General features: G+C 40.7%; 7 protein-coding genes across 21 annotated transcripts in view; 3 read left to right on the top strand and 4 right to left on the bottom strand.

Moving 5' to 3' along the window:
* Positions 1 to 22,890: 22,890 nt before the first annotated feature.
* On the bottom strand, positions 22,891 to 36,005 carry RGCC (regulator of cell cycle). Its single transcript, XM_064714179.1, has 5 exons — positions 35,830 to 36,005; positions 35,538 to 35,714; positions 26,307 to 26,414; positions 24,685 to 24,747; positions 22,891 to 23,067 (listed from the first exon to the last, which is right to left on the bottom strand). Exons 1-5 carry the CDS (start codon positions 35,864 to 35,866, stop codon positions 23,060 to 23,062), a joined length of 393 nt encoding a protein of 130 aa, XP_064570249.1. The 5' UTR covers positions 35,867 to 36,005; the 3' UTR covers positions 22,891 to 23,059.
* Positions 36,006 to 47,789: 11,784 nt separating this feature from the next.
* Positions 47,790 to 109,573, bottom strand: NAA16 (N-alpha-acetyltransferase 16, NatA auxiliary subunit). The gene is made up of 20 exons (XM_064714088.1): positions 109,056 to 109,573; positions 96,710 to 96,794; positions 94,374 to 94,478; positions 93,647 to 93,804; positions 92,440 to 92,574; positions 86,376 to 86,529; positions 84,746 to 84,865; positions 82,513 to 82,608; positions 78,824 to 78,930; positions 60,139 to 60,211; positions 59,732 to 59,901; positions 59,215 to 59,367; positions 57,195 to 57,323; positions 56,443 to 56,656; positions 54,513 to 54,706; positions 53,677 to 53,785; positions 53,081 to 53,179; positions 52,355 to 52,498; positions 49,848 to 49,945; positions 47,790 to 49,584 (listed from the first exon to the last, which is right to left on the bottom strand). Exons 1-20 carry the CDS (start codon positions 109,107 to 109,109, stop codon positions 49,384 to 49,386), a joined length of 2,598 nt encoding a protein of 865 aa, XP_064570158.1. The 5' UTR covers positions 109,110 to 109,573; the 3' UTR covers positions 47,790 to 49,383.
* Positions 108,991 to 126,596, top strand: MTRF1 (mitochondrial translation release factor 1). 8 transcript variants are annotated; one of them, XM_064714147.1, is made up of 10 exons: positions 108,991 to 109,073; positions 116,040 to 116,498; positions 118,983 to 119,074; positions 119,891 to 119,972; positions 120,182 to 120,289; positions 120,378 to 120,550; positions 121,706 to 121,823; positions 122,965 to 123,101; positions 124,674 to 124,772; positions 126,376 to 126,596. In XM_064714147.1, exons 2-10 carry the CDS (start codon positions 116,063 to 116,065, stop codon positions 126,493 to 126,495), a joined length of 1,365 nt encoding a protein of 454 aa, XP_064570217.1. In that variant the 5' UTR covers positions 108,991 to 109,073; positions 116,040 to 116,062; the 3' UTR covers positions 126,496 to 126,596. The 8 variants fall into 8 exon arrangements, with proteins under 8 accessions (XP_064570217.1, XP_064570199.1, XP_064570191.1 ...); XM_064714129.1 differs by having other exon boundaries at positions 109,028 to 109,131; XM_064714121.1 differs by lacking the exon at positions 108,991 to 109,073 and adding an exon at positions 113,308 to 113,428.
* Positions 126,597 to 129,830: 3,234 nt separating this feature from the next.
* WBP4 (WW domain binding protein 4) lies at positions 129,831 to 152,556 on the bottom strand. The gene is made up of 10 exons (XM_064714075.1): positions 152,422 to 152,556; positions 146,451 to 146,523; positions 144,920 to 144,982; positions 144,696 to 144,819; positions 143,688 to 143,891; positions 142,869 to 142,924; positions 139,978 to 140,044; positions 137,867 to 137,991; positions 136,609 to 136,838; positions 129,831 to 134,840 (listed from the first exon to the last, which is right to left on the bottom strand). Coding segments are annotated over exons 1-10 (1,152 nt in total). The 5' UTR covers positions 152,424 to 152,556; the 3' UTR covers positions 129,831 to 134,632.
* On the top strand, positions 152,503 to 240,923 carry ELF1 (E74 like ETS transcription factor 1). Of its 8 annotated transcripts, none has more exons than XM_064714061.1 (9): positions 152,503 to 152,673; positions 201,990 to 202,299; positions 210,436 to 210,610; positions 218,672 to 218,779; positions 219,352 to 219,513; positions 224,291 to 224,374; positions 227,378 to 227,570; positions 228,650 to 229,117; positions 239,238 to 240,923. In XM_064714061.1, the coding sequence occupies exons 2-9, from the start codon at positions 202,228 to 202,230 to the stop codon at positions 239,848 to 239,850; spliced, it is 1,875 nt and encodes a 624-aa protein (XP_064570131.1). In that variant the 5' UTR covers positions 152,503 to 152,673; positions 201,990 to 202,227; the 3' UTR covers positions 239,851 to 240,923. The 8 variants fall into 8 exon arrangements, with proteins under 8 accessions (XP_064570131.1, XP_064570115.1, XP_064570123.1 ...); XM_064714045.1 differs by having other exon boundaries at positions 239,235 to 240,923; XM_064714053.1 differs by having other exon boundaries at positions 219,349 to 219,513.
* Positions 240,924 to 243,476: 2,553 nt separating this feature from the next.
* Positions 243,477 to 269,760, top strand: SUGT1 (SGT1 homolog, MIS12 kinetochore complex assembly cochaperone). The gene is made up of 13 exons (XM_064713994.1): positions 243,477 to 243,623; positions 243,708 to 243,753; positions 247,118 to 247,208; positions 247,885 to 247,954; positions 248,273 to 248,343; positions 252,348 to 252,401; positions 254,216 to 254,232; positions 255,290 to 255,324; positions 255,742 to 255,838; positions 256,835 to 256,942; positions 266,555 to 266,645; positions 267,952 to 268,133; positions 268,739 to 269,760. Exons 1-13 carry the CDS (start codon positions 243,580 to 243,582, stop codon positions 268,838 to 268,840), a joined length of 1,008 nt encoding a protein of 335 aa, XP_064570064.1. The 5' UTR covers positions 243,477 to 243,579; the 3' UTR covers positions 268,841 to 269,760.
* Positions 269,761 to 275,083: 5,323 nt separating this feature from the next.
* The window catches only part of CNMD (chondromodulin), a 13,387-nt gene continuing 8,323 nt past the window's right edge, over positions 275,084 to 280,147 (bottom strand). The window contains exons 5-7 of the mRNA XM_064713981.1: positions 279,474 to 279,627; positions 278,107 to 278,309; positions 275,084 to 275,763 (exon numbers count right to left, since the gene is read on the bottom strand). Of these exons, the coding sequence (XP_064570051.1) occupies positions 275,548 to 275,763; positions 278,107 to 278,309; positions 279,474 to 279,627 (573 nt within the window). The 3' untranslated portion in view covers positions 275,084 to 275,547. The remainder of the gene's footprint in view (positions 275,764 to 278,106; positions 278,310 to 279,473; positions 279,628 to 280,147) is intronic.

The raw sequence follows: 280,147 nt of genomic DNA, 5'->3' as shown, positions 1-280,147 counted from the left end.
AGGCATGTCAGATTGTTTACAGCAATTTGTAGCAAACAAATTCCCCTACAAAAATAGCTTGCAAACCGTTCAGGTGAAAGATTTCCTCTTCCAGGAGACAGGCTTTACACCACCAAAATAAACAGGTAATAAATTGCCTAATTCAGAAGTGGTTTTGTTTTTGAGATTGCTGTGTCAATGTGAACAACATTGTCACTGAATAAAATGTTTTAAAGTGAACTGCATTTTCTGGGAAATAAGTGTATGAGGGAAGATTGCAGAAGAGATTCAGCAATTCTTCAGCATGAAAGTGATGGTGGGTTTTTTTCAAAGACAAGGACAAAATTATAAAAATTGAATAACTTCATTTTCATGACCATCTATTCTCCAGCTTTTGACAGGACAATTAAACATGAAAATGAAAATCTATTTTTAAAAACTAGATACTTGAACATTACTCATAACATCCTTAGTCTGAACATCTGGAGTGACTGCATGCAGAAAAATTCTGTGTATCAGAACACAGATCTGCTACTACACTTGTAGTGTGATCCTAATCAAGCAAAACCTCATGGCAGTAAATATACTGAGAGTTGGAAATGTAAAAAAAAAAAAAAAAAAAAAAAAAAAAAAAAACTGAGATATTGACTCTGGTTTTTTCACCCATCACATACAGTTTTAATTTGGACATTCTGAGGTGTGCAAATGCAGGTAGGGCTGGAAACTAGACCCTGACTCTGCTTACCTGGGCTGTGGATCCCTGCAAGCCGGGTGTAACCTGGCACCAGAGCTCCCTCAGTTCCAAAAGAAACATAAGGAGAGAGAGCAAGCAGGGGAAAAAAAGGACAAATTCCTCATTTTCAACCTGCTCAGCGCTCTGAGCTGGCTTGACTTGACCAGCAAAGCAGGATGGAGGTGAGAAAAGCCGATGAAGTTGCCAGAAAGATACACCAGGCACAGCCTCAGCAGCAGAATGACCCCAGTGCAAGGCCAGGAGAGGGTGCCCAGGGAGGCACACTGGGCCCACAGAGCAGCAGGGCAGTGTGCCATGCCCTGGCCAGGCTATCAGAGCAGGAGGGAGGTGTGCCATGCCCTGGCCAGGCCCACAGAGCAGCAGGGAGGTGTGCCATGCCCACAGAGCAGCAGGGAGGTGTGCCATGCCCTGGCCAGGCCCACAGAGCAGCAGGGCAGTGTGCCATGCCCACAGAGCAGCAGGGAGCTGTGCCATACCCTGGCCAGGCCCACAGAGCAGCAGGGAGGTGTGCCATGCCCTGGCCAGGCCCAGCTGTGGGCACCAAGCTGCACAATGCCAGCCCGGCTGAGGATGGGCAGGCTCAGAGATGGAGCCCATCTGCCAAGGTTGGCACCACGTCAGAGCCATGAGCCTTCAGCTCTTGTGCTTAAGCCTCCTCCTCAGCAACAGGCATCAAATAAACTTCCCAGGCACGTGCTCAGAACCAATTGAGGCTTGTTAACCTCATGGAGCAGTGGCATGGGGACTAGAATGTTCCCTGCATACAAATTGCAGGAGCTTGCTTGCTTTTTAAATATGTACAAGTTCATTCTAGCACAAGCCAAAATTTACTGGTCTCTGGAACCTCTTACTGAGGGTGGAAATATTCACTCAGCACCTATAAACTAAACACATCTCACAAATATGAAGGAAAAAAAGTTCATTTTGTATCAGAACTTGATAGAAAGCCCATTCTTAGCAACAGCCTTTTCAGTTCAAATCATTAAATGAATACTTTATATGAGGTTCCCTGGCCAGGCTGAGTAAGATGACAATATTATATGCAGACTGTGGTCTGGAAAAAGTCCACAAATAACATGCATGGTTAGGAAAATGTGTTATACTGCAGGGTGATATGAGGAATGGTGTCCCACATCTTTTTGCTGTCGTCATGGCTAAATCATGCTCCATGCCATCTGCACCAACATCTGCATTTCAGCTTGGTTCAACAGCTGCAAGGTCACCTACTTTGGTTTCCAAATTCATAATTATGAATAAGTTTGAGGTTTTTAAAGAAATGCAATTTGTTAGAAGCAAGCATGCTCCCCTTGAGTGTTGCATTCAGGAGCAAGAAGTGTGGTAGAATTTTGATGCACCAAAATAACCATATATTTTTTTCCATCAGAATTATCTGAAACTGCTCTGCAGGTCTCCTGCTATCCCCCAGCTCCTTTGGGATTCCTCAGGAGGGTAACAGGGAACACTGAAACTCTGTCCTCCTTCTCTGCTGTACTGAGGACTGAGTACCTCACTGCATCCCTTTAGAAAGAAGTCATATAGTGTGACCAAAACAGCAAAAATCAGAGTAGTGATACAGCTGCCATAGTCCTCCTCACACCTCAGTTTTCTGACATGACCCACTTTCAGTGTGGCACAGTTCCAGAGAGCAAACCAGATGTGAGAGGAAAAGAGACCTCCCACCCATCAATACATTTGCCCCCTGGAGAAGGGCCATATTTATGTTTAAGCACAGATTTCATGGGGCAAGGACTGAGCAAGGGACAAGGGCAGGCACAGATGGGCAAGCAAGCCCCAAGTGAGGAGATGCTCCAAACTGGCTGCCAGCTTGGTGTGTGAGGGCAGCAATCGTGTCAGGAAGAGCAGAGTGGAGCCCACGCTGGCCCAGGGCCATGCTGACCTGCAGCACATTGGTCTGCCACACTGCAGCTGCTCCCTGTGTCAGCACTGACCTCCTCTGCTGCTGTCTTCTCACTTGAAGAGGACAGAGATTGCTTCCTGCTCCTGCTGTGATTTCAAAAAAATTGCTGCAAAGGTTGTAGCTGAGCACTGAACACACACTGAACTGATGGAGCAGTGAAATGGGGGCAGTCGCTGGAAGTGCTACTGAAAATATTTTTTGAGAAGTTGCCTTATTCTCCCCCATTCTTATATTTTTAAAGTCCCCTCAATTGCCATTGCACTCAAGAAGGTCCCTATGTCCACTAAACAGCAGATTTCCCTCTGTGTTATAGTACATTTAGTAGCTCAAAATTCTCCTCTCCTTTGTCACCAGCTCAGAAAAAGAATATCACCATCCCCTCAAATCACTGCTCTCTCTGCTGCAAAAAGTACTACAAGATCAAGGAGCCTGTGGGCTCTGGTCTTTTGCAGGCAGGTTAGGTTGGAAGCAGAAGATCTTAAAATACCCAGGATCTGGATTAACACAGTAGGAGCCCCACACCCCAACACTCAGGAGCCAAGCCCTGAACTGCAGCATCCATACCCAAACATGGGCCAGCATTAATGCTGCTTGTGCACTGGGTGCAGACAAGTATGAATTGTTTTATTAAAGCTTTAATCACGTGGTTTCAAAGCTCTGAAGTCATTAAGGAGTTTATAATGAAATGAAAACATGTCCTTTCTCCTCTGCTTTTTAATTCATCAGCTGTGAGTTCTTATCCACATGCATATCACAGATAAATCATTCAGTTAGAACTAGATAGTGACAAAGGCCAAAACATCATTTAAAATTAGCATCTTAGTATCTTGGAATCATAAATTATAAGCAAAACATTTCCATAAATGCATCTGAATTATTTACAAAGCAGCAGAAAGATCCTGGTGTTTGGTCAAAAGCAGCTCACAGCCCATTAGCCTTTACCTTTTTTTATCATCCTTCCTGTTAGTGCAGCTCCTAAAGGGGGGTCTCAGGATTGCCAGGCAGATGCACAGTCACACAAGTTAAACCTCACCCACTGGCACCTGCAAGTCGCCTCCATGAGACCCTGCACTCCCTTCTCAGCCTCATGCAGATGGTTTGGCTAAAAGACTGCACAAGTGATTTGCTAAAGCAGGACAGCATAATGTACAGCAAGCATCTGCAGCAGGTGTCTGCCCTGACACCTAAGCATGACCCCTGCATGGGCCTTTTGAGGCATTGTTTGTGCCCTCCACACCTGCCCCAAAACCGTTACACAAATCAGAGCCAGCACAGGGGGGTTTAAAAGCTTCCTCCTTGAGCACTGGTGTGTGCTCTCATTAATGAGCCTCATTTGCAGGATGGGGAAAAAAAAAGGAAGCAGTAGTGATTCTCTGTGAAAACAAAAAGGGAAAAGATCCTTCCTTTCACCACCACCAGCAAAAATGAAGGGGGAAACCAGGAGAGAAGAAGTTATTTTTCTAAAATACATGATAGCAGAAATAGATGTGAGGGGCTGGCTAGAAGGAGGCAGGAAACAAGTCAAACCAAGCTGCCACAAACAAAAGCAAAGAGTCAAGAACAAGTGTGCCCAGGCACAGACTGAGGCAGAGGAGACCCTAAAAAGAGCTCTTTTCTATCCTCTGTTCCTCTCGAGTGCTGTGGTCAGCGGATCTCAGTAGGTGTCAGACTCCAGACTTGGAGTCTCCTCATCCCACCCAGCAGCTCCTCCCACCCTTTGGAGCCCCAGGCTTGGCAGGGCAGCTCCTCCATGGCCTTGGAGCTGAGACCTGCTCTGTGCAAGCTCCAAAAACAAACACACCACTTCAGAAGGCTTGAGGCTCCTGTCTGTCAGCTCACAGCCTGCAGAGCCCAGCCTAACCTGAGGTAATGGGAGACAGCAAACCAAAAGGGCACTGAGCTCTTTCCGTGCCGTGGAGGGATCTGAAAGCAGCATTATTTAACTGAGCCTCCTAACAAAAGGCACGTTGTTCCTCTGGATGACTTCTTCTAGGAAAAGCATGTGTGTGAATGTGGGAAACTCGGACTGGCAAGGCAATGAAGGTCGAAGCTTAGTCAATTTTTCCTCAAAACAGGAATTCAACACTTCATGGCTTTAAAAACCACCCTAACCAACCCCCTTTGAATCACTCAAGTGTCACACTCTGTCCAAATCTAGGTACGCATCATTTGTTCAGGCTTTAAATATTTTTTAATCTCCAGAGTTTTGAGTGGGTCTGGACCCAAACCATAAGGGACCAGTCTCTGCTGCTGACTTTCCACCATGTCCCTAATGAATGGTGTAGCCACTAATGTTCTCCTTCGCTGCCTCAGCGTGACAGCTCCCATCCTACACCATTCCTCCCCATTTTTTATCACCTGCTTCAGCAGGATCACTGCAGGTGGGAAGAATTTGCTGATTTTAACCTTATACATGATTGATTAATTGATATTTTCATGTGAATGCTAATCAGCCAGCTTTGTCCACACCAAGGAGGATGTGCCAGTGTGCTCCCAAGCCCCTGTAAGGCAGGTATGCATCCCACAGGAAAGGGTGGTGGAAAATGGAACAGGCAGAGGATTTCTCAGCATTAAAGTATTATGGTACAGGATTACATTAAGTCATGACAGGAATTAAGATTCTTGCAACAAACCCTTGATTAAAACAGTTTTAATTTAACAAGGGCTAATGCATACAAATATTTAAGTATTTGAGTATCCCTTTCTAGTAACTTAAACTCCCAAGTATTCATCAGTCATGGAGCCTTGGTTAACAATGAAAAATGCCAAGATGAAGCAACTTCCTCAGGGAGTCACAGACAGAAATTCTATGCATAGGCATAAAAGTAACTTTTTCCATTACAGATGGGGTTTGAACGTTACTTTTGCAGTTCAGATGCTGTGGTGTTTGTGAAGACACAGCTGGTTGTGTGGTTTAACCCTTTTCTGAAATGCTAATTATTTTATTAATATTTATTTGGTCTGTTGGTGATTGCAGCAAAAAAATTTGCAATGATCATTTGCTTATGGAAAATGCTTAAAGGCATGAAACATTCTATGAATCACATTAACCCTTGCCCAGCCAGAGGAAATGGTACATGTTTGTACCAGGTTTGACACAATCTAATGGTAACAAGGTGCTCTAGGAAAAGTCCAGCTCTGTCTTGCAGGCCCACCTGAAGATAACTCTCTTCATTTAGGCTGATGGGCTTTGTTAATTTATGCTATTTGTATCTTGTGCATATTTTTAAAAAAAAAAATAACAAGAAGAGAGCAACCAGAGGATTTTGGGGGTTCGCTTCCCTCTCCTAGTGGGCATGGCAAACATGTTGGCTCCCAGGCTTCCATGCTCCAAATGGCAGCACCATGGCAGATCTCTGGTGGGCTCTGAGAGGGCCAGCTCCAGCCCCCAGCATGCAGATACACAGGAGGAGCCCAAGGACGCAGACAGGTAAGAAGCTCAATGAAATGGCTAATCCATCATCATCCAAGCTCCTGCTGGCTGTTCAGCAGGGTGCCAGCACACACTGACCATTTCAGCTTGGACTCAGAGCCCACAGCCAGTGGTCAATTCATTTTCATGCAGTCCTCTTTCTTTTCACCGCAGCACTGCTGGACAACCCTTACAATGAAAAAAAAGTCTCTAAGGCTTCTCCAAATGCAAAGTTTGGCATTAAACCTCCAAGAGATTCAATTTGTAAGCAGGCACCTCATCGTGCTCCTGTGGTTACTGTCTGGTTTTTGTCCCTGAAAAGCGCAACGTCCCTTGTGCAAACAACTGGAAGAAGGAGGAACATAATAAAAATAGCTGAAAGACCCCCTGCCTTGGGGGTAACTCCATCCTCCTCTGGGTACAGACCAGCTGCTGCCCCATGGCTGTCAAGTGCCAGGCCAAATGGGGCAGCTCACCCTTCCCTTCCCTTTGGGAACACCAACGTGACACAGATCCTCCCAGGCACCTCCTTCTGCAGGGCACTGGGCCAGGGGAGGCTGGCTGTTGGCACAGAGCAGCCCCTGAGCCCACTTCCCCAAGGCCAGCCTTCCACATCCGTGTTTCTAGTATTTCCTAAGCCTCAGGAGTCCAGGAAATCCCAATCACTAACCAATCTCTCATTATCTTAAAACCAAAAATCCTGTTAATGGCTTTACCTCATACTCTGCAGCTCTGGAAACTTGCCCAGCTCCTTCTTGAGTTACTTACTTCAGCTGATGATCTTGGCAGGTTTTTCCCCCAGATCTTGGCTACTGTTCCTTGGTGAAACTGTGCCTAACCCTCTTGTTTTGTGGTTGTCTGTCCTCAGCCTTGACTCCACGGGACATTCATTCCTGCAGCCGTTCACAGACTAAAGCTGAGCAGGCAATTAATCAGGGCAATGCATGGAGGCTCCCAGGCACCTAAAATCAATTAACCACTTCACCATGGGTTCATTAGTTAAGAAAATGTTTCCATGCATACACATGTGATAAAATCACTGTGAGTGGTTAAACCTGCTTTCCATTGCCTAATTTAAAAACTGAGCTTTAATGCAGTGGTTCTCCCAGGGCAATGCTGAAAGGTGCAGCCCTCGCTCCTGTGACTCCTTTAATAAAGTTTAATAAAGTTCCCATTTACAAGCACCTCTTGTGCCATTATCTGGCATGAGGTGCATGAGACAAAACCCTTCAGAGCCAGCACCTTTATTAAGAAGGTTGTTAGGGTTTCACTTGGGGCTCTTTTGAAGGTCAGTGGGACTTAATAACCTTTCTTGCTTTCAGCACTGAAAGCTGAGCAGGGGCTGTGCAAAGCTGAGGCCCAGCCATGGACAACTGGGGGAAGAAAATAGCTCCAAGTGTCAAGGCGAGACACCATCCATCCAGGAATCAGACAGGGGTGTAGGATGGGGTCTAAATTCCCCAAAGACATGCATCTGCACCAGACTAAACATAATGGGCTCCTACAGCTGTCTTGTGTGTTTGGGCTCAGTTCAACCATCTCTTGTTAGGTGACACCTTTGGGGAGCTGTGTCCAGTCAAAGTACCCCATGATTCCCCCTTGGGGTGTATCTATGGAGAGGTTTCAGCCAGATTCAGGACTAACCCCATCCGTGCCTGTTGCTTCCTCAGCTGCATTTTAAGCCAAACTGCTCAAACAGAGCACTGGAATGCTGTTTTCAGGAGTCATGGACAGCCCAGGGGGTGCTCATGTCAGCTGCCACCATTCCCACTGCAAAACCCACTGGCCCTGGTGACAAGGACATTAGAGACTGAGCTGCATCTCCTAAAAAAAGAACTAGGATTTCTTTATTCTTCCTAAGACAAAACAGAAACAATTATCTCTGATAATCTGAGCAAATTTTGCCTGCAGACTGGTTCTTTACCCTTCCATGTGTATCTACAGAAGGTCATTGCCCCATTGAGCCAGGTGGGTTGAAGGACCCAGAATTCTCTTGGCCACCACTCCCAGGCAGCCACTGTCCCTTCTTTGTCCTGGGTTAGCAGCACAAACAAATCTGGGAGTCGTGCTCGGCGCACGCCAGCTGCTGCATAATGACGCACGGACAAAGGCAAGCCGTGTTCCCAGGGCTGGCATCTCCAGCAGAACAGTCTCCTCTTTGTGGCTTCAAAGGGCCCAGCACTATTTACAGCACTTCAGTTTCTGTTCTTCAGCAGTTTCATGTTCTTTGGAAAACAACTTTCTAATTTTGTAATGCTGCACAAAAAGCACAGACGGGATGGATTTGTCAGCTGCTCCTGCGTGCAAATAAATAATAATTTTATCACCAAGTCTTCCTTCACCAGACTCTTTCCACCCCTTCCCCCATACTCTCTCCCACCAAGAGCTTTTTCAGCTTCTGCCTTTGCAGGTGGACAAGTACCTCACTCTGGCACTTCCTCGAGGCAATGGTAACGCTGCAAAGGAATGCACAGGGCAGGACTCACAGAAAGTCATTTTACATTTCTGAGCTTGGAAAAAGCTGTGAAGCCTCATTAGCAGATTAATAGATGTGGGAGCTTCTGACCTTCTGGGAAGCTTGTGGGGGGCACTAGTTTGTATTTATGGAGAATGCAAGAAGCGGCTGCGTGTGATTTGCAGCATAGAACCCCAGAACATTTTGGGCAGAAGACACCGACCCCCTGCCATGTGCAGGGACAAGATGCTCAAAGCACCACCCAACCTGGCTTTAAACATTGTCGGGAAAGGGGCATCCACGGCTTCTCTGGGCAACCTGTATCAGTGCCTCACCACCCTCATAGTGAAGACTTTCTTCCTGTTATCTGATCTAAATCATGAATCCAAATTTAGTGTCTCATGATTGGGGAATATTTGAGGGGAAGGTGAGAATTAGATCATAACACTGTGGAAGAGCTACAAAGGGGCTACAAAATAGCTGGAAATATCTGTATGATTGCCATTGCTTACCATGGACCTACATACCTGTCACAACATCTGCTTGAGAAGCCTAAAGTGAAATCAAAGGCTTATTTGAAGTTCAGAATTACTTACTGTCCAGTTCCTTAAATGTCATGCTAAAAGAGAGCAAACTGAGAAGTTCCTACAGCATTTCAGAAAGAAACTTGTCTAGATAGTGAACACCAACAAAGACAGAACACCTGGCAAAGTCAGAGCCACCATGCTTAAGTTGGTTATATCTGAAGAAACACTTTTCTTTTTCCACTTCTGAGCTCAAACTTATTTATTTTGGAGCACTCACTTTTTGTTCAGAGTTCTGCTTTGAGATCACATTAGGTGAAATTCCCCCTTTTTTTTTGAAGTGAAGCTTCCAGCGCTTCTGGTTTCAGAAAATGTTTAAAAATATGATACAAGTCAAGCAAAGGATTAAAATGCTGTAATACTTTCTGATGTCTGCCCTGAAATCAGGTTTGAGACAGTTTGGAGTCTCCTTGATGTGTTTTGAATACTTGTCATAGCTTTAGCTTTAGCTTCCTAAAAAGTTCTTGTCTCAGCAAGGCAGACAAAATCGTGGATGACTGTTTGACCTGAGCAGATCAGATACACCATCCTGAAAGCGAACATGACTTTTGGCTCGGTGTGAGTGTCCTCAGCAGTTTGCTATTTGACCTTTCTCAACAAACAGCACTTCAGCAGCGGGACTGGGAGCTACTCCCTGGACAATTCTTTGAGCCACTCTGTCACTGTTAAATATTTAAATGTCCTTTTAAAACGCTCTCCAGATTTCATAATATTCACCATCAAGTGTTTGCACTTTCTTTGCTGGGCACATCCTCAAAGGCTCCTGGTTGCATGAGTCTTCTTACCATGGAGGGGCAAGCCTTGGACCAACAGCTTCTAAGGTTTTCAAAACTTTGCTAAATCAGTACAAACTGGTTCTGGCTGGAACATTTTCTAGCTGGGCTGCTGGGGGGTCTGAAGAGCTTTTCTCCCTCCCTTGTTGGTGCATTGAAACCTGAGGCAGATGATGAGGGGGCTGGAAAAGGTACTAGAGCATTTCTGGTCACAAATGGAGATGAGAAGCTTGGTAGCCTCCTGCTTCCAAGTCCAGAACATCATTTATATTGGATTCAGAGGTTTTAAGACAATGTCAGCTTTCACCAGAGGTGATTTGGGATCGTGGGGTAAAAGAACAAGCATCTGGTGTCCAGGGTTAACATGGTATTCAGGCAGCAGCACAGGTCCTTGGAGAGTGAGCATCAGAAGATAAAAATGAGGGGACACAGCATGGAAAGCTCAGCAAAGGCAGCAAGGTATGCCATAAATTAATAATCAGATCAACTATTTAGAAAAACACAATTAAATGAGATGCAATTACTTAAAGCAAACAACCATGCAGAAGCAAGGATAGCAAAATAAGCTGCAGTTTTAGATCTCCTCTATGTTGTGCATCGGAGATGACCAGGTGGAGTCAGCTGGAGTCTCCTTGGAAACCTTTCCATGCACTGGAAAGATTTTATGATCAGTTGCTGCCAATTTTCAGTCACAGAGACAGGTCTCCACCTCAGACCTTGGATACAGACCCGTGTCTCTGACCAGCCAGACTGAGAGACTCAGGGCTTGGAGCAGAGCGCTGGAGGGATCTCTGAGGTGTATGATAAGCACAGAAAATCTGAGTAAATGCCTGTGACAGTCCCTTTTTATGCCTGAAAATTCAATATGAAATGGAGAACTTGGATGTGGCCTGCAACTTGGCCCACAGATACTGAATGGGAGAAGAACTTGGCCCAGGATACACAAATCCACTTCTCAAAGTCAAGGAAGGAAGGAAGTGGCGGAAGGAAAGGAAAGGAAAGGAAAGGAAAGGAAAGGAAAGGAAAGGAAAGGAAAGGAAAGGAAAGGAAAGGAAAGGAAAGGAAAGGAAAGGAAAGGAAAGGAAAGGAAAGGAAAGGAAAGGAAAGGAAAGGAAAGGAAAGGAAAGGAAGAAAGGAAAGGAAAGGAAAGGAAAGGAAAGGAAAGGAAAGGAAGGAAGGAAAGGAAGGAAGGAAGAAGGAAGGAAGGAAGAGGAAGGAAGTGGCGGAAGGAAGGAAGGAAGGGGAAGAAGGAAGTGGCGGAAGGAAAGTGGCAAGAAGGAAGTGGCAGGAAGGAAGGAAGGAAGTGGCGGAAGGAAGTGGCGGAAGGAAGGAGAGGAAGGAAGGAGGGGAAGGAAGGAGAGGAAGGAGAGGAAGGAAGGAAGGGAAGGGAGGAAGGAAGTGGCGGAAGGAAGGAAGGGAAGGAAGGAAGGAGAGGGAGGAAGGAAGGAAGGAAAAGAAAGAAAGAAAGAAAGAAAAGAAAGAAAAGAAAGAAAAGAAAGAAAAGAAAGAAAAGAAAGAAAAGAAAGAAAAGAAAGAAAAGAAAGAAAAGAAAGAAAAGAAAGAAAAGAAAGAAAAGAAAGAAAAGAAAGAAAAGAAAGAAAAGAAAGAAAAGAAAGAAAAGAAAGAAAGAAAGAAAGGCTCCAAAGGGAATCACAGCTGTGGACTGCACCAAAGAGGGTGGAGGCAAACCTCCAGTGAATCACAGTCTTCTGGAAGAGTGATGCATATTTACAAGGAATCTTTATTTTGGGCAAAGTCAGTCACTCCTGAGTCATGCCAAAGCAACACCACTCAGATGATCAGGCAGAGAGAAATATCCACATTGCCCTGCCCGAGCAGAGCAGGTGTCAAATGCCATGCAGGGGAGTGACAGTGTCCTTCTGCAGCCCTGGTCCCTTTCAGAGAACCCTTCTCTGCAACACCCTTCCTCCTCTCTGAATCCCAAAGGTGGGTGGGAGAGAGGCCTGGAGATCAGTTCAGCTCCCCATAAGGGATGTGGCTGCCCCCTGGGTGAGTCAGGGCCAGGAGGGCGCCCCAGTTGCCACATGCCGGTTCCTGTGCAGCTGCCAAGGCCAATCCCTCCAGCCACAGAGGCGCCTGCCAGCCCCTGGGAGCAGGGGGAACTCTTTCCCTGGGAGAGGGGGTGCTGGGGGCAGCAGGGAGGAGCAAGGGAGGCAGGAGAGGAGAAAAGGAATTGAGGGCAGAGAGAATGTCTCCAAAGAAAGCTGAAAGCACCTACACAGAGTATATAAATAAACACTTTCCTGTCCCTAATTTTGACACCTGTGGAAAAAAGACCTTTTTTGCTGGGCATGCTTGTGGATCTGGGGGTGGATCTCAGCAGCTGCAAGAGGAGCAGGCACTCCTCAGTGACTCCCTTCCTGTCAGGATTGAGGCAGGGAGAGACCTGCAGGCATCCACCCACTGCTGCTTCCCTCAGCTCCTGCACACAACAGCCAAAAAACCCCAGATATTGGGTGACTTTAGCATCCCCAAGAACAAGGCAGGAGTCCTGCCCACGCACCTCAAAACTCTATTTCCTTTCACTGGAACAGCTTCTGCCCCTCAAGGCTGGAAGCTTAACAAAAAGCCACAAATAGGATTTACTGTTTCAGTGTGTTTCCCAAAGAGAGAACACCTGTGTGCACGTGGGAGGAAAAACCATCCGCCCAAGCTTGGGCACCAGGAAAGGATCCACGTCAAGCCCATTGTTTCAGGCCAATGTCATTCTCCTAGAACTGGTAGGGACTTGGTTAATGTGGCTTGCAGAGGTAGAGAGGCTCTCACACGGGTCAGGCTCAGGAGCTCAGTGTCTCTGGAGCCAGCAGTAGGGCTGAGCATGAGGCTGGCAGTGAGTCAGGCAGCTCCTCATCGCGCCGCTGAGGTTTCACAGGACAGAGTCAGCAACTTTCTCAGTTCCAGTTAAAGCACGGGGTGAGCTGAACATGAAAAACGGCCTGAGGCCAAGCCTCTAAAAGCTGAGAATACATAATTTGATGCTAAAGTAGGTCTTGATTTCTATTGAGCTGGCTCTCTGTGCACATTCCTGCATGGGCTGCTTCACATTGCATCAGGCAGGAGCGTCACTCTGCCACTTGTTCACTGCTTGCACTGCAGCTTGGCTCTGCAGCAGTGACCCAACAAGCCAGGTAGATCCAGACTTGCCACGCAGAGACTTGTGTCAGTGTTTGGGTGTTGTTTGGGCAAGCTTCCATTAAAAGCAGTTATTTTTCCCAAAGCTTTGGCAAGGAAGTAAATATGCTAAAAGGGCCAAGACACACATGGCCTATCCATCAGCTTCCTCCCTCTGGATGAATGACATTAGCACTATAATCCATCCATCTGGCACATCTGAAAAGGGTTCAGGATCCATTTCTGTCAGCCCTCCTTTGATGGTTCCAAATGAGGGTACCCAAGCCAGAGGGCACAAGGCTTTTAGAGGGGTTTCATTCTATCAGTCCTGCCATCTCCTGAACCTGCTGCTAGATGGAGGAGGAATGGTTCACTTCAGACAGTAGAACTGGGAGTCAACCTTCCTTTAAGCCAACAAGCTAACCTCCAAAAGGACTGGAAGCTGTACCAAACAATTTCAGCAGAACTTAGAAACCATTGCTGATACTTGCTTGTGTCTGCAGAGAACTTGACACAGCAGAGGGTCACTGTAGGGCCCCAAGACAACAGTGGTTTTGCTCCCTTTGGGGAAAACCCAGCATCTTGGGGTCTTTTCTTCACACAGCCAAGGTGACAGAGGCCAGGCCTCATGGGCAGCAGAGAAACACTGACCTGGTTAACACTTACACAAGCACATGCCACATTAACATATACTTTTTTTCTATTTCTCATCTGGTTTCGTGAAATTAGATGGAGGCATCACATTAGGCTCTGCTTATAGGCTAACAGATCACTCACCAGATAAACTGGGGCTGTCTGGAAATCTAACATATTTTTTTCCATTAGGAACAAGAGACTGTTGTAATTCTGGCACTGAGATGAGCTGAGGGCATCAGTTTCCATGCAAATCCCTATGATATCAGTCTGATTATGAGGGAAAATAAAAGTTCAAAACCACAGGAACTGGAGAAGAGCCAGAGAATAGGGAAAAGAGAGGCTGAGGCCTTAACTGAGCAAAGCTGAGAAGTCACTTTTCCTGCCTTCTCCTTTTAGCATGGTCAGTTTGCAGCCACGCATCACTGCCATGTAGTAGTGCTCCTTCTTGATAAAAAAATCTGCATTTGCAAGGCTGGTGGGTCTGTCATCCTGCCATTTGGTTCTCACAAAAGTCAGGAAAATTCATCTATCTTGAAGGTATTTATAACTTTCAAAAGATACAACAGAACTGGTCTGGCTTTAAGAAATGCTCTGTAAATTGTAGGGGAAACATCTGAAATTGTATCAGTGATTTAACAGACACATACTGAAAATGCATTTTTATGTACAGATATAAAGCAAATCATTACAGCCCAGCATCCTCAAAATCCTACCTTCCTTTTCCCTGCTTCTACAACTTCACCTCTGCTACCAAATTCTTCTTTAAGGACCAGTGCCACCCTCCTTCAGGCCAGGCTTTTCCGTGCATGCGTATCTGGGCACATCAAACCCCCAAAGGAGGGGCTTTCCTCGAGGAACTGGCTCAGTTCAGAGTCTGTTTCCCATTTTGGACATCATCATCATCACCACACCAACTGCTCACCCCTGGATGGAAAGAGAAAAGAGGACAGAGAAATAAGAGCTGCCTGGAAATTTTTCCATCAAAGTCTAGACACGTCATTATGGGGAAATAGTCTGCAACAGAGGTGCTCTGAAAGTGAAAACTCCTGAGTAAAAAAAGTAGCTCAGAGAAGGTTTCCAGAAATGTTTGGGTGATTTTATTCTCCCTTCCTCTCATTTCATGAGGTGCTAATGATGGCATGTCACAGGATAGCACAGAAGCTCAACTTTCTTACTGTATTTTGAATATCAGCCAATAAACAGAACCAATTTAAATGACCTTTTTTTTTTACCATCAGGCTGTTGTTACATGGGAGCCAAGATATATTTCAAAACAATGGTGTTATTCAAAATACATAGGGAAGTCTGCCTCATTGGTTTGGTAATGCAAAATTTATTTTTAGTCAAAAAGAAGTCAGTTTTTTGAAAGGTCACTGGAAAAGCACAATTGGCAGATCCTGAATGGCTCCTTCTTATTTAACCACTCAGTCATGAGGACTAGTGAAGAGTGGCAGATGGTCCAGCTACCACTGTGAGAAATGCTGGTTTTAGTCCTAAACTTGAGTCCACAGACTCATGTGAGCCCTTGTGGATGGGTCCCATTAAAGAAACACTAAAACAGATCTGACATTTTAAATATTTAAATGTTTTGCAATCCAGATTGCCCATAGTTTGGGTGCTTGTTCCCTTCCCCTCCACCCATATAGGGGTAACTAAAGTAACACATACACCAGGGCCCATCCTCTGGAGTTGAACCATTAAATCACTAAGACAATTAAAAAAACAAAAAAAAAAACAAAAAAAACCCCAACAACAGCAGATGTCAGATTCCACACTTGGCCATGGAGAAGGGATGTGATGAGGGAGCTGCTGCTGCCCCTCAGTGCACAATGAGGCACTGACCGTGCTGGGCAAAGCCAGAGTCCATGAAACAGTCTAAATGTTGCTTATACACTTTTCCTGTGGCCCCACAAACCAGGGGGATGGGGCCAGCTGGGATGCAGAAGGTTTAAAGCCTGTGGAGATGAGCAGGTTTTCCTCATTTAGCTCAGCTCTGGCTCTGCCTGCTTTCTGCCTCTGAGGGTACAGGCAAGGGGCTCACATCTCCCACAGCTCTTTCCCAGAGAAGACCATGTGAGTTTTGAGCCACAAATGATGATGAAAGAGGAAAAGAAATCTGCAGCCTTTAACTGTGTCTCTCCTTTCCTTTTGCCTTTCTGTGGATGGGGCAGCAGTCAGACAGCCTGTAATGCCCATCTTTGGGTCTGATTTGGGGAAGTTGCTCTGTAAGAAGGGGTTTTGTTAGGTATAAAGAGATGTAGAGGAAAGAGAACAGTTCATGGGAAGCGTTTTGCATTAAGAGGTACCTTCCCAGCTGGTGGAGGTGCATTTCAGTAATGCAATTCATCAGGGACCAGGTGTTTCTTTATACCTTCATGGTTGGTGGAAGTGTAAAAAAACACATGGTCCCTGATGAGAGCATTACTGAAAACACTAAACAAGGATACTAATGGATTTCAGGCAAGTTTCTCAATACTCTGTAACTTTCCTCTGCAGTCATCTGGGCTGGAGTTACCTGTTAGCAACCTCGGGAAAAACCCACCAAGTTGGTTCTCTTAATTTCATTCAGCAAGGGCTCAGGAGTGTCAGACACTCTTGCAATGGCAAGACATTTCCTACAAGATTATTTAAGTATGAAGTGCTGTGAGCAAGAAGCCCTGGTCCTAAACTCAGCATTAATGCAGTCTTTGGATCCCTAATGGACACAGCAAGCCTCCTCTGGCCAAGCACCAAACTTTCACCTCTGCCTCCAAACTGGGGCTGCTGCATGCTGGAGAGATCTGCTCTGAGCTTTATAGTGGAATTTATTTATTGGAGCATGCCAAAGTGCTTTGAGGCAGCTGATGTATGGCTGCTAATGTGCAGTAACTACTGTTGGATTAGCAGCACATTGTACCAGCTGTCAACAAAATAAATTATCTGGGATGCTATTTGGAGACTGAGAGCTGAGCTGTTCTGTTTGTCCTCTGAGAAAAACATGTATTTTGTTTCACATCATAAACTCTACACATAAACAAACATAAATGTTCATAAATCAGTTTTCCAAGAGCATAAAACTACTAAACTATACACAGCCTGGAGAACCAGTCTATGGAGACAGATTACCAGGATCAGAGCTTAATATTGCATGAGAGTCCATTGAGTTCACAGCTTGAAAGCACAAAATATTTGTGGGTATGAGCTCTTAGCACCACCCTGGTGCCAAATCCCATGGGGGAAAGAGCAACAAGTCCCGTCCACCCTTGTGAATCACTCTGCTTCCCAGAGAGATGGAATGAAACGGGGAACAGCACAATCATTCACTCAATTTTAACCAAGATACTAGGCTGAATGCCTCCTGAGATGTTCTAAACAGTGTTCAGAAACTCCTACTTGTATTGCACAAGAAAGCTGACCCCAAATTTATGAATTTTTCTGGAGCTCTGAGGGAGCGCAGGACACACTGACACAGAGCTAAGTCCCAGCTCACCTGCAAATTTCACTGTGGCCTTCAGTGGCATCCATTCACTGCTCAGCCACTGAGCTGCACACTATGGACAGTTAACCTAGAAACCGTCTGCAGCTGAGATAGCCACTGGCATCGTCCTAGAATGCTTTAAAAAAAAAAAAACCAAAAATAAAAAACAACAAAAGAAAACAAACCAACAACTACCAAAGCTCCAGCTCTCCTGCTGCAGCAGCAGGGCTGGCCTGACTGAGCATGGGTGGGCAGGTGGGGACTAGGGCTGGGCTGCAGACAGGGAGTGCGGGTGGGGAGCAGCAAACGACAAGAGAGTGGGCTCTGAGGGTGCATGTGGAAACCCAGGGCACAGGGAATATTTCTCTGTCTGCTCTGGGGTGCCCTGACCCCCAGGAGAGCGCTGACTTTAACCCTCATTCATGGAGAAAGTTTCCTAGACTTCAAGATAGACTAGAATCCACAAAAGTGTGAAATTGATTATAGGGAGTAGTGCAGGTGTATCACTTGGTGAGAAATTTAGGTTTTGGGATTTTTAGTGTGTTGTGGATGGAAGCAGGATGAACAGCACAGGGGGTCATCCTGGGTTTCTTCTTCATGCTTCTTCTTCATGGGTTTGGGTGGCATTTTGCAATTGGGCAAAAAAGTCCACATTGCAGCTCTTTGGGATCAGTTATTGGGTTAAAAGGGAAAATAGTCTAGGTGTCAGTTCTTAATTGGATAGTTCTTAAAGGACCTTGGAACAAGAGACTTTTGGCCGTTTTGTGCCTTCTAATGGAAAGGTGCCGAACTCACAACAGTGAGAGTTTTCTGATAAGAAAACTGTTTTCCTGATAAGAAATAATAAATACCTGAGTCACAACACAAACTACTGTCTCGAGTGCCTTCAATCCAGACCCAGAGAAACCAAAGACTGGGAGCCCCACAGGTGCAGACAGCCAAAGGGCACAGGCCTGGCTCAGCACTGTGACACCCAAGCACCATCCTGGGGCTCCCCGTGGTTTCCTTGCTCCTGCCCAAGGAGGCAGCTGGAGCTTCCCACCCCACCCAGCACGGTGGGAATGGGCAGCAGTGGTGAGGATGAGGAGTGCACCTCTCCTCAGCTGGCTCTGGCAGCTCTGCTCAGAGCCCTGAGCTCCTGTGGCTCATCCTGTGGCATCCCATGTGGGCTGTGGTCCCAGCAGCACCCAGCCATGCCCTGCCCCAGTCCCAGGGCTGAAGGAAGCTGCTGGGCTTGCACAGTGTGATGCAGAGCCCCAAGCACAGGAACCTGCCCAGCTGGGTGTTTCTGCCTCTGCTCTTCCAGCCCCACCAGCTGTTACACTTCAGACTATTTGTAGGCAGCTTTATTTTGACACCTACACTTTTCTTTAGTCAGTGGATTAAGAAGCCCAAATGAAAAACCTGCTTAACTGGAGTGTTTTACAATATTTGCTGTAGCAAAGGACCATCATTAGGGGATAATTCAGCCTCCCTCTCCTTTCTGTAATGGTTATTGAAGGAGCCAAGGGCAACATCCTAACCTCAGTGGTTTACATAAGTGCTTAATTCAGGCTAAATTGGTCCTGACCTGATTTGATGGAGTAGCAAGATTTTTTTTTTTTAATGGAAGACTACACATGTACCATAATAATTAATTGTTTTGAGGATTTTTAAGACAAGGGCAACAGTTTTAATTAAAACTAATGATCTGAAATACCTTATCAACAGAACCAAAGGATGGCAATCAGTGTTAAGCCATCAGCTATGGAGAAGGCAACTTTCACCTCCAGTCTGAAGCCTATTTAAGCATCTTCAGGCCTCCCAGAGAAGACAGTGAGCTCTGAAGCCTTGGGAGAATGCAGGCACAGGCCTCTGGTCTGCAGCTTTGAAAAGCTAAACTAATAAATATTTTAGCTTTCCATACCTAGGTGTGAAAGAGCAAAAGCACTGGGGTGCCTTTGTAAAGACTGACCTATTTTAATCACACAGGTCAGTCTACAACATTTGACTGATAGCTCTTTTAACCTCTAAGAAAGGAAAGAACCTTGAAAAGATCTGGTTTACAAATCTGATTTACAGTTTAGATTCTACGCTGATGAGATGTAGCAGCCAGGATCATCTTACATTATTGTAAAGTTATCTAGAGAGCTAGAGCTGTTGGCCGGCCTGCAAAAAAATCAGTAATGTAGCAAGTAACATAGAAAACAAGAGATTTCCCCATTGAGAATATGGATTTTGTGCTGTCAGTATGCAGAGCTGGATTCAGTTCAAGAACTGCTGCAGCCATATTGGCTTTGCTTCCAAACATTGCAACTTCTGAAATTTTCTCTCCAACAGTCTAGCAGATGTCAGGTCTAGCACCTTCAGATAAATTAACTCTCCCAGGATGGGCTCAGGGGTGCAAACACCACTCATATGGGTCAGCTGGGCACACCTGAGCCGTCTGAGATGAGCTCCAGAGGAGACCATGCAGGCTGGACCTTTCCCACTGGTGAACTCCTAATGTTTCCCAGCAGGCAGAAACTTCCTGTGCTGGTTTTCTTTGCAAGCATCCGCTACTGAAACCAAGGCTGAAATGAACCTGTGAAGCTCTGAGCATGGATTCTCCTGCCCTCTGTGACCCTTCAGATTAGGCAATGCCCCTGGAAATCAGTCCCACACCCAGCATGTACCAAAAATCCCACAAGAGTAACAAAGAAGGGGAGAAGGCACCAGCACAAGGGCCATGGGAACAGCAGGGGCTGAGCCCTTCCCTTATAACCAAGTTCCATCACTGCCAGTTCAACTGTTTTCCTCACTCCTAAAAGCTCACCTAGCCAGAAAATTCCAGTCAGTGCATCAGTAGAGGCTGCAGATGCCCACACAACCCAGGAAAAACATAAATCCCTCCTTTGTCTGGTCCCTCTCCCTTACTAAGGTTATCAAGCATTGTGTGTTACCTGGTACCAGCTGGCACCAAGGACACACAGAGTCAACAGCAAGCCCAAGATAAGATGCATTAGCTCAAGCCTTGGTGATGGAGGGTTAAATTAATCCATTTAACCTTGAATTTGCAGAAGGTAGAGAGCACACGTGCAATTGTTTCACCTCACCTTCCACAGGTTAAGCTGTGGTGACACATCTGCTTAGTCTAAGCTGCTCATTTCCATTTCTGGGTGCATGGGACTAGCACAACAATGCTGAGACTCTTCTGAATTCAAATTCAGCACTGCAGCATGAGAGGGAGGTCAAAACAAGGACTAAAAATTCAGCCAGGCCCATGAGGACAGTGCAGTCTCCAGCAATGTTCATTGGGGATAAAGCATGACAGAACTTTTTCCAGCAATTCATTTTTCAGTGCCATATGTAATCAGATGATGAACTTAAGTCATAAGCATCCTCCTGTGAAATGACATCTACATCAGTGCCTTCCTTCTGACACATTGAAAGCTGAACATAAACTGGCAGGAATTCAGACAAACAGCTCCACAGAAGATACTCCCAGATTTGCAGCTGATGATCTCCAGATCTGCTGTATAAGCAAGAAGTCTCCACCTGTTCATGCATAAACAAGATTAAAAAACCCAAACAGATGGTGACTTAATCCCCAACTCCATCACCACTGACGTTAGACAAAATGAGGAGCACACCTCACTAAAACCTTTGCTTACACTGGAAAAACCTTCAAAACTGGGTGTCTGTGAGGACAAAGCATTGCCACTCCAAAGCACAGCACTGATGGGGTGATTTCAGCCTATAAAGGGAGACAGCTGACTTTAAACACTGATTGTAGGCACAGAGTATTCAGCAGGATCAAACAGCAACAAAAACAAGTGGGAAACTCATGCCTCAAACAACCCAACCTGAGGAGCAAAGAGCTGTCCATGTCCCACCACCTTGGGATCACTTGGAGTGGCCACCCCCTTGTTCAAACTACCAACCAGCATTTAAATATAGAAAACCAGCCAGAACTGCTGCTGCTATTCCAGCAGGTTTAAAAACATGCCTTATGCTAAGGATGCTTCTTTAAAGGGAAGCACAAACTTGTCCCTGCTGTCCTGGTTGCCCTTCCCTCAGCTCCTGCTCAAGGGACAGTGTCTCCACAGCTCACAGGAGTCCTGCACCAGCCAAAGGATCCCTTCACATCTGGGGCTGGGGAGGAGGGCCAGACACCCATCACAAAAAGGAATAATTGCTCCTGTATGATTACAGCATAGCAGCAGTGAATTTTACACTGCTAATAATGGGGTTCCTGTGGTGCAGGAGCCTCTGGGAAGGTCCCAGAGCAAGGAGAAGGACTTCACTGTCTCAAACCTTCACAGATCTGAAAGTTAACCTGCTGCAAGCACAAAGCTTTACACTCCTAAATCATTTTACTCCTTTTTCTATTCTATGGGACAATTTACCAACAGAATCTGCAGTAGGAAATGCTGAAAGGAAAGTTTCCTCTTGAGGAGCACACTCCACCACACACTGCTCCACTTCACATTTCCCTCCTGCTTGAAAGAAGGAAAGACCCCACACAGCAACCTCAAGACTCTTTCAGACTGATAAAATGTACCCAGTTCAGAATTTTTTTTTCTTGCTAATGAATAAAACTGGGGATGGGCAGGGGGAAGAAATCATATGGTGTTCATTAAAACCAAATGTTTGGGTCAATTTTTAGGAAATCTAAAATCCAGGGAGATGGATCTACCCCATTCTTATGATGTTCCTATAAGGAAATACACAGCAGGTTTTCCCCAAGCTGCAGAAGGCAGGTCCAGATCTGTTCTTTAAGGTCCCCCAAGCAGGTAGCTGTGTCACAGGTACTTACACACCCCAAGATAACTCATCAGAGCGGGCACAAAAAATGAACCATTCAAGCAACTGCTCACTAGACAGCTTTGGTCAAAATTCGGCAGGAGTTCAGCCCAGCCCAGCCCCAGCTCACTTGGCCAGGACAGCCAGGGGAGCTCAGCTCAGACAGCAGAGGCAGCTGCAGGAGAGCTCACATAATGACATTCCCAGTGCCTAATGCACATGGAAATAATCAGGTTCCTTGTAAAAGCACAGGTTCACCTTCCCTCTTTCAGCACCACAGTGATGGCCAGGAAGTCTCTTCAGAGTGGTTGAGTGTTCCAGACCCAAGGGCCTGGTGTCAGAAACACCCAGACACCAGCACTGTCCCAGTGGCACAGGAACTCCACACCTCCAACCTGATGGGCTAAATGTCCGACCTTCCAAAGAGCCAGTGCTTCATGCCAAATGGTCTGAGAGTTTGAAATCAGCCTTTACATAGGGTTTAGAATATATATTATTGTTCAAGTGTCTACTAAGTCAGTGTTATTTCATTTGTATTAACATAAATCCGAAGTAACAGTTTGACCCAATTTATTATTTTCCTGCTTGTATTAATTTTGCATAGCACAAAGTTCTTATTTAAGCAACCACATTCAACTAGCATAACAAATTTTACCTAATGGAAATAGGTAAAATTTCTAATGCTAGTTGAAATTGACAGGAAATATACCATTATCAAGATATTTTAAAGCGTGTTGTTCTCAGTAAGAGTTGAATTTGTGCTTCTATTTCAGAGTTTGCATGTTCATAGGAAGCTTACAGACATTTGGATTTCATTTCAGGATTTATTTGCATACAAAAATATATTATAATGGAGGAAAGCATTAAAGTCTTCAACTATATAAAATTACAAATATATTTGCGTAAAAGCAACTTTAAATTAAAATTCAAGCTATATTTTAAAGCAAAATACAGCTCTAACATTTAAGTTATTCCATCTGCTGCAAAGGAAAAAAAAAACATAAAACACCCAAAAAACCCAAACCCCAAAACCAACGTTCAATGTTGCCAGTTAAATACTTGCAGGAGTTCACAAAGGTTATGTTTAGAGGGCATCTTGAGCAAAGTTATCAGACAAGGGCAGCAGTTCTCGCTGATTGATGTCACTTATCCTTCAGAGGACACCCACATGCAAGCACAATGCTGAAAATTCATTTCACATACCTGAAAATACAGAACAAGAAAGATCACTAAGCTCTCTATTAAATAAGATTGCGTGTTGTTGTCATATCAGACACTTGCCTACGCCCAGCTTGCTGGACTGCCTGACAAGCCAAATTATATCTTTTTTTTAAGTTAACATGAAAGCTGAAATGCTGGTGTGCTAAAAAGACAAGGCAAGTACTGTTCTAACAAGTGCATTAGGCTTGAAAAGGTATCTGCACAAAGTTCTGTGTAACCTCAAGCACATACAGACAACTCCTCAAAAATGTGGTGATAAATACCAGATGGAAGTTGGACTTCTTCCTCATTGTACAAATGAAACTCTGCTGAGATCACTGGAGATTTGTCTAGTTGGGATTAAAAAAAATAAAATCACACCAAAAAAAAAAAAAAAAAAAAAGCACAAAACCACAGAGCAGGTGCTAGTTCCTGCCTTCACCTTTGATGTACTTTGCAAGGGAAAAATAAAACCTTGGCAGCCTTTTTAGAGCTGCAACATGGCTGCGCAAGACAGCAATGCAAATATTTGCTGGTTTGGGATACACAAATCTTCAAAAACTTGGACTTTTTTCAGAAGAGTGGTCAGTTAAATTTCAGTGATAAAGATAGAGTCAGTTCAAGCTCACATCCATGACAGAAGACAGGAAACTAAAAAATGTATTTTAAGTATGAGAAGTGAAACCAGGATTAAGATACAAGCAAGACAGCAGGGAAGCAGGAACCCATAAGGGCAGCTGTCTTGAATTAAGTCCATATCTTCAAGAAATACAGGGAAGGGAAAACACCTAATGAGCACACAAAACTCTCAGTTCATAGTTTGAGAGGGCTTTGTTTATGCTGCTGTTTAGGTCTAGTCCTATAACTTGTTGGTTTGGGCTCTATAGCCTAGTCCCACATAAAAAAAAGCCCAACCTGAAACACAAAATAAATGGTATGATGTCCACAACATAAGAAGCAAAGAAGAGGAACAAGCAAAAGGAATAGGCAGAGTACATGGCTGGCAACAGGCAGCCTGTGTTTTGGTTGTTTTTCTTTAAAAATCATAATGAGCAATTCGTTACTTTAGCTGAAAGATACGATTTCTAGATAGTTGCAGAAAAAGTGATCCAAGTTCCATTCCTGGTAGAAACAAGCACAAATAGGATTTTGACCTTAAGTCAACAGATACAGATATCTGCTCCTTCATTCTCTCATAAAGCAAAGTCTAGAACAAAAAGATTGTTCCTCACCTAAGGACACTCCTCCAGTTACTTAGATTTATAATGAAGAAACAGATCACCAGTTTTTAAACTGAGATTTGAGTATTTAAGAAACTGATGTTCATTTATCCATCCACTGTCAAGGAGAGGTGAATTGCTGCTGACTCAGAGGTGAGACCAGGGGTTCATTGAGTTCAGCCTATGGCACACAGGATAAACTGCACACTTTGAACATTCAGGCAAAGTCTGAATTGAGTCTGTTTTACCTTCTCATCCAGATAATGATCCACAGGACTAGAAGCGACATTATATAAAATATTTCTATTTTTCCCTTCCCTCTCTCTCTATACATTGGCTTTCAGCACTCTTTGTAACAAGTTCCAAGTGAGATGCAAGCAACTAATAAAAACCTACTTACTTGCTAGTGCTCTGTCAAGATCAGCAATGAAGTCCTCCAGCTCTTTTGTGTCCCCAAGCTTTGCTGCAAAACAAGGGTCAACACTGATTAGACAGGACATGTCTCTCTGGCTAGAAGAAACATTAGAAACACACAAGCCTCCAAATTATTTTCAGGGGTAGCAAAGATGTTATAGATCACCATCAGCAAAGTTCAGCAGAGTTGCTACAGTGTCCAAAAGCACTTAGACAACATGGGACACTGAAGTTCTAGCTTTCATAGTTTTCTACTTGACAGAAGCAACACAAAGCAATACTTTATGCAGTCTCCTTAAAAAGAAGGGGCTGCAGTGAAGAATAAAAGATACGTATCAGCTAATCCATGTCTTTGCTACTGTGGCCATCTTCCCTGTTTCATCTCTTCAGATGCTGCATGCATGGCCCTAATCAATCCCTATGAGCTCCCAGCCCTACTCAAATCTCACCCTCTAAAATCATGTCAGTATCACAGGTTTGCTGTGCTGCCAGATCCTTTCATCTTGGTCCATACACTATAAATGTGGAACTATAAATCCACCAAATTTTCCACTCCTGGCAACACCACTGGTTGCATTCAATCTGGTTTTACTGCAAGTTGCTTCCTTATCTCATGTCTGTGGTCTTTTCCAAGCCAGTTTCAACTCTGTCTTGTCATCAGGAAGAGCATCTCGTCCTTAAGTGTAATTCTTCACCAAATATTTCCTGACAGTTCAGCTGACCTCTTTTTTTGCTGCTTCACAGAAACTGTTGCTCATTATTTCTCCCCAGTGTCCCACTAATTGAAAAGAAAGAATTTAACTTGAGGTTTTTTGTGATTGTGGAAGAGATATAAAAGTGGAAGAGATATGAAAGTGTGAAAGGCTATTGAGCATGCGCCTGAGTATAGTGATTGTAACAAAAGCGCCATGTAGTACAAATGTCTGAGTGCTCACTTATTGACACGTCTGCTCCAGAGTTAATCCAAGTTAACCTGAATGAAGCAGTGTCCTGGGAAATCAGCTGCAAGACAGAAGCCTCTTTCAACAGCATGGCTTCAAAGGAGGAAGGAATTGCTAACACATGGTTTGTATAAGCCCTGTGTAACTTCTATATGGATCTGGGCAATTCTCTTAACTTACATGGCAGCATATGGCTTCAGAGGAGTCCCTCCAGCCCTCCATCCAGGCTAAGCATTTTTATAGAGAAATGGGACACTGAAGCCACTCAAGTTGCATCAGTAAAAAAGTAACACAAGTTAATAATTAATCTTTATCAGCCAAAAAACTACAATATTTTTTAGCTCAGTGTTTCAAAACCAAAAGACTTACCAGGCCACCTGCAAAGTGCAGATACAGAAAGCTATAATGCTATTGCCTTTTATAATCAAGACAACAATATTTGGATATGTAGTGTGCTCAACAGTAATCCTTAGTTTTGCTGTCATTAAAAAAAAAAAACCAAAAACAAAAACAAAGAACAAGCCCAAAACCCAACAACAACCCACCAAGAAAAAGAAAGACCAAAATGAAAAAAAAAGTCCATGCAAGCATGTGAATCCTGGCTCCCAGCAAGAAGCTCATATAATTGAGGGGTAGGAAGAAATGCCAACAACTAAAATTGAGATACCTTTACAAGGAGTCACTGAAGGGGATGGCAAGCTTGGAGTAGATGCAGTTGAAGAGTTGAGCTTTTCATCACTGAGACTGAAACTATTTCTGTAGAGGGAATCTGCACCTGTAAAAAATAACATTATAAAGTAAATTTGACACCTTCTGAAGTTTGCAACATAACTGAAACCCAAAATGCAGCCTTTCCTATACAGACTTCAAAGTCTGCAGAACTCAAATTTAAGTCTTCAAAAGCAGAGAAGTGAATAAATAAACCCTTTATTGTGTGAAGGCTACTGCTCCCACTCCTACTGTTAAAGAGAAAGCAGGCCTAGGCTTAATCCTCATCCCCGGTAAGGAAAGTGTCAGCTTCCCCTTCCCCTGAAGTCAGCACCATTTGAAAAATTAAACAGAATTTACAATTATCCCATATCAGCAAAATTATATCTATTAGGACCTGCCTCATTCACAATATTCTGGGAAATTCTCTTACCTAAATTTTTCAAAAGTTACAAAAAAACCCTGAATAGAAAGCTCCAGAACAATGACAACAAGAATAAAGAATATATTTAGGGTTGTCCTTTATCCCCAAAGCAAGTACACCCCTTTCTCCACACATTACTCTGCTGTTTTAGGTATGGCATTTTTAATTCCTTTATTCTGTGACTCTCTGGAGTTCATGAAGCAGTACACTGGTACACTAGATATCCTGCAACCTTATTTTAGGTGAACTTTCAAAGAAAGCCTTATGTGCCCTGGAAAGGCACGGAAAAGGCCCCCAGTACCATTTTGATGTTCTTACGTTCTAGAGGAGGCCTTAAGCTTGAAAAGCATCAAAAAGTATCTTTGAGTACAGGGGTAACTCAAATATTAGTCCTGGCTCCACTGGAAGGGGGCTCTGTCATCCCACTAGAGACTCAAACTGCTGGTCCTGCAGTTTCAAGCCAGGGACCTGAAAACTCTGCTTCTACAAAAGGACACCATGAGATACAAACATGGCCAGGGTCTCCATTTGCTTTGCACATTGCCTGGGACATCAATGCTTGTCTTAATATGTGGGAGGGTGATTGTCACTGCTTGCCATGAGGCAGCAATCCTGCTCCCTGCAGCACACACAGCCCCTGTCCCTGGAGCCACAGCACTGCAGCACCAAGCCCGCTGGAGAGAGCCCATCACACTTCCTTGGATGCCTTCACATTTGCCGTGCCAGGAGAGCACTACTTTAGCTAAGTAAGGGTGTCTGGGGGAATTGGCAAAAGGGGCAGGCCCACAGCTTGCCTTGCCAAGATCTGCACATCTGCACATCTACTGAACATCTGGATGTCTCCAGACAGCAGACACTGAGACCATCCCCTTGCAGACCTGTGCCTCAAGTTCAGCTGTCTCTGGGAAGAACAGCGTGTGTCCCCAGCCACCTCCTCTGGCCAGCTGTCCTGTCCAGCACAAAAGCAGCTTCCACAGGAGCACGCAGGCACAGTGACAAGGCAGACCAGACAACTGCACCTACAAAGCCTCTCAGATCTTCCCTCGGCCATTCAAGCTGATTTATTTATTTGTTCTTTGCCACCTTCCAAGCTCACCTCTGTTATAATACACACAAAAAGACTTGGGAGAAAAGCTTCAACCTGGAATACTTCCCTCTTTCCCATGCATTTTGGCCCACAACTGAGCTGTATTTTCAGTTTCCTCTGCCATCATCTCAGATCCTGTTCTGGCAAACACACGGCCTTCAGCACCACAAAATGTGAGCAATGACATGACTGACATCTCTCACCTGGGGCTATTGCCACCTGCTCAGCCACCACTTGGTAGGTACTTCTTGTTTGTAGAAGTGGGAATAGAGTTTGATGGCTTCTTCAAACTACCTCCTAATTGCAATTCCTTTATCTCCACTCTTAAGTAGTGCTATTCTCTCTGAACTTCAGCAGATCAAAACCAAACTATTGGAACCAACTGGATTCCAACCAATTGGAATTTCAAATGCAAGAAAGACTTCACAAATGCAATGTAGAAATGAGAACATTTTAGGTAGAAAAATGGGGGGAAAAGATAAGCCATTTTAAAAGTAGCTCCTAAAAACAGAAAAAAAAAATTTAAAGTAATCTAAGGGTGAAAGAAATTTGGTAGCGCTCTGCAATGATGTTGCCACCAGGGCTGTACTACACCCCACAAACCCTGTACATTAGCTGACACTTTCTCTCTATTAAAGGTATGGCAAATTTCCTCTGAAATCAGTTTACAGAACAACTGCCTACTGAGGCTACATTTTTTCAGCCAAGATGCAAACCCCAGTGACTAAGAAACACAGAATGGAAAATTCTAGCTGTTCAGGACAAAACCCCAAGTAACTTGTAATAGCTGACACAAACAGTGCTCTAGCCAAGACTGTAATTCACTGAAATTCTGACAGAACAGATCAAAGATAAAACACTTTTCAGCCTATTGATTTAAAAAGAGGAGAACAAGAATTTCCAAATTAATTCATATTTTAAAGGTTTTACGGCTCATTGAATTAATAAAAAATACAGAGAACTATGGTTATAAATCTGAGTATACTTTTAATGTGAACTCTGATTCCAACATCCAGACACCAAATGTAGCAAGGCTGGGTTGACATCAGAAAATCTAATTTCATACTGGCTTCCACAAACAATATGCTGGGAAATATTTACAACTGGACAAAGATAAAATATGACAAAACTGTTGCTTTAAATCTCTGAATGTTTTTCTCCCAGTTTCAAAAGGTGAAATGTTTTCACTTAACAATGTTATCTTCTGATGGGTCGTAATAGTTTCAGGGAAATATCAACATTTATCTTTCTCAAAGCAAAAATATACTTTAGCTACTGACTGTGGCTTTTTCATGCCACCAAGCATCAGAAATTCTAGTGATGTAAGGAGGAATGCACTGACTCCACCAGCAAGGTCACCATAACTGCTGAAAACAATGTAAAAATACTTATGACAAGCAGCACAGAAAAATATCCTCTTTGGCAAAGGGTGGCTGTAGGGCAGAAAGCTCTGGGAAAAGGACACTTCAGTCCTTGCTCTCTACCAGCTGCCAAAGCCAAGATTTGCTCATTCACCTCCAATAATGGCCCTTGGAAGAGTTCCCCTGCCAGACAAATACAACATCCTCTGCAACCCAATAAGCAGGGGCTGATGCCAGGGATCTCATTGCTGCTGTCCTTCCTCACCCAGCTCCCTCTCTCCTACCACAAGTTTGTTATTCATTACCTGTTTTCTACTTTGTACATTGATTCTAGTCCCTGTGCTTTTAAACATAAGTCTTTAAATCTGAGAGTTTTGTCAGTGAGTCAATTTGCATCAGTCAGGCTACCCTGCAAAATTAGGGGGTAGGAATAAATACGGGTGGATTTTACTTTGGCAAAGTAATCTGTAGTTAGTATAACTCTACTGCTCCAGTGTATGGTTAAACCACAAAATAAACCATGGCAACACCATGTAAATATAGAAATGGCCCCATGAAATGAGCAATTGAAAGGCTCTCGGCAGTAATGGACTGAAGGAGGAAAACCTCAAACTTCTCATTTCAAAACAGACAATGGAAAAATTCAGCTGTGTAGCTTCTTTAGTATCATGCTCTTTCTAGTACCATGGCTCAGTTTTGAAGAGCACTCGAGTTGGTAACTTTTACTGCAGTTTTCAGTGGGGAGAGTTTTAGGGGAAAAAGTTAAAGCACATCCATAAGCTTTCAGAGAAAAGCTTCACAAGTCCACTCAAGTGTCTACAAATCATGAATTCATTATGAAACAGTAACTCAGCACTTAATGAGCAGACTGCAAAAATAATTCCTAACAGAACATAGCCTACTTGCTAAAAAATCAGAAAAAAATCTGGAAATTGTAATGTCACCAGCAGAAGTGAGAAATATTCATGATACAAAAAGCCTTTTTCAAAATGTGTATGTTTCAGCCCCAAGGACAGCGTTTATTTTTATCATCATCACAGTTACACTTGGCTGCATTGTTTATTTTTGTGGGAATTTTGCCTAGCTAACAAACATCTGTTCCAATACTGACTAAAAAATGACACCTTTTCTCTATTGACACATCTCAGCATCATTATTTAAAGGATTTCAAATCACACAGCTACACAAAAGTGATCTAGGAAGCCTGAAATCCAGATGCACAAGCACATTTTCTCATTATATACAAAGCTTACCTTCCCACTTCCCTCCATGCTTACCAGCTATGAGGCAGTTCCCAACTCCAGCCCTCCCTTTTACTTGTCTTCCTTTCTAATGAGTAAGAGTAGTGGGTATGCTGAAGTGACAAGAACAGGAAATCTCATGAAAATTGCATTTCTCAGCACACTTTAAAGAAGGCTGTGCACCTGAAACTTCCAATTTTTCTTTCCTTTGAGCATATCAGTAATGTAATAAAAGTTTATTTCTCAGCTCATTTAATAAAAGGGACTTTCTGCAGAAGAGAAAGTGTTCACTTTTTTCATTAGAAGCATTTTATTGTCCTCACCTTTATGTTTGAGACAAGCCATAGGAAGTTCACAGACACAATCTACCTCCTTTTCATGTTACAAGACTGGCATTTGCTGCAGAGACCAAAGGCTCACCTACTTCACATCCTGTTTCTCACAGCAGATGCCTGCAGAGGAGCTCCAGAGGTGCAGCCACACACAGAGAGCTGCAGGATGAGCTCTCCCAAGTTCTCCCAATGCAGGTACCACTCTCTTTCCTGAGACACCAGGGGCATCAGCCCCAGCAGTCCCCAATGGCCCCATCCCTCCTGCTGGGATTTTATCACGTTGTTTTTGAGTATGAGAACTTTTAGTATCAATAATACCTTAAGGCAATATCTTTAACTGTTCATGAAAGAAATAACACCTCATTTCTTTGAAGCGTGCTGATTTAATTTGACTTCCTCATACTGGTGAGGTAGCAGTCACTTTTCTAGTGTCTCTTAGGATTCTCTAGAAGACTGTCTTGTCCCCACCCAAAACATCTCTTTTTTGCCAGACAGTCCCAGAGTATTTATTTGGAAAATATTTTACATCTTAAATTATTTCTGTTGCCTTTTTCTTTGCCTTTTTTATGGTCACATATTACAAGACTGACAATGCAAACAGGTTTTTCAGGGTGAGTGCTGCAGTTCTAACAGGGGCTGATGCCTCATCTCTGGATGGCCTAGGCATTAGCAGGAGCACCTGGAGACATCCACAGCCACATCCATGGAAACACAAGTGCTGGCACTGCACCAGGCACCGAGCATTAAGAGATCCTGCTCAACCCTTGCACTTACTTGACTTTAAAATCATAAAATTAAGAGTTCTAGATGCACTCAGGATTTCTTTCTTGTGTTTGAAAGCCATGAGGCATTGCTCATTTAATTACCACTAAAAAATAACTGCAAAGAACACTGTTGCCTGTATGGGCACAAGAATTGAATTGATGAAATCATCTTGCAATGCTTTTAACAGAGAGGCAGGAAGCTGAACCTGCCTCAAGAAAACATGGAGCTACAAGTGTCAAACATTTCTGAGAGCAAGACACCAGATTATGATGTAGCTTTTCGGTGTAATTGTAACTTTGGCCCAAGAAACACTAAAGCACTTTCCTTCTCAACCTCTCAAAGTCCAACTTCCATTCATTATCCTAAGTCTAAACTTGGAAGGCTGTCCTGACACTGCCATAAACTGTACAGGCACTGACTGGGCATGCATTTTACACAGACTAGCTGCGCTCTTCTTTGCAAGCTTATTCTGACACAAGAAGACAATGCTATCTGTGAGTTCATTAACACAGCTGCAGCTACACGAGAGCCTTCTGCCAGCACAGCACTCTCTAGCACAAATCCTCCTTTATCACAGCCCAGATATGCTGTGAATAGCAGACAGTCACAAAGTATTCCTCAGCTTAGAAGCTCCACCAAGATTAATAACCTACAGAACAAAGCTGCTGGGCTCCAGTTTGTTTGGATACATCAACTTGAAACATAACTGGCACTCACAGTCCAGAAGCTCTGGAATTCTGGAGTAACTCAGCAGTTCATCATGATTCCAGCTCTGGCCCACTCAGCTGTGGTGGTTAATGTAATACTCGTGGGCAGAGATCATCACACACAGCTGCATTCGGAGCCTCTCTGTTACTGCAGGGTCTAGAGTCCGCTCTGCTGCGCAAAGGCTTAGACAGAGCCAAGCTAGACCTGTCCAAAGAGCATTTGGTCAAATGACAGGACAAGATGTGGGAGAACAAAGTACTGATAGCACCCATTTTTCATACAGTCTTCAAAATCCTACTTTTTCTCAAGAGCCGAAAATGTGTAATATAAGAATTTAAGGTAGTATTTTTGGAGCTAGATCCCTTGGGAGATTTTAAGGATAAGAGAATATTTTCAGGATTAACTGCATTAACAGAGATCTTCTGTTCTGGGGCAGAAACCCCAGGAGAGGAAAGGCTTCCCTGCCCCAACTAAAGAATACTGTTCAAGTACAACCACTTGACATCTGTTAGTAGCTTCTCATGGAACTGAATTTAAGGCTGATTCAGGGGCACTGAAACAAACAGTTGCAATAGTTTAGAATGTTTCCTTCCCTTACAGTTCCATCCCTGAGTGGAAAGATATCACTGCAGGAGTGGCCAAAAGATACATATCTTCAGCCACACCACATCAGTTAGGAGGATTAGATCAAAGAGCAAACAACAGGTAGCAATAAAACACAATAGTCTGAACTGTTCTATACACACATGAAAAAGTGTGCTTGAAATAGTCTTGGCACTGGATAACAAGATTTTTACAAAGATGTGAAGGATCTTCATTAACAAGATGATAAAACTACCTGCAGACAATATGGTTTTTAAAGACTCACGTTATCAGAACTTACTCTTTCAGCCCAGTCACCCCTTGATTCTGCAGTGGTATTTTAACCTAACCCTTATCACAGTAAGGGCAAGGACATGAATTCTGCACTATACTGGCTAACACTAATTACAGAAATCAAAGGGAAAATAAACTCAAGAAATACTTGAGTTTGAACTGAAAGAACCTGGGTAAGTAGGCAACTCCCTGCATTTAGTCTTAAAATAGATGTAGGGTGTGTAGCTGGATTACATCAGACACTAGAGCCTGTTTTATAAAAGGAGCTCTTCATAAACCCACAATTCCTCTCCAATCCTACCATAACTTCAGAATAAAAAGTTGACTGCACTGAATGACTCCTTTAGGAAAAAGTGTTTTACCAGGCCTTTCCTGAGCAGAGCTGGCTGGTTTTGTTTCTTCTTCCTTAAACATATCCTCATAAACTCTGGTGCACCCTCCTGGTTCCCCACATGCCAGTGTCCAGAAGGAAATTATTCCAACCTCTCCAGAGCCACCTTTCACACCATGTATCACTAAGGCATGGGACAGGAATTGAAAGCTGGACAAGTTCCTCATACAAGATCTTTGAGGAGTTCATATGGAGCCATCAAACCCTGTCTATCCTACTAACTCCACTACTGTCTTCAGCCTAAATCCATGTGGATTTGCCTCACAGATTTTTATTTTCCAGATCTTCCTGACAATCTGATCTGCCTGTTTACATGAGCATGCAGTTTTCTCACCAGGCCTTCTGCCCTGCCGGAGAGCACTGCCATCTTCCTCCAAATATCCTTCTTGTCAATTCTAGCAGAGCAATTTTAAGCAGTTTTCCATTTTTAAGTTTTTTGAACCATAGCAGATAGCTATCTGTAGTTAGCTTTTCTCCGTACAAGAAGTTCTAGATACAGGGTTGGGGTTTTTATAACTCCCAACAGTAAATTATTTCACTCTATCATTACAAGTGTCTCAATTGTGAGACAAAATAAGTGTATGTGAGAGGTTAACATATCACAACAAAGACTGCACAAGAAATATAAGCACTAGGGCAGCCAGTTTGACTCAGTAAAGGCAGATTTCACCTTACGCACCCTTGGCCATACAAAAGAAAAATGTTCTGTCTAAATTGGGCACACAGTTCAAAATCCTCCTTGGAGGCAGAGAGATTCTAAAGAGTTTGACGCTCACTACATTATGAAACAGAAAAATAGCATCTTGATCCATGTATTTCCATAGGAAAACCCAAAGGTAGTGCTAGGTAAGGTATCCAAGTTCAGGGCAGGTAAAACAATACCTGTCAACAAAATGAATTCCATCCATGGTGATGAAATAAAGGGCTCTGATAATCTGGAGACTCTCTGCTCTCACAGCTCAAGTACTAGCGAGATAGCATTAGTGTTTAAGCACTAAATCAACAGAATGGCACCTTGAGTCCATGACTGATAAAGAGGCAGAACAGAAATTAGAGGAGTAGTCTTATTATAAATAGCTGCAAAACAAGTAAATTTCATCAAGCTTCCCATATAGTTAGGAACTTAGCAAAAAAAAAAAAAAAAAAAAAACAAAAACAGAAAAACCAAACAAACAAAAAAATACCCACAGAAAACAAAAAAACAAAAAAAAAAAAAAAAACAACACCCAAAAAACCAGCACAAAACCCAAATCAACAAAACTGGTTATATTTTGCATTTAGCAGGACTTATTTCTGAGAAAGTTACCTACTGTTCTCAAAGAAAACAGCAGCTTCCAGCCTCACTATCTGGAAGAGGAAAGATGTTTTCTCTCCCTGATTAGTAAAGCAGGGTTGAACTTTTTTCCATGTTAACCAGAAAAAGTTTAATTCCAATTCTACATTTTCTTGCTCCAAGTAGCTTTCTTCCCTTCCTGTTCCATGTTCTGCACACACCATTCCCACACATCTAGTGTACTTGGGCACAAGGTAGCTTAAAACACTGTCGCCCATCCAGGTGGGTGGACGGATGGATAGCCATTCTTAGAGAGGTAAACCTGGGTGAGTTTCCAGCGGCTGTGGGAAGCACATTTTGGCTCGCTCTGTGCAGATGATGCTGGTTACCGAACACAGCGGGCAGCCCCTGCGAGCCCCAGGGACATCGCTCACTGCAGCTGTCGCCGGGACGCGCCGGTGTCCCGCAGCCCGACCTTCTCCCATAGAGAGCTCCTCAGGCTCCGCTCCGTCCCAGAGCAGCGATAAAACCAGCGGGGCCAGGCTGTGCATCCCTGCGCGTCCAGCCCAGAACGGGACCGAGAAGGAGCTGCTTTCATAGAAACAGCCGCGTCCCTGGCCCGCTCAGAGAGGGCGACCCGCTGGTTTAGCACCCGCTCTGGAGCGTCGCTTCCCGGCCGCCCCCAGGCCCGGGTCCGGCACAGCCGGCACGGACGGACCGACGGACACTCACTCTCGGAGTCGCTGAGGCCGCTGCCGTCGCTGACGCTGGCGCTGCTCCGCCGCTTCATGCGCTCCAGGTGCTCGCCGTAGAAGAAGCGGCGCCGGCCGGCGGGGCAGGAGAACTCAGCCAGCACCGCGTCGAACTCGCCCAGCGCCTCCGCCAGGTCCCCGCCGTCCTCCCCCGGCCCTGCCGGGCAGTGACAGCGGCGTCAGCATCGGACCTGCCCTGCCCGACCCGCCCGCGCCCCCACCCCGGCGGAGGGAAAGGAGAGAAGGGGCAGAAGGAAAGAAAGGTTTCCCACCTGGCCCCGCCGGGCACTGGGCTGCCGGAGGCTTCATGGCTGCGGCGGCGGGCGGAGATGCCCCAGCGCCGCTGCCGCCTCCCGCCGCCAGCGTGAGCGCCCAGCGCCGCCGCTGCTGCCCCGCTTATAGCGCGGCGGGGCGGGCCGGGCCGGGCAGGGCGGGGCGGCGGCGGGGGCGGCCCCGGGCGGCGCAGGTGAACCCGGCCGGCTGTCCCGGAGCCGCCGCCAGTGGGAAGTGTCACCCGTGGCCGCCCGGCCCCCAGTGGGAGCGCGGCTCCCTCGGGAGGATCGCGCCGCGCCAAGCCCGGCCCCGGCCGTGGGCTGCGGAGGGAGCGAACAGCGAGAGCCAGAGCGGCTGCAAGGACGGACTGCCACGGGAACGCAGGACTGGGCCAGCCTTACCCAGCCCCGGGACTGCCAGCAGGACACGGCACACGGCAGGACGGGGAGGCAGCAGCTCGCTTGCACTGAGTCCGTGGCTTTGCTGCTCGAACGCCCCCGGGATGCCCTTCCTTCCCCATCCCCATGGCACTGGGCCGGCATCTGCCCGTGGTTATTGCCCTGCTCCGCACATCGGTGAGCTGCGGGCACGGCCGTGGCGGCAGCTGGGCCGGTTAATTCCAGAGGATGAGCCGAGGAGAAGAGCAGGTGGCAGGGGACATGCAGGGAATGCTCAGGCAGAGGGGGTCACAGCCCAGGTGCATCAGGCAGGGCGTTATCCATGGAGTGCTTTCCTGATTCTTGTCCTGAAGTCAGGTAAACCTGATGTTTACACATGCCATAGCTACATTGCTCTTGTGCTGTCTCTTGAGTGTTTTAAATGTAAGCTGAGCAGCTAAAATACCAGTTTTGCTAAATACTCATTGGGGAAGCCTCTGCCATGTTTAGTTATGGCCAGAAATACTGAAAACAGACATCAGATGCTATTCCACGAGAATGCGTCAGGAGTTATGGTTATGTTTGTGTGCTGATGAAAATATTTAGAATTAAAAGAGTCAGGGAGAGGTAAGAAAAAACATCTCAAACTTTTTGACATTTTTAGACATGCTGCCATTGCTCCTGCAAGATACAAAGTTAGAAAAACAATGTTCTAGACAATAAAATAGATTTGTCCACCTCTCCTTACCGTCTGATATGGAGGCATTTATTTATTTTTGCAGTGAATCAAAAGAAGTTCTCATGACGAAGTTCAATTGTTGTTTATTCTGTGGCTTCCTCCTCTCTGTGGTCTTCCTCTGTTTTTCTTTCTGCTAATAAAAGTGTCTACAAACAATCCTTTTTAAAGACCACAGTGACATGGAGGGAAAGCAAGGTTAAAAAGTAGGGGACAAGGAGATACGAGGGCATGACGTCAATGCACGAGCAGGACAAGAGACAATGGATGCAAGGCAGAAGGGGAACTGTCGAGGACGTGACCAGGCACAGCTCACAGCCCCAAAAGACAAGGACCTGGCCCTGCAGCTGATGTCAAATCTCTTTTGCTCAATCACATATGATCAACCTGTCCCACACATCCCCACCGAGCACTGGTGCTTGGTCTGTAGCACAACCTTGTTTAGGGGCAAAAGGTGCTTGAGGTTAGACTTGAATCTCTCCATTTGCTGAGGAATACAGGCAAAACAACCAAGGGCTGAAAGTCCTCCTGTGCCCTTCCTGTTGTTTCTCATAAAGATGGTCAAGCAATCTCACTGCCTTTTGGGACAGGGTCTGAGGTCATGTCACAAAGAAAGAGCACAAAGGGGGATGAAGCTGTAGGAGAACCCTGCACTGCCTGGGGCCTGCCAGAAAAGGGGAATGACCTGCCTCCTTCTCCCTTCTTGTGCTCCTGGCCTAGACCTTCTGCATGTCTTTTAAGCAGGTTTTTCTCATCTGCTGCTGAGCCAATTCAACACTTTAGAACAGCAGAAAACTAATTCAGGAAGAAAGTGAGTAATTTTCTGTTGAACTGAGTTGAATGGGTATAGATAGGTAGGGGAAAAAAACAACTGCCTACGTGTAGTGATATAAGAATTTATCCCTGGCATTCTCTTTAAGTTATTATCTTACACTCACATTGATCATTTTCAGAATAATTTCTAGGCATGGTGAAGAAATTATTCTATAAACTTCCCTTCTTTGCAGCCATGTGTTTGGGAAATCTTTTTTCCTTAAGACAACCTGGGCTTAAAACTACTTAGTTGTGTTTACTGCTTCACAGACTAATCTCTTAACATTTCTTTCAGTAAATACTCATGTGTTCTCCTAAGCAGCCTAGATTCTGCTGAATGCAACCGAGACAGCTGGTGAATTTCAGTTTTCCACATAAACCATTAGCTTATACAAGAAGAAACAAAGATTCATTTTTATGCTTATTGGTTCTATGTCATGGACCATGTAGCCATGCGCATCCATAAATATTCTTGAAAGGCCCCAGCATGCTCCAGCTGAACTGGCTGCACTTTTGGCACAGATGCCAACAGGAGCAGCCCACATCTGGCAAAAGGAAAAAGTCACTTTTAAGTGCAGTGCCCTGAAACTCTGCAGGCTGACACGCCTGGCTGCTTGTGCTTATGGGGAGAAACATCCAACACAACTCCTAATGTAAACCTCAGCTACTGAATCCCTCTCATTTTCTAGGCAGCCATCCAAGCTGTATTTAAAGTGAATTTCTTCTTGCCCATTCGACACAGTGTCTCCAGATCCTCCTCAGCTGGTGACGCGATGTTTACAGTGGTTTCCTACTGCATTTTTGACCTCACAAACTTGTGAGCCACACAGCTATTTAAATCAACAGATCCTGCCTGGAAACACGCTCCAGGGAAAGGCTTTTAAAACAGGCACTTTGATATAGTCAAGCTGCAAGGCCCATGAAGCACTAGTTTTCTGAACAAAGCATGGGATAATTTGGGACACAACACATTGTGTTGCTGCACCGGAGAGACTCCTAAGAATGGGTTTAAAAAGGCATTGATGCTGTAGGTTGAATAATCTAGCTTCCAAAGCATGGCCCAGAGATGCTCACAGATCCATGAACAACTTCTGAGGCATTCATATAAAACAGAAAAATAAAACCCCAAAACAGAATGAAACTGGTTACAATTGGAAACCGGTTACAATTCACAGTACAGGTGCAGCACCATATGCACATACACAGAAACTGGAACTGCAGAGGAGAGAATTTGCAAATCTGAAGTGGCTGAAAAGTTTTTGTCTAATGAATCATTTCTTTTCACCTTTTCAAAGATCAAGAATAACCCAAAATATCAATTTTGTTGAGTAATACCATATTCCCACAGTTAAAAACAAATGTGTTGTGAAACCTACACCTGTCTTCTCATTGGTACTGATACTAGACAAAAGGCAGAGTGCCAGATCCCTGCCCATGGAAGCACCCTGGAGTTTTGAATATTTAATTTCCACAAGTCTTTTAATATTTATTAGTCTGTGAAAATAACAATTCTTTACATAAGTAACAATTCCAACTTGTTAAAGTAGATAATTTAAAACCTGTGAATGACAAACAACAGCCGATCATTGCCAAACTTCTAGCTGAAGGAAGCAAGGGAACCCAGAATGAACACAGCTGTCAAACAGAAAAACGAAAACTGCCAGAGGATGAAAAAGCACAGGTGCCAGCCAGACTGACACACAGGGAAACCCAACTCCTTGGGCTGCAGAGCAGGAATAGATCTAACATCACCAGCATAACCTGTCTCCCTGTGCAGCACATCACAGCCCTGCCCTCAGGATGCTCATTTAAAGGAGGCAGTGGTTGACATTCCAGCCTATTTTATCCTTCACGCTGCAAGTGGAATTGCCTATGTGAGTTAATTGCTAAACTTACTCTGTAATGAGGAGTGCTGCCTGATTAAACCTTGTCAGAGACATGAGCCATGCATTTTACATGGGCTGCCTAACTACCATCCAAGGTGTTTTGCTGCTTTGGCTGCCAGCTGGGCTAAATAAAAGCCTGTGACCTGTAGCCCAATCCACACCACCAGTGGGAAGAGTGAGTGATCCACAGCAATATATTAATCTTGAAAGATTGTTAAATAAAAAATCTTTTGCCAGAGGTATTTCACAGGAGAGAAATACCTTACTTTACTTTACTTCCTCTTCTCCAAAAATGTTCTGTAGACCTTGAACTGGAACCTGGAGTTTTGACAGACTGATGCATTTCCTTTGGGTTTTCTCTCTGCCCTTGACTGATGCACAGTGGATGCAAACTCACGGACCTGCTCACAGCCATTCACAGCTGTGGCCTTGTGAGCAAACCATACACCTTCCTGCTGAATTCTGCCAAAACCTAAGCTCACTCTCTCTGGCCTACTATCCTTCTAAATTTTCTGCTTGTCAAATTAACCTCCTGAATGTGAACAAAATACAGTCTGTGTCTGTCTGTCAGTAACTAGAGGCAGAATTTCTTGGAGTTTTGAATGGATAGCTTTAAATAAGTTAATGATGCTAAAGCATATTTATGGCAGTTGGGATTTAATCACTATTGTTGTAGTTGGATTAAAAGTAATTTAAACTGATAAAGTAGATTTGTAACCTATATTGACATCACTGGCATATAGAGTTGAATTTTCACCTGCTGTCCACAGTAAAGAGAGATGAAAAAACCACTCAAGACTTTCAGTGTTCTGGGTCAAGGGACTTTGGCTGAGCACTGCATGGGACAGGGAGAGAAGTTCAGGTAAGGAGAGGGATGGTAGTAAGTAAATAAGACATAAAGAAGTTTGTAGCCTTTTTCCTGCTGTGCAAAGGAGCCACCAGACAATAAGCACAGAGAAGTGGACAAAAAGCCAAGAAAATGTAAGCAAAGAGACCACGGCAGTAAGCCAGGAGGGAGAGAGATCCTGGCATCTGGAGTGCTGTGTGGCAATTAGAGGTGAAGAAATTGCCTCCATTCTGGCTCTGTTTTCAGGAAAACAAGGCTGTGCACATATCCTTTGCAAGAGGAATGTTGCATACAAGGCTGAGTGGAGGAAAGGGTTTGTTCTTCTTCCTTTAAGTCCTCTCTCATCCAAAAGGGCCCAGTAGCAGTAAATATCCATTTTACAGGGTAATGTGGGGGAAAAGTAAAGGGAAAAGCATACTTATGAATGCTAGGTAAGAAATTTATTTCCTGTGTTAAGTTGTGGGCTCAAGCTCAGGGTAAGCCACTTTCTCTACCTCTACCTGATGTTGCTGCCATCATACCCATACATAAGGATCAGGAACAGGAGACACTGAATTCTTTACTTTTCTGCCAGTTTCGCTTCAAAACCTTTTATGACTACCACTCCATCAAGAAATTTGTATGGTTTCAATTAGAAATGAAAAACAGTTTTTGTTTTCCACCTAGTTTGGCTTTGAATTGTTGATAAATTAAGGAGTTAAGATCGCTGGGTATTGTGCTACTTCAGAAAAAAATGGCAATTTTGTCCAAGGGAGAAGGAATATTCACTCAACAGTGAGTGATTACATACAAGGAAAAAAAAAGGGAATTCAAGGCTTGAGAGGTTTGTATTTTATGAAAAATATCTGACACACAAACCACATTGAAAGCAGATTTAAAGCCTTGTGAAGCAAAACATATCAGGGAAGTCTTGTATATTAAAACAATAAGACATCTCTCCTAATTTGTCTCCTCCATTAGGAAAATAAAAGGTAGCAAATTATTCTGGTAGATATATTTCACATCAGTGCTATTTGCTGTGACTAAAAATCACACATTTTGTATTTTTTCTGTTGTATTTCACACACTCATGCACACAGAGCCTGCTTGTCTCTGACATTTGTTACTTCCTATACAACACTGTTTGTGGACTCTGTTTCCCAAGCCTTAAATCTTGCCAGGAAATAGAGATTCTAAATAGAGGCAATTAATAACTACAATGATAATAAAAAATACTTGTGGCCAAAATACCTAGTCAAAAAGATACTGATCACATCTAAAGGTATAAAAACACTTCTTGCCAAAGAATTCAAATTAGATTTTCCTGGGAACACTGAATACCCTCTGGGTTTTGTGGTGGTTTTTTGGTTTGTTTTTAAAAATGTACATGGGTTTCCATTTTGTTGTTTCCACTTGTCCTTGTGTTATTAAACCAATATTTTGAGTTTTCCATTTGAGTTTCCTTGAGATTGATCTATTGCACCAATCTCAAGGAAACCTATATAGCCACAAGAACAGGGGAAGTTAGAAATGGCAGGGGGTGCTGGGCGCTGTTTCCATCCATCCCGCTGAAGCAAGCTACCAAAACAGGCTGAAAAAACCAAGACTTACTCTCCCTCCCACGCTGTGTTGGCTGAAAGGCAGTAGGAGGCAAAGGGAGCGGCCAAGACTGCTTGTTTGCTGAAGGCAGGTGGCTGCAGAGGTTAAACGGGAGAGCAGCTCTTCGGTTATTTGTGTTGCAGTAGTGGCAGTCATAGTCCAGGAGCCCATTGAGCCAGTCACCATACAAATGTGGAACAAAAGCAGCAATCTTTGAGCTTTGGTTAGCCAGTATTTCATGCCCCTTTAAGGGATGGGGATTTGCATGTTTATGGTTGGGAAATAACAATGTCTGAGTCCATTGGAGCCTCTCCTGATACCAGTGCACAGGGGACTGTGTAGATGGGAAGAAAAGAATGAGTGTTACAGCCAGTGACCATGTACTGCATCCAGCCCTTTCCTCTGAGCGAGGCAACTGCACTTCATTTCAGGAATAATTATTGAGCCCTGGGTATTTTCCCCATTTTTCTCAGCTTCAAATAATTTTGTGACAAGCCATAGTAGAATCCTGTTTTCGTCAGAAATGGAAGTTAAGTAAACCATGCTCTAATTCCCCTAGCCAGAGGGAGGATCTGTGATAGCAACTTCTTCCATATGCCCATTTTCTATTTTCAACTCTTATTTCATAAATAACAGGCTTTCAGAATTGCTCACTCCATACTGCCCAGCTCTACTAGCTGCACATCTACGTCAGAGGACTTGCATCCAAAACTAGAGCTCAGAGCATTTACACAAGAGGGAAGCAGTTAAAAAAAATAAAAGAACATGGAACACCACTGCAAAGCAGAGGCTTTGCCACTGTAGACACTTAAAAACCACAGCTCTGCATATCCAGATTTGTCCTGCCAGGGCACTGAGAAACATTTGTATTGCGCCACTGTATCCAGGGCTGCTTGGGCTTTCTGAAAGCAAATTCAAGGGGCACACACCTACTCAACACTTAGCAGAGTGCCATGCTTGGCACTTGACACAGATGTGAGTTTCCCATTATCAGAGCAAGATTACAAGCCCTCAGTGAATAGGAGGAGACAACAGAGGAAAAGAGGTGGTCACCAGAGACAGAAGTACCAATGTGTTTTGGAGGGCTTCTGTCAACATGGTCAGTGCTCATGAGAGGGTGGCTAATAATCGAGAGCCAAATGCAGTGACAACTTTCTGCTGATCAGTTATTTATTGCTGCCAGTTCCACAATGTCCCTGCCCCCCAGGCTGGCTCCTCTGAGATGGCCAGGATTGTGAGAGGTTATCTGTGAAACATGGTAGGGAGAGCCAGGCATGGGTCATAGGAAACACAGAAACATCACAATTTCTTCTAGAAAAACCCTACTTCCTAAGATGGAAGGTGATTGAGAGGAATTTGTACCTTCCTTGAATGGAAGGCCATGTAAAAAACAGCCTGCCACACCTATGTGTGGGCTGCTCATCAAATCCTTGATTAGCCATTGCTGTCTTTTCATTGTCTATCCATCTGTAATCAGTAGACAACAAACCCACATTTGCCAGGTAAGGTTCATGCTAAGCTGTTGGCCTGAATCTGTTCACAGAAGCAAACAGCAAGTGCCAGAGCCTGAAATGGAGAGGGAGACTGAAGAAATACAGTGATGAGAACATAAAAAGCTTTTAGCAACATATTGTCAGATAAGCTCAGGAAATCACACGGATATACATCTTTCAGCACAATTTGTTACAGTCGAGGTGGCACTTCAGAAGGAAAAAGGAAATCAGCCTTGCAGATCTTAATTTAGAGATTGAGATCTGCAATTTTCAGATCTCGGCAATAATTTAGATGTCTGGCATCCTGAGGTGTCCATAGCTTTGCACCGGATATAGGGGTGTCCCTATATACCTCAGAGCTGTCCAGCCTTCTGGATTTTTATGAATTCATTGCCTGTTAAACCAGAAAGACTTCAGAGAAGGTGTAAGCTGCCAAAGAGAAGATGGGCTACACCTGTTGCTATCACTACAGGGCTGTTGATTTTCATTACCTGTCCCCTGGAGAATCACCTTTTGGCTCCTTCAGTGCTCACAAATGACACAGCTGAGTGCCGTGGTCCTGAGCAGTGCAGGAGCACCAAGGGACTGCTGGCATTCCTCTGCCACTTTGGGGATGGATGCTCTGCAATGTCTGATCTAATCACCAGTGCACAGCTCACCATCTGCAGCAGCCCTCCAATCCCTGAGCAAAAAAATCATGCTCTCTCTTATGGATCCCAAACCCAAAACAATTTATGCATGGCAAATCTAACAGCTTCATCCCAGTGGTTTGAATTTCCCTGGACAGGTATTTAGACATGCAGGGAACATGTTACTAATAGAAAAGTTCCTCCAACTTCAGGAACTCTCAGAGCTCATTTGAAATACAATCAAACGCATGGAATAGCTAACATTTTATTAAATCTCTCCAGTGGCAGTTAACAGACTCCTTTGGTGCTTGATGCCTTTTGTGGATTCCTGGATGTCTTTTGCACTACTGTCTACAGAGCCTGGCCTCAGGCAGGTATAATTTGCTTGCATTTACAAAGAGGCTTTATGACAGTTGACTACACAGCCCAAACTAGGGGTTTACTACACCCCCTCAAACTAGGGGTCCTCTGTGCTAGGCACTGTATGGGGAAGAGGAAAACAGTTCCTGCTCTGGTCCTTGCTTCCTCCCTTCTGTGTTGCTTTAAATATGAGCATTTATCATATTTGCAGATCATATCATATGCTTGACCTCTTCCTAGATGCTGCAGAAATGTGAGAAACCACCCTTTTCACTTTAAATCAGTCCTAAAACTACCATGTGTTAGTTCTTCCTCCTTACTGCATTCGTAAAATACATCTAGGAACCTCTCAAAACCTGAGCCTCCTCCTAAGTGCTAACAGCACGTTCTCAAATACTTTGTCTAGACTTGAAATATGTTCAAGCAGCAAGGTCCAAGTGGGGAACAGACAACATGTTTAGTTCATGATAAATTAACTGGAATGAAGGCTAATTTTCAAGGCTGACACATTCTGTCTCTCTTCGACAGCCTGAAGGCAGGAATGGAGTTGAGTGAAACTTTTTGCACAGGACATGGGATTTCCCAAAAAAGCCGATCTGATCATCTGTGGGCTCAAACATATTTTCCCAAAATGTCTTCTCCAGTGCTTTGAAGTAAGTCTAACCAACTGCCCTCTCAACTTGAGATCCCCACATCAGTGCCTACAGACAGCTAGGTTATACAAACACAAGTCTAATTCCGATTTTGAAGCACATACAGAACAATGACCTCTCTCTAATACCTGAAAGGAGGAAAAATATAAGCATTTTCCCACACTCAGTACAAAACAACACCTACAAGACTTCAGCGTTTTGTTACTATGAAAATATTCTGGATGCAAGGCTTCCCTCTAGTGGAAAATCCACAAGCTTTTCATTAGGAGCCACAGTTAAAGCTTGGAAAAACAAATGCCATAAGTACATATAATGTTGCTGCTGAAACAGCAAGTGGCAAGTGCATTCACACATGCCAACACGATTATGTTTCAACCTTCTGTGTCACACTTAATGCTTGACCTCCTCTTACATGCTGCAGCTGCAGAGATGTGAGACACTGCCCCTTTCACCTTAACTGCCAGTTCAGGACCAAATGTTGGGTATCTGTACACGTATCAGGTCAGGGTTTTCCATTAGGGCCTGGGTTTTGGAACAAGCTTATTTTCTATGATGAGAAGTTGTCAGCCTTGGGGTATGCCGGCCTGCAGGAGCAGGAGAAGGAAAGCAGTATTGTGTGAGATGGCAGGACCCAGTGTGAGGTTAGATTAGATGCTGAGTCAATGAGTTCTCTTGACATTCATGCTGTTAACACAATTATTCAGTTGGTGAAGGGATCAGCAGTAGGAATTTTAGAAAAGCCACTACAAACCAGCTCAAAACAAAAGGTTTTCAAAGATCCAGAAAACAAGACAGTTGAGTAAATAAATGTACTGTAATTAATAGCAATCATAATCAAGGCATCTATAGCTTCACATCCAGACTGTGAAGAAAATTTGAAGGGTGTTGCCAGGACTGGTAAAGAGCAAATGAAGCCTAACTAACCTATATAGCAAGAAACTACAGAATAATTCACACAATCATAGGGCTGCAGAACATCTGGTGGGGGTGGGCAGCAAAGCTAAGGTCAAGTCAGAATTGTGCCCGTGCCTTGTTGCACACATATACCAGTGGGGTTAGTCCTACATTCATCATTATGCATTCAGGAAGCACTGCTGCTACTCCTGTTGTTCTCAGCTCCTCCTTCTGTCAGAAGGGCACAGCCACAGCAGACCCAGACTGAAAGGCCAAACCAGAAGGGCAGCTTCTTGCACCAGAAGTGCAACACTTCTGATACCCTGCTAGTCAGCATGGACAAATCCTGAGCCATGCTAGCTGGCAGTGCTGGCAGTGTCCCAAGCAACAGCAGTGCCTGCACTGCAATGCAAGAGGAGCTGCCCTGCTTCAGAGCACTGCTGCCACACTTCCCTGCACTGGGTTCTGGCCAGATGAGTCTGATGAACTCATTAACCACCAGAAATCAGAGCAGCCAAAACATAAAACATTTTTATCAGTTCAGGCTGCTCAATTTAGCTCATCTCTCTGAATGATCTAATGCTGACAGGCTTTTTCACATAAATGAGGTCCTGCATTCTGCCAGCAGCCTTGTGCTGCATTTGCGTATTTCCCTTCTTTGTGCCTGGACACCTTAAGGTGCTAGGGTCCACAGCACACCCTGCCCATCTGCAACAATGATGAAATTTGGAAAAGATCAGACTGCCAGGCATTTGTTACCCCAAGAAGTTCACACCTGCAATGACAGCCATGAGGAAAACTCAGCAGGCTGCATGCCTCCAGCAGTTCTAAGAGAAAACGAAACCACTCACTGCATGACAGAAGACTCAATTTCCAGAATTAAGTTCCTACAACTCCTAGCCTAGATATGAAAGCTATTCATCTACATTATCAAGGAATCCACTGCTGAAGAGGAACCCTGGGTGTTTTTGTTGACGTCTGACTTCAAGTGTCAAGTTAAACAGCACAGGACTGGATAAGCAGTCCAATCTAGAGTGCCACAGCCTTCTTTTTGAAGGCCTGAATTACATCTCCAGCAAGAGAAGTATTATCACTAAAAAAAGACAGAAGACACTGTATCACTTCATGTCTTCACCATACAGTGCAAGTGGTTCTCAGGTGCTGCTGAGCCAAAGCAATCCCATTATGGTCCACCTTTTCCTGCCTAAGACATCTTTGAGCCAGGTGTTCCACAGCAAACAGCTCATGGCAAATACTTAAGACAAAACCACATCACTACTTCTCAGTGTTACTATCACAGAATCATGGTTTGGGTTGGAAGGAACCTTAAATACTGCCTGATTCCAATTCCCCTGCCATGGGCAGGGACACTTTCCCATAGACCAGGTTGCTCAGAACTCCATCCAGCCTGGTCTGGAACACTGTCAGGGATGGGGCATCCACAGCTTCTCTGAACACTCTGTTCAAGTGTCTCACCACCCTCACAGGAAAGAATTTCTCCCTGCTATCTGATCCAAATCTATTGATTGCAGTCTGAAGCCATTACTATTTATAGATACACATCTCAATCTGCTAAATAGTCATGTTTTTCATAACTACTTACAGTGAATATTGCAACTCAATGGAAAAAATGAAAATGATGGGTTAAAGTTTGATTGCCAAAAATATGCAAAAATTCCAAACCAAAGGCAAATGTGTACAAAATAATTTATTACAGCATAACATATGTTGGCAATATCTTACAGTGAAATTTCCATTCAACATTTTTTTTAATCTAAACAGATGACACACAAAGCAGAATTTTAATTAGAACAGTTTATTTGTCTTAATAAAATCCCCTCTTCATGAACTGGTATTTGCCTTTGAGGGGCTAGTTAATATTACTGAAATTATTTACATTGCAGTGAAATAAAAACAAACCGAGATTGAATAATTCCATTACAGTTTCCAGAAATTTTCTGTACAAGCCACAGTATAATTATGTTTTGATAGCAGTCTTTATAGAATGTAAAGCTGTCATGTGATATGTAGCCATTTTGTCTAGCAATGCTATGCTTTAAATAGGTATATTAGATTTAAACTTCCATTTTGATGTGTTGTATATTTAATAGTTAATGCACCAGAATACAAAGTAAGAAAAAGGTTCATTATGATTTATAGTCAGCCTCTTTGTGCTCCCTTAAACAGTTTTAAAATGTAAAACATATTTCTCTGTTTCGCCTTTCAGCACCTACAGCAATAGCATTTAGGCAGGAGAAATTCTGGAGTATTGGCCATAATACTTAAGTAGACAACTAAGACTTTTAATGGAGGTAATACAGCACACCCACCAGTGAGTTTTTATGATGTAGAGAAAAACTGTATTCCCCATTACTGTACCTTCTGCACTTGCACAAAATTGGAGCAGCTTTTTCATCCTAAGTGTCAATAGGTGAACAAATGGGGAGAAACCAGAAGAAAGAAGAGGAAAGGGGAGACGGAATAAAGGACAAACAACAGTATTCAAACTCATTATGTCTTCTCAGGGAATTATTTCAGGATATTAAAACCTTAAAATGTTAAACTGACCATAAAACTAAGGAAACGATAGCCATGGAACACAAGATAGAGGGAATAGGTTTCAAAAAGCCTTAGATATTTGTTGGTTTGGGTTTTTTTTTACACAAACCTAATCTTCATATCTGTCAACACTGGTTCCATATAAGACACACACCTGACAAAAACATGCAACCCCCCCAATGCTTTCATTGTTGCTGTGCTTCAAAAGAAACCAAACTGACCAAAGATTAAAAAAGAAATCCAACCAAAACAATCCAGAAAAAAAACCCTAAAGAACAGTAAAGACAAAGAGGGCAATTCAAGCAGCACTTCAGTCTTAATCTGCTAAAAACTCTCAAATGATAATTTATTAACAAGATATGTTCACATATATCTGCATATGTAACAACACTTAAGTGAAAGCAGTCTTTAATATCCATATTATTGTGAGGGAGGGCTGATGAATTATTAAAAGACTTAAACCTGTACAAGTATAAACATGAAAAATGCTGATTAAAGATGTTTACATAAATATTGGCAGTTTTCATTGGGAGGAAAAAAACCCTAATAGCATACTCCATTTAACTATCCAAATATTTTGCTTTAGATACCTGTTAAAGATATTAAAATACAACCTGGAAAAGTAACCCTGATCTGTATCCAGCCAGCATGTAATGAGTCAGAGTTTCATACACATGTGTGCATGTAGGTATACACACACACACACACAGGGGCTTGCACACACTACTTCAGATTTCATTGGACAGCAAATCATGGTTAATGGCCGTGTGATTCACAGATGCAATGCTGCTGTTGTCTTCGTTTGTGGCAGGCATGAAGGCAGATGTAAAAGGAAACAGTTTATGACATGCTGCTTGATATTCTTCACATTGAGCATGGCAGCTTCCAAAACTGCCATCAAGCAATGCCTCAAAAACCTTCGTTAATGTCTAAAGAAACAAAAGCATCAGTTAATAAATGTAATTCAAAATTGTTTATTTTTAAGGGCACATATTGTTAAACAACACTAGTTTGAGCAAACAGGTTTCTCTGTTGGTATTTACATATCTTCTACTCACAGGAAAGATTTGAAACCTTGTTCTTTCAAGTAATCATTTATCATGGTTAATAAAGCATGCACATTATCCTGCATTAAATTATACACTATTTAAGACCCCACACAGTTGGTGGCTTTATATACTGTATCTTTTACCTTCACATTTTTGTCTCTCATGTTTTTATCCAATCTAGTTGCAACAGCAATTGCCTTTTCTTGTCTTGATTTGTCCAGGAAATACATCATCTTTGCACCTTATCACAAGACAAAACCCACACTGTTTAGTTTTCCTAAATGCCATACAACATATACAGACAAACAGAACCTGAAAACTTACACATAAACGTGAATTAGACTTCTTACAAGTTTTAATAAACTATATCTTTCTCCCTGATTTGCAACTGGAAACTAATGAAACTAAAGCCATTTTGAAATTTATTAGAAGCATAAGGATTGAAAAATACAGGAGACCTGTTCCTGCAAGAGTGACATGCCTCACTTGACTGACAGGTCTTCAGGAGAGAAAAATATCACAGAGTACATTGATGACAAGCCCTTCAAATCAGCAGGCTAAATGAAATCCATCCAACAAACGCAGGAGTGAGTAAATCTCAGAGACACACTGAATTCTCTTTAGAAGTACTGGAGCTAAGTGAACAACAGTTACTAAACAACTGTGGAACATGACCCAGTAAAAGTTCAGGCCAGTCCACAGGGCAGAACACAGGGCCATGGCTGCTCACCCAGAGCTAAGGACACATCAGGTACAAGGAAAGTGCAGCACAAGTTTGGTGCTTTGCCTGGACCAGACTACATTGGTGGAAAGGAACTACACAGCTTCTCAGAGCACAAACAGATGGCCAAAACTGGCCTGGGCATCTCTGCAAAATTCTGCTTCTTGTATCACAGCTGCCTTAATTTAAAATCCCACCTTAATGAATGTGTTGCCATTTCATGTACTTTCCCCTTTGCCCGAGTACAAAGACCAGACCCACACCACTATGTAATCTACTCCAAAACCCAAAAAGCTTAATCATTTTACTGGAAAAGTTAAAACCTCACATTCTGGATGTTTTGTCTGTCTTTTGGTTTTGCTTAACTCATTTCCCCAGTTATTAGTTTTCCTAATTAAATAAAATTTCCTAGTTTTTACTGCTTTTTGTAGGTTTAAGAAAATAAATTGCTAGACTCTATGCAGAGCCATTATTGCCCAAACCACTTATATTAGCCTAGTTACTCTTGCCTAAAGTTAGGGAGGCTTTGGTACAGAAATTGGAAAGAGGTTAGAAGTCTGCTTACAGTTTTTTACTAGTAATTTTAAGCTAATCAAGCACTCATTTGTGCTCTCAGACTTTGGGTTTAGTCTTCCAGATCTTCATATGCAAACTTTAACTAAAGATAACTGTTCAAGAAACTTCAAAATTGTACAGTAGGTAAGTCAATTGCCTCAAACCTGTTCCAGCATAAACAGAAGACGGACACACAGTTGAAGTCCTAAGGCTACTAAAAACCTAGCCAGGGACTGTAGTGTTTTCCATAACACTGGAGGATCAGAAAATAAGACCTATAAAGCAGACAGTGAGATGTTCAACAGTCACAAGAGTGGAAGAACACATCCCTAAGAATTAGGACCAATTGACTGCTGAGAGATCTGTACTTGACTTCCCAAATCTTGAGCCTGCTTGCAGGAAAGAGGTAAAAGTATTTCTCTAAAAATGCTGTCCTGAAACACAGATCTTACAGAAGCAAATGGAAGTTTGTGGTACTCTGCCTAACCTTCCTTTAGAGTAATGAGCAATCCTCTGAAGCTTCTGGTTATTCTGGACAGACCCTGGGTCACTTTTCAAAGACCAGATGAGGTCTGCACTAAGTACCTGAAGTGCCTGATAAAACTACACTTACTTTTGTTCCTTAACTGCTGGAAATGCATTTTATTTTCTCTACCAGCTTATCAAGTCACATCAATATTCCAAAACTTTCTGTAATGATTCATAATTTCCTTTGACTTAGCTCCAGCAGCTACTTGTGGCTCTTCTATATAAACAGTGTCTGAGTGTCAGATTTCAACATTTTTACTGCTGACAATGAAGCAGAAAAGCAAAGACTGCATAACAAGTCCATCATGGTACTTTTATTGATGCTGTTGCTACATGATAAAGTTATGAGTAGGAACAGAGATATTTCAGCTGAAAAGAAAACAGGGAAAAGCACTTGCTAATGGATATGGGATTTTGTTTTATAGTTTCTAATACTTAAAAAAAGAAGCTGTAACAGGAAGGATGACAGTGCTTTAAAACTTGAGTATCTATAGTGGTTTGACTGTACTTTTTGAAGGTAAGGAGCAAATTTCTTATGCATCTAATAAAGTGAAGTACATTCTTAAAAAATGGTACAAGCAGACAGAAATGCCTCCCCCCCCGCCCAAAACCACATGATTTTACATCTCATTAGAATTTATGTATGAATTCATAGAATGGTTTGAATTTGAAGGAACTTTAAAGCTCATCTAGTTCCACATGCCCTGCCATTCCCAGGGCCACCTTACACTGGACCAGGATGCGCTAAGCCCCATCCAACCTGCCCTTGCAGATTGCAGATAAAGATTCTGATTTTACATCACTTAAATCATCTCCTTTTCAAGAGCATGAAAAAGTTAGACAAACCTGACAGCTGGTGCTGAATGGAGGTAGCATTGTGTTTGAGAAATTCTTCATTAAAACTCTCCAGGTTTTTATTAACAAATATTTTCTGCATTTCTTGTGTTAGGACCTTGCTCACAATTTCTGGGAGGTTACTATGGTCAGACACTAGAAGAGGGTAGGCAGCGGGGAGAGAAGCAAAAAAAATCGCCATTTAAACAACTATAGAAAACACTGAAACCACATAAATCACTGCTAAGAGTCCCAGTTTTAGAATTTGTGCACAGAAACACAGATCAAAATGTGTCAACACAAACACTGCCGATGCATTCACAGAGGAAACTTTCATAAAGGATGCTCTGTCATGTAAACTTTCTATTACATGCTCACCACACAAACTGTTAGAGACAGAATCATTCTCCTATATCTACCAGTTATTTTCTTAAATATTAAGGTTTTCCAGGATCCTTAGAACACTCATTTTTCTGTGAAATCTAGCCAAAATGAGTTGTTGGGTCCACCTGGTGGATTAATGGAGGAAGGTATAATACATACACAGTACACTGGGTAGCACAGCCTATGTTTTCTTTGGTATTGCCATGAAAAAAACATATTTGGTTTTATTTTTCTTTGTGTTTCAAGAGTACACATCACAAAAATAAGTAATTATGTACTTGCAAAATGTAACTTGTATCTTTATAATTACACAAATATCTATTTTACACACATACATATTTCCTACACACATACCAGCTTTAGAGAATTTAATCAAGCACTCATGTAGCCATGGGTTATTCCTGTCGATAGCAAAAGCTCTTTTGACAGACTGTAACATTAACAGAAATTTTCCTGTGGGAAGAAGAAGAAAAAATATTAGGAAACCAAGATTAAGAACACAAAACATTTTCTCTTCATAATCAATTACTGTTTTCTTTAGTAAACCTAGTAAAATACTAGAAACATCAGTTTCTACACAGAATTAGAAACTAAGCTTATTTTCCCATTCAAATTGCTTAATAAAGCAGAAGTTCTTGCTGCTCCAACTCTGCCAACACTGCACAAATGTTGCCACCTATTTAGCTTTGGTCTCCTCTAGATAATTAAAGATCACACCACAAATACCATTCCACAGTATTTAAGAGTACATAACACAATATAATCTGCTCTTAGGGCTTTTTTTGTTGAAGGGTGACTAAACAAAAATGCTATTTACTCTACTATGGGGTATGATGCATGCCTTAGCTTCAGTCAGGTAAGTATTTCAGATCATTTTCCACTACACTTGGATAACACGGCTGAAGCACTAAAATTTTGTAAAGCAAGAATAAAATTAAGCAGTACTTTACCTTTTCTAAAGTATATTTCAAATGCTAATAAGTGTGTTTCTATATCATCTCCAATCAGATTCTTAAGTGGTATAAGGAACTTAATGGCTTCTTCTAATGGATTTTCTACCTGTTTTAAGAAAAGAACAGTGAAAATTATGGCTTAAAATAAACATCAAATAAAGTCCACCAATAATTTCTGTTACTCAAAGCATTTAAATATTCAGAGGTCAAAGGTGAGCTGAAGCTAGCTTTCTGAATTAAACTGCACCATAACAAATTTTGCTGTTTAAATAAAAATGTTAAAGCATTTACTCATCATCTCATGTTGACAAAGACAACATCACTGCCAACTCTGGCACCGCTTGTGCACTCAGTGCTGTAATTTAGCATTTAGGAAACTATTAAACACAACCACTTTAGACAACAAGCTTGAAGTTTACTGTGATAATGGAGGTAGCTCTTCATGCATAGCAAAATACTGGCTCATGCCTTCAAACTTTACAAACTGCAATAATTTCTGTTACTTTTTCCACTATTCACTGTACGAAAATCAGATTTCTTCAAGCAAAATGCCTTTTTTTTTCGTTCAGTATCTATTTTAATGAATATGACCTAATGATTGGAAAAAATCCCTGAAATCTAAGGACGGTAACAATATTAATGTACAACTTGGATTTACTGATGAAAAATACTTCTCTTCAGTGTAAAAGGAGATGGACTACAAAAAAGTACCTCTGCATGCAAAAATGATTTTATAAATACACCTGGATTCTTTTAGGAGAATCTGATAGCAAACCCATATTATAAGCTTTTTATGATAATCGTGGGAGTTCAACAAGAAAGACCATGCTAACCCTTTCCAGTTTTTCAGGAACCAACTCTTCCCTGGGTCCACTAGTTTCCTCCTCCTCTTCATCTCTCTTCTTCTTTTGATTTTTTTGCTGTCGTTCTCTTTCTGCATGCTTTCTTTCTTCTTCAAGTTTTGCTTTCTTCTGTGCTCTTCTTTGCTTACTAAGCATTTTCTTCAATTCTTTGGCTGAGAGATTTTCTACAGATTAAAGTAACAGACAACATATAAAGTATTTAATTCAAAATCTTGTTTCTCTCAAACAATTCAGGTCATTATGCTTCTCCCCATCTCAATTTGGCAAATTTTTAAGTGATTTCCATAACTACCAGCAGTCACAAGAGTATCACCACTACACAGGCCAACACTCCTGCTGGATTGGTATTTATAGCCTAACACAACACTTGATCTTGCATATTTTCTCTTACATGGCTGTTAAAGAAACCTCAGTGATTTCAAAGGTTAGCTACATAAAGTTGTTACATCTGTCACAGGTCTTAACTTAGAAAATGAACAACAGTAACACTAAGCTCTCATTTTGACTGCAGCTTGGCCTGCTTCTAATGCCATCTAGAAATATCCAGATGGATTTACACTCCACCTGAAAACATGCTAAACTTGCTATTTTCCATTAAAGTGTCTGACTAATACACAGCCATGATAACTGTACCGATTTCATGCAAATGCCATGGGATAACAAAAGGGAAATGATCAGTTTAGCCAGAATAACACTACAGCTACCAGTCTGTTTACTGTGGTGTTTCACTGAGAATAGAATTTTTGCTAAATGGGGCAAGGCACAGAAAAATGAGCTCCCAAGGGACTAAGACATCTTTTTTGAGGCTAGGGCAGCATGACCTCCCTGCTTGGGTCATCCCTATTCTGACACAAGGAAGCACCATCCACACAGTGCTGCCTTCTCCCACACATAAGCCTACTGGATCCCAATGAGCAGCAGGCAAATGAACTAACATGACTTCTTAGACACCACCCACCTTTATGATATATTGCTATCCTCTGTGACAGATCCTCTGTCACACACTAATCTTACATTATATACAGAAACAAACTAAAGTTGGAGAGAAAGAAGGTGCAAGTTCAACTATTCGAATATGCCTCTTCATTATTCATAGGCAGGTATAGAAAAACTTTTTCACCTCTGAATAAAGGTAAGAGTTTATCTGCAATATTAAGTGGCATTTTTAGTTAAGCATCCCTTTTTTCCCATATCAAATATTTTTCCCTTTGCAAAAAGCCAGACATGAATTTCACTGCTTTAGTCAACAGCCACTGCAATGCTGACAGTAACTGCAATTCCACTAATGGAGAAGCAACTATTTATCCTAAAGTTAAAAAAATCTCAAATAATCTGCCATTGAATCCTCGAATTTCCAAACTACACCCCACTGGCTTCCTAAGAATCCAGAATGTCCATTTAATACTAGTTTTAAATAATGTTCTAAAAGTATTAATATCACTAACACATTTATCCATTTATTCTTTGATCCTCAAGTTGTGTGAGAAGTGGTAAAACTTAATGCAGTAGTAACTAGTATTACCATGTAATTAATTAAATGCATGAGACCAAAATCAAATTCTTATAATTCAGACTGCTTTTCCACAAAATCTATCCATTGCTCCATAATTAATTTGTTAATAATATTTACCTAATGGCTGAACTGAATCTGATTTTAATGCTCTGAAATGTCATTCTTCCCCAAGTACTCCAAAACTACAGTTAGGTTCATTCATGTTCTAGTTCTGCAAAGTAATGGGATGTGAACAGAGCAAACTGTAGCCTGTTACCTATGCTCTCTTTTCAGTTATTGCAAAAGACAAGAGGAAAACTTGTGTTCTATTTACTCTGTAACGTGTAACTTACTTAGCTTAAGCTTTTACATGTGTCAACATATGAACCTTCATTAAAGTGTAGATACCTGAATTCACTTCTTGCTCTTTGCTTTCATTGGTAAGAGGATTATCATGGAGCTTCAAGTAAATTTCAATTGCTGATCGGGCAGCCTTGAAGTAGAAGGCATGTTTCCTGAGCACATCTTCTAATCTCAGAAGGTCTACATAGGCACGGAGAGTCATCTTTCTCATGCAGTACGTGTGGAAGTCAAATTGATCATCTGTTATCTCAAAAAAATGCTTAAAAAAAAAAAAGAACACACTCATATATTCATCCTTTACTTAGTCTACCTTTTATTAGAGACAGGTGAATAAAGTTACAATTGATATTATTTACAGACAATATTCAAGTATAGACATATCCTTGTAATATTGACTGTTCAAGAGAATGTATTGGTATGGAAAAATCTGAGTTAACAAAGTCTATAATGTGATTATGCAAACACTTAGGCACTCTAAAAGCCAACTGAAATTTGACTATTCTGATTAGAAATACAATTGTTAAAAGTCAGCATAAAGTAAATGTAGGAACAGCTGCATAGAAGATGTGGTATTTTATACTGAAACATTTTCACTTCAATAATAGTCTTTCACATAATAGCTAGAGAAGACAGCTGTTACAAAAAATCGTCAAGTATTAGCCTGTTGTTAAAAGCCATTATACTAGAAGTTTTACATGCTTCTAGCATACAAAACTGTGCTGATTACATCAACAAATATCTTCATTTGAGTATGAGAAATACTGGGGAAGCAGTGGGTGGTGTTTGCACCTACTTACCCTTTCTACTTCATGACATTTTTTCAAGGCGTCACCGTACTTGCCCAGCCTTTGATAAGCTGCGGCACATTCTGTCTGGAACCACATACACTGCATCTCGTTAAGGTTCTCCATTGCAGAAGTTCCTTCCTGAAAGGAGAGCCATCATCAGGTTTTGCTATTGTAATTTATCAGCTGCATCATTCAGTGCTTGGTTCAGGCCATCAGAAGCAAACAATCAATCCTTCAATGTACTTGGAATACAACAGGACATGAACACCCAGTGTTCAAGTGAGAATAACACTTGTGATATTCTGTGCTCCCCCACACAGAAAAGAATAGATAGAAATTACTTAAAAACTCCAATTACCTGAAGATTAATGTCTTAAGAGGTTTTAAAGATGAACTCATGCTTGCACAGTCTCACTTCTACAATTTGGGGGGCACAAAATAACATTATTTAAAAATATTCCTTGAGTTCAGCAAACAATTTTAGCTAGTTTTTCCCCATCAGGTAAGTGGCATCCACCAGTCCATAAAACCACCAATATATTAACGGCTTTATCACACATTTCTTAGAACACATTATTACACATTTCTTAGAACTTCCTTGTCTAAATAAGCAAAGTTAGATTGATACATGATATTTTGACAAGAAAAAAATCCTAGGATTGAGACTTCATAATAGTCATAATGCTCTAGAGTAAGTGAACTGGAAAAACATCCCATATATCGTTAATATTAGCCATTAGGCTTTCAGAACAATCTTTATAGCAGATAAAAGACCCAGTACTGTTACTGAGGATGATATCCCTGTCTTTCCAGATGCCTATGATAAAGTTCTGTCTTTCTTACTTTAACACTTCTGAGAAGCAAACATGATGAGTTTTAGCAATCAAATTTTCAATTTTTCCTAGAAATACCTAGCAAGCCTGAATCCAATTTCAAGTGTTACCACATCTAGAATTTAAAAGAACGAAGGAGCCAAATTTATGTACTCCAGGATATCCCACAAGTAGTCTTCATGTTTAGTTCCATAAATTACATGAAAATCTGATATTTATTAATCCAAATTTTGTCCAATGTAAAAAAAATAGAATTTAGAGTCCTTATCCCATCTTTTAGGGATAGACTGTTAAAACAAAATTTTTGTGCATATACTAGCTTCAAGGAATGAAATATTCAAATATAAGTTAATTGATATTAATACTAAATCATAGTGAGTATAGTACTATACTCCTGTGCAGTTAGATTGGATGGTACTAAAGGGGAAACAATGAGGTATCCATCAGATGCATTTCAAAAGCAGTATTTTGAATTATGGCAATAAAAAATACTCCTGGACAACTACCCTTGAAAAACCTCTCTTTCCAGTATTTAGTTGGTCTACACAACTGGAGTGCTGCATGTATCTCTGGGGCCCCCAGCACAAGAGGGACATGAACCAGTCAGAACAGATTCAGAGAAACACCATGAAAAATCAAAAGGCTGGAACTTGTCCTGTGACAAAAGACAGAGTTGAGGTTCACCCTGGAGAAGAGCAGGCAGGCTCCAGAGAGACCTTACAGTAGCCTGCCAGTATATAAAGGAAGTTCATAAGACAGAAAGAAAGAGACTTTTCACCAGGATCAGCAGCAACACCAACAGGAGCAAAAGATTTGAACTAAAAGAGGGCATCTTTATACTGGATGTAAGGAAAAGAAATGTTTTCTGTGAGAATGTGGCAATACACTGGACTGTAGTTGCCCAGGAAAGCTGTGCATGTCCTGTCCCTGGAAGTGTTCAAGACTGGGATGGATGCAGCTTTGAGCAACCTGAGTTAGCCAAAGGTGTCCACACCCATGGCAGTGGCATTGGACTATTCCATCTTTAAAAGGCTCTTTCCAATACAAACCATTCTACAATTCTGTGTAGTTCCTTGCCATCAGGCACAGAAGTATTGTAATAAAAATGGATACTAATAAAAGATATTTGATCAAAAGTTGAGTTAAGAAGTACCAGAGGCAAGCAAAACACCTCTTAATTAAAGCAATATACTTACCCTTGTGAATTTAGAGCACATCTCCTCTGCATCCTTCACCATATTTGCTCGCAGCATGTATTTAGCACATTTAGAATTGATAAATCTGTCTGCAGTATCCAAAGACTGTGCTTCATCCATCCATTTGGCAGCTTCCTTGATGTTACCTACATGCTGTTAGGGAGAAATTAAATAGTTAACTTTCAGTAGAGGCCTGCTATTGACCAGCTCCTGAAATCTGTACTTGTTACTGGTATTTCTCCATCAGAACCAAAACCAGTGTTATTCTCACTCCCCCCACTCCCAGATTTTTTTCAGAATTACAATTCACTGTAATTTGTGATTGGCTTTGCAAAACCCAAACAAAAGGGTTTTCATTTCCTTCCTGACAAAACAGTGCCCAAAAAGAAACCCACATGAAAACTGATGCCCATAACAACTGCTAACTGAAATATTACCCACACATTCACACCAGTCTGATGGGTTGATTATTTTTTTAATACACTAGGTACTCCACGTGTCCAAATTCCCCTTTTACCTTGTAAATTTTTGCTTTTAAATAGAATAGCTCTATTAATGTTGGAGTGCTTGCAATTGCAGCATTAATGTAATCCAAGGCCAAAGAACACTGGCCAAGTTTGTCAAAGTGCTGTGCCAGGAAATACCGAACCCAAAGCAGTGTTGTTGGGGGCTCTTTCTCTCCATTTTCTGCAACAAAATGGGAAAGGTTACAATAACCAGTAAAGCTGAAGACTGCATTTGAAAAATGAACACAAAAACAAAGCTTGGCAATTTTACCAAGTATTTCTTGTGATGAATTATTTTACTAGAAAATACGGTAACTATTTTTGTGCAAAAAGTATCAGCACTTCAACAGTTCTTGATAACTTTCATGAACAGTATTAGTAGTTACAGGGTAATGAACATAAGACCACAGAAACTTACCACTTGTACTAAAAAGGTCACAAGTTTTCAAAGAGGCTTCATAACCAGTAACAAGTTCCTGGATTGTAGAAACCTACATATAAAAAATAGTATGTGCTTAAGTTTTGCTTTACTATCATTTTAACAGAAACAAACACTCTCAAAAAAACACTTGAGCAAATTAGAGAAACTATACAAAAATAACTACTTAATTTGGAAAAAAATGATGTATCTTCACATAGTTTACTTCACACTTTTGCAGGTATTTTGATCACCCACTTTAACTAGTGATGTGGCAGAGAAACGGGTTGATCTCAGGCAGCTTACAGCAGAAGGTATTCAAGTGCATATGATTAGTATCTTATGTAAAAATTCCAAAATATAACTTCACCTATGCTATTCATTTTTAAGTGTTGAAAATTAGACAATTAAAAAAAAGGTACCTTGAAAAAGACATGCATGAACTTTCCATAACAATGATGAAACAGACTTTTGTGTTTTTTTGGCAGGTTGATCTGTATAATTAATGATTTCTCTTTTGTTTGAAAGGTATTGTTGCCTAGAATGCAGGTTCCATCTTTTGACAAAAATCTATACATTGACTGAAGGGTAACACTTCCTGAAATCAGACCCTGTCAACAATATTGGCTTTCATTTCTATGTTTAAGACTCAAAATTCATCCATGCACTTTTAACTCACATTTTATAGGTCTGAAATTTACAGTAAGTACAAACATTAGGATCTGTACATCTCATGGCAACTATTCCAATTCCAGGTCCATGGCTCAAAAATGCCACTTTGTATTTCTAAACATTTTATGAGCTGCTCAACCTGTTTTGTAGCTTCATTCAAAACATGCCTGCCATATCCAGCAAGTAACCAATGAGCCTCTTTAGGTAACAAGGACAATATTACAGTAAAAATATGAGGGACTTTAAAATGTAAGACCTGACTGTAAGCACAGCAGGGTAATGGCTACATTCGCCATCAGGTGAAATCTCCAGATGGTAAAAACCTACAACTTCAATGGTTACAAGTTATGATGATCCTACATTTAAAAAGTTGATTGCAAGATTAAAATAGAATTGTAGGGAGACAGTAAAATTTTTAAAAGGCACAAATTTACAATGCATACATTCACTTCAAGATATACTTTGGGAGAGAAGGGAGAAGAGAATAAACCTTATTTTAGAAGATCAAAGTATACAATTTGAAGGATATTACTTTATTTAACCTAATCCAGCACAATAAGCAAAAATACTTTCAAAGAGAGCAGAGAAAGCCACAGGCCCAAGTCACACACAGCCACTGTAAATATCTCAAAAGTGTAATAAAATGTATAAGCACATACATTCTGGGAAGCTCTGGGCAAATCTCATAAGAAATGAGTTTCAGTAGCAAAATCTCATAAAACATAATAAAATGTTACTGGACTTCAAATAACTATGAAGTGATAAAGGAATGTGAAGAAGTCAGAAGTAAATGGATGAAGGCAAACAAATGCATCAAGTTCTTCCCTGGCCTGCCTCAGACATCTGTTCACTGGAAGAAAACACCCCCCAAAAATATTTGAAGATTCTTTTCTCTAAAAAAAAAGTTTAAAAGCAGAAACACCTGCTTCAGATAGCAGGGCTGCAGTGTGTATATGCAACTGTGTGTTATTTTCTTGCTGACTTTCATTGCAATTTCCAAGTATTCCCAAGTTTTCCTCATCTGGCTGCCACTAACCTCATCATCAGTGAACTGTGCATAAAGGGAGAAAGACTGCTTCATTTCTTGAGTAAGCACCACCCCCCCCTCCCCCGCCACATTCCAAATAGAAATGTTTAAATTATTACTTGGGAGCACAGCTTCACATCTGGACAAAGACCAAGCTACCACCAAAAAGAATGGCATCACCATCCCTGAGCCACATGTGCCTGGTCCCTGCTTTGGCTGAGTGCTAGTGACTGTATCCAGGGTTATGAGTGATTCCTCCCTGTTCCACCTCAGTGCACCAATGCCCAATTACTCTTTTACTCTTTAGTCACTGCCACTTTCCATCAGCAGTGGGCAGTGGCAGTGGACAGACCTCGGACATCCTTGTATGAGGGTCTTCAATCAGCTATCATTAACAGTTAAATAAAATACTATGAATCTTGATGAGATGGAGAATAGCAAGATGTGTTCTGTTGTTAAAAGATGCAAAGTTGTTCCAAATTCAGAACTCTGCAGAGGTTTTGGCTTTTGCAGCTCAAGAAAATGCACCGTAATTGTCATTCTGGAAGCTACTATGAACAATACATTTGGAAACAAGTATTCAGTGAAACCAACAGCTAAAAAAACACAAATGCAACAGCTGGATTTTTGCAGACATTCTCAATGAAAAAGGCCGTATCTTTTTCCCTTATTTTTATTGCTTATGCTTCAGTCTCTTGCTAGTAATTTAGGAAAACAATTCCAGGTTGGTGTGCCTCTTCAGAGAGCTAATGATCTGGAAATATGAACCATCATTTCTGTGTCAGTATTAACCGCAAATTTAGTTACAAAATCTGTCTCTTGAATTTGCTATTATCTGTATTCTAGAATTATCACTGCCATCTTAAAGGCAATAATATTTCACTTTTAGAAAAGCCACAGCATTCTTCATAATTTTATGATTTTCAAAAAACTCAGCTGAGGTATCTGGAAATACCATATTGTCCACAAGCTAATTTCAAATAGAATTATTCTATGAAACCAGTGTTTGTTCTCTTGCCATTGAGTTGAGAAAGCTTAAGGTATCACAAAAGTGTAGCTGAAGTCACCAACAAATCTCTCATTTCATTACAAAAGGACTGAATTGATTCCTGGGGTCACCAGTTTCAGAAACCTCTTAATCAAAATTCAAGCCTCAAACCTTTTCATAGGTCACTATCCACATCTTTCATTCATTATGGAAGAACAATGAGCGGAGCAGCAAGAATCCAAGAAAGAGGAAATGGGCTTTAGCCTTCTCATTTGCACAAACAAGTGAAGAGCTCATTTTTCCTCCTATACCCTAAAGATGGAAATTGTACATGCTCACAAACCATTACATATTCTTGCCAACTGCAGAAATCCTGAAAGTCAAACAAACATCTTCCACACTTGGTACTACATCAGCCAAAGACTCTACAAAGGTGGCAATGCTCTTCCATTCCCATGCAGTTTATTTCCATTGGAAAGGACAATTTTGTAAGTAAACTTTGAGTAAATGTCTTAAAATGAATAGTTGAGAAACAGAAACAGACAGCAATAAATATAATGCACACATACCTTAATTTATTTTTAAATTATAAGTAACAAGGATCCAATTGACTTAAAATACCTTTTTCTGTGAGCACTAGTTCAGTTACCTGATTACACCAAGATATGTTTTGTGTGCTCTTTGTAAGGGACAGCCTAAGGGACTGTTTCCCAGGTAAACAGGCAATGACCAGAATTCTCCTACCATCTTTTGCAGCTATCACAGTGGCAACCATAGGCCAGTCATGAAATCAAAATCTGTGCTGCATGCTATGCCACACACCAAATGACTCTGGCTACAGACATTTCTCTTTAGACAAAAAGTGTTCTATAAAAGGCCTCAAAAAACAGCAGGTAAGAATTACAGTAGCCTAAATTTTATCTTGATTTTTTTTTCTATATTCCATGTTATAATATGTAATCAAGTTGAATGAGATGACAAATGTGAGGTGAAATACATAATGGAATATGACCTCAACAGCCCACTACCACAAAGCAAGGAACCAAATTTTTCAAGCACAAGGCCTACATTCTCTGGTTTATTAATGGAATCTAAATATCTATATTCCATAGCCTATTAAAACTGTAATAGAGTTCTGTTTCAATGACAACCTTCCAAACCCCAATACAGTATTTTCTTCAACAAAACAACTGCAAAAAGAGGAGCTGAATTATTGTCGTGTACTATAAATTGATTAGATTTAAGTTGTGTCAATAGTAATTTTTAAAGACTTCAGCTTGTTAATTTACCAGTTACAAACACTTCATTTAAGTACTTCTGCAAGTTTGAAACCCCCTTGAACTGGAGACTCTTTCATATGGAAAACTTTGGCTAATCATTCTCACAACCTCCTACAAAGGGCTAGAGGAGAAAAACCAGACAACAGTTTTCCATCAGGCAACCTAACAATGCTTCTCTTAAGCAACTTCTGTGTACTCGTTTGGTAGTCATTAGAGCAGATAGGCACTGGAAAAATAAAAATTTCACAACTCTCACCTACTCAGGTTTATCTGTCTCAGAAAGCTCCTGAACAATAATGTAAGAGAAGGACGACATAGAAGAATCATTCTGTATTAAAAACCCATCTAGTATCAGACTGGAAAAAACAGAGTGAAAGTCTGGGTGCTTCTTATTCCCCATCTAAGAACTCATTTAATACATCCAATCCTGAAGTACATCAACCTTCAGTTGCAGGAAAGAGACCTGTAACATTCAGGAATCAAAACTGCCCTGGTATTACTGAGCAGCTATCTTCCAAATAGTTAGCAGCCTGAAAGTTCAAACACTAACTATATTATGGCACATAGATCAGATATATTCTCTATGGGCAGGCCCTTCATTTCATGGACTGTTACAAGGAGCATTACCTTCTGAATTTCAATATGCAGACAATTTTAGAGACAACTGTAGCACTTTCCTGAGGAGGGCAACCGTTTGCTGCCAAACTTTTCTCCCACCTTCAAAATAAGGGAGTAATTTTAAAAGAATATAATCTTATATTGATAAAGCACTTGTACTGTTCTAGCAAAAGGCCAACTAATGCAGAAAAGCCTGGAAAAGAGACAGAAAACAGCTGGCAAGAGGGGACACCCTTTATGAACTTGCTCATCCTCCACAGGATGAAGGTGTTCTGTGCTGTAAAATAAATAGGATGATTCCTAAAACAGATGTTCTCTAATCTGGAATCTGATAATTTCACTCAGATGGCAGGCAGCTTCTTATGATTTGCAGCGTTGATATGGGTGGTCTTCACCACTGCGAAGATGGATTTTTCAGGTGGTTCTGCAGCTCTGGAGCTGGAGAAGGACTGCAGAAAACAACCTGCAAAGGCAGTATTTCCTGCGTTTTCACTTAAGGCAAAATGATGCTGACAGGGGAAAAAAGAGCACGTATTCTTGCCCTTCAAGGAAAGATTATGTCATCTGTCCTTGAAAGTTAGAATTGAACAGTGTTTCTGCTTAAATAGAGAATTCTCCACAGAAGCACCTTCCCTGAAGAAAACTTGTTTCTTGCAAATAATGCATGGTGCTGACAATATTGGTCCTGCTGGTCACAGAAACTGATCTCAAAGCAGCACTTGCTTTATCAGCAGCAAATCAAAAATCTCTGAATCAAATGAGTACTTATTTTTGAAAAACCAACTCCTAAAGATGCAAAAACTCCACTTCAATAGCAGAAAAGTACATCTCAAGGCTGAATAACATCTACATCTCAAAGTACAACTGAAATTTTCCAGGATCTCCCTTCACTGGCTTTGCTAACAGTAGTGCTGAAAGTGAAAGCTTTCTGGTTCCACAAGAATACTATTCTTTATTGAGGAATATGCAATTTTATTGAGTTTGTGACACTGCTTTTCCAGCCCAGCAGAAGCAACATCCATTAAACTTATGCCTATTTGTCATTATTATGCCTATCTAAGAAACTGAAAAATAGCTGTACTTATCAAAATATCTGACCTCCCTATATCTAGATATCTCCATATTGACAGACTGAGATATTTAGAAGCCATTTGCAAATGGCTTTGCTACAGGGTACCCAAAAGAAACGAATGTTGTGCAACTTCAAAACAGTCAATCCTCATCATCTAGAAAAAAATGGGATACCTAGAGACTAAATGATAAACAGCTTTTTAAGCATTATCCTGTGCCAGAAAACCATGTTGACATTAACAGAAAGTTCTTGTGACCAAATTAGGAATATCTTTCACAACACAAAGAAACATCTACTGCATGCCCTGAGGCAATACTCTAAATGCTTCTTGGGAAATGGAGAAGCAGCAATAAAAACAGTCCACAAGAGTCCTGTGTCAATACTTGAAGTCTTTGCCACAACAAGATTTTATCTAAGAGAGTGATAAGAAAGTGCATGAAGAGGTATCACTACCAGATCATGCAGAAGTGGTATCAATACACCCTAACTAACATTTATGAGCCTAGTACCAAATAAATTAAGACTGAAAACATATCATGTAGTTGCTAGCAGAGTTCTGGAGAAGGCCTTTGATGGCAACACATTTTGAACAGGGTTTGCAGCTGGTCCGTGGCACACCAAACCAAGCCTTTCTTGAGTTTTCTCAAGTATCAGTCCATTTCTGAGAAAGTGCTAATCATTCACACACAGAGCCAGCCAACACAAAAGAGCTGAAAGCCGAACTCACTAAAAATGAAGATTCCCACTATAATAAGCTGGTTCCCTATTCTTCTTTTGATTCTATGGTCTCCACACCATTCTAAACTGAACCTTCCCCAGAAACAGCTTAGCACTAGAAAAAGCTCTGACACAATGACAGCACAAACAAGAATGCCTCCTGCTGCTCACAGAGACACCTTCATAGTGTCTTTGTGAGCAGAGACTTTTACTTCAGTAAACTGGATATTCAAATAAATTAGTCCAATTGTGAAAGCCTAGTCAGCCTCATACAGACAACTTCCATTGCTTGCACACAAGGCTAACATCTGAATGCAATAAAAAAAAGTCACAATCAAAAGTTATTCTACAACCTTCAGACCGTGAAAATCAAACCAGAAAAAGAGGACAAGCACAACTTGTCCTTTACTTAACACAAGTCACCTTAAATTTCTTGTTTATCTTTGACATAAACAGATATCAAGGATGCAGCTTTATTGTTTTGTGTAACACCCAATGAAATAGATGCTTTAAAACTAACAGCAATTCACATGTAGGTACATCTCTAAATTTATTCAACTGAGCCATCAATACTCCCTCTTCTGCTTCCCTGAGAAAACCATTTTTAAATGTGTGCATATGCTTATGTTACACAGGGAAAGACAAAAATATGTAAACTGCAGTAGAACACACATCTTATGGCATCATGGTTAGTCACCAACTTCAGCATTTCTCTTTGTGTGGTGGTTAAGCAGACATTTACCCTCAGGAATTTTGCCACAGAGCTACCAGCTTGTAAGGAAAATTACTGCTACCACAAAGCAGTAATTTTGCACTACCATATTTAAAACCACTGGTGCCCATTGCTGCTAGCACTGCTAACAGCTGATCTTGAAATAAAACAAGTGATACTTTTTCTAGTGTCAATAGCACAAATGAACACACAGGCTATCAGAAACACTAAATTCCAGAAGAAAAAACTTCCTCCATTTATCTAAGTGAATCTAGTTTGCATTTGTCATTCAAAAAATAACTTGTAACAGCTATTCTGTATGCTTGCTCTGGTGAAGCAATGTGCCCTTAAAAATAATTGCTATGTACAAGCATAATCAACTGGAAAATTTAGAGCAGCTGTAGCACAATACAAATAAAAATTCAGAGCACACCAATACTAAGATGACACTGTGGTCATCACAAAACTCATTTAATGAGAATCTGGTTTTCTGAAAGCTTTTGGACAAGTCTGGAGACTGCACTGAAGAAATCAAATCATTTCACATGAGTAAAGCATCAGTAGGAGCAATCATGAATAGAGATATCTAGACGATTTCTTGTGAGTCTCCAAATGGGTTAATCCCAATATAGATCACTCAAACTAAAAAAGCTCTCTTGATAAAATAGTTCATAAATCAACTGCTAGACCTAAACTGTCAGCGATCAGCATGTTTCACACTCCCCATTCACTCTGCAGAGTGGAAGCACTGTATCCTTGCGGTACCTACAATGACATATCCAAGCTTGCTCCTTCCTCTACTTACTTTAAAATATCTCCTAACTCCTCCTTATGATCCAGCAGCACAAGACAAATGCTATCTTTCACTATGAATGTACCAGCTGTCAGCCACATCCTAGGTAAATCCACTTACCAGATCACCCCTCCTGGAATTTTAACTCAAAGACACTACTTCCTAACACCTGAAATGATGGAGCCAGCATGAACAAAGGACTGTCCTTGGTTAATCTTTCAGAACTATTTCTTCTTAAAATGCAGAGTTTCCTAACAGAATTAATGTTTTTTACTTCCTTATGTAATCCACCAATGATCTGCAGATAACATCTAACTAGAAATAAAAAAATAAAAATCAACCAACAGTGGCAACTTGCTTTGTGTTGCTTTAGCTTTCCACATTAAGGAAGAAATATGCCTTCTTTCCAGAAAGGTTAAAGAAAGATCTTCACTGAAGACAGCCTACCTTCCTGTGTAGACAGTCTTACACCTTTTTTTGAGACTGTTGTTTCTGATGTTTCTTCCAGCCAGACATTTTCTGTCATCCAGTATTTCCTCACAGTCTCCATGATTTTAGATACTCAGAAAAAGGGCACATGGTGCACTAATGTCGAGCTTCAATGGAATCAACCAATGCACCTGCAACACAATCGACGTAAACCTTGATGTTGACTAATTGAAGATCTTCACTCTTTGGATTTTTTATCTCATGGATGCAGAGACGAGCATGTATGGGGAACCAAAGAGGATTTCTGAGCATTGATCAAGTACAAAGAGAATTTTCTGGGGAGGAGGTAAGGGTAGCACTTCAAGATCCATTTCTGTGAGGAAGAGTAACAAATGAGGCTCTTCACAGATATTTCTAATACATCTGGACTGTAGCTTACAGAATGTGAAAATTACTTCAGCTCATGTAATTGCTTATACTTCAGGTTATTAGCTTCCAGCAGAAACATGAGGCCAAGAGCCACAGCTACATTCACCCTGGGCAGTAACTTTGCATAAACATCAAAACTCATAATAATAAAGTGGCACTCCTAAATCCTAGTTTTCCTTCTCAAACATACAAAGCCTACAGCTTATTCCTGACATAAGAATTATACCAACTATGCAAATTTTATTTAAGCAGAAAGATATCAGTAGGATGTCATTTAGTCAAGTACTCTTGCTAATTAGAAGCTAAAAAAAAATGATAAAAAGATTTAATAATCCTCCATATTATACAGTAGGCTTTTTAAAATAAAAGTTTTACAAAATCAATTACCAATATTACAAAAAAAGTAAGCAGACATTGACTCAAATGGCCTTTGTCCAACTGTTCATCCTGCAATTCAATGCCCCTCTCCTTATTCCAATATTAGAGTAATTTTATGCTATGGCATGGTATAGAACTGGACTCAGGATACTGAGTAGCTGGCATGTTTTTTAAGAAGTTGTTTTTTTTTTTTTTTGTATTTTATACTATTTGCAGTATTTTTATAATCAAAAGTTCTATCTAGGAAAACCTCAGGAAAATGGCTATAAGTTTGCTGATATCAGTATTTTTATAATACCAAACTCCAGATACTACAGCACAAAGCCAAGTATAAACGCTATGAAACCACTTGTAACATAAAAGAAAAGCCCCACAGCTAGACAGAAAACCTCTGCCTGCATGGGAGACTAAGACACCCACACTACAGTACTTAAATTTACACACAGACTATATTGTGTTGAGACCTTTTCCTTGTAAATGCTCCATGTTTCTCAGCATATAAAAATCCCCATATATACAGTCACATTTCAAAACCTTTCATTCATGTAGTAGTAGTTTAGGTTATTATTCCAAAAAGTCTCAACAAATGATGAAAATTAAATTGTTCATACCATTAGAGAATTATCAACTGTAAGTAAAAACATACAGTAGATTTATATTTTTAAAAGCTGTGTTTTAAGTAACATTTCAAAGTTGTAGAGAAAAGCAGGTTACCTTGTAAATAAAACTCCCAAAACACAACCACATAAGTTTCTTTATGTTGGATGAAGTTTTTTATTATGGCTATCCTCCCATGTATCTCTACTGCACAGAATTCACTGTAATTAGCCACATACAATTCTTACTACATGGTCTTTGGTTAAAAGTCACAAATACCAGAAATTCACTTTAAAATACATGTTACCTCCAAGTATGTTTATGAATTGACGATGCAAAAATCTTAGTATTTTATGGCAAGATCAAGAATATCAAGTGAATAAATCTCTAATGGCAATATGAGAACTACATGTCTTGAATGTTCTTAAGAAACTACTTTTTTTCAGAAATAACTACAATTCTTCAAAACACACTATCATAACTGGCCCCACTACGCACAAGCACCTCTCATAGATTTTTTTTTTAAACATGTCTGTGGACTTCCCCAATTAGGACAGCTAGTATTTTTTATTTTCACATGTTTAATCCATGCATCTTTTCAAGTTTGGCATTGCAGAAACGCTTTGTTGAGCAACTCCATTTTAACTTATTAGCACAACATACAAAGAAAAAAACTGAGTACAAATCTAAAGCTGTACAGACTCAGACACTGGTACTCAAACACTTGCACTGTTCTTTTAGCAAAAATGGCAGGGTGGAACAGACAATTGGAAATGTGAATTACTCTGTGTGCAAGTCAGGCTTAGATAATCCATTCTAAATTGCATGAGAGACTCATAAATCAGCTCTCTAAGAACATAATCTGCTAGAGTTCCTATAAATCCTGTGTCTTTTATTCTCCCCTTCAAAATACACAGTATAGAAAGAACAAGAACTTTTCTGGTGCAGAATTTCTATATATTAAAACTCCAATATGAGGATGACAGCTCATGGGACTTGTTTTATCACCTCCCATAAAGCAAGCTATTTTTTGGATTACAGGCCATCTCCTCTTTAAACACATGGCACTGCAGTTGTCACCGTAGATCACAGTAAGGCAGCAGGTACTGGCAACAGCAGATACAGGTAACAAGTCCTGATCTCCAAAGCACAGCACCTCATTTATAAACTCACATATGATATTTGTCAAGCCTTAGACAACTGCACCACTGAGCACCTCCCCACAGCTGCACACTTACACAGCACATCAAGGGTAGGGGCAACAGCACACTGACCCCACCAGCGTCACACCAGCAGTCCCACCTGCATAATGTTACCAATACCAGCAGGTTTGCTAGAAGAAACTGACTCCATCAGCAGAAACCTACTCAGTGAACAAGAGCTATCCCACCTGAGAAATTAATCTGGACGCAGTTGTGACTTTATTAGACTTTTATTAGTATTTTGTCCTCTGCTTTTCCTTCATCGTCTAGATGGGGGCAAACTCATATTCAGTGAGCATCTACATCAACAGCCTGGCCAAATGATTGCTGAATTCTAAGCTGGAAGTATTCTTTACACAGCTCTTTTTCTTTAATTGAGACTACAAGCAGATGATCACTGACAAAATACCAAATGCACAACACTTTTTACTAGAATTTGCACTGTGAAATTTTGCAGAAATAAAGACAGATACCATATGTGCCACTTTGAGAGCTCCAAAGTCAAGGCTGATGAAGGACTGTACAGAAACAATCATATGTGATATACAACTCACATCCTCAGCCTAACTCCATTACACTCTTTAATAAACAACCTGTTCTTTGGCCTACCTTGAAGCCTCAGCTTCACATGCTTCATGTGCCCTGTGGTGAACCATGCATTTACTCACATTTAACATAAACCTAATGTGGGTCTGCAGCTACTCAGCTGTATTTTGAAGTTAATCCATTTCTAAAAGGCAGATTCTGTGACAAGTTTTTTCCCTTTGTGAATAGCCTGAAGCAAGATATTCTAGGAAGTGATTATGGCTCTGCTGGCAAATGGATATAAAAATCACAGCTGGAGATTCCAAATTACAGTATGTGGATTAGGGATCTCAGGGCTTCTGTATACAGGCATTCATGCATATCAGCATGTCAGTCTCTTCTGTGCCTTCCTGCACTGTTTCCTGCAGTGTCTCAGTGCTGCCACACTAACATAAAATGCACTTGCCCTGGCACAGCAGCAGCAGTTCAGACAAGCGCCAAGCTGATCCTGGACTTGCAGGTGAAACAAAGTAACAAGATTAAGAATTATGAAGGTTTGAAGAGATTTTTACAAATTGTCTAGTCCAACCCCTTGTTACAGAACAGGGACAGCTGAAGCAGACTATTCCTGGCCATCTCCAAGAAGGCAAATTCACTACCTGTGAAAAACCTGTTCTTATGTTTGACAACCTCTACAACAACTATGTCTTTTCTTTTGCTCAAATATTCTCTTGTATTTTAAATCATGCATATAGTATCTTGTCTCTGAGCACCAATGAGAAGCATCTGCCTTGTCTTTTCTCATTCTTGCCTTCAGTTAGTTACATACACAACATTCCATCTAAGCCTTCTCTTTGCCAGGCTGAATTAAGTCACTAAACAAAGATGCCCCCACTACTGGCCCCACTGTCACCGACTTGGGGACACCAGCTGGAGTTCATGCAGCAGATGACAACACTGAGCCTGGCAGTTCAGTCAGTTTTCAGTACAAATTACTGTCTACTAAGGTGTACTTCAACATGCTGTCTGTGTTACTGCAGATGGTGCCAAAAGCCTTGCTAATACACAGGATCAACTGCAGTCCCCTTGTATGCTGAAGTAATTTTGTTACAGCAGGCTATTAAGTTAATCAGGCATGAATTTACCATCATAAATCCATCCTACCTACTGTCCTTTGTGTGTTTGGTAATGGTGTCCAGGATTATTTGCCTTATCAGCTTCACAAATATTGAGATCAACCTGACTGGCTCAAAGCTCCTCAGATCCTCCTTTTTATACTTGAAAACAGGAGACATTCACTCTCCTCCAGACCTCAGCAAGCTCCATCCATCATGATCATCTCTCAAAGACTGAGGAGAAGTACAACTACATTGTCTAGCTCTGCTAAGAGTTGGAGATGCATCCCAATCAAGTTTGATGTGCATATCTGGTATGTTTAGACATTCTATCCTCCAGTACCAAGATGTGTGTATTTAAGAAAGCAGTTAAAGTGACACCCACATACCCTCAAAAATCACAAAAGTGGTGTACATTCCCTGCTGCCTTGATATATCAAACTACATACTTCAGCAACTCTCAGAAGACTACCAGCAGATTTACCAGAACAGTTGAGCTTGAAATGAGAATCTTGTTAGAAAAGATGACAAAAAACAATATCATGAAAGATGCTTCGAATTTTACAGGATTCTGTCTCATGAAGAAGTGTGAAATTGTATTTTCATTCATTTGCTATTGTTTTTAGCAAAACAGCAAAACTGCCAATGAAGTCACTAACAATTGGTATCTTCTGTTTCTCCTTGATAGGTAACAGGAATCCATTCTTGTACATGCAAAAGAATAAACACATGTATCATCAAGACAGCACTACATGCACCAACTAGGCATCAGCTGAGCAATGCACTGCTGTTGTGCTGTATGCAGTCAATTACAGAATGTATGCAGGTGCCTTAACTGAGTCTCCTGATTTACAAAGTGTCCTATCAGAGGAGCAAAAGTCCTAGAAGATGAAAAGACAAATATCACCCTATCCAATGTTTGTCTTGGTGCTAGCAGATATGAAGATGCCAGATGAGATGACAAAAGAAACTTAAGTACCTGCTCAGGACAGATCTTCCTCCCCAGAAGATGAGGCACGCGCTGTATCTACCAATTAAAGCCATAGATGCAATACATATGAAGAGTAAAGTCTAAACTGCAGATTTAGTGTCAACACCACCATGATGTTGTTCATCACAGAGCGCTTTGCCTTTACAGGTAAGTCCTATCATAAAATGGAAGAATTCTGGGGTAAGAATTATCCAAATGAAGTTAACATGGGGGGGAAAGGTCTGAGAAACAAACAAACAAACATGGAATGAACTTGGAGAGTTTTGTAGAGCAGTAAGAGATTCACAGGGTTCTCTCAGGATGTCTTAAACAATAGCCAGAACACACAATGTGTTTCAAGATGAATGATGCGAACAGGCAAAGGCTGGCATTTGAGAAGTTGACCGAACTTGAGATTAGGTGAGAAAAATTAATATCAAGCTCAGAAAACAAGTTCTTTAACACCAGTAACCTGTAGAGGAAGCTCTCAGCTCTTGTTCAGATCAGCCATTTCCTTTTTCCAAACCTCATGGGTGAGTAGAATCTGGTGCAAAGCTTTTTACATTTGTGAACTTTGCCTTTATATAACCAGACTCATCTACACTACTTCATTATAACCATGGGTTTTCATGTTTAAAAAGCCTCAGGCTGCCATATAATGAATAGAAGGAAAGCACAGCTAATTTCTTCACAATGTACAGTGGTTACTTTAAAAATCACCTAAAACAAGCTGATAGTGATGAACATTGTATTTCAAGCATTTTTTTTAAACACAAAGCCATCAAAACAGTGTTCCATCAAATGATTTTGCTAATATTTTGCAGATAAAAGTGATCTATGACTGAGTACCAGCAATGATGTACCACTGAACATAGTCTAAATATCATAAACTTCCTTTGAACGAGACACTGGAAAACAGTGTAAGACTGAGTCCAGTAGTCTCTATCTCCCTCCAATTGACCTTGCCTTCAGTTGGAAAGACATGCAAAATCTGGCTGTGTACCAGTGTAGCAAGTTAGGAAGTGATTAGTGCACGCCTTTGGTAACTAGAAATAGGGAGCACAGTAACAATTATCACTTGAGAAATAACTTGAACTCTTTACATCCTAACTCCTTTTACTCCTTTTTCATGCACATAACCTGTACAAAATCAATTGCCAATATTACAAAAAAAGTAAGCAGACATTGACTCAAATGGCCTTTGTCCAACTGTTCATCCTGCAATTCAATGCCCCTCTCCTTATTCCAATATTAGAATAATTTTATGCTATGGCATGTTACAGAACTGGACTCAGGATACTGAATAGCTGGCATGTTTTTTAAAAAGTATATTTATATTTTTATGGTTTTTTTGTGCTTAGTATTATTTGCAGTATTTTTATAATCAAAAATTCTATCCACAGCACAATACATTGATCAAGTTAAATTGACAGTACAGTTTCTAGGCAAAAGACAATCGTTAGCCTCTTTTCTTATGGCTTCTCACCCTTCAGCTTGAACTACTTATGTCTCCTCCAGTCTAGGTGGCTTGACAAAGAAGAAACAGTAAAAAAGCAAACCAGTTCACATGCTACTTTATTGCAGTAGCATAATAGCACAAAGCCTGAAGAAATCATAACCTCATCTGAAGAGCTTTGAAGGATTAAAGCATGACTTGTATAACTCCCTTCTAAAACTATGCAGAAAAACATAAGTCAGATCTTCGACTTGCAAGCAGTGGTGGACCACAAAGTCTGAAACTGGGTCTTGCTGCAAAAGCATGCACAGTAATTTACAGCAAATCCAGTTTAATACCTTCTACACATCAGGTTCTGTAGTTCTTTTAAAGTCTGCTTTAACAATCATTAGTGGGTTACCACATTCCACCTAAGAGGCATCATTATTGCTGGGAGTGATGAAATCCAGCACCACTTGTCCCAGGTTTCACCACACCCCCTCTGCTTATTTTCTCAAGCATCCAAGTTTCACATTTACCAAATCTTGAAGTTTACTTTTAAACCCAATTGGGCAGTCAAATATAAGCCTCTGCACATCACAAACTGAACACAAGGCCAACACACAAATTTTTTTCTGCTCCAGAATTACAGGAAAGGCATAGATTGCATAATGAAAGATGAAGCATATTTTACCCCATTAGAGACTTATTTATTAAGGAATGATTTACCTCAAAACAAGTCTGAGAGTATACATAGAGCTTTGTTGCTTTTTGGCAGTCTTTCTTTATTGAACATATTTCAGATTCTCATGTCTTTGGTTGCTGAAAGTTTCTTCCAGCAATAACCTTAAAATTACTTTTTTATTGAAACAAATAGCTTTACATTTCCTACTTACAGCACCCTTCTGAGACTTCACCCAAAGGATCTTAAACAGTTCTACTTGCACTGTGAAGGAAGATTAAAACCACCTTTCCTAGTTAATCAAAGTAAGGCTGTTTCTTTTATGAAGAGCAAGCTGCAATACACACCCTTCATTACACCAATATTTGCACAAGTATGTAAACAAATTTCAACCCAGTAGCTGAAAAAATAACATGTCATGCACCCAGTTGGCACTTCAGTGATTTCAGTTTTATTTTTGGTAGGGCACTCATTAATTCTTTCCAGGAGCAGCTGGGAAAGCTTCCTCAATGTTAATTTCATAGATATGAAGTGCTCATATAATAGATACCTTGGGAAGAAGCCTACCTAGCACAGCCAAAAGGCCGAGTACCATCTTACAGCAATTAGATAAGAAACAACATTTTCCTGAACACATCTAACAAATGTTTGCCTTCTATACAACCACCCTTTTCTCCTGGCTGTTCATGAAAGATCATAGACCTACCTGGAGCTCTAGAAAGAAGGAACTTCCTAGCCTTACACACCAGCTCTTTTGTCAAGTCTTCATATCTATGTCACTTCAAAATCCAACCACAGTTGACTGTGCCAAACTATGCTTGTTTCCAAAGAAGGGGCAACTTTCTTCCCAACTGGTAGTGAAATCAGAAATTTGCTAGGTATTTTCTAGAAGGCACAACACAATGCTGACTACAACCCTCTTTCAGTCAAACTACTCAAGCAATTTATGTAAGAAGCTACTACTAAGCTCCAACTTAGACAAATTAGATACCAAAATAGAATATTTTCCTTAAAGATGTAGGACACATTAGTTGGTCACAATTTTCTGCCCTCAACCCCTAAATTTTAGTAATTCTAAAATTAACTGTCAGAGACTAAAATTAAGTTTCTCTTAGTTTCAAAGATTCTTCTGTCACACTATAGCTATAAGTAAACACAAGCAAGCGAAATGTAAAAGACAGACTGCTTTTGTAAGGACATAATTTGAAATATGACAAAAATGGTTTTGCAGAAGTTAGCAGCACAAACAAATCCCAAGCATGTTTGGAAACGGCAAAGCTCTTGATTTTAATTACTTTTTAGGATTAAGCTGGCAGTTTTGAGCAGCATCGGTTTGGTATAATGAAAATGTCTACCAGAAAGGAACCGTTCTGTGTAAGTTTGCCTCAAAATATGGTAGCTCTCTTTTTTTTTTAACCCATCATGTCAAAAATTAAGTGCTAAAAATCTTTTCAGATGCCAAATGAGTTAATACATATCTTTCAACATCCAGACTCTTCGCACTTCAAATAGCAGAAGTTAGACTTCCCTACCATTGACTGTGCTTCTATCTAGATACCCTGTGCATCACAATGTAAAAAATTTCAATTCCATTTCATTTACTTTGCTAAGTGTGCATTAGCAATAGGCACTATAGAGAAGCCTGTACTATACAAGGATCTTGTTTCTAGCTGAGATAAAGTTAATTTGCTTCTTAGTAACCAGTACAGTGCTGTGTTTGAACTTAGCATGAGTACAGATAAGACACTAATGTTTCAGTTGTTGCTAAGGTGTGCTTGCACTGAGGTGAGGACTGTCCAGGCTCTCACGGTCTGTGGACATGGGAGCAGGAGAAATAGAAGCCAAGAAGGACCATGGCCAGGACAGATGACCTAAAGTAGCCAAAAAGATATTCCATACCATACCATGTCACAGCCAGTATATAAATGGGGGGAGTTTGCTGTGAGCCGTCAATCACTGCTCAGGGATGGGCAGGGCACTGGTCAGCAAATGGATAGCAGTTGTTCTGTGCATGACTTGTTTCTCTTGAATTTGATTCTTCCCTCTCTCCTTGTCATTACAAGAGTGTATTTTGATTCAACATTGAAGTTAAAGTCCTTATCTCAACCGACAAGGTTTAGGTATTCCTGATTCCACTCATCAGGCAGGGTAGGGTGAGCAAGCAGCTGCATGGTACTTAAATTGCCAGTTGAGGTTAAACCCCAACAACATGATGCCAGAATTTACTAAACTTATGTCAGCCTCGTAAAAAGTAGAGATTACAGAAATGTACTGAAAATTTCATGTTACAACCCCAGCAAAGAAACTCTTTGAAAGAAGAATAATTTTAGTCCAAAAAAGGAGTATTCACTTGGTTGAAAAACTGCATGATGTATTTAGGGTTTTTCCAGATACAAATCCCTCTTAAGTCATGAATGGCTTCGAATACCTATAATGTTTGTAGCAAAGATCTGAAGAGATATCTGAAGAGACTGATATAAATTATTCTCATTTCTACACACTTGAGTAACATGCTTTAGTTCAACATTTTTTTTGGTATACCTTACAGTCAGTTTGGAAGGAAGAATTACATTTGAAATAACAGTTCTTTTGTGACACAATTACATCAAAACAGAGTTTAGAAGTACAAAAATATACACTGAAGTTTTAGTGAAAGACTGAAAAAGAAAACAAGCCTTTGTGGAAAATACTTATTTATTCATGCAATTCAGAAATCTACATAGAACAACAGCCACCTCTTATTTTAAAAGCATTACTTCTGGTGACATCATAAACCATAAGTTGAAAAAATTCCGTAACACTTGCACTCAAAGCATACCAAGTTAATGATCCTGATGTTTCAAGAACCTCAGTGCACTCTGCACCAATCTGACTTCAAGCATTTTGACATCGATCATTCACATATGACAAAATAGCACATTAGGGAAAAATGTTCAACAACTCTAATTGGCAGTTTACAGGGAAAGCTACAAAAACTATTAGATAGTCTATTAGCAATTCAATACAGAAGACTTCATTAAAACCAAATAAATACTAAATTTTACCTTTTCTGGATTGTAATATAAAGATTTCAAAGTGGTAAACAAGGGTGGGCAGCCTTTACTGAAGTTAACCCTCAGGAACTTATCCGTTAGTTCTCTAAATTTTTCACCTAGGAACAAAAGTGTGTTTGGTTATATGTCAGTGATTGCAAGTGTTATATAAATATATGCACTAACTGCTGTGCAACTCTGCATAACAGAGTAACTGAGAAACTGCAATTGAGGCCTTTAGTTTTTCCTGTTATTTAATAAGACACAAATATGCTCCAGATTAAAAAACGTAAAAACCAAAAACAAAACCACAGAGTAAAATGCTTAGGTTGCTAGTGTTTAGGAGTCTGCTGGCAGACATTGTAACAATCCTCACACCTGCAGTCTATTAGAGAAAATATTGAGTGCTGACTACAGAGGATGTAGCAAAAGCCATTTAAACAAACACTGAAAACACCCTATAGTATTAAGAATAACAATGGAGATTTTGCAAAACCTCCATCATTGGAGGTTTTTATGATTAAGTTAGACAAATATGTGTTAGGAGTAGAGCAGATATAAAGTATCTTGATTTGAGGAAGAAGGATGGATGAAATGAATCCTTTGCTACTTCTCTAGTCCAATTTTAATTAGTAGGACATGACTTGTGATATGATTGTTTCTGGAATTAGAAACAAGACTTATTGTTTCAGAAACATAAGCTCCATATCAGAATCACCTGTATCAAAATATACTTCAGAAAGCTAAAAATCTGATCCAATTATATTTTCAGTTAAAAATTGCAATACTTGCAGTTAGGCGCTACCTTTCTGCAAAATGCTGTTAAAAAACAAAAACCAGTACTTCTAACAGAAGACATCCAGCCAGGAAAACAGCTGGTTTTCTTTGTTTCTTGCTATGATGAAAGTGATTGTTTACAGCTGGGGGGGAGCAGGGGGGGCTGGAGGGGGTGGTAGTTGTTGTTTGGTTGGGCTTTTTTCTGTTATTTTTATTGACTTTGTTTACTTGGCATGGGGATGAACTTTTTCCACACTTCAGTACCTCCTCTGTTGTGGACTTCTCTAACTTTCTCAACAAGGAAGTACCACACTTCATGTAATTCTAAGACTCACCCATAAAATTGACAAAACTGTTGAAATAAACTTAACTTCAAAAAGAACACATGAAAAATTTTATTAACAGCTTTTTTTAGATATTCAGAAAACGCAGACACTACTGTTTTGTATACGACATTTTCATTTACTCCTCTCAATTCTCAATTGTCCTACAATGTTATCAGCAGTGTTGCTAATGAATACTGAGATTAATGACAGTAATTCATGTTCTCATCTTGCTGCACTAAACCAAACTGCTGCATATAGAAACTCCTACTACCTGTGGACTGGAATCCATAATTGGACTGTAAGCACATGCTTTATTACAGATGGATTAATTAAAATGTGTTGTCTCACAGTACAGAAACTCCCTTATATAAAGAAAAAAATCCATCTCAGTCTCTCCTGTTGAATTCTTCTAATTATTATCTTGCTGGAACAATCATAATTTAGAATTTAGGAAAGCAAGATTCAAGTGTCCCTATTTACTTACAGAAAACAACAGTTTTAAAACAAAATTAAAAAAAAAAAAAAGAAGGCACACAGCTGGGCACCCACCTATGACAAGAAGCAGAGTTACAGTTTAGTCTGGGGCACACACCTTACCACAAGAGCATAAACAAATCTAAAAATGCATGCACACACACTTGATCAGTAAAATTGATGGTAACAGCCTTCCTCCATAAAGATGTTTTCCAGCTTGATCAAGGAGCTAATTTGCTTCAAATACAACGTTAGGAGTCAATGCACAGCAAGGTCTGGACAAGAACTTGTCCTTTTAGCATTAGCCTGGATTTTAGAGTATTTTAATTTTTAAGAGCAATTTAATTCTGAATCAAACAGTGACAGCTGTAACTGGTCAGTGACCACACTGGAACAGTAACTGCATTTAGCCAGAAATTCTATCATCTTGAAACTTGCCAACATTTTTCTGCAAAGATGTTTCTTTCTACACCTTCACATTCTCACTATCAAATTTCAATCAATATAAAGTCTTGTCTCCTGTACTTGTAAACACAGAAAATCATTAGTAAATAGACTAATCTCTACAGGATCAAAAACAGTCTTACACATTCATGCTTATAATAGGCTTAATAAATAAGTTAGCAGAAACAAATTTTAATTTTGAAAAAATTCTTATTTGTTATAAAATGCTACAGAAAGCAATCAAGAGATTTTTCTTGACCAAACTAATAATGGATTTTGCTTTCATTTATCCTATTGTTACAGCATGAGCAACTAATTCTTGTTACTACACATATTTCTACTTAAATGAACATAAGCTGTGAAACTACACTGCCAGGTGTAAGGCCACCTAGAGCAAAACACAGAAAAATGAAGTCAACAGCAAAACACACTAATAATAAAGATATAGAAAAGTGTTTTGCAGGTTACTTCCTTGTTTTCTGTGTTACCATAACAATCTTATTACATATTTAAAAAAAAAAAAAACAATTACTCATCACTCAGTTTTTCAAAATTTGCTGAAATGCTTTAAAATTTGCCCCCATATCTACAAATAAACTAAGGTATACAGCATGATAAAAGGCACAAGTGGTCACTTCTTATGAAGCGGCTAAAATCTTTGGATTTTACACAGGAAATGTGTATGCACATTCAGACACATGAGCAACAGCAGGGGAGTGGACTAGATGCTCTGGAACATTTAAAGGTTGCAACAAATGTGATGCTGAGCAAATTAGCTAAACTAAAAACTAACCTTAGAAATTTAAAAGCATGAGGAGGTATGCTGGGAATCTGCAACTCATCTCAAATTTCTTGACATCTGATATCTAGCTCATGTACTTTCCAAACGTCTTCTACTGGAATTTCAGCAGCTAGACAGCTACACACTAATTATATATTTTTATGGTATTTACCATTTCATTTAGTTTCCTTCCTTCCATTTTAGAAGAGCCCAGCTCTTTGTTATTTTAACAAGTATGTACAAATTTTCCTTCAAAAACTGAGGGTATTTGTGCACCATATTTCAAAACAAATTTCAAAAGGGCAAAGTCACAAAGAACTTAGCTATAAAATGAAATAATTTGGGCTACATAATACTGCAGATATTTTTGTTCCTTTTCTTATCAAATTAGCAGCACAAAGGTAGTTTGTGTTGTCAAATTAAGTCCTCTACAAGAAAGTAGGCTCTACAAGAAAGTAGGCGCACATTTTAGTAGTAAAAGTATGCATATTAAAGATACAGGAGGGGGTATGCATACATATATACACCCACACCTTGAATTAAAGTGTACTGTACCCTTCATTTTAACTCACGATTCTTAACTTGCATAAAGCAAAAAAAATTATGTATAGAAATTCCTACAATCTACATATCATTCTGTACTGTAATTTTATCATCACAAATATTATGTTGCTCAAATCATCATATTTGAGTGTATGAAGCTCTTCTATCAACTCCTAAAACATAAAAGAATTATGTCTAACCCAAGAGAAATGCATACATTTGATTTGCCTATATTGTTCAAGTAGGTATATTAAATGCACATGTAGGTATTAAATACACATTAAACAGCCTGAGGAAAACTGCAGAAAAATATAGGAAAAAAAAAACTATTACAGAACAGATATGCAACTTGTTACCTGAAACAAAGTTTAAAGGTAATCTTCTAGGTGAAACTGCTCTGGGATGTCTTTTACTAACTTCTTCATAAATCTGAAGCCTTTCTTCTAAAGTGCCTATTATCAGCAAATACAACAGATATAAGTAACAGACATAAAAACCTATTCTTTTAAATGTCTTTAAATGTTGAGAATTAATCGAACTAGACTCCTTATGAGGATTTGGAACAATTTAAACATTTCATGTTACTTCTTCCAGTTAATCATAAACAAAAATTGTACCGAGAACACACTGTATATACAATACACAACTACCAGCATTAATCACTCTAAGGATAAACTGTAAACAGGACCATAACCTTGCACATTCAATCACACAGCGCTGGAGTTTGGTTTCTTTCAGTTACATGGTCCTTCAGACCCATTCAGTCATTGTACTACATTCATAGCTTCAATTAACCCTTTTTTCACTATGCATTCATCTCAGACTTAAAGCATTCAGAGAAACATGCTGCATTTCTAAACCATAGGTATACAGCACACTATACAAGTACACCTCTATTACAGGTCCTCTGGTGACAGCAAAGCCATGGTACAATACTGCCAGTAAGTACTGAGCACCAAACTCTTTATACCTTAATGTTTAACAAAAATAAAGCTACTTGAAGATTTTCTGCCCACTCCTCCCCTTTCCCCCATAATATGCTTTGGAGCTCCAATGTGGTTAGAACTTAAATAACACTAATCTTTTGCTTTAAAATGCCATTTTTCATGTAAATAAAATCGATTTTGCTTAAATATTAAAATAATAAATTAATCAAACAATTTAAAACTGAATGTACAGATCAAGGCTACAATACACATGTATTAAATATATCTGTTTTCCTTTCATGCGAAAAACAGTTTATCTTGTCACTGAGCTCAGATGTTGGGGAAGGGGGGGGAATCTATTACCCAGTGTCTCCAACAGATGTAGAGTTATAAAAGTAATGCTAAAATATTGTTTGGACTGGAACTAAAGCATATAAAAAGCCCTAGTTGAAGTCACAAGTTGGAGCTCCAGAACTTACCATGGGGGAGGAAAAAGTCCTAAGACCACCTAAAAAATAAAGTAGCATTATTAGTTTTATAGAATTAGTACAGTTTAGTCTACATAGGACTTTATTATGTCAAAAACTACGGGACTGGTTCTTTGTTAAAAACTACATGCTTTTGTCAACAAATTTGTTGTATCAGAGAGAATAACCGAGTTCCTGGGTAGCTTAATTTCTGAGACAATAACCATGTGATTCAACTCCATGGATTCACCAGGAAAACCACTCAAAGAGCAACACTACACTCTGAATACATGTAACAAATTAAAATTTATTTTCATTACCGAATCACTAGCTGTATTCTCAGAGCTCATGAGACCTAATGGTAAAACTTTCTGGAAGAAAGTTGGTTGAGAAATGTAATGCACCTATAACATCTACAAATAATATAATCGTGAGCTTATGATTTATGATGTCATCAGAATAATTCCAATAAACTTTCACTAATTAGTGAAAAAATAAATACAAAGAAACCATTCCTGTATAAATGTAAACACTCTGGAAAGTTATCACTGCAAAACACTTAATATAGCATAAATAGTTGCAATATTGCAGTTTTGAAAAATGAGCTATTTTTTCTGGAAAAACAGTATAGCAGAAACATGAGCTGGCATTGAAGTAACAAAGGCATTAACACATTTATCACCTTTACCTTCTGAAGTGCCAACTTAAAAAAATAGGGGGAAAAAGGGCATTTTTTTCAGATAGTCTGCCTTAAAAGGCCATCCTAAATAGATACCTGAGTATTTCCCACATGCCCCTAGAAAGAAGTATCACATAATGACATTTCACAATTCTAACTACATAAAATTAATTGTGGCATATGATAACATATGTAAGTCTGATAATGAACTACTAGACAGGAATTATTAGCCATTTGGTTTCCAAGTTCACATGTGGCAAGGTAATGTTCTTCATATAAGCATCTTAGTAAATACCACCCTTAGTTCCAAGAAGATAAATACTTGGTATTGGTATTTTCATGCATACAAGTTTTCCAGTGAACATTTTAAAAATGAAAGAACATATTAGATACAATTCAAGATCAGAAGGTATATGATTTTCTGTCAAGTATAACTTTCTAATCTAAAGCAGGACCATATCAAACAGTGTATCCTATATCATAAATCTTTTCACTGTATCTGTGTAGCTTAACTTACTGGGTTGTAGGGCCTTTTCCAAGCCTTCATAATAATACCAGTTTTCTGCATTACGCTCAATTAACTCCTTGTATACTTCACCAGCTTCTTTCAGTCTTCCTAACTTCAGTAACATCTCTCCTAGAAACAACACAGTACAGAACTATGAATTACATCACAAAACATGTGTGAGTAAAGTTTACAATATTAGATATATAAAACTGTTTTTAAACATACACAGACTCTTAAAAAGAGGCCTTATTTCCCAAAGGCATATGCTGCATGTTACAAATGCTACCTGAAGCTACCACATATCGAGCTCAGAATATTCATCACCTGTGAAGACAAAGACTACCTGAATGTCTATATCTGAGTATTTAAAATAGCTATTGGGAATATCAAATAAAAGCAACTCCTCCTTCCAGGACTTCATCACATAACTAGATCAGTTTTTATCAAGCTGTTTACTTAAGCACATTTTTCACATCAACTAATCAGTTTTTAACTGATTAAATCACACAGATTTCCTGCTAAGTAAATCATTGTCTACCAGGTCTAGCTTGAAGGGAATTAATTTTCTTCCCAGCAGCTCATGCTGGGCTGTGTTTTGGGATTTGTGACTAAATGCTGGTAAGTACACCAATATTTCCACCACTGCTAAGCAGTACTTGCAGACCACCAAGGCTTTGGCTTTTTACCCCTACTCTGCCACCCATCAAGTAGACCAGGGTGGACAATAAGGCAGGAGTGGACACAACCTGGCCAGCTGATCCAAACTGGCCGAAGAGATATTTTGTGCTATTTAGTTTCTTACTAAGCAATGAAAATTAAGGAGGAGTGTTGGGGCAGGTAGCCATTGCCTGGAGACTAGCTGAGCATCAGTCTATGGGAAGTGTACAGGGACTGTGTAAGCCAAGGAGCTAGGTTTGATTTTCCTTCCTTTCCCTTTCCATCACTCAAGCTATCTTCATCTCCATGCACAAGTTCTCCTCCTTTTGCTCTTCCTATTCTCTCCTGACTTGCCAAGTGAGGCTGGGTGAAGTGAGTGGGCAGCTGTGTGGGTCAGCCCTGATCACAACTGTGCAGGCAGGGAGTAGCTGAAGAACACGTGCCATTACTCACACATATTCAGAACTCAGTCTTAGCACTGCAAATCCACAAAACAACTGAGAGCATTTTTAACCAAAAAGGTCAATTTCAGTATTCACTTCACTAAGGAAGTCCATTAGGAAACTTGAAAAGGAAACAAGAACTTGATACTACTTCAGTCATGAAAAAAGAAAAATTTATGTTTGTACTTCAAACAGTATTCTTTATGAAATTCTTTTTCATAAGATTAAAATTGGATTATAACAGTTCTGATTTATGGAAAGCTACTCTGGTGTACCAACATAACATCTGAGATTTCCTCTATTTCTGTGTCAAACCCAGAGAGACTACCTGCATCCACTACCACCTTTGGTAAGAAAAGTTATTTACTCATGCACAAAATTGTAAATCTGTTAGTATCAGTTTTCCTACAGTAATTGTTACAAATAAATTAAAGACTTTACATGCTGTATTTTCTTCCTTTCACTGCTTTATTGCACCTGTAAGCTATTAGCAAAAATTTCTAACAACACTGGGTAAGGGAAGAACAATAATGACTTACCTTTGATTTCTTCTACTATTAATTTATCACATATTTGCTTTTCATAGGTCTCTATATGTTCTAAAGACTCCTGAAAAAGATCTGCCTCTCTCATCACTTGATTCTGATATAAAATCAGTTCACTATATTCATAATCTATTTTGTTAGGAGGAACCTGGGGGGAAGAAAACAATGTAACAGTTAACATTTACCTGTACCTTAAATGTATGCGGTATTACAGAATACAAGATTTAAGCTACGGAACATAACCAGGTCTGTTTATATACACCATCTAAACATTCAAAATGTAAAACTTCCATTACTCACAATCAAATCAGATTCATTTAAGGATATCCACTGTGGTTAACATTTTAGAAGAAATCCTTTATTTCTCTTTTTTCTATCACTGTGGCAAGCTAATTAAAAAGTGAATTGTATGAGAGAAAGCAAACATCTTCATACATTTTCTTTCTGAAGCACTTATGTGCTACACAACAATTTTGACATAAATTCTACAGCAGACGGCTGGGGTCTAATCATTTTTAGTATACCAGAGTTCTGGATCAAACTATATCCAAGAGGAATGACCCATCTATACCTTGAAAACTGGAATTTTTCAGATAGAAAACTTACACTATTTCTCTCTAACCAAGTGTTCTCTGTATTGAACTTCAATTCCCGAGAAAATACAGTGCACAAGCATACAGAATTTTTCAAGCAACAGAATTATTTTTAGGCCTGCCTGCAGTTGCAAACCTAGGACTTTCTAGAGGCTACAGTACAACTACTGGCTTATCCACCTTGCAGGGCTAAAACAGCCAAGGAAGCAGGGTAACATTGAAAATCATTCCTTTCAGAGATGACTCCCTAAAGCAGATTTAGGCAATGAAAAGTCTTGCCAGAGTTATAGTAATTCTTTTCATAGTAAATGCTCTTCACTAATATCCAAAACTACTCCAATTGCAAGAATGTTAGAGAGCAAATGCAATCTCCAGAAAATGCCCAACAGAGCAATAAAATTATATGAAATGTACTGTCCCAATAGAAATTGAGAGAGAGACTTATAACCTAACATCATTTTTTACATAATAGAAGATGAGAAACGGGTGAGTTTCACAAACGTTAATGATCATTTTCCTGTGACACTACATACTTTGTTTCTTCCTGAGCAACCAACACTTGAAAGTCACATTGGTCACTAAACAGTTTACTATGATTCTGTTCCCTAAAAAAAGCTTTTCCTTGATCTTTAAAGACAAATTATTTAATAAGAAAAAATAACACAAACAACCAAAACATTACACTGGGTGAAAGGAATTTTCTTATTTAGAATCCTAAACCACTACTTCCAGTCTTTCCCAAAGCACAAACAGGTTCTATAGGATTTAGCATTTGTGATTACATGCTCTTCAGAATTTGAGAGCCAACTTTTACAGTACTGCTGGGCATTTTTAGAAATATTTGCTTTTATATATATAAGTGGTCTGAAAGATAGTATAACTAAATAAAATACTGTAAAGATGTATCTGACAATGAACTATGAAAATACTATCATTCAAGTACATTTTTACCAGCTAATACAGTATAGCAAATCATCACTAATGGAACAAGACTATACCATACACAAACTAGTGAGCAGGTAGCATGAAATTCTATACACTTCCCAAAGTACCTCTCAACTACAGTTCCACTTCCATTTCCACCTTTGCTCAATTTCTAGTCTCTATCACCCACTGGAAATCACAAATAAAAACATTGTTACCAGAAAAGCATTTTAACTGCTTCACAGCATGGACTCATGGGACAGGGTTAAGCACTACACATGATTCCTGCTTATCCTTACTGCAATACCATGGAACCAAACTGCAGAGCACCAATTCAGTTCTTTCTCCTTCACCTCCTCCTAAAAATATCCTTTCCTCCAACAAAATACACATATCTAAATTCCAGATTCCACAAGTAGCACAGCTTTTTTGGCACCTAATGAACTGGTTTTAGGCCTTTGGAACACAGATTACCCAAAAAGCCATAAAAAATATATACACAATACATACCCAAAATATACACAACTATATATACATTGACTGCCTCATAGCTGTTTTGGGGCAGCAGGATAACAAAAAACCCAAACCAAACCAAAACCCCAAACAAAGAAATCTCAAAAAACCCCACAACAACCAAAAAAACCCCCAAAAACCCAGCAAAACAGTTCAATTATTCTTACACATACAGTAAATCCACCAGAAAGATACTGCACTTACTATCACTCCATTTAAACGGTTCTTTTTAAAAGTAATTTTAAGAAAAGTCCATTTTCAAAGATACCTTGACATCTCATCAATTTAATGAAGATTTAAATCTGTAATTCATCAGAAGGCAAGCAGTTAACAACCCCAGTAGTTAATCTGAATAATCGGATTGTCTTTATAGAACATCTTATTCCTTATAAAACAATGTCCACACCATTGTTATTGCTGCTTAATACATCTTTACTGCTCTCTCCCCCTAGAAGAGTTATGATTCTTCCACAGGAGATGTCCAACTTTCTCCTGAACTCAATTCTACTGTTTCAGAATAGATTTTTTCCTCTCCTCCTCTCCTCCTTGGACCAAAGAAGGATCAGCTTTTCAACCACAGGTCCCCTAACAACTGTCACTGAAAGAATGTGACAAGATGCAGCCAAAACATACCTAAGAGCAGACCCCCAAAACTCCAGAGGTTTTCTGTCCATATCTGTATTTGTGGGCCTGATGCGAAAATTAGGAATAAAATAAAAAAAATAAGAATAAAAAAATTGTTCTGGAAAAGAAGAAAGGAAAAATGGGACATACAACAGTAAAATGAATTGCATAGTTGCTTTACACTTCGGTTCCCAAAATTTTAATTCTGAACTGACTCTTATGTAATTTTGACTTAAGTTAGGACAGCACAAGCTGTTACATTTCCTGCAGTGATGTCTGCCTTTAACCTCATAACCTGTTTTTGACTGAAATATTGTGCATCTGGCCAATTTACAGCTTTCAGATGACAGGCAACATTGATCTTAACACACTAAGAGAAAATTCACCATTTCCAGTGATAACTTAGCCACTAGAATAAAACTGTCAAGGATAAAAAGCAATTTATCACTTTGTTGATCAGCTTCCTGACACTATTCCTTTATTTTCCCTGCTAAGCCAGCTTCTTAGCTACTACTCTTCCCAAATCCAGCATACAGTTTTAAAGTCACCTAGGCTTTTTTCTGTTTACAATAAACAAAAACTCTCTGCCCTTCAGACAGCTTTCTCTGTAGTCATCTTATCTTGCCATATTCTTTTCATTTTCTAACTTTTTTTGACAACAGGCTCATCACTAAGTCTTGATCTCTCAGTAATGAGTACCTTATGGATAAAAATCCCTGCTTAACTAAGAGTGTACTTTACTTTTCACCCATAAGCTTGCCCTGAGGGACAGTTTTACAGCAAACTAAATCAGACTAACTGCAGCCTGGATCAACAAAGGCAGCTCACTTCCCTCTATTATTCCTCTTCCTCTATCACCTCACAGTTATTCAGTTCAGCCAATCAAGCCTTCCCAAGAGTGATTTTCTTTCTGGCACTTATGCTTCCTGAAACAACCCTCCACAAGTCAGCCCGTACTGCACAAGGAAGTGGTGTGAGCACACAGGAAAAACTCAGATTCCTGGTTTTGGCAACAACTTGTAGCTAGATTAGCTACATTATTTTGTAATACTGCATCTTCAGATATTCATCTATGATCACTAAAATGACAGTTCCTTGATTTTTTTTTCTTAGTTTTGCTGCTTGGTCTTGGTTGTTTGCATTCATATCTGAAAGGACAGAGCTGCCTGAGTAATTCACATAAATAAATATCATCATCCTGCATTACCATTATTTCTCAATTACTGCGACAGCAGCATTTTATGCAACGTGTTACATTGCCTTGTCTATTCATTAACATGAATGGTAGACAGTATCAGGCCTAATACAGATTGCCATAAAACTCCTCAAAAACATCCGTTTGTTGAAGAGTGCTGCTCACAAGTCATTTGGAAACCCTTCAGCCTTTTAATCCTCCTTTTAAATTACCACTTTTCTACTGCAGTCACATGCAATTGTCTGTAAAGTCCATCACAGAAGTTCATCCATCAACTTGAGTGCATATGCACTACAGGCCAAGAGGAGAGATTTGGGAAGGCAAGTAAGCAAGATGTGTATCTCCTTAAAGATCCATGCAATGTCCTGAACTTAATTATTTTAACTGCAGGACTGAAAAATCCAGACACTGCAAAAGCAGTACATTTAGGGAGTATTGTGGAAGAGCCAACGCATGGCAAAACTGAGCTGTGAGTTCGCCTGGGCTCTCCTGACTGTTCTAGACCCAACTACATTGATTCTCTCTTCCAGTGTTTGGGGCTCCACCTGGGCCTGCACTCTTCAGGGAGCTAGCACAACAAAGCACAAGACTATTTTCAAGAGAAATGCAACTAATGTGTGCATACCTATTTTTAGTGTTTTGGAGGAGAAAAGACAATATACCTACTTAACTGTCTCTAACAATCTCAAAAAAAAAGAGGAGAGGCTCAATGGGACTAATTTCCTATAAAACTATGTTGTCCAATATTCGTAGCATATTTCTGTCCTTCAATGCCTAAGCAGCTTTTCCACCACTTGCCTCTGACTGACACGATACTAATCAACAGTTAAACCAGCTCATTGTACAAGTACAAGCCATCTTCCTATTTACGTGAATTTCCCAAATAGCTCCAGCTTTATCAGAAAATGGCATCAGTGTTTGCACTCATCTTAAGATCATCTTTGTTTGGGTGAGATTTGAGATGGTGCAAACTTGTACAGCAGACTCAGCAGATACATTCATCTACAGTATTTAAATCTGGCTTAGTCACTAGACTGCACAGTGTATCATGACAGCCCTCAAACAAACATATTTACACACAACCTTTTAGAGAGACAACAACACAAAAACCATCACTTCCAAGGGGCCAATACCACTACTAAGCTCTCTCAGTCCTTCACGAGCCTCAGTTTCTTATGCGACGGTTTCTGGTTTTCCATCTACTATACAGTCTTTCTTTCTAACTCAGTCATTTTGGCACCCAACTCAGACTGGGCGCTGCTGACTCATTTGAGAATGACGACTTTTTGGTTGTCAAACACTCAAAGAAGATGACCCAATTTTGATTAAAACTTACGCTTTCCAGTTTTCACTCAATGCTGAAGTTACAGTTCTTCTGAAATATCAAGCTATATATACCCAGCTTGCAACATCCTTTTTTCACCATGATATGTGATCAAGACAAACACTGGTCTCTCCTAGCCATTTATTTCCTTTCTTACACTTAATCCCATATATAACAACTCAAAAAGGATATGAGATTTTTGCTTTAAAAACACAGTTTAGAGGTCAGGTAATATCTTAGTATTTTTACACAGTACTTCCCAGATGCCTCCCCAGCTGAATGGATCTATAAACATGTTTCTTTTTCTTTCCACACTGCAGAATAATCAACACATCAACCCTGTTCTGCTAATATAGACTTTATAGCTTCGCATTACCACTAACAGAACAAGGGAATAGCCTCTCTCAAAACGAGGTTAAATTCTGTGATTTTAGGATTGTACAATTTGATTTACTCAGATCTCACCAACACCACATCTGATCAAAGACTCTTGAGCTACACATTAATGTAACTTAGAAACCAAGCATTGATTTTAAGATGCATACAAACCATTGACAATATTTCATTCTTTGTAGAGATGTAATGGCATCCAGACTATGGCAGGAGAAAGGGCAAATGAGTACATCCAAAACATTAAACTATTTTCTGAAGTTTCACTTACTGTAAAGGGGTAGGATCATCACAGGTTTTCTCTAGCTACAAGTTTCACAAACATTAAGTTACTTCACATGAGACTACTCTTACAGTTTATTTCTCAAAGCAGAAAGCTTCACGAACAACAAATTTATTCCCAATTCATAATTGTTTTCTATTTCCAAAGAATTAATTCCTCAGATTCCATCCCTTATATAAAAAGTGTTCTCTTTCCAGACCAGGAAATCTTACCTGTTGGGTTTTCCTAAACTCTTCAAGTAATTTTAAGGCCATATCATAATCTTTTAGTAAGTGGTATGCAATAGCATATCCAATCCAGGAAGCGCGTTGTGTGGGGCGCAGTTGAAGCAGCTGGTATCTTGTCTCCTTCAGTAAAAGAAAAGCAATTTTAAAAGAAGAATTTTTAACCAGAGTTACTACACATGTATCATGATTTAACACCAAGACAGCTAATATTTTCAAAGAATTTTTAAAAGTCCTAGGCAACCTTTGAAATGCTAACAGCATGGTGAAAAGCAGCACATTTCTGTTTCATAAATTTGGAGGTTACATTCTAAATACACAAGCCATGGAACAACACATAAAATCTATTTGAGGAGACAAAGAAGGTGTCATTCTCAAGAGCACCTCCTAAGGGCTAAATTATTTCCAAAGATAGAGCTTTAAAATCTCAGAAAGCCCTTTCCAGCAGAAGGCAGGAGCTCACTGCCACTGAAAGAGTAGCATTCACTCTCATAGGTACAAAGTCCTCACAAACTACTGTAACACTTCTCAGAACTTGTTCTCGAGTCAAATCATATCCTTGGGTCAGAGATTCTATTTTCCCTTTGCATTAGCAAATTCAAGGGAATGATCATCCTTAGTAAGGAGACCAACTAATGCCAAGCCCACAGCCCAGTCCTCTACTTCATATGAAACAGACAAATCAGTTCAGCCATTTTGAAACAACTCACTGGTTTTGGACAAATTTTAAGGTTTTATTTATAATAATAATCATCATCACTGGGATTCCAGAATCAGTCATCATGGGGCAAGTTACCCACATACTAACAAGAAATGTCATAGTGTACTTCTTACCAAAAACACCCTCAGCATTTGCACCCAAAACAGAGTTTGTAGGGCTCACAATTGCTTGGTAAATACTTGCTAATTTAAGTACTCTACCTTTTTCTTACTATTTTAGTAAAAAATTGGTTAAGAACTATTTTTACAAAGTGACTAGTGAATCCAATGGCACAGAACAAATATTTCTAGTTTGCTCTCAACCTCATATAGAGCTTTACTGCAATATCTTTTCCTGCTTTCCTAAACAATAGTTTAAAATATTTTTGAAACAGATAAAGAGTGGCAACAGAAATACTACCAATAAAAGGCTTACAGAGGAATAGAACAAGAGAAGGCGAGCAGCAATGAGTGGGAATTCAAAGAGAATACTTACTCTATATCCTTCTAAATCCCTCATCTGAATCTGCAACAGAGAGAGATCTCTCAAGATCTGTAGGTTATCTTTATCTAGTTTGAGCGCATTCCGGTAACACTTGATGGCTTCATCATATTTCTTATCTGAACGCTGCAGAAGACCATAGACATGCCAACCTAATGCAGGTTAAGGAAGATACATTTACAATTTTCACAAAGTAACTGCAGCACACTTGTATTACAGGCCAAACAACCTGACATCTTCCTTGAAGATCAGTACCCTTACAAAGGAAGATGGATTACTGCAGCCAGACTTTACTAACACATTGCAGACTATTAAATGTTTCCAGTTTTTTTTTAAATGACATGTTACTGCTTAAGTCAGTAATTCAGAACCCTCTGAGCACTGTTATACAAATTAAATTATCCAAATTCCACCAGACTGTAAGAGTTAGGCACAGATTTATTGTTTAAAACATGCTGCCACAATTACAGTAGGAATTCTTACTCATAGAAGTGTTTCATTCTAACAATGGAATTCATGTGTGATTTCTACTTTTCCTTGCTTGCCTATCTGTAATCTCAATTAGACTCCAGCTTTTACAGTAAGGAAAACACACAGAACTCCACTTGATTCGCCAACAAAAATTTTGTGCATCAGAAGTCTTTGTCACAATCTCAGCATCTTAGACTTCCATCAACAGTGTGCCATAGCAAAACATCAGGTTTTGTACTACAAAGGATACAGACGTGACTCTTCACATCATTACGAAGCCCTTTCCGAACAAACTCGTACGCTTCCTCCTTCTTCCCTAAGCAGTTCAAGGTCAGTCCTTTCATCGCAAGAGTCTCTGTAAGAAGGATCAGATACTCATGTTTCTGACTTCCATATGCCAGCTTCACAGTGCAGATATCCTTTGAAGTTGTAAAGTCCCCCATTAAAAAATAAATTTAGATCACAACAGCAGCCTAGTACAGCTGAAGACTATTACATGGATCATTTCCTTTCTTGAAACTCATTCTAAAAAGATCACTTGTAGAGCATCACGCAGATGTGATGAAAACAGACAACACAAACTTTTATTAATTAAAAAATACACTTAGCTGGCTTTGAGGGAGTTAACAATAAGCTAGAGCAAATTTAGAGAGCTCCTCAATGTGTATTAAAGTTCTCCATGAAAAGACCAAGGTGAAAAAAGGCTATGTCCACCACAAGAAATAAATCGCTGTCACAGTCTGTTCCCCTGTTCCAGACTTCTTACAAAACATGAGTTAAGGGAAGCATATTTACTACTACCCTATTAAGAGTGTATGCAATAACATTTCAATCAACATTGTGAGAGGCACAGGTTCGCAAACAGTATGCTGGTATGACTACTGCTCTCCCTCTTCCCCCATTCTTCAAGGCACACAGTAGACAAGCAAGTTGCATGTAATGCACGCACTAGGTCTGAAAGCTGTTCCAGATTTATATTTCAGTGTTTTTGTTAAATGAGACACCACTTGTTTTGGCTCCTGCCAGAAGATCAGTCACCTTTTTCATCATAATGCTGTTTTTTCCTCCAACTACAACCTCTTCCCCAGTATTAATAGCAACAGACCATAACCTCAAGGTCAGCTGTAACAGCAGTTTGAAGTTTTATTGATAGACCCATTTTACACTTTTTCTGCACAGCACACCTATAAGTGAATCATGACCCAAAATTAGTCAACGGCTTTTTTTTGTTGTTGTTTTTTAGCTGTCCTACATCCACACTGTAAGAACAGAGAAAGCCAGAATGATACCTTTCAAATAACATTAAGACATTTTAAGAAGAATATCTGCACTGTTGGGAAAGGGAGCAAGCTAATCCTGCCATCCCACACCAGGGAGATAACTGCCCAGCTACATCAATCCATCTGTTTTGCCACCTTCTCACTAAACTTTTGAAACTCCTTTTCTCTGAGGCTTAAGGTGACAAGTGCAGCTTTCCACCAGATCATTTCACTGGCTTAGTTCTGCCTCAGCTGTCCATTCCAGGCTTTACTCCCAAGCTTCAAAGCCATGAGTGGCTCAAAGCCACGTAGTACGTGGCTTGCCAAGGCAGCTAGCTGTCCTGGAAAAGTTTAAGAGGCAGCAAGAGCAGAAAAGACAGATCTGTATACTGAGATGTTACAAAAACAGAAGTGCTAGTAGAGACAAATGTATTAGGTCAGAGCTGAACCACTCTAGATTTGAGCAACAAAAAAAACTACTTTTATCTCTAGGGAAGTAATGAAGACAACAAAGAAACAGTAGACATGGATGGAAGCACAAAAAGGATTAGTCAAACATTTTGACAAGATCTGACAACATCAAGTAGGAAAATAATTTTACTGACACAGTACATGCACACTCAGTGTTAGGATGCTTCAACAGAAAACAACCCCCCAAAAATCCACTGTATCAGAAGCAAAGTGTCTGAATAATGTAACAGAAACCTGTAATACAGTAAGACTAGAGTATCCTATTGAGGATGTAAATAGAATTTAACAGATGTAAATTGAAGCAATATTCTGCTGCCCTGCTTCCTACAATACTTATCAGAGCAGGATCACCAGATTCTGTTTTCAGCTTCAAGTATTAACAGCAATAGTATTACACTTAACTCTACTCCTTTTAAGCAGCAACTTGGTATGCAGTGCAGGAAATTTAAGCCTATGAACTTGACAAAAAACCCTCCAGATTTTTAATTTATTGGCAGAACACATTCATATAATATTCAAAAAAAGGCTGGGCTTGCTTCAAATAGAAATGTAAGGAAAACCCACACTAGCATTCTGACCCAGAAACCTAGAAAGGCAAGTTGGAAGCTTCAGCGAAGTGCTGCTTCCACCATGTATTTTCATCTTCAACATCCCAGTGCACAGGAGTGTTTGACTGAGGCAGAGTGGAAACCTGATCTGAATCCACAAAGACTGAAAATCCAGAGTAATTATTCAGTCATAACAACAGAATCACATTCCACAACATGCTCTTTTTTTCTCAACCGTATGATGTAGACTAATAAAACATTTAAGCTCTTGACAGGAGACAAAAAAGTAATCCTTAGTCTGCAGTTACCTCCATGTTCAGCAAATTTTGGGTTAGAAAGGATCATCTTGCAGAACTTGAGTCCATTTTTGTACTGTTTTTGTTCGTAACATTTCTGTAAAAGATGAGAAATATAATCACTGAAATGCATTTAAAACCACAGTACCTTCACATACTATTACAAATGCAGCCACTCGTTCAGCAAGGTATGGTGATCAGATCACCACCATCCTCTAGACAAACATACCTACTCATATTAAATTGCTTCTTCTCAGCATTCAGAACATGCAACAAATACTCTACCTCATGGTCTACTTTTTTATTAAAAAGTAATTCCTTTTCAACAGAAATAGGAAAGGGAAGTGGCAATATCTACTTCAATTCAGAAATTCTTCAAACAGAAATCAGTTAGGAATCTTGACTCAACAGAACTTTTGAGGAGAATTAATCTCAGAGTCTAGACACTTCTTTCAAAATCCCATTTCCTTGGCCTAGTGACTTCCCAGAAAAAGACATTTCAAGACAGAAAACTTTCTTAGTTGCCAATACAGACTTTTAGAAAAAAAGAGAGAAATCATGAAGTAGGAAACACTTCTTATAACCTCATTTGATTAAGTGGTAGAGGTATCAGGATGGGAGAATTTACCTACCTATTAAAAAAATAAAACATTTAATTTCTACCTGTAATAGCTAAAGGCTACTTATACTTAGATTACCATTTACCTAATTACTAGGTAAACTGGCAAACTGTACGGTTCAGCTGTGGGAACATATGCAAGAAACAAAATGTGAACGTGGGTCCCTTTTCCTCTTTAGGAAGATACTACCTAAATCACCAAGGTTTTAGCAATTTCAATCAACTACTGAGCACCATAGTGGATCACTAAGACAAATCTGTTTAAACCAGTTAAAGGCATGCTTGTGTCAGTAAGCATGAAAGTGATTCCAGGTCACTTATGGTTTTTAACTGCAGGAAAACTACCAAGCCAGGCTTAACTTGGCATCATTTTCAGCTAATAAGGAGTATTGTCCTGCTGTAATTTAGATAGCTATTCTCAGGAGAAGATATGTCATTGATGTGCTTGAGTGCTTTAGCAGTCTCTCATAGATCATTCCCACTCCATCAATCTTCCAGGATAAAGGCAAAATCTGTGTAAAATTAATATGGAGATAGTAACTCCTTTGCAATCAGAACAGATTATCCCATTATTTCACAGGGTAAAAGCAATACAGAAACATATGCATACTCACTTTGGGGAACTGGCTAAGGTAGCAAAACAAGGGTCCTCCCCCCCCAGTCTGTGAGGAAGGGCTTAACTGCAGACAGTTTTTAGGTTCTTGCTGCCTGCAACTCGAGAAATTGCAGCTAATCATGACTGAGTGCAGATTGAACCACAGAACAATTTAGGCCAGCAGGAACCCTTGGAGGTCACCAAAATCAACTCTCAAAACAAAAGAGAGCTAACCTTGATATGAGATCAGGTTGATCTGCCTGACTGATTTCTGGCAGGATGGCTAGAGAAGTAAACAGTTATACTATGGGAATTCACATTAAAACAACAGCAACTGAAAAGATCTGCTTGGCTTTTTTTCTTTTTTTTTTTTCTTTAACTGAGAACTAGTTTCAACATCTTTTACCAGAAATAACATAGGTTGTGGCAAAACTTGGAGTCCCCTCTAGGGGAAGGTGACACTATCCTGTTCATCTACTTTCTTCATTAACTTAGGATGCTTTGTATCATTTTTAGGGAATCCTAGGAAAATGCCAACAATGTGCTATGTATTCTTTCTAAGTTTATTCAAGTATGCCTAAAAATTAGCAATAGTGAACATTCATTCACAGTTCTACAACTCTTGCAATGCTGAGTGAAACCCCAGATATACAGCAGTGCTTAACCAGAAGCTCTTTGAGACAAGTGTGCACTCAAAATAGATTAACTACTGGAGAAAATCAGATCTATTATCCTTGTTCTGACATTTTTATCCTATAGAGTTCAGTCTCAGGCCTAGAATAAGAACTGAATTGAAGATAATTAGAGACAAATGTGATTTTTGGAGGACAGACAAGATGACATTTTCTAATGCCCAACAGATGAATGGGAGGGAGAAATTAACACACTTCACACTGAGAGGAAACGTGAGTTCAGTATTCAGTGTTTTGGCTTGCTGACGACAACCCGCATCCTTAATTTAGGCTGAGAGAAAACCTTGGAGGCCCAAGTCCAAACTTCAATCCAGTACTGCCAAGTCCACCTCCAAACCGTGTCCCCAAGTGCCACATCTACACATCTTGTAAGTATCCATGGCTGGTGATCTAACCCCTTTTCTTGGCAGCCTCTTCCAATGTTGGACAACCCTTTCAAGTGAAGAAATTTTTCCTCATATCAAATTTAAACCTCCCCTGGTGCAACTTGAGGCCATTTCCTCTTATCCTGAAGCTTCTAGGAGAAAAGACCAACCCCCATGTTACAACAGCCTCCTTTCAGGTAGGACAGATGGACATTACATAGTTGGGAAGCCTGATGTCTCCATATGTGTTCTCAAGGTTTTTTTACTTATCAGGACAAGTGTAGCTGAAATGCATTTACTAGAATCTGTCTCACTGCATTAAGTCTTTGGTTCACCAAAAGCTCAAGTTAATTTGCTGAGTTGTTTTTTTTAACTGTCTTATCTGTAGTGCTTAATGTGATGCTCCCCATCACCCCTTTATGGCAATCACTTCCTGCTAAAGCTAAAATCAGATCGTGAATGTTTACACACTTGAAACCTCAAAGGGAAATTGTGGCAAGACCAAAATGTTTTTCAGAACTTCTGCTACAAGATGTTCCTAGAAGGATCCTACCTCATCTGGCAAAAATCTCATTTATTCCCTTTTTCAACACTAACTCAACCATATAATCTGCTTGTAGACTGCCATACCAATCTAGACACCATTTTGTGCACTCTCAGGTAAGTATCAAGTGCCTCTACACAGATGTCAAATTGGCACTGCATCTGAGAAGTATCTGTAATTGTAAAGGTAAAAAATCCTACTAACAAGGATACAACAATGAAAAACAAGAAAAGATTTGATTCCTGTATTACAATTCTTTGATGCATCTGCTTAGCAAAATGCCATTCATAAATTCTATTTTTTTTGTATGTCATTTTTAAAGACCTAAAATCCCTTCCACTACTAAATATGAACAGAATCAAGGATTTGAATCACTGGCACTACTTGTAAAACAGAAGGACTCCACATATCACTACTCAATCACATGTCTCATTTATATCTTACTTGTGTTTAACTATTTACAACATCAGGTTAGTGCAGGGATGATTTTACAAACCACATCTACCCAAGACATCTGCTGCTTTGAAAAAGGCCCTGCACTGAGAGAACAGTTACATTTTTCACACACAGAGTTTAATATACAGGCAATTTTATGGCTGAAGAACATCCTATTATCTCAGGCATTAACACTCACTTCCAAGTAGTCGTCTTAACAAAAAATAATCTCAACTGGTGACCGGAAGAGAGACTGCAGCTGCAGCAACCAATTCCCTTCTTCACTCCATGGCCCCAGTGCCTCTGAAGGTATTCAAGTGATGCATTATTTCACAAAGCATTTTTATGTGAAGACTAGATAAAGAGTAGTATCACTTTCAAAGACTGAGGACGGCTATTGCATCAAACCAAATAGTGTTAAACACAGCAAACAGGCTTCCCTGATCAGCTTACATGTTTCAATAATTTGAAGTTGTTTAAGATGGTCTGTGACTGTAACAAAGCTGCACTGACCTTCAATCCAAATTGTACACTGACCCACCTGATGGTGAGCTTGTGTAAAGAGGGCTTGTAAGAAAGGTGGGGACAACTTTTTAGCAGGGCCTATTGTGATAGGCTAAGGGGTGATGTTTCTAGCTAAAAGATCAATTCAGACTAGACATAAGGAAGACATTTTTTATGATTATAGTGGTGAAACACTGCAATAGGCTGCCCACAGAGGTGACAGATGACCCGCTCCTGGAAATATTCAGGGAGTTCTGAGCCATCAGATCTAGCTGAAGATGTCACTCCTAATGGCAGGGGGTTGGGACTACATGGCCTTTAAAGGTCCCTTCCAACCCTAGCTGCTCTGTAATTCTATGTGCAATTTCTTTAACAACAACACTGCAATTTAAAAATTGATTCTGCTGTCTCTTGCTAATAACTTATCAAACACAAAATCCAAACCATAACCAGCATTTTAACATTATTCTCCGATCCTACTTGTACAGCCCACATTCTGTTGAGACAGGTCTGCCTTGCCACAAACATCATGGAGCATCAGAACCAAAGAGAAAAATAAGCACTTCAAACCAAATTAAACAATTTTAACATAGCTGGGTAAATACAGCTTCAAGTTTTATTAGAAAAACAAATGAGAGACACATTAAGCTGGAAAAGACCTCTACAATTGCCAAGTCCAGCTGCCATGTTCTCAATGAACTACGTTCACGAGTGCCATATTTACACGCCTTTGTAAACACTCCCAAGGGTTGGTGGCTCAACCACTTCCCTGGGCAGCATGGTCCAGTGCTTAACCACCCTTTCTGCATGGAAATTTTTCCTCATATCCAATGTAAACCACCCCTGATGCAACTTGAGGCCATTTCTTCTTGTCCTGCCACTCGTTACATGGGGGAAAATACTGACTCCCACCTCACTACCACCTTCTTTCAGGCAGCTATGGCAAGTGATAAATAAGGTCTCCCTTGAGCCTCCTTTTCTCCAGGCTAAACATCCACAGCTCCCTCAATAAGACTTGTTTAAGACATCACTTGTTTTAGTCTTCCCTGCTACTGTTCTTCCATACAATCCTGCCTGCAGACCTCTCAGCATTCAACAGTTCCTACATTCTTCTTGCCAAGTAGTGCCTTGGCTCCTGTTGCCAAGATTTTGGCGTAGAACTCGGGGAAGATTTCAGCAACACCTAGGATTCATTTAAAAAAAAATTACTCTTCTCAGTGCTCTGTAACACTGATGGAAGTGCTGCTTAAAGCAGGAAACCAAGGACTAAATGTGGAACTTCAGAGCCTAGGGAAAAAGGGCAAGGCTTCCATCAAGCCTTATGGAAAGAGTGTTGGAAGTCAGTTATGCTGGAAATCTCTCCCAGTCACAATGGTGATCACGTTCAGTAGTAAAAAACCCTCGGAGTTATCAATGGCACAGCTTCTCATCAGTACCTTTTCCTAGGAGCTATCTGACAACTACTTTGGGATTGATCAAATTACTGATACACATTCCTGCCCAAAACCAGGCACAACCAATACAGGAACATCAGCACACTGTCAGTATTCTTAACTGGCATTTGACACTCGGACCTTTTAAAAAGCCTTGTTTTACTGCACATCTATAAAACAATGCATCAACATAAAACAGGCAATCTACCTTCCTACAGCAGCTGACAAAATTAGTTGAATCAGTACCTTAGATTTAGGCAACACTCAGCAGTTACTGCTTCTAAGCTAATAAATAATTATTAAATTATTCACCAGTTTGATAGCAAGGTCTGTCCATCTTGTTTGAAGGCATTCAGCATCTGTGTTGGAAATGCTCCTCATATTACAAACTACACGAATATTTCCAATGCTGATACACAAAAAGAAAGTATCACGATGCCACTGAATTCAGAGACACTAGAAACCTCCTCATGAGGTTTTCCAAACAGCATCCCTCTGTCTCTCTCCACACTGACTTCAAGTCACCAGTGTTTTAGAGAATGAAAAGAAGTATCAGCTGGAAGGGGCTTTGGGTCATGAAGGCCAAGAAAACCCTGTCTCAAGCATCCTAAACTTCTAGTCCCAGGGGAACCACTCCAGAGTACCAACATGCTTTTCTACCCATTCTCCATACCATACCAGGATTTTCTATATGTATGGCCACCCCATGTCTGCTATTACTCCCCTGGTAAGAGCAGTTAACATAACCTCATCATCTGAAATAAAAAAAAAAAAAAAGACAACATAGATACATCCTTGCTTGCTTCAATTGTAAAAATGGACAGGCCACATCATTCCTGCCCAGACCTGGGGACTTAGCAATGCAGAACCGTGCTGAGTCAGAACACAGACAATGATGTGCAACAGAATAAGCAGCCAGCACTACACGGTGGTAACATTTTGGTCAATGTATTAATGTCACAGTAATATCTAAGCTTTCACTTTCATGATACTCTGTATACAACAACAGCATTTTTGCTCCTCAACCAGATTTTCATAATTATTCAAGTTCAAATCATCAGAAGATGCAAAACTTGGTACATAAAGCAGCTGTTTGTATTCTTTATTACTGGCAGAATAAAATTGATATTCTATTTATTATGGGAAAGAACATGTACGATAAGAGAATGTTTTTTCACCATTTATTGTCCACAGACCTCTTTAATAGCCCTCTAAACTCCACCTCTTTTAAAAGGGGAAGGCATTATCAATAAGCTTTCCTTAAGGCCTAGTGTGATTTTGTGCTGTGCACAGACTCAATACAATCTCAACTCCTAGAATATCCTTTGCTTCAAAAGGGCAGAAATAAGAAAACAGAATAGAAAGAGCTCTTGCTGACAAGTACTTTGCATTTGTAACTTTTCATTGCTTGACTTAATACAGTTCTCTCCTGTTTATGAACATGTGTAGCCCTACAAAGCAAACACCATAACAGCAACACTAGAAATGAGACAAGTCATAGCCCAGACAGACATTTTCCAGTAATTTTCAATCTGCACTTTGTGCAGAAGAACTGAAGAGCCCAATCTACCCCATCTCCTGGGATGAATTGCAATTTCCTTAGCAAGAACTCAGACTAAGCAGGTGGCTCCACAACCTAGTGGAACTGCATCTGAGAGCAGTTAAGTAAATGAAACCATGAACACCAGCACTGTTTTGTGGTATCTGATACAAAACACAGTAAAATAAACACCAGGCTTTAAAAGTGACAATTTTATTTTGGCATCTTCAAGCAAGTTCAAGACAATTACCAATGCAAGCCTTCAACATCAATTTAATATCGACATTCCATCCTTAAGAACACAGTGATTCAGCCAAAAATGGCATGAATCACAGCAGATCAGAGCTGACATCAGACACACCTGGGACAGGCCACTAGAGGTAAGGTACGAGGGCTGGATGCAGAGGGAGGCTTTTGAGTAAGACAAGCTCTACTGCAGCTCTCACCAGAATGTTCTCAGCCTCCACTTATTTGTGCCCCACCAACTTTCCAAGCAAAGGGTTTATCTTCACTCACAAAAAGTTTTGTTAACAAAAAAGATTCTACCTTTTTTGTTAACAACTTCTTGTTTGGAGTCTGCTACTTTGCAGCCACTGTTTCTACCAAAATCAAAACAAATCATGATAGCTTGAAGACAGGCAAGTACTTACTTAACTTCTGAATCTTCTGTTAAGGTCTTTCTCCCTCTAATTTCATACTCCTCCTTCCAAGGAGGCTTGGGGGAGGAACCAGGGCAGAGAGCAAAGCACACTGCACTGCAAACACAGACTTACAGCGTACTTGGGCAGCAGCACAACAGCCTATGGATTTCCCAGGAATCACCAGTTTTCACTATATAGAGAAAACTTCAAGTATATATAACGAAACTTCAAATACCTCTAAAAATCTCAAATCTTGGGGCAATCCATCTCACAGCCCATACAAGGTCTGCAATAAATTAGGATTTCCAAGTCCTACATTCATCTACAACCAATTCTACTTGTTATGACTCAACTAGCTCCAAAAACATGGAAGCTTTCAGGTGGCCTTCACTTTTTGTGCCACAAATAGTTCGGAACTGAACTCTTCTTGCTATTCAGTGCTTGTTCTCTTCCATATAAACAGCCAAATAAAAAATTCCAGCATAAAACATGGAGAGACTTAACTCTGAAAAATTAACATTTTTTAAAAGAAAACTATAAATAAAAGTCCAGAATCAAGAAACAATCCACAGCATTCCACAGAAGCCTCCTTTCTGAGCCTTGCATGACGACCTTCACAAACACCTTTTGAAAAACTAAGCCAAGAATATCTATCTGGGATTAAGTCTTCTCCCAATGAGACTATCTCAAATCACTGACAAATGTGAAGTGTGACTTTCCCTTTTGAAAGCCTTACTGACTCTTAGCACCAGCCTGGCATCTGCCCTCTGCAATTGTGTCATTTCAGCAGTTTGCAGTGGCCAGGCACCCTCACCACCTCGCCTGAAAGTCCGTGTGGAGGGAACCCCCTGCACTCTTCCTAGGCTGCCTGTCCTCAGCAGCACCAGCAACAACCACACCAAGAATCAGTCCTAAGTTACACCAGAAGGTTTAAAGCAACTGCTCCAAACTCCTGTCTTTAAAAGGAAGGGGTCTTTACATGTCAGAGACTTCAAATATCCACTGCTCCAGTGGTGGGTTAATAATGGCTACCTCAGCTATGGTACCCATCTCATTTGGGAGATCCTAATTAGCATAACATAACTTCCCAATTATCAAATTTAATAGTTTAGTAACTCCCCCACATCATTCCCAGGAGAGTGACTAGTTGCATGCTTATAAACTATTATTATTTCATTAAATAAAATTTTAAAAAAGCTTTCAGAATTCTATGGATAAGAATTATTAAATCCTACAAACACCTGTATATTTATATTTTATCAAAAAATAAATCTCTTAAGGTTATTGAAGAAGTTGGAGAACAAAAAGGACATTACAGAGACGCTGAACCATTCCTCAGAGAGAGCACTTTAAATAATTTCTAACATTTCCTTACCCTGAAAAACGGAAAATGTATGCCTGAATGAACTGAGCAGCAACAACCCACTGCTGCAAGGTTATATACTTCCAGACTTTTTGTGTCTTATTAGCTGAAGTCATCTGCAATTAAAGCAGCAAACCTTATTTTCGGCAACAGCAACATGAGGAATTTGCTAAGAAACCAAAGGATTAGTCAGTTACAGGTACAATACTATCCACAGTTCTATCAAACATGAAACAACATCAGATCAACTTTACACTGCTTGAGCCTGGGCTCACACCAATACATATTAGAAGACAGTAAGCGTTTCTTGAAAACAAAACAACTTGGCAAGTGAGCCATGAAAGCATGACAAGAACCCCAAGGCTTTCCTCTAAAGCCTTACTAGATTACTTACAAAGACTACTGCCATGCCCTGTGCAGACAGGGCTGACTTGATTCCATAAAGCCAATGTTTAAGACTATCTCTGAGACAGTTTATAGCATGGATTCTTGGGTGAAAGAAAAAAAAAAATCAAAGCTACTTAAACTGAAACATACTCTGAAGGCAAGTTTACAGCAGTTTAAATAAACAAAATAGAAGATTAGGCTAAGCTTACTAGAAGTAAACCTCAAATACATGATACCAAAATTCAACCTTAGCTTTTCTAAGCTACCATGAGTATGCTCATTTTAGACAGCATCTGCCCCATTGACTTAAAAAGTCACCTAAGCTGAAGACCGACTTTAATTGGCAAGAAACACACAAGCACTCCTATATTAATTCTTATTCATGATGCTTTTCCCCTTCCATGAGAGGGGAACATATTCAAATACTTCATCCATGCCTTCTGTGAGGCTGTGAAGTGGCAGAGCTTGAAGATGCTCAGCCCCTTCCTCCCAAACAACATCACACCTGTAAGCACAACAGGTCCTCCAGGGGAAGAGCATCTAGACTGAGAAAGTCTCTGCAGAACAATGAAAGTATGGCCTAGGAAACAAATCAGAACTGGAAGACAGAAGAGAGCAAGAAAGGAGCTTTAGCACTACCTTACAGTAGTCCTGATCAACTACTACCTACACCACAATTGCTATTCCTTCCCTAATCACCTAAGTGCTAGTTTTAAGTCAGCTTGTTCAAGCCCTGCCAAGCATGCAAGCACACAAATTGATGTGGCTTAAAGACTATTTACTCGGCTTCTCAAGCAGACTTCTCAGCTTACACTGACCTCCAAGAGGCCACACCAGCCAGGGCAGCTCTGACAACTTTGCTGTTACTTGGGCATCTTGTTCAGAACATTGATTGTTGTAGTATTCATACTTCTCGAGTCCCATACTGTACCAAGCTGTTCCTCTCTGCAGCACAGTCCTTCGTGTCTGCTCAGGGGCTCCTCCTGGGCTCTTGACCCACCCCTATTTATTCCAGTTACCTTCACGAGCTACAGCTGCTGCCCAACTAAGGACTTGGCAGCTGTAGCTCGTTTGGAGTAACTAGGACCCACACATAAATCTTACAGGGACTCTCTCCATAACTGATAACCTGTCTGATATGTTACATCCACCCCTCAAGTCACTGTGAAGGATTTCTCATGATCTCCAAATGAGTCTTTCCTTTTTCAACTGCTAATTCTCTGCAGAGCATTCATAAAAATACTAAAGTCTTAATCTATGAGTATAATTTCCTTGCATCTGTTCCAAGTGATTAAATCACTACATGCTTATAGGGTCTTATTATGCAGCCTCCCACTTAATCCCTGCCCCCAATTTTGGAAATTACTAGAAATGCTATGGGCATTTAAAATATTCTAGCAGTGCCAAAGTCAGCAAAAGCTGGTTCGATTAAAGGGCCTTAAGCACCACAAGCTATACTACTAAACAAAAATACTCTGAGACATGTCAAGCAAACAAAGGGTTCCATTTGTAGTATGCCAACATTAGTATTCCAGAAAGAAGTGCACCATAAAAGAGTCAGAGCTAGTCAGAAAAAAATTTTAAGAAATTAAGTTTCAAGAAGAGACACTATATGAAGAGACAAGCTAGTAGCTTTGTGATCAACACTTTAGGACTGCAACTGGCTACTACACAGCACCAGTTAAAGGCTTCTGAAAGCTTTACAACATAAGTACATTTCTGCATGAACTTCACTTAAGGTTTATGTATCTCTCCTCCTTGCCTAAGCACTAATTTCCAACACTTTTATCCATCGTTTAATATTTTAAAAAAGTCTAAAATATGATCTCTAAAAAAGCCATTCTATAATCCAATCAAAAAAACTTTATAAGTGGCTGCTACTGTGAACTTGTCTGCTGCTAGTAAGAATAATCACTTAACTGTTCTAATATTAGTCACTTATTTTTAGCCGAGAGAAAGAGGAGTGCTAGAATGACTTACTAAGATGCATACCATAAGCATGGAGTAAGCAACAAATCACCATTAAGAACCAGTAAGTTTTTAAAACCTGTACACTACGCAAAGCGGCCAAAAGAAAACAGCTCTGAAGAATCACCTGAAAAAAACCAGCTCTGTTCAGAGTACAGGAGCTTGCTGACACTGTTTGACCTCAGCTTCCTGAAGCCCAAATGTCTACCTCTGAACCACTATGGTGGTTCTGAAGCACTGGAACTACCTAACCAACTCAGAGAGAACTGAAATTTCCGCCTGCCAGCAGGATTACTTAGTGTGCTGCACAGACGTCCTCTGCCTGCAGAGTGGTTATCTGAAACAAAATACCTCAATTTTGTTGAGGCTGGAACTCCATTACTATCACACTGACAAGCTCGCGAAAAAGAGAGTGTGGTGTTTTCTTGTCTCGGGAGGGACGAGTGGGGCTTTTTCTTTCCATAAAGTGTTATCATGATAAAGTACAGTGATTGAGTTAGAAACTCACAGCTAAGGCGAGTTCCTTCGTCAAAGTTATGTCGCGAACACTAAACGTCCCTTGCACCGTTAAGTCGCAAAGAGCGGAATTCGCCCAGCACAAAGGAGTTGAGACAAGTCCTCCAAAGGACGCCCAGAAGCAGGACACCTCATTCCACCACACGTCTTCAACAACCCTCAAAACTGCTGAGCGAGCGAACTACTTTCAACCCGGTCCCTACACCAAAGCCGATGCTCTCGCTGGAAATGAAGCGCAGATGGGAATCAACCAAGCAACAGCAAACCCTGCCGCACTCGCACCGTGCCTCGAGGTCTCCTCCTTCCGCGCTGCGCGGCGCGGGGAGGGAGCGAGGGAGGGAGGGGAGCGGCGGCGCGGCCCCGGCCGGCCCCGCAGTCCCCGCGGCGGGCGGGAGGAAGGCGCTCGGCGGCCCGGGGAGCCCGCCTGGCTCCCTCCCTCCTTCCCGCCCTCCCCCGGCCGGGGGCCACACCAGCCCTTCCCGGCCGCCAGCACGAGCAGGGGCGGCTCGCCCGGCCTGCTCGGCGGGCCCCAGACAAAGGAAGGAAGGAAGCGGGGACGAACCGGGGCGAGGAGGCGACGGCTGCCCGGCTCCCCCCGGCGAGCGCGGCCGCCGCATCCGTGTGCGCTCAGCCGGGGCCAACTCCGGCGGCGGGCGAAGTGACCCGGAGGGCACCGAGCGAGGCCGGCGAGCCAGAGGGAAGAGGAGGGAGAAGCGGCGGCGGGAGGAGGAGAGAGGAGCGGGGCTGGTGGCTCACCAGGATCCGCTTGAAGAGGTTGCTCTCCTTGGGCGGCAGCGGCACGGACGGCATGGCGCGGGCGGCCCTGGGACAGGCACGGCTGGCGGGGGTGGGGGCGGCCCGGGAGGGGCGGCTGTCGGTACGAGGGACGGGAGGAGGGGGGAACGCCGGGGAGGAAAAGCCCGAACTCGGCGGGGCGGCGGCGGCGGCACTTTAACTCATAGCCCTGCGCCGCCCGCCCTCCCCGCCGGCTCCCCCGGGCCCCTCTGCGCAGCTGCCGGGGCGCCTCGCCGCCCGCCTGACGCTGCAAAATGGCCGCCGGGGTCCCCTCGGCGCAGGCGCAGCGCCGCTCCCCCTCGCGGACACCCCCTCCGCCCGCCCGGCCCCAGGGCAGGCAGCGAGGATTCCCTCCGTGATTCCCTGCGCGATTCCCGGAGTGGCGGCTGAAGCGCTCCGCTCCCAGCGCTCAAACGGCCGCTTCGGAGAGCTAGGCTGCCCTCAAGGCTGGGAGGGAGGCGGCCTTGGGAAGGAGCGCAGCCTCCGTCAGCGGCGGGGCTCGGAGCGGCTCTGCGGGCTTGCAGTGCCCTGGCTGGTATTTAAGGAAACAACAGCAAACTTGGCAGCCAGGCTTTGAGCGAGCGGGGACGGCCCCCGTCGCATTAAGGCATTTTCAGCAGTTGGTTATGTAAAACTTCCCGACACCATCGGGCGTCCACAGAACAGCGGCATTTTTTCAGCGCTTGGCTCCTTCACCGAAGGAGGTCTAAGGTCCTTTCTTTTTTCCTTGTTATTCCCAAAAATCGTTCTTAAAAACAAAACCAAACCAAAACCAACACAACAACCAGGAACGCTAAAACTGCATGGCCTAGGGCATTACTTAGAAGGAAAATCGGTTAAACTGTCAAGGTTATAACCAATTTAAAAAGCCATCTTATAGGGAAAATAAACTAGGCGACTGCAATTAAAATCTTTGTTTACATAATTAACCTTTAAAAATATTAATTATATTTTGGCATTTATTTCAAAGTATCTTAGTTCTGTATTAATATGATTACCCACCTACAGTCACAGATGATGAACACGATAGATATCCCCAAGTAAAGCAAGTGCGCAAAACAGTAACTCACAAGAGCCAATTAGAAAGTCTGTGTACTTAATATATTTTATTTGGTACTCGGTAAGCAGATGGCTGTGAGACTGAAGATCCCAAGCAGCATGTCCTTGACTTGACACGAGCCTTGCTGGAGCTGATGGCATGATAGCTGCTTTCCTTTCTGGCTAACAGAGGGAACAAGACAGTAGGCAATTTCTTGGAAGAGAGTAACCTGCATGTCAGCCTAATAACTTGAGGACTAATAAGTTAAAAAAAAATAAAATGGTATGTTTAGGCAGCTTCCTGAGATGAAAATAGTAAAGATGAGAACGTGAAGTATATGCTTTCCTATAGTTCTTTATAGCTGAGCCATCAGCTTATGGACAGTTTTTGTGAATGGTTGTTTCCGCAGTTAATCTGTCTAGATGTATGGTCTGTCATAAGGAACATCTCTGTTGTGTTTATTTCTCACTTTTTTGTTCTGGCATGCTTCTAATGATGTCAGTCAGCAGGGTTGCTGATCACAGGATGTGTGTTTTCCACACACGGTACCAAATTCACTGTTCTTTCTGCTATATGCCGTAGTAGTGCTGCACTGGGTATCAGATTTTTACAAAGCAGGAGTATTACTGAGAGGGATGGCAGCCTTGGCTTTGCCCTGCAGCATCATTTTCAGAGCCTGTTTGTACCATGGCATGTCTTCAGCACTTCTGACAACTAGCTAAAGCCTCGACTCTATGAACCCTAATTTCTCTCTTGGCAAAAAGGCATCTTGTGCCTCTGGCTGGGTTGAATGATAAACTGATGCATCATGGAGAACGATCCGACAAATATTGTGCTAGGTGGACCTTTGATCTGAAGCAATAAGGCTGTTCTTCATAGCTAAAGGTCTCTGTTTCCTGATAGTCCAAACAGTATCCACTAGTCCACACAAAAGAATGCTGCCTGAAAGTAGGCAAATTGCAAATAAGAGGCAGGGGTTCGATTTGCATCTAGATGTGTCCATATTAAAAGTCTGTTAAAAGCAGCGAGAAAAGGAAAGCAGAGAGGCAATAAAAGAAATGTTTGCAGGCTAGCTGGGAGAGAATAAACAAAGAAATGAGCTTTGTGGGAAGGCAGAGCTCCAACTGAAAGTGAGGTTTGGGAGCGCAGTCAAGAAAACTTCTTGTCATTTAATCCCACAGTGCTGGGCAAAACAAAGCTCTCTCTACAGGCTTTGTTATTAAACAGGACTGTATTCAAGATGCGTATGATTCTGTCACCATTTATTCCTTCAAGCAGAAAGATGTCAGAAGGCTGACCTGTTTGGGCTAAAAGGGGAGAACAATATTGAAGTGTTACATACATTGTAACAAGTTTGCTATTTTTGCAGAGTGCGTCTCTTTGCTCCTGTGGAAGTTGCTGGGAGATGCTGGCACACCGCTAAACCCAGTTAGGGCCCCCTGGGCGAGGAAGGGCCCTGTGTGATCATGGACCTGCCTTCAAGCCAAGCGTTATGCAAGGCCTGGAGCCTGTTCTATCTGATGAGCCATCCCTCTGCCTCCAGTTTCTAAATTGGCAGGTTAATAGTGCCAGCTTTTAAAGTACAACACCACCATATCTATCCTAAAGCCCCAGAACCCAGCTGTCTTCCTGCTGTGACTCTTCCCTTCTGCACCCAATGTGCCTGTGGGCTGCTGAGGAAGGTGGTGGCACCCTGCCCCAAATAGCCCATGCCCCATAACCCCTTATCCTCACCAGCTCCATCAGCACCTGCTGCTCCAGCCATGCAGGTTTTAAGGCATTGAAACAAACTGTGAGAGGGGTAGAAGCAGATTTCACATCCTTCTTACTCAGTTCCCATACTGCAATCTAAAAGTGCACGGTAAACTTAGGGAAGGAGTGTATCTTACATATTGTGAGTATGAGATGCATGGACAGGTCCTGTGGTGGGTGGTCCCTGGCAGCCCTGCTGGCTGCACAGAGTCCAGCCCTTGTCTTGGCTGTGTTGCCCCTGCGTGCTTTGCTGCCTGGTAGGGAGGGAGCAGGACTTTGTTACAGTCTCTGTTTTCACACTTAAAACATTCAGCCACAAGGCATAATAAAAACTGAACATGATCATGTTAAATAAGAGGATTCAATGCAATAACCATTACTGACTGGAGTAGAAGCTGATTTGATTTTCCTTGGCCTACCTTCTTTTAAAACCAATTTTGGAGCATGAGGTCTACTTGCAGTTTCAGATTATTAGGTTCCTGGTTGTCCTCCCAGAGAGGACCTTCCCAATACTTTTAAGTATCAAATTACATATTTAGAGTACCAATGCAAGTACAATTTTATTATTTCATTTCACTGAGTCCCAGAAGTCATAGTGGAAGAAGAGTGAGGTATAATGGGAATGGTGTCTGGCTGATGGAATCTCTAAGGGCATATCAGTGTGGGCTCAGGCCTGGGGAAGATTTCAGGATGCCGTTCCCTGTAGCCCTTCCTGTGGACCAACTCCTGTTCTCTGGAAGTGGCTTTCCATCTGTCTGCCTTGCCTCCTGTACCCATGGGTAGAGCAGAGCCAGAACCTGTCCTCAGGCCTAAACAAGGGGTTAGTTGTCATTCAGGCACTGATCTTTGATCCAAATCCTACCCATTGATACGTCCTGTTTTCAGTCTTTTGGAATATTTACTACACCAATTCCCATGTTTTATATGCCAAATACAAAAGTTTTACCTTTTTTTTTTTTTTTTAAATTTCATAGAATGACAGTAGCTGAGAAGAAAGGTATTTTGGTGATTATAGGTATAAAAAAAAACATTGCTTAAGTATTTTTAAATTTTTAATTAGGGAGGTAGAGGTTTAATAATAGCTTTTATGTCCACATACATAGTATGTTATAATGCATACTTTATGAGGAAGCTGCAGCTAACTAGCATAGTGATAATCAGAATGGTAATTATTATTAATATTTTGCTTGCTTTTAGTAGAATAGTAATTCATTTTAAGTAGAATTGAATAGTGAGCTTTGACACAAAGTGGAGCTTAATGTTATTTCATTCAGATGTCTCTGAAATTAATCTTTTACTAACCAGACTGGCAAGGCGGAGGCTGCCTTTGCCGCCGGCGCGGCTCGGGCGCGGTGCCGGTGCCGGCGGGGGGACGGGAAGCGCGTTTTCCCGCAGGCATGCTGGGACCGGGAGCGCGCCCGCCGCACTTCCCGTCTGCCGTGGGCCCGCGGGCCGCGCCGCGATCCGGCGGTGGCCGGGCCTGCGGACGGTGAGAGCCGGAGCCCCGCCGCGGGTACCGGGCAGCGCGGCCCCCGCCCCGCCGGTGAGCCTGCCTCTCCTGCCCACTCCTGCCGCCTGTCCTGCCCGCTCCTGCCTCCTCCTGCCCGCTCCTGCCGCCTCTCCTGCCGCCTCTCCCTGCCCGCTCCAGCCTCCTCTCCCTGCCTACTCCTGCCTCCTCTCCTGCCCGCTCCAGCCTCCTCTCCCTGCCCGCTCCAGCCTCTCCTGCCGGCTCCTGCAGCCTGTCGCTGCCCCGCGGGGCCGGGCTGCCGGGGCGCTCCCTGCGCGGCTGTCGGGGCTTTGCTGGGCGGCCGTGGTGGAGGCAGAGGTGTGGGGGCGCTGCCGGGGCCCGAGCTGTTCCCGGTCCGGTCGGTGAGCCTTGCAGGGCCTCCTCCTGCCGTGCGCCTGTGTGCTCGAGTGCTGCTGCATGGCGCCGGTCGCATCTTTGGTTGTTAGAAATGCATTTTATAACCTCTGAAAGAGTTCGCAAGATTGAGAGCTCTTTCCTGTCTTGAAATTATTTTTAAAAAAATTATGATTTTAATTGGACAATTACAGTTGTCACTTTCGCTTATTGGTTTTTGATTTGTGGCGTGCACGAGAGCGTTTTAATCATATTTAAAAGTTATTAAAATCTGGTTTGGAGATCATTTAATAGGTCATCTAATGCTTATAGCTCTGTAAAAATTATGTCTGTTTATTTTTATGCAAATAAGGTGTGGCACCCCCACTCTGAGAAGGAGATATCTTTTTTATTTAACATAGCAAAATGATTTTGAAACTTCTGACTTCCTTGAAGGTCTGTGTTATTTCATTACTTTTTTTTTCTTTTAAACCCAAGAATATTATTTTGAGAGCTCAGGCAAAGCAATACAGCAAATGTGTTATTATTTGAGTGCATTGCTTCTTAACTACACCAGTAAAAATTAGCTAGGTGGTTGTAATTAATAATTAATATGTTTAATGAATTAATTAAAATAAAATATAACATTAATGTTTTAAAATTGAGTTGACGATGGTCAGCACTTAGCCAAACAACAGTGGGCCATGCTGATCTGGAGCAAGTCCATATTCATTAATGGAATTAGGTCTTTTGGAACTGAGTCTACTCATGCTGAAATCCAGGATTGTGGATGATGAGCCTGGTTTGTGCGTTTTGCTCTGCTCCTGGTGAAGGGAGCAGGATCCCTCTGCTGCAGCTGGTTTTAGTCACTACAGGATTCCAGGAAGGCTATAATTTGCTTTCTGTACGTTAAAGCAGTCTTGAGATTGCTGCTGTGGATTCAATAGCACCTGCTGGCTGGGGAATCTGGGGAGGGTACAGAATAGAATAAAGGTCCTTGCCTCCTTCTGTAGGTAGTAAAACAAGCATTCAGACAGGATGCAGTACTTCTGGTTCTGCTGCATATTGCTCTTTCTTCATTGTGGACAATGGATGGCAGTAAATAGGTGAGAATAACAGGCGAGTTGAGTAGTTAGAGTGTCACAGTGATTTGTTAGTAAAATGCGTGAAGATGCACAGAAGGTCTTGTCACTGGTGAGTGAAACATAATTTTGTCAGGAAACTGAAACGTGTGTTTCCAGGAGATCTTGTTGCAAAAAGATTTGTGCTCCTATTTTCTCAGAATCCACGTTTTTGTAAAAATCAGTGGGCAGATGGGACGGTGGCACTGGCAGGGTTATAGGAATGCTTCTTTGTATGTTAAACCTTTTCTGTGTGAGTAGCCCTAGAATAAGTGTGATCTCAATGTAGTTTTCCTGGCAGAGCCTAGCAGTCCAATATAAAATTTTAGAGCACAGTAGTAATTCATAACATAGTTTGCAATGTTGATGATATAAAGTGAGGAGGAAATGATCTTTCATAGAGCAGCAGTAATGCTAAGGGGAGCCTGGGTCCTATAAAACTGTAGGCCAAATTTTTTTATTTTTCTCAGAAAAATACAGGAGTTGTATTTCAGAGTACCTGCTTCTTACTCACTTTTTGGATGGAAAATATTATGTTGGTTAAGTGTAAATATATCACAGTAAGGAGTATGCAGGGGACATAAAGCACATAAAGAAGTTCTCCTGTCTTCTCCTGTCCTCTTCTCCGGTTCACTCACTTCTCATATGAGTGAGTGATTTTTTGTAAGTGCATTGAAGTCCTGTTGACTGATCTGTTGTGTGGTCATCTACATATGTCCTCCTTTTATGGTAGTGGATGTAATTTGACACATAATTTTGGACATTTATTACATTCTCTGTATAGAATTCTTTACCTCTAGTATTGATTTGCCTTCTCAGCAGCATTTTTCTTTCTTCAGTAAGGCATGAAATGGTTGGATTTTTCTGATGAGACATATGGCAAAATGAAGCTACTGTCTTTAAAGCCTCATCCACAGGAGCTTTTCCATAGTATAAATAAACTGTTTGAGAAGGGGGGAGAAAAGACTTTTTCCAACCCTCAGTCAGTACAGTGGTAGTGATAAGAGCTTCTGGTTTAAACTGGGACTGAAACAGGAATAGTTTTGTCCATGACAGTTGCATTTGTGTCAATATAATCAAACCAGGATATGGCCTTGATACCATCCTTGTGTTTGTTTTATTTTTTTTTAATAGAATGCTTTCTTTTTCTAGATAACAACACTGGCCAATGTACCGTGTACTTTTAATTTCAGGAGGTGGAAAAATAAGAAACAAAATGAAACCTCTGCAAAAGGTCTGCCGTTTCAAGAGCCTGCTTGCCAATTGCTGCTGTCCCAGCCAACTTGACAGCTGTCTTCTCCCTCCTGTTGCAAAGAAGATAGGCTGCATGGTGGGACTGCACAGCCATGGATTTTGGAGACCAAAGCCTTTATTGGACACAGCTAGATTCACTCTGTCTTTTAACAGTTGGCACAGGAAAAACCATCAGGATTCTCAAGCTTTGTGGAAGAATGAGGCTGTGCAGAAGTATCTGGAGTCTCTCAGCAGGGAATACCAGCAGGTTAGTCATCAGTTAAGTGCACACTCATTAAATGACTTTGAGCAAAGAACCCTGAGGAGAAGATGTGCCGATCTGTCCCCCATTGCAGCTGCGTTTCAAGAAATCAAAGAGGCTGAAAGAGAAGTTCAGGAGTTAGAAGCGATGTGCACAGGTAAAGGAAAACACATCTACCTGCTTGCTTCAGAACAGCAGCTGTGCTTGGGATAAATTTCATTGCCCAGCCTTTGAGGAAAGCTTGTGAGTAAGTTCAGCCAGACCTGGAGCACTCCCTGGTCCCCCCTGCTCCCAGGAGCTCGTGTGCTGCAAGGGCTTTCTGCATCCAGCCACATCCTTCTGGTTTTCTTCTCGCCTCATCTTAGTTTGAGGTCTTAATATGATAATTTTGGGAGAGTAGGGATTGTCTGGAACCTCAGGGATATCCATCTAACAGAAATAGTTGGGAAGTGTTCATTTGGAGGTTATTTTTTGGTTGAACTGAAGGAAAAAAATTAGCGAGGCTCAAACCTTTGATAGATGCAGACTTCTGCCGTGTTATTTAAAATGAGGTTCCACCTGACCAGTTCAGTGATATTTATTGAGCAAATGACATGAACTTTCATTAGGCTCTGAGTTGTCAGCTTCCAATTTAAATGGCAAAAGCTAATATTTCTTTGAAAATATTTGGGGAGTTCTTTAAGGAATAAAAAATGGTTTAAGAAGCTGCTGTTTTCATAGTTTGCTACAGTAGAAGTGGTAAAAAAGAATTAAAAATTGTAACTGGTTATTGTATCAAAAAGAAAGTACATAGGGAATAAATAAAAGAATTTACAAAATAAGTAATGGTGCAACATTTGGGAAAAAACCCAGCATTGTTACAAGTGTGAGGAGGTGCGCACAGTAGGAAGGAAAAGATGGCATCCATTCTGCTACAGTGGCAAGTATTAAGTAAGCCATGAGATTTAGACACTGACTGAAGAGAATGGGATTTACATTAAGGCAGAGAAGGAGGGGAAAATCAAAGGATGGGAGAAATCAGTACCCAGCAGTGTAAATGAAGGAAGACAAAAGTTCATGGTGCTTTTCAGAGAGAGACAAGGGGTGTGGACAAAACAGTAAGAGACATACTGAAATAAAGATGTAAATGTAACTTATTTAGAAAGAGGTGGAAAACATTTGTATACTTTAGTTTTAATAATAAATAGTTGTTTGTGCTTTTGGAAAAAAATGGGTTATTTAAAATATTTTAGTCCTCAACTCTCTCTAATTCTCTTCACTGGAGAAAAGAGGAGAATGAGTGAAGGAGACAAGGTACAAAAATTTAATGCTGAAAAATAAATGCTCTTGAAACTATTAAAAAGTATTAAGAAAATTCTGGAAAATCCATATTTCAACTTAGGCTGGTTTTGAATCAAATGAATAGAATGAATTTTTCTAACTCCATAAATTATGATGTGCAGAGATGGAGTGAGTTCTAGTTGAAAGAAGGGAAAAGAATGGTAAAAAATGATGGTCCATAAATTAATTAAATAGAGCCAAATTGTTCTGTCTGTATAAATGATAAATGTCTGTACCATTTATCCTGTGGCCAAGTTAAAACACCGATGTCTCCTTCATTTGGCTATTCACTGTTTTCCACTTAGCTCCCTAACTGACCCTCTTCTCTCTGCTACCTGAATTCCTGACAATTGATGTAGGATTTTATATTTGCAACACTCAGTGAAGCAGAAAAATATTTCCCGGTTTCCCTCTGGTGGTGTGAGTCACGAGGTAGGTTAAGTGAATGCTGTTTTGAGGGAAGGTAGGAATGGGATACCAATCCTTTGAACCTGAAGCTCATTGGTCACAACCAGACCATCTCTGCTGACAGTAGTTAATTTGATACTGTTTATCTAACTGATCAATACTTTTTGGACCAGCTAGAAGCAATTGAGAGTCCAGTTTTATGCTGCATCTGAGACAAACCTATGGTTTCCATGCTGGCCACAAGGCAGAAGGTTTTCACCTTCTCTTTATTGCTTTGTTCCCTCATTCTTACTCCCAATTGCTCAAAGCTGGCTTCAGCCATTCCCTCCTCATTTGTGTTGGTAATTGTCCAGTTGTAATTTAAATCTAGTTCAACTTGGCATGGTAAAAATGTGCACGTATTCAACCAGACTTGCTTTTTAATTTCAGGGAGTTGAATTGTTTCACTTTCTGGTGAGTAGAAAAGTGGAAAGAAAGATGAAAAGGAGAGGGGGTTCCCTGTTTTAGCAGTGACAGGTTTTTCACTTGACTCCAACTGTCTTCAAGTTTCTACTTAGTGTATAATCTATTGCTAACTGATCAAAAATTTTTATTACTGTAAGCTGGAACCTCTATAGCAGAAAAGGCTTGGAGCTTCTGTAAGCTTTACTTGAGAATGTGTTGTAGTTTGTTAGTAAGCTCTAAAATGTGGGACGGTAAATGTAAAATATCTGCTGCTCCTTCTATTACACCTGGAAAATATGATCATTGAGTTAGCAATGTGCATCCTAGCTTGGGCTGCTCTTATTTGAGTATTTTATGCTGGCAAAACTCTACAAGCTTCTCTGTGCTGCAGTGCATGTCTTTGGACAGCTGTGTTATAATTTGCTCTTGGTGAGATTGGCTAACATCAATTCCTGTTGTTTGAATTTAGAGCTAGACAGCAGAGATGAGAAACAACTTCTAGAGCTTGCCTTAGAAGAGAAGGAAAGCCTGGATAAAAAAATGAACATGTTGTGCAGAAAGGTGAGCTTGAGGTAAAATTTCACTGCTTTGTAAATAGAGATGTCAGAAAACCTTTCCTCTGTGGTCTTACTAATAGATTCTGACACTTGAGTTTAATGAAACAGAAGTCCAGCTTTTGTATTCTGCCTGAAAAGAAGTGGCAACATTAATTATTAATAAGCTTGTTAGTGACAATTGTGTCTTAGGAGATGATTGAGTAATTTCTCTTGTCTGTCTGCAAATGCTGAAGGGGATTAAAAAAGTGGTGAGTCTGTGCTACTGTGATTTGACATAACATCCTAGTAACTGTTTGTGGCAGTGGAGCATGCACTCTTGAGGGATTTCTGATTGGAACTTGCAATCATTCATTTTCTCTTCAGCTGACAATATCCCATGAGTGAGGAAAATAAAAGCAAAGAAGTTGAAACAATTCAGTGGAGACCACTGTGTTTGGGCTCATTTCTATACTCAGACTAAAATAATATGAAATGACTTTCTGAGAAATACGATTAATGTAAAGATTGGCTGGGTTAGCTAATAACTTTGTCTCCATAGGTAGCTGGGGCTGGGGTGGGTGACCTGGCACCTGACTTGGCAGGACTGGACTTTTAGCTAGCTTTCATGTGGATGCACTAGCATGTTGCCTTTCCACACTGACTGCACTGAGTTGCAATGGTCATTGGACAGTTTTTAGTCCTACTTAAGTTCCTTGTCAAAGGAAGTCAGTGGTAGTGTGTGCTCAGGCTGTGGCAGTTGTGAAGTCTGGCTGTAAATTTGATTAAGCAAAGATCCAGGGTCATGACAGAGATAATGGCGTTCTTTTTTTTTTTTTTCCAGCTTTTCCAGCTTCTAGTGCCAAAGGAAAAATATGATACAAGTCCTGTCATATTAGAAGTGACAGCTGGCAGAACAACTGGAGGTCAGCAAAGCCCCTACAGTGAAGATTACTTCCAACTCCATCCAACTCCATTAAACCTCTTATGGGTTATTCTTAATGCTTTTTTTATACTTTACTGGCATAAAGCAATACTTTCTAAAGATGAGCCTTAGCCTGCCTAATGACTGGGGTTAGAGTTGCAGATAAATCTAAGAGGTGCTGTTTATGTGGTAATGCTTTTTGATTTTTAGGGGACATCTGCCAACAGTTCACTAAAGAAATGTTTGACATGTACCAGAGCTACGCCGACTACAAGCGTTGGACCTTTGACATCGTGAACTATACCCCAGCTGAGATAGGTACAGCAGTTCTTCAGAGATTCCAAGACAATGGAATTAGAAGCAGTGTTTCTCTGCTGTATTTGTCACACACTGTTTATCTCTCCAGGAGGTTTGCATCATGCTGCTGCTCATATTTCAGGAGAGAATGTCTACAGGCATCTGAAATATGAAGGAGGGACTCACCGAGTGCAGCGAATCCCTGAGACGGGCTTGTCATCAAGAATGCAGCGTATTCACACTGGGACAATGTCAGTCATTGTCCTCCCTCAGCCAGAGGAGGTAAACTGTTCATTGGTTTGCTACGGTGGTGCTGAACCCCTGCTCACCCATTTTGGTATTGGAGTAGGTGTTATTTAAAAGCATGTTACTGTTTTGGGGATTTCACTGATAACCAAGTGCTTCATGCAAGTCCCAGCAATTGAAACACAAGTGCTCTGACTCTGGGAGGTGATAGTCCTTGGCTCTGTACCTTACATGTATAAATGGATCATCAGAAGCAACTTGGCAGAGATTTGATGTTGCCTGAAATGGCACGTAAGTGAGTGATCATTTCATTAAGTGTTCCAGCCCCAACACTGACACGACTCACTGCTATGAGTAAGCCAATTTTAAATTACATCACGTACTAAGACAGAATATATCCAAGAAAATACTCAGTGTTGCATAGTAATGTGATTCTGTACATCCTTTTGAGATTTTTGTTTCATTTAAATTATTGGTGTCCTTCTCTGGTAAATCAAAGACAGTCTCCTTTGAATGTGAATGAGTGTGTTGGCTAGTCTGTCTGAGATCGCACTGATACGGACAGTTCTTACTTACACCATGAATTTACACAAAAAAAAAAAAAAACAGATCCTGTAGGCTTTTCCTGCACCTTCTCCTACTTCTTTGTAATACTTTCCTTGCAACACTGATCAGATCTGAATGTTCCTTTCCCATCCAGTGAGCTCAAACTATAGTCCAGGTCATTGTGGACTCCTGTTTCCAGTGTGGCAATCCTTACTTGAATAGATCTGGATATGCCTATTCTCAGATGACTAAGTACTCTTGCAAGAATCATTCAGGCATGATTCATGAACAAGATCCTTGCACTGCTGTCTAGAAGTGGTTTTTAAATATTTGCTTATTTTTTAGCCTCTCTGCCAAAGCTAGTGGTTTTGCAAAACAGTGATTGTGTTTTGTTTGATACACACACATACTTTGTTTTGTGAAGGACCTAGAGTAAGAGTTTGAAAAACTAAGAGAAATCCGTGAGGCATCATTTGCTTTTCAGAGATATTTAACACTGTATTTTTTTAAATTATAATGACTGTTACTTAGGAACAGTTGTAAAGGAGCAATTTTTTGAGAAGTGATTTCTTATTAATGCTGAGTGTCACTGACATCCAAATATTTTTGGAATGACCAGGAAGTAGTAATTTTCTTTGCTTCTAGGTTGATGTTAAAGTGGATCCCAAAGATCTGCGCATAGATACGTTCAGAGCCAAAGGAGCAGGAGGGCAACACGTTAACAAAACTGACAGTGCTGTGAGGATTGTGCACCTTCCTACAGGTAACTCTGGCTGTACTTTGCACTTCTAATCACACTGAATCTGTATCTTGAAAAGGAAGCTTGTGTTCCTGCAGGTTGTCTCTTGCAGGGCTGGGCCTTATGCCAACAAAAAGAGAAATATCCCCTTCTGGTTCTGTCCCTCTTGTAGCCAGGCAGTGTGAGAAAGGGGCCGTGTACCAGGGGCACAGGGATTATGCCAGTTCTGTCTTTGGAGGGAGTATTTCATGAGTAAACTGTCTTTGAAGGATGAAAGAACAAATGGAGGGTGACAGGGATGGGGTAGAAGATGTAAATAATTTGCACTGTGTGCTCTTTACCTTCAGCAGTAATCGCTGCTGGCAAGCAAAGGCATGCTTAGCCTAGCTGGAGTCTGTGTAGTTACATGACTGATTAAAAAGAAGGCTTGAAGATCTTCATTCAATACTAGATAATGCTATCATATGTTGGATAGAAAGGAAAATGTGTATTGATGGGAAGGTACAGTGTAGATTGGACCATTCTGTCTTTTTTGGGATTTATTTTATTGAAACTCAGTGAGCTTCTCTCTGTAAGATGCAGAATCACTTTAGGTGCAGGAAATTGTCCTGAAAACAACTGTTCCCTATAGGCCTTTTTCATTCAGAAATCAAATGAGATTTCTTTTAAAGACCTAAAGGTCTTGTTTTGTCTCATTTTTCATAATTTAGTTCAAGACTCACCAGTGTTAATTAGGCACCCCTTTCTCCTGGAATAATGAATTTTCCAGTCTCCAAGAGCTTATCTGGACTAAGATTTTAAAAACTTGTGTTACGCACTTTTGAACACCCTCTTGTAGACTGTTCAAATTGCATTTTTAACATATGGCAGCTAATTGGAGTGAATTCAGTTTCTAGAGGCAATGTCAGAAACTTGTTTGCTTCATGAAATTTTAAAATATCCCTGACTTTTCCGTAGCACAGAACAAAAACCCCCCAGTGCAGCTGTGACAAGTTTAAAAATGCACTAATGGTGCTGGCCAGTGTGTTAAAATGACTTTTTATCCTGCAGCTGAAAGGCCCTACAAAGCAGCAGCACTCCAGTAGGTTTCATTTGCCTAATGTGTTAGAATTAATTCAGCTTGTTTGTTCTCTGTTCTAATGGGCTCTTGGATGGCTGCGTGCAGGGCTGGCAGTGGAGTGCCAGCAGGAGCGCTCGCAGCAGCTGAACAAGGAAATCGCGCTGCGGACACTGAGAGCCAAGCTCTACCAGCAGGTCCTTGAGAAGCAGCTCAGTCAGGAGCAGAGTGCCAGGAAGCTGCAGGTGAGGCAAGTGGTGCCTGAGACCTGGAGGGGGTGTTGTGTTGTGTTGGAGATTTGTTTCTGATCTCTTTGGGTTGAAGGGACGGAGCAAGTGGGAGTGTGTGTCTAAACTAGGGGTGCTCACAAGGGAGGAGAATCTTGTATCTCAAAATGGTAACTCTGCCTTTACTTACCTCAGTTCAGTGGTATTGTAGACTTCTCAGGCAATGAAAAGAGACATCAACTGTGTCTGGAAAGAAGGGTCAAAAGAATGGCTGAAATTTTTCAAAAGAGAAGATTCAACATCGTGTACTGAATGCCCCCATTAAGGCCAGAGTTACACAAATTCAAGCATCAGTAAAAAGTTACGTTCAATGGAAACTAGGATCAGGAGTTCTCAGAAGTTTTTAAGAGTATCTTAAGGCCATACAGAGGTTTGAGAGAAACAAGTAAAAAATTAACAATCCTGCCACAGTGCAATGAAGTAGCAGCTTATTTGATACAGTTTAGGTCACCTTTTGAGGAAGAAATAGCTTCTGGAAGAGTTACCTCAAGTTAGGCTGCCAAGTGTGCTTTTTGCTCAAAATGTCCCGTCATTCCTTTCCCATTCTTTGAGTGTTTTCCCATTTGTGGTTCAAACTTCAACAGCAATCTATTGGAATAAAATTGCTTCAGAAGTAGAGAATTAATTAGTACTCCAGATTTTCCAGCTCAGCTATTTAGTCACTTATTTCATGTTGCATTTAAGTGTATTGTCCCTGCAGATTATTAACCCCATCATTGTAAGTTCACTGCAATTTATCTTTGTTATTAATTTCAGTTTGAGAGCTTTCAAAGCTGCATAAAGGATTTATATTTATGTTTATGTTTATGTTGTTAGTGTGGAAGATCAGGCAAAAGTGAATTACCTTTCCTAATGCTTTGGAATTTATTCAAGAAATTCCATGTTCTAAAATGCACATGTTGAGAGCAGATGAAATTTTCACCAACGCCCACTGAAACGGACACCTATTTATTTCTCTGAGAGTTTTTTAACATTTAATTCTCCATTTTAGTGGAGACCAGACCACAGTGTTTAGTGAAGTGTTTAATCCCTACAGTGCTACATTTGGGTTTCTGCTTCAAGTTAAAATTGTTGTTTGCATTCTCACACTTCACCGCTAGAGGGTAACTTCACGTTTTACTCTTAATCTCTTTTGGTGCTCATTTCTGACAGCCACACATTGACTGTGCTGCTTCCATTATTAATGGACCCTATTTCCATTATTTTGTGTGGAAGCTACAACCCCCTCCCCCCAGAAAATCCCACCTGTAAATTTTTTGAGGTAAGGACTTTGGTACCTTATACGACCTTTGAAGGCAATGTGATTCTTTCAGCTACAGAGGGGGAACAGGAATGTGCTGGAGGATATAGAAACTTGGTTTGTGATACACAGTCACAGACAGTACAGTTCAGTAATGCCAAGCCAGTGACCACTAGGCTGGTAGTTGGAACAGGCTGATCCATCACTGTTTATTTTGAGCATCCTGTTCTAGAGAAGTATTTGTTTTTTTTAAAACACAACAGATTTTGTTTTTTCCTGCTTTGCTGCAGTTGGGAACAAGAGCCCAGTCAGAGAGAATTCGTACTTACAACTTCACTCAGGACAGAGTGACTGACCACAGGATCTCATATGATGCACGAAATATCAAGGTAAGGGCTCCTTATGAGAGTACTTAGGTACTCATATTTACCATAAAAAGAAAAAATTAACTTAGTGAGTACAGCTTAAGATATACATGAAGAATGTAGCCAGTTGTGCTCTAACAGAACACTAGATTTAGAAAGCTTAAACTTTCTTTCCCGCCTTCTTGTAGTCTTAGAGATGACTGGCACAGGCTGTAGCTCACTGGCCTACACCTCTGTGTGTTTTTCTCCTACGATGTGAGTGTAAAGTGACCAAGCATGTAGTCTTCAATGAGATCCATGAGTCCTTTGGCCAAACTGGGCAAGTGACATGTGAGATTCTTGCAGCATAGTACATCCAAACAAAAAACCTGACAGGATGGACTTTTTAGTTTTGTTAGACCATTCTTTCCTCCTCCTAATGCTCAAGGAAAGAACAAGAAAAACTTCTACGTTTTCATCACAAACCACAGTTAAAAGAAACTGAAATGGAATGTTTTCATTTTAATATTATCTGAGATCTTGTGTCCGAGTAAATATCTACATATGGCTTGAATATTACTGATTGTTCAACCTGGAAAAGAGAAAGCTTTGGGGTGACCTAATTGCAGCCTTCCAGTACTCAAAGGGAGCCTACAAGAAAGAAGGAGATTTTTACAAGAGCATGACAAGGGGGAATGGCTTCAAACTAAAATTGGGTATATTTAGATTAGATGTTAGGAAAAATGTCTTTACTGTGAGGGTGGAGAGACACTGGAGCAGGTTGCCCAGTGAAGCTGTGGGTGCCTCATCTCTGGAAATGTTCAAGGCTGAGTTGGATGGAGCTTTGATCCAGCCTGGTCTAGTGAAAGGTGTCCTGCCCATAGCAGGGGGCTTGGAACTGGATGATCTTCACTGTACCTTCCAACCCAGGCCATTCTATGATTCTGTTTATTGGGGGTTTTTTACAATGGGGAAAAAAACCCTAATAATGGATTTTTTAAAATTAAATTTATGAAAAACAAAGTTTAGGGTGATCCCTCGATATTTTGGTTTAGGTATCCAGTTTGCTGTAAGTGCTGTTGCATAAGGAGCAACACATTTGAAACTGTACCCACAGGTGTCCTGGGTAACTCCAGAAAATGCAGGGTATACTGAATATGGAATGGTTCATAGTTAATGGAGTGCAGAATACCATGGCAGAGGAAATAGTTCCATGATTGCTTAAAAGTGTCTTTTGTTAGTCAGTTCCTTAGTGTTTGGGTCTTCCTTGAGTGAAACTGGAGCCATAAAGTGCCTGATAAAAGTTAGTCGAGCTTTGCTTGCAAAACAGCCTCACTCGTGACGTGGCCAGCAGTGTTTGAGTGAGGTTCTTCAGTCCTTGATTGTTCTTGCAGGGAGTTCTCGTGTAGGTGCATGAAACCAAGGCAGCAGCTGCTTTTGTTGCTGCCAGAATCCATGTGCCTCACACACGCAGGCAGCTGATGTCCTGCTGCTGCCCACCACTGCTGCTCTCACATGGGAGCAACCTGAAAGGATGAGCAAGTGGAGGGACTGCAGGCAAAGCGCATTTCAGGGGTCTGAATAGTTGTTGTTTCAGAATAATGCTGAAGAACAGTCAGTAATGCTTTTGTCTGCTTTTTTTCCATAGGAAATTCTAAGTGGGAAAGAAGCACTGGATAAGCTAATCAACAGACTGCTGGAGTTTGCAGAGATAGAGGCTGTCACCCAATATCTAGAAAATTTGCAGGCTTTAGAAGGAGGAGGCTGAAGACCTCAAGTAGAATTAAAAGAGAATTATTGTGTTTGGTAATCGAATAAAACCTATGTGTTTGTTAGATGATATGTTGATTAAAACCTATTTCTCTGTTTTTCAGGGTGTGATACTATTCTTTTTGTATCTTGGTGGAAGTGGGTTGAATTTTTATTGCAGCAGCCCTGGCAGAAAAACATCAGCTTGGAGTTCTGTGTGCACACTCCTCCTGTCTTGGCAGCTGGGCTTTGTTAGGCTGATCCTTCTCTTGACAGTGTTGAGCTGGAAAGACAGAGAATTGTGGTGGTGGAGCAGAATAAATACCACATAGTGCGCTTTTTGTTTGGTGGTGGGAGATGTTCCTCTCTGGGTGAAAGAAACTGAGCTCCCCTAACATAGTCTAAAATCTTGCCTCCTGAATACTATTTATTTTTTCCATTTAGTGTATGAACTTCCTTAATTAAGTACCTTAGAAATAACTTTGTATTAAGATGCTTTATTTTTTTAGAGCAAATATTTAAAAACAAAGGGAGTGAAAAAGGGCCAGAATGTTATAAGAGAAACTTGTTAAATTTTTTCCAGGAACTCTTGGGTCAGCTTGTGGGGGGACTGGCCCATGTGCTGCAGTGTAGAAGTATGTGCTCTGCTTTTCAATGAAGTTTATGAGGTAACAGGCAGCTCCTTGTCTCCTGGCAGAGAAAACAAGTTCATACTGCAGATGCATTTCAACAAACCAGGTAGCCCTGGAATTGAGCTCCTGTCTTTGGGAATGTCTGCCTTTGCCTGTCCTTGAGGGGATGGATCCAGGTGTGTCCAGGGCACCCCTGGCTTGGCAGGACTGGTGCTGATGTTTTGCCTGCACATGTGTGGTGCTGGCAGGCACTGAGCGCCTGCAGGCACTCCTTGTGTGCCTGACTCAGGAATGCTCCGTGCTCAGGGTGGCACAAAGGTTGGTGCTCCGCTCAGCTGGCTTCACTTGCCAGATCATGGCAGCTTCTTTCCATCCTGCTCGTCCCAGGTTCTGCTGGAAAGCTGCTCTGCACGTCTTCTGCCCGAACCAGTTCATTGTTGCAATTTAAATTATGCCTTGTGGTTGATTTATATTTGCATATTTACTTTGTAACCAGGAATGATGCAGTGTGAGAAAATGTTCTTCTAAAGGGTGTAGTTTTTATTACCATATATATAGCAACAATTGTAACATTTTTCAGCTATATTAAGAAAAATAGAATTTCTAACAGGAAGAAAGCAGGAAAATTATACTCAGTTCCTCCATTCTGCAGTTATTTTCCCATTCTTTTGTGTATTCTTATCAGCAAGCTTTGTCTGACAATTTCTCTCTTGCTTCCAACACTAATTACAAAAGCTTTGGGGCTTTGGTTGAATTGGTTGTTTGGTTTTTTTTTAATTGGTAGCTCTGCAACTCAATCAGAAAACTTACTGCTGTGCAATTCAGTATTCATTTGGACTTGGATTTCTTTCAGTAAGCAGTCCAGAAAAAGAACCCTCCAGAAAGATCTGCAACTGAGCATATACTTCTTGCAGTGCCAACAGACTGGCAATAACTAATATTATCAGCTTATTAATATCTCCTTATTAATAGGAGAATATCCAGCTAACATGGTTATTGAATTACCATGCTCACTATCATTATGCAGTTAAATGCACCAATTAATTTTATTAATTCTATCTCTCAAACATTTCCAAGTTTCTCTTAAATACTTCCTAAAAAATTTAGGATTCTGCTTCCAGGGTTAGTTAGTGTCTATGAAGTTCTTTACTATGAAAATTTATTGAAACACTTAAAAATATGAGCCTTATTTATTTTACTGGAAGACAGTGATATTTCTGCAGGACCTTATGGATATTTGTGATTGAATAATTTCTGTAGCCCTTTCTTGTTGATGGTTTTGTGCAGAGTGATGAGAAGAGGGAAAGCAGACAGCAGTTCCCCTCTTAGTAAATTTTGGATATCCTGAATATAGGTATTGAAATTTAGAAGGCAAGCCCCTTCTGCCAGGCTGGCCCAGGAGATCCTGAAGGGTCTTTGTCCTAAGCTTTTCCTGCAATTGCATATACCTGTGTATGTCAGCCAAATACAGCTATGACAGCTGGGAGAGAGTGGAAACACTTCTACTGGAGGCCACTGCCTGCAATGCTCTGCTTTGCTAAAACCAGATATATTTGCTTCTCCTCATTGAGAACACATTATTTGAACTTGTTTTCTCCAAACTTAAAAAATATTTGAAGCCCGATTTTATTCTGAGCTCTTCCACCCTAGCCTTTCTGCGGGATGGAAGAGCTGCAAGCTGAGAGATTGTGTTTGACCATGGCCTGGCACTTTGTCCTTAAGGAAAGGGTGTGCAGCATAACACTGCTATTTCTGAGGTGCTTTCAGGATGGAATATTTCAGCTTGGGCTTTTTGGTTCCTACAAGCAGTCAGGACTTCCAGCAGCAAAATCAATAGCAGGGAAAATTACACTAACAAAGCATGGGGAAGAAAAGGGAAAACAGTTTCTTGGGAAGAAACAAACAGCACAACAGTGCAAGAGAACGTCCCTCTGCTGGAAACAGCCTTCTCCTGCACTCTCCCTTGTCAAATAGTGTTACAGCAAACAAGCTACCACCCTCTGCCTGGCTTCCCCACAGCTGTCACATCACAGCTCGTGCAAGGCACCAGCTTCACCGCTCTGCAGCTCCTGCTGATTGATAGGAATTGTAGTTCCTGGACCCCTTTCATTTCTCTGCTGAGGTCTCACTCAGCCAGCAGGGAAGCCAGACAAAAGCTGTGTGTGCCTGGAAGCAGCAGCCCTTCCATGGCAGTGCAGAGATGGATGTTCCCCCTCTGCTAAAGGAGGGCAGCCTGGGTGCCTCGCCTCAATTGCTTTCAGTGAGTCATCGAGTGTGCATCTGACTCTCAGAGCGCTGCTCATTGTTCCTAAGGCCAGCAAATACATGAAATACTGAATCACAGTCAGTTATCATCAAAAAGCTCATATATTCAGCTTTATTTTGAATGTTACTAACAGTAACCGCAACAAATCTTAACCTGAACTCAATTAAAAACTTTTAAATAAAAAATTTAAACCCAAGGGTTTTTTTACTCATAATTGATGCACAGAATAAACCAACTTCCAGTTACTGCTTAAGGTGCTACAGGAAGGCACTCAGATATTCTGTTGGTGGCCACAAAATAAAATAATAAAAGTATTCTTTTTAAGAAGCATTTCCATATTTACAGACCTATTTTAGTTTATATTTACCCCAGACTCCATTTTTAACAGAATCTGCACCCCTCAATCTCCCAGGTTGCCCTAAACTCCCTGAACAGATACACAATGGTACAAACACAGATTGTTCAAATGAAAGCTTTATTCAATATTTCCATATAAATTCCACTTCAAGAGCTTGCAATATTTTATAATTGCAACTGAGAAGAGAAACCAGCTGTTTAACTTTGCAGACTTACTTAAAAACTAAAACAAACGCTTTTCAATCACCCCAAGCAAGCCATTAAAATCCACTGTCTCCAGTCCATGGTCTGTAAAACACTGTCTGCTGGTTTTTAACAGGCTATTTATGGTTTTACAGGTAAAATCAAATCTGCTTTAGAATCCTGGGAATTCCCCAAATTCTCCAGGAATCTCTGAAATCTGGTTCTCTGGAAATCCTCTTGGGCAAATTTAGCCTTTTGTGAGATCATAATGTGCAACACTTTCTGCTTTGTATGGAAACTTTAATTCAAGTTCTATCCTGAAACATTTCACAAAACTAAACCTGCTAATCACACAAATAGTTAACACAAATTCTAAGTTAAATTATTTAGCAGGTAGAAGGTAGGAGCACTTAAGAGGTAGATAGAAGAGAGACTGAAGAGGTCTGGCTGACAGAACCCAAGGGTTGCCACAGCTGACAGCTTTTGTACCAACAAGCAAAAGGATCTAAGGGCTGCAAACCCTGTGCAAGGAATGGAATCTGTCATGGAAAAGGAATTATCAAGGAAATCAAAAGAGCACATGTAAAGTCTTGAAACAGCTTGTGTGTTGTTGGAAAGCGGACAGGGCTCTTCAGGGCACAGTGCAAAAGGCAGCAGAATCGCTCCTGGGAGCCGGGACCCGGACACACAGCGGCTACAGGAGAACACGAAGCTTTCTGGGAATCTCAGCAGAGCAGGGGAGAAGTGAAGGTGGACAACAGAAACACGGCACAGCGGTGATAGACTGGAGGAAGACAATTCAAGGAAGACAGCAATAATAAAGAAAGTACTAAAAAAGCGGAGACACAACTCAAAAAACAAATAAAAGAAACCAAGCAGCATGAAATTGTTTTTTACTCCCTTTCTGAGATGCCCAGATTTGCACTGAAATAAAATTTCTTTCAGGGAAGAAAAAAGAAAAAGGGGAAATACTTATACATGCACAAGTTAGTGAATTTAACTCAGATCCATGTCATGATCTCCCCAGCCGTCCCACTTCTAAAACTGAATACTGGAACTGGAGGATGCTGCAGGCACAAATTTTATCTATAAGGGTGTCAAATTTTATCTACGAGGGTCACTTTCCTATTAGGAAAGTGTGGATTTCAATCTACAAATCCTCAGGTGAAGGATTAAAATGCATTTTAGCCTAAATAGGAACAAGGGTTATTCTATAACATGGGTAAAATTGAGCAGTCTCTGCACAGCTCCTGGCATAGCAAATGCTCAACAAAACAATTTTTCTATTTTCCATATATGCAATATCCCCAACTTCAGGCAGGCTCTGCTGTAAAAACACACACGAGTCTTATGCTGTGAAGCTGCCTTTCTAAGCTGACAGGGTGGATGAAAACATGAGGCAAGGAAAGAAAAATACAGAGCAGTGAATTGACTGGCTCAAAACCACACAGAAGAAATCATCATCATCAGAAATTGCAATGAGTGCCCCCTGCTCTCTGGCTCTCCTCATATTGCTCATAATGCTTATGACATCACATAAAACCAAAGGTGTAGTCAAAGAGCTGGCAATAAAAACAGGCAAGCAGATAAAAACACTGTCTGATAGAAAATAGATCAGCCAGAAAAGACAACTCTTGGCTGAAACAGCAAAAGGAACGTTCCTTTGTCAAAAGCCAGCACAGCCCAAAGAAGGGTTAGCAGATGAGGAGTGTAATAGTGGCAGTACCTAGAGGGCTCCTATAGCAAATTCCAAAAGCAAAAGAGTTTGCAGGGATCTAGGACAGAAGGGAGGGAAATCTGTGCAAAACAGATGTCCTGGAAAAGCAATGTCTGCCTTAAATCTCACACAAGACAATGTTTTTGTGTAGAGCAGAAAATATTTGGTTTAGATACACAGTAAGGAAATTGAATGACAGCACGGTGCAAAATTAAACAATGGTTTAGAATATATCAAAACTCAACTGGCCTTTTTTATAACTTACACTTAAGAACAAAGAATTAACTGGTCTCTGACTTTCAGAGGTAGTGGAGAGCAAAGTGCTGTATTTCTTTGTGAAATGCAGGCTTTAAAAGTCACATCAGCTAAAACCACACGTATGGTATTTAAACTAACTTTACTAGCTGTAAGCAAAGAAAGCTTTCAATCTTTTTTCCTAATGTTCTGGTTTGTCTACTTAATACAATACAAAGACCTTTGGCTCATATTACAACTAACAGCAGCTCCACAAGGAAAGAAGTTTTGAGCACTCATTTTCAGATGTCTTTAAACATCTGCTTGAAAGATTTAGTTACAGGTATCTTAAATTGCTGCCTGTGACCATTTCAAAGTGACAAAGCATTTTAAAGGAAAGATGCTAATATTTGGGGAACCTCACTAAAAGAGGAAAGCTATCCTCCTCAGAGGGCATTAAAAGTGGAACCTACAAGAAAACTCTATACTATTTGATAAAACTGTACTAATAAACAAAAACAACTTCTCAGAAATCATAATGAAATGCATATACTTTGCAGTAACAGAAGGAGGATGAGTACAGCAGTACAAAAAAATGTCTAAGAAAATAAAGAATTGTGCTTGAAAGGAAAGCATGACCAGCTGGTAAGTCAGCAGCTGGCAAAAGCAAAGGAGCAGAAAGAACAGTGCTAAGTCACTGGTAACGGTGCCCATGGCCGACAGTGTGTGAGGTCATGTGAAAAGCAAATGAGGTTTAGGGAAGTATCAAGAGTTACTTCCAATATGCTAAGAACTACTGGTGATATCATGCATGGCCTTAATCAAGGTGAACTAGCCCAGGGAAATCCATCTAGGCAAGTGTAGTCCAGGCAGACACAGGCTGGAATGGGTGAAGAGAAGCACTGGTGGGACACTGAAGATCCTGTCACACAGGGATGCTGTTTATGATTTCAAAGAGAGAAGATGTGATGGATTCAAGATGAAGGAAAGCAACTTAGCAGGACTTGTGTAAATTGGAAGAGCAAACTGGCCACAAACACAAGAAAACTTCAAGTTAGAGCAGGCTCCCAGAGTAATGCACAAGCAAGAACAAACCCTAAAATATCTGTTTAAGAAACCCTCATCTGGGAGTACATGTCATACATTCCTGCATCTCAGAATTTGAAGCATCCTGCATGTGTCCTGCATCTCTAAATAATAATCCAGGGTCAGATATTACAGTAAACTTTCCAATTTATCAGAACAAACATCAGCCAAATTACATCAACCCTGAGGAAGCCAAGAAAACACATGGGATTAAATACAATAACTAATTCTCTTCTAAGAATAGAAAAAAGAACTTCAACTTTCACTGTAACACAGAATAAACCAGATTCCCTATCCTGCACTCCTTTCTCAATTGATCCAACAGATTAATAGTTGTTTTCTCAAAAACATTCAAGCTCAGCAGTTACCAACTCTATGTTGCTGGACTCTTGGCAACTGCCTTAGCTGCATTCCTTTTTTGTTCTTGACTGAGACTCTCCTGAACAAAACACTGTGAGCTTTAAGATTAGAGACATAGTTTTTAACAGACCTTTCTGGTTCACTGTTTGATGGCTAAAGAAGCAAGGAGTGCAGCTATATTCTGACACAGACAATGAATCCTGGTGATGCTAATGCAGACCAATCCCACCAAGTAGGACAATCCTTAAGAACATGTCCAAGTCATCTTGGACTCTACAGCCATCAGCTCTGCTGATCTTTTGGTTTCCTCCCCTGTGGTAATGAGAATGATGAAACTTCAACACACTTAGGCCCTCTCAACTTATCCAACACTGCAACCATAAAACACACACTTCTTACCAACAGAAAAAACACAACCACCTCAAAAATGGTCGCGTATGCTGTAGCAGGGCCAAGTCTCTAAAGTATTTTTTCATTAAAATATCAGGCAAGTGGTTTTTTGCTAGGAAATAGACAAAAAGAAAGCAAGACTAAAAAAGAAAACTTGGTAAGTAAAAGGAAGGAAAAATTCAAGTAGACAACAAAGCAGGAGACAGGAAGATATCACAGAAATGTCTACTCCAACAGGGGTGGCTCTGGTGCTGTGACTACAGGTTAGGATTGATCAGAGTTAAATCTTCTGCAGAGGTTTAATACATTTACCATGCACATACACAAATAATTTTTCAGAACATCATTTGGAATGGGTGGCACTGATGTGACTAACTCTTCTAAAAACAGCTTCTAAATGATCAGTTTGAAATGCTGGCAGTCTCACCACCCACTCTTTTGCAAGCGATCAGACAAAGGTTAGTAAGCACAATATTTTACTTGTTAGTGGAGAAACTACACCACATAAACAATCTTGGGGGATGATTTTACTCTCTAGTATATTCTGTTGTTCCAGTTCCTCTATGAAAATAAAAGGTCTGCTTCATTTTTGTCAGATTAAGGATTACTGCATTCTCACATACTTAGAAAAGGAGTAAAAAACCCTTATGAAATGTATTTAAAACAGCATACACAGAGCAAATAGAACTTGGATGGCATGGTTACAATAAAGAATACATGTATGTACAATATTGCATAAGTAATTTCACACAAACTTCCATTCCAAAACCAATCACATCAAAATAAAATAAAAAAATATTAAACTCACGTATGCTTTATTACCTATAAATCCTTAACTTCTATCCAACACTTTCTTTATAAAAGCCTGTTGAAAATATTATACTTTTGATTCACTCTAGCTTAAACAGAATCTAAAATGATTTGTTAAGTATTACTGATCACTTAGTCTTTGTCTTAAGTTTCTAGATTTTCCATTTTCAAATTTCCTCTTCTTAAACATGGGCACCCCTTCTGTCAGGTCTCCAAGGGAGGTGACTGTCTTCTCTTTAAATATGACTGTTTCCTCTTCTGGATCCTCTAGCACTGGGGCTGCTACATTGTCACTCTCTGTACTTGGAAGCTCCAGGTCCACTTTTTCACTGGAAGAAGAGAGGAAAATATAGAAGGGTTAATCTACATGCAGAAAGCAACATGGTGTACTGCAGTCAGCAACAGCTATTTTTATTTGACAAAACAGCTTTGAGCTAGATGCAGTCTTGTAGTTATCAACATGACAGGCATCAAGAAAAAACACCCATGTTCTTTGTTTCTTCTGCGTGGGCTGCCATAAAAAGTAACAAACGAATACCTCATTCTGTACAGAACTTCTAGCATGGCCCAAGCACTCACTCTGCCGACAGTCCTGCAAGAGGTAACAGGGCTGTATGGCTGTACAGGTAAGACTATTGAAAGATGGGAGACAGTGAGTAGTAGCAGGGCTCACTGCCAGAACACCACTGAGTTGTTTGCCTCAAGTGTCCATTCTGAAGGGACTGCATGGCAGAAGAGTGACAGCTTACCAAATCAGACAGCGATCCTAAGCTGGGAGAGGCAGCTTTGGAGGGCAGGATCACAGCCAATAATGATCCAAACAAATCAGAGACAACAACTAAAAATGACCTATCAATTTTAAGGGGTCAGCAGCAAAACACTGTGTTCCACAAGGATAACCCGTGGCACAAACATATGACGAAGAAGAAGAACCAAAGAGCTGGCAGAGAGTTACCTAAATCACAGGTATTGCACCAGTACAACACTGCTGCAGAGATATTGGCCAATCCACACACGAATACTTCTGTTCCTACTGAGTGTTAGCCTGATGTCAGCTCGTGTACTACACCCAGTCTGAGGTTCCATGCTTCTAGGAAGACATGGATCTGGTTCAAGCACCCAAATAGGAGCCACAAGAATGATGGCAAGTCAAGAAAATGTGATTGTTGTAGTATCCCAAAAGTGTAAACTTTCTGGAAGTGGTTGACACTGTTCCTAGACTGAATTTAAATAATGACCAACTGCATTTGTCTCATTGACACATGTGCTCATCTCAAGCCTGTCTGTTGATGTACAGACTGATCTATCAGGTTCAGTGGCTGAAAGCACTTTTTACTACACAGTGCTTTCCAAAAACCCAAAAGAATTTTTCAGCTCAGGAGTCAAGGAGCAGTTTAGCTGGTGCAATCAGGAGGTGTTACGTGAACATTATCATCTCCAAGAAGTGCATCAGCGCTTAATTTAGTATGAACACTGTCGGAGCTCTACCTGCTCAATAACATTGAAGAAAGGAGAAGGTATAAGGGGAAAGACTCTTTTCACTCTCCAAAACCTATTTTTGCCAGACTCCTTGAGGAACCCCCAAGAAGAAGCTGACAATAAAAGAGCATACTTCACAAGGAAGAAACAAAAGATCCACCACAGGCATTATGCAGACAAACAAAACAACCCTTCTGATCAGATGCACTTCATGAAAACATCTGCAGTTCATTGGTCTGACATGGGGGAGAGAGAGAGAGAGAGATCATAGGAACTCCTGGGGCAGCTGAATCAGTTTGTTGAAGGAGATGATGTAAGGAACATAAGCTCAGAGTAACAACATTTGAATATTTGATACTCAGCCTTTGAAAAAACAGTGCAAGTCTATGATTCTTAAATCACTTCAATTTACTTTGTACTCATGGTGAACTTGTACACAAAACCCAAAACACCACCTCTGTCTGCAATAGAGAACTATTACTTAAAATAATCATTGTGAAAAGAATTGTATTTGGGCAATATTTCCAGTCACAGTTGTGCTAATTCTGCCAGAATTCAGAGGAAGAAGCTTCAGTTCTTGCAAACAACATTATGAAAGTATGGTAAAAAGATACTCACCCTGCTTCTTCTTCTTGTTCTTCCCCTACTTCTTTAAGTGCTTTCCATTTTCCATAAGGGTTGGCCATGTTAGATCCATCACTAGAGCTTTCTTGGGAAGCTGATGTAGTCTCCTCTTTATCCGTGGTTTCTTCTGACTTGACTTCTCGCCATTTCCCATAAGGGCTTAACTTTTTAGCTTTGGGAGATTTTTTCCCTTCCTCCGATTCCTCACCATTATCTCCTTTCCTCTAAAGAGGAAAAAACCCATCTTAAGCAAAAATGCCTAAATAAAAACATAATGTAGCTTTATTTTACATCTTTTATTTGCTACTATTATTATCTACTATTCATGCTTTTCAACCAAGAGGTACTTGAAGCAATAAATTCATATTGCAATATGTAGTCTGTAGATTTACAAACTTTTCTTCTTGAGTTTTATAGATGAAAAATATATCTTTAATGTCACAAGAAATTAAAGCAGGAAAATCCCATCTACCAAGGCTGAAGTGAGAAAACTTACAAACTCACTTGGAAAACAAAGCTTAGCATATCTTAAAATAAAGATGAAAAATTTCAAATACAACTTCCTCTACATGCAAATGCACACACACATTGCTAATACCTGGTAGCAGTTTGTAATGATGCACAGTGATACAAAAGTATGTGTTTTACAATGAATACCTGTCTATGAATACATTTTGTATTTAAATTGCCTGTGTCTGTTCTGAATTACCAGCTTCAGTGAAACCATCCAGCTCAAGCAGAGACATTATCAGATGTTTTATCTCAAGTTTTAATGTATGTTTAAAATATGTAATTGATACAGATTTTGTACTATGTGCTATGTTTTTTCTCAATTTAATAAGGAAAATACAACCATTTCATTTCCAGTCCAAAGTATTCCCTGAAGGTCTACTGGCAGTCACATTTACCAATGAAAGGTTGAAGTCATCCTCACACTGAAATCTAAACCATTTTGTGGATTATTTCAGAGAGATGACAGTGACCTTTCTCAGAAAACATCACATGTCTTGTAGAATTCAAGGTACTTCTGGTGTGTTGCAGAAAAGATCATGCTTTCTATTCTGGAACAATGCCACTAATGAGCCAAATAACTGAATAAAGATTCATTTAATTAAGAAGTGCAAAATTTTACTTTCAGTCACACATTTTAATCTCATTTCAATAAGTACAGCCTACCACAAATCATCAAAGATTCAGTTATAATTTTCTAGTATAAGATCATGTATGCAAAATAAATCTGAGGAAAACTTACCTTGAAGTTTGTTTCTGAACTCTCTTCTTCATTCTCACTGTCTTCTGAGTCTGATTCAGATGCTGTTTCTGCAGGCTTGTCACTTGAAGATGAAACAAAACCAGCCGGTTTCTCCCATGTGGATACTGTCCAAGACATTTGAACAACCACATTATTTATGCTTCTTGTTTTGATCTCTTATTGCTTTGACAACATAACCTTTCAGAAGCAGTGCTGCCTTATGCAAAAATACAGCAAATAATTTAGCAAAAAGCTTTTGCCTTTGTTTGGTACATTTGTTTTAATAACCATAATCAGAAAGATAACATTTCTTCCCAGCAGAGACACAGTCAGGACAGCTGAGTTCACTGTTGATAAAACTTGTTTTAATTAGCTCTTACAAAAAACATCACACACAGTGAACTGTGACCCACAAGACTGTGGTCCCTCTCATCCTTACACAGGAGAGAAAAATAAATTAACTGCCCTGTAGATGTGCCTATTTGATTTGAGCTGTTCATTGATTACAAGGACAGGATAAAGTAAAGAATGATAACTGCAAGCTTCAAGTCTCCAGGCAGCTAAACCCTTTTCTAGTGCTACTTTTCTTAGTAATGTTAGGTCTCTAATTAAAAGAGCTCTCAAGCAAACAAGGAAATACAAACATCAATCTGAAAAGATATGGAAGTATGTACACGATATGCACATACACATATGGCCTCATTTTCAATTTAAAAGCAGTATTGCAGTACATACACTGAGAAGAAATACTCAAATAAAAGTTGACTAAATGGTCTTAAAACTGATTTTAGTAAGAATACGGCAAAAGTACCCCAACTTTCAGTCTATAATTTTATATAAGCTTTCAGATGTAAAAAAACCCTGTTTTTTTTCCTAACTGCAAACAATACAACATGTAGGTGCCTAGATGTATCTTGAAGAAATGAAGATGTAAGAAACTGGCAATGAATGGATTTGCATGAACAGCACAGTCTCTTAAGGGTACTGCTGTAACTGAGCAAGCCCACTTTCCCAGGTGCCACATAAAGAGTGCAGTAGGTGCAGCCTCCCAGCCTGGTAGCACCAAGCCTGGAGCCACCAGTCCCTTAAGTTCTGTGACTGACATGAGACACTTACAAGTATTTATATCAGTTAAAAATTTGTCTTGTTGTTAGAGGATGGGATTACTGTTAACAGAACAGAGAAGCAATTTTCAAGCACTCCCAAGACACGCACTTACAGCTATATAAAAGTGGATATATCAATTTGAAATCTCAAAAGCCAAAATTCTGCCAAATGTGATGACTAGTAACATATTCTTCAGAAGTGTCATATGGCCATGAAGTATTTAAAAGAACAGCAAACATAGGCAAAAATGGATGTGAACTTGAAAGGCAATGTTTAAAAATAACCAACATCTCCTTTCCCTTTCAAAAGAAATTGCAAATCTTTTGGGCAGGGGAGTGGCCCAATGAAAAACTGAAAGGTTTTGGATTAGTTTTATTGGTTGGGTTTTTTTGGTTGGTTTTTTTTTTTTTTTTCCCCTATTCTTGGCATCATTAGCAATGCCACTTCATACCCAACTGCAGAAGGAAAACTCATAGCTAGCAAAAAAATCACTTGCTCTCCAGAGAGGCATCATTGACCTTAAAATTATTCAAATAGATTTAGAAAACAGATGCTATTCTGAGGAAGTTTCCACAAAGTTCCCCATGTAGGGAGAAAAAAGTGGAATAGTAGTAGAAGGTAAGATTCTTGACTTTCTTATCAACGCTACGTCAGCAAGAGGAAAAGTTTGGAGGGGATTCTTAGTCAGTTCTACATGCTCATTACACAAAATCCTGCCTTCTTCTGGTTTCCAAATTGTAATTTCAATATGTATGCAGTAAAGACAGATGCCTAATTTAGAATTATGAGTTGAATGTCCAAAAAAACCTCTGAAGCAAAAACATATGCACACTGACAAGGCAGCCAGAAAGCCAGTACTGACTTAAGCAACTATTTTATTCTAACTAAAACAGCAGCTTCAAAAATACAGAACTTAGTGAAAAATTCAGCTATTGCAAAACAAAAAAATAAGTTTTTCTGAAAACCCTCTCTCCCGACGCAGTGTTTAAGAAGAAAGTACTTACCTCCAGTTTGTGTGTTATAGTAATAGGTATGACCATCTTCAGTGACACCTTCCACCCACTCTGCTCCCTAGGAAAAAGATACAGGAGCTCATGAAAAAAAGTTTTCAGGATCAGCCAATGCATCATTTATGAGTCTATTCAACCCTTGAGTACTTTTTGTCTGTGACCACCTTACTGGTTTAAAGCTTGAATCCCTAATGTTGTTAGAGAGTATTCCCTCTGACTCCAATGAGATGGAATTCCATAACTTAAAATACTGCAAATGCACCTACACAATTATTTCTCAAACAGTAGATAATTAGTATGAGGCTGCATAATAACTGTTACCATACTGTTTGAATTTTTATATGGGCCATTATTTTACGTGTTTGGGTTTTCTCAAAGTATTCACCCCTGAGGCTGTAATTTCCTATTTGTGTCATTCTCTTTAGTGAAGACTGCTGAAAAAATTCTCTGGGACTTAGGTCTTTGTGAGGGCTACAGAAAACTAGTACCAATAAACTGTATCACAAATTAAATATACACAAACAAATAAAAATTTATCCCAAACCAGAAAATTACAACAGATAATTATAGAATCAAACTTTGCATGCAAACAATTTAACTTCTTTACTAAAGCATCAATTTCTACAATGCACTTTTTTCCCCTACTGGTTAATAAATAAACATGAAATGTGACCGAAATTGCTGGTATATCTTTGTGAGTATGTAATTTTTTTTCAGAATCAGTTACAGCTATATAATCAGTCATTACACATGTCCTAACATCTTCCTTAAGAAAACAGTTTTCATCCCTTCTTATGCACACAACTACCTCCCTGCTCCTTAAGTTCCAATACTGCCAGCTCTGTGTTGGGAAACTTCACCATGTATTATTCTGGTATTAATAAATGCATAGATGTATACAGAGATACACAGACAGGTTTTTGTATACCTATACATTTGCTTAATACTCTCGTTAAAACTTTGGGGTTTTTTTAATAAAAGCACAATACAGTCAGAAGGTAAAGCTCTTGCACCCACTCTGTAAACACAAAATATTGTACTGATAGTTTCAGAGCAGGCAAAGGCAGAAAAGCCTTCAGAATCATGCTTTCTCAAGGTTTTGCCCTCAGAAGTTTAAGTGCGTTTTGACAAAAGAAGCAAAAGGAAAGTTTATTTTAAGGATAAAGAGGCCAAAAACATATGACCCATCTCTTTTTTTTATGAATTAGATCCAGAGCATTTGTAGACCTGTTGGTTGGAGGTTTTCAGCCAATACTGACACTGGGCACACTGAGTGTGACCTCAATGCTGAGAAGCACACTGTCAGTCTAACTGGTTACAGGCAGCCTTCAACATGCCCCTTCATGTCCTCCCCACCTCTTACCAAGTCTGAGCAAAACCTAACATGCTGTAAAGCCAGGAGGGCTCCTGGCACAATGTACTGCAAGTATGCCCTTTAATTTCTGGGCAGTGAGTCCTAGTCCTTGCTAGAGATCTGGAATGTTCCCAATATCCTTAGCTCAGACTAAATAAGGGAGCAATCAAATGCTTGTTTTTAGCGATAGCGAAAATAACTCAAGACAGGACGAAGTCACTGAGCAGGGTGAGGGAGGAATGGCAAAATACAGAAATACAGCTGTGTGGTGTTAGAGATACTGGGGGCTGAAGGTGTGTGCTTCTGATATGGCTAGGATGAACTAACTTCAAATTGATGCCAAGAAGGGAGTGCCTTCTCACCCCCAATCTACTCTACCCACATTGGCATTTTTCCTGATTATTCAGAATGCTGATAGCAAGGGAATAAGTCTCCAAAGCACTAACCTAAACTCTGATGCCTTCACTGCCTGAACTAGGTCACTGTCAGGGTAAATATGTACCAAGGACCATACAAGATTAGTTTTAGGACCACATCTTTCAGTGGAAGGCTACAGTAAGACTGACTTTACATATTGCAATGTTATGCATTGACTGGAAAGATAAAGTAGAAGTGCTGATTAACAAGTTGTGCAAAACCACAGGACGAGGGAATCAGAAAGCCAGAGTAGCACGCAATGTAATGATACAGAGCTACAGAATATCAAGCACTCTGAAAATACCAGGGTCTTTTGAACTCTAGAGTAAAATCCAACATTGGCAAACCCAACAGAATTGACCTCACATTAAAGTGTATATATGACACCGATCTTGAAAACTGGGAAACATGACATCACAGGAGTGTTGGAAACATCCCGTTTTTAATGCTGAGCAGCACAAAAATCCTGGAGTGGTAAGTATCATGGGAAAACCCATTAATCATACTAAGAATTTTTTCTGCCTTTGGACTATTCTACAAGTTTTTCTGTACCTCAAATAAGGAAAATTAAGTAATGTACTAAATGACTAATTTTGCTGAATAATCGCTTGCATATAGGTTCCATAATTGTAAGAACCCCAGTAAAACACAATTTATTATGTAACTGTATCATAAAACAAACACAAAAACATGGGCATTCTTTTTTTTTTCAACTACTACAATGCAGTCTCATTGTTGCCTTAGATAAAGGAAGCTTAACTACTCCAGCTGTGTAATGTTTAGTTTTTATAATTACATTTCATTCAAAAAAGGTTTAACAGAATTTATTCAGAATTTCCCAAAAGCTTTCCATTTTATGGGTTGAAGCATAAAATAAATATATTCTGCAGGAACCCAACCATCACTAATTACTTCTCTTCCCTTGACAGAGAAATTAGCCAAATAGAATTTCTGTAGAAAAACTGCAGTTTATCATAAAAGATTTTACATATTCAAATTATATTTTCCTAACTTTAAAGGGCAAAAAATTCATCTTCCTCAATCAGATGACTTGCAAATTGCTTACATTATTTAAGTGTTTTCAAGCTCAAAAAACTATTAATAATTTGATTACCGTTTGCGAGTTTTGAGAGTTGCCCTGGAATCCTTTCGGTTTCTCCCACTGTGATTCTTAAAAAACAAAAGCATATTTCACCCATTTCACATCATTCAATTTCATTTATATTTAATAATCTTTACTAAAAACAGATCTAAAGGATATGACACTGCAGCATGCACACATATAAACAAATTATATAAATATATATACACCATGCTGGAATATGAATAATCCTTGACCTAACTGTGGTAGGAACAATAAACCAAAGTATCATAATTACAGCTGGCTTTACTGGAGCTAACAACCCTCCAGACTCTATTACTATGCCTGATACAGAGATATGGGAATTTTAGTTTAAAAAAAAAAAGAAATTATGAAAGACTACAGTAATACTAATGTTAATCCTTAAATTTATAAGAAACATTTTGTAATATTCTCATTAATCATAAAAGAAGGTTGCTTTTATATTCTAAAGTAAATCACAACATGAAGCTCCTCAAGAGAAGTCAGTTAGATAAATCCTGTGAATGTGGAAAGACACAATGAGTTTATTTCACATCCCTGATCACAAAGCTTCTTCAGGAAGAACACTGCTATCTTTGTGTACTTAACCCCTGGCAGGCTAAACGTTTCCAGAAACTGGAATTACTGTATTCTTCCATTATTAATCAACAGTAAAACCAGTCTGAAATTCTGCATACCCAAGTCTCAAATGCTGTATACCAAAACTCCATCTACATGTTCACATTTTAACTAACAGCATACTACCAAAAGAGCAGAGAAGTAAAAAAAAAATGCAGATAATATCTGCACTTGCTCCTCAATAGCTTTTACCTCCAGTTTTTGTGTTGTAGTAGTATGTATAGCCTTCGGGAGATAATCCTTGCACCCACTCCTTCGTTTCAGTTTTTGAGGCATCCTGAGGTGTCTTTTTTTTCTTTTCTTTCTTTTCCTTCTTCTCTTTCTTTTCTTTCTTTGCTTTAGTTTCCACTGTGTTACTCTGTGTTTTACTCTGTGTTGAACTGGAACCTACATCATCTTGGAGAAAAAAAATCCTTGAAAAAAGAGTACTATTCTGAACTTAAATATTAGTCACTCTTGCACAACAGAAAAAAGGAAACTTTGTTCTTATGAGTATTCTCACTAATGAGTGAAAATCATTAATGAGTGAAAATCACTCCTAGCAGGTGCACTTAAAAGACTATATTAAAAGAACCATGCTTTTTACCACTACTATAGCATCATAACAATAACAATGTCCAAATTTAAAATAATGAGTTAGAAAGAGAAAAATCATTAGGACCAATGAGCTCTAATTGAACAACAAAAGAGAAAATAAAAGAGTTATGAAAAAGCTGCTCTAAGGGCCTGAAACTACAAACTTGTTTTTAAAGGACAACACGTCTTCAATGTCCTTTCAAAGGTCCTTGTTGGGCTGCAAGCTGACTACAAGATTCTCATCTCCACTGTTTCACACCAGTGGGAACCCAGCCTCTCCTACTCATGAGAACTTTTGCCTCCAACTGGCAAAAGTGAAACATAAAATTAACCAAAGGAAGCTGCACTGCTGATTCAAAGCACCAACTACAGTCTAATTTTCTGTTAACACATTGTTTACTTTTTCTACTCCAAATCTGATTGTTCCATGGATCAGGGGATATCATAGCTATAATACTCTGTACTGTAATTTCTACTGCTGGCAATTTGCAGACTCCATTTTTTTAAATGAGCAACAGTCCTGGAGGCCTTCTCTCTCGCTCCTAAACCTAATTTAAGACAAAACTTTCCTATTCAATATTCTTTCAATTCTGTCTTTAATCTTCTGGCAGCTATATGAACTACCTGGCTTAATTCCAAGCCTTTTCATGTCCTCTTGATATGCTTTCATGGCAGCCTCCTCCATTGCTGCAAATTCTTTTGACATGTTTTCTTCTTCTTTTGCCTTTTCCAAGCTTTTCTTCTTAATCTAAAACAAAACAAAAAAACCCCAAGAGAATAAATTAAACCAATCTGATAATGAAAAAGAGCAAAAATAAGCATTTGTGCAATTAAGATATTTGAGTTACCTCACTAATTCTCTTTGCCACATTTTCTTTATGATTCTTTCCTCTTTCATGAAAATCAATGCTCTTCAAAGCAAGAAAAAAACCAAGAAAAGTAATATGTATTATACAATTTTAAAACAGTTAATTTTAGTTACTTAAAATTTAGTTGGACTAATTTTAGTTGAACAAGCCTAAGTGTAACCTGTTCTGAGAAGACTTACAGCAAACACTACAGCTCTAAAATGGCTACAGGAATAAAGGAACACTGAGAAACATTCAACAGAGAAATTATAAAATCTCATAGTATTTGATTCTATGAGTAATCTCATAGATACTATGAGATTACTATGAGTAATCTCATAGTATTAGAATAAGATCCTTTATTTTTTCAAATAATACTGCTCAACACACATGTTAGAGACAAATAACAGGGAATCTGGGTTCCCTCTTCATGCTGTCCTTCAGGATTCTATCATCTTTCTCTATTCTCATGCAAACTTTTAAAAACCACATGGGTTGTTTAGAGTTCCAAGTATTAGCTACTGCTCTTTATTACATTATGCTGCACTTCAGAAATATCTCATGAATTTAAACTAGTCTGCAGGTTCAAAAATCTGAAAAAGAGAGAGAGAAGGACGAAAAGGCAAAGTGGGTGAGTTGGATAACTAAGGATAACAGAAGAGTCTGCAAGGCAAAAAGCTGCCAGAAAGACTGACACCAGGAGCTGGAAGGAGTTCAGAAGCTCAGGTACAACAGTGGTAGTCCTCATGTGGTTCTCACATAAAAACATCTGTGCATTTGGGTGTCAGATGCCTAAGCCTGACCTTTGCACAAACTGATGTGCAGAGGATGCACATCCCAGGATGATTCATCTCGTTTAGAGACAGACTTTATAAATTGCTCAAATCCCTCCCTTGACATGTATTTCTCTTCACTTACTCTTGCAGATACCTGCAGTTCATGTGAGCTAATTAAGTATCTTACTGTAAGCCAGAGGAAGCTCAGCTCTAGGAATACCCCTGGCATCCAGTCAGGAATGCAAAATCTACTGCTAAGGAAGACACCAATGTGTCTAGTAGTCTGCAAAAGGCATCTGCAGGTCTGAAACACCTTTCTGTAACCCAGTAATGCTTCTGTGGGCTGTGTGAAATGAAAGAAACCTGCTTTAGGAGCTCAGAGCACTGGCTGTACTGTGCCTACCACATACAAACAGTACAGATGCCAGGTTTTGCTTTCTACTTGCACATGAAAGCGAAGGACAGGCACAGAGAGTTTCAAGACAGACCAAATGTTAAGTTACAGAACTCGAAGAATAAGCAGGGTCAGATATTTAGTCCCTATCTGTACTGCCAAGGAGAGCAGCAGACACCATCTTGTATGTGAGTATCTGGTTCTCATGCAATATATTTTAAGCACTACATGTACTACAAAGGCATTATTATAGAACAAATTGCATGCATCAAGAGACTAGTATCAAAAAGTGATGTTTAAAGCCTGTAATTCAAATTCCTAATGTTTCAAATAATGGACATAGTATGGTAGACCATCATACAGGTCTGTTGTCTGCTATCCAGCACTTGCAGTAATCGCAGAATTTTTTAGGCTGAGATTTCCAGTAATCGGCCCTGGGGAAAGAAAAAAAAAGATGTATAATCTGAAACAATAACCAAAGCCACAGGTTTTCATATATATTTATATATATCTTCAGAAACTAAATTTAGTCTTCATTGGGTGATTAAATACTAAGAGTTTGGTTGGTTTTTTTTAAACCAAGTCTACCAAGAGTAGCTGTATTAACAACTGTGTCTCATAAAGCACAGTCTCAGTTCAGTATTGGGATTTTGACCATCTGACCTCCAAAAACTGCAGAATTTTTACAACTGAGGCAGTGCTGTAAGAACCAGAAACACAAGACAAAGCAAGCCAGAGATAAACAAGCAGCTCTAGGTACCCCATTTAAACATGGAACTGTCAGAAAAGTGCAACTTGCACTGTTTTTCATAAAAATGCTGGATACTGTACACAGTGAACTCAGCAACACAAAGGTGCAGCTCTGGACAACGCTGAGCTACTGTGGGGAGTGAATCCCAGACCAGATTCTGACCTGTGGGGTCACAGACACAGCAGTAAATTGTTTGGATGTTTCAGTGTAAAAAAGTAGGAATTTCTGACCCATGTAATTAGATAAGCAAGGAAACTTGGGGAAAACTCTTCAGAACTGAAAAGTTAGTATATCAATGTACTTAACAATAAAACCAACAACCTCCAATGACTGTTCATCAAAAACTGCTTTCTAATGCCAGATGAGACTTATGTATAAGCAATTCTATGTCTCATTGGCTTGCAGCAACAGACACAATGCTTTGGTTCACCAGAACACATTTGAACAACAGACTTCTACATTTTTAAGTTAAAATGACAAAGAATGAGGGACAAAATTAAAAAAAATATTCTCAATTACACTGATAACATCAGAAAATTTGAATCTTGGCCTTTTGTCTGAAGACCACTGTACAAAATTCAAGGACAATACTTCCTGATATTCAATAAAACCAAAACTTCTTCCATGCACAACAAAAGCACCCTCAATCCTTATGATATGTGTGAGCAGTTCTTTAATTACAGAAACAGACCTGACCAACTCAACTCCTACAATTGAAGCAGATATTAAAATGCATTTTCCCCACCAGTGTTTCACACAAAAATGCAAATGCCAAGAGGCTATGATTATTTGAAAGTGTAAGTAAGTCTAAGTACAAAGGATGTACTCTGCAAAAATGTATCAACGTATAAGCAACGGCATGGTTAGCAATGCACAGCTTTTCAAGCAATTTCCTGGAAATCTAGAAAGAAGCAGCTGGGCTTTCCCCGATTTAAACAGAAATTCGCTCATCCCTAAATGGTGTATTTTAGAACTGTGTGATTACTTAATCACACATTTAATTAAAAGGGGTTTTTTGAGACTTACACCCAAACATACCGAGGCAAAGCCCAAGAAATCTAATGCTCTGGCTGGTAAACCAGCTGAGTGGGAGGGAAAAATTCAAAGCTAAGAAATACCTTAAGATCTCTTTTCCTGCTTGAGCTATAAATTGTCTCTAAACCCTTTGACATCATCTACAATAAATTTCCAGCTAAATGCAGGGTTAAACTTCCTACAGCAATGGACCAATTTTGACAGAAAACATAAACTAAAAAAAGCCTCATTGCATGTTTTGGGTGTGCAAGAACCTCTGCCTTCTTCCAAGTTTAACCTAAGACAGGAGGCTCTTTCTCTTCAACAGAATCAAATGTGCTAAAATTAAGACTGCACAGCTGCACCCACCACAAGTCAAGACCTGAGAATTTGACAAGCCGTATTTTCACAGCTCTGTTTTACACCGATTTCTATCCTAAAGGCTGCTGGCCACCACATCTGTTTCAAACCACTGCAGCAATACATAGAGTAATCACTCTGGGGAACCTGAGGGCACACCTGTGACTTCAGTACAAATCCACATCTTGATAGAAGTCTTTTAGTTTCATCTCCTATTGGTTTTCATAAAAGCCTCTTTCTACTGTTGCAAATAAAATAAATGTAAATGGTAGTGTGCACAGCTATCCTAAGAACCTTAAATCCTGCACTTCATGATTAATGAAATTAATTGTGTAACTTATGATCTCAATTCTGTAGCTTATGACCATAAATCTTATATACCGATTAATTCTCTTAAAATTTTTCCACTTGAGTTCACACCACTGCAAAAAAAGAGCAAGCTCAGCTGAAATGTCCATGAAATAACACCTGCCACTGTAACAACAGCAGAACCTGAAAAGTTGCAGCGGTGCTGCAATGAGGGCAAACCAAAGAAGAATATTTGGAAAGGAGCAGCAACTGAAGTGAAACCCCACTTTATCGAGGTGCTACAAGTTCTTCATGGACTCCAGTCACAATTCACATCCATGACAATTTTTCAAGTCTGTGATTGTTTCATCAATCTGACAAATACAGGCTTGAGAGTAAACTAGTAGAAAGGTTTTTTATTCTTGAATAATTGTGTACAAATAATGGGAAACAGCTATTTTATAAAGTCATTGCAGTCAAAATAGTACAGCTTTTAAGACTCCTTGTCTTCTGACAGAAGTTAAGGTTGATTCTTGTTCTCATGTCCACAGCTGGGCCAGCCTCCTAAGGACTAGAACATTGGCCAGCTGGCCAGCACCAGTACAACTCCCTTTCTCCCTTTTAGTAAAACAAGGAGACAGAATAGAGTACATCACGTCTGTGTGGTTCAGGTTTAGCACTGCACACATTTTGCCAGGTGTGGCTCCCAAAAGGGACTTGGTGACAGAGGCCCAGAGAGAGGTGCCAGTTTTACTGTGAAGCTCTAACTCAGCACAAGGTTCTGGTTCTCTTTGGAGCCCAACTTTCCCGAGCTGGCTGAGCAAGCTGATTTGGCAGCCTGCTGCCAGGGAACAGGGCAGCACCAATACAGATGGGCACTGGAAACCTCTGGGCAAACTGCTGTAGACCCAATCAGACTTGGAAATCCCACAATAACTCACAACCAATTTGTGTCCCCCCAAGAACAGCGATCTTCTTTCAACTTTTACTGGTCATACCACTCAGAAGAAGAATGTACAACATTTTAGGGGGCTAAAGGAAAAGGAAGGAAAAGGAGGACATGAACACGAAGCTAGTTTTTTGGAACTCGTGAGACGACAAACTCTTGGCTGCAAACAGCAGACTGGAAATTGATCAATGTTAAAAATATTTTCAGATTTCTGAAACTAATTTAAAACATCAGAGTGAACAAGAATACAAGAAAGAACAAGTAGCAACTCTGCATTTACAATGCCTGTTATTTGCCATTCCAAAAGATATTAAAATGATGAAACTCAGAGAGAAAGCACTGAAACTCAGGTACTGATACTCTGCACAATGCATTTCTCGAGCCAGGAGAATGACACAGCCCGTGCTGCAGTGACCAGGTTACACATCCCAGGGCAGTGTTTGGGAGTATGCCAAAAGGACACGTTCAGAAGTAACCTGCAGAGTAACTCACGTATTACAGTCCAGGGCTCTGAACTCTCAACCTGCAGGCTGCTTCTCCTCACAAGTTACTGCACCAGTAATGTTTCAACAGGTGGTGCAAACAGCTTTCCTTACACAGGGAAGCTTACAAACCCTCATAAAGTAGCTATCTTGGGCTGAGACAGCTTTGCCAAACTTTATCTGGAGATTGGGCCAGAGGATTTAGTTCCTACCATGTACTGAAATCAAGAGGGAAAGAGAAACAACTGGTTTAGGTGGTTCTGAACACAATGAAAAAGAATTTTATTGTACAAACAAAATCTGGAAGCATTTGCTTTGAATAGCTCTGTTCTAAAACATCTGACTTGAAATCTGGCAGGGATGCAGGGGGTTTGTATCAGGGGTAAAAAATGTGATCTGTCCAAATCAGAAGCCCTCAGGGGTAAAAAACAGAATACGTGGGCTCAGCAGACTTCTTTGGTTTGAGTATCTAAAACCTCCAAACACTTTACAAGAATGTAACATCTTAGAGCTTTCTGCAAGTTTGAGCACTAAAGGGCTGCTATGTGCATCGTCACGTGTGTGAGTAAGATTCAAGTTCTTGAGTACACAAGCAAATTAATTCAGGGTAGATATTGCAGCTGTTCTGTAACAGCCAGTCAAAAGGATAGAATCTGTTATTATTTCTGAACACTATTTGAAATACTGCATACTTCTGAACAAAAGTAACACTTCTGTAACAGAAAGAAGTAGAAAAAAAACAAAAGAAAAAAAAAGAATTCCATGTCTCTCACAACAGACCCTCCTCACACATGTCTGCTTCTTTTTAACATTATATTAGCCCCCTGTGAACTACATACAAATTACAATAGCCAATGGAAAACTGAGTCTGCAGGGGCTGCTCAGCCTGACCTGTATTCACATGAATTTGCTTTGCCAGACCTCTTTTCAAAATTGTAACTTACAGAATCACAGAATCATTAAGGCTGGAAAATATCTTTAAGGTCATTGAGCCCAACTCTTAGCCCAGCACTGCAAAATCCACCACTGAACCGTGTCCCTAAGTGACACATCTATGTGTCTTTTAGCTACCTCCAGGGATGGTGACTCAACCACTTCCAATGCCACAAACACTTTCAACATACAAGAATGCACAAAGATATCAGGGAAGGCAGCCTTCTGCATGTATGGAGCTGCAGTTCTCTGGGTCATCTCCTCTAACTTCAGTTGCCTAAACAGTGAGGTAGAGTTGTCTCACTTCTCCCTGTCAATAGATGGAAACTGTCATCTCACAACCAGCACACTTTGCATCTGAAAGAGACACTTGAGAAGCATGTTGAACTCCTTAGGTGTATGTTTCATCCTTATACAGGGAACCTAAAATGAACTGTCTGAGCCAGCTTTCAAAAGTTAAATATCTGAAGTCAGGGATATCTCCTGAGAGCAGAGGTCTGCTGCTGTAGATGCAGACAAAGGATATGGGCTATGTCAGGAAGAATGCGATAAGAATTAGAAGAGAGGAAAAAACCAGCAACACAAATTGGGTCAGGAATCTGTTCAGGTATAATTTTAGCAACAACTAAAATTAAGAACGCTGCTGTACCTAGCATCAGTCTGCAAGGCAGGCTCACACAGCTCACCATCAAGTACTGCCCCATAGACAGACCTCTAGAGAAGTTTTGATCACATCAAGATTCTTTTTTTTCAGTAGGGAAGTTAGGATATTTTGAAAAGCAACAGAAACAAGCAGATAGAAACACCGTTCTATGCCCCTGTCACCTAATAAAGACAGCAGCTTGGATTTTTACACATCCTTGTCCCCAAAACAATACCTGTTAATACCTGTGGTCAGGTATTAACACAAATTTTCTAATTAAAGGCTTCAAGTAGTTAAGACTGCCCAGGTAAAACCAAGGCACAGACAATTTTCTTCCTCACGCTTCGCCCAGAACCAAAGGCGGCAAAGGAGGCCGCCAGGTGGGGGGACCTGGGACAGGGAGCGAGGGAGGCCAGGGGGGACGGAGAGAGGGGCAGGAGGGAGTGCAGGGGACAGGGAGGGAGAGAAAGGGTACAGAGAGGGGGTGCAGGGCGAGGAGCCACGGCCCCCACCCCGCTCTGAGGGACACCGAGTGCCCATGCCTGGCTCCGAGGGACGCCGAGTGCCCCCTGCCTGGCTCTAAGGGACGCCGAGTGTCCCACCGGCGTGAGGCGAAGCTGCCCGGCCTGTGCTGGGGCGATAAGAGCAAGGCAGCGCAGCAAAAACAAACAACCTGGATCGAGCGGCAGGCCAGACGGGAGCAAAGGGACCGGAGCGACAGTGAAACACCTCACTCAGCGGGCCGGGGGTCGCCGGCCACAGCCGAGGCACGGCAGCAGCCCCTCTGGCCCCGAGCTCCCCACGGCCTGCGGAGCCCCGGCCTGGCCCCCGCACCACACGCCACCAGCCCTGCCCGAGCCCGGCTCGCAGGGCGGGGGGCTGTGCCCGCTCCCTCCCGGCCCCGGCACTCACATCGCCGCTCCCCCGGCAGCTCGCCGCGCCGCTGCCCTGCGCTCCCCTCCGCTCGCCGCGCCGCTGGGCTGCGATGGGGCGGTGCCGGCAGAGGGAGGGAGCGCGGCGACGGGAGCCGGGAGGGCTCAAGCCGCGCTCTCCTCCCCGCCCTTCTCCACCTCCTGCCCTCACCCGCTCCTCCTCCCTCGTCCCAGAGGAGGCGAGCGCTCAGCGGGAGCCGCCCGGACCGGGAGAAGGAGCCGCGGCCGCTCGGTGAGTGCCGCCCGCCGCCCGCGTCCCGCGCTCGGGAGCACCGGGAGGCTCAGCCGCCTCCCCTACGGTGGGGAGAGACACCGTGGACCACGGGTTCGAGCCCCACCGCCGGCAGCGCCCCGTGCCAGACAGTCCCTGCCCCGCGGCACCCATGGGAGATGAAAGGTGTGGGGAGAAGGGCGGTGACAGGGTGCGAAGGGGGCCGGGGAGGCAGCGGGCCCCGGCCGGGCGGCGGAGCGCGCCCTGGGGCGGCGGCCAGAGGAGCCCCGTCCCGCCGGGCGCCGCTGCCAACTTTCTGGGAGTTCGGCGGCGCGTGTGTCGGGAGGGCTCCGCTGCGTGCCAGCTTCACCTCCTCCCTCTCCCCACTGCCCCCGGCACCACCGCCCTGCCCTCCCTCTGTCCCTGCCTGCCTCCCTCCCGGCCGCCCGCCGTCGTGGGGCAGGAGAGGGGGGCCGAGGGCCGGCGCCGTGCCGGGGCGGGGGGACGGGGAGGACACGGTCACGCTCGGGCGTCCCCGGCACATCAGCCCCGGATCGCCTCCTCCGCTGCTTCCCCCACGTATAAAACTCACCCCGGGCTGATGTTCCACCGCACACCGTCACCCCCTCCCTCCCCCTCCGCCCTGTCCTGTGTGACTGATCTCCCCACGGTTCTGCGAAAAAAGTCGTGTTAATTCACCGGCTGCAGCTGGCAGCCTGTTTGCTACAGTCACGCACAGGGGTGGAGGAGAAGCCTGCGGAGTGAGTCATGGCTGTAAGAGGCCCTCCAGTTGTTTATGGCAAAAACAGGGGGTGGCTCATTCAACATGTGGGAAATACGGGGAGTAAGAGTTGCCTCGATCCATCCTGCGAGGACAGGGCAGTGGTACCTGTGCCGAGCAACCCCTGCCCCAGCTCGCTGTCGAGCTGCCTGAGAAAGGAGGTGGGGAGGTTGCCTTTTCCTCTCGCAAGGAGGGCTTGCGGTCAAACTGTCATAGCTAGCTGCAGGAGTTTTGCATTTGTCAGCATTTCCACTATAAGTGTACTTTTTATGTAGTTCACAACATGGCTATAAATATGCGCCCTGGGTTGAAATTTGGTTGATGGCATCTTCTCCATCTAAGCAACTTTTGAAATTATTCTGCGTGGATGCTAAGTGGAAATCCATGGAAAATTCCGGGTTTTTTATGTTTCTTTCAACTTTAAAGTTTAGCTGCTTACACACATGGACTCATTTATAGCTGTTGGTCCAAAAAACTTCCACCCCCCTTCAGTATGTTAAATTGGGGAATAGTTTAAAGGCTTTATCTCAGTAGGCATTGGTCATTAATTAGTGCAGCAGAGACTCTTACACGGTCCCTGCTACCTCGAGTGAGGGCACCCAGATACAAAAGGGACACGGGACACTGTGTGTCCTCGCAGCTCTAACCCCCAAGTGCTAGGGCAATTCCAATGCCTCGGCACCACAGACAAGAAGCTGGTGTTAAAATCAAGGCAGAATATGCTAACTTCCCTCCCTGGGATTTTTTTTTCTTTTTTTCTCTCTTTTTTTTTTTTTTTTTTTTTTTTTTTAAGCGTGTCCTTTCAATTGCTGCTTCTGAGATAGGGAACAAGACCAGTATTTGGGAGCTTTCGTTTTGTGTACCTCTGTATACGCGCTGGGTCTGGATCCCGTGAAACATGCCTGCCACCCAGTGGATGTCGCTGATCTCTATACATTCCATACATTTACCGCCTCTCCCCTGAGCCCAGCCCTACCCCGCCGATAAGTTTGCAAAGCAAAGTGCTCAGGATGCGGGGCTCACCTGCCCTCCTCGGAGCTGTGCCCGAGGATGGTGTGACAGGATGTGCCAGCATCCTTCCCGGCCAGCTCGGGACATGACAACGTGTCCCCCAAGGTGTAGCAGCTCTCTGGCTGGGCAGCAGTGACAATGGGGCAAACAACTGTAGGCAGAGGGAGAGGCAGCTTCGGAGCTGAGACAGCTGGAGAATCGGATTTTGCAGCTTGATTTCCTTTGCCGTTGATTTCCACATAAGCATAAAGGTTTTTGCCCGTGGTCTGTTGGGTTTTCTGGGAGCCTGGCCTGAGTCCCTGGGATCTGCTTTGCAGTTATGCTAAACTTAACCATCTGGAACATAAATGAGTGTCTGTTTGGTCTCTGTGTACAGAAGATGTTTTGCAGGTCTAAGCATGTTGGAAATACAAGCCTTGAGTGTCAGATTTGCTGACTCAGTGTCCGTAGTTTTTTGCTTTAATATATCTTAGTTTCCTGTATTAAAAATATACTACTACTATATAGTTGCCTGTATTAAAAATATACTACTACTACTATACACTACAGTAATCTGTAAAATAAAGGATACAGTGGATAACAGTATCCATTATCTTACAGATTACTGTAGTGATGAGAAGCATATAAGAACCTAAGAGAAAAGAAATCATTTCCTCTGTGATTTGAAAGTGTTTTATGATGCTCTAGAGAACAAGGGCAAAAAGAGGAGTTTGTGTGTTAATTATAGCAAAGCTTCAGTGGGAAAAAATGTGGCTAGGTCAGCTGCAAATACAGATTTATCTAGTTAGAGATTGATGCATATGAGCACTAGGAGACATTGTTAGTTAACGTAAACCACTTAGTTCTAATAATTTCTAAAATCTGCTTTGCTTATCATGCTTTTAATACTGCATTTTGTAAGTAATTTCCTAGATTTTCTTTCCCTTAGGAAAAGTGCCAAAAAGCAGATAGGCAGCCTAGGGTAGAATATTTATTTGTTCACTGTCCTTCATCAGCTGGGTTCACAAGGTAACACCTGGGACTCTGCTGTCAGAGCCCCCTGCTGAGGGTAACCAGTGGTGGTTGGTCATGGCTGTGCTGTCTTGCTGTGGTTGCTCGTAATTGCTGGTGCTGTCTGATCACCAGGAGGAGCTGAGGAGAATGTGGAGGTGGCCTAGCAGACATCTACTGAAAATGCACACGGGGCAGCTTGGTTTTGGACATTTGACCAAATGCAGGTGAACTTTTCATGGGGGCAGCAAAAGGGGGACCTCCAAAAGGGTTCCACCCCCCATTCAGATCTGTCATTGGGAGATGGAAGAGCGTTAAAGCCTTTCACATTTCCAGACACATATTGCCATTGGGAGACACCATTTTCCCTCGTTTTGTTCTGAAAACAGCTCAAGTATTTTGGCCAAGTTCTTCTAATCCCAGTCTGCCTCTTTCTGCACCCCTCACTCAGAGGTAATTCCTACAGCACATGGAACAGAATTTAGCCTGAGGCAGACATTCAACTTGGAAAATTTCAACCCAAGCAGTCAAAGTCTGGCCAAGTTACAAGCAGCTGGAAGCAGCATCTTGCATTGGAAGTGTTCAGCAGCTGCCTAATAGGCAATGCTACAAACTTCACCAATCCTGTGTATATGTTTATGTACATGGAAATGTGCTGCTGAATTACAATATTATTTGACTGGTTACATGGTCTACTAACTGTTCTTTTGGTTTGTTGGTTTTTTTTTCCTTACTAGAGAAAGGAACCTAAACATCTTTGGTTAATGCTATGAATGATTTTCCTTACTCACATTATTCATTGTTTTCCTGGCTGAAAAATTGAAAACTTTAAAATGGAGCCTCTGAAATAAATGACAAGCCAGGGCTTACTCGCTCTGAATACTTGAACATGACTTAACGATTGTTAAAGACCAGTTTACAGTAGAACTAAAGCAAATAGCTTCCCAGCATTTTGAATTGTAAAAAACCCACATCTCCCAAATTCCTAAGCTATTCATCAACTGCTCTATTGTAGCAGACTCACCCTATATTGTGTCCCTGATATATCTATTAAGTCTGCAGTGAAGTGTGAGTTTAAAACAATTGTGCCATGGAGTCACTGTGGAATAAATACCACAAACATTGGCAGAGTTTCTTCATAAATCTTTCTTAGTTTAGAGAGGAACTTAGGCGTGCCTTTCTTCTATGGGAGCGCAGCTGTTTCTTGTGAGGTTCCCTGGGGGCTGGATCTTGGTGTAAGGCTGGTTAACAGCAATATATTCACAGCTTCTGTGATGATATCGCCTCATTACCAGCATATTATGTGCAGGTTTGTGCACGTGTAGAACAAGTTACTAGTACACTATACTCCAAATAATTTTTTTAAATGATCAGCATCCATCAGAAGGCATTTTTCATGCAGCCACATACAAAGGAACCAGGATTGTGGTTACACCAGCACGATAGGGGACTGTCCTCAAACTGATAATTTATTGAAAGAAGGCTTAAGAATTTGTGCAGAGAATCATCTCAACAGGAGTTTTCATTGCAGTGCTGCAACTGCAGTGTGGTCTTTGGCTGTGCAGCAATATAAATATTGCACAGAAGTAGGAAAGTACGTGGCATTAGTAAGATCACAGGAATTCCATGTCTGGTTTTGCTGCTCACACGTGAGGGAGGATGTGAAATATTAATAAGAGCACGGGGACCAAAGTGATCCAGGGTTTGGAGACCAGGTGTCACAACTGCAGATTGTACATCTGAGGAACTATATGGTGCCTGTATATATCATACATGTGTGTAAGGAAAATACATGATATTTACTTGACCATCCAGTGTCTGAGAGATGAAGTTGGGCATGTTGTACTTTGAACTAATAAGTGGCAACGAGGGCAGTAAAGGATTGTAGTGGATTTGCAGTTGCTGAGAGTGTTTAAAGTTGCTGGGTTTTCTTCTTAAAGATATGCTTTCACTTGCTTTGGTGGAGGATGTTTCCAGTGTGTGTTAAACAGGGAAGGACTGTACTCCACTCACCTGCATTTTTCCCTAGATTGAGAAAACAAGATTACTTGCGGTGCTTTCTGTGTACTGTAGCACATATTGCTACCTTGACAAGATTACAATAAAATGCTATACTTTAGAACTTGGCTGGTTTTCTCTTGGGTCAGGAGCACCATTTTTTCTTGGTGCCTAATTTGACTTCTGGGAGTGGGATTAATTATTGTGTACTTCCCTCTAGAGTATCACCACATCTGGTGACAGCTGGTGACAGGATATCAGATCCTCACTTTACACAGTCCCCTCCTATTCCCAGGTTGGTGTATCACCTTTCTTTGTTCAGGATGCTGTCAGTTCTATTCCCTATCTATATATAGGGATTGAAAAGGGTTTTTTCTGCCTTTAGATAGGCAAGCTCAGTGTTCAGAAGTCAGCTGCTCACTGCTCTTCCCTTAGCCATCCCTCTGTCCTTCAGGCATTCCCCTCCTGCAGCCACATCTGCTGCAGGCAGACAGAGGCAGGCAATGTGCACATGGCCTGGCAGCAGAACACCCCTGGCAGTCACTAAAACAACAGAGGGTACGTCGGTGAAATCATTCTGTAACCTGAAACATGACTGACTGCCTGAATCAAGCTGAAGCATTACCTGCAATGCTCCTTTTCAAGCAGCTTCACAATAAAGTGAAAGTTTAATTTAGCTTGGGAATTGAACTTGAGCCTAGATAGCTGTGGGATGGTGCTTTACAATTCCATAGTCCATTCTTTTTTGAGCTAACAAACAGACACATTTTTTTTCGTTCTGCAGCTGAACTAGAACAAATAGACTCTATAGAGTTGAAATATTTCTTTCTGTAAAAAATGTATTTTATTGCATGTACTGTAGTGTATATGGTATCAAAAATCTGATGTTCAGTCTTTTACAGTGGTTTTGGTTTGGCTTTTTCATTCACACTTTAAGATATCCTATGAAAGTTTAAGTTAATAAAACATTTTCTGTATAGGGTGAGTTTAATGGAAGTTTTCTTGTTGAGAACAACTGAAACTTGAAGAGGTAAAGTTCTTGTAAGTCACTATCTTTAGACTTGAAAGTATGTATATATGAGTGTTTCCACTGACTTGGAAATACTCAAGCACTCCTCTCAAACATGATTTTCAAATACACTTTCCTCATCTGCTCTATTGAGATGTTCATGTTTGGGAAACCAGTGATGGTACAGCCTTCTAGGGTTTGGCCCATCTGCCTGTTGCTATGTTCATTGGAGTTAATAATAATTTGCTATTGATTTCTAGGACATGCAGGAGCCAAACACAAGTATAAATCAGATTGGATGATTTCAATTTTAAAGAGCTCTAGTTAGGCTATTTAATACATTTTTTCTCAGAAAATGGCAGACTCAGAGAACAATGAATTTGGCATTCGATTTTGATGTTTCAGTACTTGGATAAAACTTGTGTTAATATGAGATGATAATGAATGTTGCCACATTGTGTCTGCTTTGAAAGTGCAGTCGTGGGTTGTAGTTTGCCACTTTGTGACATCTTAATGTGTTTGTAATATTTAGTGAGTTTCATTTCCCTTCCTGGTTGTGAGGTGAAACAATGTTTGAGGCTGAGATTAAAATTGTCAGAATTGTTAAGCGTCCATTTCAGAGGCATGTCAAATTTTAACTTAATACTGTTAAGTAGTTGAGCTATATAGCTGCCTGTTTGTATGTGTAACAGCACAAACTTATGTGTGTAGGATAGTTATGCACCCTGAATTAACAAATACTAGAAACAGTAGTAGGACTGTGTTATCTGTCAGGTTTGATTTTCCACCTCACCACAGCCAAGCGTCACTATAATCAGAATAGTCAAGAGTTAGATGTTTTTAGGGAATGCATTACTCTGTACCTGTTGTGCAAACTTCCCATTTCGTGCCTAATCCAGCACACCTGTGGCCAGTGAAGATGTAGTTTTTCCCACTCTCCAGAATTTAACTTCCTTTTATTTGTATGTATGTACAGAATTATTTTTTCATGTTAAAACCTAGTACTAACACCCACTTGTCCACTCTAGGCAGTGGATATCCTGTTTTTTTTCCTCCATGAATACAATAGTGACATTAAGCAGTTACATTGTCTGGAGTTCCTGGTGATACAGGCATCAACAAAATTTAATGAGGTGTTTCAGCTTGCTTGACCTTGTTCTGTGACTCATTTGCATGCCATAGGTTCAGGTAGAAAGCCAAGCACTCTCCAAGCCCTGGCAGAAGCTTGCTCACACAGTGTCTGCTGCTGCAGCTTCTGTTTGAGCATCTGCTGCTGCCCAGAGAGGCTCTGCTGCGGTGCCATTTCAGCAGCTTGCATGCCAGCCTACGTTGGATGACTCTGGGTGTGCTTGGGCTCTTTGGAGAGGGGGCATGAGCTGGTGGTGGAGCAGTGGAAAAGCTGTAGGGTTCTGCAACTTGCTGCAGACCTTTTCCAGGCAAGGGGGCATTGAACAGCATTCTGGTTTTCTGTTCTCTCATTCTGTTAAAAGGGAAAGGTCTAGGAGAAATTGAAAGGTCTGTTGTTTTTAAGGTCAACTGTTGATCAAGAGAGCTACAGCAAATGTTTATTTTTAGGGAAGCTGAGGGTGGACTTCATCACCAGTTTACTGAAGAGGTGACAAGGTTATGCCATCCTGTGCCATAGGATTTGTGGTTTTTTTAAGATAAATGACAAGGGAAGTGGTATTGTGGGTAGGAGGACAGCAAGACTGGTCAGAAAAAGGGTGTGAGAGTACTTAGTGTTCACATACTGCCATAGGAACACTGAGTGATCCAACTTTGTCATTGTTGAATCCAACATCCAGTTATGTTGTGATAATAATGTGTTGTCTAAGGAACAATGAATCTCTAGAGCATAGTCCATAGCTGTGATGTCTGCTTGTCTTTTGCATCAGTCATCCCCCCACCCCTGGCAGCTGGTCACTCATCTTCTGCGCGCTTTTACTGCCCCTGACCTGCCAGCTGAAAACAGGAACCCTTCTGTTTCTGCCAGAACAATTTTGCTTAACTTGCCTAGTTAAAACAGTAGATTTATTTCACTCAAAATGGACTGGGGAGCCTAGGTGGCAAAGCTGAGGCAATTTCTGGTAACTGTGCTGAGAAACTGCTGGGGGCAAGGGTTAAGGAAATCAGTGGTGTGTTAGTGGAGATATTGGAAGTGAGATGTATCCACAGAATCTAGAAATGTAAACTTTTCTCCAACCTTGTGCTGGCAGACCTGTGCCAGCATTTTATGTTTGCCTCTGCTAGAGGGGAATTATACCCACATGTAGTTTTGTGCAGAGAATAGATCCCCCAGCATCTGCTTACTTCCACTGTGGTAGAGCTGAGCTCTTTCCTTGTGTGTTTGGATTTTCATGTGCTCTGTGCAGCTGTCTTTGACTGGATGCCTTTTCAAGTGAAACCTTCATCTTAAGCCATCCAGAACAAACCTCTAGGGATCTTTCTCAGGTTTTCTTAGTTGACCTAATTTTATGGGTTAACAGATTTGGTCTGAAGGATTAAAAAAATATTACTAAGAATTTTTCAGATTCAGTTTTCAAATGTTAATATTATCATGTAGCAAAACTTGGCAACCATTACAAGTATAATATTTTAATTAATGAAAAAACTTGTTTCTGATCATAAGTATACCACAGCCATGATTGTGAGAGGCAGAAGTACACTTTTATATTCTTTGCAAATGACTGTTTGTGAATATTTTTCCAGGATGTGTCTATTATGTTAAATTGTTTTCATGTCCTTAAGATTAAGTATACCAGTATACCTCTATCACTATTGTACCCTTTTGGGAGGGGAGGGAGTGAGGGCATCATTGTGTACCTCATTTGAGGTGAACTATTGCAAACGCATGACCTAAGGTCTGTGTAGCTGCTTGCTTTGCCTCTGGAGGTACATTTTGGGGCAGTCTAAAGCAGAGGTCAGACAGAACAGATTTTCAGGGCAGCATGTTTTCAGGATGTTGTTGGCATAAAAGGTCTTCCTGTGTTTTCTGCAAGAAAACCATTATGTTAACCTTTGTAGATGTTGTGTTTTGTCCCTCTGAAATAAAAGCTGAATCAGAAGTGGGGGTTTGTAGTCTCTGTTTTATCATTGTGTGTGACTAGCAGCTAAAAGGTCAAGTCTTACATGAGACTCTTACTGTACAAGCCCTTCATTGTGTTTACTAGGTAGGTGGGGTATTTCTTTTTTTCCCAAATCTATACACATTTGTCAAAGAAAACTACTAATTTCATGTTTTCCTGAAGGGGGGAAAAAAAAGTATTTTTAGAGAGAATGCCTTTCCTGTGGAGAATTTCTGCAAAATTCCGTGTTCTTCACGCACTTTGAGATTCAGACTAGGTTTCAGATCTCATGTCTTTGCCTCAACACCCATCAAGAACATTACTTTTTAAAAAATTCTTTAAGCCTTTAGGTCTCCTGGATTCACACTTTCCTTTTTTCAGATTGACATCAAGACATGTAGCAGCATTAAGTGTAATCAGACACTGTGTAGTTTGTTGGAGTTTCTGGTTTATGATGTGGTGGGTAACCATATCAACTCTCCCATCTATTTTTGACGTTGGAACATGTATGTTCAGATAAAAGTTTCTATTCTGCATATGTTATCATCAGACTGAGCAGTAGTCTTGCTATAGGTGTTCAATAGGCGGAAGTATTTGTGCAGCTGTCATTTGAGGGAGAAAATGCATAATTGTGGTTCTTTTGCATAGCACTGTGATCATCTTTGCAGGATGACTGCTTTTTAGCAGAGCAACCTGTCCTAAATGGGAAGTATTAGGGAAACCATGGAATTTGGATACTGTGTTAAACTGGAGGACAGATGCAAGGGTGGCCTTATGAATGCTGTCACTGGTACTTTGCTGTTTGTCTGCTCCCACTTTCTTAGTTGCATTTTCAAATCATGGCTTTCTGTTTGTTACTGAACTGGAGACAAGTAAAAATAAAATTTTGGAAGGGCTTTTTTTTGTTTCTTTTTTTACTGTTCTGGGGAGGAATCCCTTTTTTGGGATTACTTGTTTCATCTGCCAGAAAAATATTACTTACCATCTCCAGATAAGCAGGGAGGAAATTACAATTGTATGTGGATTCTGACTGGAACATGATCAGAGCTTGGGTGGCTTAAAAGCAGATGTCTCCAAGCTTTTGCTCTGGAGAGCCACCACAATCAAATTTTCCTATCTTTATTATAAAATGTATTTGAATGTTCATTGATATGCCTGAAGAATAGGGAATAGAGCTGGAATGAAAGAAAATAAGATAAAACAAATTAGAGAGGGAAAGAAGTAGAAAAAGGCAATCCAAACTGGCTTTCTCCTTCTAACTGGAAGAACATGAGCCAGGGAAATGAGACACAGAAGAAATTGAATAGTCCCACTGGTAAAGTTGTGGTAATTTAAACTCCTATTGAATAACTGGGAGCTAGATCAGTGCTTGCAGAAGAATGTTGGGTTTAATTCATTACCTGTAGTGAGACATTTACATCCCTCTCATCTATCTCAGTGTGTGGATATTTGTTTACTGAAGGATTTTTTGGTGTCCTTTTTAAGAGCAAAGTGTTACCTTTTGCTAAATGTGAGGAAAATGGACTCAAATCTGAATGCTGCTACCAAATAACATTGAAGACCAGTTACCTGTAATTAGAGCTTAACTTTCTTTCCACTTGTATCCTGAACAGAGTGTGATGTAGTTTTGAGGACATTAAGACCATGAAGCATGGATAAGCAGTTTTTTCACCTAATTAATGATCAGATTTTCTAAGTGAATGGTAGCCATCAGTGAAGCACCAGAGCTTCTCCAGTTGGATATGACCAAGAGTTCAAACTCAAGATCTTCCAATTCCTTTTAGACAGTCTGGATTTACTTGGCTGTGCTTTACACATGAGGAGGGAGGTACAGAAAGCCCCAGGTGGTTCTGTGGGAAATCAGGTGTGGTTGTTAGCTTGGGATTGGTGACAGTGATCAGACCTGAGGGGAAAGTAATGGGGAAAGTAAGTCAGTAAGGCCCCATCAGTGATGTGGAGAAAAAAGAGTAAATGAATTAGCAGCCTGCCACCAGCTCTGTTTTATCACGGTAGTGATATCTTTTCTTTTTTTCCCCAGAAGATTTCAACTTTTTGCACTTCTGGCATTTACTAAAAGTGAAAATAAATGGATGACAGGAGATATCTTTTGGGGCTTTACTTGCAGGGCTAGTAGAAGTGTATTTCTGCTCTGCTCAGATAGATGGTATGGATGAACATGTGTCCAAAGTCAGGTTGGGTGGGGCTTTGGGCAACCTGATCTAGTGCAAGAAATCCCTATCCATGGTGAATAGGATGGACTAGATGATCTTTGAAAGTCCCTTCCAACTCAAACTACTCTATGATTCTGTGATGTTGATGGCAGGGAGGAGCTTTGTAGCAAAACAAAATGTCAGTAGCCCTGTGGAGAAGGACTTGGGGGTTCCTGATGGATGAAAAGCTGGACATGAGCCAACAAATGGGCACTTTCAGCCTGGAAGGTTGATCACATCCTGGGCTGTGGCCAGCAGGGTGAGGAGGCGATTCTCCCCCTCTGGAGATCCCAGCTGGGGTGCTGCATCCAGCTCTGGCATCCTCAGCAAAGAAAGAAGACAGGGACCTGTTGGAGCAGCTCCAGAGGAGGGCCATGCAGATGATCAGATGGCTGGAGCACCTCTCCTACAAAGTCAGGCTGGGACAGCCTGGGAAAGAGAAGGCTCCAAGGAGACCTTATTGTGACTTACAGAAAGGAGGGATAGGGACTTTGTATGTCAGATAGAGGCAATGATTTTAAGCTAAAAGTGGGCCAACACAACTACTAAATGATTATGCACCATTTTCCCCATTCCTCTGTTTTGCTTTGTCTACGTGGATTAACAGCTTTTTCTGCATTAGCTCTGCCCTGCAGATCCTCATGTCAGGTCTTCACCCTGCTCCTTCCTGCCTACAAGCATCAGCTGTTCCCTGGGCACTGTACCTGTTGATTTGTACCCAGAGCACTCTCTCCTCTGTTTGCTCCCTACATGATCTCCAGCTGCCATATCACCACAAAAATGCAAATCTTCATTTTCTGATAATGCAGATAGCATTTTTCCTGTGTGGTGAATTTTCCAATGTGTTGTATAATTTTGTTTTGTAAATCCTGTACCTCCAAATCTGACTTTTGCTGGAATGGTGCATGAATAATATATTTGGGTAGCTTTGAAAATATTCACTGGATAATGCCATATACTTGAGTAGAAAGGGGAAATTTAGTATTAGGATATTGAGGAAAATTTGTATATTTTCAGACAATTAAGTAGAAGTAATGCACCTAACACTGTTACAATCACCTGGAACCACAACACTGAGAGAGATTGTTTAAGATCTTCTGGGGAAGCAGCAGCCTGCTGCATGCAAGTAAGGATTAGCAATAAAAGAATTAAAGCGTCATTGTTTAGGGTAGGGGAGTTCATTTTCTCATGAAGCAGAGTAGCAGGAAGTAAGCTGCTGCTAGCTTATGCAAAGCAGCAAGGGATCATATCATAAAACCAACAGGCCTGAGGATGAGAGCAATTAATGAAAAAAACCCAAAAGATAATTTTCTTTACTCTTTCTCCTTCCTCAGTGAGATCATTGACTACTGTAATAGAAAAGGTTGTTTTAATTATTTTTATTCTGAATATTAAAATTAAATTAGTTTGATGTTACTCTTCAATTACTCACACAGGAAGATGTCTGTGCTCTCAGTCACAAGTGGTATATTTTTGTCTGTTATGCAAAGCTGGCAAACATTTCTAATAAGTCTTGCTAAAAATGGGGAGCATTAAAAGGAAAAGTTCAAGAAATAAAATTAGTTACAGAGAAGCAGTAGATGAAACACTCTGAATGGAGGCTACTGTGCTAGAATGTGAACTCCTGTTCCTTGGTGGAGGAGGGGGTTGAAGTCACTCAGTTCTAGTGGGGTGTTTTTCAGAGCACAGGTATCTTTAAAGCTGATGGACCTTCAATAAATGCAGGACAAAATGGATTATAAGTTTAAACATATATATATTGAAATGCTAAAGAGACTAAATTAGACTGAAATACTAAGAATGAATTATATATAGTACTTTGAATGTAGCATTGAGAATATTAAGACTTTATGACAGGTTATTTGGGGAGAACATTGAACTGCTTCCATTAATAACAGAATGACCTCTGTCAGGAGAAAGCAGGAGGAAAATCACATGTGGGCAACTGTGCATGCCATAATGTCTTCTTGTTCTCAGCCTCTGCTTTCCAGTTTTGGTTTCAGGGCTCCCTAGACCACAGAAGCAAGAAAGAGGATTCCTGGGAGGCTTTTGGAAAACACATCATAGTAGCAGCAATTCTCTCTGGAGCTGAACCTCCGTGCCTGTTTAGGATACGTCTGACTGCTGTACCTTGTTTTTGTGGGCAAGGGACAATAGCAGAGGCTGTGGTTTGGTTTGTTGGACTGATCCACAGGATCTCAGTCCTACAGGATTTGCTGCTAGGACTGCCTGCCTGACTGAAGATGAGCATAGAGATGGAAACTTGTTTTTGTGACTTGAAATGTAGCTGAGAGAGAAAAATGTTGGCCTTCCAGCAGCCACTTCCCCTTCCCAGCAGCGCTGAGCTCCTCAATACCCCTCCTTTTTGTGTCCTGCAGTCTTTATTTTTTCCCCCTCTCTTCTCCATGATTTATGTATTCACCAATTGGTTAATGTAGCATGTATTTGGATAGGTAAGCCTGCTACTAAAAATATTATTTCCTGAACAAGCAAGTAACCAGGTTGTGTTTCTAGCTAACTGTTCTTTAATAGCCAGGTCTTAGCCTGAGTGAGTTGCAATGGAAAATTGATTAATTCACATGAGCTTACTTTTTTCATAATTTATTTTCTATCTCCTGCCTCTCTAAGTTACCACTTTTATCTTTCTCCATTAATTAGAGTAGCTGGAAGAGCAGTAATAAACACACTTTCCTTTCCTTTGTATTCACATCCTGAGCAGTGCAGAAATACTCTTTTGCATTCTTGTAAGCATCTAAAATATTCCTGGAACTCTAGCTCTAAAAATGATGTTTCTCTGGATTTCCTTTAATTCCATGAATTTGGTCTGCATCCATACAGGGAATCAGCACAAGTGTGTGAGGTAGCCAGTGTGGCCTGCATAAGGTGGCAGGATTGAAAGGATAAAAGAAATCAGAATACAAGTAAATATTTTTTCATCTGACTGGAGCAGTAGAAAAACTTGCAGCAACCACTCTGACACGAGCATCTGTTGGTTGCTCTTTTTTGTTATTTTCTGAAACACAAATGTGGATAAATAATTCCCTGGTACTTCTTTAAGACATCAGCAGTAATTTCCTGTGGTGTGGATGGTGTTCTGGGACTGCGCAGCCTCTGAAACCTAACTCTCTGGTTTTAAAAGAAAATTAATTAAAAAAAAAAAAAAGAGGCAGCTGCAGAAGTGCAGCTTTGGGTCCAGAACTGTCCAGCTAAGGGCGGTGCCTAGCTGTTCGTCCTCAAGAGAGGGTTTGATGGGGAACATGATGATCCCTCCCCCTCTGCTCCCACCCTGTGAAGAGACCAAACAAAAACAGCAATACTGACACTGCTGTGCTGTAACTTTGGCATGTGTCTGTGCACTGGTGTCTGGGTGTACCAAATACTTTGTCTGTGATTAATAGCATTCCTTGCATAGAAACTTCTGAAAATCTCAGCTTCATTCTTGATTTTTATACTGATATATACAGACATTAAAAAATCCACTGTGGACACTGTTTTCGTTTTTTTTCTTCTTCCTAATATGTGTTTATTATTCATGAATGTGTTGCAACACCCAGAAATGTAATGAATGACTCGCAGAATGAGCAGAGGAAAAAAATACAGTTACAACTTTTTAATGAGGATTTCTTAGCCAAAGTGTCCCAGTTGAGAAACTCCTGTTGGACTATATAAAATTTGCCCAGTCCTCGGTTTTATGTTCTTTCTGGATGTATTTGCAACATAGTGTCACTTAGTATATATTTCTGTTCATTCACATGCCCGATTTTTTTTCTTTCTTGTATCAGGGATTACAACATTTGGACATCAAAAAGAAAAACTACAGAATAACATGTTTACGAATAGTTCTGGATTTTGTGTTTGTGTGCATAAAAAGGAAAAGAGCAAAGGCCAAGTCTACCACTACTGGTGTAATAATGGTTTCAGATTAAGCTGATATTCTTCAAAAACTATCCTTGCAGAGATTCTGAAGCAAATACAACCATCCTGTTAATGCAGCATAGCTCTGAAGGAGTATAATAGTGGGGTATCTGAAGCTTATGGGATGATGTTGGGTGTGCTGTTCTACTTTAAGGATCAAACCTGACTTACTTTCTGGAAAGAATGGTTCTTATCCTTGGAAAGTCTAGACTTTTCTTCCATTCACATGTGTTTGAATTTTGTCAGTATTTATAAATTTTACTTCGTGTCTTGTACCACCTTACCTTTGTGTCTTTCTTGCACAACAGTGGGAAATCCATTTTTGCTTAAAACCTTTGAGTACAAATCTGTAGAGATAGATAGGCAACCTAATACTTGTCTTTCAAACCAGCTGTACCAATAAGTGATCATTTCATTTGTAAAGTTAAGGATCTAGCATAATCTTACTGCAGTCAGGATTCTACAGATTTGAAAGAAATTTTCAGGGCTGATACACATACAGTGTGAGAATTTGGAATAAAGACATGATATTGCTATGCCCTTGTTGGTTTTCTTGGGATATTTAGTAATTCAGAAAAAAAATGAGTTCATTTTGACTTTGTTTGTTGCAAATATGTTGTAGTGAGGTGTTCTGTATATAAAATAGTGTTGCCTTTACAATGCAAAATATACTTTGGCCTTATTAGAATTATACTATTTTCTGCCTTGTTTTAGAAACAGGTTGTGCCTTTTCAAACAGTAAACTCTTCTAGATTAAAAAAAAAAGTAAATCCAGATAGAGTTAGCTCTTGTTGGTATAAAATGCATTCTTCTGTCCATTTCCTTCTGATTAGTTGCCTTGTTTCTTGTAGGGTGTGTGCTGGAACAGTTTCTGCAGATGGCATTCAAAGATGTAAGGAAAGTTGGCCTTTTTGTGGATCAATTGAATGACTCTGAATGAAGAACTGGAAATTAACAAATTATAAGTGAGTTGGATTTTAGGATGCTGAAGCTTTAACTGTCTGTCTGAGGGTGGTTACCAGTAGCATTAGGTGACACATGACAATTTTTTATTTTTCTCCTGGGAAAACCTGGTAACATTGCATTGTATTTTGAAAATATTTGCAGATCATGGTTTAACTCTTTTTGTTTCATGATTCTTGTGGGATCTAAAGCTCACTGAGAGAAGTAGTGTGGGGTATAAATTTGTCCTGTCTCTATTTTCATTACTTTGCGTGACTTGCCTTTGAGCTGTGGGTTTACAAGCGTGACTTCTGTCACACCTACTGGCAGGGGTATTTATAGGATGTTAAATAACTTTCAGTGCACTTTCTGAAACAAACAGGCAAGGAGTGTGCAGAGGGAGGACAGAATAAGAGCTAGCTCAGGTCAGAAAGCCATGGGTTAAGCAGTATCTCTGTCCCTCCCCTCTGCCTGTAGGGGAGGGACATTACATTACATTCCCAAGTAATGTATCTCTTTTTTTTTTTTTTTTTTTTTCTCTTTTTTTTTTTTATGACTATTGTGCAATCATGTGAATCTTAGGGTGAAAAATTTACCTGAGTGCAGGCCCAAAGTAGTAGTTATTACTGCCACAGAGGGAGGTCTGATGTCTTTGGCTGGCAGTGCTCATCACAGTCTGATCTAGTTCAAGAGCAGCCAGCATTCTCCATCCTTTCCAGTCAGCTTTCTGCCACAGGAAGGCATTTAAATGGATCACTGGAAGTTTAACAGGTACCACATGGATCAGAACCAGTGCAAGGAGAGGATGGGAAAAGAAAAGTGTGGTTGGGGTTGGTAAAGAAGTGCTAGGGAGAAGTTGGAGCCTGCAGTTTCTGGCTGAGAGGGAATCAGAGATTATCCTGTGTCAGAGCTGTATCTACTACCTGGATTTTTGAAATTCTTTTCCTCCACAGCTTGCTTGTCAGTAGAAAAGAGAACATACCCAGATTTTAAACCAGTCTCAGAAATACTGAGAAGTACTTCTCAGCACAGGCAAGCCTATAACAAAAAGAGGAAGTAAGGAACTTGAAAGAGTGAGGAAAAGTAAATTGTCCTATAGGTTTGCCATTGCAGGGATGTGACCTAGCAACACCTTAGAGGTGATCCAAGAAGAGTTTGTGCAGGGCTGTACAAGGTCAGGGGTTTGTAGCTGTGTGGGATGTTGCTGTACTGCTGGCAAAGGCAGCATCTTTGCCAAATCTGCCTTCAGTGGGAAACACTGGAGGCACAGTTGGAAGGACAAAATGGACAAGGTTCAAGCTGCCTGGTGCTTGATTGTGAATCCATTTAATTTCAGACACCTCTCTAGCCCTTCTGCTACCAAGGAATCATTTCTGGACTTCTGCTACCATAGACTTGGGAAATACTCCCTTGTATATTTTGAAAGATGACATTTACTACCTGAAGGATTCCAGTTAAACACAGACAGCCAGGATACCTTCCCTCTCAACTTTTGAGAAGTATAGTGGCCTTTTAATATGCACTTTGTTTACTATCACCTTTCCTTTCCAACAATTCAACTGAAGTTCAGAAGACGAGCACAGTGTGAAAGTAGACTGTATTTTCTGAAATTCATTGTGCTCTGCTTTCACAGTATGCTCTAAAATATCACGGAACCCTGCCTTTAAATTGGAAATTAAGAACTGATAGCTGCATGGGCTGCTCTCCAGGTGTCATCCACATTTCTTCTCTGAGATTCTTTTCTATTGAAATCTCTGAAAATGCAGGTTTGTAGATGGCAAGCAGTTGTCTTAAAAAATATCAGAAGTGTATTGCCTGAATTTGTGATTAAGTTTTTAAATAACGCAATGGTACAAATTTGTCTGTGCCTAAAGTCCTCCTTCCTTTGAGCATAGGAGTAACCTAATTTATAATCTGATGCAATTTCTCCATGTGTAAATATTTAGGTCATTATGCATCTGGCAGCATTAGAAACCCACACCAGTGTCAGCCTGTGTTGTATGTGGCATTTACCCCCACGGAAGGTGCCAGCCCACAAACCAAAGTACCAGGGCAGTAACACTGTGATAGATGCATATCATATTTATTGGATTAAAATGTGATTGCACTGCTACTAGTGAGTGTTTCTTGGTGTTGTGCACAAGGAGAAAAGAAGATGCAGGAGTTTGGGTGTTAAGACTTGGGTGGAAGCTGGTTCAGGTGTTGTCCTTCCATACACAGTTTGGCATATTGGGCATATCCATTGCTCAGGTGTTCTTTGGGGCTCTGCTTGTGAATGGGATTGTTGGAGTTTTTCCTTCCCTTCCAGAGATGCCTGAGATGAACTATTTTGCAAAGCTTGAGATACTGGGGTCCTACAAAAACAAATTCAAAGCTGAAGCTTCTTAAACCCAGTCTTGAGACAAAGTTTGATGAAGCCCCAAGTCTGTATGAGTTGATTGTATGAGCCTGAGCTGGGAGCAGGGTGGTGGGATCTCCTCTTGCAAGAGTGGAAAGGAGTTAGAGCATCTTGAGGTGCATTAGGAGTGATACCACAGGGTGCCACATGAATGGGGGCTTGCAAAGGCTTCTCGTGTGGTGAACTCGTGTATAATGTAGCAGAAAAAAACCAAAGAGTTTTGGATCTAAATTTTCTGCTCCCTTTCCTTCATCAAAACAGTATTTTCTCCTCTCCAACCCCCATCCAAAACCAAAAGCTGAACACAGTCACAAACCTTTCTTTTGGCTTGTGTTTATGAGACTAAATGGTTTGCCTTTCAGGTGGTGTGTCCTTGCATGGTTTCAGTTTCAGGCTGCCCCTTGTGCTTTGTTCTGCTCCTGTGCTTCCTGGCAGCCCATCTCCTCCCGCCCTTGCAGACCTGGAGCTCTCAAAGCCACTTGTGGAAGAGGGAGGCAATTACCAAAGCAGGGTGTGAAAAGAGAAGCAGCTTGCTTGGGTTCTCACTTGAGGCCAGCAGAAGTGAGAGCCACATCCAGGTCTCTGCCAGTCCAAGCCTGCTGGGCTGCACTGCTCCCCTTGGAGCACATGATTTGGCATGTGTTTCTCTGGGAGCTGGGGCCAGCAGCAATGTGAAAATTGTACTGTGCATTATTTATTTATTTATTTATTTATTTATTTATTTGTGCAGCCTTAACTTTTCTGCTGGTGGGCTCCACCCTCTGCCACGCTGTGTGACTGCACAAATATTTGCTCTGGGAAACAGTGGGGAGAGTAGCTCAGTGCAAGGAATATGAGGCTGGGATGGAGTGGAGGGCTAAAGCTGTTTAAATTGGCTTAAGCTGTGCTGTTGGTCAGTGTCTAGCTATGTCTTTTGGGCAAATGGTGATCTAAGTTTCATGGAAATACTCATCCCAGCAATGGGCAAGGTCACTTCTTCTTCAAGCCAAAATTATAATTAGCAAGAAACCTGATACAGTTCCAGGGATGAACATCCACCTGCATTCTCTCTTGCTAAATATGTTTACATTTTACATATGCTTTTTAAAAAAATACTGTTTCCAGATTTAGCTTAGAAACAGCAAAATGTTTGCATAGCTTGTGCTAATACATCACTACAAAATGATTTTTCAATTTAGTTGACTGCTTGGATAAGAATGTGTTGTTTCTTTCCTCTCTAAAACATAACTATTAGACTTTCTTTAATTATTAAAATGGTGCTCTCCCTGTGCCAATGTCACAGTTCCTAGTAACCGCTGTGCACCTGGGTCAGATTTCTTCCCTCCATGCCCCATGATTTACAAAGGGTTTTGCAGCACAAGAAACAAATGCTTTTAGATGTAAGATTGGATTAGACTTAAGTTGTTGGAGAGAAGGAATATGTTGTGAGAGGTGGAAAATATATAGTAACTAAAATAATGACACAGTGTTTTCTCCTCATGGGCTTTTTTCAACTGAGAAATACAAATGAAGTCATATTTTGATAAAGAGCTGTAGTGAAGATATTTTAGCACTGACTTAATTGATACTTTTAATCAGCAAGTCATAAAAAGTGTGCTGCTGCTTCTTTTTTCAGATCTTTCACTAAAGCAGGCTGCAAAAATAGGATAATAAATTACATCTAATAAAGTCATACATCGGTAACTGCCCTTTAAACAACAAACTGAGACCAAACTTTGCTTTTAAGCACCATACAGGTGTCACAAGGACTCAATTACTTGGAAGTAACCCCAAAATTTTCTTCTTGGTAATTAAGCATAACCAGTAATTGGAGATATTAATGTCCATAAAATGATGGGTTTTATGCAGCACAAAACTTGTGGGACTACTGGTTAATTATTACTGTAAGTGTTAATGACAACTCTGCTGAAATACGTTTGAATTTATCTCAATGTGTTTGCTAGAAGTAGCTTCAGGTTTTTCTTACTCTCATCTTCCCTGCTCATTGCAAGGCTGCTCCTGCTGTTTCCTTGCCTCCCAGCTCCTTGCCATGCCGTTGCTCCCTCTCTGGTGCCTGTCTGGCTTGGGTCCCTGTGCCACACCTTCCCTTATGGCCTGTGCGCTGCTTTGGGCTCTGCCTTTCTGGGAATTTGTGGGAAACCAGTGCACATGCCAGCCACAAACAGAGCATGACCTTACCTTTTACTACAGAAACAAGGTGGAAGTAGCTCTGTCCTCACCGTCTGGGCCATGTTTTTAAAATTACGCCTCTGTCAGGCCTTTCAGTGTGCCCTATGCAATCACAGAGCCTGTCCCAAGCACCTACACTGCTGAGGGCTTGGCGGCTTCCAGTGTGTTGTTTACTAGGCACGAGGCTTTGTTTAAAGAACATGAAGATGTATCAAAAATTTACTGGAATACCCGGGAACCCTGGCTCTGGCATCGGCTGTTTGTCCGTGTTCCATTGGATACTGCACTTACCTCAATTTCCCCGAGCATTTTGGACTTCCAAAGTTTCACTCTTTTTCAGGAGTTGACCAGTTTGGTGTGAGTAAGATGATATTGGTTGAAAAGATGAGATGTTCCTCAGAAACGCGTTTGTTCGTTTCATTTAGGATGAGAGAACACAGTCTTAGAGAACGTGCCTGGGGAGGTTTAGGTTGGACGTTAGGAAGAATTTCATCAGAGAAAGGGTGGGTAGACATTGGAATGGGCTGCCCAAGGAGGTGACAGAGTCACCGTCCCTGGAGGTGGCACTTGGTGCCATGGTCTAGTTGACGGGCGGGTTTTTGGTCATGGGTCAGACACGATGATCTCAGAGGTCTTTTCCAACCTAATTGACGCTGTCAATTATTACTGGTGGAGGGGCGCGGGGCGGGATGTTCCGTAAGGATCGGAGGCAGCGGCGGGACCCGGGCGGAGCGGACGGCGCGGCTCGGGCGCTCCCGGCACACGAGGGAGCGGGGCCGAGCGGAGCCCGGGCGGGTCACGAGGCCGCCGCCGGCCCGTCCCCCCCCGCGCCCCGCCGCCACCTGCGGGCCGGGCCCGGCGGAGCGCCGGCCGCCGCCCCGGGGCGTGTCGTGTGGTTCCGAGCCGAGCCGCCCGGCCCCGCGGTGAGTCACCGTCCGGGGCCCGGGCACAACTTCCCCCTCTCGACAGGAGCCATTTTAGCTGCACGACGCTGCGGGGAGGCCGGGGCGGCGCCGCGGGCCCCGCGGCCGGGCGGTACGTGCTGCCCGGGCAGCGAGAGCCGGGCGGGCGGGAGGGCCGGGGGGACGCGGCGCCTCGGGCTGCGGGCGGCGGCTGCCGCGGCTGCCTCGACGGGCGGCTCCGCCCGGGGCAGCGCTCCGCAGCCGTCGGGAGAAACTGCGGGGAAGAGGGAACTTCTGGAAAAGCGCAGCAGCAGGGAAAAGCGAAATATAAATTGGGCCGTGAGTAAAGGGGCGTCTCGGGGCAGCGGCGCCGTGAACTGCCTGAAGCTGTGCCTGTTGCTGCGGGCAAAGGGCACGGCGGCTGTGCTTCTCTGAGCAGCGCGCTGCACGAGTGTGACAGCTGGCTTGTAATGCTGCTGCGTTTTATACTTTTGTCTCCTTTTCAGCGTGCGGGGGTGCCAGGCTGGCTGCCGGTCGGCGGGCTGTAAAATTCACGTATTTTATTTATTCTGAAGCTGTGTGTGCATGGACTCGGCTAGCATGGAGCAGGGCACGGTCCAGAGCGATTCGGGCAAAGTGTTGGCTATCAGCGCTGCGGCTTTGAACACCTCCGCTCCGCTGCTGTTCAGCCGGTGCGGTCCGTGGTGACTTTAAAATGGCAGATTTAAAATATCATTTCGAGGATAGATCATTCTCTGCGCCCTTAAATTGAAGTTCTCTTTCTGCCGAAACAGAGCCATTAAGGGCAGCCCCCGCGGTGTCGTTCACAATAGAAGGAGTTAAGTAGTTATGCGGGCAGGTGCTCACCTTTTCCTGAAAATGCTTAAGAAATGGAAGTTATGGTGACGGTTTACACGGCAGACCAATTAGAAAATAGGTTTAGTGGTAGTTGTAATCTTGGAGGTAATTGTGGTGCGTCAAATTGCTTCTTAAACTTTCAGTGGATGAAAATCACCTTGATTCTCCTAATTACGTACCTCTGGACTCTAGCAAAGTTTTTGAAAAAGAATCTCTGTTTCCACCTTTGTTGAACGAAAGCGTTATTTAGAAGTTTTGTCTGAGTGTATAACTTTGGACCATATATTTCCCTCTGTCACTTGAGAAATCCAATTTGATATCTTCTTACTGAAAATTAAATGAGGGGGCACTTGAGCTGTCGTGCACAAGGGAATTTACTGACTAGAGCCTGTATCTGAGAAGTATCATGGAGTCTTGCTTAGTGCTGTGATCAGTTGCAGGGGAGGGAGAGAGAGGGAGGCAACCATTAAGTAAATGGTCATGTTTTGGGTGAGGCCGTCTCTTGTCTTCAGCCTTCCAAGTGTTCAGCCGTATCTTTCTTCGGCATCTTACAGTACAATGTGTTTTCACTATCTTTTCATTTTACATTTTGTTTTATTTTTCTTTCTGAAAGCAGCAAGTTTTGCAACTGTTTGGGGGATTTATTTGGCACATCGTTACATGTTGAAAAATCACAGATAAAATTACAGGGGAATTACTTGGAAAAAAAAAGAGTTAGTAATAGAAGTTTTTTTTCTGAAAAATTCTTAAATATATTTGCATCTTTTTATCATCGTGACTTTCATTTTCAGATTCTAGGGCTCTCTGCTTGCAACTGGTAGAACATGACCCTCCCTTTCCTTATCTCTTTTCTCCCCTCCTTTCTTTTGCACCAGACCCTATTGAGACATCCAACCCTAAAATCTTGAGGTTTTAAGTTTTTCTTTTTAAGTCATCTCCCAAGCTGCACCTGCTTTTCTTGGGAAGAAGGCTTTTTGTTTTCTAAACGATAAGTGGCCACTGCTGCTTTCTCTTGATCAGGGCTTCACAGAGGAGCAGTTCCTCTTTGAAGGCAAAAGCTGCCATGTTCATTCTCTTTTGCTGCTGTACAAGGACTTTGCCGGGGCTACAGACGCATCTGTGGTGCAGTGGTGGAGCTAGGAAAAAGTGATTTGAAAGTCCTCCCAAGACTTACGGATGACAGCTTGGGCAGATCTCAAAGGCAAAGAAGTGGATTAGAAGGTACAGAGAAATGGTGTTAGTTTTTGTATAGCTGAAGCATGTGTTTGTCTCAAAAAAAGGAAAAAAAATCCCACCTTTCCCCCCCACACCCCCAAGGCAGGGATCTTTCAGTTTGAATTGTTTGTGATGAGAGAACCATGGGAGTGGTGTGTCATCAGATGCCAGTTAGCTTGAACATTATTTCCAGATCCCTGCCTTTACAGAAGTGTTGGTTTTCTAATGTGCTCTTTTCTCCTCCGTTGAATATTAGAATTGTCAAATCCATGGTCTTGGTCCTCAAATGAGAAGGAAAAAAGAGATAGACATCCAGATTTGAAGAATGTTGTCGGCCTGGTATAGCCTGATGTTTAAGGATTGCTGAAAACTCCTACTCTGGTGTGTGTTACTTTTTAGACACTTGATGTATGAAAAAAGCCGAATACATGAGGTGTGTTTCGGCACAGCCATATTCAAGGGAGGGAACTGTGGCAGGACTGTGCTCAGTGAGCTGATAGAAAAGAAAGAAAAATGGAGGATTTCCCTCTGTGTCAGAGGAGAAGCTGTGATCTCCAAATCAGCTTTCTCTTCTTGCAGGTGTTAGCAAAAATTTCTCAGCTTTTGCTTGCAGATTTTCTTGATTTCACTGACAGTTTTCATAACTCACTGGAATTTGTTGGGTGTGTGAGAAGGAGCAAGGACTTTCCCCCACTACAGTGATTCAGCACAGGAGTGGTAGGAGGTGGAGTTCACCTTTCCAGCCTTGGTTACAGTCTGCACCATAAGCTCTGAAACTTTGCTACCATATACTAGTGATTTATGGTGCTTATAATGTTAATGCCGCTGACATGTTTTAGAGATTACTTGCATTCTTAAATCTTGCTTTCTTAAATCTTACCTAAGTGTTTCTTCACAGATAAAGTAGTTGACAGAGACTATACATACTGGAATTTTAAGTCTTTTGCTTATCAGAAGTCTGCAGCAGCCGTGTGAAAGGCTCTGGACATTTTCACTTTTCTGACCTGACCTGGTTAATCTATGTAAAGGTAAAAACGATTTATTCTTCAATATAAGCTTGTCCTTTGGCAAAGCTTCCCGCAGTCAGTGTGTCAGTGGTTGTGCTGAGAGGATCCCATTGGCTAGGGACCAAAGTTTATGCATTCTTGCCTTGGTGTGCTTTAGGCCTTACCTGTCAGCCATCTTCAGTGTTGAATCAGAGGGCTGGAGCTCAGGTCATTTATTTGTCCTTAAAGAGATCACTCCCCTTGTGTCATGTGTGCGTTTGAACTAGGTTCAAGCAGGCTTCAATGTGAAATTGATAGTAGTTTTGTTAGCCTGGAAAGAACCTCCAATTCCTAAATTTACGTGTAAAATTTATTTCTCTCTGTATTGGGGAAAATATGGTTAGGATAATTTGGTAGGAATAGGAATGCTACGTGCATAGGTTGGAAACTGTGGGAAAGAGTTGCTTTGAGATGGATTGAATGTCACTGTCTTCATCTATAATTAGACATTTTAGTCTATTTCTAGAACACCCTATATTTAACTCATCATGAACATTTCTGTGTGAGTTTACCAAATACATTTTTTGTTTTGAGGGGAATGTGCTGCACTTCTTGAATATTGCCGTTAGCGTACTAACGGTTTCATCGCTTCACTTGCGAGCTCCTTCCGCATTTCCCTCACCTTCTTGCGTGGTAGTGGTTTGACTTCTGAGGTGGGCTCAGTATAAATGTCATACCACACAGCTCTTGAGTTCCTGTGTTGGAAGAAAGAGGTGAGCTTGGGTGATTCAAATTTTTGTCTACTCTTGAAAGAAAGAAACATTTTTATTATGGCTGCATATATTGTTCTGTCGTGCTGTATGTTCCTCTAGCATTACTAGTGTTTTTCCTGAGATCCTTTGACAGAGTGAATAAAGCTGACAGATTAGAAGAAAACTACCTTGCTCTTCTGAGCTTTGTATCAAGTCACTTGTGCTGTTCTCCAGTTTTCAGTTATCTTGGTGTTTATTCGGTTTTAAGTTGCAGCTAGGGAAAGAAGCAGCAAAATTTGATTGTGAAACTACAGTTACACTTTGTGATACCCAGTGCTGACCACTGTCAGAAAATTAATATTTAACTTGCCCTTCCAACCAGACTCAATTTCAAGTTAAAAGCAAGTTGACAAGGATACTGTCAGTTTCCTCCTCTTTGTGCCTGCTGCGTGTGCTGCCCTACATAATTTTGGAGCTAACAAGAATAGTTTCCCAAGTATGTGATGACATGGTTTGTTTTTAGTGGAGGCTGTCTTTCCAACCAGAAGATGACCCTCTTAGGAAGAGCTTTCATGAAAACTGTGTCTTGAAGGCACCAGGGCTTGCACATTGTCTGCTGATGACAGAATTTGCCTGGCATTGTACTCAGAGGTGGTGGTTTCGTTATCCACTTGCGTCCTCTTGATGCATTTTCTGTTTTGTACCTTCACTCCCCCACCTCCAGAGCCTCTGTAAACTATTTACTCTCTGTAGCTATTCAAGCTTTGTCCAGATGCCTGTACATTAAGCATGCAAATGAGAGTGTTAGCTATCAAGAAAATAATTGTGAAGTGTACGGCCATGGAGGGCCAAGGGTTGCAAACTGCACACATTGCAAGAATTCACTTCCCTGTCTCACGGTGCCTCTGAACCAGCTCGTGGAGAGCTCTGTGAGCCCAGCAAAGGGCTCCAGGTACTCTTGGTAGTGAGCTATTGAGAGGCCATCCTGTTGGTTCGGGTTTTTTTAAAAAAGACCAACTAATGTTTATTTCAAAAAGAGAGAAGAAGGAACTGTAGAGAGGAAGTGTCTATTTGGGGACCTTTTTTCTTTACAGAAAAAAAGATAGTTTAGTCATATGAATGAAAATGAAACTTTCTGTGTTGAAAAACAGCCTGAAGTTTACTGAGGATGCCTTGCAGCATTTTCAAGCGTGTGGGTCCTTTTCAGTGAAAAAAGTGTATTTATTTTAGTATCGGTTCAAAGCAACAATGAAATAAGTTGTTTTTGAAGCAACTAAGTGAAACACAGTTTTAATTTGTCTGAACAGGCTGTAATGTCAGCAACATGATTTAGTTGAGGATGTCCCTGCTCACAGTAGGGGGGTGGACTAGATGACCTTTAAAGATCCCTTCTAACAGCAACTATTCTATGATTCTTACACAGGAACCTTTAATTTAGACTATTTAAATATGGATTATGACGGAATTTACAGAGAAAAAAAGCAGAAAGAAAGTTACTTTTGACAGAATATTTTCCTATTTGGGCACTTCTGAAATATATATATCTGATTATGAATGCTTGATGTAATACATTATTCTACCATTTGTTTTTATAAAGACCTAATTGTCTTTTAGTATGGTCCTTCAAATGGCATGTATTGAATCTTGTTTCAGTGGTACTGGACTAGAAATAATTCTCAACAGTAAGAAATATTGAAAAACTTTTGCCAAACTACAAGATAAGATCTCGGACTTACAAATTTTAATTTTTATTTAAATTATAACAGGGGCATTTGCAGAAAAGGTTTAATACTTTTGAAGCAGTGTAGGGTATATTTTGTGTAGAGATTCTGGTGTTTGTAGTGTCTAAAGTGTCTCTTATGGGTGCCATGTGTTCAGGTGGCTTCGGAAGCATTTGTTAATTTGTACTTTTACACTTGATAAACAGAAAAGCTGTGATGACATTTATTTATATATGATAATGTGAAATCTGTGCTTTTGAGGGGAGAGTTGATAGCAGTTATTACTTGCAGAGAGCTAGCTGGGTAAAATCCCATTGCCTTGAGAGAGGAAACCCAGGACTACTGATGCATGCATGCTGCACAGATGCAACATGTCAGTAAAAAAGGGAAATAGAAAAAAAAATCAGTGTGAAGTTTGGTTGGTTCATTTTTGCTTCCTTAAGTGAGGATCTCTAGGTGGGGTGAAACCTCTGCTGGGAGGAGAAAGTAGTTTCTTTTTGACAGAGACTACCTTCAGAGAATCTGTTACACTGTCTGTCGTGAGCAAGCCTGGTATTTATTAGCTAGATGGGACAATAATGCTAATGCCTTGATGCTGGCCCTGGTGTTTTCACATCCCGGGTGCTTACAGAGCTTAGGTGCACACTGGAGGTTCTTCAGCCTCACAGCAGCTGCTTTTTCACTCATAAGTGAGGGCAGCATGTGTAACTTCCCGGCTGGCTTGGTGGCACTTCCCATTAAAGCCATGCAGCAGCGGTTTGCATGGATGTGCCCTGGAGCACAGGAGGGAGGTTTGGGCTAAGCAAGTTTTACTCGGATAGTGAACTCTCCTGGAGGTGATGGGTTGTAAATCCTTAAACAGCTCATTTAGCATCTGCCCAGGCCCTTAGCTTGCCCTTAGGTAAGACTCAACAGTAAAGCTGTATTAGTTGAGGTAAAGTTGCAGTTTAAACTCTAGACCGACGTTTTTGTGAGCGTGCGAACCTGCACCAGTCTAATTTAATTTAAAATGTGCCTTTAGCAAAACAGTCAGAGGTGGGCATGGTCATTCCTGGATGTTTTCTTGGCAGGAGCACTCATCCAGCTGCTTGAGGACTGCCATCCTCGTTTTTTCTTGCTGACAGCATAGATTGTTTTCTGATGCTTTATTGCCTTTCCCTCCTATCTGCAGACCAAGCTGCTTGCGAGAGCAACCTTTTCCTTATCTGGTTCAGCCGAGATGAGCCAAGTTGGCAAGGCAGATGTCAATGCCACAGAAGTTGCTGGCCTGGTTGATTGAACCAGGTTAGGGATTGATTTCAGAGTGGTGGAGCTATGAAGTTTGTAAGAGCTGGGATTGAGCAACAAAGGGAATGACGAAGTAGCACAGTCCTTGGAAGTGGACCACATTTCATGGCCAATGCTTCAGCAAAGTAAGCGATACTTAGGATGATTGACTTAGCCCTCTTCTACATGTCACATCAAAACTTGTTTTCCAATGAATTATCTGAACACCACAGCTGGATGCTTCTGATTGAGAAGAAGAATGTGTTAACTAATAAATTAAATATTGCCCAAAGTTATGTAAAGGAATAAGCCTTGATAATATAAAATGGGAGGAAAAGGTATGTGCTTGTTAATTTGGGATCATGTGCAAATAAAAGCTTTTTTGTTCTTTTTACTTCTTGAGAAGAAGGGGAAGGAAACGCAGGGATGAGAACTGCATTGCTGCAGTTTTGAAAGAGTGTTAACTTCTTGCTTTGTTTAAAAATATTTTAGTTATTCCTGTCTGCTAAATCAGGTTATTGAAATGAAGTGATGACCTTTGCTCTGAGCCTGAAACAATGCAGAAGAAAAGCAGGTGTTCGAGAAGATTAAACCTCTTACCTCCGCTAAGAAGTGTTCTGGTAGGGCTGAGGTTCTAAGGGCGCCATATTCTTGCTGAGACTAAAAATGTAAGAATGAGGAAGAATTTTAGAAGTTGATTATGGTCAGTTGCCAAGAGCAATGCCATGATAAATTATTAACTCATTGCACTGTACTGCCTTGTAGTGCAAACAGAATAGCTGGTTATTGTGCTCTGCTAGGTAAGTCAACACTGTAAAAAATTCCTCAGTTATCTGGAAAATGTCTTCTTTGGGAGGTTTATTAAAGGGATATGGTAGAAATAAAAATCATGTTCTCCTCTGCTGAAGCTGGTTAAAACCAATAGAAATCCATGGAGGCAGTTTCTTTCTTCCTGTCTGGGGAGCCTGGTCAGCGGTTGTCAGCCAGCTCAGTTTCGCTTTAGCTCCTCTCTTCTCACAGTGCTTTGGTGAGGTGTGGTCCCTCCTACCTTCCCAAAAAACACACCAGAGCCAGGCAGTTGGGCTGTTAGGGGCAGAGACATGAGGCAAGTTGACTCACAGCTGTTCTGCTGGAAAAGCCACTGTGGAGACCACTCCTCCTGTTAGCTGTAACTGAGTCAGATGAACAAATGCAGGAGCGTGTGGGTACCTTCCCAATGCCATGCAGCAGCAGTCTTGAGGAGTACATTTTCAGTCTTTTAGAAATTCAGTCATCCTGATTTTTGTTTTGCCTTTAAAAATGTAAATACCACAACATTTACCTTTTCGTTTTTGCTTCAACTATACAGAGCCTGGAAAAGTACGTGATTTTAAGTGTCTCAAAATAATTTATAAATTAACATTCCCCTCCCCTCTTATATTAGCCCTATCCTTCTTACATTAAATTTCTAAGTTAATAATCTATAATTCATGTAATAGATTTGAATTTCCATGTAAATATTACTTTTAGTGTTTGTTATGCTTGGAGTTAGTACCATAGTAATACACCATGAAAATAAATATGTATGAGAATTTTGAAATGTTTACTGTGATAAAAACTGTTGTTCTGTGTTGGACACAGATGAACTTTCAGGGTTAAAAAGAATATCTAGCTTGAGAGCAAACCATTTCTGGACCAGTGTCAGCATCTGCCACCCCAGTTTTCTTAGGAAAACATTGAATCCTGCCAGTACATGTTGCAAGATATGACCAACGTGACTTACGAACTAAGAAGCAAATCTGCAAAATGCTGTTGGCTACATAGTATTGTTGGAATCTGAGATGGAAAATACTTTTTTTTTTCAGTTCTCCTTTTGCCAATCCAGCAAAATTTAGTAAGGTTCAGTTCATGCTGCAAGGCTTTTTTGTTTAGAAAGGCTTTTGAGCAACCATTACTTTTTGTATCTTTTTTTTTTTTTTAATTTGTTGGCTGCTTGGGATTACTTGAGTACTTGTCAAGGGTGGGACATGTGTCTTAAGTGGACGTCAGAAATGCTGCTGAAGCAAACGTTCTCTTAGTGTCTGATGGGTCCTAGTTTAGGGTTTTCATTCTGATTTCCAGGGCATGAAGTGGTGAAGCATTCAGTGACATGGAGTGATGTAGTCTTGTCTTTTGAGGCAGGGGACATGTGTGGTTCTGTGGAATAACCCAAGTGGTCATAGAACTCATGTGGGAGCGCATGAATGCCAGGGACAAAATGTGCTGTATCAGAGGAACCTGATGGGGAATATGTTTCTAGTTAGAAATGAGGAGAATTTCTACCCTATTCTTTTTCAGGGAATTGCAAACCTCCAACTTTGAGGTGGCTATTCTATTAAGAGAATAAAAAGGCATTTTTATTCTGAACTGTTTTGGGATAGGGACAGAGACCATGTTAGGATGGAACACCTTGGTTCTGTGAAGGGTGAAATGTGTCACATACACCTTGAAATTCAGTGAAGATGTGTACTGCTTTTAGGTTTATGCAGAAAATTCTCCTAGACCACAGCAATACATGATAGTGTAAAATCAATTAAATATCTACTGGTTGATGTACTTCCCAACTTACATGACTGACTTGTCTCCAGTTGCTTTAATTGGCAACCCTGCTGATAACAGCACAATATCGGTTTCCCTCCATTTTATACCACCAGTTGGTCTTTGATGAGAACAGATATGAGGCTGTCTTAATAATTTCTCACCCTGCCTGAAAATACAGTTTTTAGGCCGACTAAAGAAATTATGTTTTCTGACAGATAATATTATATGGAAATCTTAGACTGAATAGAAGACAACTTACAGAGGGGCTGAGTATAGCATATTGCTTCACATATGGATACAATAGAAGTTAAAGTACTGGAGTTTCTGCTTTTCACTGAAGTTGTGCTTTGTCTAGCAGTTGGTTTTTGTGCTTACCACATGAGTACCAAATGCTTCTTCAGGGTTTCAATTTTGCAGGAGACTAATAGGTGTTGTTCTCTAGGTATTAGTGTTGGAAAAGCCCTGTAGATCATTAACCTTGTCCCCATTTCTAGGACAGCCTTTTCTATGAAAAGGCTGGTACTGTATTTGGCAATGGGTCTTTTCCCATTGGTTGTAGGTCACATCTGAAGATTTCAGAAAGAATCTTAAACGATTTCATCTTTTAAGTACAGTAACTTGGTTTCTTGGTGGTATACAAGCCTGGTTGAGGAAGACCAGACTTGAAAACCTCCATAGTTGGCCTGCTTGTTGTCCTGGGCCCTGCTAGATGAGAACATGGCGCCAGTGTTTTGTGCACTGCTTCTGGGAACACATTTCAGTATGCTTCACCTGTTTGCTTCTTTCTCCATCCATCTGGCCGGCTTTCTGCACGTGGGGCCTGATTGACTTTGTTTTTCTCTCTTCTGCTTCTTCAGAAGGTGTCTCGGAGTGTCTGATCGTCGCGGGCGGCCGCGGCCCGCGCAGGGGACAGCGCTGGCAGGAAGCGCTGGCGGCTGGGCCCGATATCTTGGGCTGTGCTTCCTGTCGTTAAACCACGAGCAGGGGAGCAGATGCTCCAGAGATGGCAGCGCCGCCTCCCCAGGCAGCCATTGTGCAACCAACTGTCTCCTCAGCGCCACGCTGTGCACCCGGGGCCTTGCTGTCCCTCACAGCCCCTTCTTCAGGCACCTGAGAGTAAGGATCAGGGTCTGTGTAGTTCAGCAGAGAGCAGGACTTGAACTCCTCAAGCGTGAAGAGCCATGGGAGTCATCCTGGCACAGCGAGAGCTGAGGTCCAGCATTTCGTTTTCCACAGCTCCCAGCGTGGGAGTTTTTAAATGGATCTGAAAAATGGGCAGGTTGGGCCTCAAGTTGTGCAATTTCATTAATGTCTTTCTGGGTAGGTAATTGCCACATTACCTGACCAGTTTTTATTGTAAAATCTGTGATCTTCTGAGTGTTTTTTTCCCTTTTTAATTATTAATTTTTTCATCTCAATACACTTGTAGTTTTGAGACAGCTCTGGCTTTCAGTTAAACAGCTTTTTGGAAGTGCACAGAAAAAACACATAAAACCTTCTATTATAAACAATACAATTTTTTTAATGTAAGTTGCATGATTTTTGAAGATATAGATGTTATTGCAACATAATTAATTTCCTTAAACTAGAACTCTAGTAGTATCTACCCCAGCACTAGATTTTAGAGAACCGAGTAGTCTGCACATCACAATTATTTTAGAACTGAAACTGCGCATACATTTCAGCCTTTTTGTTTCGTTTGGTGATCTTTTCTTCCTCATCTGACAGCATTGCTGCTCCCAGAATATTGGTTTTTTTCTCTTAAACTGTATGTTTTTTGACTAGCCAGCATTGAGTAGGGATGCCTTTGCCATGTGATAAAATGATTCTGTACTATATGCTCTTTAACATATAGGGTCTCAGCCTGAGGGTCACATTCCTCAGGGCGGGGAAGAGTAGAAAGGTTGTAGGGGTAGTAAGATTGGGTGTATAAGGGGTTTGGGATTTTCTGTTGCTGTTGGTTTAGGGTTTGTTCTCCTGCCTTGTGATGGGCTATGGGGCGCTCTGCATGGCAGCCCACATGAGAGGTTCTGCATACTCAGAGGCAGGCACCACTCTGAGCTCCTGGTCCCCTGGGTGTCTGCAGAGCCAGGGGCCAGCACCACAAGGGCAAAACTCGGAATTTTGCTGCTGTGAAAGGCACCAGCTCTCACATTTCTAACAGAACTGCACTGGAAACCTTTCACAGCGACAGCATGATTCTGCTGGCCTTTCTCTCTTTCAGGTTTTGAGCACTGTTCTCAGTACTGTCGTGTTTGAGAAAGGAGAGGTACAAGCAGGGCACAACCCCTGAGGGGAACATATAATAAAACCTCCACAAAACTGCTTGAAGTGTATGGCATCTTGAAAAATGCCATAGATTTGGGGTTTTTACCCACCCCCACGCAATTCTGATATTATTTCATTGTATCTATGGCCACAGTAAACCACTGAGACTTCACAGAAGCAGATGAAATGTTAGACAACAGAAATGAAAAAAAGAAAGGAGGGTGGAGAATAAATTAAAGGATGGATTAGAAGCCATGTAAAGCAGCCTGTCTCTGCATTACCTTGTTTATTGTACTACTTAATCTTCCATCTACCACTCAGCTTTCGCTTGTGTTTTCTTCTTTTGCTTGTTTGGGGGGGGCTTGTTGTGGGTTTTTTTAGTTCTTTATTGTGAGATGTTTTGTATGGTTTTTTGTTTGTATGGTTTTTTGTTTGTATGGTTTTTGTTTGTTTCATTGGAGTGTTTTGTTTTTGCCTTTTTTGTTTGGGTTTTGTTTCTTTTGTGGTGAATAGTGGATTTTTTTTTTATTGTTTGGTTTTTTTTTTTTTCTTTTTGTCTTCTTTTTTCCTTTTTTTTCCCCTCCTGACTCTGTACGGGTTGAATGTTGTCCTGGAAGAGAAATGAGTAGGTTAGAAGTGATACATTAAAAACATTCTGCCTCTGGTTCCTATGATAATTTGTGGGTTTTCATAACAAGGATGATGTCTTCTGAGGAGCTTCTTGCGTGATGAGGCTGTGGTGCTGCAAGAAAAGCTGGAATGTTTGTTTTCCCAGAGACCTAAATGAAAATTGTCAGAGGGCTGGAACAGCTATCCTGCAAAGAGAGTCCAAGAGAGTAATTCAGTGCAGAAAAGAGAAGACTCCAGGGAGATCTTGTTGCAGCCTTTCGGTGTATAGATGGGACTTTTCAGAAGGACAGAGTTGTTTTACCAAGTCTTGTAGTGCCAGGAAAAGGGACAATGTTTTTTGACTAAAAGAGCATAGATTTAGATTAGACACAAGGAAGACATTTTTGACAATGAGGGTGGAGAGGCACTGGTACAGGGTGCTCAGAGAAGTTGTGGATGCCCTATCCCTGGAAGCTTATGTTGGATGGAGCAATGTGATCTACTGACAGATGTCCCTGCTTCTGGCATTTGGGTTGGACTTCAATGATCTTCAAAGGTCCTTTCCAATCCAAACCATTTTCTGGTTCTCTGCACTGGGGCCTGCATCAACTCCTGGTAGTTTAGAGAAGTCAGATGTGACCTAAGGAAGGACCTTCATTTTCAGGAGATGGAATCTACATTTGCTCCCATTCATTATATGGAAAACTTAGAGCAATCTTAGTCCTTTCTTCTGGAAGTGTTAGAGGTTCTTAGAATGAAGGAAAGGTAGGAACAATCTTCTCCTTGTGGAGAGTTCTTGTGCTCTGTTTTCCTGGGTTAAAGTGGGGAAGAGCTGCTGCAGGAGAAATATGTCTCCTGAATTCCCCTTCTGTGTATGACACTGTTAGGGTTTCTCTTTTGGGAAGTGTGAGTGGACTTGTGCAGTCACCCCATTCAGACAATGAGGTCTGAGAGAGGGGGCCAAGTGCATACTGAAGTGTCTGTATTACTCACCCTGCAGAGCTGAGGGGAGGGAGAAAGAGGTCTCCAGGTTTGTGAGCCACTGGCTGTGGTGAGATCGTGCTGCTTCCTTTTCCAGAATGACACCAAGCTGGGCTCACAACTCAGCACGAGGTGATGGGACGATTTTGTGTTTTGCTCAGGTGATTTGGTTCCCCCCCAGTCTGCCTGCTGCCTTTCTTCCCCCCACAGCTGGGGAATAGGCTGGCTCACAGAGCCCCGTGGTGGGGGCTGCAGCTGGATGGCACAGGCACATGCACAGCAGCCACCTCTGATGCCTTATTTAGTTCTGCAAAAGACATGGGAACTTAAATGGTGAAATGAGGAAGAAGTGGGGCTTGAATTTCTCTACACCTGGTTGGTGGGAGCTCTGAAAGTTTCCAGAGTACACTGATTCCGTAGGTGTTCTCATGCAACACTCATAAATTCTGTGTCAAGTTCATTTCATTAGCAGTGAATGTCTGTGTCTCCCAGGAGCAGGTGTGTGCTCATGTAAGAGTGACTTAGGCTTCAGTGTACACTTCCCCAGACATTACGAAATGAGAAATACTGGCCTGTCCAGACACTGCCTTCCCTGGAGGGACCTTTGCAGACCCTGTTCCTTTTCCATAACACTCTAAAGAAAAATATTTTTGCTTTTTTATTTTAATCTTGTTGGTCTTTAAGTAGTGCTTTGTCACGGTTTGAAACCCCATGGTGGGAACTGTTAGTCTAACAACAGACCAGAAGATAATTTATATTCTCTTAATAGACAAGTTCAATAGTTTGAAATTCCCCAGACTAATAGTCTCCCTTCTTAATCCCACCCCATGCAAATACTTTAGAACATGAATTTAGGCTACACTGATCTGTAAAAAGAAAAATGTACAAATGGCATGGGAATATTAGTTTCTGTCTTGTTCTGCATAGCTGCAAGTTAATGCATTTATTATTGTAATTATGCTAAACATCATGAAGAATATGCATTTTTAGAATAACCTGGAATGAATATATTGCATTTCAGAGTGCATTAAAATTGGGAGCTTAAAGGCCCAAAAAGCTAACTTTTAATTATGTCTTGAGTGAATGTTCTCCACTACAACTGTGTAAGCAGTCTCTCACCATGAAGAGGTTTTAAAGGCATGATTTTAGATATTCTCCACTTGGTTCTTTAACTAAGATTTTTTTTTTCCTGCAGACATTTAAATTAATTGAGTCTATAACATTTTATGTCCTGGATAGATGTTCAGTACAGCAGAAACCTCTGTACTCTTCATACTGTTAATGCAGCTTCTCCAATTCAGTCAGCCTTCAGTACCTCATTGATTTTACCCAGCAGCAGCTTTTGAGGAAGGGAAATGTTGAACAAATAGGTGAAGGGCATTGTTTTTAAAAAGGCATTTGGTTCTGGACCCTTACTGTGCAGGATTAAGAAGCAAAGACACCATCATACTCTTAAGTCCAAGGACTGGTGGATGAAAAGCTGGGTGTGACCCAACAATGTGTGCTTGCAGCCCCAAAAGCCACTTGCATCCTGGGCTGCATCAAAAGCAGTGTGGCCAGCAGGGTGAGGGGTATGATTCTGCTCCTCTGCTCTGCTTTTCTGGGAGTTGTGATTCTGTGAAAACAGCACAGTTCAGTGAATTTCTGACTTGGAACTTGTAAGGTAATGATTGCCTTTTGAAAAGCTGGCTGAAATGAGACAAACGTGCAAGAGTGAAATAAGAACAGTGTAGAAGCATTTGCCTCTCAAAATGTTATTTTTAAAGCACAACAAGTGAGTAATGCTGAAGATGCTTGTAGGGAGAAAGAGGGAGAGATGATGACCAAGTCTGGAGATAAAAAGCTCAAACCTGCAGCTTCTCTGCAGGGATGAAGGAGTCATCTTTGCAAAGTTTAGAGACAAGTGAATTGTGTTGCTTTTTTCCACATACAGTGGGGAGATACTCAGTGTGTCTACACTGAGATTATTGGTATAACCTGCACATAGAACTCTTTGTGCTATGTGCTCCACACCCATAAGTAGTTGGCTGTCTAGTAACAAGGTGGTTTGTGTACCAAACAAGTTACAGCAAGAGCCTAAGGTCTGGGTTTTGTTGGTTTGGTTTTTTTTCCTTTGTTTTGTTTTTTAAGTCCCTCTGGCTATGTAATACTCACATTTTCTAACCAAGACCATGTCCCTCCCTCCATGTCTCAGTGCTGTGTTTGTGTCGGTACTTTCTTAAAGTTGTATCCAATCTCAAGTTCAGTTTTAAGCTAATGTTTTGAAAGTATTCCTTGAGTTCAGAGCAAACTGGTCAGCAGGTGACTTTGCTCCCTTTCCTGCATGGTGCAGATCTTACCTATTGTTTTTTACTTGAGCATATCTGGAATATTTTGATCCTTCTTGTCTTTCTCTTTGGTGAGCTGTGACACTGGTACAAATTTCCCATGCAGAAAGCACGTCCCAGCTCAGAGCTGTGACTCATGCTGAGGGAAAATACAGACTTACAGCCTTCCAACCCAAATTAGCCTTTACCCTTCTACCTGTGAATTGAAAAGCTTGAGTCCCTCAATTTTCAATAAATTTAAAATATTTGTTTGTTTGGCTTAAGATGACATGTGAGTTGCAGCCACAGTGATCTGTAAATTATGATACACTGGAAATCAGAAGATTTTACCTCAGAAAGGTGTAACAAATCTCTTGTCTCTGGAGACTCTTTTAAAGATGTGGTTTGTTTTGGTCTTGGTTAAGAGACCAGGTCTACCCTGGCCTACATAAATGCTGTCTGAGCTACCGTAAAAAATCTGTTTAAGCCAAAAATTAGGTTGAATGTTCTTGTGCTAAAAAACTCCAGACAATTATATTAGAAAGGACAAACAGTGAAAAAGACTACCCCAGACTCATGAGACTTGGTGGTTAGTGGGAGGGAGTTCAGAAGTCTGACTGTGGGCTCAGACTTCCCTGTGTGCAGCTGTTCCTTATCAGTCTGCCTGATTGTAGGTATGGTTTGGTACTTTGCACCTCTTCTTAAATTACCTTTCATTGCCATTTCTACAGACTTTTGACCTAAGTAATTCTGCTTGTGAAATGTTAGGAGATGTTGTCCCCTTTTCTTGGGTTAGGCATTTTTTGTTGCTTTTTGGGGTTTTTTGAATCTATACAAAAGCTCAGTGCAAGTATCAGCTTTGCGATTTTGACAGTAGGAGATGTGCATTAATTTTTCCAAGAGATATACTGATGGAGATTTGTCTCTTCCATCCCAACATCATGAGTGAATCCCTGCCTGTGTTAGGAATAGTATTGGACTCTCCAAACCCTTAAAACCAAAAAATTCAGACTACTTGCCTTAGTTCACTCATCAAACTATTTCAGAAGAAACTTCTGAAAATAAGTAATCTCAATTGTTGTGACCGAATGGGTGACAAAATGGACCTTTGGGGATGTTTAGAGAAAGGTGTATGTTGGGGTGCTGTAAATGTGCTCTGACTGGTCACAGATTGTAGAAAACAGGTGACTTCTTGCCTGGTGCAGAGGTTCTCACTGATTAATTCCTGTGGTATAACCATTGGAAATGTGTGGCTGAGTACTTAATTTCTTATATTTATGGGTAAAGGTGAATGAGGATCTTTGTGGCAAATAGATTAAAAAGCTTCAGGCATGGTTTGCAAAAACATGTTTTAACAGATGAGCTTTATAAATGAGGCTGAAATATGTATCTATATTTTACTCACATGTGATTGTTAACCACAGTGCTAGCTTAAATATAAATAAAAGTGTTCTTGTAAATGAGTAGAATCCCTCAAAGACCAAAATGCTTGTCTAGTGCTGAGTTACACAGCTTACAGATAAGTATTAGTTCCAGTGCTTTGTGGTATGGGCTGTACTGTTTCTCATTACAAGCCCTCTTAGCCATTATTTTTTTTTTGCTTTGCCTTGACTGTGTCCGTGATTCTTATCTAAAGGAATAAAAATTACTTAAGTAAAGATTTAAGTTAAAGCAGTATGTGATTAAAGTTCTTCTTGTGTGTTTCATCTCTGCTCTCTTGAGCTAGCTTGCTTGTAAGAGTGTAATGGTCTATCACCCTGTATTCTCAGCTTTAACAAAATGCACTACTGGTCCCAAGAAGGAGGATGCCTGAACAACTCTGGATGAGTTGTAAGAATATACATATTCATTTGTTAAAACTCTGTTCAAGTCCAAGATGCACGATGAGTGTGTAGGAAAGCTAAGGTACCTGTCCTACAAGAACACAAAATGCTTTGTGTAGTCCCTCTGAAGCACAGCCACTGCAGCTGGTGGCCATGCATCTTGTATAAAGAGGGAAATCGCTGCTCCTTTTGTTTCAGCATTGCAGGATTTGACTTGCCACTGTCTAAGTTGTAGGTGCTATTCTGTGAGAATAGGGTTAGCAGGACACCTTCCAGAAAGGGAAGTTGGGCTAAAAGCCATCAGTGAGATGGTGGACCAGCCAAGCCCAGGGCAGCACCACGTCCTGGCTGGGCAGAAGGAAGCCAGTGTTGCTGGGAGAGCCATGGGCTGGAAACACCTTCTCCTTGTGCCATTCCAATGAGGTGCTGAGAGCACACCTGCCTGCCCCTGCTCTAGCAGCAGGGCCTGAGGGGAGGCAGGGAATCGGTGTAATTACATGATCTTGAACCTAGAATGGGGACTGGGGCTTCTCAGACCTGCTGAGATAAGCCACAAGTGCTTCCAGGCCAGGGCTCTTGTTGGAGGTAGGGTCTGCAGGTGCAGGTTTGTTCTTGGGGGCATCTTGGAGCCTCTGTTCTTGGTGGAGCCTGCCTGTGTTCCACAGTTCCACAAATGAAATCTCACTCCATCGTGTAAACTGTGAGGTAAGAAGGAAAAAGGACTCCTCTGCTGCAAATGTTTTGTAGGTGATACAGTCTAACTCAGAATAAATGTTTCTCCTGTTGGTAGAAAGGGTTAAGCATTGAGGGCAGCAGGTATAGGCAGACTTAGGTATGTGATATATTCGACTGTTTTGCAAGGTGCTATAAATGTTGGCTCCCTGTAATCTGATACCAGGGCAGGACAGGCTAACCTAATGGAGGAAAATAGACAGCAATGTAAAAGAACTGGAAATTCAAGTCTAGCTGACTAATACCAGCCTGCTCCAGAGGCTTTTGACTGTTCATTTTGCTGACAGCTGACAGCAAATGAGAGGCAAACATGGCCTAATCTGCTCTGTATCCTTACAGCTTTTTTAAAGACACTGCAAAGGTAAGACCCCTTATATTTCTCAAACTGGCACTTTCCGAATGCAGCCTTGAACATAAATATCACTGACAAGAACAAAGTACCAAACTGAGGCTTGAAGTCCAGGTCTGTCTGTGAGTTTGGGAAGGAGGAGGCCTCAGTGGGTTCTCTGTGGATTGGTCTGTGCCCCTTTCTAGCTGGTGCACGTCCATTAAATTCAGATTTCTGAAACTGCTCAAGTACTCAAACATAGAAATGCAAATCACACAGTACTTCTATGGCTATGTCAGAGAGTAATTTTGAACTTAGTAAAGTATTTTGTTTGTGGTACTGGACAGTCCAGTTAGAAGAGATTTTAAAAAAATTATTTGCAAAACAAAATCCACAGAATGCTAAAAATCTGTGTTGCAGAAGTTGTAATGGGGTTTTTACTGAGCTGGGTCCTGTAGCAACTTTTGCAGAGCACTGAAAAAGTCCTGTGGGAATTTAACTCCCTGATCTAGAATTACTGATGCTTGGCTGGAAGACGTTGCCCGGAGTAAGAAACTTTTAACTTGAACTTGATCTCTACTGGCCTCTTTTTTTTGTTTTCCTTTTTCATATATATATATATATATATATATATAGTGCTCATTTATAGTGAAGCTAAAGAAAAAGTTATTGTTTTTGACCATCAGTTTTTCTTTGGTAAACTTGACTTTTACCTGCAGGTGATTTAAAAATAATGACTGTGGTACTAATTTATAGGCAAAATGGTTTTTAGAGAGCGATTGACAGTTTTATGTCAGTATTGGGTACAGACTAGCAACTGGTAATTTGTGAAGTTTGGCACCCTTCCAAAGCAATTATATTTAGTTTCTCTGATCTTTCTTCCTCCCACTGCCACTACTTCATTTTCCTGTGTGTATGTGTTAATCAAAAGAGCAAGATCTCGCAGGGTCAAACAGTTCTTCCCCCCTCCACCCCTCTTTTACAGGTTTCCTCATATCCTGTTTTAGCTGTCTTGGAGCTCAGCCCTTCAGCTCTTTCTGAAAGATGCAAGGGAACTTCCTGTTAGAAATCACTGAAATTTGACTTATCTACAGCTCTGTTGTTATAGATGCTTGTAGGCTTGTGGTCTTAATGCTCCATAAAAGGTGCTATTAAATGCAAGAAACCACTTAAAGGTGCCTTTAAAAACATGTATTTTATGTCACTGGAATAATGCATTTGGTTTGCAAAAGTTTTGGAACCTGATTTGGGATTTCATCAATTTACTGTTTTCTTGGTATCTTTTTTTAAAACAGCATTTTGAGGTTTTGTGCAGTGTGAAAAATAGGAAGATATATTTGATAGTAATGTTACTTATTAATGCTGGTAATTTGGTTATCTTATTACAAGACATAAAACCTGTCTGCTCCCTGCAAATTTACTGTTGGATAAAATAGCATATACTAATTGTTATAGGAGAGGAAGTAACGAGAGACCTTTTGTTTTCCTTTCTCTCCATAATTAGTATCACTTACCACTTGGTGAGCTAGACTAGGTGGACATTTGCAGTGTCATATCCAACTTCTAGTCAATTTATTCTGGTTTTGTAATATTTAATATATTACTATTTTTCTGATGGAAAAAATGTAAATCCAAAAGTGTGCAGTTAACAGGAATAAATGACAGCAAAATCCTACATTTAGATACACGTGATTGCAATCTGCATTACTGAAGGTTTGTCGTGTGTTACAACAGCTCTTTTCCATTGTTTAAAAAGAAATCCTTATGTAATGGGGCTGGTTGGGTCTGATTACATTGAGCCGTATTTAAAACATTTTACAATTTTCCTAAACTTTTCACTTCTGTCGTGTCTGTAGCAAGGAGTTTGAGCAAGTACATCTAGGCTGATGCATTTTTGTTTGCTTTTCTTTCATTCTTTCAAAACTAGTTGCCTTGTTGACTTAATTGAATGTCTCCCTGGGAAATATAATCACCTGATTTTCTCCTTTCTCTACCAATAGTGATGAATTAACTACAAAAGGCAGAATCAAGGGACAGACCCAAGTTAGTGACTGCCAAGAGTTTTGGACCAGCAAACCACACTTCCCAGCCTCTGCCTTTACTGGACATTAGTGTGTTTGTATACCATTTTGCAGTAGCAAGAAGAGAAGCATGTCTTTGCTATGCATGTTATGTTTTCAGCTGCTCCTTGGATCCATATTACATTACTGCAAAAGGCCATGCTTTCAGAAACATTCCCCATAACAAATCCTGATGGTTTCGTTAGGATAGGAGACCTTTAGATAGTCCTACAGAGAATTCTTAGAAAGATGGGCAGTCATGCTGTCAGTTGCCCAGGAGCTCAGTGTGGTGGTGTGCTTGTGGCCAGCATTTTCCACGTGTTGAAGGCCTGGCTGACACCTCCTCTCCTTTTTGACAATGCCTATGCACAGATGTTAGCTTTCCAAGACCAAGCTGTTCATACTGAGGTGTCGGTGCTGCTCCATTCCCTGGCTGGTAGACAGACTCTGGAATTTTTTCAGGCTTGGCAAACTGTGCTGTCCCCATGCGCTGTCTGGGGGACACTGTCCTTTTAGGTGTGCTTTTTGGGGGTGGGGGGAATGCAGTTCATCTTGTTTGGCTTTCAGTGAGTGAGGAGAAGATCAAACTGTATCTTTTCCCAGCGGCACTGGGGTGTTGATGAGCAGCAGTGGGTGGAGGTGATGAACTGGAAGCAGAGAAGGAGGACTTTTGTGTATCCCCTGTTGTATAGAGATGTGGGGGTTTTTTAGTCTTTGGCAGGCAAAGCAGCTGCACCAGAAGTTAAAAGTCAAGGCAGTAGAAGGGCACACCTTTCATACACATGCTTTGGTGCATGTGTGCTGCATGTGCGCATGGATGTAAGGTGTGTTCATGCACCTGCAGCTGCTGTGTGTGCCTCTGTCCGTGTGTCCTGCCGACAGGTAGAGTAGGGGCTGTGCAGTGAAGCAATGTTATGTGGCTTTTATCTAACTGTAGTTGAAATAAGTGATTTATCTGTGACCTGAGGCTTCAGTAACCCAAATTCAGTCTGAAAAGTTTAAAGTTCTGTGAGTAGCCAGATGATGGCTAACCACTTCTAAAAATTTACCCTGCTCTTCTCTTTTTGGTGTTTAATGTGCTGAAAGTTGGGCAGTTGCAAAATGGTGTTTGAATCCACAAAACAGTTTTGATTGGAATGGACGGAGAGCTGGGGGCTGGCAGGCAAGGAGGAAAAGAGATCCAGTCTCTCACATGATTTGGAGAGGAGTGGTGGAATGGAGTTGTCCCATTGTGGGGGATAGGTCATGTCCCATCTCCTTAAACTCTTCTTATACTATGCAGTCAGTTTATGAAAATGCAAAATTCAGTTATTTTCGTGTTGGGGGAATGGGGAAGTGGATCAGACCCTCTATTCCCCCTGCAGTGTCCTTGCTCCCTGCTTTAGGCCAGCTAACTTTTCCTTTGAGTTGGTTCTACTTTGCTACAGCAACGTAGAGGGGTGACTAAAACCCGACCTGGCGTTTCCTTGCCTGATCAAATTAGGGAGGTTTGCTCTTTACAAATGCTCAAGTCCTTTTTTTTTTGGAGCTCAGGAGCTTCAGTAGAAAAGCCTGTCTCACCTCAGTATCTTTTGGGTTGCTCTTTAGGCCTGGCCTGTTGGTGGTAGGCTGATCTTTTGTTGCTGCAGCATAAATCAATTACTTAGAGTGCTTTACACATACACTGATTTGAGGCTGCCTTGACACATTGAGCGTGCTGGTGGGAGAGGATACAGAAGGAAAAAAAAAGCCTCAACCATGCTTTAATTTTTTTCAGCTTTCCCAGCAGTGCTCTGCCAGGTTGCTGGGTTTGTATACAACAACTGCGTTAGATAAATGTGCTGAATAAAAGGGACTTAAAAAAATCTGAGGGAGCATGGGAGATTGGAAGAAAAGAGTTTTCAGGGGTGGGGAGTCCGTACACAGTGGTGGAGCCATTACTGTTAGTAGTCTGGAAAGGAATCTCGCATTAAATTAAAATATTAAGGCTAAAAGAGATAGTTACAAAAAAGAGCTCAAAATGTGAATTTTTTTTGTGATGGCAAAGAGCTTGTTGCTTGTGTTTGTTGTTTTCTTTCTCTTTGGAGTAAACATCTGGTTTTGTGTCAAGTGGGTTCATTTAATTTCTTTGATATTGACTGGCTTTTTTCTCAGTTTTGGGGTTTTATACTTGCTTATATTTAACAGATAAGCCCTCTTACTCTCTGTCCTCCTTGCTGTGTATGCACTGAGAGCCTGTGGTTTCCAGACGGGCTGCAAAACAGGAATTTATTGATACTGATGATTTCTTTGTCCTTAATGAAAGCTCAGCAAAGGTCACTCTGTTGGCTTTTATTATGTCAGCTGCCCTTTGCACAGTTTGCCTTAGGCAGCATGGATGCTCTCAGAACACTTGAGTCTGTTCTTTATGTTGCTTCTTTCCTTCCTCAGTTCTACCCTCTTAACCATGTTGTTTTTCTATCTCCTTTAATTTGTGTGAGCAGTAGGAAGACTGAGGCTTCAGAAACTTTTTGTGCCAAGTGACATATATTAATTTGTTCTTCTTGTCATTTCATCATTGCAGATGCCCTGGGTCTAAGCACATGTTTCAAGTCCCTTGTCCTGTGCAAATTTGTGATATTAATGGATAGTAAAACTTAGTCCATAAAGAATGCCACAGAATACTAAACTGTTAACATTTATGCTTGGTGTGGACTAAATATAAAGATCATTGTTGGTCTGGGATTTCTGCATTAAGAGAACTGCAATATTATTCAGCTTTGCCCTCCTTTTTAAGAAAACCTGACTCTATGATACTTGTTGATGCTTCAGAAAGTGAACTGACTCTGAGTTGAACTATCCTTAGCCTCCACTGATAGAATGGAGTTAGAAATCTGAGTGAAATGGTGTGGTTACCATCCATGTGTTTGACCTCACCTGAGATGGTTCTCAGTCCTTCTGTTCAGATTTCTGTAATCTTCCCTTTCCTCTCATTCAGTCCCCTCTTTTCTCTGTATCCAAGATGTTGTAAAGAAGGGAGGGGTTCAGCTTTACATTTCTGTTAAGTCACAACTTCGACATTTCTGGGCTAGTGCTAATGCTGCAGACTGTCTTAGGAAATCAATGGGAAAGTCCAATCTCAAGTGATTTGTCCATGTGTTGAATGAGTGGAATTGTTTCGTCAGTAACTCAGAATTCAGATCTGCACTTGAATCTTAAAGCACTAAGCTGGTTCTTGATTTATATGTATGAATGATCTTATTAATTTAATGAGAAAGAGCAGGATGATTGCAGTCATCTTTAGTAACCCTAAATGGTTCTGGATCCAGTAGCTTCCTGGAGGCATCTTTCAGCTATCTGGGATGCTCTCAGTAGCAAGACTTGAGTCTTCTAAGCTCATAGCTGACCTTTAGCAAATTTTTGGGTTTCTGCCTGATGCTTTGATGCCTGCTACACCTGCTGCAGTCTGGTGCCGTTGTCTTATGTTGGTATTTTGCATTACAGTGCTTGAATGATAAGGTAGTGGCTCATATTATCAGGATTTGAAGGAGAATTTGTGGATTCCAGCATGGAGCCTAGTTGCAATATTGCAGCTTCACCATTGGGACCAAAAGCATTGGTTCTGGAGGTGTTTCTTAGAAGCTTTGTGGAACTGGCTCAGTTAGTCCTCAGCAGGCTAGGACTAACTGGAAGGCATAAATGGTAAAGAGTGGTGGGGGAAAAGTTATGATGTCTAGCTGATGTTTAGGACAGAATCCTACAGTGCATCTTCTGGGATTCCAGAGTAGCATGTACTAAAGCTTAGGTTGACTGAATGTGCTTTTTGACAGACTGATTGAGGAGCTCGTTCCTAGATGTTGAAATCAGTGGGTGAGGGAGCTTCCAGGGGGATTGAAATAATTTGAGTTCTGTTTCAAGGATTAATCAAAATCAAGATGTTTGTTTATATTGTTGTGTTTTAATGCTGCTTTTTATAATATATTTGTACAACAATTAGTAAAAATGAAAGCAAAACCTTACTTCCTCCTGAAGTAAGTAGTAGTTCTGAAAATTTGATGTAAATTTTATGATAATATATATTGGTTTTCCTTTCTTCTAGGATTATTTGTATGTAGTCAGGCTTACTGTGCATGTGAATAGAATTTACACTTTTTATGCTGTTTGCAAATAATTTATTTTCTACTTGCAGTTGTATGTAAAATCAGGCAAAGTGGCATTACATAGCAAAAACAATAGTCGTGTTTGTGCTAGCCTATAGACAGCAGGACCCTGTGATAGTTGGAATAATGAAAGCACAGTTTATAAAAATAGATGTGAAGGAAAATATAGCTGGTTTAGAATTCTGCTGGGTTCTGTGAAAAGCTGCTCTTGTTTTCTGTATGCCAGAGAAAGTAATATGGAGTAAAGGAAAGCACTTTTGCATTATTCTGCTGTGCTGTTGTTGCCCAATAGATCATTTGATATTACTATACACTGAACAGAAGTAATGAAAAATATCCTGCAAACAGTAATAGTCTGAGTCCCTAACTTTTATGAAGTTAGATGTAAAAGCTCACTAAAGCTTGTTCATTCACTTGTCTTTGGATTTGGTACTAATGTTGTGGTAGATGTTTCTTTTGTAAAAAGAATGTATGACTTGTCTTTATTTATAGAGCCCTTGGTGGTTTGTGGGTCGGGGTGTAGGGGAGGAGGAACAGTCTCACATCACTGCATCACCATAGTGCAGAACTCATAAAGCGGCTTTTGACTGACCATTCCTACAGTGGCATCAGATCATTAGGAGTTTCATGTTAGCATTGTGTCACTGGTTTAAATATTGTTTGTGTGGATTAAATGTAATATGCTGCTGCAGTTGCTTAAATTATATTAAATCAGGATAATTAGTTTTGTATTGAGAGTTTTGTTGTTTCTTTTTTTAAAAAAAAAGTAAGGAAATATTTCTTTATGGCTTTTAGTAAGTTTACTGCCACAGCTTTTGTATCTTATGCATTTAGTGTACATTTTGGTATTGTAGTATCTACTGTAAAATATTAATGTTTTACAGAATAATGGATAACCTGGCACTAATGGAAGGAAATGTCAGCTCCCAGTGCATGTGGGGAGCTGTTAAAATTTTTAGGGTAGCTTGACCTCCAGTTTTCCTTATATTTAAGACCTTACTGGGTAACCTGTGTCTCCAACATGTCCTTTATCCCAATTTTACATTGACTGTATTAATTGTTATTGACCGTAAAAAGTTACTGGATTTGAAGAACTTGTAGCCTTTGTTCATGCCTGTGGCTTCAGTCAATGTAGTGGCTGTGATTATGAGCCCTTGCAGTATTCTGACTCTGAGCAATTAGTTTACCCTCTATTTAAACAGAAGTTTGAATTTGGACAACTGAGGATGTTCTTGTATTTCCCTGTTTGCTTTGTGATCCCTTACAGTGAAGTTGCTCTTCAGTGATTAGAGGGTATGAGTTAAAATATTATTTCATCTTGTTGGACAGTTACAATTTATTCCTAAGCAGGAACCAAAATAGAAGTTGTACTTCTATTACTTTATGTAAAGTTTAGTCAATGTAAATTTCCGTAACTGTCTTCTCTTCTGAAAAAGTTGGTGTATCCCTGTTGGCATAGATTGACCCACTTGAATCAGTGTCTGTAGGCAATATTAAACTATATATTATACAGCAATATACTTAATTTTCAGGCTTGTATACAGGATGATAGGAGTCTAGGATGGGCCAAGTTGTGCTTACTCCCGCTATGCCGGCAATGTGTGTCTACTCCCTAATGGCATCTTCCAAAAGGCAAGGCCAAATAATTAAATTTTGGGAAGTCACCCAGGATTATATGATTGCATGTAATGCTTTCAGTGCCATAACTCTGCCAAAGTATGGAGAAAGCCTTGTTAACTATTCAAGTCAACCACTAAAGTGGCAAGCGCTGAGGGTGAAATGGTTCCTACAGCACTTCCTTCTCTGTTCCTGCATGCAACTCTCATTAAAGCAAATATTCTGTTGTTAAGGTTGTGGCTACTCTTACAAACCTTTTAACAGCTAATTAGAGCACGCTTTGGAAGTTGGGGAGGTTCTCCTGTTTGCATAATCTTGGGTTTCCTGATTTCTTAGACGGGTAGGATCTAGTGACTTTAATGCCTAAATGCTCTGCCATCACTACTTAGGAATTTGGGAATACCACAACCTGTATAGGAAAAGCAGCTGTTACATTTCCTAGAGTGAGGGAGTACAGGTCTCTGACATGATCCTCCCTAATTAAATTGCTTGGCAGTGGGGAGAGGAAGATGATCTTCATTTTTTTTGAGTTTGAGCCTACTGCAAAAACAAGGCAAAGTTAAACCTCCTGTACAAAGGCAGATGCTAATCATCACCAAAGGCGCTGACGTTGATTCTCCTGTGGGTCTCGCTCTGGATGGGTGCATCTTAGATCTCTGCCCCTTATTCTTTTGTCACAGCAACTCTTAATCGAAGGCAGTCTGAAGAATTTTGCTCAAAATACTAGGAACCGCTCATTTTTCTTCTTTTAAAATATATTGATTTAAATTCCTAGGCACCAACACACTCCTTAGGTTCCTAATTTTAGATACTTGTTCCCGTTATTATTTGAAATGGTAGATTTTTAAGTTAATGTCTGGGTCACCTGAGTTGTAGACGAAGAGTTCTTCTTGCGCTCGCCTCTTTCCGCAGAGGTGGTGCAGCAGCCTCTTGGTCAGCTCACCCTAACTGAGTTTACCTTTGGCACAGATGAGTAAGTAACAGCATGGGAGCTGTGGGCAGGCGTCCTTTCACCAAAACTGTTTATGTTCAGTAGTTGGGGATTTTTTTTCTTTGTACTGTGCAGTTTTTTTGACAGTTCTAATTTGCCGTGACGTGGTCAGTGCTGTTTCCTTCCGGCTGCTTGAGAGCCTCTGGGAGAGATAAGGGTACATTCACAGTGCATTTTTAATATGAAGCTGAAGATCTGCTTCATGTAGGAATGTGGGCACTCTCTGGAGTGTAGAGTTTATTTATTGGTTTCATCATTTTGACACAGGGATTCAAGATCCAGAATGTTTTACTTGCAAAACAACAACTTTGTTAATTTTGAACTGTGTGTGAAGAAGAAATGTGATATACTTGGGATATCCTACAGCTGAGTAGGTCTGTCTGAGTTTTGTATGTTCGCTTTGAATAAACTTTGAAGATGAGAGGTTCTAATGAATGTGAAAACTTCATATCTGAATCAAATGAAAATATGGATTTTCTCTTTGTTAACTTTTGTAACATTTCCTTAGATTCATGCTTTTAATATGAAACACTTTGAAACTGATGTTATATTTCCTGAAACAGTTCTGTTTCAGGTAATGAAAGTTCTCATACATTAATCAGTAGAAGTAATACCTTTGGAGACAGAAAAGTATCTGACTTGCTTGGATGTAGATAGAACAGTTTTAATATGTAGAAAGCTTTATTGCCACTGCTTCCAATTCACATCGCTAAAGTAACAACTTTTAATGATAATTTTTTTATTTTTCCCTCCACAGTGGTGAAGGCTATTGAGGCGGGAAGAACAACTCAGGAAAGGATTTGCCTTGGTTTGTTTTGCTTTGAGAAGAGAAGAACCCAGGAACACTGATGATCTAAGAAACACAAACATTGATACTTGATCCATTTTGTGAACCTGCCTTTCTGCCCAGCTGGACCTCAGTGAAGCTCTCTGTTCATTCACATTCAAGAACATTTTTCTTTGTATGTGGAGCTGAGACCTGGGAATGCGTTATTATGGCAGCAGTTGTACAGCAGAATGAGCTTGTGTTTGAATTTGCCAGCAACGTCATGGAGGATGAGCAGCAGGTATGGGATGGTGTAAGAAACCATATTTGTACAAGTTGGTGTTAGGAGTATTATGAAACACGAGGAAAAAATGTGGTGTAAAACACAAAAAGGAAACATTGAGGTCATTATTGTTGCAGCAGATCTTTGTGCTGTTTCAAAAGCTTCCTGTTGCTTCCCGTAACTTGCATACGCGGAACAGAAATTGGCTGAAATGTTATAACCTCTGCAGTATTGCAGAGACATCTTCCTCCAAAAATATTTTTCCTGTTTTGCTGATTTGTGCCAGTAGAATCGATGCATATGTGATATAGAATTCTCAAAATAATGGTATTTTATAGTAGTTTCAACTTCGCTAGTGTACTAGGATAAAATTCTGAGTAGAAGTAGTGGTCACCCTGCAGATGACTGGAAGGGGCAGTATGTACCTGCTCACTGTTATTTACAGATTGGTTTCTAAATTGTATTACTGCATGAGGCTTATTCAGAAATAAGCTTGAAAGTAATTTGCATTGGTTTCTTTTACACTACAGGGAAAATATGTCTGTTTCTACCTACGCAGACTCTCAGTTAGGTGGTGATTATTTAAACCACATCCTGTGAGTCCTGAAGCTTCAGTGTAGGATTCCTATTGTAAAAATAATGCAGCTTCTCTATAGCTGGTGGTTAATATTAGAGCTTGCATTTATTAACAAGAAATGAGGTGTCTGAGCCTTTTTAAAAGGCTAAGTGCCATGACAAACTGTTCCGTTTTTGTTAATGTAAAAAGAATTTATTCTCCTCTCTTAAAAAAATACCCTGCTTTTGGTTTTATGATCTTGTCTCTGGTTTTCTGTATGGCCTAATATCTGGCTGGGTCACTGGCCTGTTTCTGCTGTCAGAGTCATGCGATCATTTCAATGAACTGAGTGTTGTCTGTCTAAAGTGCTAACTCAGTTTTGGGTGGAATTAGTAATGTAACTTCCTTCCCTGTATTTTTCCAGAGCTTGTGGTAGCCTGGGGATTTAGATATGGGAATTGCACAAGCGTAGTAAAAATGAGCCTTACTTATTACCTCTGCTGGTTGTTCATTGCTGGCTTTACTTTACAAGCCAATAGGAAATGGGAGAATTGAGGTAGGGAGGGCTACTTCAGTGTGGTTCCTGGGAGGGATAATGTTTCGTTTAGCCATGCATTTTGCTTCTTGCAATTTCTTCAGATGCTCACCTGAGAAACTTTAAAAATACTAAGGAGTGCTCAACAGGACAGTAAAACCTCTCTAAACAGAGCTTTCTCCAGCTTCAGAACAAACTCAACCTTGATGTTTATCTCATAACCCCACTAAATTCTGCTTTGGATGAAGTCTAAGCAAATATGTTCTGTAACATTACTTAAAGGTGGTGAAATCAAAGATATGAAAGGCTGGAGATAGAGGGTGCATAGCAGGAAGTCCATTGCTCCAGTCAGATGCAAGCTCCCTTTAAATTACTGGGTTCACTGGGTTCAGATATCAAAGATGCAAGTAGCCAGCTAGCTGGCTGCCTGAAGGTAAATTTTAAATGCCCAGTTGTAGAAAAGAACTCCTGCACTGGTGAAGACCTGGGAAACTGAAACAAAGTTTCCTTTGGCTGAGAGCTTGTAGCACCTTAGCCCAAAAAGACTGCTTCTTGCTTATACTTGGTTGATCTGCTTCTTACTGCACAGGAGCTATTGCTACTCCTAAAGTTTCTAAGTTCTTAGATTAGTTGTATTTAGGGATGGACAACAGAATTTGTGTACTTTGCAAAAATGTTAGCTCTGTAAGTGCTCTGTGTTGGACAAAAGCATGATTTTGGATCTTCATTGCATACAAATGATGTCATTTAACTTATCTTTTGATAGTTATTTTTGCAATGCCCCCACAAGCTGGAATTTTAACAACTTTGGTACTTTTCTTCTTGTCAAAGCTTTGCCTGGAGCTCTCTTGTGCCAAGAGCTCTTGGGACATGGGACAGCTGTGGGGAGAGGTTCAGGGTCTAAGTGGCAACTATGCTCAGTATTTTAGGGAAGTCATAATTCATGGCTCTTTTGCTTTTTTTTTTTTTAAGTCTTGGTTAAACAACCATAAATTATAAACAGTTTGCAAATGTAAGCATTCAGTGGCAGATGCCAGTGGGAGGGGCTCAGTCACATGGACCCGTGTGAACGGGAAGGACTTGCTCTTATCAGCTTTATTTTTTGTAGTTTAAAAAGAATGATTTTTAAATTTTTCATTATACTTGGAAGTTTCATTTATCACATAGTAGATCTGTGGTGAGGAAGAAATGAAGTGAAAATATCCTTATAATTTTCAGAAGGGAACAAGTGGCTTGGGCTAAGGCTACTGATAACCTGTCTGGCTTCTGCTACATGTCAGAAATCTGGTTAAAATAGAGTTTGCCCTTTTTTCCCCCCGCTTTTTTCTGTGCTTTTGTTTTGTTTGTTTGGGTTCTTTTGTTGTTGTTGTGAGACAGAGGGAGATGGCACAAACAAAACTGGGTAGGAGTTCCTGCAGGCTTTGGCTGAGTCAATGCCACTGCCTAAACCTGCTTCTTTTTCTATCTGTAGCTTCTTCTGTCAATGCCTTTTTATTTAGTCCTTTGTGAACTTAATTTAAAAAGCTGAATAAAAGCAGGCATAGTGGCTAGATGCATAGTAGGAAGCTTTAAATGGTGTCAGGGAGAAGTTGAATCATTACAGCCATTAATTTGCTAACATGGTCCCCAGCATGACTGCTCTTTGTTGGGCTGGGCTCTTTCAGGTGGCTCTAATGCTTGTAGTAACCTGTGCCTGAAGGCCCCTTCTGTACTTCTGGCATTTGTTTCTCTCCTGCTTTCTTCTGATAAAGAGGGGTCTGAGACCTTAGGTTGAGCCATGACTTCTGCACCACCATCTCATGCCTACCTTTGCTCTTCCATGTTCCCTGATATCTCCATGGGCTTTCAGAAAGATTAAGCCACCTGGTCAAGGTGAAAGTCTACGTTTGTTGGCTGTTTCTAGCTCCAGCAGAAGGTTCCTTTCCTTTACCCATTTGCAGTTTTCTGAAGACTTTAAGGAAAATGTGAAATCTGTAATGAGGTTGTCTTCCCAGAAAAGTGAGCATCGTGTGTCTGCCTGCAGCATCCTCTGTGCAACTTGGTCTCTTCTCAGATGCTGGCAGTGGGAACACCTTTAAAACTGAGATGCTACCTCTGCCTCTGCACAGGGACTGTCAGCAAAGGAAAACTTCAAAAGCTGTTTTCTAGTCACTAAAGTCACTTCCCCTAGTTCTGTTTAGGGTTTTGGGGTGTTTTATTTGTTCTTTTGGGGGGGAGATTGTTTGTTTGGACCATCTGTATTGCGAGTCTGAATGTTGTTGTTTGGTTAAAAAGAGTTGTTTTTACCCTGAGGTTGCTTTCTCCATTTTTTTTCCCCACGTAGCTTTTCCCTTCTACTATTTATTGCAGACATTTCTTCCCACCCATCACTCACTCACACAGAATTTATTCCACACCAGTTAAAAGCTAGTCACCTTATTCCAGGGACAAGTTGTCATCCCTAAAGACTTGCAGTATGAGAAGACAGTACCTCCAAAGCAGAAGAAATCCCCTTCCATTTTTTCCATTTCCGCGGCCCGGATGGTGTTTTGATCTTCTGTCAGTTGGTGACAGTTGATGAGACAATTTTCAGAGAAAAAGAGAAACACCTTGTCAGCACGTCAAACCCACTAAAAAAATTAGAGAGCAGAAAGGGAGATTGCTGCCTTTAGCCCTCGGAGGAGGACGGGGTTCAGTTTTCAGGGGATTGTGGAATGTAACCAGTGCTTTCAGGGACCCACTCATGGGACTTTCTGTGAACTTCATCTGTATGAAGTTTGCATTCCTCTGAATTGGTAAAGGTCCATCTATGGGGATTTGGTAGCTAAGATTTGGGAATATTTTAGCAGTAGCTCAATTGCTTTATGTGTCCAGCAGACATGAGAAATGGGTTGAAGCCAAGTCAAAGCTTTGGTGGAGCTAGGGTGTCATATTTTACCTATATTTTGTATGAGAAACATGAAGTAGAAGAAGTAGGAGAAATTTAAAAATACACAAATTGTTCTTCTATGGATCTCTGTATTGATTTCTTGAAAATCATTGCTGACACTTTAATTTGGGACTTGAAAAAAAAACTTTGGGATAGTTTCCACTCTCTCTTTTTGCTAGGGCATATAGAAGCGTGTTTGTATTAGAAATAAATTCTTTTGCAACCTTGCTATTAGAGACGTAATTTAATTTGTGTTAATTGAATCACTACCTTGTAGTTCTTAATTTAATGTTTTCCCTGTGTGTAGTTCTCATTACACACTAGATTCAAAGGGAGCCATAGTAAAAAAGGGCTCTTTTGCAGTTCCAAATGTGTACAGTTATTTTTCTGTCTTAGAAAACAACAAAGCTAGAGGGAGGTTTAGATTGGCTCTCAACTGGGATTCAGATGCCTTCAGTGAAATCAAGAACATTATCTCACAATAGTCATGTGTACATCTGTGTACATTAGTATTAGCTTTTAAAACTGAATGAAAGACTTGTTAATGAAATCATAACCAATTGCAAATACTGTATAAAAAAAGCAATGGCCACTTCCACAAAAATGCATTTCAAATTAAATTGACTTGCAGTTGTGTGAATGCTTTTCTCAGTAGGAGCATATTAGAATTTGTTCTTTCCTTTCTTTTTCACAACCATGGCAGGAAGGAAAGTCCATACATCGTATCACTGTAGGGACTGAGTTGGAAGCAGTTATAACAACAGTTTTAAAATAATAGAGCACAAGAAGTGACATTTACTCTGATTCTTCCAGTTCAAAACTGTGATCAAGTTAAAGAAAAGCACATTTAAAGTGTCTTACCACGAGTGAATGCTTTTCTGTTCATCTCCAGCCTTTTGGAAGCATAGTGTGTCAGCAGCTTCCTTGGTAGTCTGGCACCAAGTTCAGGTGAAGAGGTATTGCCCTGGGGGTTTCTCTGCCTGCAGACAGACATAGCAACCATATCAGAGTGCTGTGTGTATGATGATTGTTTGTAGATATGGCCAAAACCAGTTCAATCTGGCAGAGCAGTTCAGATCTGATCATAGGATCAAACCAAGTACTCCAGAACTGCGTGAAGCAGCACAGTTCAGTACCACAGGAAACATTCTGATCAGTAGAGAAGCATATTTTAGAAACATGTGGATGTTTGGGCTTTTATAACTAGGTTTCATAGCAAAGTGAAGAGGGTGTAATATAAACAGGGCTTTGAAAAACTGATCTGAAAACATGTGACAATCAGTTGATTTTATCTGTTTTGTTTATTATTCTGAAACATTTTCCTACAACTCATCTTCTCAGAGGCCAAGCCAGTGGTGTGAGCATCAGTCATTAGAGAAGGACAGAGCTGAGCCAAAGTGATTTTCTTCTCCAGCAGAAGCGAATGTAAGGCTTATGCTGAGCACAGGCAGCTCCATGTGTGGCTGCAGCCGCTGCAGCTCTCGAGGCGGTGCAGGGTGAGGAGCGTGCCTTGCTGCGCAGACGTGGTGGGCAGGAGGAAGCCGGGCCACTTGCTGAGGAGGGTGTGGGACAGCTGCCTACACCAGAAACAAGCACCTCAGTGCCTCCACCATTTTGTAGTCAATGCAGGTGTTTCCTATCATAGCACAGGAGCCTGAAACTGGGGAGGAAAATTGTGCCCTAGAAATGCCATTCCTGTCTGTTGGCTAGGAAGGAAACTTGGGGTTCTTAGCTCATGTCCAAGTGCCTGCACCACAGCTGTCTGTAACTTAAATCCCAAAAATTATGTATCATGGCATATTACTGAAACTGGGGTATTTAAACTATTTGCAGAGCATAATTGTATCTCAGGAATGAGGCCGTAATGGACCATCTATCTTGTAGCTTATGGAATGTATTGTTGAAAATAAAACTTTTCTTTAATGCATGCAGTTTTTTATTTTTCTTCTCTCTTAACAGTGCTTTATCCTTTTTGTTGATGTGGCTTTTACTTAATCAAATCTATTTGTTTATTCTTGCCTGGAAGCAAATAGGATGTTAGGGTCAGTAAACAAATAGGATGCAAAATGTGAACATGATTTTTTCTGAAGAACAGTAGGGACCTCTTGACTCTCAATGATTTCTGATTTCTCAGCTCCAGTACAATGCAGCATTGGTTAGAGGTGCCCACAAAAGTGTGGGGTAACAGCTGTCCTGTTGCCTGACTTGATATACACCTGTCATCTGGTGATAAGATTGCACAAGAGGGCTTTAACTGGTCTGCACTTTGTTCATTTTTATTGATCTTCTACCATATTGCTCTCTTTTGAAACATGTTTCATAGAATAGGTCATTATTTGGTGGATCTTTTTAAAAATTTTGGTTTTGTTGACTTTTTTTTTTTAGGAGACTGCCCATGATAGAAGTCCATTAAACCATTAAAACACTATTTTTGGATTTTAGTTCTTTTTTTTCCTGATTGCCCTTTACCACAGTTTTTGCTGAGACATGGTTTACAAAACACAGAGCAATTTCAAGTGGTAATTACTGCCTTTTAAAACTTGTAATTGCACTTTCTACGTTCAGTACTTATGGTCCAGACTCTTCCCTAGGGGAGGCTCCCACATAGCTGCTGTCTGGGTGGAGCAGATAGCTCTGATACCATTTTCTGTCTGTGACAGTGTGTGCAGTGGCAGGAGTGAGAGATGAGTAATTCTTAAAAAGAAATTAAACAAAGGCATAATCATACACTTGATTTTCTCCCTTGGGTTTTTAACTTGTGTGGTTAAAAAAACTACTTGATCTTCCCTCCAATACCTGAAGGGAACCTACAGGGAAGATTGAGACTATTTACAAGCACATATGGTGACAGTACAGGTGGGAATGACTTCAAACTTACAAGATGGTAGTTTTAGATTAGATATTGAGAAAAAGTTCTTTACTGTGAGGGTGGAAGGGCAGTAGAAGAGGTTGCCCAGAAAAGTTGCGGATTCCCATCCCTGGAAGTGTTTAAGGCTAGGCTCATGGAACTTTGAGCAATCTGATGTAGTGGAAGGTGTCCCTGTCCATGGCAGGGGAATTGGAGCTAGATGATTTTAAAGTTTCTTCTAACCCAGGCTGTTCTATGATTCCATGATAAATACATATCTGTGCTCTTCTGTGGAGGGTGAGACCAAATGTACATATATTGGTTTTCTCAGAAATATGTTTTAGCCACTTTTTAGGTTTTTTTTCTTGTTTTAAGCTCGACACATTCATAATGTGTTTTATTTTTGTAGTCAGGGAACCTTAGAGTTACACTAGACTTTCTTTGGACCTGTTCTGCTATCAATCTGCTATAACTTTCTTCCTGCAAAGCACATTTTAAAATACTCACTTTGAAAAATACGTTGTCTGTGGTAGATGTTATTTGCTGAAAACCTCTTCCTGTTTGAGCGGTTGCCTTTTCAGAAAGTATGTTACTTGTTATTATTGCTAGTCAGTTTGATTTCTGTTTCCCAGCTGCATCTTTTCCTCTGTATTTGATGTAAAATGACTATCAAGACCAAAGGATGATGTCTAAATGCTGACTTTGGAAGGAGAATGGCGAGGGCGTGTGGTGTGAGCAAGATCAAGTTACTAAAGCCATAAGAATTAGAGAGGGAATGTATTACAGCACTTACATCAACATGTTACACCCCTTCCTTCTGTAACAAGTGTCCCCTAAAATGGTGATTTTCAAATAATGTCTCATAGGGAATTTGTTGCCTGTGAGTTCTTTGTCCAGTCCTCACAGCCACAGGACTCCTTCACTCTCAGCAAAAGGTGAAGGTGTTTGCAGCAAGTTGCTCACCCAGTATTATTGCCAGCGAAGTTTAGCACTTACTGTGCTGTGCCACTCCTCTGTATTGTCAGCTTTAATGCTGCAAAACTCTGTCATGCAAGTCTGGTGTTATGCACTGAAGTACAGTCAGTACAGTCAGTACAGTAGATACTACAGCAATATTCAGCCTCTGGCTCCTGGTGGGACACTGCTGCTATTTACTTTCAAGTGCTAAAAACCATCTTTAGTATTCCTTCCTGACAGTTTGATATCCAGGTGGTTTAGAACAGGTCTGTTGAAATATTAGTCATTAAGTGGCTAGATTGGAGGCAGTCTAACTAATATTTTGGGTTTTTTTTTCCTCCACCCCCTAGCTTGGTGATCCATCTATTTTCCCTGCTGTCATCGTGGAGCATGTTCCTAGTGCAGAACTCCTACATAACTACTCTGGCTTAACCTGCGTGGATGAACCTAGTGACATGATCACTGAGAACTCTCTGGATGTTGCAGAAGAGCAAATCATAGAAGATGATGATATCACCCTCACAGGTTGGCAATAAAACCACCTCTGCTACTCTGCACTCTCTTGGTGCAAAGACTTCTCTGTGTCTTTGTATCAAGGTGGCTGTGACTAATGCAGGAAGAAAGTTAAATGACAAAAAGCAGCAGAGAGCAAAATGAATAGTGGTATTGAATGCTGTTAATTCTATATGAGACAGAGAAAATGGCATTAATATTGTTGGCAGGTGGCTTGCAATCCCAGGTACACTCTTCCCAATGGTAAAGAGTTTCATCCATCAACAATGGATGCTTAGAGAACCAAGAAGGTTTTTCTTTGTTCTTCGTAGGTGTTGTTTGCTTTTAATTAACATGTGTTACATTCCTAAGTAAACACATATAGCAACAAGTAGGAATATGCAGCTTGAGTAGATGCTGCTTTTAACTTTCCGAGGGTATACAGTTATAAATTAAGATGTGCATGCTAGCATGGCTTACTGGTGTAAGTATACTCAGCATACTCTGAGTAACTCTAGTAATGATTCACACCTGAAATACAGGGGTTTTTTTTGTAAATTCTATTAGAAAAGGTAGCCCTAAAGAACAACCAGTTCTCAAGAGGAAAGCTCAAAAATCTGTCACATTTTTTAAAAACAACCCCTCAGTGAATGTATATATTTGAAGTGCTTTTGCACTTCAAAAAATCTCGAAGGTGGAGTAGATGCTTTACAGAGAGAAGTTTTCTTTCAGCCACTAGCTCCACACCTGGGCTGTCTCCAGGGATGGAGACAGCTTGCTGGTTTCACTCATACTTTTGACATTATTTCCAAAGACATGCTCTGATACAATCTTTTACTACCAAAAGCAAAACAAGAACTCAACATTAACTTGACATGAGTAACAGTTCACAGAGTAAATTGACATGAGGCTGTTCTCAGTATTTTTTTCATAGTGAATTATCTGTGAACAGACTGTGACCATACAAATAAATTAGGTTATTATTCAAGAAGATTTTTGATACTCAAACAGTATTTTATGTTGAGACTTCTTGCCAACTTGCTGTTCATATTAATTATTCACACTACAACTGGCATTTCCCCAGTGTGTTACTTAAGCACCACTTAATGCATCTGTGTGCATTTCATAGCGTCATTTTTGTGAATCCATATTCACTGTAATATATCGTGTGTGAATTTTTACATGCATGAGTAATTGTGAAACTCCACTTTTGTGAATGCCCTTGTTAACCTTCTTTTTATTTTTTTTTTTTTTTTTTTGGTTGTTGTTGCTGGTCATTTGAGAAGGGTTTTCAAATTGCTGCCAGAAACTGAAAATATTTAATCCTTGTAACCGATGGTGTCCAAGGGTTTCTGGGATACTTTGGAGTCAGACAAGTACAGTATTGTTCCCATCATACATTATAGTTCAAGAAATCTGGTATTCTTTAAAGGCAAAGTCCTTAGAAATTGAGAGCTGCCACTTTGCAGAGATGATTGCTGTGAAGGAGTTGATAACTAATTATCAGTTTCACAGTCTCCATCTTGTGCATGGTGTGGATTTCCTTAGAAGGGAAAGGGGATCAATGCAGGGTGAGCCAGCACCAGCACTGTGGCTGCAAAGCTCCTGCTCAGGACATGGCAGGCAATGCTGGTAGCTCAGCCCCTGGTCTCTGGCAGGAAGCTATCCAGCCTGACTGCAGTGGGGCAGAATTTGGGGCCCAGGGGTGTGAAGGCACCCCACAGGAGAGGAGAGGACACTGGGAGGGAGGCCCCTGTTACCTCCCTGCCCGCTGCGGACAAGCGCTGGCTGCAGCCACAGCTGCCCAGTTGAACTGCGAGACTGCAGTGTGGGAGACCCTAGTTCAAGTATAGCTTGCGTTAGGCTGCCTCTGAAATGGGGCTAATCATAGCTCAATTTTCCCACCTACTCTGTTTTTCAGCTGCTTTTTTTCTTTTCTCCCTTCTTTGAAGTTTCCTTTTTGATTTTGTTTGCTCTCAACAGTGAAATGCGTTGTTTTGCTCTTTGAAGTTAGTACCAGTCTTTTCAGTCGCTTCCATGTTATGCCTTTGAGAGAGGATCAGACATCATAAAGACTGTGCTAATTCCACATTAAAATATTTATGACTGAAGTTCACAGCAAAACAAAACTGAAGCCACCATAATTTATGACTAAACATTACTGAGCTATGACTGCTTAATATGAAGGATTTAGGTTTTTTAAAGTTACTCTTTTTCAGTACTATTTTGTGACTGCCATCCACTGTGCTTCTCTTTTCTCCTGGATTAACAGAAATTAGCAGTAGGCCTCATGAAACTGAAGCAATCAGTTTTTAGGGATCTATCTGCAGAGTATTGGGTACTGTTAGGTTTTTTCATTTATAGGATGTAGCTTCAGCCCTTCAATAGCACAGCTATCACCTGTTGGTAATTGACCTGTCATATAATTTATAACCTGGAGAAAACTTAAGAACAGCATCTGTTGCACATAAAACCCTACTGAGACATGGATAGCAATCAGCTTTTTAGTTATATTAATGCTCATGCTGTAATTTTTTTTTTAATGAATAGGCAGACATGCCTTATCACTCTCATCTTTAAAAGCACTTCTCCCTGGAAGAACTGCAATGGTAGTTTTATGGTCAGTTTGTAGCCAGTCTTATGGGTTTTTAAATTATTAACTGTCATGTAGTAAAGAGTAATTAACAAAATTAATTGGAACATTTGGCTTTGAATGAAGTTTTATCTCTAAAGGGAATATTGAAATATTTTTTCTCTGAAAAATACAGGGGATAATATTTTTGTGCAGAAGAACTCTAGGCCAACTTGTCAGAATGTACAATTGCTATACTTTGTATCTTATTAATGTGGCTAGTTATGGATATAAGGTGCACAGGAAGGAGGAACTTCTTCATAATCGGGTTATATAGTTCCTGAAAACATTTTTTTAAAAGTTTTGTTACAATTTTTTTAAACTTTGTCATGTTTGGTGAGTTTTTTTAATTGAAAATCGCAGTTAATCAAAGTCTGCCATTTTATGGTTCACCTGTTCTGGCATTGTCTTCATGGGATCAGGTAAGTGGCTGCACTGGGACAGTTTTGAGGGGAGGGGATGAGAGAGCAGGGACAGAAAATTTGCATTTAGATGTGCCATGGTCTGAATAGGGAGCATGGAAGTGTGCATTTTCATAGATCAATAATGGTACTTAATAACCAGTTCATTTTGAAGTCTGGTACCATTGGCCTAGTACATTTTGTGAAGCTCTAGCAGTCCTGCACAAACACAGCTTCTTTGGTGGTCATTTCTGCTGTTACAAAGAAATACACAGGAGTAGTTAGCTGGAAACTGAACTTCATAGTGTTAATCTGTGAGGATTGCGAGTTGATGTGATGCCAGTTGCAACAAAACAGGTTTTGGTTTCAGTTACTTTGTAAAGAAATTATTCACAGCTGCCTGTAGCTCTAGTAAAACCAGAGGGCTTTTTATATACCTCCTCAAAGAGATAATTTTCTTTACAAATTGTAAGGCCTTATTTAAAAAAGAAAATGGTCATTTGCAGGTCTCCTGAAATACCTGTGTTTTTAAACACAGTTTTCCAGTGTCAGATAACAATCAGCTAAGAGTGGATACTAAAAAGTGCTTAAATTTAACAGCCAGCTATTCTGCAAAAGGGGAGTCTGTCGATGTCTAATGGCTCTCTTTCTTCTTTAAACAACTTTAGCTTTTTTCTGACGTTATTTTGAGGTTCTGCAGCCCCCGTTTTCGTCTCTAGTAAAACCAGCAGTGAATTTAAAGACAGCTGTGACTAGCACAGCCTTTATCTCAGCCTGGCCAAGGACTTGTGTTGCCCACTCTCCAGAGCTCCCAGTCACCAGAGAAGCAAAGGGAGTGGGTAGAATTGGCCAAAGTGGTGTCAAAATTTCAAAAAATACACTAGACAGGAGTAGGGAAAGCAGGACTTTGAACTGAGGTGGGGAACTTCCAACATGAGGCATCATTTCAGAGCAGAACACTGTTTGGGCAAGCCCTGTGCTAACGCTGATTCATAGGGAGCCTGGATTCACAGTAACTGGGCAGAAATTGGCATGCAGATACAAAGGCTTAAGTTTGTGGCTTGCTCAGATAAACAAAAACTTGTAGGGTACCCTGGGAAAAAACTGAAGATATTTTTAGGTGTGGTTTTCCCTCTCCCTTCTCTTTTTCTCCCTTTTTGCTCTCCCCTTTTCCTTATTTTCTTACCTATGTTTTCTTCCATGCCTCTTTTCCCCCTTTTCATTTTTGTCTTCCAATGCTTTCTTCTCCCTCCCCCTTTTTTCTTTTTTTTAAAAAAGTTTTTGCCTATTTCAGATAACCTTTGAAACCTGATACTTTGCAGCAATTACCCTCCCTGCTGCCCCATTTTTTCAGCTCTGACTTTGGCAAAGAGGAATAAATAAGCCATTTTATTCCAGTTCTTCTTAAAACTGGCCCTGTATCACATTGAAGGATGCAAATGAGCACTTTGCTGTTAAAAGGACAAAGAGGTGGTGCTCCACTTTTTCTGTGAGGTGCCCCACACCTTGTTTGTATTAACTCTTGAGTTCTTGTAATTCAACTTGCAAACCCAGCAATACCCCCAAAACCTTTTCAGACACTTTATAAATCTCAGTTGTCTCACTATGTGATCAAAAAAGTGTGAAGCCTGGCATGTGTCAAGTGACAGAAGTTTGGATCGTGGACCAGGGACAGAGATGGAAGGAAAAACCACAACCCTTGGTTCTTTCAGCAACAGGGAAATATTAACTGGTCTTAAACCACTTTGTGAAGTCATCTTCTCAGAAGAGGCTTGAAGGGTGTTGGCAAGAGCAGTGGAGTGGTTAAGAAACTTAATTTTGCCATCCTGTGTTTGTGGATGGAAAGATAGAGCTGCTATTTGCAGAGGAATACATCTGGTCCAGGTAGCTCTGCTGGCAAGCTGCAGAGTGGGATGCAGATTGAGCTCTGGGTGGGAGCCAGAGGCAAGAGGCTTTGAGCTGCCAACCTTTGGGATAACAAAGAGCACCGGGGCCAGGCAGGCAATGAACAGTGAGAGAGACTGTAGAAGCTGGGAATTGCTGGAGAAGAAGGTTATAGCAGCAGCAGTGGGGTGGATGGATACAGAGGGGAAGAGGAGACTTGCCCAGAGATGGATGTGAGGCTGTAAAATCTCAGGGGTTCCTTGGTTGGGGTCCTCCTTGGGGCACCAGCTCGGGCTGTTCCTGTGTTACTGTGCTGTGAATAAATGGCTTTATGGAATGAGACATCTGAGACTCTGCTGTGGGAAACCCAGGGCTGAAAGGGCAAGGAAAGCTGGTCTGACTGTGGATGGGTGTGCGGGGGGCCAGGGGGACATGTCGGTCACAGGAGCCACCTGCTGTGAAGGGGCTTTGACCCAGCAGTGACAGCCTCTGGCCTGGGGATGTGGCTGCCAGGGAGTCTCGTGGATGGTCAGACTGAGAAGTTTCCTTAACATGCTTAAATTTTTTGTGAGCAACAAATTATATCAATTTCTATGTTTGCATTGTTTATATGGCTATTATAAATTCCTTTCATTAGTCTTGGATAGGGATGGTAAACTTGTACTCACATGGTGTAACAGTGATGTAAAGCTGTTAGACTCTTCCTCACCTGCTATTATTCAGAGTGAAGAATTGGCTCTGCTCCATCACCTTAGTCCCTGAAAGCCAGCAGGTGGGCTTGGTCCTCCTGCAGCTCCCTCTGGGGAAAGAGCAGAGAGCAGCAGCTCTCTCCTCCCTACCTGCACAGCTGAGAACCTGGGGGTGCCACTGCTGGCTTTAGAACTGTATGTGGTAAGCCAGCCATGCTCCATGGCTTAGCCTGCCATGCTCCAGCTCAGCCAAACCTTCCTGTCCATTCAGACAGTGTCAGAACTCAGAAGAGCTGCTGTGGCAGTGCTGTGTGCATTTATTTATATTTGTATGATGTGACATCTTCTTGAGGTCTTGGTAATGCTGGTAGATGATATGGGAAGTTCTCATCCAGATGAAACAGAACCAGAAGCATCAAGTCACCAGCACCAGTCCAAGCGTGTACATGGCCACAGCCTGAATGGGATGTGCATGTTCTGTCTCCTCCTGATGACAGGCATTCCCTAGAGATGCTGTATGGCTCTTGGGGCTCAGATGCCTTGGGTCTGAGCTCCTGAGCCTGTCAGCTGCCTGACAAAATTGTCAGGGATTTGCTGCCCTCCCTTGCTTCCAAGGTCAGGACCATAGTCCATACTCACTTTCTCTTCATGCTGTCCTCACCAGCTCTGTGTTTCTCATTTCTTAAGACTGTTTGGAGGTGTCAGCCAGAAGGTGCAGATCCCTAACTGTCTGAATATCTGTCAGATATAGGGTGGAGGTGGTCCTGTAGAAAACAGGGTGAGTTGCTGTGTGGATCAGGGGTTCCCAACACCTGTCTATTTTATTCTGCATTAGTCTAAGCCTCTTACACTAGGGCCTCAAGGGAAAATGCAGAAAGTAAGGAGGCTTCTGTAAGTCATAGTTGGTGGAAAAGGTAGGGCTGACATGTGGATGCCAGCATTCATCTTTGCTGATACAATTGCTGAAACTGTAAACATTTGTGATGAAACCAGGGGATTTTGGCTGGTTGTTTTTTTAAATTGTGCAATTGCTTAGTGCTAATTGAAGTGGTTGCTTGTTGTTACTGTGATATTTTTAAGGTTAAAATATAGAAATTCTGGCATAAACTTCTTGCTTTTGTGTGCAAAAATATTCCAAGGTCATTACATTGTGTTTTAACATGTATATTTGCTTTCTTTGTCAGTCAGTGTGGTTTTTTGGTTTTGTTTTGTTTTATAATGTGACTGCCCCACCCAAAATTCCTCAAAGCTTAACAGGGAGAGGGGTGTAAAGCCTGTGAAAGTAACTGGGGTTTCTTGGTGTCCTAGAGAGGGGAATACTAATGCAGCCCTTTCTGTCATCTGTCAGATGCAAGTAAATTCCCCAAAGTTACATCAAATTCACATCAAAGGATAAGGAAGCCTAGCCCAACAATTTCCATTTGACAAACAGTAATTTCTAAAAGGATGTGTTAAACAGCTTTAAATGTCTGTGGTACTAGAAACTGCCATCTATGTTATTTTTCATGCTACAGTTATTTTGAAAAAAATCATCTGATAAAGTACTCTTCCAGTTAAACCAGCTGGGTTTTTTTGCAAAATGATAATTTATTGGATTTTTTTTGTTGTGTACCCCCAGATGACCTTAACATGTACCTTAAGCAATATAATTAATGCTCAGGACATTTGGGTTTGGCTAATGGCTGTCCTCATGAGATTGATGAGGAATTGTCTAGAAGTCAAACATTTTGAAAAGCTTGCCAACCTTTTATATTGCCCTTCATGTTTCATATTTGCTTTCCAGTGTGTTCTTGGAGCCTGCTCATGTAATTCCCATGAATTTGAATGGTTTAGGATTCAGCTACACCTTTACATCACATGGTCTCTAATAGAACTTGTGGAATATTTTTTCTCTCCTCCTGGTTAAATGGCTGGAGAATTTTGATGGGCATCTTTGCATCTTTTATTTATGGAATTCACCTCTGTTCATAGAACCACAGAATTTGTTAGGGTTGGAAAAGACCTCTCAGATCAAGTCCTACTATCAACCCAGAACCACCCTCATGTTCACCATTAAATCATGTCTTCAAATGTCATATCCACATGTTTTTCTGTGGATGAGACATTGGAGCACCATAAGAAGTTAGCAATATTGTATTTTTAAAGAATGATCTCTGGAATAATGCTTGCGGTAGTGATATTTCTTAGTTTCATGGGTGTTGTGTTTTACTGCATGTGCTTGATCAGCAAAGAGAGGGGTTAGAAAGATGAGGCAGAAACAAAGGGTTTGTTTGAGGTTTTTTATACATGCAATCTGAAAAATGTACTGTAGTAAATAAATGAAAATAATGGAGTGTGCATTTTCTCCCCAGCTAATCTGTTGCTACACACCTAGTAGAAGACCATCTCTATATCTTTTTTTTTTCTGAGAATTAAATACTAATAAATATAATGTTAAGTTTTAAATGTAGATTGTAGTTTCTTAATTTTTTTTCTCCCTTGCTTTTAGTTGAAGCATCTTGTCACGATGGAGATGAAACAATGGAAACAATTGAGGCTGCTGAAGCACTTCTTAATATGGACTCCCCTGATCCTATGTTGGATGAAAAAAGAATGGGTAAGCTTTTTATGAAAATCCAATCTTTATTTGCCAGGTTTACTTATTAAAGGAGGAGGGATTCACTGCAGCATAGTTGCATGGAATTGGTAAGACTTTTTTTGTAATTTCTAGAGAGCCTGTATGTACATAGTTTAGGTATCAGAAGTCCAATATTGTAGGCAATGAAGGATTTCATTGTCATACCAATGTTGAACAGGAAAGGAAAGAGTCAAAAATTACAGAGGGAAGGTGAGAATGAAGTTGGATGGTTTAGATTGCAATGTTTTGTTTGGTTGATGTTTATGTTGTCAGGATAAAAGAATATACACTTAGAGTTAGAGATTGCCTTAAATATGAATGTGTGATCAGCAGATAAATGTGCTTTTTGGGGGGTCTGTTCTGTCATCAACTTGTTCTATTTTAGTGGTGCTTCTGTGTAAAATGTCAGCACATATATTGAATTATACACTTGAAAAACTCAAGTGTCATAGTTTGATTTCATTCTATTTTTGAGTTTTTGCTCTAAAGCCAGCTTTTTAAAGTCCTCATGGCTGTGTGAAAAACTCCTTTTATCCCTTTCCCTTAAGCAGCTATGTTTGGTGCAACTGAAGAGGAAGAAATGGTGCCTCCTATCACACACGTGTCAGTCACGCTCGATGGGATCCCTGAGGTGGTGGAAGTTCACCAAGCCCCAGACCCTTATGCTGAGTCACCAGAGACTCCAGAATTTGAACAACCAAAGAAGAAAAAAGGTAAGGTGCTACCTGAGAACAGCAGTGTGGAGCAGGAGAGTAGGGGGTGGCATGGCCTCTTCCTTGTGGGTGTCTGGAACCATCCAGGGTGTCAGGTCAAAAAAACTGAGTGAGCTCAGCCAGAAATGCAGGGGGAAAGCATTTTCTTCCTGCACAGTGTGAGCACATGTACAGGTGCTTAGACTAATGATGTTGTAGAAGTAGCAACAAGATTCCTTATCCTACAGGAATCTCTGCTTGTTCCAATTTATAGTTTGTTCTTCAGAGCAGAATTGCCGTACAAGCCATAGAGATTTTGCTGCTGAGAATCCAGAAGTACTTTCATTAGCTCTTATTTAGCTTCAACTGAAGATACTTGGTCAGTTGAGAATATGGGATGAGAGTGGGGAGGGATTTTTAGCTTTTCTTAAATATTACTGATATTTTTTTCTTATTAATAAAATAGCTGCATGCTCTAGTAAGTGTTAGTCCCATTTGTAGTAGATTACATTTACATAGTGATGTTCCACTGCAGTCAGTGCTGTGCCAGAGTCATGAAGTGGTGTTAGCCAGACATTCTGCTCCTGTTTTCCCACGCTGCTTCAACTGCATGGACCCTGTTAGAGGCTCTGCAGCTGGTGTCTGTGGGAAGAGAGTCATGCTGTACATATAGATGGTGAAAGCTCTTGCCACAAATTAATATAAAAGGAAAAATAAACAAAGGAGGTTATGTTTCTGGAACTAATCCTAGCGCTCACCTTAGAGCATGAGGACTTTAACGGGTTCCTGTGTGTAACAGCCTTCCAGAATAAGGCTTCTACTACCCAGCCATACTCCTGTGGAATAGGAGCAATTTTGCTGCTACTTTTGCTGCTAGTTCCAAATGTTGGGAATTGTTATGTGTGAGAGAAACCATATTGGCCTGTGAATATCTTGGGGAAGCCTGCTGAGCCCCGTGTGTGTCACAAGGTCTCACAGGGATGGGTGTGGTTCAGGAGGTCTCTGATTCCCCTGAGAAAGCTGAAGTGAAACTGCTGTGGAAGAGAGCTTTGCCAGCAGCTGCCCCAAAGCGCTGCTGGGGAAGCTGCTGTGGCTGTGCACACTACTGTGAGATAACCAACTGCAAGAGGGTTTTAAACTGGGGACTTTTGTTTGTTCTTCCCTTCCCTTCTTCTTTTTTAATGTTGACTGCTGTGTGGGTCAAAACAAGGAGCTGCTGTCTGCCAGACATTTAACCTCTTTGGTTTGATGCTTTCATACTCCTTCGTGTTGTGCTTCTGCTTACTCCCACTCCTTCCTCCTCCCTAGCTGTAGGTTAGAAAACCAGTTTCTTTACAGCAAATGTGTATTTGTTTTAGGAAAAAAAAAAAAGCTGGAAAAGATGCATCAGCTTAGTGTTTCATTAAGTACTAGTTTTCAGTGAACTCAAGGCTGTGTAAAGTAGATGGTATGGTCTGAGTGATGTAAAAATGTTACTTCAAAATGTCTGGGGATTTGTTGTACAAAAATTGCTGCAAAGTATTATCAAGTTTATAGTGCACTTTAGGATAATGTGCAGTTTGTGGGTGGGATTCTTTTGGGGTTTTGTTTGTTTGTAGGTTATTTTTTTTTTAAGTACAGCCTGTTTCCCTTCTTTTAGCCAGTTCTGAGGCATGGCAAAGGATGGTGAATGTTTTGCCCTGTCCATATCACTCATGATTTTATAGGGTTGTTATAGATTCTATAGATTCTTTTATAGACTTCTAGCATATGTATATCAGCCATTAGCTAAAATTAGAGGGATTCACAGTGCAGAGCATTGCTAGCTAACTGGGCCAGAATGGCACTGCCAAGTAGAGCTCCTCCAAGAGAATGTTCATCAGAAGCAATGTGGTGGTTTCACTTCCTTTCCTTTTGGCCTTATTGCTGCAGCAGGAGAGCTGTATCCACCCATTTGCTCAACTCCAAACCCGTGTCCAGCATGATGTTTGTACTCGTGAATGTCTGAGCACTGAGCTGCTCAGCTATGGATCAGAAAGACAGGAAAACAAAGGAATGTCAAAGAAGCTTGGAAATTTGCTATATTAGTACCTTCAGTTCTGTTTTTGCTGTGGAGGATGTCTGGCAGCAGGTGTCACATAAGTTATATATCTCATATTTTAGATATATATAATTTATTTTGTTTGTACATGCATTTTTTTAAACACAACTCATTGAAAATAATGCAAGAAAATGGATTTTACATTTTCTGGTGCAGTATAAGATATTTAATCAGGATGAACATTTCACTGCCTAATGTCACCTTAATTTGTAGCATGAATTTCTAACATCAAGTGTTTTTTAGCCATGGAAATAGGAAAGTGAAAACACCAATTGTAAATCCAATTAGCTGTCCAAAATTATGGTAGGCCCACATAAGGCTTAGGTCTTGCACACTTTTTATTCTTCCTTTGTAAAATTCTCTCCAAAAAAGGAATGTAGTGTTGTAATCTGAAAAACAACAAATTCATGCTCTATTGAAGCAAAGGAGGAAGCATGCTTAATGGGCTTTAAAAAAATATCTTCTTTTAAACAAAGGAAACATATCTGATGTGTCTCTGTTAACTGTTTTTTGATGGTATCAGTCTGTGCCTGGAGATTATAGCTCACAGTGTAGTCTGAAACTATCCAAATAAAGTATCTCTAGCCCAGATATACAGCAGTGACAGCAATACATTTCTGTAAACAAGTTTCAGGTCCTTCACTGGTTTCTAATTTTGGATGACTTCTACAGAGTCCTGAAGCAGTCTAGGCTGAAGAAAGAGAGCCTAGAATTTCTCTTGCAGTCGTATTCATGTGTAGTAGCCTCGGCTATCTCTAATCAGAAGTGCATAAATTATATGGGATCAGTACTTAAGTTTCCTGAAGCTGACTAGGTGTAGTTCAGTCCTGACCTAATTGAGCTCTCATCCACTTCATTTCCTTTTAAGAACTGAACTCATTTAGACATAATGTCTAAATTAGTGATATCAAAATAGCACTCCCTGCTCTTGGTGGCTACATTTGCACCTGTTCGAGAAAGGAAATGAGACTACAGAGTCTTCCCACAGCTCTAACGGGGAAAGCACTTAGCCAAAGTTACCCTGAGGGGCTTCTTGTGTGTTAGAAGCTCATCCCTGCCTGTGACTTCATCTAGGACATTTTAGGCGAAACAGACATTTCTACAACCTTCAGTGGTGAGTGGAGAAAAGCTGCTAAAAATGTACTCCAGTAGTTCTTTATCCTTTCATGTCATGATATATTAAGAAAATAATGTTGTAGGTTTTCCTCCTTCCTACCTTCTTTCAAATCAAGAACATTACTGGCCAAAACAGTGGGTGTCATTTGTGTCCCATTCTCAGTCATGAATTTTCTTGCTGTCTGGATAAAAGCAAGAAAATGAGAGGTTTTGTTTACTCACTGTAGCTCTCTCAACTAACTATCCTGTGCCTCTCCTCCCCCATGCACTGTCAAAAAAAAGAAAAAAAAAATGGACTTAGCAAGATTTCTTATGTCAAAAAGTGAGTGCTTAAGTCGAAGTTTCTTATGATTTCTCTGTCGATACTGGAAGTTTAAGATGAAGGAAATAGTGCAGGCTGGCACTGAGCTGTTGGGTTTTTTTCAGAGCTAGCGAAAATACTCTCTCACTCTGCAGCAGAGCTGTTTCCTTACTAAAACCACCCCTCAAAACAAAACCAAAACTGGAAAGTTAGAATGTATGGGATTGCACAGACCTTTTGGTCTTGCCTCTTTAGAACATCAACTCTTTTGAAGTTCAATAAACACAGGAAAGAAAAATTTCTTTAGATTTTTAACTATGGCAGTGTTCTATCTGAACTAGAAATATGTTTCTCTAAGTCTTGTGTTTGCTTAGTCTATTCTACCTCTCAAAAGATTACAGGTGACAATATAAGTAATGTCAGTGTAGTAAAGGGTCCCTGCAAAACCTGGTAAGATAAATTCTTATTTCAAAACAAAGTTCTGAATGTTTCGGATTAATTACATCACCTGTAAAAGCTGCCATTGCAGGGAATGAGAACTAATAAAAGAAGAGGTTGAAGGTTTTGTATTGAAAAATATTTCAGCATGACTTAGCTTTTTTGTTCCCTTTTGTGCCAGTAGTTGATTTCTCAACATTTTCAAATGAGTGCTCTTCATTTTTGTAATCAGTTTTAAGTAACTTCTTCCTTTTAGTCTTCCTCACCAGAGAGACACCATGCTTATGACTTTAAAACCTGGTATTTTTTCAGATCCTGTTACTGTTTCTTCTGATTTTCATAAACAAGTGACTTCCCTTTACCTGCAGCCACTGTAAAAGTGGTGTAAAAGACAATAGGAAAATGTTTGTTTCAGATGGCAGTGTAGTTTGCTGCTGGCAGTGTACTTGCAATAGATTAAACAAGGAGACAAGCTTGTTTTGTCCCTACCTTCCATTCTGGCAATGAGTGAATATGATAGTGCTCTGTATTTTATCTAGCTTTTCCTGTTTAAGCCCTTACATGTAGTTAATAGCTTATTTTTCTCTTCTTGTCTCTTTCAAGTGCTCTTAAGAGTACCTAAATAGCCACAGAAATTTCCAGTGTGCATGGACTTCAGGAAATTTTTTTAGAACGTTTTTTAGAAGTACAGTAAGAGTATAGGAGGTCAGTTCTGCCATAGGAAAAAAAAAAGTTCAGCACAGAACTGAGTTCCCAACTTGGTAGAAATGTAATCTTTTTTGAATTGGAGAAACAAATCTCTTCCCTTTTTAGGTAATTTTTTTTTCTTAAGCTGCCATTGACTTACTGATGATTTATTTCAGGGAAGAAACCAAAACCGTCTCGTTCTGAGTCCCCTACTACAACTCCAAACATATCTGTGAAAAAGAAAAACAAAGATGGAAAGGGTAAGTCCAAATGGTTGTCACCAAAATGTTTAGGGGAACATAGTTTCTGAGTGATCTGTAAAAAGAAAAAAAATCACCAGTTCACTTGTGATGCAAACATAGGTCTTGTGTTCAGGGGTGGTTAACATCTCAAGGCAAGGAAAAGATGAGCACATGAGTTTTCTTGGTGAAATACTCAGTTCCTTGGGAGAATAAAGTATTTGTCACTTTAGTTGCAAGGGTTCTTGGAAACTCTTCAACATCCCTGCAGAGTTTGCTGTGTTTTGAGTGAAGTCTTGGGGAGTGCTTTGCATTATATTAATGGTTCTTAGGCTGTGGTTATTTTGACAGATGATCTTTGCAAATGTGTTCCATCTGTATGTGTCTAATTCTGCATGAGGCTAACCAAGCCTGCCAGTTGGCAGCAGGAAGTACCAAGTCCTGAATTTTGAAAAAATTTATAGCACAGCTTGAACACTTGGGCAGAAAACTTGGGGGTTTGATACTTTCGTTCCTTCTGTGTTTAAAAAGTAGAAATAAAAAGAAATGCCACATAACATACAATAAATAATTTCTCAGCCTGAAGCGTTCAGTAGTGCCTGTGAGTTTTGTCATCAGCTTTGACAAAAGGGCTGCTTTGCTGTGGGGCCCAAGGCTGCAGCTGTGCTGGTGTTAGAAGGGAGGGCTGATCCCAGCCCCAGGGAGCTGTGCTGCCCTGGTGGGAGCTGCAGAGGAGCCTCCCCTGTGTCACAGGGGCCTGCTGCATGCGACAGAGGTGCTTGCAGGCATGCAGTGCTTACCAGGACAGCAGCCTGGCCAGGCCTGGACACTGGCGGCAAAAGAATGCCACACTCTTGAGGCCAGAAAAATCTCTACCCTGACAAATGAGTGTGTCAGGGTTTTTTTTCTTTTGAAGAGGCATTTTCTACAATAACAGGAAGAAAAAAACCTGTTGGCAAACAAGAAATATTTTACATGTTAATGCCATCAATTTTAAATATACATTGTTGTGTTTTTTTTTTTTTAATTAAAACCTGGTTTTTATGTAAAAATGAACAGAATATGAGAGGAACATCCAAGTGGTGCTCAGATGAAATTATAGAAAATATGGAAGCAGCCAGCCACAAAATGAAAAGGTGAAAGAGTCCAATAGTTCTGTCGATGATAGCAAGGATACTCCATAATTCACATTTGTCCATTGTTACAAAGTTGCTAATTCTGAAGGGAATAAAATGGAACATGTTGCCTCAAACCACTGTTTGTTATGAAACCCATTTGTTTTACATTTTTAGGAACACAAAATTGAAGTAAAAAGCATAGTAATACGACCACCCGTGTCAGGGAAGCAGCTGGGAAATCACAAGAGCTGCCTGTCTGTTACCTAGGGGGAACTTGTATGCTAAAATTACAAGCTTTCCATACAAATACATGATATGATGCATAGAGAAAACTGTATTTTCCACATATTTCTTTCCCTACTGTGACTCAGAGGAGTTTAAATATTCTGCCTGTAAGTAAAGCAAACCTGTTTTTTGCAGCCAGTCTTCTTCACAGTGATTTTTAGTGGCTAAGCAGTGACAAATTTTCAGCTTGCCCTGATGCAGTTGAGCATTTTTAGTCTAGACTACAACAAAAACAGCCTGGATTAGATGGTAAATGGCTGGGAATGCTCTCACTCCTGCTTGACACTGTGCCTTGCCTGAGCAGTCTGGTTTTGCCTTTGGCATGTCTGAGGGCTGGGAGGCTGGTTTATGTAAGCTGGGAGACATTTGTTGCAAAGGCAGTGTTTTTCCCTAGGAATGCTCATTTTTCAAGCTTCCACCTGCTGAAGGAGCTGCTAACATTTTTTATAGGCAGTGCTGATGACTTTGATGAATATTTGCTAAGTATAGTTTAGTATTATAGGAATTTCAGTTTTTAAGAGAACTCTTATTGGAATAAGGTTCAGACTGATGGTCATAAAGTTGAAAAAATCTGCTGGGCTAAATTGAAGCTATGAAAAGAGATCCTGTCACCTTCTGATCTGCTGGGCATCATTTTTGTGAAGCTTCAGCACATGCTATCCTTGCTGTTTTTGCACAGATACTTGTGGGAGGTGATACAAGAAGTTTTTTCTTGCTTTCTCAGACTAACAACTAAGAAGCTTATGTGCAGCTTCAGATTCCCAAAAGAACATCAAACACCAAAAGCCTTAAAAAAAAACCCAGAAAAAAAAGGTCTCATTAGTCGCGTGAGTTTAGACTTCTTAAATGTGGTTTCAGAGAAAAGATGCAAATTTTGTGCTAGTTTTAAGTATTCATCATCTGTGCTTTTAATACTCTTTCTTTATATGTGGCAAACACTGAACAGATGTGATAGATTTTCATATAAAAGTGTTTGTCCCCACTTGTTTGTAAAATGAAATTTGAATGTTGTCTACCAGCAAGCACAAGCACTTACTGGATGAAAAAAAAAATTACTTTTTTCTGTACTTTGTTATTGAAGGTTTGCCTGCCTCAGCATATATCACCGATTGCCCCGCGTAAATCTCATTGTTAAAGGCAAGGGTTTTGTTTAGCCTTTTAAAGGATTATAACTCTCACCTCAATTCAGCAAAGCATCTAAGCAACAGCTTAATTTCCAGCATTTTTAGGGGGTAGAACTGAACATGTTCTTTTTCAAGGCAAAGCAATGGTGACTGCTTCTGTAAGTGGATTAGCCAGGAGGGAAATGGGCACACGGGTGGCTCATGCTGTCTAGTATTGGTGGTCCCACATTGGCTGTAGGTTACAGAGTGGCTGGGGTATTTGCACACCTAGATGATGATAACTCACAAGATTATAATAACTTCCCTTCCCATGCCCTTCCATCACTATTTCCTAGTCTTGATGACATATTATAATGTGTTTTATAAAGATTTCAGCTTCTTAATTTTAAGACTATTTGCATCATTAATAAAATAAAATATGGCCAAATAACTTTTTTCTTTCTTTTTTTTCTTTGTTTTGTTTGTTTGTTTGTTTTTTGTTTCTGAAATTATTCTAGGAAATACAATTTATCTCTGGGAGTTTTTACTAGCTCTGCTTCAGGACAAAGCTACATGTCCTAAATATATCAAATGGACTCAAAGAGAGAAGGGCATTTTCAAACTGGTGGATTCCAAAGCTGTGTCCAGGTTGTGGGGAAAACACAAAAACAAACCTGACATGAATTATGAAACAATGGGTAGAGCTCTCAGGTATGTTCATTTTTAATAGTAGATTGTTTTTGTTGCTTTAATGTTTGTATGCATTAAATGCCTCATTTAATTTGAATAACACGAAAACCTAGTATTCTATTAGTTTGGGAAATGAAAATGTTATTTTAGCAAAATAAATTAGCTAACTAAAATTAACCCTCACTAACATCAATTCCAAATCAGTCACCTTCAGTTTCAGCATAGATGTTTTTCAGTACTGCTGCAAAACTGCATCTTCACAGTCAGACACAAATAAGTAAGAGACTGAAGATTTAAAGTGGAGCAAATCACATAAAATTTCAATCTGTTTTCAAAAAAAACTTGCCAACATTCATGTGTATTCGTTAAGTTATTTCTACTTGTTGCCTACAATTCCATCTTGAGTGGAAAATACAGTTTTAGAATTCAGTTCTGGTTTCACTTCTCTGAACTTGTGTGTACAGACAGTTCTAAAACATAGAATCATGTGGCACTGCCTGTCAGGCTGGGAGTTTTCTCATACATAAAAAACAGTGCAAAATAAATAGACAACCATGGAGCTTCAGTCTTATCAGCTGATTGATAATTGTCGAGCTGAGTTTTATGCATTTCTTTTCATTTTGCCTCACCTTGGCAAATAATTTCAAGTTATCCTACTAATTCTGTAAATATAACAGAAGTAGTGCTCTCCTGTCCTGTTCCCTTCACTTTGTTGTAGCTAAAATGTCTGCCTGTGCTCACTGATGAATAAACAGGAATTCAGATTATTGAAAGAACTGTAGGAGTCAGAAGGAAAATTGAAAGTTTCATGCAACTTTTTACAAAGTGCTAGTTGGTAGCAGATCTGCCAAGTCACGGAGTTCTTTTCTTTCTCCTCAGAGTTATCTAAGTTTGCAGTTAAAAGGTGGCATGAAATACCAGTAAAAAAAGTTGTTTGAGGGAAAAAGTACGCTATTAAATTGGCCACTTTTTATAATGAAGAAACTAGACACATAAAAGTTTTTTGGCTTGCTGGTGCTGTGCGTATTTTCTGGGAGTTTTGTTGCTTTGTTTTGTTTTTGTCAGAAAACCTGAGTAACTTGTGTGTGCACTTTAAACAGATACTATTACCAAAGGGGAATCCTTGCTAAAGTAGAAGGTCAGCGCCTTGTGTATCAATTTAAAGACATGCCAAAAGATCTCATCTATATTGATGATGAAGATGCCAGCCCTAGCACTGAATCATCAGATTCAACTCTGCTCTCACCTGCTGTGGCCAACAGAAACCAACCAAGCAGAACTAGAGCATCTGCAAACGCAGGAACAAAGGGAGGATCAGCCTCAGTGGTAAAAACAGGAAACTCAAAGCCTGCTAAGCTGAAGGAGCAAGTAGAAGTTGTACAGCAGCAGACACCTGGCTTGAGTTCAGAAGTTTTGAGGACAATGCAATCTCCACAGCCAGTACAACCTGCTCAGCTTTTTCGGACAGTTCATGTAATGCAGCCATTGCAGCCCCTCACAGAAGGACAAGCAGCTGTAACCAGTAATGTTCCAGATGAATCGCTAAATTCCTCAGTTCAGAATATAAGGTAAGAAAATGCACAGAAAATAAATATTTGAATGATAATATGTTCACTGGATGATGGCTAGATAGATTTGATTCTTTGTTTTGCTTCCAAGAAATGCTAGTCTTTCAGTCTGGTTGAAGTGAAATGGTGTCTTTGTGGCTCATCCTAGGAATTTAGAGTTACTACAGCATAATATGACAGGTACACACATAACTGTACTGCTTATGGTGGAGGGAAGCTCATCTTTTTCCATGGTGTTAGGCCTGGTGCATATAATTTAATAAGGAAAAAATGTACAACTTCTCTTTAAAATTGACATTGTCAGTTCTGTCCCACAGCAGAAGTTGTGTTTTCATGTCTGCTTTTGCACTGGTGTCCTTACTTTTGAATTATACATGCGTTTGCACAATACCTTCAAAATTATTTTCCTTCTTGCTTCTTAATTTTTCTTTGTAAGAATTTTTTGTCATTTTTTGCATCTTTTCTATTGTCCCCAGTTACAAGGAAAAGCTCCATATTACCTGCTCTTGCATTTTGCTGCTGTAACAAGAACAAGTTCTTCCAATTGTAGGAAACAATTAACAGACTAATCCTTTGGGAGTTGTGCATCTGCAGACATTTGGGAGCCAGTCATTCTTCCATGTTTCATCTGTGAGTCAGCTGGCTGACACTACACAGCACTTAGCATCATGACTCTTTTGCACTTACCCCTTGGTAGCAGGATTTACTTGTAAAAATGCACAAGGGCAACATAGTAAAGGGAAAGCAGTACAGACATATTTGAGGCTATTGACATTGTCAGTTCTGTCCCACAGCAGAAGTTGAACCATGTGAGTCAGCAGAACAATAATGCTAAACATGAATAGGGGGAAAGTTCAGCAACTTGCAGAGTTAAACAGCTGTAGGCTAGACCTACACTAAATTATGGATCACAAACAATATCAGTAGTATAGATGTTATAAGGAATGGTACCAACAAACAGAATTATCTGTAAGACTTAATGCAGGCAAGAAGTCCAGCCAAATGTTTGGAAAGCTATTCAGTGACATTATGACATCTAATTACTGCATTACAGTATTTCCCAGTCAGATCTTGGGTAATAAGCAAAGGGAAAAAATAGTAACGATGATACATGTGTGAAGCTCAGATGAAACAGAAGCCTTAAATCCTTAGAATTCTGTATTATCTTGGTTCACATCCATTGTTTTTAACCAGAACATTATTCCACGAAATCTCTAACTGTACTTAGCCAAGATGACAAAGTGAAGAAGTTCAAACAGAAGCATCAAACCTTTTCAGAATGGTAGAGAAGTACTGCTGATTAAGAACGTTTATACTAAAGGGTCTGAGCAGTTAGAGTGAAAATAAAAACTGCAATCCAGACGTTTTTGGTGTGCTTTTAACTAAGTTGGGACAAGCTGCAAAACAGGTGCTGATGAGTCCTGTGCAATAGACACTGCCCATTTCAGGCTCTCAAAATATAGTTTATGACAGATATATTTCTGCTCAGCTTTAAAGGCAAGATTCAAATAGTTGAGGTAGAATGACATACTGAACATTTTTCAGAGCATATGTTTTAGGCTTGTTTTATAATAAGCCTGAAACAACAGTTTGTTCAGACAGCTGTAAATCTTAGGCAGATGAATGTACACATTCTGAATCATTGTAGCAGGGTTTCTTGTAAGGGTTGAAATGAATGGTCTGCATGACTCGAAAATGTACAGCAGGTATGACTGCCATTGTAGATTAAGAACTGACAAACCTTCTGATGTATGCACACACTCTGTGGGGTTGTGGTTGGAGCCACTTTATAGTGTGGGAAGCATGAGGACAAATAATAGCAGCTTTTTGCTGTTCAGTGGCTGGTGCATGTAAATAGCCAAGATAATTTGGGCAAAACAGCAACCAGGATCTGGTAATGATCCTCCAAAGATTTTCTTTATGCACGCCAGTTAATGGTTGGGCTCTGTCTTGAAGCGAGAACATCTTGAACCCATATAATTTGTCATATGCAATTTAGTTTCTAAAGTTTTACTCATGTAAATGTTCACCCCTCTTCTTCATGGAAATAAATATTTTTCCCTCTGCAGCAATTTGCTTCTGTTCTGTTGTGAGAAGAAAAAACTAATACAGAAAATATTGACCATCTCTGAGGTCAAAACAACTGGTTTCTTGACACTTAACCATAGCCTGCAGAGAATGTTTGCATGTGCATCTTCTCTGCTAAGGTTTTTGGTAAAAGAATCATATTTAAAGATTGTTGTGAAGTGCTTGTGTCATCATCCTTGACTTGCACTAGGCAGCACTGCCTGGTACAGAGCACTCCCAGAGCATCACTGGGAGAATGTTGCAGCCCAAGGCCCAAGTTCCCCAAGGCCTCTTGGCAATTCTCAAAGGAATGGGCATGTTGATAAATCTGTGGCTAGCTCTTCACAAGACAGGCAGTGACTTCATTTATAGCTGCACAAAGCTGTTATCTTACTCTGAAGTGGAAAGGTCTTGGCTTTTGATGTGCTTTGTGGAGAAATTTTGATGCTCCTGTATGAAAGGGAGACAAGGAGAAGTGTTACTTACAAAGGATAAAAGTCTCTTCTTCAGCCCCAGTGCTTAAACAGAAAGGCTGTGATGTGCTAACTGAGGCTTGGGAAACAGGGCAGGAGCAGGGTCAGGTCAAGCAAACTGGGTTTTGCTGACTGAGGAAAACATCCAGTATCCCCAATGGGAATATTTGGAATTGTAAACACACTGCTGTACTGCAGGTCTAACTGTTCTGGCTCGATGTATGCAGGCACAGTAACTGCAGACTCCAGTCATGCAACTGAGTTTGGCACTACATGTTTCCAGTGAGAAGTCAAAACCAAAAATGCCTCTCTGGATGAGCATTTTATTGCTTACTTTTACAGATGAGCCAGCTTTTATGAGGAAGAAAAGGTTTCTTTGGATTTCGTGCTTGTAAAATTATTCTATTTAAACCAGGATAACAGACACAGGTTAACCAGAATACCTGGATTATTGGAGTTATTGTGTTTTGCCTTGAAATTAGGAGGCACTGGCCTGGGATTCAGCTCTGGGTACATTGGCTCATTCTGAGCATTAAAGGGCATCCTTTCTGTTGCTGCAGAAAGTGCACCTCTCCTGTTTGGCTAGTGACTTACCTTGCCTAGGGCATCCTACAGGCCTGAAAGGTGCCTGTGTTTGGACAAGTAAATTTCTCCTTTAAATGATGAGGACTACAAATAAAGAGAGATGCATTTTCATTTACCTTTAATCTAGAGTACTAGCGATTTGAGATGGAGTGAAAAGAGATTCTCATATTACTTACAGTTCAGAGAATATCATATAGGGAGTAATTTTAACTTCTGTGTCTGTCTCTGCTATTGGCTGTATGGGACATGGCTGAACTTTCTAGCTAGCAGCTCTATATGCCAGGAAACTTGCAATTAGCTGACTTCTGACAAACCCTGTGCAATGTTTTAGCACACTGCAGGTTTTAATCTATTTCTGTCAAAATTCAGCTCGCTGTTTGCTTTCTGTACTTGCAAGTTGTCATTGTAGTAGCTTGGACAGAGCATGTTAGAACACCAGAATCCTGACTCAGTTCTGTAGCTGGGGCTAATACAGGCCGCAGAGAACCAATGGGATATGCTCTCTGTTCACTTCTGAACAGGAGAACCTCGACATGATGAATCAGCCACCGTTTTCATCTTGATTTTTTTGCCAACTTCAAGGTAGAAATTACTTCTGAAGGTGACACAAGCATGGATTGCAGTGGCAGGATCCTGATTCAGGAGGAGGAGGAAGTAGCTGAATGTGAATCATGTTTTTTCAGGGTGTGAACATTCTGAGTAAGAACAGTGATGAAGCCGAGAATTCACCAGCACTGTGTACTGGTCCCAGTAAGCAGAGTCAATTGCCTTTGAAAGCCATGTGTACCCAAGCAAACACGTGCTTTCTGCTGTTGTCCCATAATGTGTTCCTGTGACCAGGCTGTGATGCTTTGGTGATCTGACTACAGCAATGCTGATGCTGAAAAAAAAAAAAAAAAGAATTGTCTAGCAGGAGTTTATCAACTCTGAAAATGTGATTACAGCTGCTGTATCAAATGAAGTGTCTTCATCTCATACCTTATGTAGACATTGTCTTGTGTAAGTTGCACAGTGAATGTCAGCATTATTTTCTGTAATCATCCATCATGCCCTACCTCTATTGGCTTTGCTCAAGCTCACATAACCCTACAGACAAAGGGAAGCAGTCTGGCACTGTTCTTCTGAGACTTTGCATTGGCCATCTGCTTTCAGTCCCTTTTTCTTGAATAAGTACAAGAGTCCCATCTGCATGATGTCAGCTAGTGTTGTAGCCCATCACTCCTGTGCCATTTCTACAGGTCTCCTGAATAAAAACCATCACCAGTGTAGGTCTTGGTAAAGGGCTCCCAAAGTCTCTCTGGGACTTGATGGGGAGCATAGGCAAAAGAAGATGATGCCAGCTGTAGACTTGCAAATAATCAGAAACAGTTGCTGAAGCCCTTCCTTTGGTTGGCCACCGTCAGTGCACGTGCTTCTCTTCTGTTTGTAGTTAGGCAGCATCTTCCGTCATTGCTCCAAAGGCAAGCCTGCTGTTCTAAAAGCTCTCCAGCACACTGACTAGTAGGTATTGTGGGATCTGGCACGCTGCTGCCATAGCCTTCCCCAAAGGAAGGGAAACGGGACTGTCACAAAGACCTCATCTCTAATCTCTTAAGTGAAGGCTTGACTACAATCCAGGTTTCAGGTTGGTGAGAAAAATGTCCTTCCTAAGGGAGGTGCTGGTCAGAAATAGACTGTGGTCTCAATGGGCTTCTACTAGAAAAAGTGATTTCACTTACAACAGGGTGTGTTTGTCAGAGCACATTTCCAATATGGAACAACTTCTATTACAGCAAAGACTTTGCTTATAACCAAACATTTTGATTTTCCTGCAGCTGAAAACAACCCTTTCTTAAGCCCACTTCTGATTTAATTTCTGAGATATGCAAGAAGGTGGCTGCTTATTGACAGAAAGGACTATAGTGTCATCTAATTAGATTAATTTTGTTTCTGCACAATAACAAGATATCCTTAGGAGCTCTCTTTCCATGTCTTTGGCACTGCTGAAAGAAGTGGAGGTTCCACAGCTCTGTTAGCAGCAAAGTTCCTGAGTTTTAATTCAGGTGACTGTGCAGTTTTGAAAAATTCTGGAAAGAAGACTGTTAGACTTTGTGGTTCAGTAAAAAGGACACACTGAGAGTTGAGTCCTCTGCTTCTGTCCTCTCTTACCTCTCTCTATGTATGTCTTAATATTGCTTTGTTTCATTTTATTACCATGCTGTGAAATACTTGGTTTACCTTGGCTTGCTGCTTCAATATTTTTGGTATCTTCTCTATCTCATAAATTTCACATAAATTACCATAAATAAACTTGTTTTTCTTGCCTGTCACTATTTATCTCTTGATGAGCTAATAAGATATTGCACAATTCTAGGCCATTAACACTAAAATATGGCCCAAGAAATAGATGGTCATTTTCTGCAAAGCTAAAATGACTTCAGAATTTTTATCATTCTTTTCTCAGTTGTAATCAGATTGTTTTATGGCAGAATTTCCTTTCCATTGCTGTTGCTCAATGTTCTTGTTCTTTTTGAAACCTCAGCAACAACTTTTAAAATAATCACCCAAAAGATTTGGACCTTAGAGAAGAAAGGCTGTTAGCAAAATGCCAGTGAAATTCAGAAACATAGCAAAATATAGGCTTAAAAGCACCTAAAACAGTGTAGCCCAATGTTAATAAATCACCTTAATTATTGTGTACTTTTTTTTTTGTAAAACAGACAAAGCAATTAACCAATCTGTATCTTTTTTCAATTGTATTCAAGGCAAATAGTTCAGGAAGATAGATTTAATTTAGTAATCAGGTTTAACAACTAAGGCAAATGTCTTGCTTGGCTGTCATTAACATAAATAAATATTCATGGTGTGCTTGTACAGCTACTTGCTGCATGCAGGTAGCAAGCACACCCTGTGTGTGTATGCATATACGTGTATGTAGTTGTATCATCTATTTGTATCTTGGCTGATGGAGAAGACATTGCATCTGGAGTAAACCTAAGGCACGGGACTGCAGATTAATATGCAGATACTAATTAGAGTGTTCTGAGACAAGTGGTCTGGTTTTGTCTCTCAGAGCTGTTGCTCCTAGTGCTTCACAGATACCTGCATTGATTAGATGCAGTTCACACATATCGAGCTTATCCTTCAAAGCCACTTGGCAGCTAGCAGCTTTTATTTTTACAAAACAACTACAGAACAAGGAAGTAGCTTCAAGATAGTACTTGGAGGGCCTACTGGCACAGGCTAGCAGCTTTAGCCTCTGCTTTCAAAATTGCAGCTATTGTGTTGTTCTTAATCCTTCAAACTCGGGTAAGTTTCTTCATGGATTAAAGAACTGCCTTGGTATCTATTCTGATTCTTTTGATGCTTTTCTAATGGCAAGTGTCAGTTATGTCTCCTTCATAGCTGTTCCACTTGCATTTCTGGTCTCTGTAGACTTTCCTGGGTTGAGCTGTACCTGTCTGACATTTTGATTTTATTACAAGTTTATTTAATTGTAGATAGTTTGCTTTTTTTTAGTTTTTTAAAGAACCTAGTGCATGCCCTCTTCCTGTTGCTGTTTCTGACATAGACATTAATGACTTTTCTGTCAAGGTCTGTCATGGTTTGACCAGGAAGGAGTGGGAATTCTGGGAAGCTGTGGTCAAACCAATGAAGGTTTTGGGTTTCATACTGACACCTGGTGTAGCCAGTGGGGTTTGGACACACCTCCGAGAATACACAGGGGTTAAAAGCAGGGCACTGCCCTGGCACTTCCTCTTTTGGACATCGTCGGGCGAAGAGGTCAGATCTCTCCCCCGTCCGGCCCGCTGCTGCTGGGCGGGGGAGGGGCCAGCCATGCGGTAGGCCTGGGGCCTGGACAGAAATGGGGTTGAGGGGGCTTCGGGGGGGCTTCGAGGATGGAAGGGTGGAAGGTCCCAGAGAGTCAGCCCTCGGGCAGCCAGCCCCCCCTCCCCCCCCCCAGGAGAGCAGCCAGCCAGGAGGAGAAGGAGGAAGACTGCCCGGCCGGAGCGGCAGCGTGTGGGCAGCGTGCGTGGGAGTCGCTCCGGGACCGACAGCAGAGACTGAAAACTTTTAACCCTTTCTTGCATGATTGGGGCCTTACAAAAATGCTAATCCTCCTCGAAGCTGAATAAGAAGGGAGATGAGAGATGAGATGACTTGGCCCGGAGATTGTGGAGATGATTGGATGGGGAGAGATGATTTGGAGTGGCCTTTTGGCTGGACTTTTTCTTGTAGCCATGGACTCAGTTGTTCCTGTGACACAGACTGCATTTAGGGGGAGGCAGTGCCTCAAAACCAGGAGGGTTCATTTGTGAGGACCCCCCGGCCCCAGGGGTTGGAAAAATATGGGGGGGACAGTTGTCCCAAAAGCAGAGACTGTGCCTTTTTGGAGTGAGACAAGGCATCCTTGAAAGACCACCCTAAAAGCAGCTCTGATCCATGTCTCGGTGGTGAGAGCACTGGGCATGGAAGGAACATGTCACAAGCGGCAAAAGGACTTTTTTTTCCCCCGGGCGGTGCCGAAGTGACAAGGAAGCATCCGGGATTTCAGTGTGTTTCCAGGAGAAGCCTATGGAACAAGAAGGACTCCTTTCCTCTTCATGAACTGCAGTTTGAGTATACTAACGTGTGGGGCCAAGGCTGGGCAGTTGTTTTGAGAGAATGTATTGGATTGGGAAAGTCAGGTGGTGGGGAGGAGGAAAATGGTTTTTTTGTAAGGTTTTCAATTCTTTTTCTTCTTTTTTCCTTATAGTCTCTCCCTATTTCCCTGTAGTTTAAGTAATAAAGTGGTCTTTATGTTTAAGTTAGAGCCTGTTTTGCTTATTCCTGGTCACATCTCACAGCAGACACCAGGGTGAGGCATTTTCATGGGGGGCACTGGCTCTGTGCCAGGCTCAAACCGTGACAGGGGATTGCTGGGGGAAAAAATAGTTAGCACTGATAACCCTTAGGAGACTTGGTATGAGCCTTGGTAATGTCATTCTGAGCCTTGCACTTAGGCTTGGTTGTTGGTATTTGCTGTGCCAGCACCAAGTTCTCCAGAAGTTTGAAAGAAAGAAGCAATCACTCTAGCTGGTGCTTCACCTTCAACCAGCCCCATTTCCATTAACTTCTTCCTTGGGATTTCTTCTGTTGTGTGAAAAAGGAGCTCAATATTGACTCTGGCGTCAGTCACATCAAATTTTGTGTTATTGTTACAATGGCTGCTGTGATGAGGCCTGTATCCAAGAATTTGGATTGGTTTGCTGTAGCAGCATTGCTGGGTACTGCAACTGTCTTTCTTGGGAGGAAGAGAAAGTTACAGATGGAAATTTTGTTTCTTGTATTACCAAGCTGTATGTGATCTGGGGAAAAGATGCCTGCAGGAAGGACTGGCAGCTGGAAGATGCTCAGGGAAGCACCCTCGTGCTCTGAGCCTGATACCAGCAGGGTTACTGGGCCTGCCCTTGCTGGAGCAGTCTTTGGAGCTCAGCTAGAGGCCTTTCCTAGAGGACTGTGCTGAGTGGGACACGAGAAACCTTCTGCATATATTCCTGCACTTGTCTCTGCTGCTGCACTAAGAAAGGGGGAATGCAGCTCCCTGTGCAGTTGGACTATGACCAGCAGCAGCATCTGCCTCCACATTGTCCCATAGCTTCAGCACCACCTAAGTCCTGCTTTGGTAAGCTTTTTGTTGCAACTGTGGTAGCCAGAGTATGGTCTTCAATGGAAGTTTTGAATATGTTGAATTAGATTGGATTGGTCAGTGCCTAAATGTTGAAATGTGGACTTATACAGAGCTGTGAAAAATAAATTCTGTATGGGTAGAAGGAGTGTAGAACGGAGGACATTTTATGGCTGATGTATGGCAGGCAACCCTTACAGGATATCTGAGGTGCAGTCTTCAGAAAGAAGAGCAGGCAATATTGTGCTTGGGCATGAAAGTATGAACATTGATAGTAAATTGCTTTCCATCTAAAGTGATTGCAGCAGGGGTAGAAATAAGCTAGGAGGTGGAGATAGTTATTTTTTTTTTTATTTTTGAGAAAACACCAGGGAGAGCTTAAGACTGAAAAGGGGGAGGAGGGCAGGTAGGACTAAACATTGAAGAGAAGCAGGAAGATTGGAGACAACTCTGCATGACAAACAGAAGGAAAGAAAGATTGCCAGAGACAGCATGGCATGGTGGCATGGAACAAGCTGTGTCAGAGTCTCAGAGCAGTTACCCTTCCCTTCCTCTCTCCCTCCCCTGATAACCATTTATGTTTTCTGGGGGTTTTGTTTTGTTTTATTTTGTGTGACTGGAGTGTATTGCCACATTTCAGTAACCACTGTGCACTGCAGTAGCTGTGTACTCCAGCAATACAGCTCTTAATCCTCTAATGTTGTTCCCAGAGCTCTACATCTATTGACAGTCACATGGTACCCAAGTCTGTTAGCCTGCAATCACTCCTAACTTAAAATGATGTTTTGGAAGCAGATTGGGATCAGCTGTTTTACCAGAAGTTGTGTGTGAGCCTGGCAGACAGAGAACTCTGTGTCCTGGAAGTGTGGCAAGGCTGTTCCCAGACACTGCTACCATGTGGATACTTTTGAATACAGTTAAATGTATATGTGGATGTCAGGACAATCAAGGCCTGAGTTAGGCTTGTGATTTATTACTTACTTGGCGTAATTTTTGAAACTGATGGCAGATCTCTAGTGGGTTGTGCTTTTGATGTTGAGGTAGAGGTCTTGGATGTGATTCTTGTGATTCTAGGTTTCCTGATGAACCACTGAATGTTTTAAAGGCAGGCTGTTCAGCTTGGCGATGGCAGTAGTGTTTATATGGGGCACCTTTACTTTGGGAATCATCTTGCTGAATCCAGGGATCAGGTCCAGTTCTGGTTTTATTAGGAGAGATTTTACTACCTCTTTTGGGTAGATAAAATGTTTATGATGCCAAATGTTTTTTCTGTGGTAAATCTATAATTATTTTTTCAAAATCCAGCCTGGAAGTGTTCTGACACAATAATCTTCTCTAATCTTAGCAGGACTTTGCAGACTCCAACCCAGGTTCCAGTGGTTGTTTCGCCTGGAAATCAGCAGCTGCATACTGTAACACTCCAGACAGTGCCTCTTACTACAGTGATAGCCAGCACAGATCCAGCCTCAGTAACAACAGCACAGAAATTCATTTTACAAGCCATTCCTACTTCCCAGCCCATGACGGTTCTTAAAGAAAACATCATGCTACAGTCTCAGAAGCCAGTCTCACCTCCTTCCTCGATTGTGCTGAGCCCAGCACAAGTTCAGCAGGTGCTCACCAGCAGCGTGCAGACAATTTGCAATGGAACAGTCAACATGGCTTCATCTCCATCCTTCAGCTCCAGCACCCCCGTGGTGACGTTCTCGCCCAGCACCTCACAGGTGGTGTCCCAGCCCTCGGGCACGGTGATCACGTCGGTCATTAAAGCACCGGACACGAAGCAGGTCGGCCTACAAGAAGAGGAGAAGGAGGAGAGTGACAAAGTAGAAGATACTGAGCAGTCGGAGCAGAGATTCCAGCAGCAACCATTTGTCATGGTAGTGTCCAGTTCAGAGAATTTCCCATCTAACGTGCAAGTGAAGCAAGAAAATGAGCCATTGGAACCCAATTTGTATTGATAATTAAGTAATTAAAAAAAAAAAAGACCCTGTGGATGATTATTTTCATAAATGTGATGGGACCTTTTCAGTTATGTATATATTATTTGATTCTGAAGCATGATGTTGCAAAGCTACTAAATTTCTGCAGTTAATTTTTAGAATTCATGCTTTAGGATGGATTTTGATTTTCTGTTAACTGCTAAATGTTATCATATAAATAAAATTATATATTACTCATTTTTCAAAGTACAAGCATGAAGGAACATGCTTTTTATGCTATGAAGACTTTCTCCTGAGGTTGTTGGCCAAAGATCCAAACTTCCCTTATTTTGTTGTCAGTCTGTTGCCGATTTACATTGCAGTAATGTTATTGTAACCTTTTCTGTTTAATCTGTATGTGTATCACCTTTGGAAGCAGCAGTTAGTTCTAGTAAGACAGTTTCATTCCATGTGTTTGAATTTTTATGATCGAGTATCTGTTTCATATCAGTGAATGACATCAGTTTTAGACTTTGATAACCAGGTATCCTCTTGTATTTTTTGCAGCACAAGCTCTTGTGTGTGCAAAACTGAATATACACTCCTATTGAGAGTACTCAAAACATATATTCCAGAAATGACAATGCCATGTCTATATTTTATATGAAAACATCAGATATATTTAATTACAGAAGCTAACAGCATCACTACAGGTGCAAATGTTTCATGCCATTTTGCAACTATGAAGCTTAACAATCTTGCTTTCTACTTCAGATTATTTTGTAAGGGGGGAGGGAAATTAAATATATACAATTTATGCAGGTTTTTGGAGATTAATACTGGTAAGAGTTCTTGGTTTTTGATTGTAAATACTGTATATTCAATGTTGCAGGGAAGTTTTTTCAGCTAAATTTTTTCCATACAAATTTTTGATAGATGCAAATAAGATCAATAAGATCGTTATGTTTAGAGGTCTAATGTTATATGTATTCATATTACTGAGTGACTTTGTATTTAAAGACAAATTTTTAAATGATGGAGCCCATTGAACCTTGGGTCCTTCTTTTGTATTTTAATTGGTTTATTATGAAAATAAATCAAATGGAAAACCACTTTTCTGTATTTACTCTGGAATGTTTTTAATTATTATAATGTTTTGACAGTCATCATAAATAAGTAAAATACAGTGAAAAACAGGGACAGGGTGATTAGTCAGTGTGGGTCTGTGGTGGAACACATGCAATTCACTTCTGAACAGACTTGAATATCCTTTGAAACAGCAGTAATGTATATTTTTGTAACTGAACTGAAGATTGAGATAAATCCAGGAACTGAACTTAAACTTCTTCTTTTCCATCATTTCCCAGTATGTTACAAACAACACAAAATTCTGAGTGTAATTCAGAACGATTGTTGTAGTTTGTATGATACAACTGACAGCCCAAGCTATTAGGGCTTCAAAAACTTGCATGTTGCAGTGTTTAAGCAGAGGGTAAGTTAATAATAAATATTTTGCCTGGTATTATGATTGTCAGTATAAAATGAAAGGGAATATGACTTTTTATGATTGAATTAATGTTGGAGTTTTATTGATTGGTTGGTAAGATTAAATATAACTTTAAGCACTAATACTAGAAAAACTAATAGGAGCAGCAGAGTGGCAGAGAGAGTATGGTCATGCTGCTTGACAGAAGAAACTCTACAAACTATTGAACATGGAGTTCTCTGCCACAGCTGCCGTGCTAGTTCAATGTTCTTCCCTCTGACTCTTGGCAGTCAGGGTTCCACCTGCAAACCCAGCACCTCACCCATTTACAGGAAGGCTGGTCATACCCACACCAGTGGCTGTTTGTCTGGCAGCGCTCCCTGCAGCTGGGGAGTGCTGGCAATATTTTCAGGAATGTGGATAAGCTTTGTGGGAGCATATCTGGTAACAGTCCTCACCCCGAGGGCTGTATTAGATTGACGGAAGCACTGGAGATGGAAGCTATTTTTTTAATCAAACTATGAAATAGGGATGTTTTCCTATACTACAAGTATTTCATAATTCTAGAAAATCTGAAGTGATAATGCTTGACTGACATTAGTTTTTAGATGCAGGGAAATTGCTTTGGTGTTTACTGGAAATGGGGGCGGGGGGGGGGAATTGCACCATAAGGTTACATCTTCACAACAAAACTTCATGCCATAGGTGCAGCTATTACACATGGAAAATGCTTTGGCAGTTTAGTTTATGTCAGTTGGAGAAGTGGTGGAAATCTCCAGCAGCAGTAATGTGTCTCCAGCAACAGACGGTTGTGTAACAGACAGTAAATGGAAATCACTCCCTCCCCGTGTCCCTTGGGCTCTGGTGTGCCAGCCAGGTGGATCTGTACTTTGAACTCTCTTTGATATGGCAAAGGAAGGGAAAAGCTGGAGTCAATCATGAAATGAGAGCTCACATTGGGCGTTTGAGCAACCCCTCCCCTGTTACAGCTGCCTTTGTGCCTGTGGCAGCAGCCAAACAAAACACGACAGCTAAAATCCCAGCCACTTCTGAGTCAGAAAATAAAAATTGAGGCCGCAGTTCTTTTCCACACGTGTGTGAAGCCACAGAGGAGAAAAAGGCTCTTGTTTATTTTTGAGGCATTTCACAGAAGGAAATTCCATCCGGAGGAGGCGGAGGAGGATGGAGGCCTCAGGCCGCCGTTGGGAAGTCCTGTCCACAATGTTGTTGTCCTGGACATGGGCTGGGTGCTTGGTGCACAGCACCAGCTGACACACTGAACGGTATTTCTGTTTTTATTCTGATTTGCACAAAGTAGGGAGCTAGGTGGTAACCCACAAAAGGCTGGTTCTCTGATTACTAAAACTTCACACTGGTTATAAATTTTAACAAACAAAGGCATCAGCCTTCATTGGTTACAGATTATATAACTTTTTTTTTTTTTAATTAATACTCTAACCCCTATTGCTAGTGGTCTCATAAACTGCACCAGGGGTGGTTTAGGTCTGGCATTAGGAAGAATGAGGGCAAGTAGGTATTGGAATGGGCTGCCCAGGGAGGTGGTGGAGTCACCGTCCCTGGAGGTGTTTAAGGAAATACTGGACTTGGCCTGGTTATCGTGGTGCTGTTCAGTCAGGGGCTGGACTCGATGATCTCAGAGGTCATTTCCAACCAAACTGATTCTGCCATCTCTGGCTTCTCAGGCCTGTGGGCGCAGTTCTGCCCTCCCTGTGAGCCCGGGCTCCGCTCCAGGCGGTGCTCGGGGGTCAGTGGTCCCAGTGCTGCCATGACCTTCCCCAGTTAGTGCCCAGCCCTGCTGACTGCACTCCCGGCGGCTCCCGCCCAGCCAGCCAATTCCTCTGGTGACTGCCTTCCCTTCTCCTTTAAAGCGGAAGATCAGCCACACGTACGATGCTCACAACGCAACTGCGCAACTACTGCACTGCTCCAGCTACCGGTTAACGACTGAAAAAAAAAAAAATTAAATTGCCGACTTTGACACAGATCTCTCCAAGCCCGAGGGGCCGAGGTTCCCCGCGGCGGGCAGGCAAGGGCGGGCGCTGCGAGCAGGAAGAGGCGGTGGGAAGGGCGGGCAGGGCAGGGCAGGGCGGTGCGCTCGGCTCGGCTCGGCTCGGCTCGGCCGGGGCCTCCGCTGGGGCGGGGCGGGGCCTGCGCGGCCGCTCCCGCGCCTCCCGGCAGCCCCCGCGCGGCGCGGCCTTGCGCGGTGCGTGCGGCGCGGGCGCCTCGGCGGCTCCAGAAGTTTCCTGGGGGCCACGGGCGGCATGGAGGAGGCGGCGGGAGCGGCAGCGGGAGCGGCCCCGCCGCGGTGAGCGCCCTCCCCCGCCCTGCCTCCCCCGCGGCCCCGCCACCCGCCCTCCCGCCCGCTGACGGCGTTGTGTTTCCTTGGCAGGTTCTCGGACGCGGACGTCGACCGGGACCCGGGGGCGGCGGCGCAGGTGAGGGCCGGGCCGGGGTTGGGCCGGGTCCCCGGGAGCCGGGCTCAGGTGAGGTCGGGCTGCAGGGGAGCCCGGCGCGGACCTGGCACACCACTCGTGCCGCCTGTGTGGCAAAGAAGGGGTGGGGGGGAGAGCACAACAAACTTTCTCTTCCTTGAAGGTAGTTGGTAGCTGTCACAGCTAAATCAGTTAAGATTTGTGGGTATAGAACCCCCAGGCTTATTGAAGAGAGGTATTGCATCTTAGTTTTTATTCTGCCGTGGTCTGTTGTTTTTGCTCTCCCTATATTTTGTGGGCACCACGACTGATCTTCCTTTCATCTCGACAGAGAATAATTTTTATGTAGTGAGAATGGTCACTCACTGAAACACTCCCCACGGACGTGGTAGAGTCCCCATCACTGGAGGTTTTCAGGGCACGAAGGGGCAGGTTGCTGGATACTCTCATCTAGGTGGGCTTTCCCATGAAAGGTTAGACGAGATGATCCTTTGAGGTCCCTTCCAATCTGGCCTGTTCTATGACTTCGTCAGTTAGTATGTTTTAATCTATTTTCTAAAGGCAATTTTTACTTAAAACAGATGGTTAATGAGAAGACAGAACTGGAGGGTGGATAAGTGTTTCTATTTAACTACTTGGGAGGGGAGAAGATGTAAAAGGTTAGTACTGCTTGAAGAGAGTGGGTGGTGGAACCATTAAGTGATACTAAATTATCTTTCTGCAAAGAAAATGGTGAAGCTGAATTTTTCAGTTCTTTGGGGTTTAGGCTGTAACTTGTAGAAGTTTTTCAAAAGATAAATGACATTTAAAAACCAGTTTGGAATAGCCAAATCTGTATGGCAGAATAAAACTAATTCAAGATATAAAAAAAAAGAGTAAGTTTCACATTTTATGGTTAAAAATAGCCACCAGCAAACAAACCAAAAATCCCTGACACTAAAAGGTCTTCAGAAGTATTAGGGAATGCTGCCAGAATGTGGTTTTGTATTTTTTTCCTGGATTAACATAGTTGTTTTGCTTTTCTAGCTTATATTTCAGTTTTTGGTGCATTCAGTGCTTCAGGACATTATGTAACACATTCTATAGGCATTATTTAATACCTGACACAGTAATGCTGGTGCCAGTTTAGGCCTTGTTTCCAAATCCCTGCACTGAGTAGGCAGATTTGCTTGGTGCTCTCTGAACTGGGAAGTGCCACAGCTCAGGGCAGCGTTTTGCTCACTTGAGGGCTCAGGTCTCCAGGTGCTGCACTGTGCTTGCATGGGCTTGTGTGTGGTCTTTATGTTCATGTGCTTGGTGTTTCTCATGTGGGAGACAGTTCTGTAGAAATGGTGCTGTGTAATGCTTTCACACCTGGCTGGGCTTCTGTCCAGTTGGCCTGGCATTTCTGCACTGTGTCCTTGGGATTTTTGATTGCTTTAATTCCTGGAGATTGTGCTTTGGCTTTCTGCACCTGGCTCTGATGCAATTGAAAGATCATCATCCACCTTCCAATACAGTCTGAATGACAAAACTGTGAACTCATGAATGACTTCTCATTTTAAGTTGAAAATGTAAGCTGCTATGTGGAGTCAGAAGCACCTTTAATTCATGCAAACTCTTTACTGAATTCTCCAGTGTATTTAGAAACAGATCTGCAGTTTGGTCACATGGTAAGGGCCTTTGGAGTAAAAATATGCAGATATCACTTAAGTGTGAGGGCAGAGTCTAAGCTTGTTCTAAGTGACTGTTGCTGATGTCCATAGTCTGGAGTTCCCAGAGCCAGTCCAGCATTACTTGGCTTCTCAAATAGCATACAGGAGTTACTTGCTCCATGTGTGTGCCTGGATGAGATGTGGTAACTTACTGATAAAAAGCACACAAAGAGAGAAGTTTTACACTGTTGAAAATGCTTGGCTTTGCTTTGCTTTCCTGGGATGAGAGTTAGTTTTGTAGGAGGATCCATTCATATGTTTCTGGCTCCAATCGGTGCATCTGTCATCAGCATAAATCACAGGAAAGTGTTTGTGGGAGAGGTGATCTGGCAGAGCAGGGCCTCTGCACCTGCATGTGCCTGTGATGGTCAGTGTCAGACCCTGCTGGGTTTCACATGTCAGAAGTGCTTCACCTCTCAGCATAATATGAACCAATTTGAGTATGTGCAGGGCCTCACATCCCTGCCATGTGGAATACCTGCAGCCATGAGTGTTTCCTTATTGACAGCTGCTTTTGAATAACTTTATCTCAGGAAGTACAAGTAGATCAAGTTACTGCTGCCTACTCCCTGCCCCTTTCTTCAGAGACCCCCAAGGATTTAGATTCCTGTGCTGTGTCTCTCTAGAGGTGTGTGTATGTTACATAATAAGAATTTGTGCTGCTGCTAGAAGAAGTTGTTCTGGCCCCATAATCCTAGGTGGCATAAACACTTTATGTGACATCTGTTAGAAAAAGACACTGGCCTGAATTAGAGCTAAGGCAAGTCCTCCTTTCCTTCTTTTTTCTGTCTTGGTGGAGCAGAGTTTTGGCAACTGTGCTGTAAAAATGTTTCTGCAGGTTTAAAGCTTGTATCTTAGCTACCTTCATACTTGCTAGGTTCCAGGTGGAAGTCTGAGTAGAAGTCAACTTAGCAAACAGAGTTGTAGCAATGTACTGTAGTCCCTTTTGGAAGACTGGCTTCTAGCAACAGGAAGAAATTCTCTCACCAGTAAGGAGAGAATTGGAGATGCTCTTTCCAGGTGTGTGCTTCAAGTTGCTGTGATTTTATTCTGTGTGCAAAGTCATGAACTTTTCTCAGAGAGAGCAGTGTGTTATTATTTCAATCCATATATCCTGTGATTCCTTTAACAAAGGACTACTTTATGCTTATTTCCATTGTTCAGTAATACCTCCTCTGAACCCTCTGCTCCATAAATCTTTCCTTCCTCTGCTTTTGTGAAACAATCTCTTAGCACTATAATGTGTGTTACATGGTATTTCGTAGCTCTTATCTCCACACAACTGTTCTGACATACTGTGCACTGACTGCCAAACTCCTAATACTGCTCTGCTCTCTCAAATCCAGCAGACCTGTGTACAAGCTTACTTAGAATTGTAGGAAGGTTTTTGGAATAGAGAGGATAATCTGTGTTAGACTTCATGTTTAGAATATTTGAAATCCCACTTCCTTCACAGTAAGAAACAGTCTGCTTGAATTTGGTATAATTGGCAGATTCCTTGTACTTCAGGCTCTGATGTTTAGCTTTGTGCATGAGAGCTAAGCAACAGGTAAACAGAAATGCCAGTTAGGATTTTATCTTCTGAAATGTTCTCTTACTTGACAGAGTTTGATACTGTGTTTTTATGAGGATTTCTGAAGTACTCTTTCATTTTTTTTAATGTGTGTTTACAGGAACTGACAACAGCTTTGGAAAAGAATCCAGATGATGCAGAATGTTATTGTCAACGAGCTTATGCTCATATTCTTCTACAGAAATATGCTGGTAACATCTTCAGTCTGAGAATCCTTTTACAAGTGTATCATAACACATGTTTTACAGGAGATGTCTTCAATCACAGTAACTAGAGAATGTGTTATCTGTAACTTAATATGCTGGTTTTGGTGTTGGTACATAATCTTGCCGTTTTCTTAGATTGTTTTGTTACTGCAAAACTTTCAGTGAAATGGGTTTGCTAGAGTCCCAGCTTTCTATTTGATTCCAGTCTAGTATTATCTTGACAGCTTTTTATAAGCAGACTTCTCAGGCAGATCTTGAGATTTTTGCATTGTGTCTCCCATCATTGTGTTCTTGGTAGAGACTGAATCCTGTCATGGTAGGAATGTGATAAGTGAAATAATGCCTGGGAAAAGATTGACTGAATAAGATCTGGTTTATTTTTTCTTTCCAGTAAAAACCAAACAAACAGAATCAAGCTTCACATCTAAGCAGAGTATTTAGCTAAATTAAAGTCCTGCTGCATTTTACATAAGAGCTCTGCAGCTCTGTGAGGGATTCATGTGTGGCAGTTGTGGCTAGACTTGATCCAGACAGTGTGATTTGTGTGCAAGCTAAGAAAGACAACATAGTTCATCCTAGAAGAATTTCACTACTGAAACACTTGACAGTTCACTGCTTTTTATAACATTATGTTTCTCAACTTTAAACTGACTTTCAACAGATGCAGTTGCAGATGCAAAAAAGTCTCTAGAACTCAACCCAAATAATGCTGTAGCGCTCCTTAGAAAAGGGTATGTATCATTTATAGTACTTTGGGAATATTGTGCTAGTCTCTAGGTCAATATTAGAGTTTGGATTGTGGTTCTGTGCAAACTTTTTACAATACTGAGAATTAATAAATTCAAAGCCATGCTGCTTGCAAGGCATTTGTAATAAATCCATGTAGTTTGGGGTGATTATTGTAATACCTTTGCCTTTTCAAAACCACACCTTTTAGGTAATTTAAATTCTTACTCGTCATTTTAACCAATACAGCATGTTATCTATAGAATGTGGACTCCACTGAAAAGTAATCACTGTTTTCTTGTATTTTTCTTTATTTGTGTCAGGTTAGGTGAATATCATATCAAAAACTATGCATCTGCTTTAGAGTCTTTCAGAGAGGGACAGAGGCTGGACAGTAAGTATTAAAGTTTCTTGTGTGTATTCCTTATGTTAAAATAATAGGTAATGTGTTAGATTAAAATGGAGACCAAAGATTGTTTTTTTAAGGCTAATGTATTGGGTCCCTAACACCATCTGTCTGACTTTTGAGAGCCTTTATGCAATCACTGCATGAAAGTGTTAAACTGTTTAAAAATGTGTATCAAAGTTCTGAGCAATTGGTAGCAGATTTAATTTTTCCAAGTGTTTTCCTGCTTCCTGGAGGTCTTGAGGATAAATAGTAGCAATATTATAGTGTTAAGTGTCATAGAAAACATTTGAAATAGAGCAGGCTCTTTAGATGTAGCTTCAATTTCTTCTTCAACAGTTTTATAGATCAGTCTTCAGAAAAAATGTGCAACTTGGTGGGTATTCAAACTGACAGAGTGGATTTTTACCTCACATTACATACCGCTTAATTACAGAAGCCGTTTTTTATATCACTCTTTTCATCTTGCAGTGTTGGCTTTCTGGCTCAACTTGGTACTTTTTAGTTTGGGAACACCTACAGCTTTTCTAAAACCTGACTCTATTCAATGAGCAGGAAAGGAGTTGATAAAAACAGAAAGCTTTGGTAGGACACATGGGGAAGCACAGAACAAAGCAATTGCAAGATGGTCGTGACCCCTTTATCTTCTCTCCTATCCCCCATTATAAATACAACTTCATCCTCTCTTCCAAACAGCAAGAAAAGATGGTAAAAAAATTAAAAAGCACCTTGAAAGGTTATGCAGAGCAAAATGTCCTAATCTGATAAGAATTGTTGTGGTCTAAGATCTGTTCAGTTTGTTGTCTTATCTGTAATAGTAGTGGCTGGGACATGTAGGCTTAGCAAAAATATTATTACTTTGCATCTTTCAAATAAGTTATCTAATCCTCTGATTTAAAAGTGGAGTTCCATGGAAGTGTAAGCTTATACTTGATGCCAAGTGATCATGCTCCTTATTACTCTTGTGCTTGTTTAGCCTCTTGTTTCAGTGCATTAAGTCTGCAGAAAGCTACTATTTTTCAAGTCTTTCCTCCTGGATGGATGTGTTGAAATGGCCCAACCAAGGGTCTGAGTGCTGAAGCCATCAAAAGTGAAGTGGCAGAGCAGTGTTGGGCCAGTGGTAGGAGGGAGATGTGGTGAAATTGCAGCAACTCACAGCTGTCAGTTTAGGTTGCACTGGAACAAGAGTTGAAAATAAGAAGTTTCCTGAAACTCCTTCTGTATTGGTAGTTTGGATAACTAGATGGTCCATATTAATTTTACAGTAGAGACAGGTTTGTCTTTGCCCTGTAGTCCAGTTCTCTATTTTGTAACTTTCTGTGAAAGGAAGAGATTCCTTTCACTAAACTATGTTGCTTTCCTCACTTGGTAGGTTACTTTTTGTGCATCTCCAGGCTCATCACTGCTGAATTTGAGTGTCTAATCTTTACTTTTCATACTCTTGCCCCACGCCAGGCAACCACTATCAATTTGAGGTTTTTCATGTGCATGGGTAACCTCACATTCTGTTGATGTTGTAGAGTATAACACAGAACTGCAGATATCTTTTAGATAAGTCCGTGAATACCAGGGTCCTCTGCTAATTCAGAATCCCCAAAATACAGCACATTTTCTTGTGTTGAGTTGCTTAATTTCTACCTGTTTGAATTTAATTTGCTGTTGTTTTGCTGCTTACTCAGTTGAAGAGTTTCTGAAGCTTCCTAGCACTTCCTGATTACTCTCTTATCTGGAGATACTTTCTGCTGTGCTTCCTCCATCTCATTACAAAGTTCTGTAGCCTGCTGTGAGATGAGGAGTCTCCTGAAGGCCTTTTTAAAATTACAGACTTAGTTGATTTTCTTTCATGTATTACTTAATTTGCTGGCAAGTTTGTGTCAGTAACAGAGTTTACCTTTGTGGAATGTTTCATGGATCCCAGGGGAAAACAATTGTGAGCATAGGCATTTTGGCAACACAATTAACTTGCAGTTAAATGCAGCTAATGCAAAATGAACAAAGCACAGAGGGAAAATTTGCAACATTCACTAGGCAGGTGATGAAGAGTGGCTTCAGCTGCTGCTGCCTTGGGAAGAATTGCTGTGGTGGGGAATTCTTTGCTGGCAAAGCTGGTTTCTTTGCCACACAAGTGGGCAGAAGTACATGGATACAGGTTTCTGTTCTTTGCTAATGTAAGGGCTGTTTTAAATCTCAGTCTGGAATGCTGACAAGGATGAGCTTCCTACTTGTGCTCATCACTGGTAGGACTGACAGGCCCAGGGTACCACAGCAACCTTCCCATTACCCACCTACAAGGATATCAAAGTAGGACTTAATGTGATGAGCTGTGCAATGTACAGTGTTCCTTTATTTTATGAACTAACATTAGAAAGCAGTACTCCTTTTGTTCAGCCATGTGATGCATGCAGATTTTTGCAGTTCCTACTCCCTTAGTTAAAGAAGAGTGTAATCTGTTACTCTTCAGTGTGCTGTGTAGATTTAGGACAATTACTCTCAAATTTTCTTGGGTTTTTTTGCTGGGACCACTGAATGAATTTAGTAAAGCTGGAGCGTGGCGATTTTTAAAAGAATTTTCTTACTTTTCTTGTATTTTAGGAGTTAGTAGATTTTCATCAGTGAAGACCCAGGAAGTTTTTAGTAGAAATAAGTTATTTGGGAGGATAATACCATTTTAGAGATCAAAATTCATTTGCCTCAAATTATAAAATGTGCCAGGATGCAGGGTAAGAGTGTGCTCTTCTATAAAAATAGGGAAGTTAACTCTGCACTTTTCTTTTTAGGTTTGTATTGCATAGCAATGTAGTCATAGGCCATGGTTAAGAAGAGAATTCCTCACCTGCTTATGAGGGATGTTGGATCAGTGGAGACTTTGCTTAGACTGCAAAGTTTGGAAGTCTTTTTAGGTTGTGGTGCTAAGTTTTGAAAATATTGATTAATTTAGGTTTCATGGGAGCTCTGGAATTCCTGTAATTCTGTGCTCTGACCAAAAGTAATATTAATTTTGAACTTGCTTGAGACTTTTTACTGTTGTTTTCCAAGTATCTCCAAAACTCTTTGGACAGCTTGCTTCAGGGTTTGCCCATTCTTTTGGTAAAAAATTTAGATAACTCTTAAGGTATCTGGTCAGATGGCAGAAGAAAAGTGGAGGTGAAATGGCTTGAGGAGTGGGGTAGCAATTTTATGACCAAAGGTGCACCTCAAAGTTGATGTACATTTTATATTTAGAGGGTTGGGGTACATTGTGTAGCTTCAGTGGAGTCAGACTTGGTGTTACGTGCATGTCTGCTGGGAATTTTGTCAATCTTCTCTGTGTCCTTTGCCTCATAGTTGACAGTAGGAATTTACTTGTAAAACTAGAAAAAACTCAGCTATTCTTAGCAGTTGGTGAGCATTATTGCTAATGTTTTACTTTCTTCACAGTGAAAGAGTTTTTGGGAATGTTGTTGAAATAAGGTGATTGCTCTGTTGTTACACTATCATCTTTTTAGCTATTTTCCAGTGAATTCATTTCTGTCTGGGAGGTTTGCTTCTAGGAGAGAATACTTGATGTTTGTCAAAAGTTGTACAACTTTGGGTTGTCTACACAACAGACCATCTCTCTTGACATTTCTCTGGAGAGGAAGTGTGTGACTTTGAAAAAGTAATTGAGAGAAAAATGTGTAAAACTGGATGTCTTGCTTTCTAAACAGTTACATAGGAGTTGAACAGACTGGAAAGCAATGGCATATTCCTTCAGTTGGACAAAATCTAGTCTCCTACAGATTAATTAGAATTTAATGAAATATAACACACAGTGTAGTTGTACAAAAGGACTTCAAGCCTAAGTGAAATGACAGAGCTTACAAGGAGGTTGTAGGAAATAACACCTCTTTTAGTAAATTGCTACAAGTTTGGGATGGATTTGTTCCACTTGGCAACTGAGAGGACTTTTTCTTCATGCAATACATGTAATGCTTGAAGGAGTTTTAATATTACTGTGTTTTGATCTCTTCTAGATGTAGATGATACCTTTACTATTTGGATTAAAAGATGTGAAGAAATACTGAATGGTAAGAAAAACCACATTTATTTAGTGAGGGATTTGATATGCCCTGTGCTTGGAAGCGGTGTTATGTTTTTCAAAGATTCACTACTTTCCTCTTGTTTAGAACAAAAGAATTTGTTCTAAAAGAAAAATCTTTTTTAGAAGTCATATTTTTCTATCTCTTGTTTCTGTTGGAGTAGACACCCTTAGCACTTGTATGCCTCATTCAGATTTGTAGGAAGATTTATATTGGGTTTTTAGAGTAATAATTAACTGTGCCAGGAGAGTACCTATTTAAAGATCAGACAATCATAATTAATTTTAACTTATTTTCATACACAACTGTGAACTAATTTTAACTGTAGAAGTGTCAGCTTGCTATCTAAAGCTCACATCAAAATAAATTTTCAAGTCTTACAGAAGATAAAGTTGGAAAGAGGTAGAAATTTGGAGATTTTGCTCCTTGATTCCATGTGGAAAGTTCCATAGATGCTAATGGCTGTTCTGGTGACTTGGCCATGGTAGTCACTGAGTGTAAGAATAGTTTCCTTTCTTACCTTCCTACAGACAGCCAGCCCTGACAATTAGCTCATCCACAAAGCTTAGGCTGCCTGGGGATTCTGAGGAAAGAGAACAGAGCAGAATAACTTGGTGTCATTTTTTCCTCTGCCTGTTGTGACTTTCTCTCCTCTCTGTACTGCACACTGGAGAATGGGACTGTAGAACAAGTTTGTGTCAGTTTTTAGTGTTGACTAAAAAACATATAGAGGAGAACGCTTTTGTGTTGTAGAGTGATGAGCAGATTTCTGCTTTGTGAGACACTTTTTGCAAGGTTTAATTTTATTTGGGGGAACTAGGTAAGTGATTGGCCTGCATGGTCTTTTTTGCAAAGAGTTACTTTGGGCGACAATTTTTTCTGAAAGAGGTTATAATACACTTTAACATTGTATATATATATATTTTGCAGTATTTTGCAGTAACGTTGTATTTATATTTTGCAGTTATATTTTGCAGTAGCATTTTATATTTTGCTGTATGTTATTCAGTTTTATCCTGAATATTCACTGTCTTGTCGTTCTGAACCATTTTCTTAATTCTCTGATAAACCAGCAAAACAAAGCAAACAAACCAATAAAGGCAGTAACAAAGCAATAGCTGATTTCTTCATTGCAGCTTAATATTTTTTTTCTCATTTTGTCAGTGTTCATTATAAAGAAGCAAAGGGAAAGTTTGTTTCTTTTCAAACATATTTAATCTGAAATATTTTAGAAAAAAATAGTTATAAGATGGGAGGATACTAAGCTACAGTTTAGATACAAGTGCTACAGTACATTTAGGGTCACGCAAGTGAATTTCCATCTCATTCCCCAGTGGGAAATTTCCATGTCATTCCCCAGTGAGGTTTCCCTAGCATGAGATACAAGTGTGATGAGAGCTTTGTGCTGTTCCTGGGGATGGATGGATGATCCCCAGTGCAGACTCCCAGACAGTGATTTTTTTTAACCTCTTGTTTCCTGTGATGTTGTTTTAATTAAAAAGTGCCTGTATCCATTTCAGGTAGGCAAGGGAATGTAATGGAAAATTTCTTGATTCAGTTAATCAGAACATGGTTTATATTAGAGTTGTTGGTTTGCACAAATTGCTGGTTGAAGTCTGATTAGAAAGTAGAGTGTCATGAAAGCAAAATACTATAGGTAGAACTGATGTCTTTCTACATGCTCTGCTGGTGAGACTGGAGTGAATGCAGGATGTCTGGAGTAACTGAAGCAGCTAGGGTAAGCTTGTGCCTTGTAAGTTCGATATGTCTTTTTCTGAAAATGCAATTTCTTTTTTTTCCAGCATCACAGACTGATTTGGTAAGATATTTTCCTTAATATGTTTACTATTTTGACTTTTCTGTTATGCTCGAGTATATTTTCTGCTTCAGTGGCTTCACTTCCAAGCTTTAAAAAGATTCTTTCATATTGTGTGCAATTGTGAAGTATTTAACTTTTCTTCTGAACATAAGTGCTTTTGAGACTGAGGCTGCAGACTTGAGCCCTGGAAACTCTTAGGAATGCTTAACAAATCTGGCAATTACTGTGCATCCGTTGAGGTAAAATTTAACTTTCTAGCTCACAGTCTGCAGCCTAATTTACAAATTAACCAGTTGTGGTTAATTGTGTTGGCACTACTAACTTGATTGGAACTGTTAGGAAGTAATTTTTTTTTTTTCCAGAAGCTTGCAAGTGGTTTGTGTAGACTTTTTTTCTGTTACAACCTGCTCAACTTTCAGTTGTCTTTTTTTTATTTAAAGTCTTCATAAGAAATGTTGAAATCGACCTCTCCTTCTGTTTTTTTAATTGTTGGGACAAAAAAAAAGGGGGGACACTTTGCATTGGATATTCTGCTACCTCTTTAATAGTTAACCTAAAGTTTTTACATTTTGAGAACAGGGTAGAGGAGAAAAATTTACAGGAAGCATGGTGGCAGTATGTAGAGACAAATCTTAGATTTAGAAGGATTTTATGTTTAAAAATTGAACCTTGAGTTCTCAGACCTATTTTAGGTTTTCCTTCATGATTTATAGATTAGCAGTATAGTCACTGGATGTTTTCTAGGTATGCGTCTTATCCAGGAGGAAATGAGTTTGAATTGAACTTAATTGCTATTTATAAAATATATTCAGGTTACAGACTAACACATTTAATGTAAATTGAAACTTTTTAATTTGTAATCTGCCATAAATGATTAAACAGTGGAGAACTTCAACCTGTAAGTTAATGTTCACATATAAATCAGGGAAGGGGAGCAGTTGGAATCAAGAAAAGGGGAGCAATCAGTGAAAGTTATTTGTGCCTTGAAAAGTACTTCATGGTGTATTTTCACTTACATTGATGTAACTTTCTTTCCAATTGAATGTGCTTCAACTAGAATATGCAGCAGCAGCCTCTGCCACCAAAGATCAAGTAAGTTGACTTCAGCATTACTGTGAAATTTAAAGTAATTGACATATTTGCACTTTGGCTTGGGGATTGGAGAAGCAGGATAATGACTGTAGGAGGTTTTTTTGGGGTAACTTCAGAAATGTGGCAGTCCAAGTGAAGTGTTACTCAGTGCCATCACTTTTGTTCAGACTAAATGGTCCTTTCAGGAGGTTAAACCTAACCAGGAGAGAGGGGAGTAGCATCAGCATTCTGACTTCTGTTTTCTTATTCTCATGCTGAGCTAAATTCAAAGCCTGTTCCATTGTGCCTGGTATAGTTAATGTTTTTGAGCTATACTAAAGATTCTGAACTAAGAAGTGAATGATTTAGGAAAGTGGTCTTATTTTATATGCTGTGTGCTTTAAAAAAAATTGTTCCTTCTTTTTTTCTTTTTTCAAGATATGACTGGTACCAAACAGAATCTCAAGTAATTGTGACCATAATGATCAAGAATGCACAGAAGGATGATGTCAGTGTGCAGTTTTTGGAGAGAAAGGTGATTTGTATTGGTTATTGATACTCATCCCTAAATTCCCTGAGATGCAGTACTGAAGCCAGTGAACGTTACATGCTGCAGTAGCACAAAAAGAATGGGGAGGGAGCTCTGTCCTGCCTGAGCTTCTCTTCTGTACAGTTGTGCTGCACATGAGTGTGCCCAGTCAGGTGATTTGGCATGGGTTGCCACAGCAGTGTCCATAGCACTTAAACACCAGCAGTATGAGGTGTGCGTGCTGCAAGGGAACGTCTGGGTTTCAGCTGCCTCTGTGGAGGCGTGGGGGAAGAACTGATCTGGGTTTAAACTATACATGCATCTGCAGCAGGACTGGGCAGAAACAAGGTATTCTTAAAATAGGTGTGAATTAGTAATGTTTTGCTCTAGGACAGTTAGAGAAATAAACCCACCCACCAATATCCAGTCTTTCTTCCATTTGGCACCACTAAAATTGTGGCAGCAAAATATATTTTTTAAGGAAGTACAGTAATCCCTTTAATGAAGTACCATTTGTTGTACCAATGGATTTCATGTTTAATTTAACTGTCAATATCAAAGAGTTGGGTTCTTATTCTCAACTAACTTGATACTTCATTAAATACCAGAAGTACTTGGTTATTATTATCTAGTTTAAGTTGTTAAAATAGTCTGAGCACTTGTTCTGTAGTTTGCTTGTATTAGAAGAGAAGCTGCAGATTGTTTTTATGTTCCATTATTAATATGTTGATACTCCATTTGTTGTATAATTCCTTCCCTAAAGACTTAAGATCCAGCTTACAAGACAGTAGGGTTTTTGAGTACATGTAGCAAGGGCTGAAATCTTCTGTTAATTTTCTAATGTATCTTAGAAACATCTCGTCCAGTAATGCAGTAGTGTAATGGCATGATCTGAAATGATATTAATTTAATCACTTAATCTCTGTGTGAAATTATTGTCCTTTACTTGAAAATGGAGCTGCTGTCAAAGATGACCAGAGACGTGTTTTCAACTTTTAATAGATGAATGCATCAGTGAGACTTCCATCAGGTGAAGACTTCAACTTGAAGCTTGATCTTCTTCATTCTATAGTGCCAGAGCAAAGTACATTTAAAGTGCTTTCAACAAAGGTGAGCTGCTTAAAATGTAAATAATTTCTTTGACTGCTGCAATCCTGAAAATGTTTCTGTTCTATTGTCTTGTCTCTCTGCAACAGTCATAGTATCTTGCTTTTCATATAGAAATGCTCTTTTTTTTCTTCAAGGTGTCTTTCAGCTGGCGGGAGACTTTCTAAACTTGTGCAAATATCAGAAATAGTAATATGATGGCACTTTCTGAAGTGCAAATGAAAGAGTTATGTTGACGATTTTTTCACTTCTTGCTAGAGAAAGGAGACTATAATCTTCACTATTAAAATTCAGGTAATAGGAAAGCATGAAGACCCATTTACAAAACTTTCAGTTGCCAGTCTTGCCTGATGAAGCCTTGTTATCTTTGTGTGCCCAAGAAATACAAGTCAGACTTGAAAGATTTCACTGAAATTGTTCTCTGCTCTTTCATAGCTTCTTGCTGGTGAAGGTTAACCATGTGGTTAACTGTCCATGGCTTTTCAAGAGAGTGTATTCCATGCTGTTCCTGGAAATAGTACATGCCTGGAGACACTTGAAAATGGCATGGTGTGAGAGAATGCTGCTGTTTCAGTGTTTTGCTTCTTTTATAGTACAAGTATAGGAAAATAAGGAACAATGGTCTGGTATAGCACTTGCTGTTGGCGTAATGGATAGATAGACATATGCTTTGTCCACAGAACCAAGCCTGAATCCCCAGTGCTGAAATATGATGTTGTTTCTTCTCTTGTATTTCAGCAGTGGTTCTGCAGAGCTTATGGGAATTCTCTTGTATACTCATGTTCCATTTTACCTGTTCTATTCTCAGAAAGGTACCTGTAATAATTCTTGCATAATTTCATGGAAGAGAGACTTCAGGGTGGCGTGAGAGGATTGCTACAGAAAGTTTGTTTTGTTTTTCCACTCCTTGTACAAAGAAATCTGGGCAGGTTGTGTGATTGAGGACTTTACTTATTCCCCCACAGTGTAGTAGCTTACATGGCTCAAAGTATGTAGAAATTCTGGTAGAAATTCATTAGTATTTGTATAAATTTGAGTGGAATGAGGACAGACCTTGTCATGAACAGTAGCTGTGATGTCCTGTTTTGTTTATGTTCTTAACCTTGTGTTACACTTTTCATTTTTTTTTTGAAGTTTACCATTACTTCCTTTGGAAGTGTCTACATTAACTGAGTGCTGTGAAATTCACTTGACTTTGTCTTTTCCACACTGCCATCTCTACCCTGGGTTTATCTCTGAAATAATCTCTAGTAGTCTGATGCTTAGTTTACTTTGAGGGTCCAAAACTGGAGTGGAAGGCTGAATTACGTTCAGGCAGTGTTTGAACTGTAAATATTTTGCATTTATTTTCAAATGTTATTATTCCTAAATACTTGTGAGAGACTATTTTTGAGATAAAATGGGTAAGAGGTTACACAGAAGGTGTTCTAACTGCAGAAGTAAGGGCTTCAGCGTGTCCTTACTTTTGTAGAAAGGAGTAGTATTAAGCTGCCTGTGAGGGCATACTGCAGGAATACAGTTTAAATTGCGCCGGCTGGTTCTTATTTTGACCACCAGATGGAGTCTGGAAGGAAAAAAAAAATTAAAAGCAGCTTGATGTTAAGTACGCAAAGACTTCTTTACAGGTTTAGAATATTTTTCTTAGAAAAATATTAAGTACTTCAAGGGAATGATGCAGCCTTAGTGTTTGATTACCAGAAGTTCAGCTTTCTTTTCTTAGCTTTGTGTATATACTTGGCTTCTATGAGCAGCATGGCAAATAGTCAGGTAGTACTTTGAGTAAATTAATCTTACTGATTAAAACTTTCAAACCATTCACATATTATTTTGTACTATTTACATGAATTCCTTTTGTAAGTACTTGGAAAGAAAGACATAATCTCATTATCTTCCCAATTACATGAGCTTGTTACTATGCAATCCTAAAGATGTTGACTTTTCTTGGGATAGAGAGGGATCTATTCCTGTGGATTATTAATTTCAGGTGAGAATAACTTGATTTTTTTCATACTGCTTTATTTTGTGCTGCTGCTTTGAATGTGTCAGCCATGTTGCCACTAGTATCATATAGTCATCACTGGGCAACAAAGATCTGGCCTTTTTTTTTCACTTATGTGAGCAAATATATGAGGAAATGGTGGGACAGATGAGCAGGCTGTGTAGTGAATAGTTTGGGTCCGTGAACTTTGTACAACTAAAAAAATTAAGAGATAAAGAATGAAACAGCAGAACTGGCAGAGAGTAGAACAATCCTGTGTATTTTGGAGATAAGAGGAGCTGTGGAGGGTTTTCTCAATACTGCTTGAGATTGACAATTCAGCATCACTTGACAAATGCGAAGGCATGACTGTAAGGATGCAAATCCAGGAGGAGAAAACAGCCTTAAGTGTATTTGCAGAACTACAAATTCTAAAGTCTGCAAGGAGCAGACAGAACTCATAGACTCCTGAACTGGTTCTTTCAGCGAGTGTTGACAGTAGTGAAAAATACAATTGCCAACATAAGGATTGTTTCTTTCCCAGCGAGGAAATTAAAAAGTATACCTTTGTATCCATGCTGTGTCAAGCTCTGAGATACAAAGTCTGTTTGGAAAAAAACAGGACTAGCAAGTGTTACAGGGGTGGCATAGATAGATGTTTTGAGCTGTTTCAATAGTTTCTGTGTGAGCAAAAATAAATTAGTGTTTGTCATCTGCAGACTTTGACTTCAAGCTGTGCACTAGAAGATGTAAAATATTTGATGCCAACTGAAGAGCAGCATAATGTGTGGATGAAGTCCAGTTCTGAGATAAAAATTGTAAATTGGTCTTCGTGCATCCTCTAATATTTTATATTCTCTAATTGTCAGCAGTTTTGCAGATGATATAGGCTGCCTTTAATAGTGACTATATTTATTATTACCATACTTGAAGCCTTTTTTTTTTTTTACCCAATTAGAAAATTTACTTGCTGTTCAATAGGTAACAGTGCTGGGAAATTGAACTTTGAGTTGCTTATGGTTCCTGCTCACATTGAGTGGCAAGTTACTCAGAGTTGCCTCTTGCTGTTCAGCATTTATTTCTATGGCCTATGGCCTCAGGTTAACGTTAGTGTTAGAAAATGCTGAATACCACTGAACTGAGCCCTTCTCTTGCAGGTAATGCTATATGTACATAGCATTTTGTGCATTAGCAGCACAGTTGATAGATCATAACTAGATCAATTGATGTTATTGATCGTACTCCTCATCTGTCAGAAGTGTCTGACTCTAGCAATCTGATCAAGCAAAAAGTGACAGCTGCTCCTGAAAGCAGTGTAGAAATTTGAGATTTGTGTCTTACAAATGGAAGCTGAAAACTGTGTTGCACTCAGCGTTTCACAGGAGGAAGGCATCTTTAGTAGTGCTGTTTGGCTTTTTACTTCTTTCCAGAAGAGGGAGCCAAAATGTAAAGGCTGGACCAGGTTTGCTCTTTGCAAGCTGCCTGGGTGCAGTTATTCTGTGGCTCAGTGTGTGTACTGTCATCGTGCTCCCTTCACAGAAGCAAGAAGGCATAAAATTTTAAATTTTTATGGGACTAAATATGCTTAAGAAAAAACTAGTAAATATGTATCTGTCCAGAAAATATGTCAGGAGAGCAGAAATGTACAAATAGTGTAAGGATTTCTACTGTTACTAAATATGCACAATCAACCTCACTTTCTTTTCCCTCTTCTGCTCAGTCTATGTAGTCATTGTATTTTGGATTCCAGGGGAATATTTTGCAGTGTTCCCCTGGGAACTTCGGTGACATGAGCAGTTTCTGTAGGTCTTCTGATGAGTTCTAGGTGGTGCTTGGGATTTTCTTTTCCTCAGACTTAGAAGAAGAGAGTGAAGATGACTATGTGCTTTTAGTGCTGGTGCTTATGACCTTGAAGGAAACTTGAGGTGGTGCTTTCTGATTTTCCTCCTATCTACAGATAGACTGAGGACAATTGCTGTGAGTTTTCAGTTTGTAGTGCTTTGGGCTTTTTGCAAGCAGTGACTTGCAGCAGTGTAGAGCCATTTGAAAAAGTGGTAAAATATGGTTTCTTTACCCCAGAACTGTCCTTTAATTAGAGATCAAAGTTGTGCTGCAGACCGAGGAGGTGTTAGAAACCTTCAGCCTCTTTTACAGTTGACATTTGTTGCTTAACAGAGATGTCTGAGGGAGAAGCACACACTCAGCAGCTTCATGCCAAGAATATGGTTGTGTGCATCAGTGGAATGTTGTTTTTTTCCTTGAACCAATATTTTGATCTGCAAACACTGGAATACCCTGTGAAGCTAACTGGAACTGATGCCTGTTGGTGAATGTGAGGGAAAAGGCAAAGAGTGGAACTGTTTCACATGCTCTTGGACTGTCATCAGAGTCTCTATTCAGAGGCAAATGTACACAAAGAGATAAACAGAGGAACATATCTATTTTAACTGAAGTTGGATCTTACCACTGCAGTCCGGTCCTTAAAAGATACTTTGCTGTTTAGGGTGCATTAATTTGCTTGTAGGGACTTGAATGCAGACTTGGCTGCTTTTGAGTGCTTGTTTTCACTGTAAGAGTTTCATGCAGATTGATATCTCCCATGTATATTCTTGAGCATTTCTATAAATGATAAACTAATATTTAAGGTGAATGGATAATTTTTCTGAAATTTCTTGCATCTTTTAGGCAGGGCTGGTCGGAGCAGTTTCTCCTTCTATGATTGGCATGATGTTTACATATTGAGCAATAAGGTTGATTTTACTCATTTCCTTCTGTATGAATGAAGTTGGATTTGAGACAGATTTAAACTTGGTAATACTCTGAGAGCTATTATTTTATACATGCATATAAGTCAGTGCCCATGCTTTATATAAATGCATAAAAGAAAACGATGCATAAGGGGGTTTATGTCTTGAGAACTATTGGAATAATGATGGTTTACATGGAGAATAAAGTGACAAATAGCTTTAGAATACCAAAAGGATCTCTGTTGCTAGCTTCTCTTCTAAAATTTAAAAACTTTGTGTTGGCTATGTAGTATCAGTCAGAAGAAACTTGAACCTTTTTCCCTCCAGTTCCCCATAGTACTTAGCTGGCAAAGAAATAAATAAATCCCTTCTGTTGCAGTATACTCCATATAGAATAAATGTCTTAATTATCATTGTGTGTGATGACACTGTAGAATTATTTTCATCTTAACATATTTGGTTTAAAGCTATGGACCAAAAATCTTGGAGTTTAGAGTACAAGCAATATATAAAAGGTCTTTGAATAATTAGGACACCAAACTGTAGGCATATGTGCTCTTAGAGGCACATTTGAATAGTTCTTATATTTTTAGAAGACTGTTCTATTTTATCCTATGAAATTCATGAGATGATCACAGAAGGACAGCTCTAAACACTTAAAATTTGTGACTCAGAGGAGGCAGTCAGTAGTTCAGTAAATAACAAAGTAGCTGATCAGAAACACTGAATTCCTGTTTTCAGGTGTTTTATACCGCAGAACACCAGAATTGAAAAGGGTACTTTTGGTATGTCTTAAAATGAGTGGCTGGACTGTTGTTTAAACTTTGCCAGTTTTGATCAGAGCTTGACAGAAATTTTCCAGTGGTAAATGAACTTGCTCTTACCATGGACTGTAAAATATAAAATACAGTAAAAATTAGGGAAAAAACCAAAAACCCTTGTAGTTTGTCAGTGTACACCAGAATCTCCTTTTAGGGTGGAAGATAAAAGTTCTTCCCCTTTTCACGTGTCCCCCTTTGACTGCCACTGCCTGTCCCAGAAGGAAAGTTCAAGTGAAATCAAGCATCGGAGGTTTCAGCTTTTTAACAATAAATATCTGCCTAGAAAATCAGTGTTGCCTAACTGGTGTTGATCTTTTCCAAAGAGGAGAAATTATTTCTTAAAACTGGATTAAACACTCTTTTATGCCAGTCATCCTAAAATAAGATGTTGTTGTTTTATTTTTATGCTATCAATGAAATGGTTTAGGATACATTTTGAGAGGAACTGTGGTGCCTTTTCTGGTAGCTATCACTCGGATTAAGCCCCAAACGAACATGTCCAAATCTCTGGTAGGCTTTAAAAAATTGATTATTTTTATGACTAGGAAACTCTGGGTAGAAGTTCATCTGTGTCCTTTCACTGTGGGTGATGTTTCTTCTAGACAATAAATCCCTCATTTGACTCTGTTCTCAGAGGGGTAGGTTTCTCTGAGGATGGTATTTCAAGCAAGTAGTGCATGAATTCCATGTGTCTTTTCCTTTTTGCTTTGCTCTCTTTGAACCCAAAATACAAGGGACTTTAAAGAGAAAGTGTATTATATTTGCATTGGGATTTTTTCTAGATCTGGAGTACCATGTTCCATTGTAGGCTTACCAGTGCAAGAAAGGCACTGATGTAGTGAAGCAAGTCCTAGCAGAGGGCTGCCAAGATGGTCAGGTGGCTGCACAGCTTGAGCTACAAGGAGAAGCTGAGGAATTAGGCTTGTCCTTAGGTGGCATGCAGAGCATTTAATTTGCAGTTAAATTTTCCTGTCTTATATACTAAAGTTGGCACGAGGCACACAGGCATACGTTTTATGAAATATAAATGTTGAATCAAAGTAGTTGGCAAAGCGTTGATGTATTTCTCTTGCCCAAGTGAATTTTTTTCAAAGGAGAGGAAAAAGCTAACAGTACTTTTTTGCTGGATATGACATGAATGTCTGTGCTGATGTGTTTCTTTTCTGTGTGATAGCTATCAGTATCTGTATTAAAACCTTCATTAAAATGCATTCATTGCCATTTGTGCACGTAATTGGGACTCACTGAGTTGTTCCTTCTTAGATCAAATAGAGCTCTCAAGTTGAAGAAACATGCTCCTTCACAAGCAGAACTTTATAGCTTTATATTTTTGGAAAATGTGGTTGTATAATGGTATGAAGTTAATGATTTCCCCAGCTTTGCTCCTGCCTGCCACTTCGCCTAATGAGTAACTTCAATTGAAGTGGATGTAGTAGACAGAGTAGAAGTTTAATCATGTCAGAAATACATTCTGTCTCAGTTCTTCAGCTGTGTGCACTTCCAGCTTGGCAGGGTTGAAATGGTTTAGAGTTAAGAAATCTGCATCTTACACTGGGAATTAGTTTGTGTCATTGGCTTCTCCTTAGGGCTGTTTATTGTGCAGTACTGTTTTAGGGACAGTTTTAGAGAGGAAAATGTAAGGGGCTAGCAGATTAGAAAAGAAGGGGGATTACTGGAGCAGCAAAACTAAAGTTGTTCCTTATTTTCTTCTTTTTATGCATGGGCAGAGTACTGTGATGAATAGCCAATGGTCTTTATAAGGACTCATTGAGGAGGATTGTATTCTGAGAAGAAAACAGTCCATGTTTAGTAGCTCACAACGAGCATTATATTGCATGAGAGGTAATTTTTGGTGTGGATGAAATAAGCTGTATTTGAGATACTGGAAGGTATTGGTGGAAAGCCTGAAGTGTAAGGGCAAGAAGAATTAGTGAAAGAAAAAATAAACAGAGAAATTGAAGAGACATAGGGGAGACCAGTTTCAAGCATCTGCTTTCCTCTCCCCCCTCCCCTAAAACATGTTGGTAGATGCACTGATAAGTAGAGTATAAAATCTGAACTTTAGAGCCTCAACTGAAATGCACTACTCAATCGATAATAGTCTCGTCAGTTGAGAAGAGTTTATATAAGAAACAGAGGAGAGTGGTTTTAAATTAATACTCATGTTCACTTGTAACTAATTAGTTCCTTTGTAAGTAGCTAATTAGCTTAAATGTTTGGCTCAGGAGATCCAAATCCACTGGGGAAAGAAAACCTGCTAGTTCTGCCACTTGTGGAACTACTTGATTGTCTTATATGTAGATATTCAAATGTTTTGCTTCCTTAAGCTAATAACAGAGCATTAGATCTATGAGTGTGGGTGCTAAGAATGAACTTCAAGGTTGCAATTTTCAAAATGTTTTTAAAAGAGTCCAGTGGAGGTAGCTTTACTGACTTCTTTTGGTATACTGAAGAGTAATTCTTCTGCATAGCTTAACAGAAATCGCTGCATCCGTACAGATTGCGATAATAAACTCTGAAATACAGGCCTTTTTTAGGGAGGGTAGCTTGGTCATCCAGACTAACAGCAGTTTGATGTTATTTGGTTATTTTTGGTTCTGTGATGTTACTTTCAAAACGGATACTCTGATGCCAAATTCGTGACTTGTCAAGTGGCTGAAAGTACTGAAAAATCCAACAGATACAGGGAGTGGGAAATCAAATACATGTGGGTGTTGGACTTAGAAGTTTACTGAAACTCTTGCCTGCCTTTCATGCCTTTGCCTTAAACTTTTTGTTGTTCTCAGTACATGTTAGTGGTGGAAAATAAGTATTTAAACTTATATTGGGAATTTTTAGCTTCTTGAGGGATACAAAAAAAGAAACATTCATAACTGAACATTCTGTTTCTTAAAATTCATTGTGATTGCAAACATGAAAACATTAAAACTTCAGTGAGCAAATTTTTTATATTTTGCTAAGATACCTCAATCTGTTGCTTACCAGTGATTGATTTAACAATGGATTAAATAAAGTTCAAATTTCAGATCAACATAATGCTGTGCAATGAGCTTGGTGTTTGAATCTAAGGTTAGCTTTTACAGTGGTGCCTTTGTTCTTGGGTCTGCAGGGATCCCCAGGTTGTAGTGGCTTTAGGTGGAGCTAAGAACTTGCTTCTGCTGAGCTGTTTGCAAATAAGGAAGCATTGAAGTTTAGCAAGCACTGATTTCAGTTAATTAATAGCATCATGTGTGCTTTGTGACATCTCCTTAAGTGAATAGGAGTGACGTTAGACAGTCCTTGTTTTGAAACTTTGTAACCCTATAACCAAAGGAGAAGGTTAATTATGAAAAAAACCATTTCATTGTGGTTGTCTAAAGGGATTATGTGAAGTCGTGAATAGGGCATGACATACTTCACTTAATTTTGTTTCTCCTATGGTAATTGCAACCACATCCATTTTTAATTGCCAGTTTTGTCAATGAATACTTGACAATTTTCTCCATAGCAGTGTTTGTTCATTGAACCAAATGAATACAGCTTCGGAATTTCTCCAGTGGGAAGATCTGCATAGTCCCAGGGTGTTTCTCTGGTTTGTAGTACACATCAAACATGGAATTTTTTGGTAAATGAAATGTAAACTTAGATAAAGTTGGATTTTGTAGTGTTTCAAAACTGCTGCTTATTAGAGCTGACTGCCAAGAAAGGGATGCTTGAAAGGCAATACCTTGGAGCCTGGCAGTGTAGAGACTTTGGGACTGATCATTACCTTTGGGATGCCATAATTTACAAAAAGAATCAAGTGAATAGTAAGTAAAAGAAAGTTAAGTGCTTCTGAACAGAAAGGTAGAAGTCTGATACAAAAGCTGCACGGGCACATGGGAGCTCGTTTGATGTGTGACTTGAACTCGAGTAACTTGGTCTTGTAAGGTAGGTAAATCTGGCTGTGATACAGGTTTCATATTAGAGGCTGTGTTTCTAAAACCAAATGTTTGTATTTTCTTACAGCTACAGGATCCAACTATTTTGGAGCTGCATGGCAGAATTGTTTGCATATGGATTAATTTGTTGTTTGTCTTGTGTTTTGTAGGTTGAGATAAAAATGAAGAAGCCAGAGGCTGTAAGATGGGAGAAGCTGGAGGGCCAGGGAGATTCTCCTAAGTTAAAACAATTTACACCAGGTTTGTTCTCTGAACTATTTAGTATTAATGTTTTATTTGTATTGAGTGAGCTACAGTTATTAATAATAGTTCTGTGTTAAATATTGTTTATAAAATCACAGCTTCATATTTGCAATGAAAAGCCTGATCGTCTTGGTTTCACTCTGTCAAGAATTGACAGAAAGTTTGCAAGCCATTAGTGAAACATAGGTATTAAATTTAGTCATAGCCTCTGTTAATCTGATGAATTGTTAAGGGTATACATGTGCTTGTCAGTAAGTCTGCCTGTCTGCTTGGGTCCCTGTTCTGCAGTTCTGTATGTTGTTAAGTGTGTGTGCTGTGGTTTAGCAATGGTACCTCCCAGTTCAGTGCCCCATTGGGCCCCTCCCAAAGGACACCACCGAGGTCTCACTCTCCTTTCCCCTCCCCTTTCTCACTGCAGTGGGATGGAGTTGAGAATTGGAGGCACAATAAGTGAAGGGTTGAGATAAAAACGGTTTACTTGAAACAGCAATTAAATTAGAAAGCAAACAGTAACAGCAACAACATTAATAACAAAAGGCTACAAAAGAGAGAGTGATTTACATGCAAAATGCACCAGTGGACCCCAGTGACAAGGACCAGGGGATGGATGGTTTACCCCTCCCCACACCTTTTTCTTGACTGGAAGCCCTGCCCTTCTTCTGGGATGCCCAGATCATCCCACCGCAGCACTGATCTGCCCTGTTGTAGAGTATCATCCTGGCCATGTCCACTGAGCTTCAGGCCCCACCCCTCACCACTACTGCAAAAAATTAACTCTGTCCTGGCCAGACCCAGACAGCAGTTATGTTATGTGACCTGTTGCTTAAATACTTATTGTTTCCCTAAGTATTGGATTTCGCTTGGAGACTAATACATTGGAGTTTTTCAGTACAGATAAACATTCTGTCTTTGACAGAATTTGAATTTCCTGATGTATTGATTTCAGATTTTTTTTAAATTTAGCTCAGCTTATTCTATGGCTCTAGGCTGCTGTTTCGTTTTTTTTTCTGTCAGCCAGTATGTCTTTTTGATATCAATTATCTGTGTTGCTGCTGGCCAGCTTTTTGTGTGTGTGTGTGTTGGATAACAAAATTACATAACTCTGTTTACCTAAAAATAAACTTCTGCATTTCTTAGTTTCCTTTATTTTTGTTTCTGCAATGCTTATATCAGTTCAGAGGAGTCCATTTTGCATTTTCATGTCCCATTATCATCTCTGATTCATCAGGTACCTGTGTCTGTGTTCTCTGATGCTCTCAAAGTAGTGAGAAAATGCTTAGTTAACTAACACTTCTGTTTTCAGATACCCAGCACTTATACCCATCGTCGTCTCACTATACAAGGAACTGGGACAAACTGGTAGTTGAAATCAAAGAAGAGGAGAAAAATGAGAAATTAGAAGGAGATGCTGCTTTAAATAAACTCTTCCAGCAAATCTATTCAGATGGTACAGATGAAGTAAAACGTGCCATGAACAAATCATTCGTAAGTCTTCATTCTTTTCTCTGAAGAAACCTGTGACTTTTGCACACTGATATGATTTATTAGATTTCAGATATGTGGGAAAAGCCTGTTACCAAAATTTTATGTCTGTAAATGAATAAATTTTGGCCATGGGTCTGTTGGAGATACTGGTACAACTACACTCACTGAAAGCTACAGGGCTGTACTCTGGTGAATGTGACTCTTTATAAATCCAAGGTTGTGCTTTGTCACTGGTCTCTTCATTTCAATCTGTATTACCAAAAGAAGTAGAGGCTTGGCTCATGTAGAGCTTGAAGACTTGCCAGGGGGTGAAAGGATCAAATTCCTCTTGATTACTTGACTCTAGTTTAATTTGTAGCCATCACAGGCAAGAACGTGACTGACCCTTTAAAAGCTTCTTGTTAATGAAGCAGCATCTCCCTGTGTCCAGTAGTGATAAAAGTACTGCTGGGCTGGAGATTATGGAATGATGGCTCTGTCAAATTTTATTTCATAGGTACACAATTTCTGTGTAATCACTACTCTTTGAAGTTTGCTGTAGGAACTGTGGCTTTTCTATTGCTAGAATGCTCAGCAAACTAAACAAGCTCTTTCTCATATTGCAGATGGAGTCTGGTGGCACAGTTCTGAGCACCAATTGGTCTGATGTTGGTAAAAGGAAGGTAGAAGTAAATCCTCCTGATGACGTGGAATGGAAAAAATTCTAATCCTATTTCTGATCTTTACCATCTATGTGTTGCCATAGTCATGTACTGACCACTATGTATGGACATAGCATTCTTGGATTCAAAGCACTGAATGTTCCCTTGAAAACAGGAATTGTCTGTACATTTTGCGTGCTTTAGAAATTCCTTCATCTGCAGATCTTAAAGATATACTCAAGAGTGGAACCCTATTTTTATCATCTGTCTTAATTTCTGGGAATTGAGTCCATCAGTCCAAATTTTTTACCACCTTTGTCAGCTCTCCTCTTTGGGATAGGGTGATCTCTAATGGCTGGTCAGGATTATTGCCTTACACCTGGTATTTCTGTTCAATAACTTATTAGATCTTGGCAATTTTGAGTAAAAACACTTTTCACAACAGTGTTAAAATTGTTTGCTCCTTAACTCTGCTAAATAAAACTGTAAATACAACTTTTTCTATAAGGAAGCTGCTTTATTTCATTTTTAGTATTGTTTTTTGATAGGGGAATCACTTTAAGCATATAGGTAAGGATAAGGTAAGCATGTGAATGTACTGCTTCAAAAGAAAAGCTGGCATGTATAGGAGCTAAATGTGCATTCAGTGAAGAGGATGAGATTACTATTGATGCAGACACAAACCACCCACTTTGGAGTCCTTCCACCTCTGTGATAAGTTGAATTGTAGTCACAGTCATGGAAGATAACAAATTTGTTGTGACTGGAAATTTTTACAGAAAAGTAGGTCTTCTGTCTACCTTCTGAATTCAAAATAAATTTACCTGGAATCAAAGCCAGCAAGCAGTTGCTTTAAGTTACGTAATTTCTGAAGAATAGAAACTGTTTAAAGAGCAACTTGTATGTCCTTAATTGCTTCCATTAGTGCAGCTTTATTGTCATGACCAAATTGTAAACAACAATAGAGAAAAGGAATTGAGAATCTATGTACTGTCTGTGCTTGTATTTCCTGAATACAAGTTTGCAGGGACCTAGAGATGCTCAAAAGCCATCTGGATATGCTCCTGGGCACCTGGCTCGAGATGCCCCTTCTTGAGCAGGAGGGTTGGACAAGGGCACTTCCAGGGGTGCCTTCTGACCTGAGCCTTTCTGTGATTCCATGGCAGATGAACTCAGAAGGTTGTGCTAAATGTGCCTTGTCTGTGTGCCACTGTCTCTTGGGAATTCAGAGTATGTTGTAATCATAGAAACACCATGAATTGCAAATATTGACAGCGTCATGAAAGCAACTTCATTCCTTGCTAATAACCATTGGATGCTGTTTTAAGTTTGCTACTTTTTCTTGCTTTCCTAATGATGTGGGGTTTTCCAGACCATTTGTTATTCTGCCTGTTGTTTTTGTATTGGACGTGTTATTTTCCTACAGTGTCAACTGGATGAGCTTGGTAAAATAGAAAGGCTGTTAGAACAGGTGTTTTAATAGCATGAGTGAAGTCTGCAGCTGTTAGGTATTAAATGATGATTGAAAATTAAAGAGGAGGAAGGAAGGATCTGTTCTGTTCCTGCTGAGATTTTGCAGTGATGCTGGGAAAGTACAGTGGCTTTTCCCCACTACTGTTACTGTGCTTGTGCAGTAGAGAGATACCGAGGCTTTAAAATCTTACAAATGTTAAAAAGAGAAGGATTTTTTGGATGTAGACTATGACTACAAGTCTTGACATAATTGCAGTTTCTTGATGCACTGAGATCATGATGATGCAGTGCAGACTGGGCAGTGATTTCTTTTCCCTCACTTCTGGCTTCAGAATTGATAGATGTTTTCCAAAGTTCAAATTTGGTAACCTTCAGAACCCAATGTTACCCTGGTCTTTGAATGCAATGAACAGAGTTGGATGGGATTTAGGAAGGGTTTTGTGTGCCTTACCTCTTGACATTTACTGAACAATGTCTGCTTCTTGGAAGTTTCTCAAAGCATGAACTTGGGACATGTTTCAGAGAAGAATTTTTAGCTTTGGTGTGAGGCTTTTCTTGACCTTCAGAGAATTCTGAGTAGCTGGTTGCTCGATATGTAGAGCATTTGCCCATCCATATGGGATGCAAACATTGGAGTGATTTGATTTGGAATAGGTACTTGAACTCCACTCTCCCAGATAAGTGCTTTGCTGCTTTTTATTTATGCGCAAAAGCATTTCTTTCTTTTTAGTGTAGAAGGAAGACAAATGTCTGAGTGCTTCACTCTGTCACAAAATTGGGTTCTTGTCTCTTGGCCAGCCTTGCTTTATAAATGTCATTCAGAGTACTTAACAGAGCTTAGAAAAGGCTTGCTGTGGGGAAAAGCCTAGGTAAACATCTCTTAAATAGAAATTAAAAAATAATTTGAAGATGTTTTCTGCCAATCAAGTTGCTCTTACTTACTGAAGAGAATGTAGCAGAGGTTCTTTGTCTTTGCTTACTGAAAGACCATGGGAGCATTATGTCAGATAAACACAATATATTCTTGTATTAAGTGGGTACTGTTTCACTGCTTTGAGATTCAATTCACTTAGCTTAAGGCAAAAAGTAAAATTAAATGCATTGCTACTTACGTACTCTTGAGGCATATGTAATGCAAATATAATGCTTTAGCTTCAGGCTAAAACTTGTAGCAATCAAGTGGTAGAGCTCTCTGTCCATCTCAATCCTGTAAACCAAGTTTGCAGGTCTAGACATAATTCCAGCATGTTTCTGAGCACCAGCAGATAATCTGTGTGTGTTCCTCCTTCAAGTTAAGGTTAATCAATAATGGCATGTCTTGTTGCCTTAAAGGTTGAGGGAAGTGTGTGTGGGGCGGGGGAAGAGGTGTTGGGTTTTTTGTTTGGAGGGGATTGGAATAAATCAGTAGGCAAAATTTCCTTAGAAAGCTGGGGGGGAAGGTGCTTCATAAACTTCATGAACAGAGTGTTTTGTTCTTGTCAAAACACACACACACAAAATGGTACCAGAAGCTGTAGGTCACGAGCATGCTAGCAAGTAGCTTGGGCGTTGAATAGAGGTTCTGATAAACAAACCAGTGACAAAGGGAATTTCCTTTGGGACTGGAGAGGGTGAGTGGAATATGTAGCAGCACTGATAATGAGTTGGCTGGAGGAAGGGAACTGCCTGCAAGGGCAGAGTGGATGATGTTTTAATTGCATTCAAATTACTTGAGGGTTTTTTCCCCAAGCCTTTTGGTCATCTGTACATAGTGCTGTCTGGAAGGCCAAGGCAGTGTCACCTCAGTGCTCTGAAGTGATGTGATGACCTCAGTGATCTGTGTACTGATGGAAATACTGGAAGAGGACAGCAAGATGTAACAGTGCCCATTTAATACCACAGATGGGATTGCTCTCTGCTCCTGGTCTTGGGGAAGATGCCTGCTGCAGCTTAAGGCTGCCTCTCTCATCTTTGATATATGTGCTGGTGGAAGACCAGTTTGTAGATGTGTATTTGTAAAAGGCCAGCTGAGCCTCTCAGAAGCAGAAGATGGTGCTCCTGGTTCAGTCTCTCTTTTGCCCTTTCTGAGCAGAGATTCTCTCCACCCAGACATGTCAATCAGCAATCAGTTCATTGCCAGCTGTAGTTTTATGCTTCGCTACTTTTTTTTTCCCCCACACTGCATGGAACAAGTGCTTAGTCTGTTCTTCAGTGAAACTTTCTTGGAATTTTTTTGTGCTGCAGTAGGGGTGAAGTGTTACATGGGAGGTAGAAGCCACATCACCCCATGGCTCCCAGCTGCTTTTTGCTTTTTCAATGTAGATACAAGTGGAGGGTGATTCCTGTATGAAAAAGGACAAAGGCCTCATTTGTTTTAAGTGGGGAGAAAGGAAACTGTAGATTTAATAAAAAGATTCCTCCTGCCTTCTCATCACTGGCTTTCCATCTATTTAACCATATGCTCCCTGTTTTCCATCTCTTTTTCACCAGCCTGAATTTATCCCCTTTTTCTGCTCTAATCTGCTCTGCCATTCTAATCCTCCTAGTAGAATCACATGGGTAATTAAGTTTTAAGGATAGTGGAACTGCAGTGCTGTGACAAACACACCCACCTGTGGTGGGAGACACTGTTGATGACAAACTCATTCCTCTTCTCTTTCCCTAAACTTTGGCCTAAGGAAGGCTTTCAGCTGTTTTCTGCTGGCCCAGGGTCAGGTTCAAGGAACACCCTGCTCCATATTTCCCCAAATGGTGATATGTTGTAACCTCTTGAGTGTGCCAAGGTATGACATTTGTAATGGCAGTGAGAAACTTACTACTTTACTGGCACTAAATAGTGTACAGTAGTGAAAGGAGCACTGTGGATGGTTAGAACTGGAGTCTCAGCCACAACCACAGGGAATATCACAACATCTTTTCACACTGATGGCTTTTTGGTTTTACTGCTATCCCTGCGTTGTCTCAGAACTTTTCCTTCAAAATCAGATTTTGACGGGAAGATTGGTTTTTTCCAACCTTGCTGCAGCATGAGGTCTTTACTTTTCTCTCTTTAAATCCAATATGAATGTAAATAGGAATTTGCTCACTAGAAGCTTGAGTCGGAGGAGACATTTTGTTTCCTACCTCTTGGAAATGGATAAATGTTATGGTCACTGTGGCTTTTGTGGCATGGTGTGCACAGACATGTTCTTGAGATGTACATGCCATATGTGACAGCTCTATATCCATGAGCAGGATGCTGTTTTTACTTCTTACATGCTTTGTGACTGCCTGTAGAAAGCAAATGATTACAAGCTTTTGTTAAAAATTAATTCTGTTAAGTATGTGTAGACATGGAAATCACCTACCAGAAAGTTGGTTTTGTGTCTTCAGAAGGAGGCTGTTTTACTGGGGGACACAGAGAGAAGCAGATGACAGGTTGCCTCAAGATGCAAAAGAGAGCAACAGTCTAGTTCAGACATACACACAATCACATTTCTCTCTCTTTGCCTCCAGTGTTTCACTTGCTGATGCCCTTCTTCTCCTCCTCAGACAATTCTTTAATGAGTATGTGAAAGAATTGTTACACCTTCTACACTGAAAAAGGCACAGAAAGCAACTGGGGTTTTTTTAATGTGTTTGTTTAATCTGCAGTAAAAAAAAAAAAGGAAAACTGACTTTTCTAAGCATATGATAGATGTACTTCTAAAACAACATAATGATCAAGGTCATTTTCAGTTTAAAAAGCAGAAACTCAAATTTAACAGGCCTTGAAATCCCACTTTAAGAAGTTTATAATTTAAATATTTCAAAGCAAGTCTGTCCTTCAGATTAAGGGAAGGTGAAGTTTATACTAAAAAGCTACAATAGAACAAAATACTGAATTCTGCTCTCATCTTATTCTCATTTAACACTTTGCTTTTCAGTTATGCAGTTTAGCATTCCACATGAGGTTGTCTTTATTTTCTTTAAGCCACGATTATGTCAAATTAATTCCTCTTTTTCTGTGTGTCACGCAGTGTTAATAACATTACTGGGTTTGCAACATCTCAAGAGCTGTTTAGTCACAAAAATGAATGCTCCAGAAAGCAGACTATAGGAAAAGCTGAACCATTTTGTAAATAAAGATCATGTAGATGGCTCCATAAACTTGAAGGTAGGGTTCAAGATACATAATATGGATAAAGGCAGTGTAATACCACTAATTTTGTTTTTCAAGGCTAGAAATACTAAATTGTTCCACCTTTGAGTGTTTCAGCTTAGTACCTTTCTTAGAGATTTAATGTGTAATGGGATCAATCCCAATAATTGCTGAGTTTGCCTTAGCAAAAAGGGTGAGGTGAGAAAGGAGAGGGAAAAAAAAAGGCTTTTCTTTTTTCCCCCTCCCTTCTGGTAAACAGTTTCTCTTGTGGGGAAGGGATGTGAGCTTCAGCAAAACTAAAGGAACTGGTGTGAATGGCTGCTATCCATGTGAAATAAAGAAGGGTTGTAATCTTGTGTCAAAAGTGTCTAGTTCAAGGATTTATAAATAACAGTGGCTGTTGTACATTCTGAAGGGTCTTGAGACTCCTTGGTCTGTAACTGCATGTAAATACTTTTGCTGTAGTAGCTGGATAGCAGATACTTGTTAGACACTCCAGTGGTATCATGGATACAGGATTCTTGATGCTGGGGCTTCTTTGAAGTTGGGATGTGCGAAGGGTTTTGATTCTGCGGCCACTCACATCCCCTTCCACAGCCCTTTTTCCTGCTGTTTGTTTCCGATTTAGCACAATGTGCGCTTTCCCGTGTCCCCTGGAGCAGCTTTGTGGGAAAGGTATGCTGTAATTGGTTTATAACCATTCATAATGACCTGGCAACTCTGAATAGCAACTGGGAGCAACTTAAGTTGTGATTTATTTAAGTAAGCTACATGGATTAAAGGCACTCCCAAGTGTACAAGTTGAGCTAGTTGCTTAATTGGGTGTAAATTTTCACATATAGCTTGGAAAGAGAGGCGTTTGTTTTGAAAGGCTGAATTTAGATGTATGGGCAAGCTTCTGGGCTGCTAAACCAATTTTGAGCAAAGTTTAATGTTGTCTTTTTTGGGGAAGTCTCAGTTTTTTAATTCAGCAAGTGCTATTATACCCTTGCCTCTTGTAAAGCTAATGAAATATTAACTTGAGCATTTAATTTGCAGCTGGAATATCTGACCTTGCTTTTGGTGCAGAAAAACAGGCTCTGATTTTGTAAGGCAGGATCGGTACCGCTGCTTTGGCTTTAGTCTTTTACCAGTTCATTGTATTCCTGCTCATTTTGTCAAGGCTCCATTGAGTTTGTTTTGTTTTGGTGGAGGGATTTGCTCACACGACGCCCATGATGCGCGCGACCCACCAGCTGCAGGGCATGATGAGGCGGCAGGCGCTGCGGCAGCCCTGGTAGTTGTAGGGCCACGGCTGGAAGCCCATGAGGGGCTCGCAGATCCGCTGGCACTGCGTGTAACTCCGCCGGCACTCGATGCAGCACACGCCCAGGTGATCCAGCATGGGGTCAAAGGCCATCCCTTCACCTTCCAGCTGCTGGAACGTGAAATGTTAAATGTCATCCCAGTGCTCTCATTCTCATGGAATAGCAGAATACATCCATGCTCCCCTTAACTCCACAAAGGGTAAAACCTGCAGTCTTGGGCTGTGGAAGTTGACAGAACTCCCACTAAGTGTCCCAGGCATCTTGCTTTATTATTTTTTTCTTTTGACTTGCTCTCTTTGGCAGAAGCATAGAATTGGTGCGATCACCCTTGCAAAATGGAAAGAGCAACAGGCAGCTCTAACTTATTTTTATTCTACTGTCCTTGCAAAAGCTCCGGCAACAGTAAGCTCCTCCCAAACTTTAAATATTAGTGACAGAAATTATTTCAAGATAGTTACCTGAATCTTTAATGTAGGTGAGAATTCCTGAAATATATGATGTGGTTTTTATGATTAGTTTTAGATTCTGTATTTTAATGCTTTTTACAGCCCTTTTAGGAAACTATTCCTCTGGTCCCCTGCAGTTTCCTGAGGATTTGGCTCTTGTCTCTGAGTCTGGTTCCTTCCCTCCCACCCCACTACACTTAGGTGCATTGTTGACAGTGAGAATTGTGTCTGTTCTGTAGCTGACAGTAAGGAGTTATATGGAGCAAAGCATGCACAAAATACCTAAAAGCCTTTACCCTTCAAAATGCCTCATTTCTGGGGAAAAAAAGGTAACTTGATATTCTGCTTTTGGAAACTTGGGTTGTTCTTTGCCCATTGATATTACTTCAAGAAAAGCAGCAGTAATGCACAAATGCTGAAGTACCAGTCAGGTTTTTACCTAAGCATTTGTCATTCATTTTTGGAAAGTAGCAACACAACAAAAAAAGTGACACAGAAAGGTGCCACCCCCTGTCTGGGCTTGCACAGGACACTAGTGACAGCTGGGTGTTTTTAGGGACCCCAGCAACTCCTTCCCAGTCCTGAGAGCAGGGAAGATGTTTTCTTGGTCAGGATTCATCATCCTTGAGTTCAGATACCTGCACCATGAACATCACCTGAGCTCATTGTCCAGACTCCACTTACAGTGAGTAAAGAGAAATAGCTCTAGGGAGGGTTCATTTCATCCTTCAGGAAACGCCTGGAGCATAATGAATGGTGCTTGTCCAGTGGCTGGCTCTAACAAAGCCTGGTGATAGGCATGGATGCAGGAGCTGTGAGGGCAAACCCTGCCCTGCAGCTGAGGGAAGCCTGATGGCTGCATCTGTCTGGCCCTTTTCCATTCGGCCTGGCTGCCCCTGGCTGGAAGAGCAGACCTGTGGCACTTGTACCTCCAGAGGCAGGGCAGCTCAGACCTCATGGAGATGGTCACCTTAGTGGCTGTGAGGAGAAGCTACATTCCAGTGCCACTGCTGTTTTACTGACCTCGTGAGAGAGTCGATTTAGATCCACTTTATTTGGAGTGATTAATTTAAGTTTAATTAAGGGATGTCAACTCGGCAGAATGCTGTCACAGTATAATGATCTCCTGCTGTTGCATAAATGTCAAGTCAAAGCTGGGACTTACTTCCAAAGCAGGAGGCATTTATCTTGTGACAGTGTTGTATTAAAATGACTTACTCCTGCTGCACCAAATGGTGGGTGTAAATTGTCTGGCGCTGGTGCAGCAGACTGGAAGGTGCCTCCTGCACAGCCAGTGTTCCTGCAGCGTGGCAGAGGTGTTGGGGCACAGCAGGGTGGCTCCTCTGCTCTTTCTGGGGGCTGCTGCTTCTTGAAGGGTGAGAACAAGTTTTACAACAGTCATCCTCCACCCACTGCTGCTGTCTCAAAACAGATTCTTCTCTGTCCTGTTATTGCCAGTCTAGGATTGCTTACCCTCACAGAGGAGAGGCTGAGCAAGAAATTTATTTGGCTGAACCTTTATCTCTTTGCACTCAGACACTTCTGCTGTGTTCCCCTGTAGCAGTCATGTCTGGTACTAATTTCTGTTTGAGAGCAAAGCATGTTTCTAGCTACTGGACTCTCTTCACATAGTAAATGATGGGTCTCAGCTGCCTGATCAAGACCAGCTTTGGTTTGTTTTGAGAAGGTGCTACCCTTGTCACATCTCCAGTGCTGTTTCCATATGGATCTGGAAACCTCAAAAAGAAACTCGGCATCAACTTGCCTTAACCTTGTGATCTCAAGCACTTGTGCTTGTTTCAGAAATCTAAAACTGGGAGAAGAGGATAGAGGGAAGACATTTTTGAGCTTCTTAGGTGTTTTACCAGTCTATTATTTCCTAGAAAAGCTGAACAAGCAAAGACTGTGCAGATAAAAAAAAAAAAAAAAGACAAGCCAGACATTACCAGTGTTACCTGTCCAACACAGTCCTGAGCTCTGAAGGAAGATTGCAGTGTAAATACTCACATTGTACGGGTTGTCTGGATTAAATGTTTGATCAGTTTCTTGTGCCATTGGCCTGGTTTCATTAGCCTGGTGGCCAAGCTCTTGAGTCAGCTGCACAGTGCGTGACCTGGGGTTTACTTCTTCAGAAACAGCTTCCAAGTCTTCCTCATCAAAGTTTGGTTCTGACTGGCGCTTGTTTCTCTTCATTTGTCTCCTCTGGTTATCTGAAGGAATAATCACCAAGGGACAATCTCACCTTGAGTGTGTCATTGTAGTTACCTAATATTTCAGTGATTTCTTTAAATATTAAAAAAGGAGAGGATGGAGGGCAGAGAGAAAGCCAAAACTGTGCCTTGGCAAACTTGACGTGCATCGCCATGGGAGCTGCTTGCCTTCCTCCGTTTTGTCTGCAGCCAATGCCAGTCCAAAGCAGTGTGATTGCCTTCCCCCCCTCCCTCTTCTCTCCTTGAGGCAAAATTTGAGGAGATTTGTTGGGGCTTTTTTGACCCAGCCTGTAGTCACTAACCCAGCAGCAATTCCCAGCACTAGCAAGACCAGCTGTTCACATCTCGCTTATTTTAAAAAATGCTTTTATAGGGTGGAATGGTGCCCTGCTCTCAAGGATATCTGGTTCTGGACAGCTTTGATACTGTTCTTTTGTTGCCCAGTGGGATATGCAAGGGAAGTGGAAAATATTGGTAGCTTGGTGTTTAGTCCACCGGTGATCTAAACTGTGGTAATTTTTTTTTCACACGTTGTCCCACCTGTTGTCCAGTTCTGATATTAACTGGACCAAGGAGGAATACATATTTTTGAGCCTTCTCTCCTCCGAACCCTGGAAGTTACCTGGAGGAGTTGCCATCTTCCTGGTGACTCCTGAACACCTTTGCTAAGCTTGCCTATGGGCCCCAAGTTGAGAGCTGGGACTGCCCCAGGGTCTCAGAAACCACCCACCAGCTGGCTGGCTTAAAGCATCTTGCTTCCACTCCACTGAATTCCTCTGGGGAAGCAGGGTAGAAAACAAGACAGGCTATGGTCCCAAACTCCTGACACCTGTTACCTGGTGTCAGCTGCCTACACATTGAGGGGGCTAGTTTAAGCTCTTGTCTTGTCCTTCTCTAGAAGTAGACTAACCTCTCTGGAAATGTTTCATTTCCTAGCAAGTCACCCACTTGGGTTATGCAAATTGTCTGAGTAAATACAAGGATGGAAAATATCTAGGGGATAAACTCCAAACCCACAATCTTGGCACGAGCCCAGGAAGGCGTGGGCAAGGGAGGAAAGGAGTCTGGTTTCCCAGATGTGCTAGTTTCAGTAGCAAACTTGATGAAGGAAGACATTTAGATGAAGGGAGGGATAACATACTTTTCAAATAAAAGAAATGTTACCTTTGGGATATGTTGGTCGCAGCCAGAAAATTGGAAGATCCCTGCAAAGCTCTAGAATTTTGGGGCTTAGGAAGCTGTTATGCTTGATAGGCTCATCTGCAGCCACCCAGATAAGGGAGTTTTTGTCAAATCTCACAGGCATGATTTCATCTTCCTGCAAATAGAAGAGCATAAATCCTTTGCTGCTCAGTGAGCAGTCATGTGCCTGCTCGCTGCTAATTCTTGAGCAGCTAACTGTATAATTATCCGCTGCAGCTAATGCTGAGCATCCTTCTATGTCATCAGTGTGAGGGAATCGTGCTGAGCCAAAGCCTGGGGAGAAGCTGCCTCCACTGAAATGAGGGGCAAAGCCTCCATCAGCTTTGCTGGGGCTGTGATTTCACCCATCTCACTCCTGGAAGTCTTCTGCCCCATGCATGAGGGCTGGGTGACAGAGTTCTTTCAGCCCAAAGCACCAGAATTTCAGGTGCTGGAAACCAAAGTTGTACCACCTTCAGCTAAGCAGCAATGGAATACCAGCAAAACCCAAGTCCTTCATCTTTTTTTATGTCCTGTTCTCATTTGACATACTCCCAATATATAACTCTATTTACAATGTGTGTATGGGGGGGGGGTGAGGGGAGGAACTTGTTCAAAAGTTTTAGAGAAGATTATAGGTTGAGAACTGCTCCAGC

The sequence above is a fragment of the Zonotrichia leucophrys genome, chromosome 1 (genome assembly GCF_028769735.1).
Source record: "Zonotrichia leucophrys gambelii isolate GWCS_2022_RI chromosome 1, RI_Zleu_2.0, whole genome shotgun sequence".
Taxonomy (NCBI): domain Eukaryota; kingdom Metazoa; phylum Chordata; class Aves; order Passeriformes; family Passerellidae; genus Zonotrichia; species Zonotrichia leucophrys.
Note: the sequence above shows the minus strand (reverse complement) of the source record. Positions and strands in the feature narration are given on the sequence as shown.

Coding starts and splice junctions, on each gene's coding strand:
- RGCC (XM_064714179.1), bottom strand. CDS start 35,866: ATGAAGCCTCCGGCAGCCCAGTGCCCGGCGGGGCCAG. Junction 35,715..35,829: donor CCAGTGCCCGGCGGGGCCAG/GTGGGAAACCTT, acceptor ACTGCCCGGCAG/GGCCGGGGGAGGACGGCGGG. Junction 26,415..35,537: donor CGGCCTCAGCGACTCCGAGA/GTGAGTGTCCGT, acceptor TATTTTTTACAG/GTGCAGATTCCCTCTACAGA.
- NAA16 (XM_064714088.1), bottom strand. CDS start 109,109: ATGCCGTCCGTGCCGCTGCCGCCCAAGGAGAGCAACCTCTTCAAGCGG. Junction 53,180..53,676: donor TGAAATATACTTTAGAAAAG/GTAAAGTACTGC, acceptor TTCTTCCCACAG/GAAAATTTCTGTTAATGTTA. Junction 49,946..52,354: donor CATTCAGCACCAGCTGTCAG/GTTTGTCTAACT, acceptor TCTTGTGATAAG/GTGCAAAGATGATGTATTTC.
- MTRF1 (XM_064714101.1), top strand. CDS start 116,015: ATGTACCGTGTACTTTTAATTTCAGGAGGTGGAAAAATAAGAAACAAA. Junction 116,499..118,982: donor GTTAGAAGCGATGTGCACAG/GTAAAGGAAAAC, acceptor GTTTGAATTTAG/AGCTAGACAGCAGAGATGAG. Junction 124,773..126,375: donor ATGATGCACGAAATATCAAG/GTAAGGGCTCCT, acceptor TTTTTTCCATAG/GAAATTCTAAGTGGGAAAGA.
- WBP4 (XM_064714075.1), bottom strand. Junction 144,820..144,919: donor TGGCAAAGAGAATTAGTGAG/GTAACTCAAATA, acceptor GTTTTGTTTTAG/ATTAAGAAGAAAAGCTTGGA. Junction 137,992..139,977: donor CTATAACACACAAACTGGAG/GTAAGTACTTTC, acceptor TGTCTTGGACAG/TATCCACATGGGAGAAACCG.
- ELF1 (XM_064714007.1), top strand. CDS start 202,228: ATGGCAGCAGTTGTACAGCAGAATGAGCTTGTGTTTGAATTTGCCAGC. Junction 202,300..210,435: donor TCATGGAGGATGAGCAGCAG/GTATGGGATGGT, acceptor TCCACCCCCTAG/CTTGGTGATCCATCTATTTT. Junction 227,571..228,649: donor ACAATGGGTAGAGCTCTCAG/GTATGTTCATTT, acceptor CACTTTAAACAG/ATACTATTACCAAAGGGGAA.
- SUGT1 (XM_064713994.1), top strand. CDS start 243,580: ATGGAGGAGGCGGCGGGAGCGGCAGCGGGAGCGGCCCCGCCGCG. Junction 255,325..255,741: donor CCTCTGCCACCAAAGATCAA/GTAAGTTGACTT, acceptor TCTTTTTTCAAG/ATATGACTGGTACCAAACAG. Junction 266,646..267,951: donor GTTAAAACAATTTACACCAG/GTTTGTTCTCTG, acceptor TTCTGTTTTCAG/ATACCCAGCACTTATACCCA.